General features: G+C 45.9%; 3 protein-coding genes, 3 long non-coding RNA genes and 3 pseudogenes across 6 annotated transcripts; 7 read left to right on the top strand and 2 right to left on the bottom strand.

The window, feature by feature from the left end:
- The first annotated feature begins 5,007 nt into the window (after nucleotides 1-5,007).
- Nucleotides 5,008-69,938, top strand: LOC139039829 (uncharacterized). Its single transcript, XR_011493037.1, has 5 exons — nucleotides 5,008-5,810; nucleotides 6,892-10,813; nucleotides 10,997-13,417; nucleotides 45,247-61,953; nucleotides 69,529-69,938. It is a non-coding gene; the product is annotated as an uncharacterized lncRNA (long non-coding RNA).
- Nucleotides 62,972-63,886, top strand: LOC139039828 (ligand-dependent nuclear receptor corepressor-like protein; annotated as a pseudogene).
- A 155-nt stretch (nucleotides 69,939-70,093) lies between the features above and the next one.
- Nucleotides 70,094-77,172, top strand: LOC139039805 (large ribosomal subunit protein uL15m-like; annotated as a pseudogene).
- A 52,263-nt stretch (nucleotides 77,173-129,435) lies between these two features.
- Nucleotides 129,436-132,020, top strand: LOC139039847 (ral guanine nucleotide dissociation stimulator-like). Its single transcript, XM_070480941.1, has 6 exons — nucleotides 129,436-129,483; nucleotides 129,902-129,976; nucleotides 130,541-130,573; nucleotides 130,939-131,060; nucleotides 131,267-131,370; nucleotides 131,695-132,020. The coding sequence occupies exons 1-6, from the start codon at nucleotides 129,442-129,444 to the stop codon at nucleotides 131,850-131,852; spliced, it is 534 nt and encodes a 177-aa protein (XP_070337042.1). The 5' UTR covers nucleotides 129,436-129,441; the 3' UTR covers nucleotides 131,853-132,020.
- A 20,897-nt stretch (nucleotides 132,021-152,917) lies between these two features.
- On the bottom strand, nucleotides 152,918-216,786 carry LOC123283962 (large ribosomal subunit protein uL15m-like). The gene is given in 8 exon segments (XM_070480915.1): nucleotides 152,918-154,864; nucleotides 155,362-155,473; nucleotides 157,960-158,125; nucleotides 158,725-158,834; nucleotides 158,836-158,883; nucleotides 159,752-160,120; nucleotides 184,764-184,832; nucleotides 216,655-216,786. Coding segments are annotated over 7 exon segments (1,173 nt in total). The 5' UTR covers nucleotides 184,794-184,832; nucleotides 216,655-216,786; the 3' UTR covers nucleotides 152,918-154,526.
- Nucleotides 161,322-169,079, bottom strand: LOC123283948 (ligand-dependent nuclear receptor corepressor-like protein pseudogene; annotated as a pseudogene).
- LOC139039824 (uncharacterized) lies at nucleotides 169,302-184,543 on the top strand. Its single transcript, XR_011493033.1, has 2 exons — nucleotides 169,302-174,203; nucleotides 174,572-184,543. It is a non-coding gene; the product is annotated as an uncharacterized lncRNA (long non-coding RNA).
- A 794-nt stretch (nucleotides 216,787-217,580) lies between the features above and the next one.
- Nucleotides 217,581-228,728, top strand: LOC123283998 (uncharacterized). Its single transcript, XR_006524828.2, has 3 exons — nucleotides 217,581-217,719; nucleotides 228,454-228,558; nucleotides 228,652-228,728. It is a non-coding gene; the product is annotated as an uncharacterized lncRNA (long non-coding RNA).
- A 38,857-nt stretch (nucleotides 228,729-267,585) lies between these two features.
- On the top strand, nucleotides 267,586-270,334 carry LOC123284089 (ral guanine nucleotide dissociation stimulator-like). The gene is made up of 7 exons (XM_070480939.1): nucleotides 267,586-267,655; nucleotides 267,756-267,809; nucleotides 268,228-268,302; nucleotides 268,855-268,887; nucleotides 269,253-269,374; nucleotides 269,581-269,684; nucleotides 270,009-270,334. Exons 2-7 carry the CDS (start codon nucleotides 267,768-267,770, stop codon nucleotides 270,164-270,166), a joined length of 534 nt encoding a protein of 177 aa, XP_070337040.1. The 5' UTR covers nucleotides 267,586-267,655; nucleotides 267,756-267,767; the 3' UTR covers nucleotides 270,167-270,334.
- The last annotated feature ends 18,024 nt before the right edge of the window (nucleotides 270,335-288,358 follow it).

Raw genomic sequence — 288,358 nt, 5'->3', positions numbered from 1 at the left:
TGGTGAGTCAGCTTCCGGTCAGCTCTTCCCCAAGGCCCGGCAGTCATGCGCCCCTCCCCTAGTGGGTCACTCTGCTCTGTCCTCCAAAGTGGCCAGCAGGAAACCCTGGTAAGATTCTGGATGACAGCCGCTTTCTATCCTAGATACTCACGTTTTAACAGACACTCGAGACGAAATGCCAAGACTTAAAAGCCTAAGTGTCTATTTGTGTAGTGTAGGGTAGAAGGGAAACCATAGGAGGTCTTTGCAGCATCTCTCAACTCATAATGCAAACATAGCCCTGTCTTCAGAAGGACCGTCCTTGGTCTTTGGTGCAGAGTAGGGCATGTCGCAGGTGGCATGAAGGACAGGTTGTAGCAGCACTATCCTCACTCCAACAGAACTATCTCACTGGACATGACCCCGTGGGTCTCCAAAATAAGTTACTGAACATCAAGAAAAAAAACTTTCTTGAGAGGGGCAATTTTACCGATCAAGGGAAAACTTCTGAATTTTCGCATCTTATAACAAATAAATGATATGTCCTCTTCTATCCTAATGAGGTAGCATGGGTACTTCCATAATAAATACTTTTCATTTTCAGTTCAAACATGCTCAGCTGCTTTCAAAAACCAAAAAACCAAAACAGAAACCCAGGCATGTAAAATTAAGTGTTTTAACTTGATAAAGTACTAACACAGCAGTGGCTTCTAAGGGAAGAGCTTTCAAACGAAATGATCACTTTTGGTAATGACCGTAGAAGATGGTGCTATCGCTGTGAAAGGATGGAACCAATCCAGAACGAGCCAGCTTTTGATTAATGACAACGGAATTGAATCAGATGCCAGAAATACTCACTTGGAAATCAAAGTCCCATCATCATCCCTGGAAGCATTTCTGGAACTTTCCCTTTGGACACAAATTTTTGTCTTCCAAAGGAGCAGACATAATACAGAGCAAATAGCAGACAGAGGAAGATGAGTCCCAGTTTGCCAGGCACCAAAAGGGAATTAGTGCCCCTGAGTCACATCTCTAGGAGCCCCACTGGGTGAGGGCTTTCACCAGGACCACACATGTCCACTCAGCAAGGGGAGTCCTCAGGGATGTTCACCTTACTCCCCAGCCCATCGAAACTGAAACAAGACAACCCAGAGAGAGAGAGAGAGAGAGAGAGAGCACATGTTAAATTCAATGAGTTGGGGGGCCAGCCCCACGGCAGCGTGGTGGAGTTCCCGTGCCCTGCTTCAGCAGCCCAGGGTTGGGATCCTGGGCAGGGACATGGCACGGCTCATCAGGCCATGCTGAGAGGGCATCCCACATGGCACAACCAGAAGGTCCTACAACTAGGATACACAACTATGAACTGGGGAGGGGAGGTTGGGGAGAAGAAGAAGGGGAAGAAGAAGAAAAAGATTGGCAACAGATGTTGGTTCAGGCGCCAATCTGGAAAAGAAACAAAAAAAATCAAATGAATTGCTCACGTAGGGCACGCAAAGCGTCTAACTGTGAGGTGCAACAATGGAAAAACAAACTTACTGGCCTCCTGGCAGGAACCTTGTTCTTTAATGAGCACAGGCCTCGTGCTTCACTGTCTCATCCCCTGGGAGGATGCTGTTTGGTGCGATAGAGGATGAACTTTCCCTGCAGAGGTAAACATGCATTTGTTCTTATAAAATCAGGATTCTGCTCTCTACTTTCATATCTCAGTTCTCAAATATCCACTGTGATTATAATCATTTTACTATTATTTGAGACAATTTCAAAGGTTACACAATATGCAATGAAAAGAATGTCCTAATTTGTTCCACAGTGGCCTGAAGGGAAAGTCACCAGACAACAGGCGGGGAGGGAAGGCTTACTTCAGCAGCAGTTTGAACAAAGGGATCTCGGAGGACCTGACGTTTTGAACTGAAACGGAGTATAGAGTAGGAATACGTGTGTGGATCCTGGGGCGGAGATGAAGGGTGACTGCTCAGTGTGCTGGCAGCAGCAGTGCTTGTTCTGTCAGGTGGTTCTGAGAGTTTGCGTTAAACATCACTCCCTGGATGTCAACTGTAGTCATCAGACGAGATCGGAGACCGAGAGGTGAAGGGGTGTCTAGTTGGCGAGGGGGAGTTAACAGCTTCCGTTGGAAATATGTTTGCTTAAGGTGCCTATAACATACACCTGTAGCATTATAGCTCAGAAATAAGATCTGGACGTGGTTTTTAGACATCGTCATCATAGAGATAACAGTGGAAGGCATTCAAAGAATAGAAGAAATGCACAAGAGTACTGAGACAACGTAGGGTCAATGGAGAGAATAGGGCTCACATTGAGTCCTGAGCTTTCGCAATAGTGCTGTGTGAGAAGGACCCTGTGAAGGACACCAGGGAGTGTGAGCTGGTTCACAGGCAGTCAGGAGCCTGAGATGTCGAGAAACCGAGGACAGGGAATCATTCCAAAAGACAATCGTGGCCCAGTTCTGCGTTTGTTCCAAGTAATAGAAAGATGCAGAAACACTCTTTGGATTTAATTATGGGGAGATAGCTGTGATATTATCAAGATTGATTAATACACAGACCATTGGTGATTCAGTAAGTCTGAAGTGTGGGGGAGTGAGGAGATGGTAATTCCATGAACACTGATCTTTCAGGTTCATTGTGAAGGGGAAGGAAGACATGGGGCGAGAACTAGACAGAAATGGGTTCAGGAGAGGCTGTTGTTTCAATAATGAAGAGATTGAATGAGTGAAAGGAATTCGATGGGGGAGGGGAGGGGAGGTTGCTAGTAGAGAATATGACATTTGGACTCAATAATAAAACTTCTCTAGAGAGGAGGAAGAAGGGAGACAATTAGGCTAAACCAAGGATCAAGATGAATTTTCAATGGAATCAGGAGAGGAGTCATTGATGGTTAAGAATGGTGGGATATTTGTAGACTTTGTGGCAGTGAGCTCAAGTATTTCTTGTAATGATCTAATTCATCAACATAGTAGGAGATGACCCCCTTGGTGGAAAGTGAGAGGAAAGGTAAGAAGTTTTTAGATTCGAAAGGCTCGGTGAAGGTCTGAAATATTTATGAAGCATGGAAGGATGCATCAATTATCAAGGCACCGTAGGATGTAAAGGGAAGGAAAAGGAGGACATTACGCTTCTCTCCTGTCAGGATGTGTGTCTGCTGGCACAGCCTGAGCCAGCAGCTGGGACGGCTGCTCCGTGTCCTGAGAAAACAGGGTCTGAGGTGGAAACCTACACCGTGGAGCGGGCCGGGCAGTTCTTCGGGAGATGTGCAGTGACATGTGGAGAGCCCGCGCTGCTCAAATCACAGCCTAATTTGCTAATGACATCTGAATCCCCCAATACACAAACACACACTGTGGTAATGTCTGGTAACACCAGCTAAATTGACAGGAAAAATGTCACAGCTCAGTGTCATAAGTGGACACTGAGCATCCTGGCTGCTAGAGTATTTCGGGTCTTCGTTGTTGTCAATCTGGATGTTTCAGACATGCATCTCTCTTCTCACCACTGAGACTGTGCCTGTCGCCTCCTACTCAACCTCTGAGGCCCCACTGTGATGCAGTCGTCTTCCCTGACGCTTCCTCCTTGGCTGGTTCACTGTGTGCTCTCTGTGCTCCTGACGGTTTGCCCCTCTTTAGAGCTCTTTGCACGTGGACCCAGAGTTATTTCTTTACCCTGCATCTTTCTGGCTGGTTTGTGAGCAGGGTCTGTCTCTTATTCATCTTTGCAGCTCTGTTCTTCCACACAAGAATGCCAGCAGAAGTTGAGGGACATACCCTAAAGGGAAGACTTAGTGATTGTATTATTGGCGGTACTTTGATGTTTTGTTTTGATTTTGGTGAGGGTGCTAGAGGGTGGACTGCCAATCAGTGCAAGTCCCAATCACTCAGTGCTCAGCTTATTATTTTGACTTGAATTTTACTAATGAGTTTGTGTCATTTACTCAATGTACAACATGCTTGATTGGGCTAAATGAGGAGAATTCCATAACTCAGGACCTGCAGGGAGGCTGATGCATGCACAACAATCTGCAGTACTGTCCCCAAAGTGGGATTACACAAGTCTGGGCAAAGTCCTCGGAGGACCAGGAGAGGGGGCCCAAGGAGGATGTGGTTGAAAACCAGAACAGTGATGACATTGCTTCACATTTTGCTGCCTTGACACCCTCAGACCTCAGGGCTTTGCTGTCTATGATCATTCTCAGAGTGCTGGGAAGCCCGTTAGGTATCGCACTACTGCCGTCCCCACTACTGTAGATTTTGGTAGAGTGTTTACCTTGGCTTTAATTGTGTCTCTACAGAGCCAGCCACCTGGTGGTCTGCTCATGTCGGGTCACACTTGATATTTAGCCTTTTGTGGTCAGAGACAGCGCTGTCCTGTGTATTCATTCCTCTGGGGCCTAGAACACAGCAGGTGTCCAATCACTAGGTGGAAGGCATCCATCCTCACAGAGCCTTCAACTCTGTGCTTTGTAATTGTCGACTTTAACAGAAAGATTTGAAAGTACAGTGCTTCGCAGTAATTTTCTGATATTGTCAAGAAAGACTGTCCCATCAAGAATATGAAGCGTATCTTTATGAAGTGTCTTTACTTGAATGGGGATTAAGTTGGCTGCCCTGGAGACATTTTCCTGTCATTTCTGTTCGTCTACTTGCTAGTTGCATTGTATCTTTGATAAGTACTTTCTCAAGATATTGAGCAGTGTTTGCTAAATCTTGACTTCTGTTTCTTTTATAGATAGTCACTGATGATTTTCCCCCATTCCTCTTGGTCCAAAACTCTTTCATAAAGAACAGATTTGAGTATCTTCTTATTCACTGTGGAGGCTTTTGTGGTCATGATGTATATCTCATAGACTAGACCTCAGGGATATTATGCTTTTGATTAAAGATGAGTATTTATTATATTATTATGGTGTATGTAGGAGGAGAAACATTGAGAAGGAATGATGGTTTTCAGTTTCTCAGGTATGTATATATATATATATATATATATATAAAAACATATATATTGAAAATTTTGGGGGCCGGCCCAGTGGCGCAGTGGTTAAGTTTGCACGTTCTGCTTCTCGGCAGCCTGGGGTTTGCTGGTTTGGATCCCAGGTGCGGACATGGCACCGCTTGGCAAAAGCCATGCTGTGGTAGGCATCCCACGTATAAAGTAGAGGACGATAGGCACGGATGTTAGCTCAGAGCCAGTCTTCCTCAGCAAAAAGAGGAGGATTGGCAGTAGTTAGCTCAGGGCTAATCTTCCTCAAAAAAAAAGTTTCTTAATAATGAACGTGTTACTTTTTAACTCAGGATAAGATAAAATTTAAAAAAAGAAGCTTGTTTATGATATAAAGGTGGAGTTGAGAACTGGCATATAATGCAGGTAAGTCATACCCAATGGAATTTACTGCAGAGCCGTGTGTTTTCATCCCTCCATTGACAAGGCGGACATTCACGCGGGTCCAACTCAGGCTGAGTTTGCCTGGTGACCAGCTCTTTCTTCTGACCATCACCTCTGGGATGTGAGTTGTTGTCAGTGGCTCTGCTGTGGGCACCAGGGCCGGTCACAAGGTCTGCTGCAAGCCCAGGAGAGTCCCCCATGATCCTGCTCCAGGGCCAGAACATCAGCATACTGGTGACTCCATGTGGCTTTGTTTCCTGGGTGTATCTTGTAGGTAGCCTTGTAGACTCATCGGGTCATATTCTGGTCCCTGGAATCTATGACCACGTGGCTCCTCTTACTGAAGAGGAAAAAAAAAAAATGTACGAAGCCATTGACCTGGACCTAGAAGAATACCGGAATAGCAGCCAGGTTAAGAAATTTCTGTTTGACACCAAGGTATGATCACAAGCTGATGGATAATCTGAACAAAGAATGATGGTAACAAATATTTTCCCAAGGCTTAACTTACCGTGTCCTGTTTATCTGCACATCTTAGAACTGAAAGCAGATGTTAATTCCAGGGGGGACTTTCACTTTCAAGGCCACTTCCCTGTGGTCTAGATCAAGCAGACCTTTATCTGGGGTCCCACTGGCACCGGACTCAGGCACCTAACCGTGGAGCAATTGCTCATTTCACAGATGCGTTTTTCCAAATCAGTTTTCTGGACTCAATCCCAAGCCGGCCTGCAGCCGGTGAGCTGGGCTCCCTAATTGTTTAAAGATTGAGAATAGTCTGAGGTTATTCCAGCTCCATGACCCTAATTGTTCATTTTTCTAGACAAAACCAAGAGACTTAGGGGCTAATCTGTAGACTGCTACGTCACTGCTGCCTTGGTGTAATAAGCAGACCCAAAGCCGAAAGCGTTACTGGCAAATTTAGATTTTTTCCTTTTCCCTTCTCCTCCTCCTCCTCCTCCTCCTCCTTTTTAAAACGCTTGCCTGCTAGGGTGTTTGCTAGCTATGGCTGGTTCCTGGGGGAACAGCCAAGAGAGGGAGAAGCATGCAGAAGAGAGTGATAGAGTTTATTATCATGAAGCGTAGCTCTTCCTCAGACTAGCTCTACAGCGGCCATAGCAAGATTGAAAACTGGCTCAAACATCTGCAGAGTTCTTTGAAGCCTTCTGAAAAATAAAATACATTTAGCACACAAATTATCATTGCAATGACTGGGATAGAAATTTATAACTGAACCCAAGTTTCTGAAAGGGCCCCTTTGCCATCTAGTAACTGCAAACTTCAGCGACGAGGGGCCCTCGCCAATGGGAGTGGCTTGGGCAGGCGAAGGCAGCAGAGATCTCGTGTCCTGAGGGGAAAGTCCACTTGTACTGTTTGTCCAGACATATCTAAGTGAGGCGATAATTAACTTGCCATTAACCGTGTCACAGATGTACAGAAATTGGTGATGCAAGCAATACAATTCAATTGAGTTTTAATTAAACATTCTTTCATACAATAAAATACTTTTATTTCAATTTAGGAGGAAATTCTAATGCACCTATGGAGGTACCCATCTCTTTCTATTCACGGGATTGAGGGCGCCTTTGAGGAGCCTGGAGCTAAAACAGTCATAGCTGGCCGAGTTGTAGGAAAATTTTCAATCCGTCTAGTCCCTCACATGAATATGTCCGTGGTGGAAACACAGGTAACAAACGTGCATTGTTCTTCTGTCCAGCAGCGCCGTTCCTGAGAGCCACATGCCACACAGTAGTGAGCAACTCAGTTGTTAGCATTGAAGTATCACTTTTTTCCAATACAGAAGGGACTGGAACAAATGTCAAGAAACCAATAGGATTTTTGTTCAGTAAAAATCTCTTTCCTCAATTATATGCAATTACAGTCATCAGACAAATAACCATTTGGAGTTGGAGTGATGGGAAATTTTTGAAAACTAAATGGTGCATAAAAAGGCAAGATGGGTTTTACACACAGACGGAGAAGCTACTTGTCTACGGCTGGACTGAGCCGGAAAATCTTTACCCCCAGCGTTAGTTTGTCCATGATGTCTGAAATCAACCCCCTGAAAGCAGCCACCTTAATGAAAACGTTTGTGTCTGGAAGGAGGTGTGTGTCTGAAGTATCGACCTATCATCAGTGCACCTCAAGTTGCACAGAAGGTAGACTCTGAGGAAGGGAGCTCAAGGAATACCTCGGCGCCCTCTCTCCATCCACTGTCCGCTTTTATCGTCGTCTTAGCGCTAATTACATTCTCAAAGATCCTCCTTCCCCTCTGCGTCCCTCCGTTTTTTTGTTTCCATCTTCCTTCCTCCTTCCCTTTCTGGATGGACTGTTCCTCCTCCTCACAGCACACACTTTACATGAGCGCAGGATGGTCTTCGTCTTGCTCACGGCTATGTCCCAGCACCTAGAACAGTTCCTGCCACGTGACAGGTGTGCCTTAAATGTTTGTCGAAGGGATGAATATTTCAGAGTATGGAGTTTTTCTCTGGTGGATCTCCATAATGGCAACCGGAATGGAGCCCAGGGGAGAGAGAAAGATGCTGTCAATGAGCCTCCTTCACAGCTTAGCGTGAAATTGCTCCCACTTTTTGGAAATTTCCAAGTGTGTAATGTTCCCAAAATATTCCTTAAGATACTGATGAGTCCAAAAAGAGGGATATTCAAACTGAGAAGTTCTACTTGTATTGTGTTTCATAATTACCTCAAACATTCATCATATTTGTATGACCCACAATATCATTCAAGGTTTCATAATTACCCAAATTCATAATAAGCCGACATTAACAGTGAGACACTGTGGTCGGGGAGGGGTGGGGACAGGAGGGGGGATTGGAGGGTCTCGGGAGGGGTGGGAGTGAGAGCAAGCATTCCTCACACTGGGCGCAGCTCTCCGTCCTGGAGACCCGGCTCACTCCGCGTCCTCCCTGTGGAAGAGCTGAGGGAAAATCAGAACGCTTGAATGCGTCAGCTTGGGATTCCAATCAGTTTCTTGATACAAGGCTATGAGAGCTACTCAAAATTTTCTCTTACAACTGAAAATGTTACCTTTAGGTAAAGCAGCATCTTGAATATATATTTTCCAAAAGAAATCGTTCCAACCAGATGGTTGTTTCTATGGCACTAGGACTACACCCACGGATCGCAAATGTTAAAGATAATCAGTATCTTGCAGCAAAAAGAGCCATCAAAACAGGTTAGACTTATGCTATTTTGATTGCTGGTCTACACTGGGAACAAGGGGTGGTACCCCGTAGGGCTGTAGATAAAGCAGACACTTTTAAAACTTCACTGTGGACTCTCCTTTTATATGGGCCGCATTACTGATGGTAAACGGTGTGGTTCAGGGCTCTTTACACACACCGTCTCATGAATCCTCCCAACAGCCTTCCCCGGGGTGCAGATTAAGGCGCGAGGAGATTAAATAATTTGCTGGAGGGCACTCAGCTAGAAGTAGCAAAGCCGGGGTTCAAACTCACGTTCTGGAGACCTGAATTTGGGGGAAAATGATGGACTTGGAAACCTCCCAACCCTCCTTCTGCAAAACTCATGGAAATATTGGCCGATACATAAAAACTTTTAAAAGCACAGCTGAACTTGCACGAAAGTAAAGGAAGTCCTCTGGGGTTAAAAATGAAGAAGCTAAACTGTGGTGGAGCGAGCAAGCTGGCACCGCGCTGCCCTGTGGGGACTTGCTCTTCCCGGTCACAGAGGTCTGGGTTTAATGGCCTCCAGACCTCCTTGGAGCACTAACTCTCTGCGTCTATGAGTACAAGGGACACAGACATCAAAAATTAGAGGACAAGTCCAACACCGAGAGCCCTACTTCTCTACACAATCATCCCCACTGCCCTCAATTGTAGCAGTATTTTACCAGTAAACTTTGGGGGTGAAGAAATGAGGAAGAAGAGTTAGGAAGTTAAATGGAATGCCAGCTGAAGAGAGATGTGTGATTGAAATGTCAAATTCAACAGTAAAGACACGAAGTACAGGAAAATGCAGGAATGCATAAGGCACCTTTTTGTCTGTCTGTGTGCTAAACCAGTCCTGCCAACAAAGGACAGTCGTCTGCCACATAATGAGTTTTTCGTCAACAACGGACTGCATGTATGACAGTGGTCCCATAAGATTAGCACCATATCACCTAGGCGTGTGGTAGGCTATACCACCTAGGTTTGTGTGAGTACACAACAATTAAACCATCTAACAATTAAATCACCTAACGATGCATTTCTCAGAATGTATCCTGTCATTAAGCAATGCACGAGCGTACATCATCTTTATTCACATTCACACCTTGCTCTGTGGATCCAGAAGACACGGCATGTTCTCTTTTGTGTCTTCATTTATTTTTCATTCCCACTCCATCTCTGGCAACTTTCCCTATAGCCTAGAAGGTTTCAACTCATCTCTTTCTAAACCCCAGGATATCCATTAAAACTGTTTCCTGGGATACCTTGAAAGTTGAGTACAAACACTGCAACATTCAGGTGAAAGTTGAGTACAGCGATTTATTCATATGTTGGTTACAAAACACCAAAGAAATGTGTTCCTAATATTTAATAGTAGTGTTTCTAATACTTAATTCGTGAAGCAACCATAAAAGTAGGTAGGTACATCTTCTTGTGGTACTCTGGCCAAAAACACGTGACCTCTTCCAATCGTGAAAAAACGTCAGATAAACCCAAACTGAGGGACATTTTACAAAACAACTGATCAGTACTCTTCAGCAGGGTCAAGGTCATGAAAGACAAGGGAAGACTGAGAAACAGTCACAGACAAGAGGAGACTAAGGAGCAATGACAAAATGCAGTGTGGGATTCTGCATTGGATCCTGGTACAGCAGAAGGGAAAGAGTGAAATTCAAATAAAGTCTGAGTCTAGTTAATAATATTATCCAATGTTAATTTCCTATTCTTGATAATTGTACAATAGTTATGTAAGATGTTAACATTAGGGGAAGCAGAGTAAGGAATATATGAGAACTCTCTCTGTACTACTTTTGCAACTTTTCTGTAAGGCTAACGTTAGTTTAAAATATTATTTAAAAATATTTTTTAAAAGTAGATAATAGTAAGTAAGGCAACCACAGTTTTCTTCTTGACTCTATTGACTATTTTAGAATATAAATTGCATGATATCAAGACGCTTACTTATCCCAGCCACCAAATTTCATGGTGGGAAAAAAAAAAAAAAGAAAGAAAGATAAAGTGAACACGACATTTGCGGAGATCACTGGGGGTAGTCTTCTCATTAATTTATTCAATGCCTTCTTTTCCTGTGTTTCAGTGTTTGGAACAGAACCAGATATGATCCGGGATGGATCAACCATACCAATTGCCAATATATTCCAGGATGTCATCCAAAAGAGTGTGCTGATGCTCCCGCTGGGCACTGTGGACGATGGAGAGCACGCGCAGAAGGAGAAAATCAACAGTGAGCAGGTTCTTGAGGGGGCTGATCTCTCAGTGTGCAAACCACAGGGTGTCCACATCAGTAACCTTCCGACATGCTGCGTATTTTAGATTGAATTTGTGTCATCAAATCTTCCTGTTTAAATTGTAGACTACTTTTCCTCCATTATTTGAATGGAAATAACAGTTTCTCTTTATTTCTTCTTTTGTTAGGTGGAACTACATAGAGGGATCCCAATTATTTGCTGCCTTTTTCCTAGAGATGGCTAAGCTGCATTAACAATGACGGGAACCTTCCAGCTTACATCTGAGCTGCTGACATATCCCCTCTCTCACATCCCTGGACAGCAATAGAATCTAAATATCCAGAGAATTTCTGTCCAGTAAATAATATTTTCCCTCTTTAATACGTCTTTGGACATTTGGACCAGTAATAAACTATTTTAAAGGTAGAGACACCGGAAATGGCTTAATGTCTCTGTTGCACACCTCTCTAAAGTCACAGCTACCTTCAACAACTTGATTTCCCCAAGTCTGGCCGCAGTAGTCCCCGGACTGGACTCATTCTGCCCTTCCAGCACAAGGATGGTTCTTCGATTAGACTTCTCTTGCCATTTGATTGGTGGAATTGCTCTAGTTTGCTGTGTCCTGAGGTGCTCAGGACACATAATCATTCATCCACTGACTGTCAGTACTTATGTCACCGTTGCTTTCACCACACATTCCTTTTATATTGTTAATAAAAACATTGGTCTACCCCACCGACTACCATGATTTCCCTGGGGGTTCATTTTCAGATGAGTTATTGAAGCGTGATACATATTAACTTCTTGCCTCCCCTTCACTTTTTCCTTTCTTGAAAAGTTTTGAAACAGAAATGACCAATATTCACACTCTTATGCCATTTGGGATTCCTTGTGAGAAGATGCGTCTATCTTTATTCTAAGCCTCTTTACCTTTGCTGTGAGTGACGCCAGCCCACCGCCCCTCCTGCATCCTGTTCTGTCTCACTACCCCATCGGTAGAGGCCACTCTCCCTCTGACACCTGCGCACATGGAAATTCACCACAGCAGAATCAGCCCTGATGGAATTTCTCTCACCCCGTTGGAATTTTACTCAGTGACTACATCTAAATAGTTCAAAGCTTTAAATAGCATCAATTTTAGACAGAGAACTGATCAACCTGACATCAGTAACACATCCCAAATTTGAAGCTGTCAGCTCAGGTTGCATTCATCAGTCATTTCAGTCGACCAGCTTGTTTGGCTCGATTGGATTGGATGGTGTAAACAAATAAACAAAAGCATGTAATTTTTCTACAGCTAAGTATAAGTAAACAAATCACTTCAGTCTTTAGGAATTCACTATTTAAATAGCATTAATGGAGAAGAAGTTAAGGGTTTATTAAAAATGTTTCTCTTATGATTCCAAATAAAAACAAAGTGCCACACATTCCATCTCTTTGTGGGTGCTTGAAATGTCAGTTTTAAAGCTTGCTGCGTCATGTCTAAAACGGCTGGATCATGGGGCCAGCTTACCCTGCCTCTTGTCACAGAAACGGGACCCACCTGTGGCCTCAGCCTCGCTGAGGCATCCATAAGGAGCCACTTCTTCTCTGGTGCTGGACAACATCAAGTCCTCTTGGTTAAATATTCGCAGGTGTTTGGTACTCTTTACTATTTAAGCACAGTCCATGCTCGCCAGATTTGGTTGAATCTTGTGAGGTTTTCAGATTCCGTGGACCTACCTGATGTATTTGGCAGAGGTCCCAAGGACTAACTGTACACGAGGTTTCTGACGCCAATTTATATTTTAACAAGGGTGTTCATAGTAGTCAATTAACAAAAGTTGGTTGTAAAATAGAACCATTTCTGAGCAAGGGAACATCAGTTTTACCAAGTCACCAAATAAGAAGATGTATTTGCTGATCTTCATTCCTGCTGAATCTCTGAGACCTGCAGTGTCTTGGTCAATTATTCAGCTGCCACCAGGTGAGGAGAGGAGGAGGACGAATGAGGTCATTGAATCTAGGAGATTCCAACCCTGGGATGCCTGAGTCCAGAGCCGTGGTTTTCTGCCTCCCCGGGTCACGATGGGTCTCCCCAGCTCTCATTGATGGGTCCACGTTTTCTACCCAAACCCAAGCCATGTGGCTACCTGGGTCTTGCTGTGGTTTGGGAGCCAGATAGGAAGTATTTTCCAGACAGATTACATTCAGAGGGGTGACAGAAATCCGCCCAGTTATTAGCCACAAGACCAATTAACTAGTAATAAGAAGACAAAGAGGTTGGGGATAGAGAAATTTAAGTATTTGCTTTAAAAAATTTTACCAAAGAAGCATATGCACATGGATAAAGATGACCACCCAGTGATGACTCCAGGGATGGAGAGGGAGGAGGCGGCATCGCCCGGGGGTTACCCGCTCGGGGAGCCGCTGGAAGCGCCAGGTGGCCTTCCCGGTCAGACGCCGCCAGCCTCTCAGCCTGACGCGCGTCTCCCCTTCCTTAGATTGACTCCTTCGGCTTTCCGTTTTCCTCTTGGGGAGGGGTGGGCTTCCGGTTTCATCTCCGGAAGACGACGAGCCGGAGGAGTCAGTCCGAGGGGCCAGCAGGAGCGATTCCGTCGGCAAACGGGTAAGTTATTCTCTGGTCGGGCCGGGGGGGAGGTTTGGAGGCGGGGACCGTGCAGCGTCTGCGCGGGGCCTGGGGGCGGTGGCTTGAGGGCTCAGGCCCGGGCAGTTGGGCGCCGGGAGTCCCGCCAGGGCCCTTCGCTCTTCCTCCCCCCTCCTCCCCCCGCCTCCGCCCCTCCCCGCTCGCCGGTCCGTCCGGACGCCGCCCAGACTCGCCCGACGCCCGCCCGCCGCCCGCGCGGCGTCGCAGCCGCCCTGCCCTCGCCGTCACCTGCTCGCTCCGCGAGCCGTGCTCCCGGGAACCCGGCGGGCCTCCGTTTCCCCGCGGGCCCGGGCTCTCGGCGCGGGAGCGGCGCCCCGGGCGCCCCACGCACCCCTGCACGCAGTCGGGGCGCTTCCGACCGCCTGGCTTCTCCGACTGGAACGCGGGCGCCCAGGCGGGGAGCTGCCCGGTGTCGGTTTCTAGTCCGGGCGGTGGTGTCCGTGGCTGCCCGCCCACTCCCTGTTTTCCCCAGCGCACCGATGCGCTGCTGCCACCCGCGCCTCCTTCGGTTGAGGATGCTGGTGCCCGAGAGCACCACGCCTGGAAGTGGACGGTCCTGGCCACTCAGGGTCCCGCTGCTCTCAGCAACTAGCGGGAGACCCCAGGCTGCCGCACGTCGCTGTTGGCAGCAGCGGGATCGTCCCTGGAGATACCCACCTCTTCCTAGTGGGCGAGCACGGCCTGAGGGTGCGTGCCCGCTTTCTGGAGCTTAGTCGGGGGGAGGTGGGTGCCAGGAGCTGCTGACCCCTGCGGTTGCGTTGAGTCTTGAATAGCCTGTTTATTGGGGTGGGGGGGTTCTGGACTAGGACATCTTGGCAGGGTTGGCATCTGTGGACACATATGTAGGATTATTTTCTAGGTAATCATAGCCCGAATGGTGATTGTGTCGGGACTTTACAGTCCGTGCCGGTGGAACTAGTTACAGTATGCACCTGGTTTGCGGTGAAGCGTTAGTCCAGATGCAACACTGCCTGGGGAAAGTCACTAACACGTATTGATTAGAACATCGTTAGGAGAGCTCATTTGATGTATACTCTGTAGACTTCATGTAGCACGGCAGCCGTGTAGGGTCGGAATTACTATTCCCTTTTCACAAACTGAGACTAAAGTTAAACAGTTTGACGAAAGTTAAGATCAGGATTAGCGTCTCAAGTGTTTGTGACTCATTGTTTTTCAAGTTTGCTACATGTAAGGTTACTGACTCCTGCTGGCACGTGTGAAAAACACTGAGGCAAGGCTCTCTAGTAGCTGGTGTCTTCTTGCGTGACATGTAAGGCAGGTGTGATTATTACTGATAATACAGTGGCTCCTGGTGCCTTTTTTAAAAAACCTGTTTATTTTGGAATAATCTCAGATTTACAGAAAAGCTGTGAGATAGCACAGAGAGTTCCACTTGTATTCAGCAAAGCAGAGTGGCTCCACTTGAGCAAACTGCTTCATGCCAGTCACCATTCTAGGTGCTGGAGAGAGTAACACGCTGCCCTAGAGGATTTCAAGGTCTGGTGGAAGAGACAGATCCATAAACAAGTATAGTGCCTTTTGCTCAGTGCTGAAGTGGAGAGAGGGGAGCACAGAGTAATTTATGTCTGACTGCCTGGGAAGGAGTGGCGCGAGCTTGCAGGATACAGCATTTGAGTTAGGTCTCAAGGATTAGTGGGTATTCACTTGATTGATGGGACATTTCTGCCCACATTCATGCTACCTAGGTTTGTGTTCGAAGAGAACTCTCTAACCTTTATAAAGCGGACTCTTCTTATTTGATTCTCCTCTGTCCGTCTTTCTCACATCTCCTCTGAGAGGTTTTTGTCATAGTTTCCACAGGCTGTGAGAAGAATCGCGGTTTATAAATCCATGACTAGGAGATGAAATTAAGCTGTGTTTCTTAGTAATGGAAGTATCTAGATCTGTACGTTTTAAAATTCTTTCTCTTTCATAGTTGCTGAGTACTTCAGTGGTCTGATCACACACATTCTTTATGCGAGGTTGGAGCACAGTTCTTCTGAACTGTGCCCACAGCAGAGGCGTATTTTGAGTGAGTGTGTTGGTCGTTGTGGGCTGCTCTAGGAAAACACCATAACCCCAGGTGGCTGAAACAATCGTCATTTACTTCTCCCAGTTCTGGAGGTTAAGTCCAAGATCAAGGTGCTGATTCCTGGTGAGGGCTCTTCCTTGCTTACAGCCAGCCACCTTCTTGCTGTGTCTTCACATGGCAGCGATGGAGAGAGAACTCTGGTCTCTCTTCCTCTTCTTCTAAAGACGCTGATCCCGTCTTGGAGACCCTACCGTTCTGACCTCATGTAAACCTAAGTACCTCTCAAAGACCTCATTTCCAACTACCATCACATTGGTGATTAGGGCTTCGGCATCAAAATTGTGTGTGTCTGTGTAGGGGGGGCGGGGTGCACAATTTAGTCTGTAGTAGGTGGGTTTCTTGGAATTTTTGTTATTATGAGGAATTGCTCCAAAATAGGCTTGATAGAGAACTAAATAGGAAACTGTAAAATTAGCATTTATATGGCTTTTGCTACAGCAAAGTAGTAAACACAATTTTATTTAAAATCAGAAGAAATTATTGTAGATACGTTAAGTCTGATTCAGAGGCTGGTGGATGCCAAGAAGAAATTTTAATTGTTTCATTTGGATGAAAGAGAGAAATACGTGGTGAAATACTGCAGTGGTGTTTTCACTTTTAGGCCTTATACAAATGAATGCTTTCATGGTTATCAAATTAGGGTGTAAGGACTGTGGTAGTGAGCTATTGCAGTTCCCTCACTGATCAGGAGGCTGAGCCCCACAGAAGCTGAGCGGCTAATGCATTGTAGAGGTGAGTGGCAGAGCAAGGATTGGAATCAGGCCTCCAGATTCACGGGGCCAGTCTTTCTGCTGTTCCATCAGTGGTTCTCAAACTGATGGTGCATCAGAGTCAGCTAGGGGGGCTTGTGAAAACGCAGATGCTGGGCTGGGTCTCTGAATCAGCGGGTCTGGACTGGGACTGAGAATTTGCATTTCTGACAAGTTCCTGGGTGATGTTAAAGCTGCTGACTCTGAGGGCACACTTTGAGAACCCCGGCCTTATGTGATGTTGCCTTTGACCTCTTCTAAGAGGCTAGTAAGTAAACGTCTGTGGGTTTATACCAGCTTGACCCTTCCTTGACGTTCAGAGAATCAAGTTCTTTAATTTTGTGTTGTGTACTGTAATGCACCAACAACATAATGATTAGAAGGAAAAATGTACTAGAAATGGAGTATGTTTTAGAGTCATTTTGGCATCTTCAGGGATAATTTTTGGAGATAATTGTAGAGGTCAGAACCGCTTATGCAAAGGGGATACACTTGAGCTCCTAGCAGCAATCACACTAAAAAGGGTGCCGGTATTGATTGCTAGATTGTATGGGAGTGAAAAGTTCCTTCCAGTTTTGTTACTCTATGTTTTTCTTTCTCATTTTGTGTACTGAAATGTTCTTAATGTATCAAAATCTTATCAGGCCCCAGCACAGTTCCATGCCCATAGTAGATGTTAAATAAATATAAGTTGAATTGAATTAAAAAAGATTAATAGGGAAAATGAGGTAGATTATTTATCTGGAGAGACTTCAGTGCCCTAGGAAAGTTAGTCGGCTCTCTAGATTATCCCAATCACAGGTTTTTAGTGAATACTTACAGATTATTCTTGTTTATGCCTTATTTGCAATTCTTGGGCTTTTTTTAGCACAATTATTGGAGGAGGTAGCATATTTTTTTTTTCCTTTTTCTCCCCAAAGCCCCCCAGGACATAGTTGTAGATTCTTCATTGTAGGTCCTTCTAGTTGTGGCATGTGGGACACCACCTCAGCGTGGTTTGGTGAGCAGTGCCATGTCCACGCCCAGGATTCGAAGCAACGAAACACTGGGCCACCTGCAGTGGAGCGCACGAACTTAACCGCTCAGCCACAGGGCCAGCCCCGAGGAGGTAGCATATTTTATGTAAGAGTTATTGAGTGATCCCCCATATCTCTTTATCATTCATCTGAAATTATTTTTACAAACTTTTTACTTTGAAATGATTATAGAAGTAGAAAAAAATGGCAAAAATAGCGCAGAGAATTCCTATATACCTTAGACCCAGCGTCCCTTTGTTAGCATCTTATGTAACCATAGTGCGGTTATTGAAACCAGGCAGTTGATACAGTTAATCTAAAGTCTTTATTCGGGTTTCACCCCTGATATCTTTTTTCTGGTCGAGGATCCAGTCCAGTAGCCCACACTGCATTTAGTTATGGTGTCTCCTTGGTCTCTTCCAATTTATGACAGTTTTTTATCTTTCGTGACCTTGGTACTTTTCCAGAGTACCGGTCAGGTATTTTGCAGAATGTCCCTCAGTTTGGATTTATCTGGTGTTCTTTCATGATTAAATTGAGGGTTAAGCATTTTTGACAAGAATACCGCAGTGGTGAGGTTGTTCCCTTCTCAGTGCATCATATTGGCACATGTGTGATGTAGATAGGTCTTATCGCTGGTGAATGTTAACTTTTGATCTCTTGGTTGAGGTGTCTGACATGTTTCTGTGCTCTAAAGAAAAAAATTTTCCCTTTGTAATTAATGACTCTCGTAAGTTTACTGATTGTAGTGCAGATGTTTAAATGAAATGAATATAGAATGTCAGAATCCTTTGAGCCTGACCCTAATTATGAGATCTTTCTTATCTTGGAGGCTTCATTATTATTTGTTAGATCCCAACATAGTAGGGAAGGGTAAAGCTGTAGACTTCTAGAAGAACAGTTATTTGTTCAAGAACTTGTACCTGATCTTGGTCAGTCTTAGTCTTGAATTGTCAACAGCGGAAGCTCTTTGTTCCAATTCTTTTTCTGTGGTTCTGCGATCTGTCTCGCATCTGTCTTCCAGTGGATGACTTTCCATAACTACATTGCGTTTCTTCAGATTCTCCCTAGAGCATTTTTGTAGAAGATTTGTGTGCTTCAGTTCATCACAAGGCAGTTGCTCCAAGTATCCTCTTGTTGACCCACTTCCTAGTCCATACAGCTGAGTGTGTGTGTTCTCTTTGTAGACTATGCTGATGAAGTGCTGGAGATTACATAGATACATAGACACATATAAATTGTCTCTATTTTCAAACTGTATATCCCTTTAATATCCCAACAGGAGTCAGTTGGAAGATATGTATGTGGCCTGTCTCCCTCCCCGTCATCCCCCTCCAAAGCTCGTAAGCTCCTTAGAAGCAGGGAACAGATCTCTTTTTGTTTACCAGTCACTTGCTTGGTGCTTGGCATACACAAGGCACTCCATAAATATTTGAGAATAAAAGAATATCATATGTGCATCTTGTTAACTGGTTTTAGAAATTACCAGACTATTGGAAACATCTTTCCACATTAACACAGCTATGTAATCATCATAGTATTCCACTATAGTCATGCCTTGCTTAACAATGGGGATACGTTCTGAGAAATGTGTCAGTAAGTGATTTTATCATTGTGCAAACATCATAAAGTGTACTTTCACAAACCTAGATGGTCGAGCTGTTGACACGAATAATCAATAATCATTCTACAGCGGGGAGTTTTACTCGAGCCAAGCTGAGGACTGCAGCCTGGGAGGGAGTGCAGCCTTCGTAAGTGCTGTGAAGAAGAGTGATTTTTCAGCACCATTGTATACCATTTCCAAACAGACATACATCAAGTGTGACAGGGGTACATTCTTTCAAGGGTTCAAGGAGATACTTTGTTATAGATTAGTACATACACAGTGGGTCAGCATGACCCCAGTGTCATGGGAAAGGACACTTACCTTCAAAAAGTACTGGTGTCATAAGAAGAGAGGCATTGGTTCTTACCTTCAAAGAGTACATTCTGGGGCCGGCTCTGTGGCTGAGTGGCTAAGTTCGCGCACTCCGCTGCGGCGGCCCAGGGTTCGGATCCTGGGCGCGGACATGGCACCGCTCATCAGGCCACGTTGAGGCGGCGTCCCACATCCCACAACTAGAAGGGACTGGAACTAAGATATACAACTGTGTACAGGGGGGGGTTGGGGAGATAGCGCAGAAAAAGAAATATTGAAAAAAAAAGAGTACATTCTTTATTTTGGGACAATATACAACGAACATTTGACAGGCTGTAAGTCAGGCTTCTTTGGTTTAAATAAAATTTAGTCCAAATCGCATTTAAACCAGAACGGCTTCCCCATACACCTCAATATATAAAATTTTCTTCTATCATAGCCTCCTACACATGTAGGCTCTGTGGTACTAATCTCATGGGATCGCCATCATCTACGTGATCTACTGTTGACTGAAACGTCCTTAGATGGCGCATGACCGTATATGGATGTGCTGCAGCGGCTTCGTCTGTAACCCATCCTGCGTTGTTGGAGATTAGGTTGTTTCCAATTTTTTCTATTATAAAGAGTTCCATGGTGAATATTCCTAAATATGTATTTTGTTCAGTTGTTTCCTTAAGATAAGTTCTGTAAAGAGTCACTGATAGCTCAAAGAAGATATGTATTTTAAGGCTTTTGATATATTGCAAATAACCCTCTAGAAAGTTTGTATAGATTTATATTCCAGCCAGTACTGTTGAGAATGCTCATTTTGCCACACTTTCCCCAATGCTCAACTTTCAGTTTTTTAGAATAAGACTAAATTTAGAGTTAAAACAATTTTTTTGTGTGTTAACGATTTGCACCTTTGTTTTTCTTCTTCTTCTCCCCAAAGGTCCCCAGTGCATAGCTGTGTATTGTACTTGTAGGCCTTCCTGGTTGTGCTCTGTGGGACGCTGCCTCAGCATGGCCTGATGAGTGGTGCCATGGCCCTGCCTGCAGCCAGGATCCGAACTGGCAAAAGCTGGGGCTGCTGAAGCTGAGTGTGTAAACTTAACCACTTGGCCACAGGGCTGGCCTCTTTTTTTTTTTTTGTGGTATTTTTAAGGATTCTTCCTGGAGTATGGTGGGGTGGGGATCATAGTCTGACTAATTTGCTAATAACCCTCCAAGTTTTCCGTATTGAAATTATCCAGTTTTTGGTTTGCCTCGATGAGAGAGCAGAATAAACCTCAATAAGGTAGGGGTTAACAGGAATCATTATCCTCTCTGAAGTTATAGTTGGTCATATCTGTGGGCCTTAGCCAATAGGAAACTTCTTGAGAGTGGGATACATTTCTAATTCATATCATTCAGAAAAATCAACTACAGGTGAATTAAAGGCTTAAATACAGAAGGCAAAACTATGAAATTTTTGGAAGACAATGTAGGACAGTAATTGTGTGACTCTAATACAAGGAAGAGCTGCTTAAACAGATCACAGAAGGTGTAGACCATAAAGGCAAAGATTGACCGCTTTGACAGCATTAATTTGACAGCTTGTGGTTATGAAAAGAAACCATCAAGAAAGTGAACAGACAAGTCACAAGTGAGAATAGATATTTTCAGTACGTATTATTGAGAAAGGATTGTATCTAGAAAGGTAAACAGTGACAAATCAGTAAGAACAATAGAAAAATGGGCCTATGACCCAAGTAGGCATCTCACAGAAGAGGAAACCTGCATGCAGAGATTCTCGACTTCATTAGTAATGAGGGAAAGGCAGTTTAGGACCAACGTGGTGTATAGTTTCATAACATTGGGTTGGCAACAGTGTAAAAATCTGACAATGTCTGCTGTTTAGGAAGGTCGGAAATAACTGGAATGCTTACACACAACTGGTGGGATTGCAAATTGGTACCATAACTTTGGGATTACCTAGTAAAGTTAAAGATGGATGTACACTTTGACCCAGTGATTCTACTCCTGGGTCTTTATCCTGGAGCAGTGCTTCTAAATTGTGTTTTCAGCATCTCACAGGAACTTACTATAAATGCAGAATTGGGGGCTCCACCCTAGACCTATTGAATCAGAAGCTTTGGGGATGAGCCAGCTTTCAGTCTTAACAAGCCGTTCAGGTGGTTTAATGCATGCTAAAATTGGCAAACTGCTGCCCCAGAGAAACGCATGTATGTGAGTGCCTGAGGACATGACAAGAATGCTCACAGTTGCACTGTTTGTAAAAGGCAAAAACTGGAAGCAGTGTCCATCAGAGGAGAATGGATAAATTGTATTCCTATAGGAGTGCAACTGAATGGATTTTAGCCACCTGCACCACTGAGGATTATTGTCAGGAATATCATATTGAGGAAAAAAAGCTATTTCCAGAAGAATGCACATAGTGTTTTTCCTTTTTTAAAGTTTTGAAACATGTAAAGCAAAAGTCCATACTGTTAGGAATACAGATATGGCAAAGTAATGAAACAGATTAATTACAAACACATTCAAATTAGTGGGTAGCTCTATTAGAAGAGAGAAGGTGATAGGGATCCCGAAACGGAACTGAAAGATTAGGAATTTAATTTTTTTTTTTTTTTTTTTTTTTGGTGGGGAAGACTCGTCTCGAGCTAACATCTGTTGCCTGTCTCCCTCTGTTTTGTGTGTGGGATGCCTCCACAGCATGGCTGATGAGTGGAGTAGGTTTGTATCTGGGATGCGAACCTGTGAACCCAGGCTCCTGAAGCTGAGTGTGCAGAATTTTAACTGCTTGGTCATGGGGCTGGCCCCCTGAATTTAATTTTCTTAAACTGTGGTCTGTACTCAGGGTTTTGTTATGTTATGCTTAGTGCCTCGCACATATTCAAATTATTTTTTGTACCTGCCAAATGTTTAAAAAACATACACTTATGTCTTGTCTTTTTGCGAAGTCTGTCTACACAGGGACTATTCAGTTTGTATGAAAAAGATCTGGTGGGGGTGATGGTGGGGAAGATATGTTCTTGCAGCATTATGGTCTGAAAGTCCTTTCAGCAGTAGGGATATCAAACAGAAGATTGTTTTTGATGATGATGGTGGTTAATACTTGCTGAGCACTTGCCAGGTGCCAAACACTGGTCTAAGGACATTACGTACTGAGTTTATCCTCAGTTAACTGAGGATTGAGCCTCACAGTGAGCATATGGGGGTTGGTACCACGACTCCTCCTGTTTCCTAGGGGAGGAAAGGTGTGTGGATACAGAGGTGAAAACGGTAGAGGCTGTCTGACTCCTAAACACTCTGTCAGACCTGGTCAGAGGGAGAGACAGCCAGACAAGAGTGTTATGCCTGAGAGCGTTGGAGTTTCGAGACAAAAAGGGAAAGTCAAAATAGGAATGGGAGTGTGGAAGACTGTGGAGAGGGAAGGCTGTATATACCCGCATTTTTGAAGTTGCTTTCTTTATCTTAGTAGGTTTGTTTCTAAACCAGCGTATATGACTGTCATTCTAGCAGATGCTGAGTCCCTAAAGCAGAAAAGTAATTGCATTTTGTTTTTAGTTTTAAGGATTGCATCTTCCAGTTCATTAGAAATTGGTAAGATCACACCATAGGATTTGGGAAATCTTACTTCTTTGCTTAGGCAGTTTGGTTGCTAAAAAGGGCACTTTTGGGGACTCTCCCTTTGCCTATTGTTTTCTAGCCTTTGATAATTTTTTTTGTATCATAATTATCTCATATTATGAGGACTATTTCTTTTTTTTTTTTTTTTTTTTAAAGATTTTATTTTTTCCTTTTTCTCCCCAAAGCCCCCCGGTACATAGTTGTGTATTCTTCGTTGTGGGTTCCTCTAGTTGTGGCATGTGGGACGCTGCCTCAGTGTGGTCTGACGAGCAGTGCCATGTCCGAGCCCAGGATTCGAACCGTCAAAACACTGGGCCGCCTGCAGCGGAGCGCGCGAACTTAACCACTCGGCCCCGGGGCCAGCCCCTGAGGACTATTTCTTAGATAAACATTGGTTATATTGTAAACTTTATTTTAAGCCATCGTAGTATGACAGTCACTCCTTAAAATTAACAAATACAGAAAAAATTAAAAGATGTACCAGAAGCCATAAGTCAAATTATATGAAACCAAATAGCACTGCTGTTTTTGTTTGGTATTCAATTCAGAGTGCTCAAATTGTCTAAACCACATGAACTGTCAAGCATTTGTAATTGTGTAATGTCATACTTTGCCGCAGAGTCAGCCCCTTACTAAGCTGACAGCCAGGAGAGTCCTTCCATAGCAGGGATGTCTGCATTTGAGACACATGTAGTGCTTGTTGGAGATCCGAACATAGGCTTCTTGAAACAAATTTTAAGTACTTCAGCTCTTCTGGTTTCAGATGCATTTTGCTGAAGCTGGATAATCTCAGTCTTAATTGCCAGTGCTTTTCAATGTGTTGCATGTTCCTATTTCTCTTTTATTTTCTCTTATATGCTTTTCCCCCCTTTAAACAAAAACACAAAAAGTTTTAAATAAAAACAAGTAAGGTAATAGGAAGCCTAATAGGAAAAAGATATTTATTGTTTGATGCATTTGGAATAATAGCAGTGTAATCATCAAATGTAGCCAAAGCCCAGCATGCTTGTCAGTTACTAAGGATAGTGGAAACTTTGTGTTTTAAACCCAGAGCAAGCAACAAACCACTTCTTTCAAAGTGTGTAATTCACTTGTGATTTCTGCTGATCGTGGATTCCGGACCAGAATTTGATGCGTATTATTGGATCAGTTATTCTAGAATGAGAAATCACAGTTATAGAAGTTCATATAACTATAAAACCATTAGAATTTAAACTAAGGTGGTAATCTACTTTTAAAAATAGCTTAGACAATTTAGATCATTCGAGGAGAGGTAGTAGGAATTATAGTCTTTCAAAAAATGAGACCAAATGGTTTTCATTAAGAATCTTGAGGGTCTGTAATCTGGTTTTCCATATGGGTGGTGTTTAACACCCTAGGATTTCAGGGTGGGAGGTGGAGGCAGTGTTTGCTAAAAGTGACATTCCTCAGAGTCATTTTGCATGAGAGATTGTTTTGGAATCCCTGTGTGACATCCCTATTGAGTGCAGTTTGTTTACTCTCCTTCCTGATTCACCTTTCTTCTCCTTTTTTCCCCTCTTCTCCACACTTCAGCTCTCTGTCTAGTAAATATATGTTAGGTTTATATTATTTTTTTTTGAAGTTAGAAGGGACTTTACTCCAGGGGGTCCCAAATCTGGCTCATCAGAATCACTCAGGGAGCTCTCTGAAACTACAGATCCTTGTCCTTACCCCAGACTCTCTTAATCAGGATCTCTCCATGGGTGGGACCAAGGGATTCATGTTTGGCTGATTAGCTAAATTGATAAATGATTGGTGTTGTCTGTGGTTCCCTTGTGTTACAGATGTGGAGGTAGTAAGTCCAGGCATGCTCTTCCAGGGACAGTTGCATTTCTCAGAAAAGGTTGTCGAAGGTCTCGAAAAGCCTTCATTAATGGTAGAGTGACAAGCGATATGATAATTTTTGGGCATTGGTATGTGGCAGAGATGGCTAGCTGTCCATCTAAATCAGTTCTGTCCTTCCATAAGATACAGTTCTACAGCTCCAGGTTTCACTTTTCAGATTCCCTTGCAGCGAAGCAGGTATGAGTGGAAGTGGTAGATGCCCCTGTCCGGGAGGGGGAAATTTCCCCCTTATTCCTCTTGAGTTCTTGTGGCTGGCCTCATAGTAAAATTAACACAAGACAGATTAAAGAGAAAACTCGAATGTAATGCGTACACGTGGGAGATCATAAAATTAACGCTCAGAAGTGACCAAAGCAGGCAGCTTTTATACTTTTTACACACAGAAACACTAAATTTGTGAGGATTTGACAGGACAAAGAAACTTAGGTTTGGGTGCTTCATTAGTAAGCAATCTAAGCAGAGTTTGGACTTGTGGCGGTAAATTAGTAAAAAAGTAACAAGGTGTGTTTATACAGGCCTCTCCGCCCTGAATTCCACCCCCTCCCAGCCCCACCCTTTTTGCTTGAGGAAGATTGTTCCTGAGCTATCATCTGTGCCAACCTTCCTCTGTTTTATGTGGCATGACGCTGCAGTGTGGCTTGATGAGCGGTGCCTAGGTCCGCCCCGGGATCCGGACCTGCAAACCCTGGGCCGCCGAAGCAGAGCACGCCAACTTAACCCTTATGCCATTGGGTCAGCCTCGTGAGGAAGCTGTTTTTCACATGGGAGATTCGTTTGCTGCTTTCAGGGGGAAATGGAAAGGGTCAAAATGCAATTTTTGCATCAGCTGCTTCTCAAATAACTAAGTCAAAATAATCAGTGTGCCATTGTAGCATACTTTGGGGGCGGTCTGCCCTGGGTCCCAGCACTGCTTTTGAGTCAAGATTGCAAGACTACTGTTAGTTATGTCTGACCAGATGCTGAAAGTCAAAGGTCAGCAGATGGAAGCAGAGCTGGTTGGGACCTGGAGAAGAATTGTCTCAGAGCACGTCTCGATGATATTTTACCAAGAGTCTGCTGCTTCCAGGCTTGCTTTCTTCAGTCAGCTGAATGCAGGGAACGAGGAAGCTCCAGGGCAGAGCTGCAAGATGGAAGGAGCCAGGATCCCTGAGTCGGCCTGGAACAGACCGCCTGCTGACCAGGAACACCTGCCGTGGAAGTTTACCAGAGCGAGAGAGAGACTTCTGTTGTGCTTTGGCCAGTTGTCAGTGCACTTTTTATACCAGTATGGTATTAGGGCATTATCTTCTTGTTAGATGGATTCTAGCCACTGTATCCAAATCTCAAAGGAAAGGCAGGTTCTGAGTATGTAGAAAATTAGTATTCTGCAGTTTTCCTTCTCCACGTGTATAATTCTGTTATCTATTCCTCAGAATGTAGACGTGTGATGTGACAGAGTTGGGACATTTTATTAGGCTGCAGTACTTTCTTAGAGGTGTAATCTGAAGGAGGCTACTACTCATGTGAAAACTGGTGAATGAGGATTTGTGATGCCAACTGTGAAGGTTGCCAGCAGTGGAGGAGAGACTGATCTTCAGAGCACTCTTGTTTAATAATGATCTTAGGGCTAAGAATTATTAGTTTTTATTGATTTCCTAGAATTTACATAATTGAAAAGTTAGCAAATGTATAAGGTGTGTATGATGTGGCATTTTCCAAACTTAAGTCATTTCCCTACTCCTTCATCGTTTCTGCTGTGTTTTATACCACAGCATTTTATCTCACTCTTGTTTTTTGTTTGTTGTTCTGTTTGTTTGGTAACGTCTGTTGCCAAGCTTCCTTTTTTTGCTTGAGGAAGATTCTCCCTGAGCTAACATCTGTGCCGGTCTTCCTCTATTTTGCATGTGGGATGCTGCCACAGCATGGCCGATGAGTGGTGTAGGTCTGCACCTGGGACCCGAACCCACGAACCTGGGCCACTGAAGTGGAGTGTGCCGAACTTAACCACTACACCACAGGGCCGGCCCCTTTCTCACTTTTTTTTTTTAAAACTTAGCATTGTCATAAGAAGTAATACATGTGGAGTCATAGGTTGGTGTGTTACTTTTTCCTAATATCTATTTGAATAATACATACTTATTTAAAAATCCCAACATGTGGTAGATAACTTTATTTTAAACGCCACTAGTGATATTTCTGTCATACTTGGGAAATACTGTTCACATAATGAATATTATTTTTTAGGATCTTCAGTGCTTAATCCATAAAATTCTAATAGAAATAGATGCAGTCACAGGAAACTAGCGGACGTACTGTGTCTAACAGGGCTTTGGTTACAGCTTTTTCCTATCACAGATTAGTATTCTGTTTGATTAATATCTACATTTGTTTGTGACTGAGGGACGACGAAAACAGTGTATTTAAATAATTTTTGAACAGTGTTAAGCAGGATGTGCTTCTAAAGTTAGTGAGGAATGGGCCTAAGGAAGTGCTAATGAACGTGAAATTAAGGTAAAAAAATCTTGGAAAATACTGATACTTGTGGTAGAGAAAGAATTTGATAATCCCGTGATCCGAGGGTGAAGAAGATAATGAGGCTTGAACGGCCCGGGGAAGCGTTGTTAGATTACTGACTTAAATTTCAGGTATTGAGGAAAGAATTCCAGTAGGGAAGTTTTTCGCATTTTCCTCCTCTTCTCCTTTTATTTGCCCATATCTTTTTGTTCACTTGAGAGTATGTAAGATGTTGTCCTGGGGACATTTCCTATCAGTGTCAGCAGGAAAGAGTACTTTGTTGGAGGGGTGCCCTGGCGATCCTTGGTAGCTGAGGAAGTACCCACGTGCTTCTTCTCTCCCCTCTCAAATGGTTTTAAAGTTCTAGAATTTGCCTAAACCATTGGATTTATATATAATTTAAATGTTAACTTCTTCCGTCATTTTGGTAAGTTTGTCCCTTGGTGTATAAATTAATACTTTAAATTTGTTCTAAAACATCTGTGTTTAAAGTTGAAAAGCAAGTTGCTTATTTCAGGTGTTCCAGAACTTTGTAGATGAGTCTTATACACTATAGACATTGAGCACATTGAAACTTAGTCTTTTTGGTTTTCCTTTTGAAGAGTCTAACTTCATATATAGTCCTGTTTTTGCTCCTGACTTCCTTTACCCATTTTTTAGGATTTGAATCATTAACACCCTATACCAGCAGGCAGGATAGTAAAAGCAGGCAAGGTAAATAAAGGAAAAGTGATAGAACTTCAGATGAGTTAATTTTGTAATTTGTGTTAGATCAGTTAAAACAGGAGTATGTTAAAATAGTCAAAGAACAATCATTTAAACTTTGGAGATTTTTTGCCCTTTTCTCACTTATAACAATTAATTGAGAGTGAGATGTGAGAGACACTGACAGAGCTTTAGTGAAAAGCAGCAAAATGGAATTCAGAAGGAGAATTTAGAGGGAAAACTTGAAAATGGAAATGCAGTTTTGCTAGGTGAAAACTAAGGAAAAGGGGATCAGGAAAGTTACAGAAAAATGATAGCATTCTCGAATGAATGGCATAACGTTTATAGAGAGAACCTGCTGAGATGGTGAAAGAATCTAGAGATGTGTGTGATTGCAAACCTCCCCCCTTTTTTAGCGAATAGACCGTTTAAACTAAATTAAGAAAAGGATATAAAGTCTGTTGTTTGTTTTAATATTTCAGGACTGATTTTATAGATGAAATTATATTTTACAATAAATAGGAAGAAGAATTTATGTAGCCTGTTCTATTTGATGTGAAACAGCAAATCTCGTCTCTCTGTAGCTGTGAAGAAAATTCGTTATAATGTCTTTAGTTGTAAGAGATGGTTTCATTGTGATTAGTTCCATTGATAATAAAACAACCTTTTCAAATGGCATACGACACGAATGATCGTGTGTGTCTGCTTTTAATGGCATTGAAACTTTTCATTTTCTGTTTTACTCATAGAATTTTCCTTTTTTTATGCTGTTTTCCTGTTCCAATAAGAATTTTCTTCCTTTTAAAAAAAATCAAAACAATTAGATGGAAATATTAACAAAGCATTAATTTTAAAAATACATTTTGAAAGGAGATATATTGAATTTTAACTTTTTGTGTAAAATCTTTCCTACTACACAAGATAGCTTTGTCAGAGGTGGTTAAGATCGCCATAAAATTGACTTTATTACTGGATCAATTTAATGTATTTGGAAAATAGTACTTGAAGTGTAGGACCATTTTAATAAAAGAAACGGCCTAGTAAGAAAACTGGGCTAATGTTACAGTTTATTTTTGTCCCATGACTTGTCACGTTATGTTGCTGTTAACTACATCCTCACGAGTAGTGTTGGGAAGGGGAGACTCTTTGATAATGAAAGGGGTGAGGTCTGTTTATTCTGTTACAGTCACCATGGCTTGATCCCTATTAGTATGGCTTTTTAATGATTGTTTTAGCTGTAACTTGAGCACTAAACAAATATTCTAATTTTTAACTTGCAGGCAAAATCAAATTAGGTATTTGAAACAGAACATGTGTATCCCCTGGAATAGGAACAGTATTCTCTTCTGACTTGAGTGCGAATTTTTTTCTCTCCGTCGATAGTTTTATTTACTCTGACCATTTGGGCTTAAGAGCACATAGTTCTAGCTTGTCTTCGGTTTGTCCTTGGACTCTGGCTGGGGAAGGTTATTTTTAGAAGTAGGCTAGACATGGCATGTGAGATGCTTTGGAGGTGGAACTTATCAGATGTGAGTCCTGTGACCAGAGGCCCCTACATCTCCGAAGTTTGAATGCCTCCTGCTAGGTGAGGGTGAGGAAGTTTTGTATTCTGTGTGGCCAAAAGGATTGTGACTCATTCAGCCCCAGTGGCATGTGGCTGTATAGGTGTTTACTGCATGGGCTGCCCCCTCAGGTTTGGGGAAGAGTAGAAATAGAGGTTGCTAACATTTCTGAGCTTAGCTGGACAGGAACTCATGGCTACTGTTATCTTTGAGGCAAGTTGTTTGCTATAAATGATTCTAGGGGCCAATAAGAATGAATGCCTTCATCCAAAATGAGGTTTTTCAGGAAACATGAAGACATTTCTTTTATTCCATACAAATCTAAATTTGAAACTCTCTACCTCGTGTCTTTGTTAGTTAGCTCTTTAATAATTCTTGATTTTAGTATCCCAGTTTTTCATTGTAAGCCGTGTCAAGTCTGGTTTTGGTAGTGGGAGAGGCATAAATGTAAATGTCAGTTTAGTAAGTTTTGAAATCTTTCAGAAGTTTGATGGGAATTCTTCTCTTCAACCAGTATACTTCATGGACCTCCTCCCGTGTCCCTTAATACTATTGTGATAGTATAGAACATTCTTGTTAAAGGTTGGAGGGTATAGGAAAGGAAATCTATGTAAAATATATACAAACGAGGGGTGAACTTGAGCCCTGTCTACTCTTGCCAAGGTGCAAAGGAGAGAGAGGGCATTATATTAGTTATCTACCGATGTGTAACAAATTATGTCAGAACTTAGTGGCTTAAAGCAAATAAGCATTTATTATCCCCCAGTTTCTGTGGGTCAGGGTGTGGAGTAGGCTCATTACCCAGTTGGTTGTGGCTGCAGTCAGGATTTTGTAGGGGCTGCAATCATCTGAAGGCTTGCCTGGGGCTGGAGGAGCTGCTCTGCAGGCAGCTCACTCCCATGGCTGTTGGCAGGAGGCCCCAGTTCCTCTTTGGCTCTTGGTAGGAGGCTTCGGTTCCTTGCCCCCTGGGCCTCCATGTGCACAGGCTGCAGAAGTGTTCTTGCGACAGGTCCCCCACTTCCCTGGGCGGAGTGATCAAGAGAGGGGGCAAGCAGGATACCGGCACCTCTGTGACTGTGTCTCCAGAGCCGAAAACCCTCACTGCTACTGTTTTCTGTCCCTTGCAAGCACTTGGTCACCAAGGCCAGCCCACACCAAGGGGAGGGAATTAGGCTCCACCTTTTGAAGGGAGTGTCAGAGAATTTGTGGACTCATTCTGAATCGCCACAGGCATTTTCCTAGTGGGGGAAGGTAGAGTTAACAGACTTACCCTCAGGAATGCAATGCAGCCTGTCCCTGGCACCTTGAGGAGGTGGGTTTGGCTGGACCCGAGTGTTCAGGAGCTGATCCCATTGTGAATAAACAACTATGTTACACATCCACTTGTGGTAAAATTGCTTCTGATGTTACCAATAAGTGGTTTTTAGGGTGTTAAATTTTACTCTTTTGTCACGGGAGAAGTTATTCAACTTGTGACCGTTAGCATTTTCATAGAAGAGTGATTTTTTTCTTTGTAGGATCAGATACTTTATTTTGTGGTCTCTGTTACAAAGTGATGTTTCTGATGGGAGAGTGTGGTGAGAGGAGGATTACATAAAGCACAGCTCCCTTTGGTTACCCTTAGGTTATGCACATGGTGTTTTGTAACGACAACGAATACTACAGTTTTCTCCTGAACAGACTATATATGGACTTGGTGGTACTTTATTAAATCAGGTAATCGTATAAGACATATACTTTCGATAAAAGGTCCAATTGAAAATGGTAGATTAAGAAAGAGATCTGAGCAGTCCGCTAATTTCCGTTTATTCCTGTCTTGCTCAGCTCGCAGTAGGCCTGTAGGAAGTCTTACCTGTCCTACCTTGCCCTTCCAGGAGGAGACTGTGCTGTAGGATCTCCACAACTTCTGGAGTTCGTCCTTTGTTGAGCTCCTCAAAGGGAAAGGGCAAAAGAGCATTGGGAGCTTTTATAAATGCACGTGTGTGCACGCCAGCCATGCTGCACACTATCCCCTGTTGTGACTTTACCATGGGCCTGGTGCCAACACGTGCTAACTGCACACTGCTTGCACCACTAATTTGGGTAAGTCTAGGAGGGGTGAAGGGTGAGATGGCGTGGGATGGAGGCAAGGAGAAGGTGGTTTCCTGTGTGGGTGGCCTTGTACCAGTGAGAGAGGATGTCTGTGAGTGTGCGTGTGTGTGTGAGGGTGTGTGTGTGTGTGAGTGAGAGAGGGTGTGAGAAAGAGACAGAAAGCAAGCTCAAGCTGCCTTAATGTCTACTGGTTAGAAAAGAGAGAAGAGATGAAAAGAGAAGTGAAGACTGGAACAAAATAAGTGAAAACTGGAACAAAAAGGAGGGAAATGAGGGGAGAGACTTCACGTGTGCTGCCCATAGTCAAGATAGCATGTGAAGTGGTTGAGAAGTTAACGTTTCCTGGAATAATTTCTTTAAAATGCTGAAAGAAACTTCCTGTGAGAAGCGGCCACCAGGTGTCATCAGAGGGCTGCTAGTGATTTGTTTTGTTCTTGTTCTTAAAGAGTATTGGAGTGTTTCGATTTCTTTCTTGCAAGTGTGTTTTTTTCTTCTTCTTTTTAAACCATAGCAGAGACTGTTTCAGTCAGAGCGGGGACTTTCTTTTGGGAGTTTCTTGCTGGGCTAATAATTTTTTATGGGTAACACTGAAGATCAAGTTACATGTAACTTTTTAGTCAAGGAACAGCTAGTTGAGAATCTGGATAAGAGTTGATAGTCTAAGTGGAATTGCATATTTGAAAATCTTTGTGGAGTTGGATGTTGTTGAATTTGCATAGGCAGCATGTGCTTTAAGATTTGGGAATAAGATATCTCATTATTGTAGTCTGAACACCTGCTATGTCTTGTGAGTCTTGAAACCTGACTATGGGAAGAAATTCGAGGCTCATTTTCTTTCTCCAGTGGAACAAGTCCCAGTTCTTTCAGAGAGGACAGAGATGATGCCTTTCTTAAGGGCCAACAGTGAATCCCCTGCTTGTTCTGTTGTTTGCTTTGTTCTTGAGGGAATTAACGATGCTTTCTGGTACACAGTAGGCTTGCAATAAGTGTTTGTTGAATGAGTAAACGAAATCTGTCTCCAGAAAAATGAGCCCTTAAACTGTCCCAATTGGGTGATTTTTGAATTCTTCTTTAAGAAAGACCCCATCCCCTGTCTCCGTTGGTTACAAGGTACTTGTTCGAATAAGCTTTCTGATGAAGATTTTTCTTTTTAATTTATATTTGCATAAATTTCCTCATTTCTGTTTCATCTCCTGTAGATCACTATAAGATACTTTTCTAGATCACTTTAAGATACTTTTTACATCACCTTGCACTCCCGCTTACTGACATCATTCTAGTTCTGGGCTTTATCAGTTAAACTATTAGAATGTACTTTTTCTGTCTCGAGGCTTTCTCGACCTATACTATGTCCTGTGTACTGAAAAATTAACCTTCCTAAAGCGGTGCTGTGTTTTGGTGACTCCCCACTGACGCTACTGGATAAATCCCAGCTTTGAAGTCAGAGCCTTCTGTGATCTGGTCCGGGCTGGTCATTTGCCTTTGTTTTAAGTTGCTGTGCAGTAGACAGCCAGTGCTGTCGCTGTCTGGACTGCTCACAGCCTTGCACACTCACTGTGTGTGTTTTTGGCTTTGCTTAATCCCTTCCTTCTACTTGAGATGTTTAACTCTTCCTGTCTGCTTCCTCAACAAAAGACAAAAACGGTTTTAGTTTCTTCAAGGTTTAGCTGAAATAACATTTCTACTATTTTAGCCAGCTATTCTACTTGGGAGTAGGATCTCTTGCTCATTATACTGCTATAGATCTTGGTGTGTATCACACACGTGATCCTGTTTGGCCTTGTGTGAGTTCCTTTGCGTATATGTCACATGGCTCCTAATAGAATATGAGGGCAAAGAATGGGTTCATATCAGTGTACTTCCTTTCATATGCTAGGCACTCAATATATATTTGTTGAATGTTTGTTCTTTCTTGATATAATGAGATGATGAATTGACGACCTCAGATGTGTATGGATGAGATTTGTGCACCATACAGCTTTGCGAAATGTGAAATTGCCCTATAGATGAAGCGCAATCTGTTCTTTTGTGTATTTTACTAAAGAATGTCAACTGAATTCCTGGGGAAGGGGAAATGCTGATATGTCCTCCCCTGTCTTCAGGACACAGATGGCCCAGACGTGTTTGTGGCTCAGTGAAGGTGAGGGAGCTGCTGAGCTGCCAGTCCACAAAGATTGATGAAATCTGAGAACTTCAGAGGAAAGAGCTGGCGTGGCACCAAGGCCATTAGCATATGGAATCCTTATCAAGTGTATCTCGGCTTACTTGCACATTGAATTTTCAGTTAGACTTCTTTTAGTTTACTTAATTACCTGCTTATAACAATTCAAATAAATCCTGAGAAGTTATGTTTTGTGTAGCTAGGGAGCTGACTTCATGTAGATTAACACTGGAGTCCAAAATCGGAGAGAAGGGAAGAGTCTCACGTATAAACTTCACATTGTGTCTTTGTACTCAGTTCACTTTGGGTTCTGTCTAATGGAATGCAGTGCCTTAAAACATTACATGGTTGTGTTTTCAACTAGTTTTATCTTCTGTAGTATATTTATTTTCTAGAAGGATATATTTTAAATGTTTTGGCACCGATAAAATGTAGAGAAATGTAAATATAATAGCAATTAGACAATTTCATTTTTAAGATTAGTAATTTCTCTTTCAGTGAAGAGAAGGTGAGTCATGTATGGTAATTTTTCTATTTAAAATGGGGTACTAGCATTATAGCATATGCATATATATTTTTCTTTAAAATCAATGAGTATTCAGTATTGGTACTAAATTCAAACCTGGTTGTTCTTTAACATTTTCTAAAATTGATCTTCCCTTAATGGGCTTTGCGTAGATAGGACAGAAGTTGAGCCTCATGTTCAGTGATTTCTCTCCTATTTCGGAGCCCAGTAAATCTTCACTATGGCCATCACTCCGTCACTTAATCCACTTCATGTACTTACACTCTCAGCGATATCCTAGATTCAGTGTTCAAAGCCTAAAGTTCAGCCAAGTTCCCTCATTAGAATTCCCACCTTTGGTTAGTCTCGTCATAGAATTTTGAGAGAAAAGACCCGAAGCTCACTCTTCTACATGAACCTCATAAAAGTTAGCATTTCCTAGCTTAGAATGGAACCAGGGACACGGTACGAATGTCAGAGCCTTAGGACTTCTCCCCTCCTCACGCCTGAATTGTTGTAAGTCATTCTAGTTCTTCCACGTGGGATGCTGCCACAGAATGGCTTGATGAGCAGCGTGCAGGTCTGCGCCCAGGATCGGAACCGGTGAACCCTGAGTCACCGGAGCGGAGCACATGAACTTAACCAATCGGCCATGGGGCTGGCCAGCTAATCTTTTATGTAAACTTAATTCTCGGTCAAGATGTCCTGGATGCTCTTGGTATTTTTAATCTCACATTGTTCATTTTCACTCTTAACTTCAGTCTACAGAATATGTCAAAATGGGGGCCCACAGAGAACCTTTCTACACTGAAGTTTTTTTTCTTGGACTGATTCTTCAGGCCTAGAAGCTCTCTTTATTGGGCAAGTGACAGGGTAGCAAGTTCCTCCCCGGCTCTCAGTATCAAGAAGGGTTTGATTATAAAAGAGAGCTTCTCTAAACCTGTTCAGGAAAATAAATAGTAAAATATAAGTCTGTCATTTTCATAGGACTACCTCATTGCCAGAAAGAGTCCTACAGTCTTTTCCGCGTTGTCATGTACCTCTACTTAAAGGGCATAAAAGAATATCAGGAATCACTTTGAAGAATTAATCTAGCCCAACACACCCTTATAAAGAAGATTTAATAGTTTATTTAATAGTTTATTTGACCACCTACTCAAAATTTGTTTCTCTTCAGTTTTCCTCTAATTCTGCAATTTTGTTACAGTTTTACCTAAGTTTCAAACAGATAATCACAATTTAAATTAAAAACACACACTTCACAATATAGGAACAGCGTGACTGAAAGATAAATTGTACATCTCAAGTTAGCACAACAAAATCTGTTTGATAAACTGCCAAATAAATCTTTGAGTTGCCTCCCCTACCCTTGAACTGATTTTTTCTCTTAAGGGCATAATTAAGCTTTCATTCAGAATGCCGTGTACCTCACATTGCGATTATTGCTCTTATCAAAATCAACCAGTTGTTCTCCTCAACTTGCCCTGAAATTTTAACTCCTCCGGAAAGCTCTCAGTTGCACACTCTCTACAAACATTCCACCCATCTCTGGTATCCAATGCCCACAGCAACTCAAGGAGGAGTTTGCAATTTTAATACGTTCCAGAAACAGGAGTTGAAAAATGACGAATTCACGATGATGAGAGGAAATTCTGGAGGTTTTTAAAAAAGAAAAGATTCTATCATATTACTGGACTGTAAGAAATATCACTAGCAATCTTTTTTCATACAATCCTAGAGTTCATTAACATTAAACCTTTGATCCTGTAAGTAGAGTTGCATGACCCCATTTCATTACTGTTATTAAAAATAATGGTACCTACCCTGTATCTCCCAATCCATGAAGGAAAATCACCTACAAGAGAAAAAATTAATAAACAATGCCCAAATAAACCCACACAGAATCGATACACGCTAGCGTTGGTCAATTCTGGATGCCAGAATTTCAGAACACTACCTTCAGCAAATCAGACTCCATAGAGCTCTCTTCAGTGGGAAAAATACTTACTTTCTCTCACTGTAGTTCCGAAGATAATTAATGTGCGGCTTTAGCACTTAAAGAGGTCCCAGTTAGACATTCTTAAGTGCAAACAACATTCTAGGAAAAATAGTTTGTTTCAAGTCAAACCATGCAAGTCTCATGTAAACTGTAGACTTTTTCCATCACAAAAAGGAGCTTCCGGGGTTAAAAAGACATTTGAGCTCCTCGTACACGGTTTTCTAAAAAACAGCACCCTGTGATGTCATAAGTTGCCAATCTTCAAACTTCCTTAATTCAGGACACGAGTGCAAGGTAAGAAAATAAAGTCATTTTCTTGAGGACTTCAGACTTCCCTCACCCACAAACAAGAGAGAAACGAGCAGCGGAGCCACCTCGAGTTAGGGTGCCTGGCCGCTAACGCCGGTCCCTACAAGCTGGGGCCGGCGGCGGGGTCCCGGGGGACCCGGGCCGCACTCGCTCCGCAATGCAGAGGGCTCGGGGCTGACGGGGGCGGGCGCGCTGATCCTCCGGCCCGGCCGCAGCCCCGGCGCCCTCCTGACACCGACCACCCCACCCCACCCAGCCCACCCCGGACCCGGCGGAGGGAACCCACCCACCGGCCGCCAGGCGGTCAGCGACGCCGACCCTGCGCGAAGGGGCAGTGGTGAGCAGCGGGCCGAGGGTCCCCTCCGAGCCCCGGCTGCCGCCACTCACCGCAGCAGTGGCCTTCCGGGCGGCGGGGATGATGGCGGGAAGCGGGGCAGACTTGTTATTACCGCACATACACCGGCTCGACCTACAACGCGCGTCGCAGGCGGAAGGGAGAGAGGGCTCCCGGCCCGCCCCACCGGGCGCGCGCACAGGTGTCGGCGGCCCGGCGGCGCTCTTTCCTGCCGGGCGTCCGGGACACCCTGGGGGAGACGCTCTCAGCCCCAGCGGGACTGCGTGGTCCCTGGAGCCTGGGCTTGCCTTCCGCTCCTGGGGTGCGGTAGTGAAAAGAATGAGCCCCAAAGCCAGTCATCCGCAACCCCACATACTCCTTTGTTTCCTGAAGCTGGGGTGGACTCGTTTGCGCTGGGAGAGGTCGGTCGAGCTTTCGCTGTATTTCCGTTTTGGGCTACACCAGTGTGCAGTTTTGGAGTCGACTCCCCTCCTCCTTTAAACTTCAGCTGAAAGAGAAAACATTCAGTTGTCACCGAGAATGCACAACTTATTGATCGATGGATAGTGACATAGTACTGATTTAAGCATGAGAGTAGACGGTCCCTTTTCTGCACAGGTGGGTCAATGCATATTAAATACATGGTAGGATCTGGGAAAGTGCAAGAAATAGAAACCCGTAGAACCAAAATGGCCAGACCTTCCGAAGTTTATCGTTCAGTGGAGAAAGTTAAATGATAGACACAGTCCTTAGGGAGTACAGTGTAAGATAGAGAAAGAAGCTGGTGAACAAAAGGCTTTAAAACACACACACACACACACACACACACACACTCCACTTTAATTCATTTGATAACCAGAATGCAGTCGTACTGTTTTTTATCTTTCTTGTCTTGGATTTGAGTGCTGAGAATTTGGGGGGCTCTCAAAAATGTTAAATTGATGCTGATTTATTGAAAATGATAATGTGACATTTCACTTATGAGTCTACAATTATGTCAGGCTTTTAAGTACTTGGTTGTGATTTAAGTATTTGGTTGTGATGTTAATAGAGACTAAAACTATCTTTAGCTCTTATGTCAACCTATATGAAGCTGTCTGGGGGGCAAGCTCAAAAAATGAGTTTATTTGGGAATAGCCGAGGAATTGCAATTCTGGACGTGCAAACTATGGTGAACCATAGGCAAGTTGGAAGAGACCTGGGGAAAGTTAGTTTTTATTAGGTGTTAGGAGGAAATTAAGGAGGGTTATTTAGAATAAAAGTTCATGGGAGAAGAACAAGAGTGTAAGGTTGTGACAATGCGTTGTCGCTGCGGCAGGGACGGATCTTCCTTCCTTTTCTTAAAAGCAGGAGATGAAATTCCTAGGTGAAGATGTCCTCTGTTGCACCAGCAGAAAAGTTACATTCTTATCATCACGGATAAGAAGTTGGGACTGAGAGAATTTTATACAAATAGGCCTCGTTAAAATACTTCTTATCGTCCATCTTCCTGCCAGTTAAGCAGGCAGCAGTGAGTGGTATGTACGTGAGAGGTCCCCCTTCAGGGTTTCATGACTCCATTTTAAAAGAGGTTTTCCTTTATTTTCGCACTTACTATGAACAAAACATGTTCCAAGACACTACTAGTCTGAGTTTTTCTGTGATGTAATATGTAGAGTTCCAGGTGCCACCAAGCGGTTCTATCAACTGACTTCCGTTAGTTGGGAGTAGGACAGCTCAATTTTATCTAGAGACATGCACAGCATAACAGCGTTTGGGTCAAGGACGGAGGGCATATAGGAGGGTGGGTCCCGTAAGATTAGTACCATATAGCCTAGGTGTGTAGTAGTCTATACCATCTAGGTTTGTGTGAGTACACTCTATGATGAATTGTGTAAGTACGCTCAATGGTGAAACTGCCTAACACATTTCTCAGAATGTATCCCCATCATTGAGCAATGCGTGGCTATATTTCTGTCATCCTCCCCTCTTCGCCAGTCCAAATGCTGCTATTCCTGCAAGATTCACCGAAGTCTTACATCCTCTAAGGAACCTTAGTGTTCTAATTAATCTCTTTGTCCCCCAGATAAGAGAAAGAAAGAAATATAGTAATAGAGAAACGACAAAATTAGCATTATTTTCAGAGGATGATTATGCTAAGGTGTTTAAAGCAAAAGCCAACTGAGTAAATTTGAAGATCGAATTGGCTCTATTCAACAATTCATGAATTGAGCAGCATCCCAGCTAGCAAATAGAAGGGAGGTCCAAGGAGCTATGCAGAGTGGAAGGCTGTTATGGGCAGAAGGGACAGAATAAAGGAAGTTTCTAGCAAAGAGCAGATTCGGGCAAGATCACCTTCCTTTGGGGAAGAGTAGTGTGGGGATCTATGAGGCAGATTACTCACTCATGCCAACCAGGTAATTCCAGATTGACTAGTTAAAGGTCACATTCCTGTGAGAGACTGAAAGTGCAATTAAGTCTTGATTTATTGATGTGGGACTTAGCACAAGTGACACCATTTTGTTCCTGTTTTTTCTTTTTTAACAGTTCTCCCCCTTTGCATGAGACTCTTAGCATAACTTGAAAGATGTGATCAAAATTTAAGGCATTAGTGCCACTCTCAGCTACCGCTCTGTTGGTCTCGCAGCTTTTACTGTTTCTCCGTGTTATAGTCACAGGTCATGATGAGGTTTTCTGCTGAATCCTGTGGTATTCACAGGTCACGACTTCACATTCATTTGCTTGATGGTTAGCAGCTGCAAACACGCATTTAAAGCTTTTGAGAGAATGCAGTGCATCAGGGAGATTACTATGAGTGTTACTGGTAGGATCATTCCCATGTCTGGAGTGCACTTCAGAGCCATGGTCCCCAAGACCCAAACCAATCAAAATCCAATAAGTGAAAGAAATACTCTGTTGAAGGAGTCACCTTTTTAAGCCAAGTGGCGTACTCAGTGATTTTATGTAACTAAATTTCAGCTTCCCCAGAAGTGTTAATCCAGGTGCAGCGGGTGGTGGCCACAGCACAGACACATCCTTGCTCAGCTAACAAATGATCAAGGGCTGTCATATTATCAAGAACTACTTTGAGCTGAGAGTCTAGAGATTTTCATTGGGCAGCTATTGCTTTAGCAGCGAATTCTGCAATACTTTCAAGAGTTAAGGAGGGATTTCTGATCACAGCCTCATTTGTACTCACTCCTAACAAAGGAAGTAGGGACCTGCCGAAAGAAGCACATCCTGAATCATGAAGGCCTCCTGGCAGGTCTTTTCGAATTGGATGATTAGGGGAGTTGACCAATGAAGTGTCTTAGCCTATTTGAGAACAGTTGAGTGGCACAGTTAGATAACCTAAGGGGCATTGCCCAGTTATGTGTTAGCCATCTAAGCATTTATAGGTCCAAGGAGAATGATCACCACCACCGATGAAATTAAATCCTGTTGGGGCATAAACCATTACTGCTCAGGTGGCATTGTTCATGGGTTCCAGCATCATGAACAGATTGGAGTTTTTGATGATGAATCCAGCTGTCTGAAAGGTTGCTCTCCCTTAGTAATGGCTTGGGAGATATGATGGTGGCATTATCTTGCCAGGCCAATGCCAGAGTAAAGGAAAGAAAGAGAGGAAGACAGTGTTTCATGTTTAGTTACAATGGGAAATCTTGATCTGGTGTCTTGGGTGGAAGCAGTCTACGTCAATGTCAGCTGCTTCTCCTGCTCATCAGTTTGATTCAGAGGTCTTCAGTGTTTGTAAAGGACCAGAGGTCAGGAGGAGCTTTCTTCCACTGTGAGATGTGTAGCCAAGGTTTAAGTCCTGGAGGTTTGGCTGCCATCTGGGTCGGGAGGAAGACCTAGTATAGTCCTTCCCAAGGAGATTCAAGGACAGTCTTTGGTCTCAGTGATTCCAAATCAGAAGGATGGGAGGAAATAGGAAACATTAGGTTGGAGAGTGGTAGCCAGATATTTGAGAAAATTAGAAGAATTTAGGATCCAGTTCAGTTTACAGGTATATAACAAAACCTCAAAGACGATTAACAGGGTTAGAATCTAAATATCTACAAAGGTGCAAACATAATTTTTCTCTCTACAATTACCCCAATTTTTACCAAAGATAATCAGAGTAAAACTAATTTGTTTGTATTAAACTTGGCCTGATTATTTACATGAGTGTAGCAAGAATGGTGATTGACCACATAAGCTCTTTTAAGACTGCTTTGCTGGAACTTTTTATAAGGAATCTCAGATTTGACTCTTTCAAAGCCTCTGAGGCCAGGAAGCCAAGCCAAGTTTCAAGCAGTTCCTTACAGCTGTCTGGTCATGTCTGAATCTATGCATATCTCTCTCAACTATGACATTCCAGTCAAAGCCTTGGTAACATAGCCAATGTTTTCAATTGTACCCTGTTAGAAGGAGAACAGATTCTTCTTGAAATTATGCAAGTAACTTACTGTATTGCCATGAAAAGAACACTTGAGTTTCTAAATTCTGGAGGGATCATACAGGGAGAAAAAGTAAATGTTTCCTCTTTGTTTACAAAGGTATACTTTACCAATTGTAAATCATAGGTAGCTTAAGAGAAAAAGTTTCCTTAAATCTGGAAAAGCAAAACACTAAAGAACCAGAAATGTTTCAAACAAGAAGTCGTAAAAATTATAACTATCCTTCTCAGCTTATTCAGTCCCAGGTTATTAATTCTTGTTCTGCTTGAACCCAGTTGTTTCTTTTCGTTCTGGAAATTCTTTTAATCTTAAAAACTAATTCTAAAATTCATAAACATGTAGGAGTATCCAGGAATGTTAAAAAAGAAATAGAGTAATTGGCAGTTTATTGAAGGGGATTAGAATGCACCACCCAAAATATGCCATATGGATTATTTTGAGTTAAGGCCATTGAGAATCAACAGATACAGAAAGAAGCCTTCTTGGAGATTCTTTCTCTGACTAAGAGCAGAAACTTCTAAAAACTGAGGGCTGCCATAAATCTCTTCTCCTAAGGGAGTTTTATGGCTATGAAGAAGACAGAAAATCGGCACCAACATGAGCCTGCACAAACAAATTTTAATAAATAACCTTTATCTTTCCTTAGTTTCCCCCTATATTTACCTCCTCACAATTTACCACCCTTAGAAGCTCAAACCTCTTTTCCTTTGTCTTGTCGTTTCTTCACAAATTTATTTCCCTTTGTTAAAATGGTAACAGTCTGACTGCCTCTTTAGGATTTTCATGTCATTTCTGAGGCCCCTCCACCATATACATGTGAAATAAACCTTTTTCTCCTGTTAATCTGTCTTTTGTCAGTTCAATTTGCAAGACCCCAGTTATTGAATCTGAGAAAGTAAAGGAAAAAATTTTTTTCCTCCTCATCAACATCATCTAGAATTACAAAAATTACAAGAGTAAATTACCAATGTAGGAAAGGATAAGCAGATCAGGTCATTTACTGAATGCCCTTAGTTACTCAGATTTATTTCTAGAACAGAATTAAAACTCCAGGAAAAAAAAAAAAAGCACACGGGAGAAATAAGTACATATTAGAGGTGGCATTTCAAATCAGTGGAAAATGATAATTTTTCAGCAAATGATATTAAAGTAATTGGCTACATTTGGGAGAAAATTCAGGTGGTTCCTCCATTATTCCTCCCACCAAATTTTAGTCAGTATCCAGAAATTCAAATGACTAGCATTTACAAGGAAGTGCCCAACTTTTCTAATAATTAAAGAAGTACAACTTAAAACAATTTATTACTTTAGATCCATGATATTGGAAAGAGTGGAACAAGGTTAAATTGCGTACACTGCTAATGGTGTGTGGTATAAAAGGGAATGACCCTGAAGAACAATTTGGGAAGATCCAGTAAAGTGGCAGATGTGCATAGCTATGACCCAGCAACTCTACTCTGGGGGCCTACTTTGGAAACCCTCACATGTACGTACACAGAGAGACATATAAGAATATTAACTGCAGCGCTCTTCCTAAATTGAAAACTGAGAACAACCTAGACACTCATCAACAAGAAAACAGATAAATTCATTTATATGTGAAAACACGTTAAAGTACCATATATTGTTTCTTTCCGATGTTTTATTAAGATATGTGATGTACAATGAACTGCACATACCTAAAGTGTACAATTTGATAAGTTTTGTTTTATTATATACTACTCAAACTATAACCACAATCAAAATAAGGAACATATCCATCACACACAAAACTTCTCTTGCTCCTTTGTAGTCTATCCCTGTCTCTTCCCTCTGTGCCCCATCCCCAGGAAACCTCTGATTATTTTGTCACAATAGATTTGTTTGCATTTTCTAACACTTCTTTCTCTCAGCATCACTGTTTAGAGATTCATCCATGTTGTTGTATCAGTTGTCATTTCTTTTATTGCTAAGTAGCACCCATTATATAGATATAACACAATTTGTTTATCTGTTCCCCCGCTGATGGGCTTTTGAGTTGTTTCCGGTTTGGGGCTATTACAGATAAAGCTGCTATAAAGAATCTTGTACAAGTTTTCATGTGCATGTATGTTCACATTTCTCTAGGAGTGGGACTACTGAATCAACTGGAAGGTGAAGTCTTGACTGTTTAAGAACCTGCCAAAATGTTTTCCAAAATAGTTAGTTTAAAGATCTGATCAAATCTTTTGCCCATGTGATAAACTGGATTGTCTTATTATTATTGAGTTGTAAGAAGTTTATGTCTATTCTAGATAGAGTTACTTTGTCAGATAGATGTTTTGAAAACACTTTCTCTCAATCTGTGGCTGGATCGTCTATTTTCTTATGTGTCTTTTAAGGAACAAAAATTTTTAATTTTCATGAAGTCAAATTTATTGACTTTTCTTTTATAGTTTATGCCTTTTATTTTAGTTTATGCTTTATTTAAGAAATTTTTGCTTAACCCAACATCACTAAGATTTTCTCCTATATTTTCTTCTAGAAAATTTATAATTTTGGCTCATATATTTAGACACTTATTATGATCCATTTTGAACTAATATTTCCATATGGTGTGAAACAACGATTAAGACCTTTTTTTGCGTATGGCTCTCCAATTTCCTATCACCATTTATTGAAAAGATGATCATTTCCTCTTTGAATTCTCTTGGCTTCTTTGTCAAAAATCATTTGTCCACAGGATAGCCACATAAAAAGAATGAAGTTGTACAGCTATCTCATACCATATACAAAAATTTACTCAAATGGATCAAAGAGCTAAACGTAAGAGCTAAACCTATAAACTCTTACAAGACTACGTAGATTTAAGTCTTTGTGACCTTGGATTAGGCAATGGTTTCTCAGATTTGAATAGACATTTCTCCAAAGAAGATATACAAATGGCCAATAAACACATGAAAACATACTCAACATAATTAACTAATAGGGAAATGCAAATTAAAACCAAATGAGATACCACTTCACATCTGCTTGGATGGCCATAATCACAAAAGACAGGTAAGTGTTGGCTAGGGTGTAGAAAAATTGGAACATTCATGCTGTTGGGAATGTAAAATAGTGCAGCTGCTTGGGATATTTTCCAAAGTCTGGCAGTTCTTCAAAAGGTTAAACATAAAGTTACCCAGCAGTTTCACTCCCAAGTATATAACCAAGATAACTGAAAACGTATGTCCTCGCAAAAACTTGTAAACAAATGCTCATAGCAGAATGATTTGTAAAAGCCCCAAAGGGGAAGCAAATGTCCATCAACTCATGAATAAATAACCAAAAGGTGGTATATCCGTACAATGAAATATTACTAAGCAAGGAAAAGAAATGATACATGCTACAACATTGAAAGCATTCAACTAAGTAAAGAATCCAGTCACAAAAGACCACATATTGTATGATACCATTTATGTGAAATGTCTAGAATAGGCGAGTCCATTGAAACAGAAAGTAGATTGGTGGCTGCCTAGGGCCAGGGAAGGAGGATTCAGGAGGAAATGGGGAGTGACTGCTAATTGATACAGGGTTTCTTTTGTGGGTGACCTAAATTTTCTAAAATTAAATAGTAATGATGGTTGCGCAACTCTCTGAATATACGAAAAACCATTTAATCGTACATTTAAAATGCGTGAATTGTATTGTATGTGAATTATATCTTAATAAAACTGTTATTTTAAAAATCTATTGTCCATAAATTTGTGAGTCTACTTCTGAACTCTCTATGGTGTTCCACTGGCCTGTGACTATTCCAATACCACGTTGTCTGGATTACTGTCTCTTTATGATAAGCTTGGAATCAAGTAGTTTTAGTCCTTCTACTTTGCTCTTCTATTTCCAAGTTGTTTGGCTATTCTATATCCTTTGTAGTTCCATATTCATTTTAGGGTTGACTAATTTATTTCTTCAAAAGAACCTATTGAGATTTTCATTGAGATTCTCTCAAATCTACAGGTCAATTTGAGGAAAAATGACAACTGAGTCTTCCGATCCATGAACCAGTATCTCTCTCCATGTATTAAGGTAATCTTGGATTTCTGTCAGCAATGTTTTACACTTCTCAGTGTATAGTCCTGAATATCTTTTATCAAATTTATTCCTAGAAAATCCATGTTTACGTTATTGAAAATGGTACTTTAAATTTCAGTTTGACCATTTATTGCTAGACATAGAAACGTAACTAATTTTTGCATATTGACCTCATATCTGCAATCTTGCTATACTCACTTAAAAGTTCTAGTAGCTTTTATTTGTAGATTCCTTAGGGTTTTCTTAGACAATTATGCACTTGAAAATAAACACAGTTTTACTTCTTTTCCAATCTGCATGTTTGATTTTTTCTTTTGCCTTACGGTACTGTCTAGGACATCCAATAGAAGTGGTAGGTAAACATTGTTGCTTCATTCCAGATCTTAGGGTAAAAGCATTCAGTCGTGCATCCTGAAATATAAGGTCAACTGTAGGGTTTTTGTAGATACTCGTTATCAGGTGGAAAGAATTCCCTTTTATTCCTTGTTGGCTGAGAGTTATTGTACTGAATGAATCTTTGTGCATCGAATGTTTTTATATATATATTAAAATGATTATTTTTTCTTTAGTTTGTTAATATGGTAAACTATATTAATTGACTTTAACATTAAGTCAACTTTGCATTCCTGGGTTAAACCCCACTTGGTCATGGTATATTTTGTTTTTTCACTCAATTCATGATAAGTTGTTTGTTCAAAAATTGTGCAGAATTTTTCCATCTATTTTCATGAGGGATATTGGTTTATAGTTCTTTTTTCTTGTAATGTCTTTATCTGGTTTTGGTATCAGGATAATGTTGGCTTCATAAAGTGAGTTGGACGGTATTCCTTCCTCTTTAAAAGTCTGGAAGATTTTGCGTAGAACTGGTATACTCCCTCCTGGGATGTTTGGAAGAAGGTGGGGGGGAAATAGGGAAATGCTTGTCAAGGGGTACAAACTTGTAGTTATAAGACAAATAACCTTTGGGTCCTATTGTACAGCATAGTGATTATAGTTAATAATACTGTATTGTATACTTGAAATTTTTTAAGAGAGTAGTTTTGTTTGAGGAAGATTAGCTCTGAGCTAGCATCTGCCACCAATCTTCCTCTTTTTGCTGAGGAAGATTGGCCCTTAGCTAACATATGTGCCCATCTTCCTCTACTTTACATGTGGGACGCCTGCCACAGCATGGCTTGATAAGTGGTTCCCATGTCCGTGCCCAGGATCCGAACCGGTGAACCCTGGGCCGCTAAAGCAGATCACGCAAACTTAACTGCTATGCCACTGGGCCAGCCCCAAGACAGTAGATCTGAAGTGTTCTCACCACACACAACAAAAAAGTAACTATGATGGATGTGTTAGTTAACTTGACTGTAATAATCATTTCACAATGTATATGTATATCAACTGTTTGCATTGTACACCTTAAGTACATGCAATTTTTATTGTCAATTATACTTCTGTAAAGTTTGAAAAAAAATGTTTAGTAGAATTCACCCATAAAGTCATCTAGGCCTGAAGTGGAAATCAATTTCCTTAGTAGGCATAAAGCTAGTTATGTTCTTTATATCTTTTTATTAAGGGTAAAAAAAACAGCTTTATTGAGATATAATTTACATACCATACCACTCACCCATTACAAGTGTACAATTCAGTGGGTTTTGATATATTACATTATTGATTTTTTAAAATTGTGGTAAAATATATTCAACATAAAATTTGTCATTTTAACCATTTTTAAGTGTACAATTCAGTAGCACTAATTCCATTCAAAATGTTGTGCAGCCTTCACCACTATTTTCAAAACTTTTTCATCACCGCCAACAGAAAGTCTGTAATTGTTAAGCAATAAGTCTCCACCCTACCCTCTCTCTAACCCCTGGTTATGTCTACTCTACTTTCTATTTCTATGAATTTGCCTATTCTAGATACTTCATATAAGTGGATTCATACAGTATTTGTCCATTTGCATGGCTTATTTCATTTAGCATAATGTTTTCAGTGTTCATCCATGTTGTGTCATGTATCAGATCTTTATTCCTTTTTATCATTGAATAATATACCTTTGTACATATGCACTACATTTTGCTTATCCTTTCATCTGTGGATGGACACTTGGATTGTTTTCACCTTTTGGTTTTAGTGAATAATGCTTCAGTGAACATTGACATAAAAATATCTGTTTGAGTCCCTGCTTTGAACTCCTTTGGATATATACTTTCAGCTTTCAACATCTGACCATGATGCGTCTTGGTGTAGCCCTCCTTTCATTTATCCGACTTCGAGTTTGTTGAGCTTCAGGGATATATATTGTTTTTATCATATTTGGGAAGTTTTCGATCACTACATAGTCAATATTTTTCTGCTCTTTTCTCTCTCTCCTCTCCTTCTGTTACTTCCATTACACATAGGTTGGTGTGCCTAATGGTGTTCCACAATTCTCTAAGGCTCTGTTCATTTTTCCTCATTCTTTTTTCTCTCTGCTCCTCAGATTGCATAATCTCCATCAGTCTGTGTTTAAGTTTTCTGGTTTGTCCATCTTTCGGTTCAGATTTATTGTTGGGCTCCTTTAGTGAGTGATTGTCCAGCCACACCCTTGATGTTCTCTCCAGAACAGATTTTCTCATTTTTTTGTAATGTAGATAGGTTGAGAACTTTCAAATCTTCAATTTTGGTTTCTTTTTCTAACTTGCACCTCAAAACTCTTCCAGCCTCTACCCATTCCCCAGTTCTAAAGCCACTTCCACAATTTTAAGTATCTGTTACAGCAGCACCCTACATCCTGGTACCAAAATCTGTATTAGTTTGCTAGGGCTGCCTTAACAAATTACCACAGACTGGGGGGCTTAAACTACAGAAATTAATTTTTTCACAGTTCTGGAGGTGAGGAGTCCAAGATCAAGTTGTGGGCAGAGCTGTTTCTTCTGAGGCCTCTCTCCTTGTTTTGTAGGTTACTGTCTTCTCCCTGTGTCTTCACGAGGTCTTGCCTTTAGACGAGTCTTTGTCCAAATTTCTTCTTCTTGTTTGGACGCCAGTCATCTTGGATTAGAGCCCATCCTAATGACCTCATTTTAGCTTAATTACCTCATTAAAGACCTTTTCTCCAAATACAATCACATTATGAGGTACTGGGAGTTAGGACTTCAACATACGAATTTTTCAGGAACACACTTCAGCCCGTGACATACTTCCTGGTATGGAACCTGCATCCTGTCAGCAAGCTGGGGTGTGGGTGCTCAGGGCCCAGTGTTTTCAACCTGCTCCTACCTGTGGTAGAGTTCCACCTTCCAAGTAGGGGCTACTTGGGGTAACAGAGCCCCAGTCCTCTTGGCTACATTTGCCTGGAATAGAACTTCTGCAACATGAAGCTGAGAACGTTAGAGACTGCAGCAGCCTGCTCTCCCAGGGAGAAACTCTCACCCTAGACTGCGAGCTAAGAGGAGAGAGAGGGTCTCATTTTCTTGTAAAGCTAGATCACTCCGACTTGTAGGAGGGGTGGAGGTAGGAGTGGGACATGGCTCAAATGGCACAGACTTGCTGTTTTTACCCAGATTTACTAGATTTTCCTGAGTAAATGTTTTTTAATTTGCTGTATGCCATTAGGACAATTTCCAGAAAATTTAAATTTAAAAATAATAATGATTTTTACCATTTTTCTTTTTTTTGAGGAAGATTATCCCTGAGCTAACATCTGCTGCCAGTCCTCCTCTTTTTTTGCTGAGGAAGACTGGCCCTGAGCTAACATCTGTGCCCATCTTGCTCTACTTTATATGTGGGATGCCTACCACAGCATGGCTTGCCAAGTGGTGCCATGTCCACACCCAGGATCCGAAGCGGCGAACCCCGGGCCGCCAAAGTGCAATGTGCGAACTTAACCACTGTGCCACAGGCTGGCTCCAATTTTGATCATTTAAATGATCGTTTCATGGGGAAATGTTCTGCCGAGCTCCTTATACCACCATTCTGGAAGTCCTGTCTCTATTACTTCTTGAGTCAACTTGGCTAGTTTGTGTCTTTCAAGGAATTTGTCTATTCAATCTAAGTCATTAGTTTGTTGGCGTAAAATTGTCTACTCTATTCCCGTATCACTTTTAATGTTTGAAGGTTCTGTAGTGATGTCTTCTCTCTCTTTCCTGATATTATTTATTTGTGTGTTTTCTCTTTTTTATCCTTATAGGACTTGCTTGAGATTTGTCAATTTATTGATCTCAGACAAATCGTTTTTGGTTTAATTGGTTTTCTCTCCTTTTTGGTTGTTTTTTATTTTTATTGATTTCTTTTATTTACTTTTTTCCTACTTATTTGGGTTTATTTTGGTCTTCTTTTTCTGGCTTCTTAAGCTTTAACCATAGTTTTGAGAATTTTCTTCTCTTCTAATATGAGTTTTTAATGCTATAAATTTTCCTCTAAGAACTGCCTGGCTATACCCCACAAATTTTGATATGTCATGCTTTCATTTCCATTCTATTCAAAATATTTTAAAATTTCTTCTGGGATTTGTTCTTTGATGCATGAGGTATTTAGAAATACGTTTAGATTCCATATATATGCGGATTTTTCAGTTATCTTTTTTTTTTTTTAAGATTTTATTTTTTTCCTTTTTCTCCCCAAAGCCCCCTGGTACATAGTTGTATATTCTTCGTTGTGGGTCCTTCTAGTTGTGGCGTGTGGGACGCTGCCTCAGCGTGGTTTGATGAGCAGTGCCATGTCCGCGCCCAGGATTCAAACCAACGAAACACTGGGCCGCCTGCAGCGGAGCGCACGATGTTAACCACTCGGCCACGGGGCCAGCCCCTCAGTTCTCTTTCAAATACTGTTTTCTCTGAGTTTGAAAATTTTTGTAATTGAGGTCACATTGGTTTTTAATATTGTGTAAATTTCAGGTGTACATCATTATATTTCAGCTTCTGTATAAGTTACATCATGTCCACCACCAAAAGTCTAGTTTCCATCTGTCACCATATATATGTGCCCCTTTACCCCTTTTGGCCTTCCCCCACCCTCTTCTCCTTTGGTAACCACCAATCTGTTCTCTGTTTCTGTGTGTGTGTTTGTTTGTTTATATTCCACATGAGTGAAATCATACAGTATTTGTCCTTCTCTGTCTAACATTTCACTTAGCATAATACCCTCAAGGTCCATCCATGTTGTCGCAAATGGCACAATTCCGTCTTTTTTATGGCTGGGTAGGATTCCATTGTGTACATATACCACATCTTTATCCATCATCTGTTGATGGGCACTTAGGTTGCTTCCCGGTTGTGGCTATTGTGAATAATGCTGCAATGAACATAGGGGTACATGTATCTTTTCAAATTAGTGTTTTCGTCTTCTTTGGATGTCTACCCCGAAGTGGAATAGCTGGATTGTATGGTAGTTCTATTCTTAATATTTTGAGAAATCCCCATACTGTTTTCCGTAGCGGCTGTAGCAGTTTGCATTCCCACGAGCAGTATATGAGGCTCCCCTTTTCTCCACATCCTCTGCAACTCTTGTTATTTCGTGTCATTTTAGTAATAGCCATTCCGATGGATGTGAGGTGATATGTCATTGTAGCTTTGGTTTGCATTTCTCTAATTATCAGTGATGTTGAACATCTTTTCTTTTCTTTCCGTTTTGGAGAAGATTAGCCCTGAGCTAACTTCTGCTGCCAATCCTCCTTTTTTTGCTGAGGAAGACTGGCCCTGAGCTAACATCCGTGCCCATCTTCCTCTATTTTATGTGGGATGCCTGCCACAGCCTGGCTTGAGAAGCATTGTGTAGGTCTGCCCCCGGGATCTGAACTGGAGACCCCAGGTTGCCAAAGTGGAAGGTGTGAACTTAACCGCTGTGCCAACGGGCCGTCCCCTGAACATCTTTTCATGTGCCTGTTGGCCATCTGTAAATCTTCTTTGGAAAAATGTTCATATCCTCTGCCCATTTTTTGATTGGATTGTTTGTTTTGTTGTTGTTGAGTTGTGTGAGTTCTTTATATATTTTGGAAATTAACCCCTTATTGGATATATGACTTGCAAATACTTTCTCCTAGTTGGTGGGTTGTCTTTTCATTTTGTTGATGGGGAAGACTTTTAGTTTGATGTAGTCCTGTTTGTTAATTTTTTTCTTTGTTTCCAGTGCCTGAGGAGACATGGTATTCAAAAAGATACTGCTAAGACTAATGTTGAAGAGCATACTGCCTATGTTTTCAGCTAGGAGTATTATGGTTTCATGTCTTACAATCATCTCTTTAATCCATTTTGAGTTGATTTTTGTGTATGGTGTAAGATAATAGTCTACTTTCATTCTTTTGCCTGTGGCTGTCCAGTTTTCCCAACACCATTTATTGAAGAGACTTTCCTTTCTCTATTGTCTGTACCTAGCTCCTTTGTCGAAAATTAGCTGTCCGTAAATGTGTGGTTTTATTTCTGGACTCTCAGTTCTGTTCCATTGAGCTGTGTGCGTGTTGTGTACCAGTACCATGCTGTTGTGATTACTGTAGTTTTGTAGTATGTTTTGAATTCAGAGATTGTGATACCTCCAGCTTTGTTGGTTTTTCTCGAGATTGCTTTGGCTTGTTATTAGTTTCTAATGTAATACCATTGTGGCCAGAAAGCATAGTTTTTATTATTTGAATTCTTTTACATTTATTGAGACTTTCTTTACGGCCAATCTTACCGTCTATCTTGGTCAGTGATCCAGTTGTATTTGGGAAAATGTTAGGTAGAATGTTGGTTGATAGAGTTATTCAAGTCTTCCTTTACTGATTTTTCTGTCTACTTCATTTGTCATTTATTGAGAGAAGGGTATTGACATCTCTAATAGTGGCTATAATTGTGGATTGGTGCAGTTCTTTTAATTTTATCATTTTCTGTTTTATGTATCTTGAAGTTCTGTCATTAGGTGAATATGTATTTAGTGTTGTTCTTCTTTTCCATACAATTTGACAGTCTCTACCTTTTCGTGACAGTCTCTATCTTTTCATGTTTCAAAAATCTCTACCTTTTGATTTTTTTTTTACAGCATTCACAGTTAAAATGATTACTGGTTGTTGTGATTAAAGTGGTCAAATGCACCATTGTGCTATTTATTCATTCTCTTTCTTATTTGTGATCTCTTTGTATTTTTTTTCTACCTTCTTTTAGAAGGCAGAAAATTTTACATTTTCTAATTCCATTTAATCTCCTTTATTCACTTGTTACGAATAAGTCAATATTCTTTTCATATTATCTGTACTCTTTGTTTTCTTTATTTTATAAGTTGTTTTAGGGTTTATATTAGACATCTTTCACTTATTACGCTCTACCTTCTGATCATATTATTATCCTTCATGTATAGTATAAGCTCATTACAATAGTTTACTTTGATTTCACCTTTCCTAGATTTTAGGTTATTGTGGATATACATTTTATTTCTACATATATTAGTAACCCCACATGCATTGTTACATTTTTGTTTTAACCAGTCAGTAATGTTTTAAAGATATTTAAAAATTAGGGAAAAGTGTATTTTGTATTTACTCACAAACTTTCCGTTTCCAGTGCTCTTTATTTCCTTGTGTATATCCAGATTTATAGTTGGTATCATTTTTCTTCTGTCTGGAGGATTTTCTTTAATATTTATTATAATGCTGGGCTGCTGGTGATGAATTTTAGCTTTGATATGTCTGAAATAGTATTTATTTCATTTTCATTTCTGAAATGTATGTTTACTGTATATAGAATTCTGGGCAACCATTATTTTTCTTTCAGCTCTTTAAAGGTGTTGCTCCGTTGTCTTCTGGCTTTCATTCAATCCAGTGAGAAGTCTGCTGTAATTCTCATTTTTCTTCTGTACACGTGTCTTTTTTTGGGCTGCTTTTAAGTTTTTTCCTTATCACTGATTTTAAGCAGTACGATTATGATGTGCATTGGTGTAGTTTTCTTTGTTTCTTCTGCTTGGGGTTCATTGAGCTTCTTGGAAATATGAGTTTATGGTTTTCATTAAATTTGGAAAAATTTCATCTGTAAGTCCTTCAAAATTTTTTGTCCTATCCCTCTCCTCCTTTTTGGGAGTGCAGTTATATCTATATTAGGGCACATGATGTTTTTCTATAGCTCACTGATATTTGTTTTTTTCCAATCTTTCCTCTCTCTCATTTTAGATGATTTCTGTTGTCTTTAAGTTCATTAATCTTCTTCTACAGTGTCTAACCTGTTGATAATTTTAACCATACTATTTTTCTTCTCAGACATTGTATTTTCACTTGTAGATGTTTATTTGTGGTTTGTTTTGTTTGTTTCCTTTTAGATTAACAAAGGTTCTTTTACCATGCTAAAAATATAAAATATACCATCTTAACCATTTATAAGTGTAGCACAATTCAGTAGTGTTAAGTAAATTCATATTGCTGAGGAATAGATTTCTTTTACATCTTCCATATCTCCTTAAAATGCTCATCTTTCATCCTTTTTGAACATATGAACTATATTTATACTAAGTGTTTAAACGTTCTTGCCAACTATTTCTGTCATCTCTGGGTCTGTTCATATTGATTGATTTTTCTTTTTATTTTAGGTCTTATTTTCCTGTCTTGCATATCTGGTAATTTTTTTTTGTCAAGTGCCACATATTGTGAATTTTATTTTCTTAGTTGTTGGAGTTTCTGTATTTTTTTTCTAAAATATTTTCAGGCTTTGTTTTGAGATTCAGTTAAGCCATTTGTAATCAACTCTGCCATTTTGAGGCTTGCTGTCTTGCTTTCTTAGGTGGGTCCAGTACAACTTTTAGTATAGGACTAATTTGGTCCCAACACTGATGTGATACCCTTTTGAGAATGTCCTTGTATTAGGAGGTTCTTTTTATTTGGCTAGTGGGAATATAGAGTATTACCAGCCCTGTGTGAGTTCTGGGATGGCTAGCTTGAATCTTTCTCATGGTCTTTCACTGGCCTTGAGTAGTTTCCTCACACACCTGCATTGATCAGTACTCATTTGGAGCTCTTCCTGTGCAGATCTGTCTTCTCTCATACTTCATCCCATAAATGCTCATAAGATTTCCTTGTATGAACTCTGTATCTTTAGCTCCTGGAACCAGCAGGCTCCGTTTGGGTACTTCCTGCCTGCACACAGCCTAAAAATTCTCTCCAGGCTGTAAGCTGGGGCAATAATATGGCTCACATCTTTTGTTTCATTTCTCTCAGAGATCATTATCTTTCACTGACTGTTGTCTAATATCTGGACACCACTGTATGTTTTGTCCGGTTTCTTAGTTGTGTGTGGTGGGAGGATAAGTCTTGTTGTTTTCTTTTTAATCCAGTTGTTTTCCCCCGTCATTGCTAGAACCCCAAATCTCAAAAATACTGCATCTTGATAGCAGATACATACAGATGTAGTAAAACTACAAAGAAAAGCACAAGAAGGATAAATTCTCAATTCAGAATAGTGGTTACTTCTGGGGAAGCTGGGAGAAAGAGGAATGTGATTAGGTATAAAAAGAGACCTATAGGGGGCCAGCCCCATGGCCGAGTGGTTAAGGTCATGCTCTCCACTTCCACGGCCTGGGGTTCGCTGGTTCGGATCCGGGGCATAGACCTACACACCGCTCATCAAGCCATGCTGTGGCAGCCTCCCACATAGAAGAACTAGAATGACTTATAACTAGGATATAGAACTATGCACTGGGGCTTTGGGGAGAAAAAAAAGAGGAAGGTTGGCAACAGATGTTAGCTCAGGGCCAATCTTCCTCACCAAAAAGCGTGCAAAAACAAGACCTATGACTATTTTTATAATATTTTATTTCATAAGCAGGGTATTGGGCACATAGGTATTTGGCTTAGTGTTAGTCACATTTAATATCAGTCCTGAAATATTTCGCAATTGAAAGATTTCAAACAGAACAAAGGATTAAGTTTTTTAAAAAGACAAACTGGAAATACTAGAAGAAAAAGCAGGTATGTCTTAGTGGTGTCTATAACCTTGATTGAACCTTTTACTCCCTCTACAAATGGATGTATAATATGTAAGAAATAGTCTTCAAATTAATATTATCAATCATTCATAAAAAACATTGAGCCGGTCTTGTGCCCATTTCTTTGATTTTTGCTCTGAGAAGTTGATATGGAGAATATATGTATTTCCAGACTGTTCTTGACTTTTAGAAAAGTTTAAGGCAACTTGACTGAAGTGAGCCAACTAGAATCCTGAGTAGGGAGAATGAGGTCACATTCTGTGGATTCATTCTTCCAGGTCTGCAAAACAGTAAGAAACCATTTCCTCAGTATTAGAGGGATCAGATAGCGGCAAGACTCACCAAACTGTCTTCTATTTCTACCATATGCCTCCCAGAGGAACCAGAACTAGCAATTCTAATGGCCTTGCACAGTTGTAGGAGAACTCCTGCCACTACCACGCATGTATCTATGACTTTCCCTCCTTTATATTTTCCCCTGTGAACATGAAGGACTATAGTAGTAGTTAATTATGTTTTCCGAATATTTCTGATTCTCTGCCTTCCAGGACATGGTAGGACTGCAATTCCCAGATTCTTGGTTTGGGTGGGGTCATGTGAATAGTTCTGGTTAATAAAGTATAGGTGGAAGAAATCTGTGTCACTTACAGACTAGAGCTTTTCATTGCTGGTGTGAGGCCCTTCAGAATCTTACTTCCTTTTGTCACAGCAACCTGCAAGTTTCAGTTTGGTGGCTGCTCTCTCAGCCTGGGTCCTGGAATTAGATAAAAACTAGAGTTCCCAGATGATCCTTGATGAGATTATGATATAATCAAGAAATAAACCTTTGCTGAGAAAGTGCTAAAAATTCCTTTGTATCATTCAGTTCAAATGTCCCTTCAGAGAGGCAGTCCTTGACCACGCAGTCTAAAACCCACCACAAATATCAGTTGCTGTCTAACACAATCCCCTGTTTAATTGTCTTCATAGTACTCTTTACTTTCAGAAATGGTTTTATCTATCTGCACTTCTTTATTCTATTCCCCACCCCCTGCCCAAAAAAGCCCCCAGAATACTCCATGAGAATAGAAGACTTGCCTGTTTGATTCACTGCAGTATTCCCAGCACTTTGAGGATAGAGAGACATGAAAGAATCAGATTAGCCTAATTCTTATAGGCCATGGTAAGTGCAGTGTGAAGTCACTGAAGGGTAATGAGACTCTGACTACTTTTGGAGAATGGACTGGAAGCGGGCAACAGTGGAAGTGAAAGTAGATCAGTCAGTAAACTCTAGCATTGTTCTAGGCAAGATAAAGGGGGGTTGAACAAGTATGGTGTTTGTAGATCAAAAAGATAGGTCTTGTTTATGTGGGAATTAGGGAAGAGAAGCATCAAGAAGACTCTTAGGTTGCTGGCTTTAGTAACTAGATAAATGGAGGTGCCATTTAATGAGATGGGGAATATAAGGGAAGAGCACTTTGGGGGGACTGTGGCAGAGAGTTGGATATCTAGAATTTCCTTTTGACTATGTTATGAAGACATCCTAGTCAAGATATCAATTAAACAGCTAGGTACTGTCCATGAAAATAATCCATAACCAATCTATAAACGAAAATTTGGGTGAATTTGTTCTGAGCTGAAATCTGAGGACCATGGCCCGGGGCCTTTCTTCCCACAGGAAGAAAAGGCACCAAAGAAGTGAGGTGTACAGAGTGGTTATATATCCACAAGCAGGACGTTTCACATATGATTGAAATGTCCCTCCCACAATAGTCACAAGATTGCCCTGTCAGCACAGCACTTGATGGACACAGCAGGTAGTAGGTCTGCTATCTCAGAGGGCGTAGCAGGAGGCAAGTCTGTTGTCTTGAGCTGGGCAGTCACAGGTGAGCACAGCAATCAGTTTCTAGCCTAAGGAAAGACACTTAAGCCTTAAGGAGATGCCAACTTTGGGAGAGGGAGGGAAGTTGCACCTTTATCTCAAGGGCCTTTGTTCTTGCCATAGGGAATATCTAAAGCAGATATACAATGCATGCTCAACAGCCACGGTCAGGCCCTTTTGGAAAGACAAGGTCAGGCCGAATTAGGTTTACACCAAATGGCTTCCTCATATTCTCCAATATATCCTATTGCTTGCCATTTTTATTTGTCAATACAAACAAGTTGAACTCAGATTTGGGATGCAGATATAAACCTGAGAATTTATAAACCATTTAAGATCACCTGTGTTGGGGAAGTGGGAGAATTCCCCCCCCCCTTTTTTTTTAAGGTTCTTATGGCTGGTCAAATAATTTAAAAGGCAGGTTAGCAGGAGAAAAATCAAACAAAGTTTAATAGCATGTATACATGGGAGAAACTCAGGAGAAACAGTAACTCAGTCATCTGGCTGAGGCTGCCTGTTTAAATTTCTTCAGCTACAGACAAGGACGATGTTGGGGGTAGTGATTTGGAGCTTCAAAGGGGAGGAAGGCAACTCCTGGAAATGGAAAAGCAAATGTTTGGTAAATAGAACTTTGATAAGAATGGGCTTAGCAAGGATCCTCCCAGTCTACCAGATACCCAGAGTTATCTAAGGTGATGGCTTGTCCTGGGGACTGGCCTTTATTTTAAATTTCTTTTAGGCAGTTGGGGAGAAGGTGGAATGTTCTTCCTGAGTCTTCTGAGCCTTTATTTTCTTCAGCTTGAAATAATCCACATACCAGAGTGGTGCATCTTGTGGTGGGCCGGTGGCGGGGGGGGGGGGCGGGTCATGCCCTGAACCCCATCACCTGCATAGGAAAAATAGATTTCAACATTTAGGGGTTAGATAGTATAAGAGGAGCCACTAAAAGTGAGAGAAGCATGGGCTATCCAGAAACCCAACAAGAAAAGTATTTCAAGGAGCAAGTGCTCAACTGCTTTGAATGCTGCTAAGAACTCATTTAAGAGAACAGAGAATTTATATTTTTTTCAGCTTTATTGAGGTACAATTAACATTAAAAAATTGTACATATTTAATGTATACATTGTGATGAAGTTGGACAATATGCTTACACCCATGATACCATCACCACAATCCTGGTAATAAATATATCCATCACCTCCAAAAGATTTCTTACGTCCCTTTGCTTTTGTGTGTGTGTGTGGGAAGAACATTTAACATAAGACTTATCCTCTTAAGTTTATAATGTTGTAGATCTCTAGAACTTATGTATCCTGCATAACTAAAACTTTATGCTGAACAACAACTCTCCATTTTCCCCACTCCCGTCCCCTGGCAACCAGCAATCTATTTTCTGCTTGTCTAAGTTTGACTATTTTAGATACCTCCTATAGGAGAAATCATGCTATATTTGTCATTCTGTGACTGACTTGTTTCAGTCAGCATAATATCTTTTTTTTTATTGAGTTAATGATAGGTTACCATCTTGTGTGATTTCAGTTGTACATTAATGTTTGTCATTCGTGTTGTAGGTGCACCATCTCACCCTTTGTGCCCGCCCCCACCCCACCTTTCCCCTGGTAGCCACTAATCTGTTCTCTTTGTCCACATTTTTAAATTCCTCCTATGAGTGGAGTCATACAGAGATTATCCTTCTCTAACTGGCTTATTTCACTTAACGTAATTCCCTCAAGGTCCATCCATGTTGTTGCAAATGGGATGATTTTGTTCTGTTTTGCAGCTGAGTAGTATTCCATTGTATATATATATACCACAACTTCTTTATCCATTCATCTGTTGATGGGCACTTAGGTTGCTTCCATGTCTTGGCTATTGTAAATAATGCTGCAGTGAACATTGGGGTGCATAGGACTTTTGGGATTGCTGACTTCAAGCTCTTTGGATAGATACCCAGTAGTGGAATGGCTGGATCGTATGGTAGTTCTATTTTTAGTTTTTTGAGGAATCTCCATACTGTTTTCCATTGTGGCTGCAGTAGTTTGCATTCCCACCAGCAGTGTATGAGGGTTCCATTCTCTCCAGAACCTCTCCAACATTTGTTACTATTAGCTTTAGATATTTTTGTCATTCTAATGGGTGTAAGTTGATATCTCAGTGTAGTTTTCATTTGCATTTTCCTGATGATCAGCGATGATGAGCGTCTTTTCATGTGCCTATTAGCCATCTGTATATCATCTTTGGAGAAATGTCTGTTCATGTCTCCAGCCCATTTTTTGATCGGGTTGTTTGATTTTTTGTTGTTGAGTTGTGAGAGTTCCTTATATATTATGGATATCAAGCCTTTGTCAGATATATGACTTGCAAATATTTTTTCCCAGTTAGTGGGTTGTTTTTTTGTTTCAATCCTGTTTTATGTGCCTTGAAGAAGCTCTTTAGCCTGATGAAGTCCCATTTGTTTACTCTTTCTATTGTTTCCCTTCTCTGAGAAGACATGGTGTCCGAAAAGATCCTTTTAATACTGATGTCAAAGAGTGTACTGCCTACGTTTTCTTCTAGAAGCCTTATGGTTTCAGGTCTCACCTTTAGGTCTTTGATCCATTTTGAGTTTATTTTAGTGAATGGTGAAAAAGAATGGTCAGTTTCCATTCTTTTACATGTGGCTTTCCAGTTTTCCCAGCACCATTTTTGGAAAAGACTTTCTTTTCTCCATTGTATGCACTCAGCTCCTTTGTCGAAGATAAGCTGTCCATAGATGTGTGGTTTTATTTCTGGGTTTTCAATTCTATTCCATTGATCTGTTCACCTGTTTTTGTACCAGTACCATGCTGTTTTGATTACTGTAGCTTTGTAGTAAGTTTTGAAGTCAGGGATTGTGATGCCTCCCGTTTTGTTCTTTTTTCTCAGGATTGCTTTAGCAATTCGGGGTCTTTTGTGGCCCCATGTAAATTTTAGGATTCTTTGTTCTAATTCTGTAAAGAATGTCATTGGGATTCTGATGAGATAGCGTTGAATCTGTAGATTGCTTTAGGTAGAACGGACGTTTTAACTATGTTTATTCTTCCCATCCATGTACATGGAATGTCTTTCCATCTCCTTATGTCGTCATCCAATTCTCTCAGAAAGGCCTTGCAATTTTCATTATATAGGTCCTTCACTTCCTTGGTTAAATTTACCCCGAGGTATTTTATTCTTTTTGTTGCGATTGTGAATGGTATTCAGTTAGCATAATATCTTCCGGGTCCATCTATGCTTTTACAAATGGTAGTATTTCCTTAATTTTTAAGTTTGAATAATGTTTAATTGTGTGTATATCCCACATTTTCCTCATTTTCTTTATCCGCTTGTCTATTGATGGACATTTGAGTTGTTTCTATATCTTGACTATTGTGAATAATGCTGCAATAAATGTGGGAGTGTAGATATCTCTTCACAATCCTAATTTCAAGTCTTTGCACATATACCCAGGAGTAGAATTGCAGGATCATGTGGTAGCCTATTTTAATGTGGTTTGTTTTGGTGAGGAAGATTGACCCTGAGCTAACACACCTGTTGCCAATCTTCCTCTTTTTGCTTGAGGAAGACTGTCGCTGAGCTAACATCTGTGCTAATCTTCCTCTACTGTATGTGGGATGCTTTCACAGCGTGGCTTGACGAATGGTGCTAGGTCCATGCCCAGGATCTGAACCTCCGAACCCCAGGTCGCCAAAGTGGAGCACACGAACTTAACCACTATGCCAACGGGTTGGCCCCAATCTTCCTCTACTTTTTGTACATGGGATGCCACCACAGAGTGGCTTGATGAATGGTGTGTCGGCCCACACCTGGGATCTGAACCCATGAAACCCCAGCTGCCAAAGTGGAGCGAATGAACTTCACCACTATACTACCAGGCCAGCCTCTATTTTTAATTTCTCTTTTTTTTTGAGGAAGACTGGCCCTAAGCTAACATCTGCTGCCAATCTTCCCCTTTGTGCTTGAGGAAGAGAGGCCTTGAACTAACATCTGTGCCAATCTCCCTCTATTTTATATGTGGGTTGCTACCACAGCATGGCTTGACAAGCGGTGAATGTCTGCACCCAGGATCTGAACCTGCAAACCTGGGCTGCAGAAGCGGAGAGAGCTGAATTTAACCACTACACCACCGGGCCAGCCCCTACTTTTAATTTTTTGAGGAACCTCCATACTGTTTTCCATAGTGGCTGCACCATTTTGCATTCCCACCAACAGTGTACAAGGGTTCCAATTTCTCCACATCCTTGCCAACACTTGCCATTTTCTGTTTTTTGGTAATAGTCATCCTAACATTTGTGGGTGATATCTCAATTGTGATTTTGATTTGCATTTCTTATCAGATTTGGCAATATGGAGGTTATTCATAGGAAAACATATGAATCAAAGAGGAGGAAAAGAGAGTCCACGTAGAACTCTCAAGAAGTTTTGCTATGAAAGCAAGCAGAGAAATAAGCTCAGCGAGAGGGATTACGGGGTAAAGAAAAGTGGTGTTTTGTCTTTGTTTTTTTAAGATGAGCGATTTTACAACATTTTTTATGATGAAGAGACCATCCAGCCTGAGGAGAGATTGATGATGCAGTAAAGAGAGGGGATACGGAAAACAACTAAACCCCTAACTAGGTGGCAGACGTAGGAGTCCAGATCACAGCTGGAAAGACTGAACATTAACAGAAGAAAAGCCACTTCCTTCTCTTTACTATGATGCAGAAGATAAATGCAGTTGTAGGAAGGATTGTACATTTCGTGGTGGGATGTGGGAGAAATTCCCTATCTCGTGACTTTTTTCTGAAGTATAAAGGAAAATCATTGGCCAAGAGAGAACATACAAAATAGTCATCGCGGAGAGCGAAAAAGTAAGTTTCCTAAAACCCTGGAAAAGGATGACCGGCTTAAGGTTTGTGATCATGAATTTAAAGAAAGCTTGTCAGCCTGAAAGCCAGTTCTTTGTGGCGAGGAAAGAGGGCAATAATGAAAAGTGTTCTAGAGAGAGCAAATACAGTAATTGTTGTAGCTTCTTATTTACCCTAAATGATCACTTAAAGTGTATAAGTACATTATAATCTATAACAATGTTAAAGAAAATATATAGCTAACAGAAGTTGGCAAGTAGAAGGAGCAAAGAAGTGTGAGAGGTTAGGTGTGTAAGTATCTTCATCTCGCACAGAGTGAGGAGCTAATGTATAATTTTGACAGTTGAAAATCCAAAAAACAGATGTTTGAAGTACTTACCTTATTTAAATTATACGGTTTATCATAAAATAACTAAAATACTAAGAGGAAATAGTTTAAATTATCTAAATCCTCACCTGTCATAAGATAAGTGAATCCACAATGTCAAAAATTGATAAAACAATTAGTGATTGAGATCCTTTAATTTATAAATATGGAGGCAGTCCCCGGAAGAAATAAAAAAAAAAGTGAAAAGTAATTACCTGTGGAGAACTTTTGTTCCTCATTATTATTTTGTATGACTTGATTTTTTTCATAACAAATGTATGCGTTAGTATACTTTAATAAAATTAAAACAGAAACTATTTAGCTGTGAATGAAGGCCTTGAAGTCAGGGCCAAGCTTTGATACAAGTGGGTAGGTTTTGTCGAGGTGACATTTATTTCCAGCCCCTTCCCGTGCCCTCTGATTGGCTCTCTCGGAATTGGTTTTCTCCCAGTATCAAAGGGATTCACTGCCCTCCTGCCCCTGGCTTCCTCCCGCCTTCACTGAGGAAAAGCACATCTCTGGTTGTTTTCTGCTCCTCAACTTTGATCATTACAAAATGAGTCTATTCTTGGTCTCATTCTTAAAATGATTTGTTTTTGGCGCTCCGGGGCTCGCGCCCCTGCCTCGTGCCTGCGCCGCTCGTATGTAAATGAGGGCGTGTGACGCGGGACGCGGATGGACAAGGGAAGAGAGAGAGTGGCCGCTGCCCTCGCCGCCCGGTGCCGGAGCCCTCGGTGCGCGGCGGAGAGGAGAGGATGCCGGCGGGAACTCGACTCTTGGCGCCACCGTCTCATGCACTGTGTAGGTTTTGAGAGTATTTTAGAAGGGCTTTATGGACCACGGCTACGAAGAGACCTGAGTTTATTTGAAGGATTGTCTACCATCTCTTGATTCTTCACAGTCAACGCCAACAGAGGAACTATCATCTCAGGGCCAGTCCAACACTGAAAAGACTGAATGCCAAGCAGAAAATTACCTAAATGCACTCTTTCGAAAGAAAGACCTTCCTCAGAACTGTGATCCTAACATTCCCCTAGTTGCTCAGGAATTAATGAAAAAGATGATACGTCAGTTTGCAATTGAGTATATTTCAAAAAGTGGTAAAATTCAAGAGAATAGAAATGGTTCAATTGGACCAAGTCTAATATGTAAAAGTATTCAAATGAATCAAGCAGAAAACTCCCTTCAGGAAGAACAGGAAGGCCCCTTAGACCTCACTGTGAATCGAATGCAAGAACAAAATACTCAGCAAGGGGATGGAGTGTTAGATCTCTCTACAAAGAAAACCAGCATAAAATCTGAAGAGTCGTCCATATGCGATCCTTCTGAAAATTCAATGGCTGGGAGACTACAGAGAAACAGAGAGGACTATGTGGAAAGAAGTGCTGAGTTTGCAGATGGTTTGCTCTCAAAAGCTTTGAAAGACATTCAGTCTGGAGCACTGGACAGAAATAAAGCAGGCATACCTCAAAAAACTTTACTTCTCCACTTAGAAGCCTTACCAGCAGGGAAGCCTGCATCTTTTAAAAACAAAACTCGAGATTTCAATGATAGTTACTCATATAAAGACAGTGAAGAAACTTGTGCAGTGCTGCAAAAAGTAGCCCTGTGGGCAAGAGCTCAAGCAGAGCGCACAGAAAAAAGTAAACTCAATCTACTTGAAACCTCAGGATTAAGATTCCCAACAGCTTCCAGTTACCTCCATCAGTTAACTCTACAGAAGATGGTTGCTCAATTTAAAGAAAAAAATGAAAGCCTACAATATGAAACTTCACATCCTACTGTACAGTTAAAAATTCCTCAACTACGAGTAAGTTCTGTTTCAAAACCACAACCTGATGGTCCTGGTCTGCTGGATGTTATGTATCAAGTTTCCAAAACCTCTCCAGTCCTAGAAGGATCAGCTCTCCAAAAACTGAAAAATATACTCCCTAAACAGAAGAAAATAGAATGTTCTGGGCCCGTAACTCACTCAAGTGTTGACTCTTACTTTCTACCCGGGGACCTCTCTCCTTTGTGTCTTAATTCTAAAAATGGAACAGTTGATGGAACCTCTGAAAATACTGAAGATGGATTGGATCGAAAAGATAATAAGCAGCCCAGGAAAAACCGTGGCCGTTATCGGCAGTATGATCATGAAATAATGGAAGAGGCTATTGCAATGGTAATGAGTGGAAAAATGAGTGCTTCCAAAGCACAAGGAATTTATGGGGTACCTCAGGGCACTTTAGAATACAAGGTAGAAGAAAGATCTGGAACACTGAAGACTCCTCCTCCGAAGAAACTCCGAGTACCAGACACTGGGTTATATAGTATGACAGATTCAGGGACTGGCAGCTGCAAAAACAGCAGCAAGCCTGTGTAGATTACTTGTTAGGAAAGTGTTTGTACGTGTGTATGTGCGTGTGTTTGTGTGTGTGTGTGTGCACAGGTGTGTGTTTGTGTGTCTGTATACACACACGTGGGAATTACAGATGCTCACTCTGACAGGAGACATGAAAGTTTGCAGTTCAAAAACCACTTACCTGCCTTTTGAAAAAAAGTTTTATTCAGGGTTTTCACTGTGGACAGAATTATATAGTTGCTTACTTAATTCTGATAGTTTGTATTTAATCCTTGTATAAATAGGTGAAAAAGATTCAGGTTTTCTTTAGTAGTCAATAGCATAAAGCGTTGTGGGAAAACAAGTAATTGTCAAGTGAAACATTTTTATAGGTGAAAGACCACCCCAGCCATTCAGTTAAACCATCTTATAATGGAAATATGCTATTAATAGTTTTTAAACATTTTTACCTAACATACTTACCGTTACTGTAAGTACGTCAAACAACCAATCAGAGTTTAAATACGCAGCTATCTCCATACTAAGAAAAATTAATATATACAGTATTAGGACACTACAGTGCATTCTATGAATATAGAATATGAATATGAAATGCACTCAAGTGCATCCACCAGGAATAGACAAGAAAACCTTAAATGATATGTATAATGAAATTTAATATTTATCATTTAATAGTTGTTTTAGCAGGAAGTTGGGGTTTATAAGGTATACACTTTTTGAAAAAAACTGACACATTGTTAACCCCAGGAGCTATAAAATCCTTTAACATAAGATGGAATACTAAGAACAAAAAGTAATTTAAATTTAATTATTAAAATAATTTAATTTTGTTTTTCATTTGAAAAATAAGCTCATGCGTAAGATTAGAAAAGAAAGTTGCAATGCAACTTAGAGCATGTTTATAATGTGCACAGACAAAGCTTGAGAATGATCATTTTGGTTTAAATGTGCTGGTTGGTTGATGTTATGACTAGTTTAAGTTTTAAGGATTGTGATAGACTCCTACTATTGAAAAACCTCAGTGTAACTATAGTATATTTGCTGCTGTGACATTTCAAAACATTTTCAGTTTATCAAAATGAATTACAGATTTCATTTTGGTGGGCGATACATTATCATTTTGCTAATAACCAAATTTGCAGTTTGTTCAGGGTCTTAAATGGATTTACAAATATTTAACACTGAAGCTGTTTTGAACTTTCAGTAATGTAAACTCTACTAATTGGGCAGTTAGAAGCTGGGCAGTGCATTTTAACTTTTACTAGCCTCATAAAAGAGACCAGTAATTTTTATATAGCAGTTTTAAAATGTGGTTCAGAGTATCCATGTTGGATTTATGGAGTATGCCGTTTTAGTGGTAAAATGTTATAAAGCATGTGCCTCCATATAAAGATTGGGGATTTGCTTCATATGTTCACACTTCTCCGAGTGCCCCTTTGCTCTGTTAAAAGTCAGGTTCTGATCATTTTTCTAAGCCAGTTTTCCTAAGTCCAAAAGGAATACTTAAAGCTGAATTTAAAAAATAAGTGCACCTTGTCAAATACTTGTGTTTTTACACTTGTGTTTGTGTGTATCTAATAATCACATATACATGTAATACTAAAGAGATTTTCAGCTATTACATTGAAAAACTGCTTACATATGTATAAGGAAACTGAAGAGAGGAAAATACACAACCAAGTAGATATTTGGTCTCTTCGATCCATACTGAACCCTCTTCAGCAATTAATGTTACCTGCATGCTAGGGTATGAATCCTCTCGCTCTTTTTTTTTCCCCCCAAGAAAGTATACATAATAGATTGCAAAACAGCAGATGTCAGGGTCATCTTTCTTTTTAAAGAATTAAGCCATATTTTGTGAGGGCCAGAACTTGGATGATTTAATGTATTTCCCCTCCCCGCCCCCCGCGCCCCCAGTGAAAAGCAAAGTTAATGTTTCAACACAATTTTATTGACCTCTTTATACAGAATTTTACTTGCAAAAATTTGGGGGCTTGAAGGCATTACATAATATTTATATTGTATTGAGCTTTTTTATTCCTCACACTATATTTACATTAATAAATTGATTGAGAAGTTTATAGTAAAGGGATACTTACAGAACACTTTTATATCATTTAAAAGATGACCTGACCAAAAACTTGACAGGATTCATAAAATCAGGGATCATTTTGCTATTGACTTCACAGTGCTCAGTAGTTTTATAGGTAATATTATAGTTAATTTGCCGCGTTTTAGTACTTGTATTATTTATTTTTGGTCAGAAATAGTAAATTAAATATTTTTTGATAGTTTGTAGGTAATGATCAACTCCTAACTTTTAAAAGAAACAAAATGTTTCTAGTTATTGAGTTCCCTTTTGATTATACAAACTTGGAAAGGCAGGGAAATTTATGGGTTCCTCTTCCCCCCCAGTGATTCCATTAAGATATTCTCTATGTTAAACTTTCAAAGTACTTTGTAAATTTAGTTACCAGTTATTACTTATTAACTGACAATTTTCTGAAAAATCCAGTTTCAGCAGACTTTTAATGAAGGTGAAAGCAACCATTATGTGCTTTGTACTTATTTGAATGTTCCTCAAGTATTTTATATTTTAAAAAAAGAAAAAAAAAGAAGGCAAAGAAAAAACAGTGCCTCTGTTTTTAGAAAACTCCTGCTCAGTAAAGTTGTTTAAACCATTTCTGGTAGCTAATGATAATTTTATATTGTATACTAACTTTAGTGAGACTGATTTTTTTAGTTGTTTACAGTACAAATACTTGTATTTGTTTTTTAATGGCAGTATTTCCATTGTCGCAGTAATTTAGTAAAACTCTCGCTGCCTTGATTTTGACAGATTTTGTTAATATAAACTGATTGTTAGGCAATTAGTTATATTTATGCATAAATCAATTGCTCTATAATTCATGAATTATTTATTACAGTATTTTCTAATGAATTCATGTATCTGTCTTGTGTTGTAAATGTACTGTAATTCTCTTCCTACTTTGTGTTGTTATATATCTAAATCTGATTGTATGAATTTTAATTGTTCAGTTAACGTGTTTCTAGGTTGTAATTTGTAGTAAAGCTCTTCAATGCTTTTGCACTTAAATTTAAAAAATAAATAAATAAATAAAAAATAAAAATGATTTGGTTTTGGCTCATGGTAAAGATCAGTAATAATCTAATAACTGAAATTCCCTTCCTCCTCCTGTTCCCATCCCTGCCAAATATTATTTAATGTGTGATCTCATTTAGGGAGATTAGATGGGAGAGTTTTATATGCATGTTTTTGTTTTTTAATCTCAGAAACAGAGGGTTAAATTGATCAGATGCTTCACTTCACGGTGTATTAGTATTATGGTTCATACCAAGTACCTCATGTGATAAATTTATCCCCTTTTATTTTCATCCCCCTCTCTCATTCTCTACCCACCTTGAGAATTTTAACTCTAAATAATGAGCTCAAAAGAATTCATCTCTGTTGGCAGACTGTTAAGGCACTGGGATAGGTAGGGGAAAATTATTTGGGAGTGTGTGAGAAAGAGGCCTTCCCAAGGAACTTCAAATTACACCATCTTTACAGGGCTTGTTTTATTCTTTTTACATAATGATTCAGTAGTCACTATCAACTGGGACTGGAATTAGGATGGACTTTAAATCTCTCGTTGAGATGTTTTCTTATGGCAAGGTCTCATTAACATCATTTAAACAGAGTGTAGCACAACACCCCCAGCAGGTGGGTGCTTAATAAGTATTATCATGCAATGATAATGATGCTGTAAAACTATAGGCTTCAGGTAAGGGTTGATGACTTATTCACCACACACCTTAACCTACATTCTTAAAACACAGATGAAACTCATTAAATTATTTTGACAGTTTTATATGCTTCATCAACATGTTGGATATGGGATAAACAAACGGCCTACAATTAACTACAAACAATTATTTCCACTATTATTAACGGATGTTCACCAATAACATTATATAACCTACACAACAAAGAGCATCTACTTGCAAGAAATGCAGCACATTGTTTTTTATTTCCTGTATCTCATCTATTCAATACACATTTTTTCCATGAGAAACATTATTGGTGTTAACACTCATCCGAAAGTTCATTACTTAATGCAAACGATTTTCTAGGTAGAGAAAAAAATTGTATATATTTCTGTAGATTAGGGCACGTTTTGCAACATATTTTGTAATTTTCCTCTCAGAAGTATGAAAATTCTAAAGAAAAGATTATGAAATATATTGAAGTAAAACCTCTTAAAGGCAGGAACTAGCTTTTTTTTTTTCAGTATTTTGTACTTCTAAATAGAGTCTGGACTTTATCTTCACATTGTTTTATAGAACTCATATATCTGTATTTTTCTTGAATTTGCATTATTAGGTCCACAAGACACGTACTTCTTTTTTTTAACTTTTATAAAATACTCCATTTGGGAAAGTCTGTCCTACTAGATTTCAAACAACGTGGGAGCAAGATCTTGTTTGACTTCATCCACGTATATTTTTCAGTAACAAGTTTCAGTGTCTTGCTCATAAATATTGCTTAAATAAAGCATGAATGCAAATTTTTCTTTCTGTAGTATTTTATACTTGTTTTAAAATAAGTTGAAAAGGGTTTAATTAAACATAGAAGTAGCTCCCCTCCAAAAATTTCTCTCCTTCACTATTTGTGATCACTAAGAGGAACCAGAAAGAACAACTCCCCAGCGAGACAAGTGAAATATAAAAAGAGTAAGAGAAAGAAAAAGAAAGGAACCTTGTCTTCTATACCACATTCACTTAAGACAAAAATAGGGAAGCTATTTTTTAGCTTGAAAATAATGTTATGTATTCTATGCTACAGATATTCAATTTTATATCCTAGGAAACACTACTGTTCTACTAGGAGGCAGTGTAAGTGTGAGTCCTGGCTCTGCCGCTTGTTGTGAGACCTTGGTTAAGCTACCCGACCTTGCCAACCCTTACCGTCCCGGTCCGTAAAAGGTAGTAGCATCTACCTCCACAAGCGATTGATCGAATAAGGCTGACAACACAGCGATGACACATGCCAAGCGCTCCTATGGCACCTGTCATCACGAGCAGCAGCTCAGTGAAGTTCGTTATCTCAGCGACTCGGTGGGTCAATGCAGTACACGTAGAAGCACGCTGATGGGAGTGCGTAGGTTGAATTTCATTACACAGGTTAGTATTAGCCAGGCATTTTACTAGCTGGACTCTGAGTATTGTTTAATCTCACTGTGTTTAATTAGCCAAATTCAAAATTAGTAATTCTGCGCTCAGGTTATCTCATTCTCCACAGCGCGGTCAGAGAAGACACTGCCTCTTGAGGATCGCAGACTGCAGCGTTTGCAGTGCGCGTTTGCTGTGGCGGAAGAGAACACCGGACGTTCAGGCCCGGGCTCAAGCCACGATCTCTCAAACCATGAAGACATCTGCAGCGAATTTACCAAAAAAAAAAAAAGGCAGAGCAACACCGACATGTCAATCTTCTAAAGCTTCCGAAGCCGCTGCCGGAGTCCAGGGCGCTGGCGCGCTCGCGGCATTGCGACAGGGGCGGGGCCGCAGCCGTAAAGCAGCGTCCCAGACCACGTGGGTCCAGGGCTCGGGACCTGCTCCGGACCCTGCCCCGGGTTAGCCTGGCCAACTGAAAGCCGAATCCGGGCTCCAGGAAACTGGTAAGTGGCTGGTGGCGTTGCGGGCAAGCGCTGGCGCACGGGGCGATGGAAGCGGCCCTGCACTGCCCGCGCTTTCCGGGGACTGCTTATTCCAGAGGGTGTTGGGATGGAGGTAGGGTTTCTGAGTCCCAGTTCTCCTTAACTGCAGAGGAAAATCTTCTCGCGTGGTCTCAACTCGTAATACGGTTTATACTTAAAAGCATAATTATGCTAGGGCGTAGGAGCGAAGTCGCACTGCAAAATGATTGTCCCGTTCAAAATTGGAATTAAAATGAAGGACTTTTCCAGTATAGCTTCATGGGAAAGAGTTGAATTGATTTATTCCGTTAGATGTCTCTTCAAATCACTAAATACAGCCAGAAAAGCTGTTAGGTGACGTACTGTAATTTTGAAAATCAGTCCGTTGCCTTCGTGAAGTGACAGGAAGTAAATTAAGAAAAATGTTTTCTTTATTAAAAATTAATCTTTAAATAAAATAATATATGGGTAGCAATGACATATTTACAATTCCAAAATAAAATTTCTGAACTATCATGTAAGCTTTGTTTGTTGTGGATGTTTAACTCTAGGTTTTTTTCCGTTCCAGCCTGTTGTAGAATCCTTATCCCCATCCCATCCTTGGAAGTTTGCCTTTGAAACACAGCTTGCACTTTGGTTGCAAGAATTAGGTACATCTTCAGAGGCAAAGATGCTGATTTAGAGTGTTTGGACGCTAGAGCAGCTAGGACAGTGCTTGGCACAAGGTAGTGTTAGCTAGTACTGGTTGGTTGGATGAATAAATAGTGTAACAAAAGATATACAGCGAAAAGATGAGATACAGTTTATAAAAAGGCATCTGTAGATCATAAAACTTTGTTCTTTCCTTTAGGAAAGACGACCGAGGGGGCGGAGAAGAGGTAGAAGATGTGGCAGAGGCGACAGATAAAGGAGAACGACAGAGAGGAACCCAGCCCTGACTGGGCTTTGAGGGAGGCCAGACTCCATTTTACATACGAATCCCAAAATACGGGTTTAATGAAGGACATAGGTAGGTTGTTCTGCTTTTTAAAGTAGAAAGCCCTGTTTTTCGCTGAGAATCACCTAAAAAATAGCTTGGTAGAAATTGATAGTCACTTTGAAGCAAACTTTTGCCCCTGTTCCTCTGAAGTATCTTTAGTCGTGCCATTAGTTTGGAATAGTAGGGAAAAAAGCCCAGACATTGAGCCTGCAAAATGGAGATAATGATGCCTGCTCTCCTGGTTGTTTAGAGGCTTAGCAATAATATATATAAAAACCTGGCTCATTGTGATTACCCAATAAATGACAACTACCATGGTTACTTTGAGTTCCATTAATGCATAATTCAGATAGTGGGTTAAATTTTCCCCAAATTTGTTTGTTGATTTGTGTAAATGAGTGAAGTAAAATGCTTAAGAGGCAAATTATTTTTAGCAAAATAAAGGAAATACTGGTTTTGTTTCATTACCAAAAATCAAGCAGTATAACGTTTCTGTTGTAGTCAGGAGGGTCTTATTTTGTTACCATCTAAATTGTTGGAGGAAAATAGAGAACAAAACTTTTAAGTTGATTTGGAGAACTTAGAGGAAGAGAGTTGAGTTTTCCAACTGTTACTCTCTTGTTTTGTAGCTTCAGACGCCAGTATCAGCCTTTGAGTCTCAACAGGCTGCAGTATCTTATTGATTTGGGTCGAGTTGATCCTACTCAGCCTATTGACTTAACCCAGCTTGTCAATGGGAGAGGTGTGACCATCCAGCCATATAAAAGGGATTATGGTGTCCAGCTGGTAGAGGAGGTAAGTCTGGATTAGTATTTTTGGAGTTAGATAGGAGGCTATTTCTGATTTTCATATAATCTATACTCTGCCTCCTTTGTTTTTATCCCTTTTGAATTGTTATAACCATTACATAGTGGTGATTGTGTTTATACTCAGTTGTGGTTTTAGAAAGCCAGCATGATGACGTTGAGGGGCCTCTGTTCCCATGGTCCGGGAATGCTCTTCTCCCGTGTGTCCGTTCAGCTTGTTCCCTCCCTCCCTTTGGTTCTCTGTTCAGATCTGATAATATCAGAAAGGTCTTTTTTGATTTTCTTTTATAAAGGAACACTCAGCCCCCACCCGCTTCCCCCATAGTCGTACTCTGTCTGCATTACTCTGCCCGAAGTATTTTTTTCTTTGAATATATGAACACCTGATATTTATTACTAAGTAATGCATTTATTTTTCATTGTCTTCCTCAGTGTGATGTAAGTTCTTTGAGAGCAGGTACTGTGATTCATTCCTATGTTTGCAATATTGGAAATATTGGCTCATGATAATAACTCAGTATTTATGGAGGAAAGGGATCAAATCCAATTCTAATCGCAGTAAAGGACTTTTCTATTTATAGAAGTTGGCCAGGAATTTCATAAGCAAATAAACGTGTTGTTAAGTAACTACTCCTCCTTCTTGTTGTCAGTAATGTAACTGTGTGAGTAACTTAGTGTCCACTAGAGGGAGGCATATGTTTACGGAAAAACCTTTTAGATTCCTTTGAAAAAGTAAACCTTATGGATAAAGGATTTTCAAATAAGATGATTTGAAGATAGATTACCAAATATGCGATTAAGTCTCAGTATCCTACTCTGGGTGTATAAGGGAATGCACATGTAAATTGACATGGAAAAATCCGTGACCTCTTCAGCTGTTAAACTGCGCATCCCAGCAACTCACAGGTATGTGTCTATTAAACTAACAAAACTAATCCTGAAAACGACACCAGGGCAGTGGTTGTGTAAGTACAGTTCCACATCGTTTACAGCTCTGTAAATTGATTTCAGATTTGTAGTAAATAGTGGATAATAAGACTTTCTGATCCTTCAGCATAAAATTACCAATTTGGAAAGATATGTTTTCAAGGAAAAACAAAATAAACCTAACTGATAGAAAGACATTCCTAAAAATGCTTTTATAATACTTAAAATACTGAAACTAACCCCAATGTCCAAGGATGGGGAGTGGTCAAGCAATCTATGGAATAGTAATTAAAAAATCACAAATTATAGGGGCTGGCCCTGTGGCCTAGTGGTTAAGTTTGGCGCCCTCCCCTTCTGTGGCCTGGGTTCAGTTCCTGGGTACAGACCCACACCACTCGTCGACGGCCATGCTCTGGCAGCAACCCACAGACAAAATAGAGAAAGACTGGCAACAGATGTTAGCTCAGGGTGAATCTTCCTCAGCAGAAAAAAGAAAAATCACAAATAATATGGCAAGACCTTACTTTATTGAGTCAAACGTACCATAATTATTAAAATGCAGGTCGGTATCATAGATGGAAAAAGTGTATCTTAGAATTGATGGAATATTTTTTAAATATATTAAAGCTTCATAATTAATAAAAGGAACTTGATTGGGAGCCAGCTTGTTTCAACCACACCAAAATAGGAAAAAATTCTTATCACTACATAAAGAATGGTAATGATGCCATCTTTTTATTTTTGTCAGAATCTGTTTTGAAATTAAAATATAGCACATCCTAACTGAAGTGATCAAAAGTAGAACTTAAAAAAGTTCAGGACTACATTTTTCAGTGTTGACCATGGTAGGGAAAGGTAAACTTATTTTCTGTCAGTTTAGAGGCTGTAATAAAGTCAATAACGAATGCAAAGTGAATTTCTGTTGTCCTTTGCTCCCTTTTTTCCTAGAGGGGGTGACCCCTCCAAAGCTCAGATATTTTATTCTTTCGCTGATTCTAGCCCACTCGTCCCCCTCTTTAACCTTCTCTTGGCCTCTTGCTTATTGATGGATAGGAAGATAAGTCATGATCTGTATCCTACAGCGTAATGTTGTGGTTAAGAACACATACTGTGGCTGGACTGTCTGGGTTAGAATCCTAGCTTTGTGATTTTGGGCAAGTTATTTAACCTTTCTGTGCTTCAGTTTCCCCATCTGTGAAGTTGGTTTAGCAATAATTCTGTCATAGGGTTGTTAGGAGGGTTAAACAGCCAACTATTACCGAAGTACTGGGAATGGGTGCTTATATTGGTGTCTACGAAATACATCAAGTGAAAATATAGTCATCTCTGCTCACAGGGAAGGAAAATTGGTAAAAGAAGGGGGCCTAGAAAATGTAAAAGAATTTGATGTTATTTGATAGGACCTCGAAGCAGAAGTCTTTGAAGTAGGAATTGCTGTTACATTGTGGGCATTTTGGAGGAGAAAACACAGTGTAAAAAGGAAGCTTGCCATAGTTAATTTACTTGTAGCCAAGCTAGCTACTCACAGACTATTTTGACGTGTTACAGGGTGCTGATACCTTTAAGGCGAAAGTACAGTTGGCTTCGGAACGAGCCATTGCTGCAATCGAAGAGAGTGGTGGTGTCGTTACTACAGCCTTCTGTGATCCCAGAAGTCTGGGTAAGCTTGCTCTGCGGTCATTTTCTTCTCTCCCTCTTTGTCTCATGCTGGCTGCATGTGAGGATTGTAAAGTCCTCATGGCTGTTTGACTTGCCCTTTCGACACCTCTGTTTTCTGTTTCAGGATTTCTTATTAGTGCTGTGGCTGGTGGGGCTCTGTCCTCTGATAGACCTCAGCCAGTAGGTCATAAAAAGGTTTTGTTTTTGTTTTGAACACAGGGCTTAAATACAATGTTACCTATGTCTAGAAACTCACTAATGGTTGGTAACCCAGGAGTAACTCTGACTTTCAAGATACAAACTTTTGAAAATTAAGCATTTCCATTTGTTTACTTAAAACAAGCTTATTTAATTAAAAAAGTTCTTGGAATTAAGTTCTCATCTTGGTCATATTTAAAAATTAATGATTATAAAATACCATTATTAAAAGAAAATCATCATGTAAATAAAATAGTCAACATTTGCATTTCTCTTTTTTTAAATTAAAAATTGTTTTAGAAATTCTCTGCAAACCTGTTCCATTCTTTCTGCGTGGACAACCCATTCCAAAACGAATGCTTCCACCTGAAGCACTGGTGCCGTATTATACTGATGCAAAGAATCGTGGTGACCTGGCGGATCCGGCCAAATTTCCTGAAGCAAGACTTGAACTCGCCCAGAAGTATGGTTATATTTTACCTGACGTTACTAAAGATGAACTCTTCAAAGTGCTTACTACTCGAAAGGACCCAAGGCAGATTTTCTTTGGTCTTGCTCCTGGACGGGTGGTGAATATGGCAGATAAGAAAATCCTGAAACCTACAGAGGAGAATGTCCTCAAGTATTACAGCTCGTGAATTCCCTTCCAAGAAAGCAGAGTTGGAAAAGAGGACTGGAAAAGGAGGCAATGCGATAAAACAAAGAATTGGTGCGGTCACTGTGTTTGAGTGATGTCTACAACCTGGCTCTCAATAATACTTTCATCTTGGTCATTGTCTTATTTATTATCATAGTCATTATCAAGGAAACTCTGCCTAGCAATGGCTTAAACAAATTAGAGTTTTTTTCTTATTTTTTATCACCTAAGAAGAATTGGTAGTGATGGTAATAGCCACAGCAGTTCAATAATCTTGCAGTTTCTGTATCTGCAATTCTCAGGGCCTCTCCCCAAGACCCTAAGATGATCACCATGGCTTCAGTAAGAATAACCTTAAAGGGCAGGAAGCAGCGGGGAGAATGGTTCAAGCTATAGCTGCCCTGTTCATAGGAAGCAAAAGTTTTCTCATGCCCACCCCTTGCAGACTTTCATATACATCTTATTATCCATAGCTGTGTCATTTGATTCCCTCTAAGGGCAGTGAGGCTGACGCACTGAGACTTAACTATGCCTGCCTCTACAGTTGGTAGATGGGAGAGGCAGAACATCCTTGGGGATGGAAATTGATTAGCCAACCACTAAGGACTGCCAAAGTCATCAAAAAAGTTATTCATTCAGTATATATTTGTTGAATGTCAAGTATTCTAGGTTCTATTTAAATAACATAATATACATATATTTTATAGGGTACTTGATATTTACAAAATATATTTTTATAAATATAAAATAATTAAAAATACTTGAGAAAAGGTGCACTACTCCAAAAAAAGATCATAATAGAAGTTTTCAATGTACATTTTTTAAAATGTGCTTTCAAAAACTGTACCTAGGCATTCTGGAAAATGGAATGAAAACAGGTATTGCAGTTTGAATGGTACTACGCTAGAAAACAAAAGTAGATAGTTGCAGCAAAAACTTGTAGATATAAAGATGTTTCTGTGAGAACATAAAGGGCTGATGTACCCATAATGCACATGGCAGAGGGTTTCACAATGTGCTGCCAGGCACCGTAGCTTTTAGATGCTCGTCGATCCGTTGCTGCTGCTGTTAAGTTGGTTTTTCTTACTAATGCAATAGGATAGACTTAGGGTAGATGATGATAACACATTGTGTCCTGTGAGAAAATATTGGGCCGTGGAAAAGAGAAAATTAAAGGGGATGATTTAATTTTGAAGTTACATATATGATCCTGAAAGAGAGAAACAATAGGAATAGTATTATCTTATAATAGCACAACTATTTATTTGGTAAATTTAAGACAACTGTTTAATATTATCTTTATTATGTTCAAGATTATCATTATTATGTTTAAGATATTATGTTTCTAAGACATAATTTTCACTCTGATCTCATTAGTAACAATATAACAAAAGTTGAGGCAAATTCATTTTTGTTTTCAATCTGAAAAAAGTCACTTTTGGAAGTTTCAAGAATGGAAAAAGTGCTATAAATGTGTTTCATTAAATTGTTGTTTTAAAAACGTATTTTGAAAGTCTACAACAATGTATGAACACACCATTTTACTATTAATTTCTTCTCCTGTACATATCCGTGAGACCAGAATAAAAATGGACTATTTTCCTGGCTAGATATGCATTTATTTCCTAAGGGAGCTCCTAATTGCGAAAATACTTGGGTGAAACCATCATCTCCATTCTGTGGATCCATTCCCAACGTCAGATGGAGAGACGAATGTGACTGGATTTCACCTGTTCAGCTTGTAACCCCAACCTTTGTCTCCACTTGGAATAAAGTTGTGTACTTTGGCCATCAAAAGGAACTTCCCATTCACCATCTGGCCCTTCAGCAGTCCCCTAAGCACTAAAAATAAAAGTAAGACTAAACGGGTGAAATTAATTTTAATGATTTGTTTTAGTTAAGCCAATATTTCCAAGTATTGTCATTTCAATATGTACGTAGTGTACACTTAGTAATGAGATATTTGATCTTCTTTTTTTGTACTAAATTTTCAAAATCCGGCTTTTACAGCATATCTCAATTCAGACTATCTGCATTTCAAGTGTTCAATAGCCAAATGTGGCTAATGGCTACTGTGTTGGACAGTCCAACTCCAGAGTATCTGGGATTTAGCTACTCTGTTTCCAGTTGACTAAAGCAGCACATCTACCGTGACAATCAAGTTCGGTGGTGGGTTAAAATAGTTCTATATAAATTGATGTGCATAATGAAGATGCATGCCTAATTAAAATACAAAACCACCTCCCCTTGGAGAGAAATCAAGCAGGTACCATAAGCCAAAACATAGACCACACATCAGAAAATATTTAGATAATCATCACAAATCTTTTAATTTTGAAATATTTGAAACATAACCATCCAATATTAGAAGACTAACAGAAAATATTTGAAGTAATCCAATAGTACAAAATAGAGGCAGTAAAAGTTATGAGTATTTAATAAATGTTGTGTTTAATAACATGGACAATATAGCCATGAAGTATCTTTAAGTAAAAAGAGTTAGAAGGCACTGTGTCTGATATTACTTAATTTTGGTAAAATAAAAATATTTATCATTATTTGAACAAATACATAGTAAAAAAGATTGAAAATCTATCGATCAAACTCTTTAAAATGTAATATATAGACGTCTGGTTTATGAAAATTTTGTATCTTTTCCACATGCTTATCTATGTTTTCTAAAGGCACCATTTTTTGTTCATAACAAAAAATAAAATAAGGCATGGCACTGTGCATGAGTAGCTAATCTGAAAAACCTTCCACTGTAAACGCCTGGATATGCAAGACAAATTATATCAAGCATTCTTGTACCTGCAAAATTGAGGTCATATAAAGGAAAGCACAATGCCTCGTTTTCCACAAAGAAGAAGGAGTTCAGAACAAGCTCAATGAGCATCCAGTGCTGAGGCTGGTGTACCGCTTCCCTAAGTTGATGGGTATGTGAGGATGGGTGGGGAGCTTCTCTAGAACCTAGAGGATTGGGTTTTACTATCCCTACAGGAAGAGGAACTCTGTACTGGGACCCTGAAGGATCCGTGTTTCACAATGAAACCCCTACAGTAAAACTAACCCTCAGTGAAAAACTTGGCTGAAATATAAACCCACAAACACAGGGAGTTGACAGACAAGTCTTTGTTTTTTTCTTGGACTCCAGCTGGGATTCCTCTAAGAATTTGTCACTAAATGTGTGCCATCCAGTTGGTGTGGCTTCAGTGTCCACCACAACTGTACCTAGGAAAAGTCTAGCCGAAAAATAAATATGAAAGTATATTCTAAATTAATTGCATTTCCGTAGCAAGAGAAACTCTACACCCAGGCTACACAACAGTTTCAAGATAAAGCATTATGAAGTTTTAGCTTCTAGTATAAATATAAATTTACAAATCCTATATTGGGGTTTCTATTGTTAGCTAACAAATTCTTACAAAACTACTGGCTGAAAACCACCTTTCCATATACTTATGGGTTCTGTGGGTTTAGAATTCAGGAAAAGCATAGGAGGAAGGTTCTACATGTTGCACGGTGTCTGGGGCACAGGCTCGTGAAGACTTGACAGGTCAGGGTGACTCCGTGGCTGGTGGCTGGAATCAATCAGAGGAGTCTTCACATGTCTGTGAGTTGATTTTGGCTGTAGTCTGGGTCCTCAGTGAGGGTTCACAGGAGCACCAGCATTTGGCCTCTCCACGTGACTTGGGATTTCCACTGCATGGTGGCCCCAAGGTTCCAAAAGCAAGTGTCTTTGCAAACAAGTCAGAATCAACATTGCCTTTTATGACATAGCTTCAGGAGTCCTGCAGCATCACATCTGCTGTATTCTATTTGTTAAAAGTGAGTTACTTATATATCAGCTGAGATTTGAAGGAAGGGGACACGGAAACTGCCCTCAATGAGAAGAGTGTTAAAGGATTTATGGACATATTTTAAAAACACCACAGTCTGCATTTGGGCTACAAATTATTTAAATTCCTCTCACTTGCAAAACATACTTACCTTCTCCCAAGACCCCTCAAAAATTTTATTTCATTACAGCATTTGGGTCCGGTTCAAGGCCCAGGATCTCATAATCTAAATCAGATCCAGGCCAGATTAAGTTCTTCAGATACAGTTACCCTTGATATGAAGACCTGTGAAGCAAAGAGGTAAGTTTTCTGCCCCCTCTAGCCACACCCCTCTTCCAAACATACACATCTATGGGGATACAGGCATTGGATAACTGCTACTGATATACCCACTTAAAAAGATGGCAAAAAAAAAAAAAAATTGTTCTGTAACAGTGATACAGTGTCAGATACATATGCTGTGTATCTACAGCAATTCTGAGGTACACCCAGCTGCATGCTGGCAGTTCTCTGATGTAGGCTCAGCCCTACTCTCTGGAGGGTTTTTTTCTTGCTTTTGTTTTGCTTTCCCCATGGTGCTTGGCTTTGACTTCTGGTTTCTTGGTTCTGTACTCTGACAAGCTGCACAGTATTTCCATAGATAAAGCATGACAAATTATGAGCTAAAGATGCCAAGTTATAAGGCCCATTATGAAAAAACCTAACATGATTGAATGTAATTAATATCAACTGAAAGTAGGTTTAGAATGCTAAGAATTTATAAAAGTGTTATGATAAATTGCAAAAAGCATATTTTCAATGATTAAGACACAATCTTAAAATCTGAAAAATAAGATACCACGAAGGGGTAGGTATAAAAAAGTAGAATTTTATAAACAAAAGTTTTATTAAAATTTAAAACACCTTACACGGGTAAAATAACAGTTTAGATACAACTGAAGATAGAATTAGTTAACCAGAAGAAAGGACTAAAGGGAATGCAGATTAGAGTGAAAAACAAATATGTAAGGTTTAATGAGCTTGTGGGATAAAACTATATGGTCTAACATATCTAATGGAATGTCTTTGAGGAAAGGAAAGAGGCAATATATGATGTGAAAATGATTGAAAATATTCCAGACTTATCTTAAATCGTTAGATCCCAGAAGTATAATTACCCCCCAAAAGGATAAATAACAATAAATCTATACCTAGAAATATTCTAAAGGAAATTTCAGAGTCAGATCTTACAAGCAGCCCGGGGAAAAAAGACAGGATAACTACAAAAAACAGTAAGCTTGACGTTAAAGTTGACATCAATAAAATGTCAAAAGATAATATTATATATTCATGGTGCTCAGAAAAATTAACTATCATTCTAGAATTCCAACCCCAGGTAAACTACCATTAAGAGTAGGCATGAAATAGACATTTTCTAGAGAAACCACGAGGCAGGAGGTGTCTACCACTTATAGACATTCATAAAAGAACTTACAAAGGGTGTCATTTAGGAGGAGGGAAGTCTCCACACTAGGAGGGAATAGGATACTAGATCCAATGGGGATCGAAGAATCTGTTAGATACATGGGTAAGTCCAATTAAGGTTTACCCAAGTTCTGGAGATATAAAAAATTATGGAAAAGAAAATTGTGTAAGACAGGAGGCAGTGGAGTAACTGGAAGTAACAGATAATAAGCATCTTGTATATCTTGGGAGGAGACTAATCATAACTCACTTTCGACATTCTTAAATGAATTACGGTTATTAAAATTGTTGAAATATCACAAAAGTCAGAGAGAGAAGATAAAACTCTGTTTCAGGAATATAGAAGAGAGGGGACTTTGAAAATTCTCTCATGACAAAAGCACTTAGAATATTGCAAACATCATTGTAAAGGTATACTGAAATGCTCATGATTGAAAGTGTAACACCTCGGCTCCAAAAACAAAGAGTGAATGGACAGCTGGAGTGGAAAGTGAGAGCTGACACAGCCGCTGTGCCAGGAGGCACGTCTGTATAGTGGTGACCGAAGGCTTGGCTGATAGTCGTCCACAAGACAACGTGTAAGTTCTACACTAGGGCTGAAAGGGAGCACCGATGCTTCAGCCGTGCTTGTGGCAACTGTTGATAGTGGTGATCAAAGGGCTTGAGTGCTAATGGTCACATAGGATGTGGGAATTTGAGAAACAGATTTGAGCATGAAGCCTGGACTTTCAAAGGATCTCTGCTCTCCGTGTAAATGTGGACCAAAAGAAAATGCCCACCTTCAATAGGAAATGAAAAGAAATATTGTCTGCTTCAGTTCTGGCTGTGGAAAGGGTAGAAAAAAAATTTTCCCCCTAACATTTTATGACCACATGCTTCCATTCACATGGATTTTTGTGCTAATATTTGTATTGCTTTACTTATGAGGTCTGGGAACTCAGACGACACAGGATTTCTGAGATAAAGTCGCACCAAATGGAAACTTTTAATCTAAAATAACAAAATACAAGAGGAAGCAAGCTATCATGATGTCAGCCGCAGACAGAAACAAATCGCATCATTAATCTGTCAAGAAGAGCAGAATCGAATTATTGGGCGGAGACTATGTGGTGTAGACTGGCTAGCTGTTCTCTCAGTGTGTTTCATCTTCCTCTCGGATTCAGAGATGGAGTCATTACATTTCCAAGTTTCCCTTATGGTTGGCTATGGCCGTATGACCAAGTTCTGGCCTACGGAATGTGTCACTTTCAGGCCTACTTGATGTAAACTTCCAAAATACAATCCTCCATTCTCAACCTTGCAGAATGGAGAGAACAGTATGGGTTTGGAGGAGGAGGATCCAAGATGTATACTCAAATAGGCACAAGGAAGACCACTCAGCCCCAAATACCTGTTGATCTGATTTCTGTTTGCAAGGAATATGTGGCACAGAGACTGATTGCGTTTTTGCAGCAACAGCTAGCACTAAACAAATCAATAAACTATAAAATATGTGTAAGTGATTAAACAGATAAAAGAAGGAATTGAAAATAAGAAAAAGAAAAACTCTTTCAGTAAGGACCAGGCAGATTTGGAAAAGAACCAAAGTGAATACCTATAAACTATATGCATCATCTTGTATATCTTGGGAGGAGACTAATCATAACTAGCTTTAGACATGAATTACAGTTATTAAAATTGTTAAAATATCACGAAAGTAAGAGAGAAAGAAGATAAAACCCTGTTTCAGGAATCATATGAAAGCCTGGGGGAGGGTGTGGTCTTTACTCCCAGGGATCATCATCTGTATTATTGATCCTTCAGCCAGTTGCAGCTATGTGACAGTGAGGTCCAGAGATGGTCCTCTGCTTCAAGCAAATTTGGAAATATTCCCTTTAGCGGCTGCCACTCTGATCCTAGATTAATCCATAAAAGCTATGATCTTAAGCATTTTCCATCAAGCTAATGAAGCTCAGCCATCAGGGTCCCTACACTTGCTTGCACTCCTTAAGGGCCTTGGGATAAAATCCAGCAGTTTGTTCACCTGGTCAGAGATTTTTTTGTAATGTTGAAATAGTTTTAAATGTAATTGACTCCTGTCTCCAACTCTCAACTTTCCCTACATCCCACATTCTCTCGTATCAGAAGGCTTGAGAACGACAAAGCTGACTTAGGCTATGACTAAATTTGGCTGAATGGCACTGATTTTTGAGGTTTGCAGTCACATCTGTATTGTTATTTAGAACAGATGTAGCAAGATGACCACTCTCCACTGTGCTGATTCATCCTGCACCGTTGTGACACAACAGTGTCACAAAATACGTCAGGTGCAGCTCATGTCCTTTTTTTCATTGGAGTAAAGGCTTCTACCACAGTTCCTCATGCTGTTGACTATTTCAATATTTTACAATAGTTTACATTTTCTTTGGGAATTTGGCTATTATGTGGAATATGTTGACTACAGAGCAACTTGAGTTTTTCTTTATCATTTAAATGTAATAAGATGCTCATTATACAGCTGTTCAAGCCTTGTAAGGTGAGTACAGCAAGGTTTTGAAAACTAAAACATATTTTTGCTGAATTAGAGGAGAAACCCATTCACAAATGAGATGCAAAATATGTATTTAAAAAGCTAATAAAGTTTGAATCCTCTATCTTAACTGAAACGGCATTTGGAAGAGTTTCAATGAACCCTGTTAGAAGTGGCAGATTCCTGGTTGGGTGTAGGAAGTTGCTGTGGATGGGTGGCACGGAGGCTCCAATATTTCACATCCCTCGGTTTCTGTGCCCTTCGCCATGTGACTTGCAGCGTCTGCCAACTCAGCCCTTCGAAACAGGCCTAGACTTGTGAGCTGCTTTGGTCAACAGAGTGGGCAAATGTGCCAGTGTGCCAGTTCTGACCCTAGGCCTTCAGAAGCTGTGTGTGCCTGTGGAGTTTTTTCCCCTCTGTCGTGATCATGAGAACACGTCTGTGTAGCCTGTTGGGGGGTCAGGAACCATGTGGAGGAGCGATGCCTCACTCCCCCTAGAGGACATTCCAGACCAGCCAGCACCCAGCTGACAAGCCAGCTGAATGCGGACACCTGAGTGAGCCCAACAGAGCTCGGCAGAGCCCGTCCGAGACCAGCGCAAGCAGCCAGCTACCCCCGAGACTGTGCAGAAATGGTCAGTAACAGGTTTTTTGTTCTACCCAAGTTATGTTTTGAAGTGGGTTTATTATGCTCGTTATTGTGACAACAGATGCCTGACATAGAGGGATGCATTCTTTGTTTTTGTTTTTATTAATGAAAGCAATAAGAGGAAAAACAGCTAAGAATTAGGGAAATATGGGAAATGTAATAAAATGAGCCCTAAACTTCATAGACATTATTCAAATACTGTAGTGGGCTGCACGGTGGTCCCCAAAAGATATGTCCACATCCTAACCCCTGAAATTGGTGACTGTTACCTTATTTGGAAAAAGGGCCTTTGCAGTTGTAGTTAAATTACGGATTTGAGATGAGATCATCCTGTAGGATCCAGGTGGGCCCTCACTCCAGTGACAGCTGTTCTTATAAGACACACACAAGAGAAGACAGACATAGAAGAGGGGGCGACGTGAGGACAGAGACACATTGGAGGGATGTGGCCACCAGCTGAGGAAGCTTCAGCCACCAGAAGCCACAGGGGCGTGAAGTGGATGCTCCCCGCAGTCTCTGCAGGGAACGCGGCCCTGCCGACAACTGGATCTGAGAATCTTGCCTCCAGAGCTGGAGGAGAGGACGTTTATGGTTTTTTTAGGCACCAAGTTTGTGGCAACTTGTTACAGTGACCCTAGGAAATTAATGCAGGTACCCAGAAGTAATTTGTAGTCAAAACATTTTAGATTCTGACCACGCCGCTGCCTCAGAAACCACATGAGCCTCTTATTGTCTGTGATGGTCTCTAGGGAATGAGCTGGTCAGAGTCAGGAAGGAGGGGCTCGAGACCTTCCCATCTGTTCACCAGCAGCGATGCCCTGACACTCACCTGAGCAGGGGCCCTGGGGGGCCCAAGTCCAGGCCTGAAAATGACCAAGTGGTCCCTTGTGAGGGGGCTCAGAGTCTGGAGGAGAGAAGGACAAATGCACAAAAGCAGGGACATGTGAAAGAAAAGAACAAGTGCTAACCCGAAAATGAAGAGTGTGTGAGGGAGGGCTGGGCAGTCACTGGGTGGGAGAGTCTGAAAGGCCTCACTGAGGTGACATCTCCTGGGGCCAGGAAGAGAAGAGGGAGCCAACCCTGCCCAAGTCTGGGAGTAGCGTGGCGGGGAGGAGGCACCACTGGGCAGAGACTCACAGGCAGAAGTGAGTTTGATCAGAGGAGGCTAGAAAGGTGGCCAGTGTGGCTGGAGGGAGCCTGGGAAGAGCGAACAGCAGATGGGATGGATGGTAGGGCCAGGGCCTGGGGCCTGGTGGACTGTGTTAGCTATCTGCTCCTCTCTGGCAACATTACTCGAAAACTTAGCTCTTAGAAAGCACCATATCTAATAGCTCACAATTGCTGTGGGCCTGGACTCCAGGCACGGCTTAGCTGGGTGTCTGCCTCAAGGTCTCTATGGAGTTGGGGCTTTGGCCTCAGCTGAGGCTCCGCTGTGGTGGGATTTGCTCCAATGTTGCTCACATGACTATGGTTGGGATTCAGTTTGGACTGGGAGCCTGAGTTCCTTTCTGCCTGTCGGCATGGGCGCTCTCTAGGCTGCCGTTTTGCTGACCAGCACCTGATATTCGATTCCGTCTGCTCCGCTCCTTCTCCTCAACACACAGTCAAAAGGAGGAAATAATACTCTGCAGACAGCGCACTCAGCGTTCAAACTTGAACACGGGTTAACAACAGAGGGAAACTGGGTGGTTGTGAACAAGCGTGGTAAGGGATTGCTAAGAGAATTTCATCCTTTTTTGGAATCTTTCAAAATTTTATGAAAACTTTAATGTGTTTGAAAGTGGAGAAAGTAAAGAAACGATTCCTCGTTGCTCCCTCTGGTCCAGCCCTCTCCGTGCTCCCAGCCCCATGCTGCACACCTTCCACCCCAGCGCCTGTCAGCCTGGGTTGCTTGAACTCACCTGGTGAAACATCTGGGTCCTCATGTGCTTCTGCTCTCACTCATGTCTGTGGCCTGTGTCCACCGCAGGCCTGAGCCCATTGCCTCCCGTGCACAGTTAGAGAGAGAATCCTCCCCACACCGAGACCAAGGGACGGAGGACAAAGCCACCATCTCCCACACTTCCTCTCTGCAAGAGCATCCTGAATGGAGAAGGGAATAAATGAATCAATTAGTGAAAATGTTGGGAAGGGGCTAGTTTCTTGACTCCCTGATCTGCCATGTGAGGACAGGGCACTAATATTTCCTGGTGCATTTAGAAGATCAAGGCCAAGAGGAGAAATCTGCCCAGCTGGCAAAGACGGACCAGCTCAGGAGTGTGAACAAGTACCTACTCACCTGTGTGTCGGTGTCAGGAGCTCAGCCCCACCTGTCTCCCTCTGTGTCCTCATCCAGGGACAGTCTGAAAACCAAGCAGATAAAGCAAAGAAAGAGAAACATGCCATGAGAATCCAGGCTTTAATAACATTGCTAGAACCAGCAGTCATGAATCCCCCCCCAGACATACACCTGCCAGTGACCCTGCCCAACCCATGCACCTGCAGGTGACCTGAGACAAACAGGACAGCCTTCTCCTCTCCCAGGGCTAGGGGTAAGAAGGCTTGGACACTGCTGCTCATAAGGAAGACAGTAATAGCCCCACTTGTAGGTAAGATGATATTCAGAGCCTTTTAAACTTGAATTAGACCTCCCATTTGGAAGTATTATTTAATTAATATTTAATGCCTGGGATTAACACCAAATCCTAGGAAACCCTCACAATTATCACTTGGGAATTCTTGTCTCTACAAGGACACCGCTCTGGAATTTCTGAGGCATTAATTCTTGGTTAGGTGCACACACGTTTCTTCTCCAGCACCCGCCCCAGCCCTCTCTAGCCCCCACCCTCCCTGCCGTACCCTGCCCCCTGCTCCCTGACACACCCATCCCCAACTATCTTGGCTCTCCTCCAGGTGGGATTCAGGCAACATGAGGACATTGACCCTGACTTGCCCTCCATGGCCTTGGACATGTGGCCAGGCCACTTTGGGATCTCCTAATGGTGGGTGAAACATGTCAAGGACTCACATCGTGTGAGAAGGTTCACTGACTCTCATTGTGCATATCAGGGACTAAAGAGCCCTCACACAGGAAAGAAGCAGGAGGACACACGTCATAAGTCTACTGGTGTGTGCCACGATCCCAACAGGGCAGATAGGCTCAGCAAATGCAGAGTGCAGGAATTTAATTTGGGGAGTAATTTAGTTGACTTCTTCCTGAAACTGAGGATGAAGAGGTTAAAAAATCTTTCCTGGACTAGAAGTAGAGAAAAAACCTTTGAGATAATCTTTGCTAACTGCAACTGTGCATACTCAGCATAATCAACTGTTGTTCAAAACTAACCAGATCTTTCTGTCCCTCCCTAGTATGTGAGCGAGCGAGTTGTCTTTCCCAGGAAGTAAAGGTCCAGACATCAAGATTCAGCCTCACAAGGCCAAATGCAGGCTGAAGATGAAAACTAACCAGAAAAGTCCGGAGAGTCAAAGGAAAAAAAATCTCAGCCTTCAAGGCCAAGTGCAGGCTGACGGGAAGGAACCAACCAGCAAGGCAACATGCTCCCCCTCCCCTGCCTAAAAGCCCAGCACAAGCTGCCTCCTCTGTCTAAAACCCCAGATAAAAACCCCTATCTTCTTCCCTTCGAGGAGGTGGATATGAGTTCTATCTCCCATCTCCTAGTCTGCTTGCCTTTTGATAATAAACCTCTTTCCTTGCCACAAGCCTGGCATTTCCAGTTTTGGGCCTTTCAGTGTAACAGGTAATGAACCTGTGTTTGCGTTCAGTAATATTCACATATCTTAGTGAAATGGTGTCTGGAGATCTGTCTTTGTAATTAACATCACCAGGATTATACCTTCTTCTCACAATTTATGTGTATTAAAGCATGTGTCACCTCCAAAGTACTACCCACATCAACGTTAATAATTCTAAATACGGCATGGACGAATAATGCAGTGTGTCAGGAACAGGGGTGGGGTACAACCTTTAGATCCCGAGCTCCTGAATAGAGAAACCATGTCTGGTAGTACGAATTGAAACCCAGTGAGTGGGAAATACACGTATTGGCTCATATAATATTTCCCTGAGGTTTCCGGAGGTGTTACCCCTTTGACAAGTGAGGTGACCTGCGCTCAGAAAGCTTTAGTGATACCCCAAAATTCCATGCTACAAAATGAAGAGCTAGAGTGTAAACCTACCTCTGTTGTCTCTGAATCTCAAACTTCGAAACGTGCTAGTCTTGAGGGAGTAGGTCCCAGACCCAAGTTGTACCTGGGTGTCCCCTCAGATGAACGATCAGACACTCTTCCCTCTCACCATGACTCTTCTCCTTTCAGCAAGTTCCCACAGTTACTCCCCATATTAAGCTGCTCCTAATTCAGGGGAACTTTCAGTGCGTTGACCCAAATTCCCAAATATCAGCCCTCTGCTCTCCTCTGTTTTACGGATGTTTCACCTCCACTTACTCATGTCAGCACATATGCACCAGGAACAAACGTGCTCACGGCCCTCCAACCTTTTACCGCATCTGATGATCCCAGCTGACTCCAAAAACTGGATCGCCCTTCTCGTGGCTGCATCTGCCGCAGCACGTGATTAAAACACTGACCAGGTCTAATTGTGGCGTCACAAATCTCCCAGTGGCTTTCAAAATGATGAGACATCCTACGGTGCCTTGATAATTGACGCGTCCTTCCGTGCTTCATAAATATTTCAGACCTTCACCGAGCCTTTCGAATCTAAAAAGTTCTTGCCTTTCCTCTCACTTTCCACCAATGGGATCATCTCCTACTATGTTGATGAGTTAGATCATCACAAGAAATACTTGAGCTCACTGCCACAAAGTCTACAAATATCCCACCATTCTTAACCATCAGTGACTCCTCTCCTGATTCCATTGAAAATAACATCTTGATCCTTGGTTTAGCCTAATTGTCTCCCTTCTTCCTCTTCTCTAGAGAAGTTTTATTATTGATTCCAAACGTCATGTTCTCTGCTAGCAACCTCCCCTCCCCTCCCCCATCGAATTCCTTTCACTCATTCAATCTCTTCATTATTGAAACAACAGCCTCTCCTGAACCCATTTCTCTCTAGTTCTCGCCCCACGTCTTCCTTCCCCTTCACAATGAACCTGAAGGATCAGTGTTCATGGAATTACCATCTCCTCACTCCCCCACACTTCAGACTTACTGAATCACCAATGGTCTGTGTATTAATCAATCTTGATAATATCACAGCTATCTCCCCATAATTAAATGCAAAGAGTGTTTCTGCATCTTTCTAATACTTGGAACAAAAGCAGAACTGGGCCACGATTGTCTTTTGGAATGATTCCCTGTCCTCGGTTTCTCGACATCTCAGGCTGCTGACTGCCTGTGAACCAGCTCACACTCCCTGGTGTCCTTCACAGGGTCCTTCTCACACAGCACTATTGCGAAAGCTCAGGACTCAATGTGAGCCCTATTCTCTCCATTGACCCTACTTTGTCTCAGTACTCTTGTGCATTTCTTCTATTGCTTCAATGCCTTCCACTGTTATCTCTATGATGACGATGTCTAAAAACCCCGTCCAGATCTTATTTCTGAGCTATAATGCTACAGGTGTATGTTATAGGCACCTTAAGCAAACATATTTCCAACGGAAGCTGTTAACTCCCCCTCGCCAACTAGACACCCCTTCACCTCTCGGTCTCCGATCTCGTCTGATGACTACAGTTGACATCCAGGGAGTGATGTTTAACGCAAACTCTCAGAACCACCTGACAGAACAAGCACTGCTGCTGCCAGCACACTGAGCAGTCACCCTTCATCTCCGCCCCAGGATCCACACACATATTCCTACTCTATACTCCGTTTCAGTTCAAAACGTCAGGTCCTCCGAGATCCCTTTGTTCAAACTGCTGCTGAAGTAAGCCTTCCCTCCCCGCCTGTTGTCTGGTGACTTTCCCTTCAGGCCACTGTGGAACAAATTAGGACATTCTTTTCATTGCATATTGTGTAACCTTTGAAATTGTCTCAAATAATAGTAAAATGATTATAATCACAGTGGATATTTGACAACTGAGATATGAAAGTAGAGAGCAGAATCCTGATTTTATAAGAACAAATGCATGTTTACCTCTGCAGGGAAAGTTCATCCTCTATCGCACCAAACAGCATCCTCCCAGGGGATGAGACAGTGAAGCACGAGGCCTGTGCTCATTAAAGAACAAGGTTCCTGCCAGGAGGCCAGTAAGTTTGTTTTTCCATTGTTGCACCTCACAGTTAGACGCTTTGCGTGCCCTACGTGAGCAATTCATTTGATTTTTTTTGTTTCTTTTCCAGATTGGCACCTGAACCAACATCTGTTGCCAATCTTTTTCTTCTTCTTCCCCTTCTTCTTCTCCCCAACCTCCCCTCCCCAGTTCATAGTTGTGTATCCTAGTTGTAGGACCTTCTGGTTGTGCCATGTGGGATGCCCTCTCAGCATGGCCTGATGAGCCGTGCCATGTCCCTGCCCAGGATCCCAACCCTGGGCTGCTGAAGCGGGGCACGGGAACTCCACCACGTGGCCGTGGGGCTGGCCCCCCAACTCATTGAATTTAACATGTGCTCTCTCTCTCTCTCTCTCTCTCTGGGTTGTCTTGTTTCAGTTTCGATGGGCTGGGGAGTAAGGTGAACATCCCTGAGGACTCCCCTTGCTGAGTGGACATGTGTGGTCCTGGTGAAAGCCCTCACCCAGTGGGGCTCCTAGAGATGTGACTCAGGGGCACTAATTCCCTTTTGGTGCCTGGCAAACTGGGACTCATCTTCCTCTGTCTGCTATTTGCTCTGTATTATGTCTGCTCCTTTGGAAGACAAAAATTTGTGTCCAAAGGGAAAGTTCCAGAAATGCTTCCAGGGATGATGATGGGACTTTGATTTCCAAGTGAGTATTTCTGGCATCTGATTCAATTCCGTTGTCATTAATCAAAAGCTGGCTCGTTCTGGATTGGTTCCATCCTTTCACAGCGATAGCACCATCTTCTACGGTCATTACCAAAAGTGATCATTTCGTTTGAAAGCTCTTCCCTTAGAAGCCACTGCTGTGTTAGTACTTTATCAAGTTAAAACACTTAATTTTACATGCCTGGGTTTCTGTTTTGGTTTTTTGGTTTTTGAAAGCAGCTGAGCATGTTTGAACTGAAAATGAAAAGTATTTATTATGGAAGTACCCATGCTACCTCATTAGGATAGAAGAGGACATATCATTTATTTGTTATAAGATGCGAAAATTCAGAAGTTTTCCCTTGATCGGTAAAATTGCCCCTCTCAAGAAAGTTTTTTTCTTGATGTTCAGTAACTTATTTTGGAGACCCACGGGGTCATGTCCAGTGAGATAGTTCTGTTGGAGTGAGGATAGTGCTGCTACAACCTGTCCTTCATGCCACCTGCGACATGCCCTACTCTGCACCAAAGACCAAGGACGGTCCTTCTGAAGACAGGGCTATGTTTGCATTATGAGTTGAGAGATGCTGCAAAGACCTCCTATGGTTTCCCTTCTACCCTACACTACACAAATAGACACTTAGGCTTTTAAGTCTTGACATTTCGTCTCGAGTGTCTGTTAAAACGTGAGTATCTAGGATAGAAAGCGGCTGTCTTCCAGAATCTTACCAGGGTTTCCTGCTGGCCACTTTGGAGGACAGAGCAGAGTGACCCACTAGGGGAGGGGCGCATGACTGCCGGGCCTTGGGGAAGAGCTGACCGGAAGCTGACTCACCAAGGACCGTCCATGCTTGTCTTGGTTGGCAGTGACAGCAGCTGAACGCAACTTAAAGGATTTTAATTTGCATGCAGCTTTGCACAACATCTTTCCATCTTACTTCATCCTCCTTGCTTCCTGTGACATTTGGGGATAGGATAGTTTCAGGGATTCACTGAACTTGTTTACAATGTTCAAATAGTCTTGTATGATGTGTGCGCTTGTTAATTGAGGCATAATTGACATATACTTTATATTAGTTTCATTTGTACAATATAATGATTTGCATGTATCGTGAAATAATCACCACGATAAGTCTAACTAACGTCTGTCCCCAGACGTAGTCAATATTCATTTTCTGGATGAGGACATGTTGTGTTTTAAGGTGCAGAAGAATCGGTAATGATGTCATCCTTTTCCGTATACAACTTGATGAATTTGAACATAAGTGTCCACCCATGAGACCATCACCACCATCGAGGCCATAAACATATCCATCATCTACCAAAGTTTTCTCCCACCCCCTTTACTATTATCATTATTTTGTTTTAAGAACACTTAACAGAATATATACTCTGTTAGAAATTTTAAGGACAAAACACAATACCGTGAGATTGCTACATTATACGCTAGGTTTAATTTTTAGAGGAACCTCCAGACTATTTTCCATCATTACAGTATTAGTTTACATTCCCATCAGCAGTTGCAAGGCTTCCCTTGCCTCCACAACCTCACCAACATTTGTCACCTCTACTTTTTTTGATAATAGCCGCCCTAACCGGTGTCAAGTGATATCTCCTTGTGGTTTTGATTTGCATTTCCCTAAAGATTAGTGATGCTGAGCACCTTTTCATGTGGCTGTTGGCCATTTGTGTGTCTTCTTTGGAAAAATGGCTATTCTACTCCTTTGCCCATTTGTTAACTGAGTGCCTTGGTGTTTTTGCTATTGACCCGAGAGATGAAAAAAGAAAAAAAATGTCCAGGCATTATGGATGCTTCCCAGTTGATGCAGATGATTTTGTCTTTATGGTGATGACAAAATATCGTGTTGTGTGCTTTTTCTTCAGCAGTTATCATAAGACTAGCAGTAGAATGGCAAAGCAGATAATCAGGATCTCCCGGGTTTCCAGTTTTACAACACAAATAAGACGAGTGGTAAGGAATTTTTGATTATTTCAAGGAAATTATTGAGATCACAGTCCGTGGAATGTAGGACTGACAGGTCCACGAGGAAATTAAAGTGAGGACATGGTGATCTGGCATCACTTCCGATCTGAAGGAACAGGTATCTTCTGTATGAATGTTTGAAGACATATTGGAAATCAGGAATTTGTGGTGGATGAATACATTTTCTGAAGGGTTTATTTCTTTATTTAGGAGGAAGATTACCCTGAGCTAACATCTGTGCCAGTCTTCCTCTCCTTTGTCCGTGGGATGCCTCCACAGCGTGGCCGATGAGTGGAGTAGGTCTGCACCTGGGATCTGAACCCGCAAACCTCAGGCCCCTGAAGCAGAGCACACACAACTTTAACCACTCAGCCATGGGGCTGGACTCTAACTTATTTAGTTGTGAACATGACCGTTTGGGTTATGTAAATGTCGGGACCTGGGAGTGAGTCGCTAAGAGTGGGGTAGTTGATAATGTCACAATTGATTTAGACCCTAAAGAGGCTAAGAGCAACAACTGGCCAATGGGTTAACCAAAGGAATAGTCAGAAAACACAGAAAGGATGGGAATTGGGATCTATAGTAAGCTGGGGGATCACGTGTCCTCAGAGAGAGTGCCAGGACTTGCACAGAGGAGAATGGCAAGAGCAATAAAAGAGAATAAAATCACACTGAAACAAGGAGGGGGTGTTACGAGATGGGGGAGGAAAACTGATCTGGAGCAGTCCTGAGTTTTGACCTTGAGCTTTCTGTCCTTGACCCAAATCTGCTTGACGATGTCCTGGGACACAGGTCAGAAGAGCTCCAGAGGGAGAGAGGAAGGGTGGAAGTACAGGGAAACTGAGGTAATTGTCCTAAGAAGCCATGCTTCATTTCTCATTTGGGTCCAGTTTCATGATTACTTTTACAGGATGAGAGGAAAAGAAGTGATGATGGTCAAGTCTTCGCAGAGGAAGCTGCGTGATCGTGGGAATCAACCCAAACCAAAGCCCGGATTAAGAATTCCCATCTCTTTGAGGATGCGCAGTTACATATTCAGAAGGCCAGTTGCTAGAATGCCATCCCACCCAGCAGTGAGGGGTCACTGGGAGAGCACGTGGCACCAGCCCCAACAGGTCTGCTGGCAGGAGAGAAGTGGCAAGCCCTTTGGAACTTGCCGTAGCCTTGCAAAATTGCACCTTGCAGCAGAGGTGAATTCCTGCGGGGTGCGCTCGCATGGGGTGCCCCGTCCGGTCCCACACACACCCCTGCCCTTCCTCAGATTTGGCAGAGATGATTCTGGGAACTGGTCTGGGCATCCCACAGCTCCACAGCCAACAATTGCTGGTGACTGTGGAAGATCTGAGCAAACAGGAGGGGACAGGGAAGAGGGCGGGAGAGAGCAATTGTGGACAGGCTCAGCAGCGAGGCAGAGAAAGTGAGCGCCCAAGAAGGATGTGCTGACAGCACCAGGAAAGAGAGGAGACGCTGGTGCCCCTGTGATGGAGCCCGGCACTTCACTGACGTCTCCTTGAAGGGTCCCACGTTTTCTTGCTTGAGCTCTTGCAACTTCAAGACATACCAATCCTTTTCTTTTATTAAACTCCTCTGTGGGACATAGGAAGCATAGACAGGGATTTCTTGTGGAGGAGAGACTGGATTTCAGCTGAGTAGAGCAAGGAGGGCTTTCCGTTTCACGGTGCTCTCGCATTTTCCTTTCCGAAGTATATTATGTATCTGCGCTTGAAAGTCACAGAGAGTTACCGATTCGCGGGATGATTCCGTTGTCACCCTCACAGCGACACAGTAAAACCTACCTAGTCGGAATGGATCATTCCTTCTGTGTAATACTCCAGTAGATTCCAAAGATCATTTCAAAAGCGCTGGTCTATCTCTGTTCTCAAATAAGAGGTCTGCTTCCAGGTCTCCATTTTTCTGCTCTTTATTGCATGTTAATTCAGAGTTGCAAGGAGGAAATACCACATTCGCCTCAATCTTTAGATCTCTATGTGCTGGAAATTGGATTCACAGAAATGGACAAGGCCTTTGGGGGATTGTGCTGTCAACAGAGACCTTTTCCGGTATCAGCAACGTGACAATAAACCGCTGCTTGTTAGGACTTGATTGTCTATTGGAGGGATGGAGCTTGCAGTATTATGGAAATCCTCTTTAGAATTGCTTACCTTCACGTGACAGATTTATCAGTTTCTGAGAGTGATGTGTTAAAAAATGACCTAGGGTGGCTCAGGGCTTAAACTGGCCCACTCCACTTTGGAGGCCCGGCACTGGCACGTTCGGGTCACGGTTGTGGACATTCACACCGCTTATCGGGCCATGCTGTGGCAGACATCCCACATGTTAAATAGAGGAAGATGGGCACAGATCTTAGCCCAAGGCTAGTCTTCCTCAAGGGGAAAAAAGAAAAAAAACCGAGGAAGATTGGCAATGGATGTTAGCTCAGGGTGAATCTTAGCCCTTGGGCATCTTCAGCTGTGGTCATTTGCAAAATATGTAGACCATGCATGTACTGGGCAAGCCCAGGCAGGACAGCGCAACCGGCCTCCCGCCTGGCTGCTTGGGGCTGCTTGTTGTGGAGCCTCTGCTGGAACCGTCTGGGTGGATTCAGTGCAGAGAATGATGACAACGGACTGCCTGGCTTCACCCTCAGAGTTTCCCCTGAGTTTTCTCCATCTTGACATGCAAAGCAGACACTGTCTGGAGCCCTCGTGTTCCTCTGGGACTCGGGCTTCCCTCTGCTCCTCAGCCTGGAGAGGAGGAAGCCCACGTGTGGACTTCAGGAGATTCCTGATGGCGTTTTGTGGGCTAGCACGTCCTGGGCTTGAAGTCCCCAGGGAATGAGCAGAATCCAATCCAGGTAGGACTGCCATGACCCGGACCCTTCAGGAAGGCAGGTTATGGTCCCCTAACCAGGCAGAGCACCATGACCAGCCGCGGGGTTTGTGGAGGGCGAAGGGAAGATGAAATGGGTCCTGGAAGAAGGTGCTTATAAATACCAGCTACCGAGAGGGAACCAGCTGCAAAAGCGTGCATTTGAGGAGTATGAGTATTATTTCTTGATTCTGTTTGGAATAAGTTAGAGTGCATGATATATTTGTGTGTGAGTGAACATATATATATAGCTGTCTCTCTAAAATTTATATCAAAGTAACATAAAGACTGATGAGATACAGGTGCTGCACATGTGGGCCTCTTTTTGTTGGCGATCAGTTCATTTTTGGCCATTGGAAGCCCAAAGAGGCAACGAGTTATTGTCCTCTGCCGTCTGGTAGGCTCATGACAAACAAAGCGCTGCAACCAAAGGGTCGGCTCTCAGGAGCCTCACGGCCCTGTGAGGGAAACCCCTTGGACACGGTGTCTTCCTCCTGGGCCTGGACTAGCCTTGGGACTTGGCACTTCTCTTTCTCTGTGGCGGGAAGGTACAGCCGGCTCCGGCTTCCATTTAGAAAGTCACCTTCCTGGATGGCTGTGCCATACCAAGAAGGGCCTGGGCTGCTGGGAACCAGCATTCCTCCTCAGCTGCTGGCCGTACTGAGGAGGCCTCCCTGGCAGGGTTCACGCTGCTGTGTGTCTGGGTGACACTTGCAGCCATCAGAAAGGAGGGGAGAACTCAGAAGGGCCAAGCACTTCCTGTGGTCCTAGTCTTACAGGGGCTTTCCCGGGGTGGGGCGGGGGGGGGGGCCGTTCAAAGTGCCAGGTGGTAACCCTCTAGCTCCTGGTCACCGGGTGGGTTCTTGGAGTGAGCTCGGAGCAGTGTCTGCTCACCACCAGACTGGAACCATTTAAGTGTTTTAATTTTGTCAGGCTGTGTTTACCCGTCATCCGTTTGCTTGCGTTCCCTGCTGGACCCCTCAACCACCCTCCTCTCACGACTCATCTCTGAAAGCTTCCAACGGGAAACATTCACACCCACACCATAAACGGAGCATAAGGCTGGGCAAGAGAACACAGCCCTCCGAGGGGCTGCATGGACCGAGGGGCTCAGGTCCTCCTGCCCCGTTAGGATGAGTCAGAAACAACATGCCTGAGTGTGTGAACAGGTGATTGCCTGAGACCACACACCTCAGAACCACAGGGGCCCAGATGTCACCCTGGGCAGCGAGGGAGAGTATAGGTCATTCTTTGGCCAGGATTAGGGTATCTAATGTTTGCAAAGCAGACTCCACCCGTGATCCGTCAGACCCTGCCAGGGAGGAGTGGCCACGAGGTACGGGACAGAGAGGCCGAGGCATTCGAGGGAATTTCTGCCCTTCCAAGAATTGTAGAAGGAAGTGCACGGAGGCAGGGAATCCTGGTGGACAAGGAGCAGTGATGCGTCGGGAAGGATGCCCAGATGTAGCCTTCAAAGCGGCATCACAGATCTGTCCCCCTGGATACCAAACTTGCAGGGAAAGGAATTCAGAGCCGTGGACCGGGATCCCAGAGGATTCCAATCCAGGTGAAGGGTGAACATGGAGCCCCCAGAGGGGCCGGGGTAGGGAGGGTCCTGCCTGCCCTTAGTCCATCTGCACATGACCTTCTCCGGCCTTGACCCTCCACATGCACGTTTTGAGCTTTTACATCGTTCTCTGCACTTAGAGCTGCTGCTGTCCAGAGCCTGATTAGAAAACGACAAGTTCCTAACATCTGGTGAAGAGGAACCTCCACAAGAGAAGCCGAAAACATGGCCTCTCCTCCAAAGGGGTGGAAAAGCAGCCACTGTCCTGGGGCAGGTCGTGGTGCTGGCCTGTGCCATTTGAAAGACACCCGCATTCCAGTGGTTGTTGCTCTGCCTGTGAAAGTACCTCCACCCTCTAAATGCCAGGAGTTCTGGGTGCTGTCTCTGCTCCTGGCCCACGTGAACCACACTGAAATGAACCCGTCCTCTGAGTAAGGGGGGGCGCGGAGGTGTCCTTCAGTATCCAGGGAGGGGCCTGGCCCTTCTCCCTTCTCTCACATACAATAAGCCGAGACCCTGCAAGATTTCTTCATTCCAGGAGGAACGCGAGAGTCTGTGTCTCCTTGACACGAGCACAGGAGGGGAAAGAACCAGACCGTGACTCGCAGGCTGGAACAGAAACAGGATTTTAACATCAAATTCAAAACTAGCACTAACTATTAACACGAAAGAAATACGGCCCCTTCCCAAGTGGTAAACAGGCGCTGGGGTGGAGATGCCAGGCCTGTGGGGTGGGGTCGTCCCCTCCCTCTTGGGCTCCAGGGGTCCCAGGAAAAGGCTTAGAATGTTCTTCTCCCCATCAGCATGGGAGGAGCCGGTCTGGCGCCCCGCGTGTTTCCCAGCTGTGTCCCCGCCGCTGAAGAGCAGGCTGCACTCGAGCTGTTGGAAGGACCGGGATCTGCCACTGTTGCTGGGTTCTGCGTCGGGGGTCTGGTGACTGAAGAGAAGACACTGATGACTGGGGGGTCACACCAGTATCCCAGCCCAACACCTCAGCCCCACTGCATTCTGCTCCAAACCTTGTCCTGAGTGTTCAGTCAACACTACCCCATTGTCCCTGACATGGGAGCTGGCATTTCGCTTCACCCATTTCACAGAAGAGGAAGCTGAGTCCCACAAAGGTCAAGGGAATTGTCCCTCACAGGCCTGGGCAGCAGTGGAGCTGGGATCCCCGTGCCGGCTGTCCATCTCCCTAGGCCCGTGCTTAGCCCGAAGCTTTCCGGAGCCCCTGGCTTCAGTCCCTGCCTGTCTGGACACTCACCGAGCCCTGAGCTGAGAGATGCGCGGTTCTTCCTGGGCAGGAAAAACCGGCGCATCTTGCCGGCCCTCTCCTGTGGGGGCTCCAGGTGGCAGGACAGGCTGTAGCTAAAGGACAGAGTGGACTTTTCAGCTACCGGGAGCCACACCTCAGGTGACCCTCCCAGAGACGGCCAGCAGTTGGAGTCCCAGGGCCCCACGGGTGACCATGCGACAAGCCCCGGGACTGACCCGGAAGCCACGGGCACGGGCTCCCTGGAGATGGCCATCAGAGAGAGTCCGCCTTGCCCTCACCAACTCCTGCCCCGCCTCACCTCTCATCCTCGCTGAGGGGCTCCATGGCCTCGAACCAGGCCCCAAATCGCTCCTCAGCCTCAATGTGGTAAAGATGGACTGCCTCCTGGAGCAGGAAGATCTGCTCGGTGACTTTGAATTCCTGGGAGAAAGGGCATGATGCAGACGGGGCCTGGGTGGGGGACCGTGCTGGGGACTCAGACAGGTGAGAAGAGGGTCAAGGAGCTGGTCTGGGGTCTTGGCCCACATGGGAACCCTCCTTCCCTCCAATTCCGTGCAGGACTTGCTCGTTCTCACACTTGGCTTGAAATAGCTCCTCCTGCAGGAAGGTGTCCTTGGTGCCAGCCCCTTCCCCCACGCACCAGTGGGACGGCTTTCCCAGCTCTGGGTGCCGAACTCTCCCAAGAAAAGCAAGGCCCAAGGCATCGGGCCAGAGAAGGTCTTCCCCGGAGGAGTCTCTGATTGCCACAGCCCCACCCTCCGCACGGGGAGGCCACAGCTGCTCACCTCACTCCTTTTCTCGTAATTGATCTCATTTCCCTGGAAGGCAGAGAGCCAAAGTCCATGAGCAACAGCCCCCTTAGCCCATAGCTAGCCCCCGTCTCCACCCTTTCTCAGGTTGCACTACCAGCAGGGTCGACCAGGGAGCAGGCGCTACCAGAAACAGGAATGGGTCCCGGGCAAGACTCTGAGCTCCAGAGCAAGGAGGCCACGGGGCTATGGCTCAGGGACATTCTAAGACAGCCCTCTCTGACAGACAGACAGACTGAGGCCTCAGGCAGGAAGGGATGCTCAGCCACTCGTGTGCTTCCTGCCTTGGAGGGGCCTGGCTTCACTCCCTGCAGGGGCGGGGCCTGAGGGAGAGGCTGAGTCCAGCTCAGACACACCCTCCAGCAGCTCCGCAGTCAGGCAGCCTGGACTGGCGGCTCAGCTGGATCCTATATTCACTCATCACTAAGATGGGCATGACACCCAGCTCCCGGGGTGGCTGTGAGGCCCTCACCAGAGGACTCTGCCAAGGGTTGTGAGCTCAGGCCTCAGTGCAAGTCTCTCCTCCCAAATCTCCGAATCCTGATCCCCAGCCCCACCTCCAGGCTCACTCACCTCCAGGTAATCCTCCATGTTGGTGTCCAGCAGCAGCAGGTAATTGAGGAATGTGCCAAGGAAGGGGATGAGCCCCTGTGCCAGCGGGGTGGAGACGGTGATGAGATCCCGCTCTCAGGAGCCGTCAAAGACCTCTCCTCCACTCCTCACCCCAGCCTCCTGCCCAGCCCAAGCTACCCACCTAGGCGGCTTCCCCCCAGTTTCCTCCTCTTCTCTCCTCCAGGAACCCCAAACTCCTGCAGGCACCTCCCAGCAGCCGGCTCTGGCAAAACCCAGGGTACGTGGTCCCCGCCCCTCCCTGTCCCAAATCCGTTGTGCGCCCATCCGTTCCAGGCCTCCTCCTGGTCACTTCCAATGCAGGCATTTCAGGTCTGTGGCACCAGGAGCAGGGCTGGAGGAGAAAGGCTCCCTCTCTGCTGGTAGAGACCTCCGGCTAGGAAGGGGAGTCCCCTCTCCTGCGACTCCTGGGCCCCTCCTCCACAGGCACCCTTACCTTCTGGGCACCTATGGGGCCCGTCTCCAGGCTGGTCAACATAGAGGTCGCCTCCTGCCAGGGTGTTGACAGGGCCAGTGAGCCGATGCTCCCCTCCAAGTGTCCTCCCAGACCCCTCCCAGATCGGGGACCCTGGACATGTGGCCCCAGTCACCTGGTGCCCCTGCGGCTCCCACCTCCAGGGTGCTCTGCTTCCAGAGCCATCCCAGCTCCAACACTCACTCCTGTGTGACCTTGGGCCCGCCCAGGCCTCCCTGAACCTGTTACCTCGTCTGGAAGGTTTGACGAACTCTGTCTGCCTCCCACAGTCTCCTGAGGCCCAAGCGTCATCTGACCGTCATCACTGCTCTCCGCTCAAGCCTGCCTTTGGAGCCAGGTCCAAGCTCCCCACATTCCTCCCCACCCTTGAGCCTCGTCACCCACTGTGAGGCCTGCACCACGGCTCATCTCCCTCTGGCTCCCAGATGAGGAGACCAAGGCCCACACAGGGGCAGGGACTTGCTCAGGGGGCCCCAGAGGAGAGGCTGCTCCCCCTCCCAGCCACAGGCCCTGTCTCCTCTGCCCTTCACACCACCCTCTGCCCAGCCGCTGACCACAGTGCTGTCCTCGGGACTCTCAGACTGTGTTCGGGCCCCCAGCTGGGCCGAGCCATGGATGGAGGGAGATGAGGTGTCTCAGGAGGCCTGGTCAAGTGGCTTCTGCCAGCCCCAACCCCCAGGAGTCTCTGATCCCAGGCCGAGGCCAAGGCCTTGCTAAAGCCCTCAGCTCCCTAGGATCCCCTCAGGGAGTTCCCCTGCACAGAATTCTTTCTTCATCCGCTCAGGATGGGGACCCCGAATGCCACGTCTGACTAGCAGGGGAGGGGGCGACCAGGGCACTGCGGGGTGGCATTTCCCTTCTGTTTTACGAGGAAACTTCTGACGTCTGGGCAGGAAGGATCCCTGAAGAAGCCATCAGTTCCCTGGGCACTTGCCCTTGCCCTCCGGGGCACATGTCATCGCCAACAAGGACCTGGGTGAGCATCCCACTGGGACTGTCTGCAGCGCCCACTTTAGGGGCCAGAGTGGGGAGTCACCGAGGGGACACAGATCTGTCCCAGGTCCAGTGTCCGTCCCAAGGCTGGGAAGCCCCTGAGTGCCCCCGGCCCGTGGGATCCGGCAGTGCCCATCCCTCAGGCAGGCAGGGTGCCCTTCTTGCGAGGCACAGTGAAGACAGAAGGAGCAGTGGGGCCCTGGCTTCCTGAGCACAGACTGGGCTGACTTCGGAAGAAAGGAAGCCCGCCCACTCGCTCCAGCCAGTGGCCAGGAGGAAGATGCAGGGCAGCTGATGGAGCAGCATGGAAGCCAGACACCGGCACCTTCTGCCAGGTCCTCAGCCTCCTGGAACAGTCCAGCCCGCACCATTCTATCCCATGCCCCTGGCCTCCTGTCCCAAGCTGCCCCCACCTGCCCATGGAGCTAGCACATCCCTCTTCCTGTCCATCTTTTCCTGACCAACTTCACGTGACAGGAGAACCAAAGCTCATCCTGCCGGGTCCCCTCCCCTCTCGCTCCCCCTCCTTCCAGATGTGCAGCCTCCGTCTTACCTTCACCAGCTGCCTCCTGCTCACCCACTGGTCTTTGATGAACCTCTTCAACTTTCGAGAGCTCTTCCTGAGGGGAGAGGAAAGAAGGAAAGAAAACCCGGGGCGGTTGAAGGGGAAATGCCTTTTGTTGAGAACCCGGAAGGTTCCAAGGGCCTGGGGCCTGGACGAGGGTTTTCCCTGGGTTCTTCGGAGCTCTGAGGTCACCGTGGGACTCGGGTGGAGGCTCTCCTGCGGTCACCTGGGGCCTCCATTCCCACTCCGACTGAGCACATTGTTTCTAACAGTGTTGGTTGCCGATGAGGGCTCCGTTGCTGCGAAGTACACCCTTGGAAATCTCCAGTGTGGCTCAATCCAGGATGTGACAAGGGGGGAACCTGACTCCTGAAGCAGAACCACTGCCTAGGGTCTCAGAGAGTCTCAGAGACCCGAGAAAGGAGGCCAGTCCCCATCCCTAGGGTCCGCTGCCTCCCGGATGGTCCTAGCTGAATGAGGGGTCCATGGCAGTCGTACGGGGGATGTCTGGTCCGCCCTGGTGGTGCTTGGATGGAGCACGGCCTACCCACCTGGCAACTCGTCCCCATGTCTTTTGCAGACGGCTGATGGAGGGGCTCTGCAGAGCAGACACGATGGCACGCAGGGACGCATAATTGCCAAGGACTCGGCACTCCTGAGGAAGGGAAGGGAATGAGCTGCGACGGCGGGCTGGAGCCCTGCTTCCTCTGGCTTGTGTCCCCTCATGGGCTTCTGCTGTCCTGGATGAGGCAGATGCCCGGGGAAGCGAGGGAGGGCACACCTGGGAGCTGATGAGTAACGCTCGCGGGCAGGAAGATTTTAGCTCAACCCAGGGCGGGAAGGGAGCTTCCCACCACTGGGACCAGCACTCAAGGTCAGCAGGCCCTTGGCAGCAAGGGGCCTAGGACTTTGCCGAGGCCCAGACTACCGACTTCAAGGCTGAAAGCTGCGAGAGGAGAAGGGGCAGTCCCCCTGACTCCAGGGAGGGGCTCCCTGGGCCCTGCCACTACTGACCTTGGCCACCTGAATCCACAGCTCGACGACTCTGGCCCTGTCCTGGGCCGTCATGCTGAGGTCCCCAAGGCACGTCGTGATGACGCAGCCGGACACGTGAAGAAACTGGTTGATAGTGGCCCGAACGGTGGGAGCCAGGTACTCCTGGCTCCCATTGGGCCGCTGGCACCACACAAAACCCAGGCAGTGGCGGGGCTCCACCTTCTTGAACAGCTCCTGGGGAGGATGGGGACTGTCACCTGACCCTGCCACACCCGAGCTCAGAGTCTGCAGGCCCCCGCAGCCCCAGGCAGGAGGCACTGGTCAGCTGCAGCTCAGGAACCTGAGGAGGTGGCCTGAAGCTTCTGGGAGTCTCTGGGTTTTGTCTGTGTCCGCTGAGGCCGCCCAGCGCAGGATGACCGAGGACCCAATAGGGGCGGGGAAGAGAAGTCCCATTGGCTCGCAGCCCAGTCTTGCTTCCCCCAAGCACCAGAACACGGCTCACACCTGCCCATCTCAAGGGGCATCTTCCACCCGTTCTCATCACCCCCTGGTCCCACTCCCCTTTCAGATGCACGTTCCCCCGAGGCAGCAACAACCGTGGGCTTTGTTTGCCTGTCTTCCATGTAGGTAAGGACGCACTAGGTGTCTAATAAGCATGGAGGCTGTTGAGGCCTCCTGGGCCGATGGGTGAGTGACCCAGGACTTGGCAGCACTCCAGTGAGCTTCCCTCCCCCACCAGAGGGCTGTTCTCTGCCCCGCTTCCTCTCTGTTCGACCTCATCCATCTGCACAGCCACTCTGCCCAGCAGGTGCCCGCCCTTGGTGTGCTCTCTACTGTCCATGTGGGGACAGCAAGGACTTGGGGGCCAGAAGGTGGCCCAGGTCACCCGGTGGGTAAGTGGGGGAGCTGTGACTTGCACCCACATCGTTGGATTGCGGCTGAGGGAACAGGAGGTCTGGGGCAGCTGATGGCCCACCAAGGCGGGCCCCACCTAGCCCAAGAGCCCCGCTGCTCACCGCATCCATCCGGGTCAGCTGCTCGGCCACCAGCTTCGGAGGGAAGTCCAGCAGCTTAGGCCTCTCCTCTCTCAGCTCGGCGCTCGCTTCTGCGGTGACTTCGGCAGCTGGAGGCAGAGATCGTCCAAAAGTCAATGGCGCATCTTGCTCCAGCTCGGAAGCTGGCACTGGGGCTGAAGCTGATGGCGCTCGCTCCGGCCCTGGAGAGGCCGATGGAGGTGAGGCTGCTGGAGGTGAGGCTGCTGGTGGTGAGGCTGCCTCCAGCTCCGGCGCGGACGGTGGAACTACAGCTGGAGCTGCCTCTGGCCCCGGGGCTGGCCCTTGCTCTGGCTCTAGAGCCGGCAGGAGCTCTGGAACTGGTGCTGCAGCAGGAGAAAGAGAAAGTTTCACCTACGTACCCGACTTTACAAGACAGGAGAGACTCCGCTGTCTTGAAGGGAACCCCCGCCTGTGAACCCCACCGCAGACAGTCTTCCCAGACTGCTGTCCCCTCACCTTCCAGCTCTGCCCTCCTGGGCCCCAGATGTTGCAGCTGGACCTGGGGAAGGTAGGCAGGGCCTCCCAGGTGCGACCCAGGCCAGATGACACGCAGAGAGGCCAGCCGCATCCTGAAAGAGGGAAAGGGCGTGGGCTCCCAGAAATCCTGCATTGGGTCCAGCCAGGTGCCCACCATAGAAGACGCGGTACTGGGCGGAAGCAGTTGGGCCACAGAGCCAGAGGCCTGGCCGTCACTTCCACACTGTCCTCCCAAGGCACCCTGCTTTGGGTCTGGGCCCTGTGCCTGCCCCTTTCCACCAGGGGGGAATCCCACCCCGGCGCTGACTCCTGTGTGGCCATCCTGGCAGTGGCAGGCCTGCTCATCCAGCAGGTGGAACACGGGGTTTGTGTGAGTCTCTTCTTCCCACTGCCACTCTTCTCGCAAAGAGGCTGGACACAGTCCAGCCCAGCCCTCCACGCCCTTGTGCAAGTGGACTGAGGACTGAGGCCGATGTGTGAGTGGCTCGCTAACACCCCTTCTCTTCTGGGCCTGCTGGTGGTGGTCAGAAGGGGTGGATATGGAGAAGGGGAAGCGGAGGGAGACGGGACTGTGGTGGGGATGGGTCGCTAGGGAACAGCTCAAGCCAGCCTCCCCTCTGGTTCCCAGGGGCTCTGGGACCCCACCCACAGCTCTCTCTCACTCCTATCCCCTTGCAGTAGAAGCCATCAGACCTCAGCCCTCCCAGAGGAATCAAAAGATGAGTGAGATCAGAGTTGTGCCGGGCCCGCCCCAGCCACAGTCCTCTGTCCTCTTGTTCTCCCCCAGCCCTGTTCTGTGGAGACGGGAGGCCCTCGTCTGGCACTCAAAGAACACTCAGGTCTTTAGTTGGCGCTGGGGTCCATCATGCATGAGAACGTGGGAAGAGGCCTCCAGTCGTAAAGGAGCATAGGAGGGCATCCCCTGGGACAGGCGGGGGACAGGATCTGTGGATGATATGGTGTGTGACTATGTGAGTCTCAGGCTGCTGCGGGGGTCCAGGGGCTGTGTCTGCTTCATTCACTGCGTTGTGCCAAGTGTCTCTAAAGCTCCTGCATGTCACAGGTGCTTAATATACAGTGTTCTCGAATGAACTCCAACCAGAAGCATCCCCGGTAGCTGAGTGGGCCTGGGGCCCCTCTGCGGCCCCGGAGACCCCTCCTTGGCTACTCCAAGGACCATCCCCACGACCAGCTGGATGGAATCCCACACTCCCTGCCAGAGTGCTTTCCGTGTGCCTTTGCAAACTCAGAAAGGCCCCATCCCAGCGATGGGGGAGCAGACTGCTCTTCATCGGGGACAGGGAAAGAATAACCAGGAACAACCACAGCACGTCTCTCAGCCCCTTCTGTAGAGCCAGGCCCCAGGGAAGCACCTGCCGTGGCTCATCCCATTCGTGCCCACCAGAACCCGATGAAGTTTATCCTGTCCCACTCCACTTTGCAGAGGAGCAATCGAAGCTCAGAGAGATGGAGGGCCGTTTCCAAGACACACAGCTGGCAGTGGGCAGAGTCACCACTGTGCTGAGGAGGGGCTGGGCACTCACGTAGCAAGTAGGTGGTCCAGGACCCCGTGGGAGGTGAGGACAGCCGCGCAGTCGAACATGATGGTGGTGACGTTGGCCACGTTTCGAGGCGCCAAGGCTGGTCCTATGGACGGTGGCAGCCTCTCCAGCAGGCCTGCCTGGAGGGCCCGCATCCTGCAGGCCTCATTCCGCTGCCCGAGTGACTCTCCGCGCTGGGTGAGATGAGGAAGGACACAGAGTCACCAGCACCAGCGTGAACCTCCAGGAAGTCAAGGTCTGGAGGTCCCCCAGGAACTGTGAGCCCCTCAGGGATGTGTGCAGAGGAGGGACAGGATTGCCCACAGCCAACCGGTTTCCAGGCTTGAAAAGTCCAATCTGAGTTTGCGCGGGGGAAGGATTATACGATGAGTTCCTCAGGACACTTGGCTGGCTTGGCAAGGACAGACCGCCCCGCACCAAAGCGTGCATTAAGAGCACTGACCAGCGAATCCAACACAAACATCCCCATTCTAGAGATGAGAGGATGGAAGCTTCGGGCTGCCAAGTGGCTGCTCAGGGTCCTGTGGGTCGGAACTGAGAACCGCCCTAAGCCAGGGCTGCAGGACTCCCCCGCTCCCCCACCTGAGGCTTCATGTGCTCCTGACATGAAGGGAAATGTCTGGTGGGAACCTCAGCCCTCCCCAGTCGGGAGACAGAGACGCTGTGAGGATCTGGCTGACTACAAGAAAGGACGCTGGTTTTTCTTTCTTTGACACGAAAGGGAGGTTTGAGACCCTCGTTACAGAGGTTTCAGATTCAGAAAATGGCAAATTTCAAAGATGCCCCTGGCCGAGTGTGAAGCGCAAACATCAGTGTTTTGTCTACTCCGCCTAGGGTTAGGAAAGAGCGACTTCCCACCCTCCTAGGTAGCTGGTGAGGAGGCGTGGAAGTCCAGATTCCTTTGGGACTGGGCCCTTGGGACACTCCAGTGGGAAAGCCCTGGGCGGGTCCAGGGGAGGGCTCCAGATTTGACTCTGGATTGTGGACACACCCCGGTGATCTCAGGGCCCCGGGTGTCACTCACTCTCCCCTCAGTCCAGCCCCGGGCAAGGTCGGTGGTCTGCTGCACTTGCCCCCTGTCCAGGGAGATGGAGCCGTAGGACCCATGCGCCAGCTCCTGGACCATCTCCTGGGTGGAGCTCTGCAAAGACAGCGTCCGGTGGCCGCGGCGGCAGGTAGCAGGGGCCTGCCTGCACTTGCCCACAGGGGGAAAACTCTCCCACACACCGAGCACAGACAGAGGGGCATCCGCATAGACCTCCAGACAGGGAGCGAATGAGATGACACCTCACGGGCTTGGGATTCACCTACGGGTAGGGCAGCTTGACTCCCAGCACTCACCTTCCATCCTGCCAGCCACCACCTGGGATATGAACACGACATACCGCCAGGCTTCCAAGCCCTAACCGTCTGCTCCCGTCCAGGGTAGCTCCACGCTCATCCCTGCCTTCCGTCACTCCATGCCCGCCAACACACACACACAATAAGGGTCAAGGGGTGTGGGGCTGCCCGCGTGGGAGGGTGGGATCACACTTGTGGCCTGACCCGGAGTGGCCCGCCCTGGGCTGCCTTGTGTTACCTGAGGGTTCCTTCTTCCGAATGGCCTGAGGTCTTGGAGGTGCGGTCTCAGCCAATGTCGACAGCGATGGAAAAGACTGTCATTGTTGGCTTTCTGTGCGCCAGAGCCTCGCAAAGAGGGGATACATGAACACATCCTCCTGTGTCGAGTGTCTCTGGTCAAATGGGCTATGTGTACAAAATGGCTGCCTGGTGACCAGAGTTCTAAGCTCTGTTGGGGTCGGTCGCCAAGGAAGTGAGGTCATGTCTCCAAGGTTCCAGGATGGGGGGCCCTTCCCTCCATCAGACCCACCCAAAGCCCCCTCGGGGCTGTTGACCGCTCACCCTCCTTGCCCGTGTCATCTCCCGAGCTGTACAGAAAGTTCCATCACAGCCCTCCCCACAGCTCCTTGGGATGGGAACCAGCGCCCCAGCTTTGAAGAGAGAGCGCCCAGTTCGGATCGCCTTTTTCCTAGCAGTTCTGTGTCCTGGAAAAGCCACTGTGCCTCTCAGGGCCTCCCCAGTCTCCCAACCTGCACGATGGGATGGCGCTAGAAACACATTCCCAGGGACGTCTTCGGGTGGACATGTGATAACGCCTCCCATATCTGGGAGGTGGTGCCACCTGGGTCTGGTCCCCGAACTTAGAGGTGGAAGAATTACAAGAAGGGGTGGATGCAGTCGGGAATACCTCTCCAAACAGGCCTGGATGCCAGCCGTGTGATTTGGGAAAAGTCACTGCCCCTTGGGGGCTCATTGTCAGGTCTGCACCTTCAAGGGTTGGAAGTTCGAGGAAATTCAGATATTGTCATTCACTAGCATTCAACCTTTCCCAGTCTCCTGTTGGCCTTAGAACCAGACCCAAGCGCCTCATTGTCGGCCTATGTGGTGGGCAGCCTCCACCAAGGCTCCCAGCGCTCCCTCCCTCCTGCTGTGCACATCCTTGTGGAACCACTACATCCCGAGTAACTGGTTTCTGAGCAATAGAATACAGCCCAGCTGATGGAATGTCACATCCAAGTTTTAATTACCAAAACTCTGTCACTTCCCTCTTGCTTGCTTTCCTGAGTTCCCTCCCTTTATCTCCCCCTCTGTTTCCATCTCTTGCGCTCTCTCTCTGTCACATTTCTGGAAATGAGATAGCAAGTGGCGATGATTTCAGTTGCCCTATGTAGAGGCCAAGGGAGGCGAGATCTGAGGGAGCGCCCAGCCAACAGTCACACGGAAACTCAGACTCTCAGTCCCAATGACTCCTGACACCACCCGTGTGAGTGACTTGGGAGCAAATCCTCCCCTAGTCTAGCCTCAGTTGAGACTGAAGGTCCTGCTTCACGGAGACCTGGAGGCAGAGGCTCCCAGCTAAGCCGTGCCCAATGCCTAGACCACGGAAACCGGGAGAAGTTCAATATTCGTACTTCAGAGGTGCAACTTTTGGGAGCAGTGTTGTGAGAGAGAAACCCAAATGAACGCAGACTCTCGGGTTCCCTGATCTGGCCCCATTAACCGCCGCCCCTGCCGCAGCTCCTATTGCTTCTCAGGCTCCCTCCAGCCGCCTGGGCAGCTTTCTGACCTCCTCTGCTCACGCTCACTTCTGCCCCAGAGTCTCTGCACCAACAGCGCCTTTCCCCCTGACTCCCTGTTCCCGGACCTACGCAGGCGTGGCTCAGTCTTGTCCTTCTGGTCACAGCCTAGGTCACTTCAGTGAGGCCTTTCAGAATCTCCCAGGCACAGTCTCTGCCACCACACATCTCACATCTGGAAGCGTCTTCAATTGTTTCCTCCTTCTTGCTCCCATTTGGATAAAGCGAGCCCAGGACGAGGGGCTGTCTGCTTTGGCTGAAGGAGACGTAATTCCTTCTGGTTACCCCGGGCACACGGCTGTCTCCTCCAGGCTGAGTTTTTCCCACCACCAGTCCATCGGGAAGGCACACTAGCCTTCCCTCTCTCCCGTGGGGCTGGTGTCCCAGGAACACGGTGAGCCGTCCTCTCTCCCTGTCACGCAGCACCAGCCCCTCACCCCACGGCCAGAGAACTAGCACCCAGTCTGAGACTCCACCACATCCTGAATTCAGTTACTGCTGAGACCCTCCCATCCATTTGGGGATTCCCTGGTACCTCCTGAGGGCGTCTTTCCCTGAGACCCCACTCCCAGCCTGCCCTGGCTTAGTCCAGTAACAGTGGCCTTTCCTCAGAGCCCTCCCAGTCTGGAGAAGAAATGTGTTGAAAGGTTCTCTGTGTTAATTTTCAGGGCCAGGGGAAATTGGTAGAAGTAATTTGGGTGTTTCTGTGCAATAGTTCCCAGGAAGAAGATTCAGCCCTAAAAAGAAATGAACTTCTGACACATGGTACAACATGGATGAACCTGGCAAACCTTACGCTCAGTGAAATAAACGCAACCCAGAAAGACACCTATGATACGGTTCCCCTTACATGACGTGCCGAGCACAGGCAAATTCATCGAGATGGAAGGAAGAATAGAAGTTCACGGGGGCTGGAGCTGAGGGTCATGGGGAGGCAGTGTTTAATGGGGACAGAGTTTCTGTTTGAGATGATGAAAAGAAGTCTTGGAAATGAACACGGTGATGGTTGCACAGTATTGTGAATGCATTTAATGCCACTGAATTGTCCACGGAAAAATGGTTCAAATGGCCAAGTCTAGGTTATGCATACTTTGCCACAATCAAAAGGCACTTAAAAATGCAGCGGGGGGTCAAGATGCAGGTTCTGGGGCCCTCAAGTCAGCATATGGGCCAGGTAGGTGTCCAGGGTCTGAGATCTTGGACCCTGGTGAGGCTCTGGAGTGGTCCTGATTGATGCTAGTTTACAAGTTCAAAGTAACAGGATTGGAGCAATTTCACCGATTGGGGGATAAGAAAGGAAACAACTGCATTCAGTCCCATCCAACGTGGAAGAGACCTTTTTCTTAATGGGAAGCAAATGTCAGTCCTTCAAGGAAGTCACTTCTCAACGTCTCTACCCCTCCCCAACCCCACCCGCTACTCCCAGAAAGACGCCGCAGTGCAGAGCTCGGGTACCGTGGTTGTGGCCTCATCCGTGAGTCATGTTTGGGGTCAGATCCCCTGTTTTCCTTCCCCAGCCATGTGACCCTGGGCATGTCACTCAACATGACTGAGCCTCCATTTCTTCAACCATAAAATGGGGAGAATCATCCTGGTAGGGAAATTATGAAGGTCACAAGACTTTCTCAGAGGAGGTAGCACATGGCAGAGGCATTATGCTGAGAGCCGCGCCCCACAGGTCACACGTTTTCTGATTCTGTTGATACGACCTTCTCAAAACAACAGCATTATAAAGATGGAGAACAGACGAGTGAAGGCCAGGGGCTGGCCGGGCAGATGTGACTATGAAAGAGCAGCACGAGGGAGGGCCTGTGGGGATGGGACAGTTCTGTGTGTGGATTGCGGTGGTGGTGGCGCAAATCTGCCTGTGTCATAAAATGGCATAGAACCGCGGGCACACACACACACACGCACACACACACCCCAGTGAGCTCATGTCAAACTAGCGACCTCAGAAGTCTGCGGTCTGTGGGTTTAACACTGTCGATTCATGTCCTGGTCGTGACGCTGTACTAGAGTCCCGCAAGATGTTAACCCCCGGCAGAAGCTGGTGGAAGGGTCCAAGGCACTCTGTACTATTTTTGTTGCAACTTCATGTGCTTTCATATTTATTCAAAGGGAAAAGTTAACAGTGAAAGACACAACAGGACACAGCCTGGCATGTAGTAAGTGGCAAACAACACGGTTCTCGGTGACAATTCTTTGCGATTGTAATTGCACGTTCATTTCCAGTCTCTCTCGATACACAGTGACCTTGGTGAGGGACGGACACACCTCACTAACGTCGTCTGCCCTCTGCCCAGCACAGAGCACGCGCCCACTCAATATTTGTCCACTAAATCCCCCGTGGTCCCTGCGCCAGGTGTTCTTACGTCCGTGTTCACTGACCCTCCACGACAACCTTAGGCAGTGTTATTCTTCGTGCTTGGCAGGTGAGGAAACTGAGGCACAGACAGGGAAAGTAAATTGTTCCAGGTCAACACACTGGACCGACGAGGAGGTGCCATGCCCTGCTCTGGAGGAGAGCAGAGGCTGTCCATGGCAGCTCCAGGGTCCCTCACGGCGGCTCCTCTCTGCGACTGCCAGGTCCTAACTTTGAGGCCAAATAGCTTGACTTCCTAGAGGGAGCTGGAGAGAGAAGTCACCTACCTGTGGCGCTGGGGGGGTCGGTGGCACCAGTGGGTTCTGTGGGAGGAGCATGGAGGTCACAGCAGCTGAGGAGAAATGGTCTGGAGTGAGACCGGGGACTCCGAGGGGGGCATGGAGGCCACCGCGTGCATCTTTCCTATCCAGCCTGAGCCACTGATTGCGGGTCCTCTGGCTTCTTCTCCCGTGGGTGCCCTGGGATGAGGAGATCAGTCGCTCTCCCTAAGGGGCCTGCAGCACACGGTCATCAGAGCCCTGAGGACTCACCGCGGGGAGTGAGGGCTGAGGTCCGATGTGTAACCTGCTGTGAGAAAAGGAGACAGAATTGGCATGCAAGAGGGGCACGAATGTCCAAAATACAGCCCGAGGACCACCAGCCCCACCCACAACTGACACTTCCAGTCTACACGCTTCCACATTATGATTTAGGAGCAACTATCTCTTATTCCTAAAAGGCTGACAAATCAAAGATCCAGTCCCTGTTTTCATGAGTTTGCAATTTATGTGTGAGATCAATGCACTAACCTTGCTCGAACATGGGTTTGCAAATTGTGCTCTTCAGGTTCCAGAGGTATTTAGAGGTGCTGGCAGGGAGAGAGAGGAATAGCCAGACTCTTGAATGCCCATTGGCTTCAGAGGGATACTCTCTTTCATCTGACTGGAGAAAGGCTTCTGTGCCTCAGGCAAGGGGACGAATCACAGCCCCAGAGTGCAGAGCTGCAAAGGGAAGAGAAGGATTCACAAAGTGCAGGGCCTTGGGGTCCCTGAGCCTTGAGGGAGGTTGCTCAGCTGGAAGACTAGACACACAGGATGGCTCCTGAGGAACACTGGAGAGTGCACATCCTCCTGGGGCCCATCCTTAGCTTCAGTATGGGGTTACTAAATAGATGCTCCCCAACGACGTAGAGGCTGTCGCTGTCCAGGATGAAGGAGCCCAGCTGAGTGCCCCCACAGGTCTCATGTCTCAGCTTCCGTGACAGCCCCTCTTTTTCCAGCTTAAGGCCCACAGTGTCAGGATGGTGAGTGAGGACAGTATCATCTCCGCCGGCTGTTGCAGTTTTCTCAGGCCTGGAGCTGGAGGGACACAGGCATGGGGAGGTGGGGACTCCAGGCAGGGCCGTTGAAACGCCTCCCTGAGGGAGGGGACAGAGACAGCAGGAAGACTCATGGGCAGCTTGGAACAGCCTTGGTGCTGGGGGAGGGTTGTAAGTGAATAGGACAGCCAAGGTCCCTGAACACAGAGGACGTAGCACCTCCAAATGTTGATGTCGGTGCTCAACTCTGAAAGGACGTTCATGATACGGCAACGCACACCCTAACAACAAAGCATGCGGCAGCGAGCGGAGGCAGGACTCTGGGCACAGGACCAGGTGAAGCAAGGCAACATCAAGTTGCTTAAATTGCAGCTCTGCCACTCACTTTCTGCATGCCTCTGGGTAAGTCTCCCAACCCCTCTGGCTCCTTTTCTTCATCTGTCCAGTGAGGTGAGAGTTCAGACCTCACAGCACTTAGCACTAGTAACTGTTCGATGAAAAGCGGCCATTTTCCTTAGGTATTAATAGGGCCCGCATTCTTGGTGTCAATGGACCTGGCAGGGAGAGAGACTGAGCCTTTTGAAGGCAACACTTAGGGCAAGCAGCCGTCCTGGGATGGAGGCGGGGATTGGGCTGTGTGGGATCTCAGAGCCAGAAACATCTCAGGGCCAGTGGAAAGGGAAGACACGCTGCATCACGGCTGCAGGACAATGGCGAGGACCTTTGGAGCTGGGTCATTTCATCCTCAGACAAACGGGTTCATGACTGGGAGGTTCACACGAGGGCTGAGGCCACCCAAGTGCTCATGCGGGGGTTCCCACGTTGAAACAATAGATAATGCTTCTAAAAGATTGATCAACATGCTCTTGTCCTGAGAAGAGTGGGGAGAGGCTCAGTAGCTGTGCACTGTTTCCTCATGAGATGCCTCTGTCCTTAGTAGTCCTTTTGGGGTTGCTTAACACTTGTCGTTTCAGCAGGTGCCCTTGCCCTGGAGGGAAGAGATAGCAGGGCTGCTGAGCGTTGGGCTAGAGTTTCAGTCTAGGGGGCCGGGCCCGTGGCCAAGTGGCTGAGTTTATGTGGTTTGCTTTAGTGGCCCAGGGTTTCACCCGTTTGGATCCTGGGTGCGGACCTGGCACCATTCATCAGGCCACGCTGAGGCCGTGTCTCACATAGTGCAACTAGAACGATCTGCAACTAGAATAGACAGCTATGTACTGGGAGGCACTGGGGAGAAGAAGAAGAGGAGGAAAGAAAACAACGTTTAGCAAAAGAATTTCAGTCTTGTCTCTCCTGTGTGTGAGGACCTCCACATTCCCAATCTTTGTTCCTCATAGCTGTCTCATTTCATCTTTTCTCTCGGTTTCTTTCTGTTGTTAACCACTTCAGACACTTGTCTGTTCTACTAATGTCCTAGCCTCTATCAGGCCTTTATCCTACCTCTTCCTGCAGAGCAGCTATGCCTGGCACCTCATTGCCGTTCAAATCTCAGCTCAACCATCAGCTGCTCTGAAAGACCTTGCCAGACCACCTTCTATGAAGTAGCACTTCTGAATACACACCTGGCCCTCAGGTTTTCTCTTCCCATATCACCCTGAGTATTTCTTTCATGGAATTTACTATCATTTGCTGTATTCAGTCTTTAGGCATTTGTCACCTTGGCGCCGAGTACCTAGTTGACACTCGCTTTATGCTGCTTGCTGGAATGAATGCATGAATGTAGCAATGTCTGTACGTGTCCACATTTGTGGGTTCTATTTGAACAGACAGAAAATCTTTCTGGATCTTAGTCATGACTTTGATTCTAGCCTTGTCTCCTCATCTGGCCCCAATGTGGATCTGAGAGCCCCTGAGTTTCCAGGAACCTGATATAGAGGCTTGATTGATGCCGTGGAACCTGTCGTACCCCAGCTCTGAAGATTCATTTTTAAAATTGAGTCCATGGGGGCTGGCCCGGTGGCGTAGCAGTTAAGTGTGCACACTCTGCTTCAGCGGTCTGTGGTTCCGGTGAACTGGCCCACTCAGCTCCCAGGCGTGGACCTATGTACCACTTCTCAAGCCACGCTTTGGCAGGCATCCCACGTATAAAATAGAGGAAGATCAGCACAGATGTTAGCTCAGGGCAAATCTTCCTCAGCACACAAGGAGGATTGGCAGTGCATGTTAGCTCAGGGTTAATCTTCCTCAAAAAAAAGAAGAAAAAAGTCAAGTCTATGAGTCTTTTTCATGCTTGTGTCCTGACCCAGGCTGGGCCTCCCCATCCCTTAATCCTGCCATGTGAGTCTGGAGTCATGGGATATAAACTGGAGTCCTGAAATTTGAATTCCGCCTTCAGGAATTCTTTGTTTCGTGAGTCAAGACCCTGCACATTTTCTACATGCTGTAGACATGATGCACACTCTCCACTTCCTCACCGCTCCGTCCTGACCAGCTCAACCATTTGTGTAACATGCCTAGTTCCAGCAGAGTGTTAAATATGTGACATGTGCTACAGACCAAGTTATGTCTGTGCGCCCCCAGATGGATTCCTGAGCAGTAGAGCACAGTGGTCACATGGTTTTTGGGGGGTCTGACAGGCCTGTGTTCCGATCCTAGTTCCCTGCTTCAAGACTGTGTGTCCCTGACCAGTTGCTAAACATCTCTGTGCCTCGGCCACCTCATCGGTCAATCGGAAGGGCTCAGTTTGCTTTTCTGCAGAACAAATTTAGCCCACATTCTGCTGGATGGTGATTTGTTCTGAATGCTGCTGGGAAGTTCTCCTGCCGGGGCTGGCTCAGCTGATCTCAGCTGAGGCTCACTGATGTGCCTGCGGTCGGCCGCTGGCTGGCGGACCTCGGGTCTCCCGCACATTCTCTCATCCCCCAGTGGGCACCTTGGGCTCATTGAGCTGCTCCGAGTTCCAGGAGCAGCAAGAAATGGCAAGCCCTAGTGTACACGTGCTTCCCAAGCCTCTGCTTCCGTCACATTCACTAACATCCATTAGCCAAGGCCTGTCATGTGGCCGAGCCCAGATTCAAGAGATGGGGAAGTAGACTCTGCTTCTCACTGGGGAGAGGAATTTGTGTGAGGATGGAAATGAAAAGTGCTTAGCAAAGGTCCCGACATGTAGACAATAAGCGGTAAAGGACTCGCACCCTTTCTTACACCCAACTGTGAGAAGGACCCCAGCACGTGGGAACCCCCGCATGAGCACTTGGGTGGCCTCAGCCCTCGTGTGAACCTCCCAGTCATGAACCCGTTTGTCTGAGGGTGAAATGACCCAGCTCCAAAGGTCCTCGCCATTGTCCTGCAGCCGTGATGCAGCGTGTCTTCCCTTTCCACTGGCCCTGAGATGTTTCTGGCTCTGAGATCCCACACAGCCCAATCCCCGCCTCCATCCCAGGACGGCTGCTTGCCCTAAGTGTTGCCTTCAAAAGGCTCAGTCTCTCTCCCTGCCAGGTCCATTGACACCAAGAATGCGGGCCCTATTAATACCTAAGGAAAATGGCCGCTTTTCATCGAACAGTTACTAGTGCTAAGTGCTGTGAGGTCTGAACTCTCACCTCACTGGACAGATGAAGAAAAGGAGCCAGAGGGGTTGGGAGACTTACCCAGAGGCATGCAGAAAGTGAGTGGCAGAGCTGCAATTTAAGCAACTTGATGTTGCCTTGCTTCACCTGGTCCTGTGCCCAGAGTCCTGCCTCCGCTCGCTGCCGCATGCTTTGTTGTTAGGGTGTGCGTTGCCGTATCATGAACGTCCTTTCAGAGTTGAGCACCGACATCAACATTTGGAGGTGCTACGTCCTCTGTGTTCAGGGACCTTGGCTGTCCTATTCACTTACAACCCTCCCCCAGCACCAAGGCTGTTCCAAGCTGCCCATGAGTCTTCCTGCTGTCTCTGTCCCCTCCCTCAGGGAGGCGTTTCAACGCCCCTGCCTGGAGTCCCCACCTCCCCATGCCTGTGTCCCTCCAGCTCCAGGCCTGAGAAAACTGCAACAGCCGGCGGAGATGATACTGTCCTCACTCACCATCCTGACACTGTGGGCCTTAAGCTGGAAAAAGAGGGGCTGTCACGGAAGCTGAGACATGAGACCTGTGGGGGCACTCAGCTGGGCTCCTTCATCCTGGACAGCGACAGCCTCTACGTCGTTGGGGAGCATCTATTTAGTAACCCCATACTGAAGCTAAGGATGGGCCCCAGGAGGATGTGCACTCTCCAGTGTTCCTCAGGAGCCATCCTGTGTGTCTAGTCTTCCAGCTGAGCAACCTCCCTCAAGGCTCAGGGACCCCAAGGCCCTGCACTTTGTGAATCCTTCTCTTCCCTTTGCAGCTCTGCACTCTGGGGCTGTGATTCGTCCCCTTGCCTGAGGCACAGAAGCCTTTCTCCAGTCAGATGAAAGAGAGTATCCCTCTGAAGCCAATGGGCATTCAAGAGTCTGGCTATTCCTCTCTCTCCCTGCCAGCACCTCTAAATACCTCTGGAACCTGAAGAGCACAATTTGCAAACCCATGTTCGAGCAAGGTTAGTGCATTGATCTCACACATAAATTGCAAACTCATGAAAACAGGGACTGGATCTTTGATTTGTCAGCCTTTTAGGAATAAGAGATAGTTGCTCCTAAATCATAATGTGGAAGCGTGTAGACTGGAAGTGTCAGTTGTGGGTGGGGCTGGTGGTCCTCGGGCTGTATTTTGGACATTCGTGCCCCTCTTGCATGCCAATTCTGTCTCCTTTTCTCACAGCAGGTTACACATCGGACCTCAGCCCTCACTCCCCGCGGTGAGTCCTCAGGGCTCTGATGACCGTGTGCTGCGGGCCCCTTAGGGAGAGCGACTGATCTCCTCATCCCAGGGCACCCACGGGAGAAGAAGCCAGAGGACCCGCAATCAGTGGCTCAGGCTGGATAGGAAAGATGCACGCGGTGGCCTCCATGCCCCCCTCGGAGTCCCCGGTCTCACTCCAGACCATTTCTCCTCAGCTGCTGTGACCTCCATGCTCCTCCCACAGAACCCACTGGTGCCACCGACCCCCCCAGCGCCACAGGTAGGTGACTTCTCTCTCCAGCTCCCTCTAGGAAGTCAAGCTATTTGGCCTCAAAGTTAGGACCTGGCAGTCGCAGAGAGGAGCCGCCGTGAGGGACCCTGGAGCTGCCATGGACAGCCTCTGCTCTCCTCCAGAGCAGGGCATGGCACCTCCTCGTCGGTCCAGTGTGTTGACCTGGAACAATTTACTTTCCCGTCTGTGCCTCAGTTTCCTCACCTGCCAAGCACCAAGAATAACACTGCCTAAGGTTGTCGTGGAGGGTCAGTGAACATGGACGTAAGAACACCTGGCGCAGGGACCACGGGGGATTTAGTGGACAAATATTGAGTGGGCGCGTGCTCTGTGCTGGGCAGAGGGCAGACGACGTTAGTGAGGTGTGTCCGTCCCTCACCAAGGTCACTGTGTATCGAGAGAGACTGGAAATGAACGTGCAATTACAATCGCAAAGAATTGTCACCGAGAACCGTGTTGTTTGCCACTTACTACATGCCAGGCTGTGTCCTGTTGTGTCTTTCACTGTTAACCTTTCCCTTTGAATAAATATGAAAGCACATGAAGTTGCAACAAAAATAGTACAGAGTGCCTTGGACCCTTCCACCAGCTTCTGCCGGGGGTTAACATCTTGCGGGACTCTAGTACAGCGTCACGACCAGGACATGAATCGACAGTGTTAAACCCACAGACCGCAGACTTCTGAGGTCGCTAGTTTGACATGAGCTCACTGGGGTGTGTGTGTGTGTGCGTGTGTGTGTGCGCGCGCGGTTCTATGCCATTTTATGACACATGCAGATTTGCGCCACCACCACCGCAATCCACACACAGAACTGTCCCATCCCCACAAGCCCTCCCTCGTGCTGCTCTTTCATAGTCACATCTGCCCGGCCAGCCCCTGGCCTTCACTCGTCTGTTCTCCATCTTTATAATGCTGTTGTTTTGAGAAGGTCGTATCAACAGAATCAGAAAACGTGTGACCTGTGGGGCGCGGCTCTCAGCATAATGCCTCTGCCATGTGCTACCTCCTCTGAGAAAGTCTTGTGACCTTCATAATTTCCCTACCAGGATGATTCTCCCCATTTTATGGTTGAAGAAATGGAGGCTCAGTCATGTTGAGTGACATGCCCAGGGTCACATGGCTGGGGAAGGAAAACAGGGGATCTGACCCCAAACATGACTCACGGATGAGGCCACAACCACGGTACCCGAGCTCTGCACTGCGGCGTCTTTCTGGGAGTAGCGGGTGGGGTTGGGGAGGGGTAGAGACGTTGAGAAGTGACTTCCTTGAAGGACTGACATTTGCTTCCCATTAAGAAAAAGGTCTCTTCCACGTTGGATGGGACTGAATGCAGTTGTTTCCTTTCTTATCCCCCAATCGGTGAAATTGCTCCAATCCTGTTACTTTGAACTTGTAAACTAGCATCAATCAGGACCACTCCAGAGCCTCACCAGGGTCCAAGATCTCAGACCCTGGACACCTACCTGGCCCATATGCTGACTTGAGGGCCCCAGAACCTGCATCTTGACCCCCCGCTGCATTTTTAAGTGCCTTTTGATTGTGGCAAAGTATGCATAACCTAGACTTGGCCATTTGAACCATTTTTCCGTGGACAATTCAGTGGCATCAAATGCATTCACAATACTGTGCAACCATCACCGTGTTCATTTCCAAGACTTCTTTTCATCATCTCAAACAGAAACTCTGTCCCCATTAAACACTGCCTCCCCATGACCCTCAGCTCCAGCCCCCGTGAACTTCTATTCTTCCTTCCATCTCGATGAATTTGCCTGTGCTCGGCACGTCATGTAAGGGGAACCGTATCATAGGTGTCTTTCTGGGTTGCGTTTATTTCACTGAGCGTAAGGTTTGCCAGGTTCATCCATGTTGTACCATGTGTCAGAAGTTCATTTCTTTTTAGGGCTGAATCTTCTTCCTGGGAACTATTGCACAGAAACACCCAAATTACTTCTACCAATTTCCCCTGGCCCTGAAAATTAACACAGAGAACCTTTCAACACATTTCTTCTCCAGACTGGGAGGGCTCTGAGGAAAGGCCACTGTTACTGGACTAAGCCAGGGCAGGCTGGGAGTGGGGTCTCAGGGAAAGACGCCCTCAGGAGGTACCAGGGAATCCCCAAATGGATGGGAGGGTCTCAGCAGTAACTGAATTCAGGATGTGGTGGAGTCTCAGACTGGGTGCTAGTTCTCTGGCCGTGGGGTGAGGGGCTGGTGCTGCATGACAGGGAGAGAGGACGGCTCACCGTGTTCCTGGGACACCAGCCCCACGGGAGAGAGGGAAGGCTAGTGTGCCTTCCCGATGGACTGGTGGTGGGAAAAACTCAGCCTGGAGGAGACAGCCGTGTGCCCGGGGTAACCAGAAGGAATTACGTCTCCTTCAGCCAAAGCAGACAGCCCCTCGTCCTGGGCTCGCTTTATCCAAATGGGAGCAAGAAGGAGGAAACAATTGAAGACGCTTCCAGATGTGAGATGTGTGGTGGCAGAGACTGTGCCTGGGAGATTCTGAAAGGCCTCACTGAAGTGACCTAGGCTGTGACCAGAAGGACAAGACTGAGCCACGCCTGCGTAGGTCCGGGAACAGGGAGTCAGGGGGAAAGGCGCTGTTGGTGCAGAGACTCTGGGGCAGAAGTGAGCGTGAGCAGAGGAGGTCAGAAAGCTGCCCAGGCGGCTGGAGGGAGCCTGAGAAGCAACAGGAGCTGCGGCAGGGGCGGCGGTTAATGGGGCCAGATCAGGGAACCCGGGAGTCTGCGTTCATTTGGGTTTCTCTCTCACAACACTGCTCCCAAAAGTTGCACCTCTGAAGTACGAATATTGAACTTCTCCCGGTTTCCGTGCATTTTCTAGGTTTCTAGGCATTGGGCACGGCTTAGCTGGGAGCCTCTGCCTCCAGGTCTCCGTGAAGCAGGACCTTCAGTCTCAACTGAGGCTAGACTAGGGGAGGATTTGCTCCCAAGTCACTCACACGGGTGGTGTCAGGAGTCATTGGGACTGAGAGTCTGAGTTTCCGTGTGACTGTTGGCTGGGCGCTCCCTCAGATCTCGCCTCCCTTGGCCTCTACATAGGGCAACTGAAATCATCGCCACTTGCTATCTCATTTCCAGAAATGTGACAGAGAGAGAGCGCAAGAGATGGAAACAGAGGGGGAGATAAAGGGAGGGAACTCAGGAAAGCAAGCAAGAGGGAAGTGACAGAGTTTTGGTAATTAAAACTTGGATGTGACATTCCATCAGCTGGGCTGTATTCTATTGCTCAGAAACCAGTTACTCGGGATGTAGTGGTTCCACAAGGATGTGCACAGCAGGAGGGAGGGAGCGCTGGGAGCCTTGGTGGAGGCTGCCCACCACATAGGCCGACAATGAGGCGCTTGGGTCTGGTTCTAAGGCCAACAGGAGACTGGGAAAGGTTGAATGCTAGTGAATGACAATATCTGAATTTCCTCGAACTTCCAACCCTTGAAGGTGCAGACCTGACAATGAGCCCCCAAGGGGCAGTGACTTTTCCCAAATCACACGGCTGGCATCCAGGCCTGTTTGGAGAGGTATTCCCGACTGCATCCACCCCTTCTTGTAATTCTTCCACCTCTAAGTTCGGGGACCAGACCCAGGTGGCACCACCTCCCAGATATGGGAGGCGTTATCACATGTCCACCCGAAGACGTCCCTGGGAATGTGTTTCTAGCGCCATCCCATCGTGCAGGTTGGGAGACTGGGGAGGCCCTGAGAGGCACAGTGGCTTTTCCAGGACACAGAACTGCTAGGAAAAAGGCGATCCGAACTGGGCGCTCTCTCTTCAAAGCTGGGGCGCTGGTTCCCATCCCAAGGAGCTGTGGGGAGGGCTGTGATGGAACTTTCTGTACAGCTCGGGAGATGACACGGGCAAGGAGGGTGAGCGGTCAACAGCCCCGAGGGGGCTTTGGGTGGGTCTGATGGAGGGAAGGGCCCCCCATCCTGGAACCTTGGAGACATGACCTCACTTCCTTGGCGACCGACCCCAACAGAGCTTAGAACTCTGGTCACCAGGCAGCCATTTTGTACACATAGCCCATTTGACCAGAGACACTCGACACAGGAGGATGTGTTCATGTATCCCCTCTTTGCGAGGCTCTGGCGCACAGAAAGCCAACAATGACAGTCTTTTCCATCGCTGTCGACATTGGCTGAGACCGCACCTCCAAGACCTCAGGCCATTCGGAAGAAGGAACCCTCAGGTAACACAAGGCAGCCCAGGGCGGGCCACTCCGGGTCAGGCCACAAGTGTGATCCCACCCTCCCACGCGGGCAGCCCCACACCCCTTGACCCTTATTGTGTGTGTGTGTTGGCGGGCATGGAGTGACGGAAGGCAGGGATGAGCGTGGAGCTACCCTGGACGGGAGCAGACGGTTAGGGCTTGGAAGCCTGGCGGTATGTCGTGTTCATATCCCAGGTGGTGGCTGGCAGGATGGAAGGTGAGTGCTGGGAGTCAAGCTGCCCTACCCGTAGGTGAATCCCAAGCCCGTGAGGTGTCATCTCATTCGCTCCCTGTCTGGAGGTCTATGCGGATGCCCCTCTGTCTGTGCTCGGTGTGCGGGAGAGTTTTCCCCCTGTGGGCAAGTGCAGGCAGGCCCCTGCTACCTGCCGCCGCGGCCACCGGACGCTGTCTTTGCAGAGCTCCACCCAGGAGATGGTCCAGGAGCTGGCGCATGGGTCCTACGGCTCCATCTCCCTGGACAGGGGGCAAGTGCAGCAGACCACCGACCTTGCCCGGGGCTGGACTGAGGGGAGAGTGAGTGACACCCGGGGCCCTGAGATCACCGGGGTGTGTCCACAATCCAGAGTCAAATCTGGAGCCCTCCCCTGGACCCGCCCAGGGCTTTCCCACTGGAGTGTCCCAAGGGCCCAGTCCCAAAGGAATCTGGACTTCCACGCCTCCTCACCAGCTACCTAGGAGGGTGGGAAGTCGCTCTTTCCTAACCCTAGGCGGAGTAGACAAAACACTGATGTTTGCGCTTCACACTCGGCCAGGGGCATCTTTGAAATTTGCCATTTTCTGAATCTGAAACCTCTGTAACGAGGGTCTCAAACCTCCCTTTCGTGTCAAAGAAAGAAAAACCAGCGTCCTTTCTTGTAGTCAGCCAGATCCTCACAGCGTCTCTGTCTCCCGACTGGGGAGGGCTGAGGTTCCCACCAGACATTTCCCTTCATGTCAGGAGCACATGAAGCCTCAGGTGGGGGAGCGGGGGAGTCCTGCAGCCCTGGCTTAGGGCGGTTCTCAGTTCCGACCCACAGGACCCTGAGCAGCCACTTGGCAGCCCGAAGCTTCCATCCTCTCATCTCTAGAATGGGGATGTTTGTGTTGGATTCGCTGGTCAGTGCTCTTAATGCACGCTTTGGTGCGGGGCGGTCTGTCCTTGCCAAGCCAGCCAAGTGTCCTGAGGAACTCATCGTATAATCCTTCCCCCGCCCAAACTCAAATTGGACTTTTCAAGCCTGGAAACCGGTTGGCTGTGGGCAATCCTGTCCCTCCTCTGCACACATCCCTGAGGGGCTCACAGTTCCTGGGGGACCTCCAGACCTTGACTTCCTGGAGGTTCACGCTGGTGCTGGTGACTCTGTGTCCTTCCTCATCTCACCCAGCGCGGAGAGTCACTCGGGCAGCGGAATGAGGCCTGCAGGATGCGGGCCCTCCAGGCAGGCCTGCTGGAGAGGCTGCCACCGTCCATAGGACCAGCCTTGGCGCCTCGAAACGTGGCCAACGTCACCACCATCATGTTCGACTGCGCGGCTGTCCTCACCTCCCACGGGGTCCTGGACCACCTGCTTGCTACGTGAGTGCCCAGCCCCTCCTCTGCACAGTGGTGACTCTGCCCACTGCCAGCTGTGTGTCTTGGAAACGGCCTCCATCTCTCTGAGCTTCGATTGCTCCTCTGCAAAGTGGAGTGGGAGAGGATAAACTTCATCGGGTTCTGGTGGGCACGAATGGGATGAGCCACGGCAGGTGCTTCCCTGGGGCCTGGCTCTACAGAAGGGGCTGAGAGACGTGCCGTGGTTGTTCCTGGTTATTCTTTCCCTGTCCCCGATGAAGAGCAGTCTGCTCCCCCATCGCTGGGATGGGGCCTTTCTGAGTTTGCAAAGGCACACGGAAAGCACTCTGGCAGGGAGTGTGGGATTCCATCCAGCTGGTCGTGGGGAGGGTCCTTGGAGTAGCCAAGGAGGGGTCTCCGGGGCCGCAGAGGGGCCCCAGGCCCACTCAGCTACCGGGGATGCTTCTGGTTGGAGTTCATTCGAGAACACTGTATATTAAGCACCTGTGACATGCTTTAGAGGAGCTTTAGAGACACTTGGCACAACGCAGTGAATGAAGCAGACACAGCCCCTGGACCCCCGCAGCAGCCTGAGACTCACATAGTCACACACCATATCATCCACAGATCCTGTCCCCCGCCTGTCCCAGGGGATGCCCTCCTATGCTCCTTTACGACTGGAGGCCTCTTCCCACGTTCTCATGCATGACGGACCCCAGCGCCAACTAAAGACCTGAGTGTTCTTTGAGTGCCAGACGAGGGCCTCCTGTCTCCACAGAACAGGGCTGGGGGAGAACAAGAGGACAGAGGACTGTGGCTGGGGCGGGCCCGGCACAACTCTGATCTCACTCATCTTTTGATTCCTCTGGGAGGGCTGAGGTCTGATGGCTTCTACTGCAAGGGGATAGGAGTGAGAGAGAGCTGTGGGTGGGGCCCCAGAGCCCCTGGGAACCAGAGGGGAGGCTGGCTTGAGCTGTTCCCTAGCGACCCATCCCCACCACAGTCCCCTCTCCCTCCGCTTCCCCTTCTCCATATCCACCCCTTCTGACCACCACCAGCAGGCCCAGAAGAGAAGGGGTGTTAGCGAGCCGCTCACACATCGGCCTCAGTCCTCAGTCCACTTGCACAAGGGCGTGGAGGGCTGGGCTGGACTGTGTCCAGCCTCTTTGCGAGAAGAGTGGCAGTGGGAAGAAGAGACTCACACAAACCCCGTGTTCCACCTGCTGGATGAGCAGGCCTGCCACTGCCAGGATGGCCACACAGGAGTCAGCGCCGGGGTGGGATTCCCCCCTGGTGGAAAGGGGCAGGCACAGGGCCCAGACCCAAAGCAGGGTGCCTTGGGAGGACAGTGTGGAAGTGACGGCCAGGCCTCTGGCTCTGTGGCCCAACTGCTTCCGCCCAGTACCGCGTCTTCTATTGTGGGCACCTGGCTGGACCCAATGCAGGATTTCTGGGAGCCCACGCCCTTTCCCTCTTTCAGGATGCGGCTGGCCTCTCTGCGTGTCATCTGGCCTGGGTCGCACCTGGGAGGCCCTGCCTACCTTCCCCAGGTCCAGCTGCAACATCTGGGGCCCAGGAGGGCAGAGCTGGAAGGTGAGGGGACAGCAGTCTGGGAAGACTGTCTGCGGTGGGGTTCACGGGCTGGGGTTCTCTTCAAGACAGCGGAGTCTCTCCTGTCTTGTAAAGTCGGGTACGTAGGTGAAACTTTCTCTTTCTCCTGCTGCAGCGCCAGTTCCAGAGCTCCTGCCGGCTCTAGAGCCAGAGCAAGGGCCAGCTCCGGGGCCAGAGGCAGCTCCAGCTGTAGTTCCACCGTCCGCGCCGGAGCTGGAGGCAGCCTCACCACCAGCAGCCTCACCTCCAGCAGCCTCACCTCCATCGGCCTCTCCAGGGCCGGAGCGAGCGCCATCAGCTTCAGCCCCAGTGCCAGCTTCCGAGCTGGAGCAAGATGCGCCATTGACTTTTGGACGATCTCTGCCTCCAGCTGCCGAAGTCACCGCAGAAGCGAGCGCCGAGCTGAGAGAGGAGAGGCCTAAGCTGCTGGACTTCCCTCCGAAGCTGGTGGCCGAGCAGCTGACCCGGATGGATGCGGTGAGCAGCGGGGCTCTTGGGCTAGGTGGGGCCCGCCTTGGTGGGCCATCAGCTGCCCCAGACCTCCTGTTCCCTCAGCCGCAATCCAACAATGTGGGTGCAAGTCACAGCTCCCCCACTTACCCACCGGGTGACCTGGGCCACCTTCTGGCCCCCAAGTCCTTGCTGTCCCCACATGGACAGTAGAGAGCACACCAAGGGCGGGCACCTGCCGGGCAGAGTGGCTGTGCAGATGGATGAGGTCGAACAGAGAGGAAGCGGGGCAGAGAACAGCCCTCTGGTGGGGGAGGGAAGCTCACTGGAGTGCTGCCAAGTCCTGGGTCACTCACCCATCGGCCCAGGAGGCCTCAACAGCCTCCGTGCTTATTAGACACCTAGTGCGTCCTTACCTACATGGAAGACAGGCAAACAAAGCCCACGGTTGTTGCTGCCTCGGGGGAACGTGCATCTGAAAGGGGAGTGGGACCAGGGGGTGATGAGAACGGGTGGAAGATGCCCCTTGAGATGGGCAGGTGTGAGCCGTGTTCTGGTGCTTGGGGGAAGCAAGACTGGGCTGCGAGCCAATGGGACTTCTCTTCCCCGCCCCTATTGGGTCCTCGGTCATCCTGCGCTGGGCGGCCTCAGCGGACACAGACAAAACCCAGAGACTCCCAGAAGCTTCAGGCCACCTCCTCAGGTTCCTGAGCTGCAGCTGACCAGTGCCTCCTGCCTGGGGCTGCGGGGGCCTGCAGACTCTGAGCTCGGGTGTGGCAGGGTCAGGTGACAGTCCCCATCCTCCCCAGGAGCTGTTCAAGAAGGTGGAGCCCCGCCACTGCCTGGGTTTTGTGTGGTGCCAGCGGCCCAATGGGAGCCAGGAGTACCTGGCTCCCACCGTTCGGGCCACTATCAACCAGTTTCTTCACGTGTCCGGCTGCGTCATCACGACGTGCCTTGGGGACCTCAGCATGACGGCCCAGGACAGGGCCAGAGTCGTCGAGCTGTGGATTCAGGTGGCCAAGGTCAGTAGTGGCAGGGCCCAGGGAGCCCCTCCCTGGAGTCAGGGGGACTGCCCCTTCTCCTCTCGCAGCTTTCAGCCTTGAAGTCGGTAGTCTGGGCCTCGGCAAAGTCCTAGGCCCCTTGCTGCCAAGGGCCTGCTGACCTTGAGTGCTGGTCCCAGTGGTGGGAAGCTCCCTTCCCGCCCTGGGTTGAGCTAAAATCTTCCTGCCCGCGAGCGTTACTCATCAGCTCCCAGGTGTGCCCTCCCTCGCTTCCCCGGGCATCTGCCTCATCCAGGACAGCAGAAGCCCATGAGGGGACACAAGCCAGAGGAAGCAGGGCTCCAGCCCGCCGTCGCAGCTCATTCCCTTCCCTTCCTCAGGAGTGCCGAGTCCTTGGCAATTATGCGTCCCTGCGTGCCATCGTGTCTGCTCTGCAGAGCCCCTCCATCAGCCGTCTGCAAAAGACATGGGGACGAGTTGCCAGGTGGGTAGGCCGTGCTCCATCCAAGCACCACCAGGGCGGACCAGACATCCCCCGTACGACTGCCATGGACCCCTCATTCAGCTAGGACCATCCGGGAGGCAGCGGACCCTAGGGATGGGGACTGGCCTCCTTTCTCGGGTCTCTGAGACTCTCTGAGACCCTAGGCAGTGGTTCTGCTTCAGGAGTCAGGTTCCCCCCTTGTCACATCCTGGATTGAGCCACACTGGAGATTTCCAAGGGTGTACTTCGCAGCAACGGAGCCCTCATCGGCAACCAACACTGTTAGAAACAGTGTGCTCAGTCGGAGTGGGAATGGAGGCCCCAGGTGACCGCAGGAGAGCCTCCACCCGAGTCCCACGGTGACCTCAGAGCTCCGAAGAACCCAGGGAAAACCCTCGTCCAGGCCCCAGGCCCTTGGAACCTTCCGGGTTCTCAACAAAAGGCATTTCGCCTTCAACCGCCCCGGGTTTTCTTTCCTCCTTTCCTCTCCCCTCAGGAAGAGCTCTCGAAAGTTGAAGAGGTTCATCAAAGACCAGTGGGTGAGCAGGAGGCAGCTGGTGAAGGTAAGACGGAGGCTGCACATCTGGAAGGAGGGGGAGCGAGAGGGGAGGGGACCCGGCAGGATGAGCTTTGGTTCTCCTGTCACGTGAAGTTGGTCAGGAAAAGATGGACAGGAAGAGGGATGTGCTAGCTCCATGGGCAGGTGGGGGCAGCTTGGGACAGGAGGCCAGGGGCATGGGATAGAATGGTGCGGGCTGGACTGTTCCAGGAGGCTGAGGACCTGGCAGAAGGTGCCGGTGTCTGGCTTCCATGCTGCTCCATCAGCTGCCCTGCATCTTCCTCCTGGCCACTGGCTGGAGCGAGTGGGCGGGCTTCCTTTCTTCCGAAGTCAGCCCAGTCTGTGCTCAGGAAGCCAGGGCCCCACTGCTCCTTCTGTCTTCACTGTGCCTCGCAAGAAGGGCACCCTGCCTGCCTGAGGGATGGGCACTGCCGGATCCCACGGGCCGGGGGCACTCAGGGGCTTCCCAGCCTTGGGACGGACACTGGACCTGGGACAGATCTGTGTCCCCTCGGTGACTCCCCACTCTGGCCCCTAAAGTGGGCGCTGCAGACAGTCCCAGTGGGATGCTCACCCAGGTCCTTGTTGGCGATGACATGTGCCCCGGAGGGCAAGGGCAAGTGCCCAGGGAACTGATGGCTTCTTCAGGGATCCTTCCTGCCCAGACGTCAGAAGTTTCCTCGTAAAACAGAAGGGAAATGCCACCCCGCAGTGCCCTGGTCGCCCCCTCCCCTGCTAGTCAGACGTGGCATTCGGGGTCCCCATCCTGAGCGGATGAAGAAAGAATTCTGTGCAGGGGAACTCCCTGAGGGGATCCTAGGGAGCTGAGGGCTTTAGCAAGGCCTTGGCCTCGGCCTGGGATCAGAGACTCCTGGGGGTTGGGGCTGGCAGAAGCCACTTGACCAGGCCTCCTGAGACACCTCATCTCCCTCCATCCATGGCTCGGCCCAGCTGGGGGCCCGAACACAGCCTGAGAGTCCCGAGGACAGCACTGTGGTCAGCGGCTGGGCAGAGGGTGGTGTGAAGGCAGAGGAGACAGGGCCTGTGGCTGGGAGGGGGAGCAGCCTCTCCTCTGGGGCCCCCTGAGCAAGTCCCTGCCCCTGTATGGGCCTTGGTCTCCTCATCTGGGAGCCAGAGGGAGATGAGCCGTGGTGCAGGCCTCACAGTGGGCGACGAGGCTCAAGGGTGGGGAGGAATGTGGGGAGCTTGGACCTGGCTCCAAAGGCAGGCTTGAGCGGAGAGCAGTGATGACGGTCAGATGACGCTTGGGCCTCAGGAGACTGTGGGAGGCAGACAGAGTTCGTCAAACCTTCCAGACGAGGTAACAGGTTCAGGGAGGCCTGGGCGGGCCCAAGGTCACACAGGAGTGAGTGTTGGAGCTGGGATGGCTCTGGAAGCAGAGCACCCTGGAGGTGGGAGCCGCAGGGGCACCAGGTGACTGGGGCCACATGTCCAGGGTCCCCGATCTGGGAGGGGTCTGGGAGGACACTTGGAGGGGAGCATCGGCTCACTGGCCCTGTCAACACCCTGGCAGGAGGCGACCTCTATGTTGACCAGCCTGGAGACGGGCCCCATAGGTGCCCAGAAGGTAAGGGTGCCTGTGGAGGAGGGGCCCAGGAGTCGCAGGAGAGGGGACTCCCCTTCCTAGCCGGAGGTCTCTACCAGCAGAGAGGGAGCCTTTCTCCTCCAGCCCTGCTCCTGGTGCCACAGACCTGAAATGCCTGCATTGGAAGTGACCAGGAGGAGGCCTGGAACGGATGGGCGCACAACGGATTTGGGACAGGGAGGGGCGGGGACCACGTACCCTGGGTTTTGCCAGAGCCGGCTGCTGGGAGGTGCCTGCAGGAGTTTGGGGTTCCTGGAGGAGAGAAGAGGAGGAAACTGGGGGGAAGCCGCCTAGGTGGGTAGCTTGGGCTGGGCAGGAGGCTGGGGTGAGGAGTGGAGGAGAGGTCTTTGACGGCTCCTGAGAGCGGGATCTCATCACCGTCTCCACCCCGCTGGCACAGGGGCTCATCCCCTTCCTTGGCACATTCCTCAATTACCTGCTGCTGCTGGACACCAACATGGAGGATTACCTGGAGGTGAGTGAGCCTGGAGGTGGGGCTGGGGATCAGGATTCGGAGATTTGGGAGGAGAGACTTGCACTGAGGCCTGAGCTCACAACCCTTGGCAGAGTCCTCTGGTGAGGGCCTCACAGCCACCCCGGGAGCTGGGTGTCATGCCCATCTTAGTGATGAGTGAATATAGGATCCAGCTGAGCCGCCAGTCCAGGCTGCCTGACTGCGGAGCTGCTGGAGGGTGTGTCTGAGCTGGACTCAGCCTCTCCCTCAGGCCCCGCCCCTGCAGGGAGTGAAGCCAGGCCCCTCCAAGGCAGGAAGCACACGAGTGGCTGAGCATCCCTTCCTGCCTGAGGCCTCAGTCTGTCTGTCTGTCAGAGAGGGCTGTCTTAGAATGTCCCTGAGCCATAGCCCCGTGGCCTCCTTGCTCTGGAGCTCAGAGTCTTGCCCGGGACCCATTCCTGTTTCTGGTAGCGCCTGCTCCCTGGTCGACCCTGCTGGTAGTGCAACCTGAGAAAGGGTGGAGACGGGGGCTAGCTATGGGCTAAGGGGGCTGTTGCTCATGGACTTTGGCTCTCTGCCTTCCAGGGAAATGAGATCAATTACGAGAAAAGGAGTGAGGTGAGCAGCTGTGGCCTCCCCGTGCGGAGGGTGGGGCTGTGGCAATCAGAGACTCCTCCGGGGAAGACCTTCTCTGGCCCGATGCCTTGGGCCTTGCTTTTCTTGGGAGAGTTCGGCACCCAGAGCTGGGAAAGCCGTCCCACTGGTGCGTGGGGGAAGGGGCTGGCACCAAGGACACCTTCCTGCAGGAGGAGCTATTTCAAGCCAAGTGTGAGAACGAGCAAGTCCTGCACGGAATTGGAGGGAAGGAGGGTTCCCATGTGGGCCAAGACCCCAGACCAGCTCCTTGACCCTCTTCTCACCTGTCTGAGTCCCCAGCACGGTCCCCCACCCAGGCCCCGTCTGCATCATGCCCTTTCTCCCAGGAATTCAAAGTCACCCAGCAGATCTTCCTGCTCCAGGAGGCAGTCCATCTTTACCACATTGAGGCTGAGGAGCGATTTGGGGCCTGGTTCGAGGCCATGGAGCCCCTCAGCGAGGATGAGAGGTGAGGCGGGGCAGGAGTTGGTGAGGGCAAGGCGGACTCTCTCTGATGGCCAGCTCCAGGGAGCCCGTGCCCGTGGCTTCCGGGTCAGTCCCGGGGCTTGTCGCATGGTCACCCGTGGGGCCCTGGGACTCCAACTGCTGGCCGTCTCTGGGAGGGTCACCTGAGGTGTGGCTCCCGGTAGCTGAAAAGTCCACTCTGTCCTTTAGCTACAGCCTGTCCTGCCACCTGGAGCCCCCACAGGAGAGGGCCGGCAAGATGCGCCGGTTTTTCCTGCCCAGGAAGAACCGCGCATCTCTCAGCTCAGGGCTCGGTGAGTGTCCAGACAGGCAGGGACTGAAGCCAGGGGCTCCGGAAAGCTTCGGGCTAAGCACGGGCCTAGGGAGATGGACAGCCGGCACGGGGATCCCAGCTCCACTGCTGCCCAGGCCTGTGAGGGACAATTCCCTTGACCTTTGTGGGACTCAGCTTCCTCTTCTGTGAAATGGGTGAAGCGAAATGCCAGCTCCCATGTCAGGGACAATGGGGTAGTGTTGACTGAACACTCAGGACAAGGTTTGGAGCAGAATGCAGTGGGGCTGAGGTGTTGGGCTGGGATACTGGTGTGACCCCCCAGTCATCAGTGTCTTCTCTTCAGTCACCAGACCCCCGACGCAGAACCCAGCAACAGTGGCAGATCCCGGTCCTTCCAACAGCTCGAGTGCAGCCTGCTCTTCAGCGGCGGGGACACAGCTGGGAAACACGCGGGGCCCCAGGCCGGCTCCTCCCATGCTGATGGGGAGAAGAACATTCTAAGCCTTTTCCTGGGACCCCTGGAGCCCAAGAGGGAGGGGACGACCCCACCCCACAGGCCTGGCATCTCCACCCCAGCGCCTGTTTACCACTTGGGAAGGGGCCGTATTTCTTTCGTGTTAATAGTTAGTGCTAGTTTTGAATTTGATGTTAAAATCCTGTTTCTGTTCCAGCCTGCGAGTCACGGTCTGGTTCTTTCCCCTCCTGTGCTCGTGTCAAGGAGACACAGACTCTCGCGTTCCTCCTGGAATGAAGAAATCTTGCAGGGTCTCGGCTTATTGTATGTGAGAGAAGGGAGAAGGGCCAGGCCCCTCCCTGGATACTGAAGGACACCTCCGCGCCCCCCCTTACTCAGAGGACGGGTTCATTTCAGTGTGGTTCACGTGGGCCAGGAGCAGAGACAGCACCCAGAACTCCTGGCATTTAGAGGGTGGAGGTACTTTCACAGGCAGAGCAACAACCACTGGAATGCGGGTGTCTTTCAAATGGCACGGGCCAGCACCACGACCTGCCCCAGGACAGTGGCTGCTTTTCCACCCCTTTGGAGGAGAGGCCATGTTTTCGGCTTCTCTTGTGGAGGTTCCTCTTCACCAGATGTTAGGAACTTGTCGTTTTCTAATGAGGCTCTGGACAGCAGCAGCTCTAAGTGCAGAGAACGATGTAAAAGCTCAAAACGTGCATGTGGAGGGTCAAGGCCGGAGAAGGTCATGTGCAGATGGACTAAGGGCAGGCAGGACCCTCCCTCCCCCGGCCCCTCTGGGGGCTCCATGTTCACCCTTCACCTGGATGGAATCCTCTGGGATCCCGGTCCACGGCTCTGAATTCCTTTCCCTGCAAGTTTGGTATCCAGGGGGACAGATCTGTGATGCCGCTTTGAAGGCTGCATCTGGGCTTCCTTCCCGACGCATCACTGCTCCTTGTCCACCAGGATTCCCTGCCTCCGTGCACTTCCTTCTACAATTCTTGGAAGGGCAGAAATTCCCTCGAATGCCTCGGCCTCTCTGTCCCGTACCTCGTGGCCACTCCTCCCTGGCAGGGTCTGACGGATCACGGGTGGAGTCTGCTTTGCAAACATTAGATACCCTAATCCTGGCCAAAGAATGACCTATACTCTCCCTCGCTGCCCAGGGTGACATCTGGGCCCCTGTGGTTCTGAGGTGTGTGGTCTCAGGCAATGACCTGTTCACACACTCAGGCATGTTGTTTCTGACTCATCCTAACGGGGCAGGAGGACCTGAGCCCCTCGGTCCATGCAGCCCCTCGGAGGGCTGTGTTCTCTTGCCCAGCCTTATGCTCCGTTTATGGTGTGGGTGTGAATCTTTCCCGTTGGAAGCTTTCAGAGATGAGTCGTGAGAGGAGGGTGGTTGAGGGGTCCAGCAGGGAACGCAAGCAAACGGATGACGGGTAAACACAGCCTGACAAAATTAAAACACTTAAATGGTTCCAGTCTGGTGGTGAGCAGACACTGCTCCGAGCTCACTCCAAGAACCCACCCGGTGACCAGGAGCTGGAGGGTTACCACCTGGCATTTTGGACGCCCACCCCCCCCAACCCACCCCGGGAAAGCCCCTGTAAGACTAGGACCACAGGAAGTGCTTGGCCCTTCTGAGTTCTCCCCTCCTTTCTGATGGCTGCAAGTGTCACCCAGACACACAGCAGCGTGAACCCTGCCAGGGAGGCCTCCTCAGTACGGCCAGCAGCTGAGGAGGAATGCTGGTTCCCAGCAGCCCAGGCCCTTCTTGGTATGGCACAGCCATCCAGGAAGGTGACTTTCTAAATGGAAGCCGGAGCCGGCTGTACCTTCCCGCCACAGAGAAAGAGAAGTGCCAAGTCCCAAGGCTAGTCCAGGCCCAGGAGGAAGACACCGTGTCCAAGGGGTTTCCCTCACAGGGCCGTGAGGCTCCTGAGAGCCGACCCTTTGGTTGCAGCGCTTTGTTTGTCATGAGCCTACCAGACGGCAGAGGACAATAACTCGTTGCCTCTTTGGGCTTCCAATGGCCAAAAATGAACTGATCGCCAACAAAAAGAGGCCCACATGTGCAGCACCTGTATCTCATCAGTCTTTATGTTACTTTGATATAAATTTTAGAGAGACAGCTATATATATATGTTCACTCACACACAAATATATCATGCACTCTAACTTATTCCAAACAGAATCAAGAAATAATACTCATACTCCTCAAATGCACGCTTTTGCAGCTGGTTCCCTCTCGGTAGCTGGTATTTATAAGCACCTTCTTCCAGGACCCATTTCATCTTCCCTTCGCCCTCCACAAACCCCGCGGCTGGTCATGGTGCTCTGCCTGGTTAGGGGACCATAACCTGCCTTCCTGAAGGGTCCGGGTCATGGCAGTCCTACCTGGATTGGATTCTGCTCATTCCCTGGGGACTTCAAGCCCAGGACGTGCTAGCCCACAAAACGCCGTCAGGAATCTCCTGAAGTCCACACGTGGGCTTCCTCCTCTCCAGGCTGAGGAGCAGAGGGAAGCCCGAGTCCCAGAGGAACACGAGGGCTCCACACAGTGTCTGCTTTGCATGTCAAGATGGAGAAAACTCAGGGGAAACTCTGAGGGAGAAGCCAGGCAGTCCGTTGTCATCATTCTCTGCACTGAATCCACCCAGACGGTTCCAGCAGAGGCTCCACAACAAGCAGCCCCAAGCAGCCAGGCGGGAGGCCGGTTGCGCTGTCCTGCCTGGGCTTGCCCAGTACATGCATGGTCTACATATTTTGCAAATGACCACAGCTGAAGATGCCCAAGGGCTAAGATTCACCCTGAGCTAACATCCATTGCCAATCTTCCTCGTTTTTTTTTTTTCCCCCTTGAGGAAGACTAGCCTTGGGCTAAGATCTGTGCCCTTCTTCCTCTATTTAACATGTGGGATGTCTGCCACAGCATGGCCCGATAAGCGGTGTGAATGTCCACAACCGTGACCCGAACGTGCCAGTGCCGGGCCTCCAAAGTGGAGTGGGCCAGTTTAAGCCCTGAGCCACCCTAGGTCATTTTTTAACACATCACTCTCAGAAACTGATAAATCTGTCACGTGAAGGTAAGCAATTCTAAAGAGGATTTCCATAATACTGCAAGCTCCATCCCTCCAATAGACAATCAAGTCCTAACAAGCAGCGGTTTATTGTCACGTTGCTGATACCGGAAAAGGTCTCTGTTGACAGCACGATCCCCCAAAGGCCTTGTCCATTTCTGTGAATCCAATTTCCAGCACATAGAGATCTAAAGATTGAGGCGAATGTGGTATTTCCTCCTTGCAACTCTGAATTAACATGCAATAAAGAGCAGAAAAATGGAGACCTGGAAGCAGACCTCTTATTTGAGAACAGAGATATACCAGCGCTTTTGAAATGATCTTTGGAATCTACTGGAGTATTACACAGAAGGAATGATCCATTCCGACTAGGTAGGTTTTACTGTGTCGCTGTGAGGGCGACAACGGAATCATCCCGCGAATCGGTAACTCTCTGTGACTTTCAAGCGCAGATACATAATATACTTCGGAAAGGAAAATGCGAGAGCACCGTGAAACGGAAAGCCCTCCTTGCTCTACTCAGCTGAAATCCAGTCTCTCCTCCACAAGAAATCCCTGTCTATGCTTCCTATGTCCCACAGAGGAGTTTAATAAAAGAAAAGGATTGGTATGTCTTGAAGTTGCAAGAGCTCAAGCAAGAAAACGTGGGACCCTTCAAGGAGACGTCAGTGAAGTGCCGGGCTCCATCACAGGGGCACCAGCGTCTCCTCTCTTTCCTGGTGCTGTCAGCACATCCTTCTTGGGCGCTCACTTTCTCTGCCTCGCTGCTGAGCCTGTCCACAATTGCTCTCTCCCGCCCTCTTCCCTGTCCCCTCCTGTTTGCTCAGATCTTCCACAGTCACCAGCAATTGTTGGCTGTGGAGCTGTGGGATGCCCAGACCAGTTCCCAGAATCATCTCTGCCAAATCTGAGGAAGGGCAGGGGTGTGTGTGGGACTGGACGGGGCACCCCATGCGAGCGCACCCCGCAGGAATTCACCTCTGCTGCAAGGTGCAATTTTGCAAGGCTACGGCAAGTTCCAAAGGGCTTGCCACTTCTCTCCTGCCAGCAGACCTGTTGGGGCTGGTGCCACGTGCTCTCCCAGTGACCCCTCACTGCTGGGTGGGATGGCATTCTAGCAACTGGCCTTCTGAATATGTAACTGCGCATCCTCAAAGAGATGGGAATTCTTAATCCGGGCTTTGGTTTGGGTTGATTCCCACGATCACGCAGCTTCCTCTGCGAAGACTTGACCATCATCACTTCTTTTCCTCTCATCCTGTAAAAGTAATCATGAAACTGGACCCAAATGAGAAATGAAGCATGGCTTCTTAGGACAATTATCTCAGTTTCCCTCTACTTCCACCCTTCCTCTCTCCCTCTGGAGCTCTTCTGACCTGTGTCCCAGGACATCGTCAAGCAGATTTGGGTCAAGGACAGAAAGCTCAAGGTCAAAACTCAGGACTGCTCCAGATCAGTTTTCCTCCCCCATCTCGTAACACCCCCTCCTTGTTTCGGTGTGATTTTATTCTCTTTTATTGCTCTTGCCATTCTCCTCTGTGCAAGTCCTGGCACTCTCTCTGAGGACACGTGATCCCCCAGCTTACTATAGATCCCCATTCCCATCCTTTCTGTGTTTTCTGACTATTCCTTTGGTTAACCCATTGGCCAGTTGTTGCTCTTAGCCTCTTTGGGTTCTAAATCAATTGTGACATTATCAACTACCCCACTCTTAGCGACTCACTCCCAGGTCCTGACATCTACATAACCCAAACGATCATGTTCACAACTAAATAAGGTAGAGTCCAGCCCCATGGCTGAGTGGTTAAAGTTGTGTGTGTTCTGCTTCAGGGGCCTGAGGTTTGCGGGTTCAGATCCCAGGTGCAGACCTACTCCACTCATCGGCCACGCTGTGGAGGCATCCCACGGACAAAGGAGAGGAAGACTGGCACAGATGTTAGCTCAGGGTAATCTTCCTCCTAAATAAAGAAATAAACCCTTCAGAAAATGTATTCATCCACCACAAATTCCTGATTTCCAATATGTCTTCAAACATTCATACAGAAGATACCTGTTCCTTCAGATCGGAAGTGATGCCAGATCACCATGTCCTCACTTTAATTTCCTCGTGGACCTGTCAGTCCTACATTCCACGGACTGTGATCTCAATAATTTCCTTGAAATAATCAAAAATTCCTTACCACTCGTCTTATTTGTGTTGTAAAACTGGAAACCCGGGAGATCCTGATTATCTGCTTTGCCATTCTACTGCTAGTCTTATGATAACTGCTGAAGAAAAAGCACACAACACGATATTTTGTCATCACCATAAAGACAAAATCATCTGCATCAACTGGGAAGCATCCATAATGCCTGGACATTTTTTTTCTTTTTTCATCTCTCGGGTCAATAGCAAAAACACCAAGGCACTCAGTTAACAAATGGGCAAAGGAGTAGAATAGCCATTTTTCCAAAGAAGACACACAAATGGCCAACAGCCACATGAAAAGGTGCTCAGCATCACTAATCTTTAGGGAAATGCAAATCAAAACCACAAGGAGATATCACTTGACACCGGTTAGGGCGGCTATTATCAAAAAAAGTAGAGGTGACAAATGTTGGTGAGGTTGTGGAGGCAAGGGAAGCCTTGCAACTGCTGATGGGAATGTAAACTAATACCGTAATGATGGAAAATAGTCTGGAGGTTCCTCTAAAAATTAAACCTAGCGTATAATGTAGCAATCTCACGGTATTGTGTTTTGTCCTTAAAATTTCTAACAGAGTATATATTCTGTTAAGTGTTCTTAAAGCAAAATAATGATAATAGTAAAGGGGGTGGGAGAAAACTTTGGTAGATGATGGATATGTTTATGGCCTCGATGGTGGTGATGGTCTCATGGGTGGACACTTATGTTCAAATTCATCAAGTTGTATACGGAAAAGTATGACATCATTACCGATTCTTCTGCACCTTAAAACACAACATGTCCTCATCCAGAAAATGAATATTGACTACGTCTGGGGACAGACGTTAGTTAGACTTATCGTGGTGATTATTTCACGATACATGCAAATCATTATATTGTACAAATGAAACTAATATAAAGTATATGTCAATTATACCTCAATTAACAAGCGCACACATCATACAAGACTATTTGAACATTGCAAACATGTTCAGTGAATCCCTGAAACTATCCTATCCCCAAATGTCACAGGAAGCAAGGAGGATGAAGTAAGATGGAAAGTTGTTGTGCAAAGCTGCATGCAAATTAAAATCCTTTAAGTTGCATCATACAAGACTATTTGAACATTGCAAACATGTTCAGTGAATCCCTGAAACTATCCTATCCCCAAATGTCACAGGAAGCAAGGAGGATGAAGTAAGATGGAAAGTTGTTGTGCAAAGCTGCATGCAAATTAAAATCCTTTAAGTTGCGTTCAGCTGCTGTCACTGCCAACCAAGACAAGCATGGACGGTCCTTGGTGAGTCAGCTTCCGGTCAGCTCTTCCCCAAGGCCCGGCAGTCATGCGCCCCTCCCCTAGTGGGTCACTCTGCTCTGTCCTCCAAAGTGGCCAGCAGGAAACCCTGGTAAGATTCTGGAAGACAGCCGCTTTCTATCCTAGATACTCACGTTTTAACAGACACTCGAGATGAAATGCCAAGACTTAAAAGCCTAAGTGTCTATTTGTGTAGTGTAGGGTAGAAGGGAAACCATAGGAGGTCTTTGCAGCATCTCTCAACTCATAATGCAAACATAGCCCTGTCTTCAGAAGGACCGTCCTTGGTCTTTGGTGCAGAGTAGGGCATGTCGCAGGTGGCATGAAGGACAGGTTGTAGCAGCACTATCCTCACTCCAACAGAACTATCTCACTGGACATGACCCCGTGGGTCTCCAAAATAAGTTACTGAACATCAAGAAAAAAAACTTTCTTGAGAGGGGCAATTTTACCGATCAAGGGAAAACTTCTGAATTTTCGCATCTTATAACAAATAAATGATATGTCCTCTTCTATCCTAATGAGGTAGCATGGGTACTTCCATAATAAATACTTTTCATTTTCAGTTCAAACATGCTCAGCTGCTTTCAAAAACCAAAAAACCAAAACAGAAACCCAGGCATGTAAAATTAAGTGTTTTAACTTGATAAAGTACTAACACAGCAGTGGCTTCTAAGGGAAGAGCTTTCAAACGAAATGATCACTTTTGGTAATGACCGTAGAAGATGGTGCTATCGCTGTGAAAGGATGGAACCAATCCAGAACGAGCCAGCTTTTGATTAATGACAACGGAATTGAATCAGATGCCAGAAATACTCACTTGGAAATCAAAGTCCCATCATCATCCCTGGAAGCATTTCTGGAACTTTCCCTTTGGACACAAATTTTTGTCTTCCAAAGGAGCAGACATAATACAGAGCAAATAGCAGACAGAGGAAGATGAGTCCCAGTTTGCCAGGCACCAAAAGGGAATTAGTGCCCCTGAGTCACATCTCTAGGAGCCCCACTGGGTGAGGGCTTTCACCAGGACCACACATGTCCACTCAGCAAGGGGAGTCCTCAGGGATGTTCACCTTACTCCCCAGCCCATCGAAACTGAAACAAGACAACCCAGAGAGAGAGAGAGAGAGAGAGAGCACATGTTAAATTCAATGAGTTGGGGGGCCAGCCCCACGGCCACGTGGTGGAGTTCCCGTGCCCCGCTTCAGCAGCCCAGGGTTGGGATCCTGGGCAGGGACATGGCACGGCTCATCAGGCCATGCTGAGAGGGCATCCCACATGGCACAACCAGAAGGTCCTACAACTAGGATACACAACTATGAACTGGGGAGGGGAGGTTGGGGAGAAGAAGAAGGGGAAGAAGAAGAAAAAGATTGGCAACAGATGTTGGTTCAGGTGCCAATCTGGAAAAGAAACAAAAAAAATCAAATGAATTGCTCACGTAGGGCACGCAAAGCGTCTAACTGTGAGGTGCAACAATGGAAAAACAAACTTACTGGCCTCCTGGCAGGAACCTTGTTCTTTAATGAGCACAGGCCTCGTGCTTCACTGTCTCATCCCCTGGGAGGATGCTGTTTGGTGCGATAGAGGATGAACTTTCCCTGCAGAGGTAAACATGCATTTGTTCTTATAAAATCAGGATTCTGCTCTCTACTTTCATATCTCAGTTGTCAAATATCCACTGTGATTATAATCATTTTACTATTATTTGAGACAATTTCAAAGGTTACACAATATGCAATGAAAAGAATGTCCTAATTTGTTCCACAGTGGCCTGAAGGGAAAGTCACCAGACAACAGGCGGGGAGGGAAGGCTTACTTCAGCAGCAGTTTGAACAAAGGGATCTCGGAGGACCTGACGTTTTGAACTGAAACGGAGTATAGAGTAGGAATATGTGTGTGGATCCTGGGGCGGAGATGAAGGGTGACTGCTCAGTGTGCTGGCAGCAGCAGTGCTTGTTCTGTCAGGTGGTTCTGAGAGTTTGCGTTAAACATCACTCCCTGGATGTCAACTGTAGTCATCAGACGAGATCGGAGACCGAGAGGTGAAGGGGTGTCTAGTTGGCGAGGGGGAGTTAACAGCTTCCGTTGGAAATATGTTTGCTTAAGGTGCCTATAACATACACCTGTAGCATTATAGCTCAGAAATAAGATCTGGACGGGGTTTTTAGACATCGTCATCATAGAGATAACAGTGGAAGGCATTGAAGCAATAGAAGAAATGCACAAGAGTACTGAGACAAAGTAGGGTCAATGGAGAGAATAGGGCTCACATTGAGTCCTGAGCTTTCGCAATAGTGCTGTGTGAGAAGGACCCTGTGAAGGACACCAGGGAGTGTGAGCTGGTTCACAGGCAGTCAGCAGCCTGAGATGTCGAGAAACCGAGGACAGGGAATCATTCCAAAAGACAATCGTGGCCCAGTTCTGCTTTTGTTCCAAGTATTAGAAAGATGCAGAAACACTCTTTGCATTTAATTATGGGGAGATAGCTGTGATATTATCAAGATTGATTAATACACAGACCATTGGTGATTCAGTAAGTCTGAAGTGTGGGGGAGTGAGGAGATGGTAATTCCATGAACACTGATCCTTCAGGTTCATTGTGAAGGGGAAGGAAGACGTGGGGCGAGAACTAGAGAGAAATGGGTTCAGGAGAGGCTGTTGTTTCAATAATGAAGAGATTGAATGAGTGAAAGGAATTCGATGGGGGAGGGGAGGGGAGGTTGCTAGCAGAGAACATGACGTTTGGAATCAATAATAAAACTTCTCTAGAGAAGAGGAAGAAGGGAGACAATTAGGCTAAACCAAGGATCAAGATGTTATTTTCAATGGAATCAGGAGAGGAGTCACTGATGGTTAAGAATGGTGGGATATTTGTAGACTTTGTGGCAGTGAGCTCAAGTATTTCTTGTAATGATCTAACTCATCAACATAGTAGGAGATGATCCCATTGGTGGAAAGTGAGAGGAAAGGCAAGAACTTTTTAGATTCGAAAGGCTCGGTGAAGGTCTGAAATATTTATGAAGCACGGAAGGACGCGTCAATTATCAAGGCACCGTAGGATGTCTCATCATTTTGAAAGCCACTGGGAGATTTGTGACGCCACAATTAGACCTGGTCAGTGTTTTAATCACGTGCTGCGGCAGATGCAGCCACGAGAAGGGCGATCCAGTTTTTGGAGTCAGCTGGGATCATCAGATGCGGTAAAAGGTTGGAGGGCCGTGAGCACGTTTGTTCCTGGTGCATATGTGCTGACATGAGTAAGTGGAGGTGAAACATCCGTAAAACAGAGGAGAGCAGAGGGCTGATATTTGGGAATTTGGGTCAACGCACTGAAAGTTCCCCTGAATTAGGAGCAGCTTAACATGGGGAGTAACTGTGGGAACTTGCTGAAAGGAGAAGAGTCATGGTGAGAGGGAAGAGTGTCTGATCGTTCATCTGAGGGGACACCCAGGTACAACTTGGGTCTGGGACCTACTCCCTCAAGACTAGCACGTTTCGAAGTTTGAGATTCAGAGACAACAGAGGTAGGTTTACACTCTAGCTCTTCATTTTGTAGCATGGAATTTTGGGGTATCACTAAAGCTTTCTGAGCGCAGGTCACCTCACTTGTCAAAGGGGTAACACCTCCGGAAACCTCAGGGAAATATTATATGAGCCAATACGTGTATTTCCCACTCACTGGGTTTCAATTCGTACTACCAGACATGGTTTCTCTATTCAGGAGCTCGGGATCTAAAGGTTGTACCCCACCCCTGTTCCTGACACACTGCATTATTCGTCCATGCCGTATTTAGAATTATTAACGTTGATGTGGGTAGTACTTTGGAGGTGACACATGCTTTAATACACATAAATTGTGAGAAGAAGGTATAATCCTGGTGATGTTAATTACAAAGACAGATCTCCAGACACCATTTCACTAAGATATGTGAATATTACTGAACGCAAACACAGGTTCATTACCTGTTACACTGAAAGGCCCAAAACTGGAAATGCCAGGCTTGTGGCAAGGAAAGAGGTTTATTATCAAAAGGCAAGCAAACTAGGAGATGGGAGATAGAACTCATATCCACCTCCTCGAAGGGAAGAAGATAGGGGTTTTTATCTGGGGTTTTAGACAGAGGAGGCAGCTTGTGCTGGGCTTTTAGGCAGGGGAGGGGGAGCATGTTGCCTTGCTGGTTGGTTCCTTCCCGTCAGCCTGCACTTGGCCTTGAAGGCTGAGATTTTTTTTCCTTTGACTCTCCGGACTTTTCTGGTTAGTTTTCATCTTCAGCCTGCATTTGGCCTTGTGAGGCTGAATCTTGATGTCTGGACCTTTACTTCCTGGGAAAGACAACTCGCTCGCTCACATACTAGGGAGGGACAGAAAGATCTGGTTAGTTTTGAACAACAGTTGATTATGCTGAGTATGCACAGTTGCAGTTAGCAAAGATTATCTCAAAGGTTTTTTCTCTACTTCTAGTCCAGGAAAGATTTTTTAACCTCTTCATCCTCAGTTTCAGGAAGAAGTCAACTAAATTACTCCCCAAATTAAATTCCTGCACTCTGCATTTGCTGAGCCTATCTGCCCTGTTGGGATCGTGGCACACACCAGTAGACTTCTGACGTGTGTCCTCCTGCTTCTTTCCTGTGTGAGGGCTCTTTAGTCCCTGATATGCACAATGAGAGTCAGTGAACCTTCTCACACGATGTGAGTCCTTGACATGTTTCACCCACCATTAGGAGATCCCAAAGTGGCCTGGCCACATGTCCAAGGCCATGGAGGGCAAGTCAGGGTCAATGTCCTCATGTTGCCTGAATCCCACCTGGAGGAGAGCCAAGATAGTTGGGGACGGGTGTGTCAGGGAGCAGGGGGCAGGGTACGGCAGGGAGGGTGGGGGCTAGAGAGGGCTGGGGCGGGTGCTGGAGAAGAAACGTGTGTGCACCTAACCAAGAATTAATGCCTCAGAAATTCCAGAGCGGTGTCCTTGTAGAGACAAGAATTCCCAAGTGATAATTGTGAGGGTTTCCTAGGATTTGGTGTTAATCCCAGGCATTAAATATTAATTAAATAATACTTCCAAATGGGAGGTCTAATTCAAGTTTAAAAGGCTCTGAATATCATCTTACCTACAAGTGGGGCTATTACTGTCTTCCTTATGAGCAGCAGTGTCCAAGCCTTCTTACCCCTAGCCCTGGGAGAGGAGAAGGCTGTCCTGTTTGTCTCAGGTCACCTGCAGGTGCATGGGTTGGGCAGGGTCACTGGCAGGTGTATGTCTGGGGGGGGATTCATGACTGCTGGTTCTAGCAATGTTATTAAAGCCTGGATTCTCATGGCATGTTTCTCTTTCTTTGCTTTATCTGCTTGGTTTTCAGACTGTCCCTGGATGAGGACACAGAGGGAGACAGGTGGGGCTGAGCTCCTGACACCGACACACAGGTGAGTAGGTACTTGTTCACACTCCTGAGCTGGTCCGTCTTTGCCAGCTGGGCAGATTTCTCCTCTTGGCCTTGATCTTCTAAATGCACCAGGAAATATTAGTGCCCTGTCCTCACATGGCAGATCAGGGAGTCAAGAAACTAGCCCCTTCCCAACATTTTCACTAATTGATTCATTTATTCCCTTCTCCATTCAGGATGCTCTTGCAGAGAGGAAGTGTGGGAGATGGTGGCTTTGTCCTCCGTCCCTTGGTCTCGGTGTGGGGAGGATTCTCTCTCTAACTGTGCACGGGAGGCAATGGGCTCAGGCCTGCGGTGGACACAGGCCACAGACATGAGTGAGAGCAGAAGCACATGAGGACCCAGATGTTTCACCAGGTGAGTTCAAGCAACCCAGGCTGACAGGCGCTGGGGTGGAAGGTGTGCAGCATGGGGCTGGGAGCACGGAGAGGGCTGGACCAGAGGGAGCAACGAGGAATCGTTTCTTTACTTTCTCCACTTTCAAACACATTAAAGTTTTCATAAAATTTTGAAAGATTCCAAAAAAGGATGAAATTCTCTTAGCAATCCCTTACCACGCTTGTTCACAACCACCCAGTTTCCCTCTGTTGTTAACCCGTGTTCAAGTTTGAACGCTGAGTGCGCTGTCTGCAGAGTATTATTTCCTCCTTTTGACTGTGTGTTGAGGAGAAGGAGCGGAGCAGACGGAATCGAATATCAGGTGCTGGTCAGCAAAACGGCAGCCTAGAGAGCGCCCATGCCGACAGGCAGAAAGGAACTCAGGCTCCCAGTCCAAACTGAATCCCAACCATAGTCATGTGAGCAACATTGGAGCAAATCCCACCACAGCGGAGCCTCAGCTGAGGCCAAAGCCCCAACTCCATAGAGACCTTGAGGCAGACACCCAGCTAAGCCGTGCCTGGAGTCCAGGCCCACAGCAATTGTGAGCTATTAGATATGGTGCTTTCTAAGAGCTAAGTTTTCGAGTAATGTTGCCAGAGAGGAGCAGATAGCTAACACAGTCCACCAGGCCCCAGGCCCTGGCCCTACCATCCATCCCATCTGCTGTTCGCTCTTCCCAGGCTCCCTCCAGCCACACTGGCCACCTTTCTAGCCTCCTCTGATCAAACTCACTTCTGCCTGTGAGTCTCTGCCCAGTGGTGCCTCCTCCCCGCCACGCTACTCCCAGACTTGGGCAGGGTTGGCTCCCTCTTCTCTTCCTGGCCCCAGGAGATGTCACCTCAGTGAGGCCTTTCAGACTCTCCCACCCAGTGACTGCCCAGCCCTCCCTCACACACTCTTCATTTTCGGGTTAGCACTTGTTCTTTTCTTTCACATGTCCCTGCTTTTGTGCATTTGTCCTTCTCTCCTCCAGACTCTGAGCCCCCTCACAAGGGACCACTTGGTCATTTTCAGGCCTGGACTTGGGCCCCCCAGGGCCCCTGCTCAGGTGAGTGTCAGGGCATCGCTGCTGGTGAACAGATGGGAAGGTCTCGAGCCCCTCCTTCCTGACTCTGACCAGCTCATTCCCTAGAGACCATCACAGACAATAAGAGGCTCATGTGGTTTCTGAGGCAGCGGCGTGGTCAGAATCTAAAATGTTTTGACTACAAATTACTTCTGGGTACCTGCATTAATTTCCTAGGGTCACTGTAACAAGTTGCCACAAACTTGGTGCCTAAAAAAACCATAAACGTCCTCTCCTCCAGCTCTGGAGGCAAGATTCTCAGATCCAGTTGTCGGCAGGGCCGCGTTCCCTGCAGAGACTGCGGGGAGCATCCACTTCACGCCCCTGTGGCTTCTGGTGGCTGAAGCTTCCTCAGCTGGTGGCCACATCCCTCCAATGTGTCTCTGTCCTCACGTCGCCCCCTCTTCTATGTCTGTCTTCTCTTGTGTGTGTCTTATAAGAACAGCTGTCACTGGAGTGAGGGCCCACCTGGATCCTACAGGATGATCTCATCTCAAATCCGTAATTTAACTACAACTGCAAAGGCCCTTTTTCCAAATAAGGTAACAGTCACCAATTTCAGGGGTTAGGATGTGGACATATCTTTTGGGGACCACCGTGCAGCCCACTACAGTATTTGAATAATGTCTATGAAGTTTAGGGCTCATTTTATTACATTTCCCATATTTCCCTAATTCTTAGCTGTTTTTCCTCTTATTGCTTTCATTAATAAAAACAAAAACAAAGAATGCATCCCTCTATGTCAGGCATCTGTTGTCACAATAACGAGCATAATAAACCCACTTCAAAACATAACTTGGGTAGAACAAAAAACCTGTTACTGACCATTTCTGCACAGTCTCGGGGGTAGCTGGCTGCTTGCGCTGGTCTCGGACGGGCTCTGCCGAGCTCTGTTGGGCTCACTCAGGTGTCCGCATTCAGCTGGCTTGTCAGCTGGGTGCTGGCTGGTCTGGAATGTCCTCTAGGGGGAGTGAGGCATCGCTCCTCCACATGGTTCCTGACCCCCCAACAGGCTACACAGACGTGTTCTCATGATCACGACAGAGGGGAAAAAACTCCACAGGCACACACAGCTTCTGAAGGCCTAGGGTCAGAACTGGCACACTGGCACATTTGCCCACTCTGTTGACCAAAGCAGCTCACAAGTCTAGGCCTGTTTCGAAGGGCTGAGTTGGCAGACGCTGCAAGTCACATGGCGAAGGGCACAGAAACCGAGGGATGTGAAATATTGGAGCCTCCGTGCCACCCATCCACAGCAACTTCCTACACCCAACCAGGAATCTGCCACTTCTAACAGGGTTCATTGAAACTCTTCCAAATGCCGTTTCAGTTAAGATAGAGGATTCAAACTTTATTAGCTTTTTAAATACATATTTTGCATCTCATTTGTGAATGGGTTTCTCCTCTAATTCAGCAAAAATATGTTTTAGTTTTCAAAACCTTGCTGTACTCACCTTACAAGGCTTGAACAGCTGTATAATGAGCATCTTATTACATTTAAATGATAAAGAAAAACTCAAGTTGCTCTGTAGTCAACATATTCCACATAATAGCCAAATTCCCAAAGAAAATGTAAACTATTGTAAAATATTGAAATAGTCAACAGCATGAGGAACTGTGGTAGAAGCCTTTACTCCAATGAAAAAAAGGACATGAGCTGCACCTGACGTATTTTGTGACACTGTTGTGTCACAACGGTGCAGGATGAATCAGCACAGTGGAGAGTGGTCATCTTGCTACATCTGTTCTAAATAACAATACAGATGTGACTGCAAACCTCAAAAATCAGTGCCATTCAGCCAAATTTAGTCATAGCCTAAGTCAGCTTTGTCGTTCTCAAGCCTTCTGATACGAGAGAATGTGGGATGTAGGGAAAGTTGAGAGTTGGAGACAGGAGTCAATTACATTTAAAACTATTTCAACATTACAAAAAAATCTCTGACCAGGTGAACAAACTGCTGGATTTTATCCCAAGGCCCTTAAGGAGTGCAAGCAAGTGTAGGGACCCTGATGGCTGAGCTTCATTAGCTTGATGGAAAATGCTTAAGATCATAGCTTTTATGGATTAATCTAGGATCAGAGTGGCAGCCGCTAAAGGGAATATTTCCAAATTTGCTTGAAGCAGAGGACCATCTCTGGACCTCACTGTCACATAGCTGCAACTGGCTGAAGGATCAATAATACAGATGATGATCCCTGGGAGTAAAGACCACACCCTCCCCCAGGCTTTCATATGATTCCTGAAACAGGGTTTTATCTTCTTTCTCTCTTACTTTCGTGATATTTTAACAATTTTAATAACTGTAATTCATGTCTAAAGCTAGTTATGATTAGTCTCCTCCCAAGATATACAAGATGATGCATATAGTTTATAGGTATTCACTTTGGTTCTTTTCCAAATCTGCCTGGTCCTTACTGAAAGAGTTTTTCTTTTTCTTATTTTCAATTCCTTCTTTTATCTGTTTAATCACTTACACATATTTTATAGTTTATTGATTTGTTTAGTGCTAGCTGTTGCTGCAAAAACGCAATCAGTCTCTGTGCCACATATTCCTTGCAAACAGAAATCAGATCAACAGGTATTTGGGGCTGAGTGGTCTTCCTTGTGCCTATTTGAGTATACATCTTGGATCCTCCTCCTCCAAACCCATACTGTTCTCTCCATTCTGCAAGGTTGAGAATGGAGGATTGTATTTTGGAAGTTTACATCAAGTAGGCCTGAAAGTGACACATTCCGTAGGCCAGAACTTGGTCATACGGCCATAGCCAACCATAAGGGAAACTTGGAAATGTAATGACTCCATCTCTGAATCCGAGAGGAAGATGAAACACACTGAGAGAACAGCTAGCCAGTCTACACCACATAGTCTCCGCCCAATAATTCGATTCTGCTCTTCTTGACAGATTAATGATGCGATTTGTTTCTGTCTGCGGCTGACATCATGATAGCTTGCTTCCTCTTGTATTTTGTTATTTTAGATTAAAAGTTTCCATTTGGTGCGACTTTATCTCAGAAATCCTGTGTCGTCTGAGTTCCCAGACCTCATAAGTAAAGCAATACAAATATTAGCACAAAAATCCATGTGAATGGAAGCATGTGGTCATAAAATGTTAGGGGGAAAATTTTTTTTCTACCCTTTCCACAGCCAGAACTGAAGCAGACAATATTTCTTTTCATTTCCTATTGAAGGTGGGCATTTTCTTTTGGTCCACATTTACACGGAGAGCAGAGATCCTTTGAAAGTCCAGGCTTCATGCTCAAATCTGTTTCTCAAATTCCCACATCCTATGTGACCATTAGCACTCAAGCCCTTTGATCACCACTATCAACAGTTGCCACAAGCACGGCTGAAGCATCGGTGCTCCCTTTCAGCCCTAGTGTAGAACTTACACGTTGTCTTGTGGACGACTATCAGCCAAGCCTTCGGTCACCACTATACAGACGTGCCTCCTGGCACAGCGGCTGTGTCAGCTCTCACTTTCCACTCCAGCTGTCCATTCACTCTTTGTTTTTGGAGCCGAGTTGTTACACTTTCAATCATGAGCATTTCAGTATACCTTTACAATGATGTTTGCAATATTCTAAGTGCTTTTGTCATGAGAGAATTTTCAAAGTCCCCTCTCTTCTATATTCCTGAAACAGAGTTTTATCTTCTCTCTCTGACTTTTGTGATATTTCAACAATTTTAATAACCGTAATTCATTTAAGAATGTCGAAAGTGAGTTATGATTAGTCTCCTCCCAAGATATACAAGATGCTTATTATCTGTTACTTCCAGTTACTCCACTGCCTCCTGTCTTACACAATTTTCTTTTCCATAATTTTTTATATCTCCAGAACTTGGGTAAACCTTAATTGGACTTACCCATGTATCTAACAGATTCTTCGATCCCCATTGGATCTAGTATCCTATTCCCTCCTAGTGTGGAGACTTCCCTCCTCCTAAATGACACCCTTTGTAAGTTCTTTTATGAATGTCTATAAGTGGTAGACACCTCCTGCCTCGTGGTTTCTCTAGAAAATGTCTATTTCATGCCTACTCTTAATGGTAGTTTACCTGGGGTTGGAATTCTAGAATGATAGTTAATTTTTCTGAGCACCATGAATATATAATATTATCTTTCGACATTTTATTGATGTCAACTTTAACGTCAAGCTTACTGTTTTTTGTAGTTATCCTGTCTTTTTTCCCCGGGCTGCTTGTAAGATCTGACTCTGAAATTTCCTTTAGAATATTTCTAGGTATAGATTTATTGTTATTTATCCTTTTGGGGGGTAATTATACTTCTGGGATCTAACGATTTAAGATAAGTCTGGAATATTTTCAATCATTTTCACATCATATATTGCCTCTTTCCTTTCCTCAAAGACATTCCATTAGATATGTTAGACCATATAGTTTTATCCCACAAGCTCATTAAACCTTACATATTTGTTTTTCACTCTAATCTGCATTCCCTTTAGTCCTTTCTTCTGGTTAACTATCTTCAGTTGTATCTAAACTGTTATTTTACCCGTGTAAGGTGTTTTAAATTTTAATAAAACTTTTGTTTATAAAATTCTACTTTTTTATACCTACCCCTTCGTGGTATCTTATTTTTCAGATTTTAAGATTGTGTCTTAATCATTGAAAATATGCTTTTTGCAATTTATAACACTTTTATAAATTCTTAGCATTCTAAACCTACTTTCAGTTGATATTAATTACATTCAATCATGTTAGGTTTTTTCATAATGGGCCTTATAACTTGGCATCTTTAGCTCATAATTTGTCATGCTTTATCTATGGAAATACTGTGCAGCTTGTCAGAGTACAGAACCAAGAAACCAGAAGTCAAAGCCAAGCACCATGGGGAAAGCAAAACAAAAGCAAGAAAAAAACCCTCCAGAGAGTAGGGCTGAGCCTACATCAGAGAACTGCCAGCATGCAGCTGGGTGTACCTCAGAATTGCTGTAGATACACAGCATATGTATCCGACACTGTATCACTGTTACAGAACAATTTTTTTTTTTTTTGCCATCTTTTTAAGTGGGTATATCAGTAGCAGTTATCCAATGCCTGTATCCCCATAGATGTGTATGTTTGGAAGAGGGGTGTGGCTAGAGGGGGCAGAAAACTTACCTCTTTGCTTCACAGGTCTTCATATCAAGGGTAACTGTATCTGAAGAACTTAATCTGGCCTGGATCTGATTTAGATTATGAGATCCTGGGCCTTGAACCGGACCCAAATGCTGTAATGAAATAAAATTTTTGAGGGGTCTTGGGAGAAGGTAAGTATGTTTTGCAAGTGAGAGGAATTTAAATAATTTGTAGCCCAAATGCAGACTGTGGTGTTTTTAAAATATGTCCATAAATCCTTTAACACTCTTCTCATTGAGGGCAGTTTCCGTGTCCCCTTCCTTCAAATCTCAGCTGATATAAGTAACTCACTTTTAACAAATAGAATATAGCAGATGTGATGCTGCAGGACTCCTGAAGCTATGTCATAAAAGGCAATGTTGATTCTGACTTGTTTGCAAAGACACTTGCTTTTGGAACCTTGGGGCCACCATGCAGTGGAAATCCCAAGTCACGTGGAGAGGCCAAATGCTGGTGCTCCTGTGAACCCTCACTGAGGACCCAGACTACAGCCAAAATCAACTCACAGACATGTGAAGACTCCTCTGATTGATTCCAGCCACCAGCCACGGAGTCACCCTGACCTGTCAAGTCTTCACGAGCCTGTGCCCCAGACACCGTGCAACATGTAGAACCTTCCTCCTATGCTTTTCCTGAATTCTAAACCCACAGAACCCATAAGTATATGGAAAGGTGGTTTTCAGCCAGTAGTTTTGTAAGAATTTGTTAGCTAACAATAGAAACCCCAATATAGGATTTGTAAATTTATATTTATACTAGAAGCTAAAACTTCATAATGCTTTATCTTGAAACTGTTGTGTAGCCTGGGTGTAGAGTTTCTCTTGCTACGGAAATGCAATTAATTTAGAATATACTTTCATATTTATTTTTCGGCTAGACTTTTCCTAGGTACAGTTGTGGTGGAAACTGAAGCCACACCAACTGGATGGCACACATTTAGTGACAAATTCTTAGAGGAATCCCAGCTGGAGTCCAAGAAAAAAACAAAGACTTGTCTGTCAACTCCCTGTGTTTGTGGGTTTATATTTCAGCCAAGTTTTTCATTGAGGGTTAGTTTTACTGTAGGGGTTTCATTGTGAAACACGGATCCTTCAGGGTCCCAGTACAGAGTTCCTCTTCCTGTAGGGATAGTAAAACCCAATCCTCTAGGTTCTAGAGAAGCTCCCCACCCATCCTCACATACCCATCAACTTAGGGAAGCGGTACACCAGCCTCAGCGCTGGATGCTCATTGAGCTTGTTCTGAACTCCTTCTTCTTTGTGGAAAACGAGGCATTGTGCTTTCCTTTATATGACCTCAATTTTGCAGGTACAAGAATGCTTGATATAATTTGTCTTGCATATCCAGGCGTTTACAGTGGAAGGTTTTTCAGATTAGCTACTCATGCACAGTGCCATGCCTTATTTTATTTTTTGTTATGAACAAAAAATGGTGCCTTTAGAAAACATAGATAAGCATGTGGAAAAGATACAAAATTTTCATAAACCAGACGTCTATATATTACATTTTAAAGAGTTTGATCGATAGATTTTCAATCTTTTTTACTATGTATTTGTTCAAATCATGATAAATATTTTTATTTTACCAAAATTAAGTAATATCAGACACAGTGCCTTCTAACTCTTTTTACTTAAAGATACTTCATGGCTATATTGTCCATGTTATTAAACACAACATTTATTAAATACTCATAACTTTTATTGCCTCTATTTTGTACTATTGGATTACTTCAAATATTTTCTGTTAGTCTTCTAATATTGGATGGTTATGTTTCAAATATTTCAAAATTAAAAGCAGATTTGTGATGATTATCTAAATATTTTCTGATGTGTGGTCTATGTTTCGGCTTATGGTACCTGCTTGATTTCTCTCCAAGGGGAGGTGGTTTTGTATTTTAATTAGGCATGCATCTTCGTTATGCACATCAATTTATATAGAACTATTTTAACCCACCACCGAACTTGATTGTCGCGGTAGATGTGCTGCTTTAGTCAACTGGAAACAGAGTAGCTAAATCCCAGATACTCTGGAGTTGGACTGTCCAACACAGTAGCCATTAGCCACATTTGGCTATTGAACACTTGAAATGCAGATAGTCTGAATTGAGATATGCTGTAAAAGCCGGATTTTGAAAACTTAGTACAAAAAAAGAAGATCAAATATCTCATTACTAAGTGTACACTACGTACATATTGAAATGACAATACTTGGAAATATTGGCTTAACTAAAACAAATCATTAAAATTAATTTCACCCGTTTAGTCTTACTTTTATTTTTAGTGCTTAGGGGACTGCTGAAGGGCCAGATGGTGAATGGGAAGTTCCTTTTGATGGCCAAAGTACACAACTTTATTCCAAGTGGAGACAAAGGTTGGAGTTACAAGCTGAACAGGTGAAATCCAGTCACATTCGTCTCTCCATCTGACGTTGGGAATGGATCCACAGAATGGAGATGATGGTTTCACCCAAGTATTTTCGCAATTAGGAGCTCCCTTATGAAATAAATGCATATCTAGCCAGGAAAATAGTCCATTTTTATTCTGGTCTCACGGATATGTACAGGAGAAGAAATTAATAGTAAAATGATGTGTTCATACATTGTTGTAGACTTTCAAAATACGTTTTTAAAACAACAATTTAATGAAACACATTTATAGCACTTTTTCCATTCTTGAAACTTCCAAAAGTGACTTTTTTCAGATTGAAAACAAAAATGAATTTGCCTCAACTTTTGTTCTATTGTTACTAATGAGATCAGAGTGAAAATTATGTCTTAGAAACATAATATCTTAAACATAATAATGATAATCTTGAACATAATAAAGATAATATTAAACAGTTGTCTTAAATTTACCAAATAAATAGTTGTGCTATTATAAGATAATACTATTCCTATTGTTTCTCTCTTTCAGGATCATATATGTAACTTCAAAATTAAATCATCCCCTTTAATTTTCTCTTTTCCACGGCCCAATATTTTCTCACAGGACACAATGTGTTATCATCATCTACCCGAAGTCTATCCTATTGCATTAGTAAGAAAAACCAACTTAACAGCAGCAGCAACGGATCGACGAGTATCTAAAAGCTACGGTGCCTGGCAGCACATTGTGAAACCCTCTGTCATGTGCATTATGGGTACATCAGCCCTTTATGTTCTCACAGAAACATCTTTATATCTACATGTTTTTGCTGCAACTATCTACTTTTGTTTTCTAGCGTAGTACCATTCAAACTGCAATACCTGTTTTCATTCCATTTTCCAGAATGCCTAGGTACAGTTTTTGAAAGCACATTTTAAAAAATGTACATTGAAAACTTCTATTATGATCTTTTTTTGGAGTAGTGAACCTTTTCTCAAGTATTTTTAATTATTTTATATTTATAAAAATATATTTTGTAAATATCAAGTACCCTATAAAATATATGTATATTATGTTATTTAAATAGAACCTAGAATACTTGACATTCAACAAATATATACTGAATGAATAACTTTTTTGATGACTTTGGCAGTCCTTAGTGGTTGGCTAATCAATTTCCATCCCCAAGGATGTTCTGCCTCTCCCATCTACCAACTGTAGAGGCAGGCATAGTTAAGTCTCAGTGCGTCAGCCTCATTGCCCTTAGAGGGAATCAAATGACACAGCTATGGATAATAAGATGTATATGAAAGTCTGCAAGGGGTGGGCATGAGAAAACTTTTGCTTCCTTATGAACAGGGCAGCTATAGCTTGAACCATTCTCCCCGCTTCTTCCTGCCCTTTAAGGTTATTCTTACTGAAGCCATGGTGATCATCTTAGGGTCTTGGGGAGAGGCCCTGAGAATTGCAGATACAGAAACTGCAAGATTATTGAACTGCTGTGGCTATTACCATCACTACCAATTCTTCTTAGGTGATGAAAAATAAGAAAAAAACTCTAATTTGTTTAAGCCATTGCTAGGCAGAGTTTCCTTGATAATGACTATGATAATAAATAATACAATGACCAAGATGAAAGTATTATTGAGAGCCAGGTTGTAGACATCACTCAAACACAGTGACCGCACCAATTCTTTGTTTTATCGCATTGCCTCCTTTTCCAGTCCTCTTTTCCAACTCTGCTTTCTTGGAAGGGAATTCATGAGCTGTAATACTTGAGGACATTCTCCTCTGTAGGTTTCAGGATTTTCTTATCTGCCATATTCACCACCCGTCCAGGAGCAAGACCAAAGAAAATCTGCCTTGGGTCCTTTCGAGTAGTAAGCACTTTGAAGAGTTCATCTTTAGTAACGTCAGGTAAAATATAACCATACTTCTGGGCGAGTTCAAGTCTTGCTTCAGGAAATTTGGCCGGATCCGCCAGGTCACCACGATTCTTTGCATCAGTATAATGTGGCACCAGTGCTTCAGGTGGAAGCATTCGTTTTGGAATGGGTTGTCCACGCAGAAAGAATGGAACAGGTTTGCAGAGAATTTCTAAAACAATTTTTAATTTACAAAAAGAGAAATGCAAATGTTGACTATTTTATTTACATGATGATTTTCTTTTAATAATGGTATTTTATAATCATTAATTTTTAAATATGACCAAGATGAGAACTTAATTCCAAGAACTTTTTTAATTAAATAAGCTTGTTTCAAGTAAACAAATGGAAATGCTTAATTTTCAAAAGTTTGTATCTTGAAAGTCAGAGTTACTCCTGGGTTACCAACCATTAGTGAGTTTCTAGACATAGGTAACATTGTATTTAAGCCCTGTGTTCAAAACAAAAACAAAACCTTTTTATGACCTACTGGCTGAGGTCTATCAGAGGACAGAGCCCCACCAGCCACAGCACTAATAAGAAATCCTGAAACAGAAAACAGAGGTGTCGAAAGGGCAAGTCAAAGAGCCATGAGGACTTTACAATCCTCACATGCAGCCAGCATGAGACAAAGAGGGAGAGAAGAAAATGACTGCAGAGCAAGCTTACCCAGACTTCTGGGATCACAGAAGGCTGTAGTAACGACACCACCACTCTCTTCGATTGCAGCAATGGCTCGTTCCGAAGCCAACTGTACTTTCGCCTTAAAGGTATCAGCACCCTGTAACACGTCAAAATAGTCTGTGAGTAGCTAGCTTGGCTACAAGTAAATTAACTATGGCAAGCTTCCTTTTTACACTGTGTTTTCTCCTCCAAAATGCCCACAATGTAACAGCAATTCCTACTTCAAAGACTTCTGCTTCGAGGTCCTATCAAATAACATCAAATTCTTTTACATTTTCTAGGCCCCCTTCTTTTACCAATTTTCCTTCCCTGTGAGCAGAGATGACTATATTTTCACTTGATGTATTTCGTAGACATCAATATAAGCACCCATTCCCAGTACTTCGGTAATAGTTGGCTGTTTAACCCTCCTAACAACCCTATGACAGAATTATTGCTAAACCAACTTCACAGATGGCGAAACTGAAGCACAGATAGGTTAAATAACTTGCCCAAAATCACAAAGCTAGGATTCTAACCCAGACAGTCCAGCCACAGTATGTGTTCTTAACCACAACATTACGCTGTAGGATACAGATCATGGCTTCTCTTCCTATCCCTTAATAAGCAAGAGGCCAAGAGAAGGTTAAAGAGGGGGACGAGTGGGCTAGAATCAGCGAAAGAATAAAATATCTGAGCTTTGGAGGGGTCACCCCCTCTAGGAAAAAAGGGAGCAAAGGACAACAGAAATTCACTTTGCATTCGTTATTGACTTTATTACAGCCTCTAAACTGACAGAAAATAAGTTTACCTTTCCCTACCATGGTCAACACTGAAAAATGTAGTCCTGAACTTTTTTAAGTTCTACTTTTGATCACTTTAGTTAGGATGTGCTATATTTTAATTTCAAAACAGATTCTGACAAAAATAAAAAGATGGCATCATTACCATTCTTTATGTAGTGATAAGAATTTTTTCCTATTTTGGTGTGGTTGAAACAAGCTGGCTCCCAATCAAGTTCCTTTTATTAATTATGAACCTTTAATATATTTAAAAAATATTCCATCAATTCTAAGATACACTTTTTCCATCTATGATACCGACCTGCATTTTAATAATTATGGTACGTTTGACTCAATAAAGTAAGGTCTTGCCATATTATTTGTGATTTTTTTTTTTTCTGCTGAGGAAGATTCACCCTGAGCTAACATCTGTTGCCAGTCTTTCTCTATTTTGTCTGCGGGTTGCTGCCAGAGCATGGCCGTCGACGAGTGGTGTGGGTCTGTACCCAGGAACTGAACCCAGGCCACAGAAGGGGAGGGCGCCAAACTTAACCACTAGGCCACAGGGCCAGCCCCTATAATTTGTGCTTTTTTAATTACTATTCCATAGATTGCTTGACCACTCCCCATCCTTGGACATTGGGGTTAGTTTCAGTATTTTAAGTATTATAAAAGCATTTTTAGGAATGTCTTTCTATCAGTTAGGTTTATTTTGTTTTTCCTTGAAAACATATCTTTCCAAATTGGTAATTTTATGCTGAAGGATCAGAAAGTCTTATTATCCACTATTTACTACAAATCTGAAATCAATTTACAGAGCTGTAAACGATGTGGAACTGTACTTACACAACCACTGCCCTGGTGTCGTTTTCAGGATTAGTTTTGTTAGTTTAATAGACACATACCTGTGAGTTGCTGGGATGCGCAGTTTAACAGCTGAAGAGGTCACGGATTTTTCCATGTCAATTTACATGTGCATTCCCTTATACACCCAGAGTAGGATACTGAGACTTAATCGCATATTTGGTAATCTATCTTCAAATCATCTTATTTGAAAATCCTTTATCCATAAGGTTTACTTTTTCAAAGGAATCTAAAAGGTTTTTCCGTAAACATATGCCTCCCTCTAGTGGACACTAAGTTACTCACACAGTTACATTACTGACAACAAGAAGGAGGAGTAGTTAATTAACAACACGTTTATTTGCTTATGAAATTCCTGGCCAACTTCTATAAATAGAAAAGTCCTTTACTGCGATTAGAATTGGATTTGATCCCTTTCCTCCATAAATACTGAGTTATTATCATGAGCCAATATTTCCAATATTGCAAACATAGGAATGAATCACAGTACCTGCTCTCAAAGAACTTACATCACACTGAGGAAGACAATGAAAAATAAATGCATTACTTAGTAATAAATGTCAGGTGTTCATATATTCAAAGAAAAAAATACTTCGGGCAGAGTAATGCAGACAGAGTACGACTATGGGGGAAGCGGGTGGGGGCTGAGTGTTCCTTTATAAAAGAAAATCAAAAAAGACCTTTCTGATATTATCAGATCTGAACAGAGAACCAAAGGGAGGGAGGGAACAAGCTGAACGGACACACGGGAGAAGAGCATTCCCGGACCATGGGAACAGAGGCCCCTCGACGTCATCATGCTGGCTTTCTAAAACCACAACTGAGTATAAACACAATCACCACTATGTAATGGTTATAACAATTCAAAAGGGATAAAAACAAAGGAGGCAGAGTATAGATTATATGAAAATCAGAAATAGCCTCCTATCTAACTCCAAAAATACTAATCCAGACTTACCTCCTCTACCAGCTGGACACCATAATCCCTTTTATATGGCTGGATGGTCACACCTCTCCCATTGACAAGCTGGGTTAAGTCAATAGGCTGAGTAGGATCAACTCGACCCAAATCAATAAGATACTGCAGCCTGTTGAGACTCAAAGGCTGACACTGGGGTCTGAAGCTACAAAACAAGAGAGTAACAGTTGGAAAACTCAACTCTCTTCCTCTAAGTTCTCCAAATCAACTTAAAAGTTTTGTTCTCTATTTTCCTCCAACAATTTAGATGGTAACAAAATAAGACCCTCCTGACTACAACAGAAACGTTATACTGCTTGATTTTTGGTAATGAAACAAAACCAGTATTTCCTTTATTTTGCTAAAAATAATTTGCCTCTTAAGCATTTTACTTCACTCATTTACACAAATCAACAAACAAATCTGGGGAAAATTTAACCCACTATCTGAATTATGCATTAATGGAACTCAAAGTAACCATGGTAGTTGTCATTTATTGGGTAATCACAATGAGCCAGGTTTTTATATATATTATTGCTAAGCCTCTAAACAACCAGGAGAGCAGGCATCATTATCTCCATTTTGCAGGCTCAATGTCTGGGCTTTTTTCCCTACTATTCCAAACTAATCGCACGACTAAAGATACTTCAGAGGAACAGGGGCAAAAGTTTGCTTCAAAGTGACTATCAATTTCTACCAAGCTATTTTTTAGGTGATTCTCAGCGAAAAACAGGGCTTTCTACTTTAAAAAGCAGAACAACCTACCTATGTCCTTCATTAAACCCGTATTTTGGGATTCGTATGTAAAATGGAGTCTGGCCTCCCTCAAAGCCCAGTCGGGGCCGGGTTCCTCTCTGTCGTTCTCCTTTATCTGTCGCCTCTGCCACATCTTCTACCTCTTCTCCGCCCCCTCGGTCGTCTTTCCTAAAGGAAAGAACAAAGTTTTATGATCTACAGATGCCTTTTTATAAACTGTATCTCATCTTTTCGCTGTATATTTTTTGTTACACTATTTATTCATCCAACCAACCAGTACTAGCTAACACTACCTTGTGCCAAGCACTGTCCTAGCTGCTCTAGCGTCCAAACACTCTAAATCAGCATCTTTGCCTCTGAAGATGTACCTAATTCTTGCAACCAAAGCGCAAGCTGTGTTTCAAAGGCAAACTTCCAAGGATGGGATGGGGATAAGGATTCTACAACAGGCTGGAACGGAAAAAAACCTAGAGTTAAACATCCACAACAAACAAAGCTTACATGATAGTTAAGAAATTTTATTTTGGAATTGTAAATATGTCATTGCTACCCATATATTATTTTATTTAAAGATTAATTTTTAATAAAGAAAACATTTTTCTTAATTTACTTCCTGTCACTTCACGAAGGCAACGGACTGATTTTCAAAATTACAGTACGCCACCTAACAGCTTTTCTGGCTGTATTTAGTGATTTGAAGAGACATCTAACGGAATGAATCAATTCAACTCTTTCCCATGAAGCTATACTGGAAAAGTCCTTCATTTTAATTCCAATTTTGAACGGGACAATCATTTTGCAGTGCGACTTCGCTCCTACGCCCTAGCATAGTTATGCTTTTAAGTATAAACCGTATTACGAGTTGAGACCACGCGAGAAGATTTTCCTCTGCAGTTAAGGAGAACAGGGACTCAGAAACCCTACCTCCATCCCAATACCCTCTGGAATAAGCAGTCCCTGGAAAGCGCGGGCAGTGCAGGGCCGCTTCCATCGCCCCGTGCGCCAGCGCTTGCCCGCAACGCCACCAGCCACTTACCAGTTTCCTGGAGCCCGGATTCGGCTTTAAGTTGGCCAGGCTAACCCGGGGCAGGGTCCGGAGCAGGTCCCGAGCCCTGGACCCACGTGGTCTGGGACGCTGCTTTACGGCTGCGGCCCCGCCCCTGTCGCAGTGCCGCGAGCGCGCCAGCGCCCTGGACTCCGGCAGCGGCTTCGGAAGCTTTAGAAGATTGACATGTCGGTGTTGCTCTGCCTTTTTTTTTTTTTTTGGTAAATTCGCTGCAGATGTCTTCATGGTTTGAGAGATCGTGGCTTGAGCCCGGGCTTGAACGTCCGGTGTTCTCTTCCGCCACAGCAAACGCGCACTGCAAACGCTGCAGTCTGCGATCCTCAAGAGGCAGTGTCTTCTCTGACCGCGCCGTGGAGAATGAGATAACCTGAGCGCAGAATTACTAATTTTGAATTTGGCTAATTAAACACAGTGAGATTAAACAATACTCAGAGTCCAGCTAGTAAAATGCCTGGCTAATACTAACCTGTGTAATGAAATTCAACCTACGCACTCCCATCAGTGTGCTTCTACGTGTACTGCATTGACCCACCGAGTCGCTGAGATAACGAACTTCACTGAGCTGCTCGTGATGACAGGTGCCACAGGAGCGCTTGGCACGTGTCATCGCTGTGCTGTCAGCCTTATTCGATCAATCGCTTGTGGAGGTAGATGCTACTACCTTTTACGGACCGGGACGGTAAGGGTTGGCAAGGTCGGGTAGCTTGACCAAGGTCTCACAACAAGCGGCAGAGCCAGGACTCACACTTACACTGCCTCCTAGTAGAACAGTAGTGTTTCCTAGGATATAAAATTGAATATCTGCAGCATAGAATACATAACATTATTTTCAAGCTAAAAAATAGCTTCCCTATTTTTGTCTTAAGTGAATGTGGTATAGAAGACAAGGTTCCTTTCTTTTTCTTTCTCTTATTCTTTTTATATTTCACTTGTCTCGCTGGGGAGTTGTTCTTTCTGGTTCCTCTTAGTGATCACAAATAGTGAAGGAGAGAAATTTTTGGAGGGGAGCTACTTCTATGTTTAATTAAACCCTTTTCAACTTATTTTAAAACAAGTATAAAATACTACAGAAAGAAAAATTTGCATTCATGCTTTATTTAAGCAATATTTATGAGCAAGACACTGAAACTTGTTACTGAAAAATATACGTGGATGAAGTCAAACAAGATCTTGCTCCCACGTTGTTTGAAATCTAGTAGGACAGACTTTCCCAAATGGAGTATTTTATAAAAGTTAAAAAAAAAAAGTACGTCTCTTGTGGACCTAATAATGCAAATTCAAGAAAAATACAGATATATGAGTTCTATAAAACAATGTGAAGATAAAGTCCAGACTCTATTTAGAAGTACAAAATACTGAAAAAAAAAAAGCTAGTTCCTGCCTTTAAGAGGTTTTACTTCAATATATTTCATAATCTTTTCTTTAGAATTTTCATACTTCTGAGAGGAAAATTACAAAATATGTTGCAAAACGTGCCCTAATCTACAGAAATATATACAATTTTTTTCTCTACCTAGAAAATCGTTTGCATTAAGTAATGAACTTTCGGATGAGTGTTAACACCAATAATGTTTCTCATGGAAAAAATGTGTATTGAATAGATGAGATACAGGAAATAAAAAACAATGTGCTGCATTTCTTGCAAGTAGATGCTCTTTGTTGTGTAGGTTATATAATGTTATTGGTGAACATCCGTTAATAATAGTGGAAATAATTGTTTGTAGTTAATTGTAGGCCGTTTGTTTATCCCATATCCAACATGTTGATGAAGCATATAAAACTGTCAAAATAATTTAACGAGTTTCATCTGTGTTTTAAGAATGTAGGTTAAGGTGTGTGGTGAATAAGTCATCAACCCTTACCTGAAGCCTATAGTTTTACAGCATCATTATCATTGCATGATAATACTTATTAAGCACCCACCTGCTGGGGGTGTTGTGCTACACTCTGTTTAAATGATGTTAATGAGACCTTGCCATAAGAAAACATCTCAACGAGAGATTTAAAGTCCATCCTAATTCCAGTCCCAGTTGATAGTGACTACTGAATCATTATGTAAAAAGAATAAAACAAGCCCTGTAAAGATGGTGTAATTTGAAGTTCCTTGGGAAGGCCTCTTTCTCACACACTCCCAAATAATTTTCCCCTACCTATCCCAGTGCCTTAACAGTCTGCCAACAGAGATGAATTCTTTTGAGCTCATTATTTAGAGTTAAAATTCTCAAGGTGGGTAGAGAATGAGAGAGGGGGATGAAAATAAAAGGGGATAAATTTATCACATGAGGTACTTGGTATGAACCATAATACTAATACACCGTGAAGTGAAGCATCTGATCAATTTAACCCTCTGTTTCTGAGATTAAAAAACAAAAACATGCATATAAAACTCTCCCATCTAATCTCCCTAAATGAGATCACACATTAAATAATATTTGGCAGGGATGGGAACAGGAGGAGGAAGGGAATTTCAGTTATTAGATTATTACTGATCTTTACCATGAGCCAAAACCAAATCATTTTTATTTTTTATTTATTTATTTATTTTTTAAATTTAAGTGCAAAAGCATTGAAGAGCTTTACTACAAATTACAACCTAGAAACACGTTAACTGAACAATTAAAATTCATACAATCAGATTTAGATATATAACACCACAAAGTAGGAAGAGAATTACAGTACATTCACAACACAAGACAGATACATGAATTCATTAGAAAATATTGTAATAAATAATTCATGAATTATAGAGCAATTGATTTATGCATAAATATAACTAATTGCCTAACAATCAGTTTATATTAACAAAATCTGTCAAAACCAAGGCAGCCAGAGTTTTACTAAATTACTGCGACAATGTAAATACTGCCATTAAAAAACAAATACAAGTATTTGTACTGTAAACAACTAAAAAAATCAGTCTCACTAAAGTTAGTATACAATATAAAATTATCATTAGCTACCAGAAATGGTTTAAACAACTTTACTGAGCAGGAGTTTTCTAAAAACAGAGGCACTGTTTTTCCTTTGCCTTCTTTTTTTTTCTTTTTTTAAAATATAAAATACTTGAGGAACATTCAAATAAGTACAAAGCACATAATGGTTGCTTTCACCTTCATTAAAAGTCTGCTGAAACTGGATTTTTCAGAAAATAATTAATAAGTAATAACTGGTAACTAAATTTATAAAGTACTTTGAAAGTTTAACATAGAGAATATCTTAATGGAATCACTGGGGGGGAAGAGGAACCCATAAATTTCCCTGCCTTTCCAAGTTTGTATAATCAGAAGGGAACTCAATAACTAGAAACATTTTGTTTCTTTTAAAAGTTAGGAGTTGATCATTACCTACAAACTATCAAAAAATATTTAATTTACTATTTCTGACCAAAAATAAATAACACAAGTACTAAAACGCGGCAAATTAACTATAATATTACCTATAAAACTACTGAGCACTGTGAAGTCAATAGCAAAATGATCCCTGATTTTATGAATCCTGTCAAGTTTTTGGTCAGGTCATCTTTTAACTGATATAAAAGTGTTCTGTAAGTATCCCTTTACTATAAACTTCTCAATCAATTTATTAATGTAAATATAGTGTGAGGAATAAAAAAGCTCAATACAATATAAATATTATGTAATGCCTTCAAGCCCCCAAATTTTTGCAAGTAAAATTCTGTATAAAGAGGTCAATAAAATTGTGTTGAAACATTAACTTTGCTTTTCACTGGGGGCGCGGGGGGCGGGGAGGGGAAATACATTAAATCATCCAAGTTCTGGCCCTCACAAAATATGGCTTAATTCTTTAAAAAGAAAGATGACCCTGACATCTGCTGTTTTGCAATCTATTATGTATACTTTCTTGGGGGGAAAAAAAAAGAGCGAGAGGATTCATACCCTAGCATGCAGGTAACATTAATTGCTGAAGAGGGTTCAGTATGGATCGAAGAGACCAAATATCTACTTGGTTGTGTATTTTCCTCTCTTCAGTTTCCTTATACATATGTAAGCAGTTTTTCAATGTAATAGCTGAAAATCTCTTTAGTATTACATGTATATGTGATTATTAGATACACACAAACACAAGTGTAAAAACACAAGTATTTGACAAGGTGCACTTATTTTTTAAATTCAGCTTTAAGTATTCCTTTTGGACTTAGGAAAACTGGCTTAGAAAAATGATCAGAACCTGACTTTTAACAGAGCAAAGGGGCACTCGGAGAAGTGTGAACATATGAAGCAAATCCCCAATCTTTATATGGAGGCACATGCTTTATAACATTTTACCACTAAAACGGCATACTCCATAAATCCAACATGGATACTCTGAACCACATTTTAAAACTGCTATATAAAAATTACTGGTCTCTTTTATGAGGCTAGTAAAAGTTAAAATGCACTGCCCAGCTTCTAACTGCCCAATTAGTAGAGTTTACATTACTGAAAGTTCAAAACAGCTTCAGTGTTAAATATTTGTAAATCTATTTAAGACCCTGAACAAACTGCAAATTTGGTTATTAGCAAAATGCTAATGTATCGCTCACCAAAATGACATCTGTAATTCATTTTGATAAACTGAAAATGTTTTGAAATGTCACAGCAGGAAATACATTAAAGTTACACTGAGGTTTTTCAATAGTAGGAGTCTGTCACAATCCTTAAAACTTAAAGTAGTCATAACATCAACCAACCAGCACATTTAAACCAAAATGATCATTCTCAAGCTTTGTCTGTGCACATTATAAACATGCTCTAAGTTGCATTCCAACTTTCTTTTCTAATCTTACACATTAGCTTATTTTTCAAATGAAAAGCAAAATTAAATTATTTTAATAATTAAATTTAAATTACTTTTTGTTCTTAGTATTCCATCTTATATTAAAGGATTTTATAGCTCCTGGGGTTAACAATGTGTCAGTTTTTTTCAAAAAGTGTATACCTTATAAACCCCAACTTCCTGCTACAACTGTTAAATGATAAATATTAAATTTCATTATACATATCATTTAAGGTTTTCTTGTCTATTCCTGGTGGATGCACTTGAGTGCATTTCATATTCATATTCTATATTCATAGAATGCACTGTAGTGTCCTAATACTGTATATAGTAATTTTTCTTAGTATGGAGATAGCTGCGTATTTAAACTCTGATTGGTTGTTTGACGTCCTTACAGTAACTGTAAGTATGTTAGGTAAAAATGTTTAAAAACTATTAATAGCATATTTCCATTATAAGATGGTTTAACTGAATGGCTGGGGTGGTCTTTCACCTATAAAAATGTTTCACTTGACAATTACTTGTTTTCCCACAACGCTTTATGCTATTGACTACTAAAGAAAACCTGAATCTTTTTCACCTATTTATACAAGGATTAAATACAAACTATCAGAATTAAGTAAGCAACTATATAATTCTGTCCACAGTGAAAACCCTGAATAAAACTTTTTTTCAAAAGGCATGTAAGTGGTTTTTGAACTGCAAAATTTCATGTCTCCTGTCAGAGTGAGCATCTGTAATTCCCACGTGTGTGTATACAGACACACAAACACACACCTGTGCACACACACACACAAACACACAAACACACACGTACAAACACTTTCCTAACAAGTAATCTACACAGGCTTGCTGCTGTTTTTGCAGCTGCCAGTCCCTGAATCTGTCATACTATATAACCCAGTGTCTGGTACTCGGAGTTTCTTCGGAGGAGGAGTCTTCAGTGTTCCAGATCTTTCTTCTACCTTGTATTCTAAAGTGCCGTGAGGTACCCCATAAATTCCTTGTGCTTTGGAAGCACTCATTTTTCCACTCATTACCATTGCAATAGCCTCTTCCATTATTTCATGATCATACTGCCGATAACGGCCACGGTTTTTCCTGGGCTGCTTATTATCTTTTCGATCCAATCCATCTTCAGTATTTTCAGAGGTTCCATCAACTGTTCCATTTTTAGAATTAAGACACAAAGGAGAGAAGTCCCCGTGTAGAAAGTAAGAGTCAACACTTGAGTGAGTTACGGGCCCAGAACATTCTATTTTCTTCTGTTTAGGGAGTATATTTTTCAGTTTTTGGAGAGCTGATCCTTCTGGGACTGGAGAGGTTTTGGAAACTTGATACATAACATCCAGCAGACCAGGACCATCAGGTTGTGGTTTTGAAACAGAACTTACTCGTAGTTGAGGAATTTTTAACTGTACAGTAGGATGTGAAGTTTCATATTGTAGGCTTTCATTTTTTTCTTTAAATTGAGCAACCATCTTCTGTAGAGTTAACTGATGGAGGTAACTGGAAGCTGTTGGGAATTTTAATCCTGAGGTTTCAAGTAGATTGAGTTTACTTTTTTCTGTGCGCTCTGCTTGAGCTCTTGCCCACAGGGCTACTTTTTGCAGCACTGCACAAGTTTCTTCACTGTCTTTATATGAGTAACTATCATTGAAATCTCGAGTTTTGTTTTTAAAAGATGCAGGCTTCCCTGCTGGTAAGGCTTCTAAGTGGAGAAGTAAAGTTTTTTGAGGTATGCCTGCTTTATTTCTGTCCAGTGCTCCAGACTGAATGTCTTTCAAAGCTTTTGAGAGCAAACCATCTGCAAACTCAGCACTTCTTTCCACATAGTCCTCTCTGTTTCTCTGTAGTCTCCCAGCCATTGAATTTTCAGAAGGATCGCATATGGATGACTCTTCAGATTTTATGCTGGTTTTCTTTGTAGAGAGATCTAACACTCCATCCCCTTGCTGAGTATTTTGTTCTTGCATTCGATTCACAGTGAGGTCTAAGGGGCCTTCCTGTTCTTCCTGAAGGGAGTTTTCTGCTTGATTCATTTGAATACTTTTACATATTAGACTTGGTCCAATTGAACCATTTCTATTCTCTTGAATTTTACCACTTTTTGAAATATACTCAATTGCAAACTGACGTATCATCTTTTTCATTAATTCCTGAGCAACTAGGGGAATGTTAGGATCACAGTTCTGAGGAAGATCTTTCTTTCGAAAGAGTGCATTTAGGTAATTTTCTGCTTGGCATTCAGTCTTTCAGTGTTGGACTGGCCCTGAGATGATAGTTCCTCTGTTGGTGTTGACTGTGAAGAATCAAGAGATGGTAGACAATCCTTCAAATAAACTCAGGTCTCTTCGTAGCCGTGGTCCATAAAGCCCTTCTAAAATACTCTCAAAACCTACACAGTGCATGAGACGGTGGCGCCAAGAGTCGAGTTCCCGCCGGCATCCTCTCCTCTCCGCCGCGCACCGAGGGCTCCGGCACCGGGCGGCGAGGGCAGCGGCCACTCTCTCTCTTCCCTTGTCCATCCGCGTCCCGCGTCACACGCCCTCATTTACATACGAGCGGCGCAGGCACGAGGCAGGGGCGCGAGCCCCGGAGCGCCAAAAACAAATCATTTTAAGAATGAGACCAAGAATAGACTCATTTTGTAATGATCAAAGTTGAGGAGCAGAAAACAACCAGAGATGTGCTTTTCCTCAGTGAAGGCGGGAGGAAGCCAGGGGCAGGAGGGCAGTGAATCCCTTTGATACTGGGAGAAAACCAATTCCGAGAGAGCCAATCAGAGGGCACGGGAAGGGGCTGGAAATAAATGTCACCTCGACAAAACCTACCCACTTGTATCAAAGCTTGGCCCTGACTTCAAGGCCTTCATTCACAGCTAAATAGTTTCTGTTTTAATTTTATTAAAGTATACTAACGCATACATTTGTTATGAAAAAAATCAAGTCATACAAAATAATAATGAGGAACAAAAGTTCTCCACAGGTAATTACTTTTCACTTTTTTTTTTATTTCTTCCGGGGACTGCCTCCATATTTATAAATTAAAGGATCTCAATCACTAATTGTTTTATCAATTTTTGACATTGTGGATTCACTTATCTTATGACAGGTGAGGATTTAGATAATTTAAACTATTTCCTCTTAGTATTTTAGTTATTTTATGATAAACCGTATAATTTAAATAAGGTAAGTACTTCAAACATCTGTTTTTTGGATTTTCAACTGTCAAAATTATACATTAGCTCCTCACTCTGTGCGAGATGAAGATACTTACACACCTAACCTCTCACACTTCTTTGCTCCTTCTACTTGCCAACTTCTGTTAGCTATATATTTTCTTTAACATTGTTATAGATTATAATGTACTTATACACTTTAAGTGATCATTTAGGGTAAATAAGAAGCTACAACAATTACTGTATTTGCTCTCTCTAGAACACTTTTCATTATTGCCCTCTTTCCTCGCCACAAAGAACTGGCTTTCAGGCTGACAAGCTTTCTTTAAATTCATGATCACAAACCTTAAGCCGGTCATCCTTTTCCAGGGTTTTAGGAAACTTACTTTTTCGCTCTCCGCGATGACTATTTTGTATGTTCTCTCTTGGCCAATGATTTTCCTTTATACTTCAGAAAAAAGTCACGAGATAGGGAATTTCTCCCACATCCCACCACGAAATGTACAATCCTTCCTACAACTGCATTTATCTTCTGCATCATAGTAAAGAGAAGGAAGTGGCTTTTCTTCTGTTAATGTTCAGTCTTTCCAGCTGTGATCTGGACTCCTACGTCTGCCACCTAGTTAGGGGTTTAGTTGTTTTCCGTATCCCCTCTCTTTACTGCATCATCAATCTCTCCTCAGGCTGGATGGTCTCTTCATCATAAAAAATGTTGTAAAATCGCTCATCTTAAAAAAACAAAGACAAAACACCACTTTTCTTTACCCCGTAATCCCTCTCGCTGAGCTTATTTCTCTGCTTGCTTTCATAGCAAAACTTCTTGAGAGTTCTACGTGGACTCTCTTTTCCTCCTCTTTGATTCATATGTTTTCCTATGAATAACCTCCATATTGCCAAATCTGATAAGAAATGCAAATCAAAATCACAATTGAGATATCACCCACAAATGTTAGGATGACTATTACCAAAAAACAGAAAATGGCAAGTGTTGGCAAGGATGTGGAGAAATTGGAACCCTTGTACACTGTTGGTGGGAATGCAAAATGGTGCAGCCACTATGGAAAACAGTATGGAGGTTCCTCAAAAAATTAAAAGTAGGGGCTGGCCCGGTGGTGTAGTGGTTAAATTCAGCTCTCTCCGCTTCTGCAGCCCAGGTTTGCAGGTTCAGATCCTGGGTGCAGACATTCACCGCTTGTCAAGCCATGCTGTGGTAGCAACCCACATATAAAATAGAGGGAGATTGGCACAGATGTTAGTTCAAGGCCTCTCTTCCTCAAGCACAAAGGGGAAGATTGGCAGCAGATGTTAGCTTAGGGCCAGTCTTCCTCAAAAAAAAAGAGAAATTAAAAATAGAGGCTGGCCTGGTAGTATAGTGGTGAAGTTCATTCGCTCCACTTTGGCAGCTGGGGTTTCATGGGTTCAGATCCCAGGTGTGGGCTGACACACCATTCATCAAGCCACTCTGTGGTGGCATCCCATGTACAAAAAGTAGAGGAAGATTGGGGCCAACCCGTTGGCATAGTGGTTAAGTTCGTGTGCTCCACTTTGGCGACCTGGGGTTCGGAGGTTCAGATCCTGGGCATGGACCTAGCACCATTCGTCAAGCCACGCTGTGAAAGCATCCCACATACAGTAGAGGAAGATTAGCACAGATGTTAGCTCAGCGACAGTCTTCCTCAAGCAAAAAGAGGAAGATTGGCAACAGGTGTGTTAGCTCAGGGTCAATCTTCCTCACCAAAACAAACCACATTAAAATAGGCTACCACATGATCCTGCAATTCTACTCCTGGGTATATGTGCAAAGACTTGAAATTAGGATTGTGAAGAGATATCTACACTCCCACATTTATTGCAGCATTATTCACAATAGTCAAGATATAGAAACAACTCAAATGTCCATCAATAGACAAGCGGATAAAGAAAATGAGGAAAATGTGGGATATACACACAATTAAACATTATTCAAACTTAAAAATTAAGGAAATACTACCATTTGTAAAAGCATAGATGGACCCGGAAGATATTATGCTAACTGAATACCATTCACAATCGCAACAAAAAGAATAAAATACCTCGGGGTAAATTTAACCAAGGAAGTGAAGGACCTATATAATGAAAATTGCAAGGCCTTTCTGAGAGAATTGGATGACGACATAAGGAGATGGAAAGACATTCCATGTACATGGATGGGAAGAATAAACATAGTTAAAACGTCCGTTCTACCTAAAGCAATCTACAGATTCAACGCTATCTCATCAGAATCCCAATGACATTCTTTACAGAATTAGAACAAAGAATCCTAAAATTTACATGGGGCCACAAAAGACCCCGAATTGCTAAAGCAATCCTGAGAAAAAAGAACAAAACGGGAGGCATCACAATCCCTGACTTCAAAACTTACTACAAAGCTACAGTAATCAAAACAGCATGGTACTGGTACAAAAACAGGTGAACAGATCAATGGAATAGAATTGAAAACCCAGAAATAAAACCACACATCTATGGACAGCTTATCTTCGACAAAGGAGCTGAGTGCATACAATGGAGAAAAGAAAGTCTTTTCCAAAAATGGTGCTGGGAAAACTGGAAAGCCACATGTAAAAGAATGGAAACTGACCATTCTTTTTCACCATTCACTAAAATAAACTCAAAATGGATCAAAGACCTAAAGGTGAGACCTGAAACCATAAGGCTTCTAGAAGAAAACGTAGGCAGTACACTCTTTGACATCAGTATTAAAAGGATCTTTTCGGACACCATGTCTTCTCAGAGAAGGGAAACAATAGAAAGAGTAAACAAATGGGACTTCATCAGGCTAAAGAGCTTCTTCAAGGCACATAAAACAGGATTGAAACAAAAAAACAACCCACTAACTGGGAAAAAATATTTGCAAGTCATATATCTGACAAAGGCTTGATATCCATAATATATAAGGAACTCTCACAACTCAACAACAAAAAATCAAACAACCCGATCAAAAAATGGGCTGGAGACATGAACAGACATTTCTCCAAAGATGATATACAGATGGCTAATAGGCACATGAAAAGACGCTCATCATCGCTGATCATCAGGAAAATGCAAATGAAAACTACACTGAGATATCAACTTACACCCATTAGAATGACAAAAATATCTAAAGCTAATAGTAACAAATGTTGGAGAGGTTCTGGAGAGAATGGAACCCTCATACACTGCTGGTGGGAATGCAAACTACTGCAGCCACAATGGAAAACAGTATGGAGATTCCTCAAAAAACTAAAAATAGAACTACCATACGATCCAGCCATTCCACTACTGGGTATCTATCCAAAGAGCTTGAAGTCAGCAATCCCAAAAGTCCTATGCACCCCAATGTTCACTGCAGCATTATTTACAATAGCCAAGACATGGAAGCAACCTAAGTGCCCATCAACAGATGAATGGATAAAGAAGTTGTGGTATATATATATACAATGGAATACTACTCAGCTGCAAAACAGAACAAAATCATCCCATTTGCAACAACATGGATGGACCTTGAGGGAATTACGTTAAGTGAAATAAGCCAGTTAGAGAAGGATAATCTCTGTATGACTCCACTCATAGGAGGAATTTAAAAATGTGGACAAAGAGAACAGATTAGTGGCTACCAGGGGAAAGGTGGGGTGGGGGCGGGCACAAAGGGTGAGATGGTGCACCTACAACACGAATGACAAACATTAATGTACAACTGAAATCACACAAGATGGTAACCTATCATTAACTCAATAAAAAAAAAGATATTATGCTGACTGAAACAAGTCAGTCACAGAATGACAAATATAGCATGATTTCTCCTACAGGAGGTATCTAAAATAGTCAAACTTAGACAAACAGAAAATAGATTGCTGGTTGCCAGGGGACGGGAGTGGGGAAAATGGAGAGTTGTTGTTCAGCATAAAGTTTTAGTTATGCAGGATACATAAGTTCTAGAGATCTACAACATTATAAACTTAAGAGGATAAGTCTTATGTTAAATGTTCTTCCCACACACACACACAAAAGCAAAGGGACGTAAGAAATCTTTTGGAGGTGATGGATATATTTATTACCAGGATTGTGGTGATGGTATCATGGGTGTAAGCATATTGTCCAACTTCATCACAATGTATACATTAAATATGTACAATTTTTTAATGTTAATTGTACCTCAATAAAGCTGAAAAAAATATAAATTCTCTGTTCTCTTAAATGAGTTCTTAGCAGCATTCAAAGCAGTTGAGCACTTGCTCCTTGAAATACTTTTCTTGTTGGGTTTCTGGATAGCCCATGCTTCTCTCACTTTTAGTGGCTCCTCTTATACTATCTAACCCCTAAATGTTGAAATCTATTTTTCCTATGCAGGTGATGGGGTTCAGGGCATGACCCGCCCCCCCCCCCCCGCCACCGGCCCACCACAAGATGCACCACTCTGGTATGTGGATTATTTCAAGCTGAAGAAAATAAAGGCTCAGAAGACTCAGGAAGAACATTCCACCTTCTCCCCAACTGCCTAAAAGAAATTTAAAATAAAGGCCAGTCCCCAGGACAAGCCATCACCTTAGATAACTCTGGGTATCTGGTAGACTGGGAGGATCCTTGCTAAGCCCATTCTTATCAAAGTTCTATTTACCAAACATTTGCTTTTCCATTTCCAGGAGTTGCCTTCCTCCCCTTTGAAGCTCCAAATCACTACCCCCAACATCCTCCTTGTCTGTAGCTGAAGAAATTTAAACAGGCAGCCTCAGCCAGATGACTGAGTTACTGTTTCTCCTGAGTTTCTCCCATGTATACATGCTATTAAACTTTGTTTGATTTTTCTCCTGCTAACCTGCCTTTTAAATTATTTGACCAGCCATAAGAACCTTAAAAAAAAAGGGGGGGGGGAATTCTCCCACTTCCCCAACACAGGTGATCTTAAATGGTTTATAAATTCTCAGGTTTATATCTGCATCCCAAATCTGAGTTCAACTTGTTTGTATTGACAAATAAAAATGGCAAGCAATAGGATATATTGGAGAATATGAGGAAGCCATTTGGTGTAAACCTAATTCGGCCTGACCTTGTCTTTCCAAAAGGGCCTGACCGTGGCTGTTGAGCATGCATTGTATATCTGCTTTAGATATTCCCTATGGCAAGAACAAAGGCCCTTGAGATAAAGGTGCAACTTCCCTCCCTCTCCCAAAGTTGGCATCTCCTTAAGGCTTAAGTGTCTTTCCTTAGGCTAGAAACTGATTGCTGTGCTCACCTGTGACTGCCCAGCTCAAGACAACAGACTTGCCTCCTGCTACGCCCTCTGAGATAGCAGACCTACTACCTGCTGTGTCCATCAAGTGCTGTGCTGACAGGGCAATCTTGTGACTATTGTGGGAGGGACATTTCAATCATATGTGAAACGTCCTGCTTGTGGATATATAACCACTCTGTACACCTCACTTCTTTGGTGCCTTTTCTTCCTGTGGGAAGAAAGGCCCCGGGCCATGGTCCTCAGATTTCAGCTCAGAACAAATTCACCCAAATTTTCGTTTATAGATTGGTTATGGATTATTTTCATGGACAGTACCTAGCTGTTTAATTGATATCTTGACTAGGATGTCTTCATAACATAGTCAAAAGGAAATTCTAGATATCCAACTCTCTGCCACAGTCCCCCCAAAGTGCTCTTCCCTTATATTCCCCATCTCATTAAATGGCACCTCCATTTATCTAGTTACTAAAGCCAGCAACCTAAGAGTCTTCTTGATGCTTCTCTTCCCTAATTCCCACATAAACAAGACCTATCTTTTTGATCTACAAACACCATACTTGTTCAACCCCCCTTTATCTTGCCTAGAACAATGCTAGAGTTTACTGACTGATCTACTTTCACTTCCACTGTTGCCCGCTTCCAGTCCATTCTCCAAAAGTAGTCAGAGTCTCATTACCCTTCAGTGACTTCACATTGCACTTACCATGGCCTATAAGAATTAGGCTAATCTGATTCTTTCATGTCTCTCTATCCTCAAAGTGCTGGGAATACTGCAGTGAATCAAACAGGCAAGTCTTCTATTCTCATGGAGTATTCTGGGGGCTTTTTTGGGCAGGGGGTGGGGAATAGAATAAAGAAGTGCAGATAGATAAAACCATTTCTGAAAGTAAAGAGTACTATGAAGACAATTAAACAGGGGATTGTGTTAGACAGCAACTGATATTTGTGGTGGGTTTTAGACTGCGTGGTCAAGGACTGCCTCTCTGAAGGGACATTTGAACTGAATGATACAAAGGAATTTTTAGCACTTTCTCAGCAAAGGTTTATTTCTTGATTATATCATAATCTCATCAAGGATCATCTGGGAACTCTAGTTTTTATCTAATTCCAGGACCCAGGCTGAGAGAGCAGCCACCAAACTGAAACTTGCAGGTTGCTGTGACAAAAGGAAGTAAGATTCTGAAGGGCCTCACACCAGCAATGAAAAGCTCTAGTCTGTAAGTGACACAGATTTCTTCCACCTATACTTGATTAACCAGAACTATTCACATGACCCCACCCAAACCAAGACTCTGGGAATTGCAGTCCTACCATGTCCTGGAAGGCAGAGAATCAGAAATATTCGGAAAACATAATTAACTACTACTATAGTCCTTCATGTTCACAGGGGAAAATATAAAGGAGGGAAAGTCATAGATACATGCGTGGTAGTGGCAGGAGTTCTCCTACAACTGTGCAAGGCCATTAGAATTGCTAGTTCTGGTTCCTCTGGGAGGCATATGGTAGAAATAGAAGACAGTTTGGTGAGTCTTGCCGCTATCTGATCTCTCTAATACTGAGGAAATGGTTTCTTACTGTTTTGCAGACCTGGAAGAATGAATCCACAGAATGTGACCTCATTCTCCCTACTCAGGATTCTAGTTGGCTCACTTCAGTCAAGTTGCCTTAAACTTTTCTAAAAGTCAAGAACAGTCTGGAAATACATATATTCTCCATATCAACTTCTCAGAGCAAAAATCAAAGAAATGGGCACAAGACCGGCTCAATGTTTTTTATGAATGATTGATAATATTAATTTGAAGACTATTTCTTACATATTATACATCCATTTGTAGAGGGAGTAAAAGGTTCAATCAAGGTTATAGACACCACTAAGACATACCTGCTTTTTCTTCTAGTATTTCCAGTTTGTCTTTTTAAAAAACTTAATCCTTTGTTCTGTTTGAAATCTTTCAATTGCGAAATATTTCAGGACTGATATTAAATGTGACTAACACTAAGCCAAATACCTATGTGCCCAATACCCTGCTTATGAAATAAAATATTATAAAAATAGTCATAGGTCTTGTTTTTGCACGCTTTTTGGTGAGGAAGATTGGCCCTGAGCTAACATCTGTTGCCAACCTTCCTCTTTTTTTTCTCCCCAAAGCCCCAGTGCATAGTTCTATATCCTAGTTATAAGTCATTCTAGTTCTTCTATGTGGGAGGCTGCCACAGCATGGCTTGATGAGCGGTGTGTAGGTCTATGCCCCGGATCCGAACCAGCGAACCCCAGGCCGTGGAAGTGGAGAGCATGACCTTAACCACTCGGCCATGGGGCTGGCCCCCTATAGGTCTCTTTTTATACCTAATCACATTCCTCTTTCTCCCAGCTTCCCCAGAAGTAACCACTATTCTGAATTGAGAATTTATCCTTCTTGTGCTTTTCTTTGTAGTTTTACTACATCTGTATGTATCTGCTATCAAGATGCAGTATTTTTGAGATTTGGGGTTCTAGCAATGACGGGGGAAAACAACTGGATTAAAAAGAAAACAACAAGACTTATCCTCCCACCACACACAACTAAGAAACCGGACAAAACATACAGTGGTGTCCAGATATTAGACAACAGTCAGTGAAAGATAATGATCTCTGAGAGAAATGAAACAAAAGATGTGAGCCATATTATTGCCCCAGCTTACAGCCTGGAGAGAATTTTTAGGCTGTGTGCAGGCAGGAAGTACCCAAACGGAGCCTGCTGGTTCCAGGAGCTAAAGATACAGAGTTCATACAAGGAAATCTTATGAGCATTTATGGGATGAAGTATGAGAGAAGACAGATCTGCACAGGAAGAGCTCCAAATGAGTACTGATCAATGCAGGTGTGTGAGGAAACTACTCAAGGCCAGTGAAAGACCATGAGAAAGATTCAAGCTAGCCATCCCAGAACTCACACAGGGCTGGTAATACTCTATATTCCCACTAGCCAAATAAAAAGAACCTCCTAATACAAGGACATTCTCAAAAGGGTATCACATCAGTGTTGGGACCAAATTAGTCCTATACTAAAAGTTGTACTGGACCCACCTAAGAAAGCAAGACAGCAAGCCTCAAAATGGCAGAGTTGATTACAAATGGCTTAACTGAATCTCAAAACAAAGCCTGAAAATATTTTAGAAAAAAAATACAGAAACTCCAACAACTAAGAAAATAAAATTCACAATATGTGGCACTTGACAAAAAAAAATTACCAGATATGCAAGACAGGAAAATAAGACCTAAAATAAAAAGAAAAATCAATCAATATGAACAGACCCAGAGATGACAGAAATAGTTGGCAAGAACGTTTAAACACTTAGTATAAATATAGTTCATATGTTCAAAAAGGATGAAAGATGAGCATTTTAAGGAGATATGGAAGATGTAAAAGAAATCTATTCCTCAGCAATATGAATTTACTTAACACTACTGAATTGTGCTACACTTATAAATGGTTAAGATGGTATATTTTATATTTTTAGCATGGTAAAAGAACCTTTGTTAATCTAAAAGGAAACAAACAAAACAAACCACAAATAAACATCTAGAAGTGAAAATACAATGTCTGAGAAGAAAAATAGTATGGTTAAAATTATCAACAGGTTAGACACTGTAGAAGAAGATTAATGAACTTAAAGACAACAGAAATCATCTAAAATGAGAGAGAGGAAAGATTGGAAAAAAACAAATATCAGTGAGCTATAGAAAAACATCATGTGCCCTAATATAGATATAACTGCACTCCCAAAAAGGAGGAGAGGGATAGGACAAAAAATTTTGAAGGACTTACAGATGAAATTTTTCCAAATTTAATGAAAACCATAAACTCATATTTCCAAGAAGCTCAATGAACCCCAAGCAGAAGAAACAAAGAAAACTACACCAATGCACATCATAATCGTACTGCTTAAAATCAGTGATAAGGAAAAAACTTAAAAGCAGCCCAAAAAAAGACACGTGTACAGAAGAAAAATGAGAATTACAGCAGACTTCTCACTGGATTGAATGAAAGCCAGAAGACAACGGAGCAACACCTTTAAAGAGCTGAAAGAAAAATAATGGTTGCCCAGAATTCTATATACAGTAAACATACATTTCAGAAATGAAAATGAAATAAATACTATTTCAGACATATCAAAGCTAAAATTCATCACCAGCAGCCCAGCATTATAATAAATATTAAAGAAAATCCTCCAGACAGAAGAAAAATGATACCAACTATAAATCTGGATATACACAAGGAAATAAAGAGCACTGGAAACGGAAAGTTTGTGAGTAAATACAAAATACACTTTTCCCTAATTTTTAAATATCTTTAAAACATTACTGACTGGTTAAAACAAAAATGTAACAATGCATGTGGGGTTACTAATATATGTAGAAATAAAATGTATATCCACAATAACCTAAAATCTAGGAAAGGTGAAATCAAAGTAAACTATTGTAATGAGCTTATACTATACATGAAGGATAATAATATGATCAGAAGGTAGAGCGTAATAAGTGAAAGATGTCTAATATAAACCCTAAAACAACTTATAAAATAAAGAAAACAAAGAGTACAGATAATATGAAAAGAATATTGACTTATTCGTAACAAGTGAATAAAGGAGATTAAATGGAATTAGAAAATGTAAAATTTTCTGCCTTCTAAAAGAAGGTAGAAAAAAAATACAAAGAGATCACAAATAAGAAAGAGAATGAATAAATAGCACAATGGTGCATTTGACCACTTTAATCACAACAACCAGTAATCATTTTAACTGTGAATGCTGTAAAAAAAAAATCAAAAGGTAGAGATTTTTGAAACATGAAAAGATAGAGACTGTCACGAAAAGGTAGAGACTGTCAAATTGTATGGAAAAGAAGAACAACACTAAATACATATTCACCTAATGACAGAACTTCAAGATACATAAAACAGAAAATGATAAAATTAAAAGAACTGCACCAATCCACAATTATAGCCACTATTAGAGATGTCAATACCCTTCTCTCAATAAATGACAAATGAAGTAGACAGAAAAATCAGTAAAGGAAGACTTGAATAACTCTATCAACCAACATTCTACCTAACATTTTCCCAAATACAACTGGATCACTGACCAAGATAGACGGTAAGATTGGCCGTAAAGAAAGTCTCAATAAATGTAAAAGAATTCAAATAATAAAAACTATGCTTTCTGGCCACAATGGTATTACATTAGAAACTAATAACAAGCCAAAGCAATCTCGAGAAAAACCAACAAAGCTGGAGGTATCACAATCTCTGAATTCAAAACATACTACAAAACTACAGTAATCACAACAGCATGGTACTGGTACACAACACGCACACAGCTCAATGGAACAGAACTGAGAGTCCAGAAATAAAACCACACATTTACGGACAGCTAATTTTCGACAAAGGAGCTAGGTACAGACAATAGAGAAAGGAAAGTCTCTTCAATAAATGGTGTTGGGAAAACTGGACAGCCACAGGCAAAAGAATGAAAGTAGACTATTATCTTACACCATACACAAAAATCAACTCAAAATGGATTAAAGAGATGATTGTAAGACATGAAACCATAATACTCCTAGCTGAAAACATAGGCAGTATGCTCTTCAACATTAGTCTTAGCAGTATCTTTTTGAATACCATGTCTCCTCAGGCACTGGAAACAAAGAAAAAAATTAACAAACAGGACTACATCAAACTAAAAGTCTTCCCCATCAACAAAATGAAAAGACAACCCACCAACTAGGAGAAAGTATTTGCAAGTCATATATCCAATAAGGGGTTAATTTCCAAAATATATAAAGAACTCACACAACTCAACAACAACAAAACAAACAATCCAATCAAAAAATGGGCAGAGGATATGAACATTTTTCCAAAGAAGATTTACAGATGGCCAACAGGCACATGAAAAGATGTTCAGGGGACGGCCCGTTGGCACAGCGGTTAAGTTCACACCTTCCACTTTGGCAACCTGGGGTCTCCAGTTCAGATCCCGGGGGCAGACCTACACAATGCTTCTCAAGCCAGGCTGTGGCAGGCATCCCACATAAAATAGAGGAAGATGGGCACGGATGTTAGCTCAGGGCCAGTCTTCCTCAGCAAAAAAAGGAGGATTGGCAGCAGAAGTTAGCTCAGGGCTAATCTTCTCCAAAACGGAAAGAAAAGAAAAGATGTTCAACATCACTGATAATTAGAGAAATGCAAACCAAAGCTACAATGAGATATCACCTCACATCCATCGGAATGGCTATTACTAAAATGACACGAAATAACAAGAGTTGCAGAGGATGTGGAGAAAAGGGGAGCCTCATATACTGCTCGTGGGAATGCAAACTGCTACAGCCGCTACGGAAAACAGTATGGGGATTTCTCAAAATATTAAGAATAGAACTACCATACAATCCAGCTATTCCACTTCGGGGTAGACATCCAAAGAAGACGAAAACACTAATTTGAAAAGATACATGTACCCCTATGTTCATTGCAGCATTATTCACAATAGCCACAACCGGGAAGCAACCTAAGTGCCCATCAACAGATGATGGATAAAGATGTGGTATATGTACACAATGGAATCCTACCCAGCCATAAAAAAGACGGAATTGTGCCATTTGCGACAACATGGATGGACCTTGAGGGTATTATGCTAAGTGAAATGTTAGACAGAGAAGGACAAATACTGTATGATTTCACTCATGTGGAATATAAACAAACAAACACACACACAGAAACAGAGAACAGATTGGTGGTTACCAAAGGAGAAGAGGGTGGGGGAAGGCCAAAAGGGGTAAAGGGGCACATATATATGGTGACAGATGGAAACTAGACTTTTGGTGGTGGACATGATGTAACTTATACAGAAGCTGAAATATAATGATGTACACCTGAAATTTACACAATATTAAAAACCAATGTGACCTCAATTACAAAAATTTTCAAACTCAGAGAAAACAGTATTTGAAAGAGAACTGAGGGGCTGGCCCCGTGGCCGAGTGGTTAACATCGTGCGCTCCGCTGCAGGCGGCCCAGTGTTTCGTTGGTTTGAATCCTGGGCGCGGACATGGCACTGCTCATCAAACCACGCTGAGGCAGCGTCCCACACGCCACAACTAGAAGGACCCACAACGAAGAATATACAACTATGTACCAGGGGGCTTTGGGGAGAAAAAGGAAAAAAATAAAATCTTAAAAAAAAAAAAAGATAACTGAAAAATCCGCATATATATGGAATCTAAACGTATTTCTAAATACCTCATGCATCAAAGAACAAATCCCAGAAGAAATTTTAAAATATTTTGAATAGAATGGAAATGAAAGCATGACATATCAAAATTTGTGGGGTATAGCCAGGCAGTTCTTAGAGGAAAATTTATAGCATTAAAAACTCATATTAGAAGAGAAGAAAATTCTCAAAACTATGGTTAAAGCTTAAGAAGCCAGAAAAAGAAGACCAAAATAAACCCAAATAAGTAGGAAAAAAGTAAATAAAAGAAATCAATAAAAATAAAAAACAACCAAAAAGGAGAGAAAACCAATTAAACCAAAAACGATTTGTCTGAGATCAATAAATTGACAAATCTCAAGCAAGTCCTATAAGGATAAAAAAGAGAAAACACACAAATAAATAATATCAGGAAAGAGAGAGAAGACATCACTACAGAACCTTCAAACATTAAAAGTGATACGGGAATAGAGTAGACAATTTTACGCCAACAAACTAATGACTTAGATTGAATAGACAAATTCCTTGAAAGACACAAACTAGCCAAGTTGACTCAAGAAGTAATAGAGACAGGACTTCCAGAATGGTGGTATAAGGAGCTCGGCAGAACATTTCCCCATGAAACGATCATTTAAATGATCAAAATTGGAGCCAGCCTGTGGCACAGTGGTTAAGTTCGCACATTGCACTTTGGCGGCCCGGGGTTCGCCGCTTCGGATCCTGGGTGTGGACATGGCACCACTTGGCAAGCCATGCTGTGGTAGGCATCCCACATATAAAGTAGAGCAAGATGGGCACAGATGTTAGCTCAGGGCCAGTCTTCCTCAGCAAAAAAAGAGGAGGACTGGCAGCAGATGTTAGCTCAGGGATAATCTTCCTCAAAAAAAAGAAAAATGGTAAAAATCATTATTATTTTTAAATTTAAATTTTCTGGAAATTGTCCTAATGGCATACAGCAAATTAAAAAACATTTATTCAGGAAAATCTAGTAAATCTGGGTAAAAACAGCAAGTCTGTGCCATTTGAGCCATGTCCCACTCCTACCTCCACCCCTCCTACAAGTCGGAGTGATCTAGCTTTACAAGAAAATGAGACCCTCTCTCTCCTCTTAGCTCGCAGTCTAGGGTGAGAGTTTCTCCCTGGGAGAGCAGGCTGCTGCAGTCTCTAACGTTCTCAGCTTCATGTTGCAGAAGTTCTATTCCAGGCAAATGTAGCCAAGAGGACTGGGGCTCTGTTACCCCAAGTAGCCCCTACTTGGAAGGTGGAACTCTACCACAGGTAGGAGCAGGTTGAAAACACCGGGCCCTGAGCACCCACACCCCAGCTTGCTGACAGGATGCAGGTTCCATACCAGGAAGTATGTCACGGGCTGAAGTGTGTTCCTGAAAAATTCGTATGTTGAAGTCCTAACTCCCAGTACCTCATAATGTGATTCTATTTGGAGAAAAGGTCTTTAATGAGGTAATTAAGCTAAAATGAGGTCATTAGGATGGGCTCTAATCCAAGATGACTGGCGTCCAAACAAGAAGAAGAAATTTGGACAAAGACTCGTCTAAAGGCAAGACCTCGTGAAGACACAGGGAGAAGACAGTAACCTACAAAACAAGGAGAGAGGCCTCAGAAGAAACAGCTCTGCCCACAACTTGATCTTGGACTCCTCACCTCCAGAACTGTGAAAAAATTAATTTCTGTAGTTTAAGCCCCCCAGTCTGTGGTAATTTGTTAAGGCAGCCCTAGCAAACTAATACAGATTTTGGTACCAGGATGTAGGGTGCTGCTGTAACAGATACTTAAAATTGTGGAAGTGGCTTTAGAACTGGGGAATGGGTAGAGGCTGGAAGAGTTTTGAGGTGCAAGTTAGAAAAAGAAACCAAAATTGAAGATTTGAAAGTTCTCAACCTATCTACATTACAAAAAAATGAGAAAATCTGTTCTGGAGAGAACATCAAGGGTGTGGCTGGACAATCACTCACTAAAGGAGCCCAACAATAAATCTGAACCGAAAGATGGACAAACCAGAAAACTTAAACACAGACTGATGGAGATTATGCAATCTGAGGAGCAGAGAGAAAAAAGAATGAGGAAAAATGAACAGAGCCTTAGAGAATTGTGGAACACCATTAGGCACACCAACCTATGTGTAATGGAAGTAACAGAAGGAGAGGAGAGAGAGAAAAGAGCAGAAAAATATTGACTATGTAGTGATCGAAAACTTCCCAAATATGATAAAAACAATATATATCCCTGAAGCTCAACAAACTCGAAGTCGGATAAATGAAAGGAGGGCTACACCAAGACGCATCATGGTCAGATGTTGAAAGCTGAAAGTATATATCCAAAGGAGTTCAAAGCAGGGACTCAAACAGATATTTTTATGTCAATGTTCACTGAAGCATTATTCACTAAAACCAAAAGGTGAAAACAATCCAAGTGTCCATCCACAGATGAAAGGATAAGCAAAATGTAGTGCATATGTACAAAGGTATATTATTCAATGATAAAAAGGAATAAAGATCTGATACATGACACAACATGGATGAACACTGAAAACATTATGCTAAATGAAATAAGCCATGCAAATGGACAAATACTGTATGAATCCACTTATATGAAGTATCTAGAATAGGCAAATTCATAGAAATAGAAAGTAGAGTAGACATAACCAGGGGTTAGAGAGAGGGTAGGGTGGAGACTTATTGCTTAACAATTACAGACTTTCTGTTGGCGGTGATGAAAAAGTTTTGAAAATAGTGGTGAAGGCTGCACAACATTTTGAATGGAATTAGTGCTACTGAATTGTACACTTAAAAATGGTTAAAATGACAAATTTTATGTTGAATATATTTTACCACAATTTTAAAAAATCAATAATGTAATATATCAAAACCCACTGAATTGTACACTTGTAATGGGTGAGTGGTATGGTATGTAAATTATATCTCAATAAAGCTGTTTTTTTTACCCTTAATAAAAAGATATAAAGAACATAACTAGCTTTATGCCTACTAAGGAAAGTGATTTCCACTTCAGGCCTAGATGACTTTATGGGTGAATTCTACTAAACATTTTTTTTCAAACTTTACAGAAGTATAATTGACAATAAAAATTGCATGTACTTAAGGTGTACAATGCAAACAGTTGATATACATATACATTGTGAAATGATTATTACAGTCAAGTTAACTAACACATCCATCATAGTTACTTTTTTGTTGTGTGTGGTGAGAACACTTCAGATCTACTGTCTTGGGGCTGGCCCAGTGGCATAGCAGTTAAGTTTGCGTGATCTGCTTTAGCGGCCCAGGGTTCACCGGTTCGGATCCTGGGCACGGACATGGGAACCACTTATCAAGCCATGCTGTGGCAGGCGTCCCACATGTAAAGTAGAGGAAGATGGGCACATATGTTAGCTAAGGGCCAATCTTCCTCAGCAAAAAGAGGAAGATTGGTGGCAGATGCTAGCTCAGAGCTAATCTTCCTCAAACAAAACTACTCTCTTAAAAAATTTCAAGTATACAATACAGTATTATTAACTATAATCACTATGCTGTACAATAGGACCCAAAGGTTATTTGTCTTATAACTACAAGTTTGTACCCCTTGACAAGCATTTCCCTATTTCCCCCCCACCTTCTTCCAAACATCCCAGGAGGGAGTATACCAGTTCTACGCAAAATCTTCCAGACTTTTAAAGAGGAAGGAATACCGTCCAACTCACTTTATGAAGCCAACATTATCCTGATACCAAAACCAGATAAAGACATTACAAGAAAAAAGAACTATAAACCAATATCCCTCATGAAAATAGATGGAAAAATTCTGCACAATTTTTGAACAAACAACTTATCATGAATTGAGTGAAAAAACAAAATATACCATGACCAAGTGGGGTTTAACCCAGGAATGCAAAGTTGACTTAATGTTAAAGTCAATTAATATAGTTTACCATATTAACAAACTAAAGAAAAAATAATCATTTTAATATATATATAAAAACATTCGATGCACAAAGATTCATTCAGTACAATAACTCTCAGCCAACAAGGAATAAAAGGGAATTCTTTCCACCTGATAACGAGTATCTACAAAAACCCTACAGTTGACCTTATATTTCAGGATGCACGACTGAATGCTTTTACCCTAAGATCTGGAATGAAGCAACAATGTTTACCTACCACTTCTATTGGATGTCCTAGACAGTACCGTAAGGCAAAAGAAAAAATCAAACATGCAGATTGGAAAAGAAGTAAAACTGTGTTTATTTTCAAGTGCATAATTGTCTAAGAAAACCCTAAGGAATCTACAAATAAAAGCTACTAGAACTTTTAAGTGAGTATAGCAAGATTGCAGATATGAGGTCAATATGCAAAAATTAGTTACGTTTCTATGTCTAGCAATAAATGGTCAAACTGAAATTTAAAGTACCATTTTCAATAACGTAAACATGGATTTTCTAGGAATAAATTTGATAAAAGATATTCAGGACTATACACTGAGAAGTGTAAAACATTGCTGACAGAAATCCAAGATTACCTTAATACATGGAGAGAGATACTGGTTCATGGATCGGAAGACTCAGTTGTCATTTTTCCTCAAATTGACCTGTAGATTTGAGAGAATCTCAATGAAAATCTCAATAGGTTCTTTTGAAGAAATAAATTAGTCAACCCTAAAATGAATATGGAACTACAAAGGATATAGAATAGCCAAACAACTTGGAAATAGAAGAGCAAAGTAGAAGGACTAAAACTACTTGATTCCAAGCTTATCATAAAGAGACAGTAATCCAGACAACGTGGTATTGGAATAGTCACAGGCCAGTGGAACACCATAGAGAGTTCAGAAGTAGACTCACAAATTTATGGACAATAGATTTTTAAAATAACAGTTTTATTAAGATATAATTCACATACAATACAATTCACGCATTTTAAATGTACGATTAAATGGTTTTTCGTATATTCAGAGAGTTGCGCAACCATCATTACTATTTAATTTTAGAAAATTTAGGTCACCCACAAAAGAAACCCTGTATCAATTAGCAGTCACTCCCCATTTCCTCCTGAATCCTCCTTCCCTGGCCCTAGGCAGCCACCAATCTACTTTCTGTTTCAATGGACTCGCCTATTCTAGACATTTCACATAAATGGTATCATACAATATGTGGTCTTTTGTGACTGGATTCTTTACTTAGTTGAATGCTTTCAATGTTGTAGCATGTATCATTTCTTTTCCTTGCTTAGTAATATTTCATTGTACGGATATACCACCTTTTGGTTATTTATTCATGAGTTGATGGACATTTGCTTCCCCTTTGGGGCTTTTACAAATCATTCTGCTATGAGCATTTGTTTACAAGTTTTTGCGAGGACATACGTTTTCAGTTATCTTGGTTATATACTTGGGAGTGAAATTGCTGGGTAACTTTATGTTTAACCTTTTGAAGAACTGCCAGACTTTGGAAAATATCCCAAGCAGCTGCACTATTTTACATTCCCAACAGCATGAATGTTCCAATTTTTCTACACCCTAGCCAACACTTACCTGTCTTTTGTGATTATGGCCATCCAAGCAGATGTGAAGTGGTATCTCATTTGGTTTTAATTTGCATTTCCCTATTAGTTAATTATGTTGAGTATGTTTTCATGTGTTTATTGGCCATTTGTATATCTTCTTTGGAGAAATGTCTATTCAAATCTGAGAAACCATTGCCTAATCCAAGGTCACAAAGACTTAAATCTACGTAGTCTTGTAAGAGTTTATAGGTTTAGCTCTTACGTTTAGCTCTTTGATCCATTTGAGTAAATTTTTGTATATGGTATGAGATAGCTGTACAACTTCATTCTTTTTATGTGGCTATCCTGTGGACAAATGATTTTTGACAAAGAAGCCAAGAGAATTCAAAGAGGAAATGATCATCTTTTCAATAAATGGTGATAGGAAATTGGAGAGCCATACGCAAAAAAAGGTCTTAATCGTTGTTTCACACCATATGGAAATATTAGTTCAAAATGGATCATAATAAGTGTCTAAATATATGAGCCAAAATTATAAATTTTCTAGAAGAAAATATAGGAGAAAATCTTAGTGATGTTGGGTTAAGCAAAAATTTCTTAAATAAAGCATAAACTAAAATAAAAGGCATAAACTATAAAAGAAAAGTCAATAAATTTGACTTCATGAAAATTAAAAATTTTTGTTCCTTAAAAGACACATAAGAAAATAGACGATCCAGCCACAGATTGAGAGAAAGTGTTTTCAAAACATCTATCTGACAAAGTAACTCTATCTAGAATAGACATAAACTTCTTACAACTCAATAATAATAAGACAATCCAGTTTATCACATGGGCAAAAGATTTGATCAGATGTTTAAACTAACTATTTTGGAAAACATTTTGGCAGGTTCTTAAACAGTCAAGACTTCACCTTCCAGTTGATTCAGTAGTCCCACTCCTAGAGAAATGTGAACATACATGCACATGAAAACTTGTACAAGATTCTTTATAGCAGCTTTATCTGTAATAGCCCCAAACCGGAAACAACTCAAAAGCCCATCAGCGGGGGAACAGATAAACAAATTGTGTTATATCTATATAATGGGTGCTACTTAGCAATAAAAGAAATGACAACTGATACAACAACATGGATGAATCTCTAAACAGTGATGCTGAGAGAAAGAAGTGTTAGAAAATGCAAACAAATCTATTGTGACAAAATAATCAGAGGTTTCCTGGGGATGGGGCACAGAGGGAAGAGACAGGGATAGACTACAAAGGAGCAAGAGAAGTTTTGTGTGTGATGGATATGTTCCTTATTTTGATTGTGGTTATAGTTTGAGTAGTATATAATAAAACAAAACTTATCAAATTGTACACTTTAGGTATGTGCAGTTCATTGTACATCACATATCTTAATAAAACATCGGAAAGAAACAATATATGGTACTTTAACGTGTTTTCACATATAAATGAATTTATCTGTTTTCTTGTTGATGAGTGTCTAGGTTGTTCTCAGTTTTCAATTTAGGAAGAGCGCTGCAGTTAATATTCTTATATGTCTCTCTGTGTACGTACATGTGAGGGTTTCCAAAGTAGGCCCCCAGAGTAGAGTTGCTGGGTCATAGCTATGCACATCTGCCACTTTACTGGATCTTCCCAAATTGTTCTTCAGGGTCATTCCCTTTTATACCACACACCATTAGCAGTGTACGCAATTTAACCTTGTTCCACTCTTTCCAATATCATGGATCTAAAGTAATAAATTGTTTTAAGTTGTACTTCTTTAATTATTAGAAAAGTTGGGCACTTCCTTGTAAATGCTAGTCATTTGAATTTCTGGATACTGACTAAAATTTGGTGGGAGGAATAATGGAGGAACCACCTGAATTTTCTCCCAAATGTAGCCAATTACTTTAATATCATTTGCTGAAAAATTATCATTTTCCACTGATTTGAAATGCCACCTCTAATATGTACTTATTTCTCCCGTGTGCTTTTTTTTTTTTTCCTGGAGTTTTAATTCTGTTCTAGAAATAAATCTGAGTAACTAAGGGCATTCAGTAAATGACCTGATCTGCTTATCCTTTCCTACATTGGTAATTTACTCTTGTAATTTTTGTAATTCTAGATGATGTTGATGAGGAGGAAAAAAATTTTTTCCTTTACTTTCTCAGATTCAATAACTGGGGTCTTGCAAATTGAACTGACAAAAGACAGATTAACAGGAGAAAAAGGTTTATTTCACATGTATATGGTGGAGGGGCCTCAGAAATGACATGAAAATCCTAAAGAGGCAGTCAGACTGTTACCATTTTAACAAAGGGAAATAAATTTGTGAAGAAACGACAAGACAAAGGAAAAGAGGTTTGAGCTTCTAAGGGTGGTAAATTGTGAGGAGGTAAATATAGGGGGAAACTAAGGAAAGATAAAGGTTATTTATTAAAATTTGTTTGTGCAGGCTCATGTTGGTGCCGATTTTCTGTCTTCTTCATAGCCATAAAACTCCCTTAGGAGAAGAGATTTATGGCAGCCCTCAGTTTTTAGAAGTTTCTGCTCTTAGTCAGAGAAAGAATCTCCAAGAAGGCTTCTTTCTGTATCTGTTGATTCTCAATGGCCTTAACTCAAAATAATCCATATGGCATATTTTGGGTGGTGCATTCTAATCCCCTTCAATAAACTGCCAATTACTCTATTTCTTTTTTAACATTCCTGGATACTCCTACATGTTTATGAATTTTAGAATTAGTTTTTAAGATTAAAAGAATTTCCAGAACGAAAAGAAACAACTGGGTTCAAGCAGAACAAGAATTAATAACCTGGGACTGAATAAGCTGAGAAGGATAGTTATAATTTTTACGACTTCTTGTTTGAAACATTTCTGGTTCTTTAGTGTTTTGCTTTTCCAGATTTAAGGAAACTTTTTCTCTTAAGCTACCTATGATTTACAATTGGTAAAGTATACCTTTGTAAACAAAGAGGAAACATTTACTTTTTCTCCCTGTATGATCCCTCCAGAATTTAGAAACTCAAGTGTTCTTTTCATGGCAATACAGTAAGTTACTTGCATAATTTCAAGAAGAATCTGTTCTCCTTCTAACAGGGTACAATTGAAAACATTGGCTATGTTACCAAGGCTTTGACTGGAATGTCATAGTTGAGAGAGATATGCATAGATTCAGACATGACCAGACAGCTGTAAGGAACTGCTTGAAACTTGGCTTGGCTTCCTGGCCTCAGAGGCTTTGAAAGAGTCAAATCTGAGATTCCTTATAAAAAGTTCCAGCAAAGCAGTCTTAAAAGAGCTTATGTGGTCAATCACCATTCTTGCTACACTCATGTAAATAATCAGGCCAAGTTTAATACAAACAAATTAGTTTTACTCTGATTATCTTTGGTAAAAATTGGGGTAATTGTAGAGAGAAAAATTATGTTTGCACCTTTGTAGATATTTAGATTCTAACCCTGTTAATCGTCTTTGAGGTTTTGTTATATACCTGTAAACTGAACTGGATCCTAAATTCTTCTAATTTTCTCAAATATCTGGCTACCACTCTCCAACCTAATGTTTCCTATTTCCTCCCATCCTTCTGATTTGGAATCACTGAGACCAAAGACTGTCCTTGAATCTCCTTGGGAAGGACTATACTAGGTCTTCCTCCCGACCCAGATGGCAGCCAAACCTCCAGGACTTAAACCTTGGCTACACATCTCACAGTGGAAGAAAGCTCCTCCTGACCTCTGGTCCTTTACAAACACTGAAGACCTCTGAATCAAACTGATGAGCAGGAGAAGCAGCTGACATTGACGTAGACTGCTTCCACCCAAGACACCAGATCAAGATTTCCCATTGTAACTAAACATGAAACACTGTCTTCCTCTCTTTCTTTCCTTTACTCTGGCATTGGCCTGGCAAGATAATGCCACCATCATATCTCCCAAGCCATTACTAAGGGAGAGCAACCTTTCAGACAGCTGGATTCATCATCAAAAACTCCAATCTGTTCATGATGCTGGAACCCATGAACAATGCCACCTGAGCAGTAATGGTTTATGCCCCAACAGGATTTAATTTCATCGGTGGTGGTGATCATTCTCCTTGGACCTATAAATGCTTAGATGGCTAACACATAACTGGGCAATGCCCCTTAGGTTATCTAACTGTGCCACTCAACTGTTCTCAAATAGGCTAAGACACTTCATTGGTCAACTCCCCTAATCATCCAATTCGAAAAGACCTGCCAGGAGGCCTTCATGATTCAGGATGTGCTTCTTTCGGCAGGTCCCTACTTCCTTTGTTAGGAGTGAGTACAAATGAGGCTGTGATCAGAAATCCCTCCTTAACTCTTGAAAGTATTGCAGAATTCGCTGCTAAAGCAATAGCTGCCCAATGAAAATCTCTAGACTCTCAGCTCAAAGTAGTTCTTGATAATATGACAGCCCTTGATCATTTGTTAGCTGAGCAAGGATGTGTCTGTGCTGTGGCCACCACCCGCTGCACCTGGATTAACACTTCTGGGGAAGCTGAAATTTAGTTACATAAAATCACTGAGTACGCCACTTGGCTTAAAAAGGTGACTCCTTCAACAGAGTATTTCTTTCACTTATTGGATTTTGATTGGTTTGGGTCTTGGGGACCATGGCTCTGAAGTGCACTCCAGACATGGGAATGATCCTACCAGTAACACTCATAGTAATCTCCCTGATGCACTGCATTCTCTCAAAAGCTTTAAATGCGTGTTTGCAGCTGCTAACCATCAAGCAAATGAATGTGAAGTCGTGACCTGTGAATACCACAGGATTCAGCAGAAAACCTCATCATGACCTGTGACTATAACACGGAGAAACAGTAAAAGCTGCGAGACCAACAGAGCGGTAGCTGAGAGTGGCACTAATGCCTTAAATTTTGATCACATCTTTCAAGTTATGCTAAGAGTCTCATGCAAAGGGGGAGAACTGTTAAAAAAGAAAAAACAGGAACAAAATGGTGTCACTTGTGCTAAGTCCCACATCAATAAATCAAGACTTAATTGCACTTTCAGTCTCTCACAGGAATGTGACCTTTAACTAGTCAATCTGGAATTACCTGGTTGGCATGAGTGAGTAATCTGCCTCATAGATCCCCACACTACTCTTCCCCAAAGGAAGGTGATCTTGCCCGAATCTGCTCTTTGCTAGAAACTTCCTTTATTCTGTCCCTTCTGCCCATAACAGCCTTCCACTCTGCATAGCTCCTTGGACCTCCCTTCTATTTGCTAGCTGGGATGCTGCTCAATTCATGAATTGTTGAATAGAGCCAATTCGATCTTCAAATTTACTCAGTTGGCTTTTGCTTTAAACACCTTAGCATAATCATCCTCTGAAAATAATGCTAATTTTGTCGTTTCTCTATTACTATATTTCTTTCTTTCTCTTATCTGGGGGACAAAGAGATTAATTAGAACACTAAGGTTCCTTAGAGGATGTAAGACTTCGGTGAATCTTGCAGGAATAGCAGCATTTGGACTGGCGAAGAGGGGAGGATGACAGAAATATAGCCACGCATTGCTCAATGATGGGGATACATTCTGAGAAATGTGTTAGGCAGTTTCACCATTGAGCGTACTTACACAATTCATCATAGAGTGTACTCACACAAACCTAGATGGTATAGACTACTACACACCTAGGCTATATGGTACTAATCTTACGGGACCCACCCTCCTATATGCCCTCCGTCCTTGACCCAAACGCTGTTATGCTGTGCATGTCTCTAGATAAAATTGAGCTGTCCTACTCCCAACTAACGGAAGTCAGTTGATAGAACCGCTTGGTGGCACCTGGAACTCTACATATTACATCACAGAAAAACTCAGACTAGTAGTGTCTTGGAACATGTTTTGTTCATAGTAAGTGCGAAAATAAAGGAAAACCTCTTTTAAAATGGAGTCATGAAACCCTGAAGGGGGACCTCTCACGTACATACCACTCACTGCTGCCTGCTTAACTGGCAGGAAGATGGACGATAAGAAGTATTTTAACGAGGCCTATTTGTATAAAATTCTCTCAGTCCCAACTTCTTATCCGTGATGATAAGAATGTAACTTTTCTGCTGGTGCAACAGAGGACATCTTCACCTAGGAATTTCATCTCCTGCTTTTAAGAAAAGGAAGGAAGATCCGTCCCTGCCGCAGCGACAACGCATTGTCACAACCTTACACTCTTGTTCTTCTCCCATGAACTTTTATTCTAAATAACCCTCCTTAATTTCCTCCTAACACCTAATAAAAACTAACTTTCCCCAGGTCTCTTCCAACTTGCCTATGGTTCACCATAGTTTGCACGTCCAGAATTGCAATTCCTCGGCTATTCCCAAATAAACTCATTTTTTGAGCTTGCCCCCCAGACAGCTTCATATAGGTTGACATAAGAGCTAAAGATAGTTTTAGTCTCTATTAACATCACAACCAAATACTTAAATCACAACCAAGTACTTAAAAGCCTGACATAATTGTAGACTCATAAGTGAAATGTCACATTATCATTTTCAATAAATCAGCATCAATTTAACATTTTTGAGAGCCCCCCAAATTCTCAGCACTCAAATCCAAGACAAGAAAGATAAAAAACAGTACGACTGCATTCTGGTTATCAAATGAATTAAAGTGGAGTGTGTGTGTGTGTGTGTGTGTGTGTGTGTTTTAAAGCCTTTTGTTCACCAGCTTCTTTCTCTATCTTACACTGTACTCCCTAAGGACTGTGTCTATCATTTAACTTTCTCCACTGAACGATAAACTTCGGAAGGTCTGGCCATTTTGGTTCTACGGGTTTCTATTTCTTGCACTTTCCCAGATCCTACCATGTATTTAATATGCATTGACCCACCTGTGCAGAAAAGGGACCGTCTACTCTCATGCTTAAATCAGTACTATGTCACTATCCATCGATCAATAAGTTGTGCATTCTCGGTGACAACTGAATGTTTTCTCTTTCAGCTGAAGTTTAAAGGAGGAGGGGAGTCGACTCCAAAACTGCACACTGGTGTAGCCCAAAACGGAAATACAGCGAAAGCTCGACCGACCTCTCCCAGCGCAAACGAGTCCACCCCAGCTTCAGGAAACAAAGGAGTATGTGGGGTTGCGGATGACTGGCTTTGGGGCTCATTCTTTTCACTACCGCACCCCAGGAGCGGAAGGCAAGCCCAGGCTCCAGGGACCACGCAGTCCCGCTGGGGCTGAGAGCGTCTCCCCCAGGGTGTCCCGGACGCCCGGCAGGAAAGAGCGCCGCCGGGCCGCCGACACCTGTGCGCGCGCCCGGTGGGGCGGGCCGGGAGCCCTCTCTCCCTTCCGCCTGCGACGCGCGTTGTAGGTCGAGCCGGTGTATGTGCGGTAATAACAAGTCTGCCCCGCTTCCCGCCATCATCCCCGCCGCCCGGAAGGCCACTGCTGCGGTGAGTGGCGGCAGCCGGGGCTCGGAGGGGACCCTCGGCCCGCTGCTCACCACTGCCCCTTCGCGCAGGGTCGGCGTCGCTGACCGCCTGGCGGCCGGTGGGTGGGTTCCCTCCGCCGGGTCCGGGGTGGGCTGGGTGGGGTGGGGTGGTCGGTGTCAGGAGGGCGCCGGGGCTGCGGCCGGGCCGGAGGATCAGCGCGCCCGCCCCCGTCAGCCCCGAGCCCTCTGCATTGCGGAGCGAGTGCGGCCCGGGTCCCCCGGGACCCCGCCGCCGGCCCCAGCTTGTAGGGACCGGCGTTAGCGGCCAGGCACCCTAACTCGAGGTGGCTCCGCTGCTCGTTTCTCTCTTGTTTGTGGGTGAGGGAAGTCTGAAGTCCTCAAGAAAATGACTTTATTTTCTTACCTTGCACTCGTGTCCTGAATTAAGGAAGTTTGAAGATTGGCAACTTATGACATCACAGGGTGCTGTTTTTTAGAAAACCGTGTACGAGGAGCTCAAATGTCTTTTTAACCCCGGAAGCTCCTTTTTGTGATGGAAAAAGTCTACAGTTTACATGAGACTTGCATGGTTTGACTTGAAACAAACTATTTTTCCTAGAATGTTGTTTGCACTTAAGAATGTCTAACTGGGACCTCTTTAAGTGCTAAAGCCGCACATTAATTATCTTCGGAACTACAGTGAGAGAAAGTAAGTATTTTTCCCACTGAAGAGAGCTCTATGGAGTCTGATTTGCTGAAGGTAGTGTTCTGAAATTCTGGCATCCAGAATTGACCAACGCTAGTGTGTATCGATTCTGTGTGGGTTTATTTGGGCATTGTTTATTAATTTTTTCTCTTGTAGGTGATTTTCCTTCATGGATTGGGAGATACAGGGTAGGTACCATTATTTTTAATAACAGTAATGAAATGGGGTCATGCAACTCTACTTACAGGATCAAAGGTTTAATGTTAATGAACTCTAGGATTGTATGAAAAAAGATTGCTAGTGATATTTCTTACAGTCCAGTAATATGATAGAATCTTTTCTTTTTTAAAAACCTCCAGAATTTCCTCTCATCATCGTGAATTCGTCATTTTTCAACTCCTGTTTCTGGAACGTATTAAAATTGCAAACTCCTCCTTGAGTTGCTGTGGGCATTGGATACCAGAGATGGGTGGAATGTTTGTAGAGAGTGTGCAACTGAGAGCTTTCCGGAGGAGTTAAAATTTCAGGGCAAGTTGAGGAGAACAACTGGTTGATTTTGATAAGAGCAATAATCGCAATGTGAGGTACACGGCATTCTGAATGAAAGCTTAATTATGCCCTTAAGAGAAAAAATCAGTTCAAGGGTAGGGGAGGCAACTCAAAGATTTATTTGGCAGTTTATCAAACAGATTTTGTTGTGCTAACTTGAGATGTACAATTTATCTTTCAGTCACGCTGTTCCTATATTGTGAAGTGTGTGTTTTTAATTTAAATTGTGATTATCTGTTTGAAACTTAGGTAAAACTGTAACAAAATTGCAGAATTAGAGGAAAACTGAAGAGAAACAAATTTTGAGTAGGTGGTCAAATAAACTATTAAATAAACTATTAAATCTTCTTTATAAGGGTGTGTTGGGCTAGATTAATTCTTCAAAGTGATTCCTGATATTCTTTTATGCCCTTTAAGTAGAGGTACATGACAACGCGGAAAAGACTGTAGGACTCTTTCTGGCAATGAGGTAGTCCTATGAAAATGACAGACTTATATTTTACTATTTATTTTCCTGAACAGGTTTAGAGAAGCTCTCTTTTATAATCAAACCCTTCTTGATACTGAGAGCCGGGGAGGAACTTGCTACCCTGTCACTTGCCCAATAAAGAGAGCTTCTAGGCCTGAAGAATCAGTCCAAGAAAAAAAACTTCAGTGTAGAAAGGTTCTCTGTGGGCCCCCATTTTGACATATTCTGTAGACTGAAGTTAAGAGTGAAAATGAACAATGTGAGATTAAAAATACCAAGAGCATCCAGGACATCTTGACCGAGAATTAAGTTTACATAAAAGATTAGCTGGCCAGCCCCATGGCCGATTGGTTAAGTTCATGTGCTCCGCTCCGGTGACTCAGGGTTCACCGGTTCCGATCCTGGGCGCAGACCTGCACGCTGCTCATCAAGCCATTCTGTGGCAGCATCCCACGTGGAAGAACTAGAATGACTTACAACAATTCAGGCGTGAGGAGGGGAGAAGTCCTAAGGCTCTGACATTCGTACCGTGTCCCTGGTTCCATTCTAAGCTAGGAAATGCTAACTTTTATGAGGTTCATGTAGAAGAGTGAGCTTCGGGTCTTTTCTCTCAAAATTCTATGACGAGACTAACCAAAGGTGGGAATTCTAATGAGGGAACTTGGCTGAACTTTAGGCTTTGAACACTGAATCTAGGATATCGCTGAGAGTGTAAGTACATGAAGTGGATTAAGTGACGGAGTGATGGCCATAGTGAAGATTTACTGGGCTCCGAAATAGGAGAGAAATCACTGAACATGAGGCTCAACTTCTGTCCTATCTACGCAAAGCCCATTAAGGGAAGATCAATTTTAGAAAATGTTAAAGAACAACCAGGTTTGAATTTAGTACCAATACTGAATACTCATTGATTTTAAAGAAAAATATATATGCATATGCTATAATGCTAGTACCCCATTTTAAATAGAAAAATTACCATACATGACTCACCTTCTCTTCACTGAAAGAGAAATTACTAATCTTAAAAATGAAATTGTCTAATTGCTATTATATTTACATTTCTCTACATTTTATCGGTGCCAAAACATTTAAAATATATCCTTCTAGAAAATAAATATACTACAGAAGATAAAACTAGTTGAAAACACAACCATGTAATGTTTTAAGGCACTGCATTCCATTAGACAGAACCCAAAGTGAACTGAGTACAAAGACACAATGTGAAGTTTATACGTGAGACTCTTCCCTTCTCTCCGATTTTGGACTCCAGTGTTAATCTACATGAAGTCAGCTCCCTAGCTACACAAAACATAACTTCTCAGGATTTATTTGAATTGTTATAAGCAGGTAATTAAGTAAACTAAAAGAAGTCTAACTGAAAATTCAATGTGCAAGTAAGCCGAGATACACTTGATAAGGATTCCATATGCTAATGGCCTTGGTGCCACGCCAGCTCTTTCCTCTGAAGTTCTCAGATTTCATCAATCTTTGTGGACTGGCAGCTCAGCAGCTCCCTCACCTTCACTGAGCCACAAACACGTCTGGGCCATCTGTGTCCTGAAGACAGGGGAGGACATATCAGCATTTCCCCTTCCCCAGGAATTCAGTTGACATTCTTTAGTAAAATACACAAAAGAACAGATTGCGCTTCATCTATAGGGCAATTTCACATTTCGCAAAGCTGTATGGTGCACAAATCTCATCCATACACATCTGAGGTCGTCAATTCATCATCTCATTATATCAAGAAAGAACATTCAACAAATATATATTGAGTGCCTAGCATATGAAAGGAAGTACACTGATATGAACCCATTCTTTGCCCTCATATTCTATTAGGAGCCATGTGACATATACGCAAAGGAACTCACACAAGGCCAAACAGGATCACGTGTGTGATACACACCAAGATCTATAGCAGTATAATGAGCAAGAGATCCTACTCCCAAGTAGAATAGCTGGCTAAAATAGTAGAAATGTTATTTCAGCTAAACCTTGAAGAAACTAAAACCGTTTTTGTCTTTTGTTGAGGAAGCAGACAGGAAGAGTTAAACATCTCAAGTAGAAGGAAGGGATTAAGCAAAGCCAAAAACACACACAGTGAGTGTGCAAGGCTGTGAGCAGTCCAGACAGCGACAGCACTGGCTGTCTACTGCACAGCAACTTAAAACAAAGGCAAATGACCAGCCCGGACCAGATCACAGAAGGCTCTGACTTCAAAGCTGGGATTTATCCAGTAGCGTCAGTGGGGAGTCACCAAAACACAGCACCGCTTTAGGAAGGTTAATTTTTCAGTACACAGGACATAGTATAGGTCGAGAAAGCCTCGAGACAGAAAAAGTACATTCTAATAGTTTAACTGATAAAGCCCAGAACTAGAATGATGTCAGTAAGCGGGAGTGCAAGGTGATGTAAAAAGTATCTTAAAGTGATCTAGAAAAGTATCTTATAGTGATCTACAGGAGATGAAACAGAAATGAGGAAATTTATGCAAATATAAATTAAAAAGAAAAATCTTCATCAGAAAGCTTATTCGAACAAGTACCTTGTAACCAACGGAGACAGGGGATGGGGTCTTTCTTAAAGAAGAATTCAAAAATCACCCAATTGGGACAGTTTAAGGGCTCATTTTTCTGGAGACAGATTTCGTTTACTCATTCAACAAACACTTATTGCAAGCCTACTGTGTACCAGAAAGCATCGTTAATTCCCTCAAGAACAAAGCAAACAACAGAACAAGCAGGGGATTCACTGTTGGCCCTTAAGAAAGGCATCATCTCTGTCCTCTCTGAAAGAACTGGGACTTGTTCCACTGGAGAAAGAAAATGAGCCTCGAATTTCTTCCCATAGTCAGGTTTCAAGACTCACAAGACATAGCAGGTGTTCAGACTACAATAATGAGATATGTTATTCCCAAATCTTAAAGCACATGCTGCCTATGCAAATTCAACAACATCCAACTCCACAAAGATTTTCAAATATGCAATTCCACTTAGACTATCAACTCTTATCCAGATTCTCAACTAGCTGTTCCTTGACTAAAAAGTTACATGTAACTTGATCTTCAGTGTTACCCATAAAAAATTATTAGCCCAGCAAGAAACTCCCAAAAGAAAGTCCCCGCTCTGACTGAAACAGTCTCTGCTATGGTTTAAAAAGAAGAAGAAAAAAACACACTTGCAAGAAAGAAATCGAAACACTCCAATACTCTTTAAGAACAAGAACAAAACAAATCACTAGCAGCCCTCTGATGACACCTGGTGGCCGCTTCTCACAGGAAGTTTCTTTCAGCATTTTAAAGAAATTATTCCAGGAAACGTTAACTTCTCAACCACTTCACATGCTATCTTGACTATGGGCAGCACATGTGAAGTCTCTCCCCTCATTTCCCTCCTTTTTGTTCCAGTTTTCACTTATTTTGTTCCAGTCTTCACTTCTCTTTTCATCTCTTCTCTCTTTTCTAACCAGTAGACATTAAGGCAGCTTGAGCTTGCTTTCTGTCTCTTTCTCACACCCTCTCTCACTCACACACACACACACCCTCACACACACACGCACACTCACAGACATCCTCTCTCACTGGTACAAGGCCACCCACACAGGAAACCACCTTCTCCTTGCCTCCATCCCACGCCATCTCACCCTTCACCCCTCCTAGACTTACCCAAATTAGTGGTGCAAGCAGTGTGCAGTTAGCACGTGTTGGCACCAGGCCCATGGTAAAGTCACAACAGGGGATAGTGTGCAGCATGGCTGGCGTGCACACACGTGCATTTATAAAAGCTCCCAATGCTCTTTTGCCCTTTCCCTTTGAGGAGCTCAACAAAGGACGAACTCCAGAAGTTGTGGAGATCCTACAGCACAGTCTCCTCCTGGAAGGGCAAGGTAGGACAGGTAAGACTTCCTACAGGCCTACTGCGAGCTGAGCAAGACAGGAATAAACGGAAATTAGCGGACTGCTCAGATCTCTTTCTTAATCTACCATTTTCAATTGGACCTTTTATCGAAAGTATATGTCTTATACGATTACCTGATTTAATAAAGTACCACCAAGTCCATATATAGTCTGTTCAGGAGAAAACTGTAGTATTCGTTGTCGTTACAAAACACCATGTGCATAACCTAAGGGTAACCAAAGGGAGCTGTGCTTTATGTAATCCTCCTCTCACCACACTCTCCCATCAGAAACATCACTTTGTAACAGAGACCACAAAATAAAGTATCTGATCCTACAAAGAAAAAAATCACTCTCCTATGAAAATGCTAACGGTCACAAGTTGAATAACTTCTCCCGTGACAAAAGAGTAAAATTTAACACCCTAAAAACCACTTATTGGTAACATCAGAAGCAATTTTACCACAAGTGGATGTGTAACATAGTTGTTTATTCACAATGGGATCAGCTCCTGAACACTCGGGTCCAGCCAAACCCACCTCCTCAAGGTGCCAGGGACAGGCTGCATTGCATTCCTGAGGGTAAGTCTGTTAACTCTACCTTCCCCCACTAGGAAAATGCCTGTGGCGATTCAGAATGAGTCCACAAATTCTCTGACACTCCCTTCAAAAGGTGGAGCCTAATTCCCTCCCCTTGGTGTGGGCTGGCCTTGGTGACCAAGTGCTTGCAAGGGACAGAAAACAGTAGCAGTGAGGGTTTTCGGCTCTGGAGACACAGTCACAGAGGTGCCGGTATCCTGCTTGCCCCCTCTCTTGATCACTCCGCCCAGGGAAGTGGGGGACCTGTCGCAAGAACACTTCTGCAGCCTGTGCACATGGAGGCCCAGGGGGCAAGGAACCGAAGCCTCCTACCAAGAGCCAAACAGGAACTGGGGCCTCCTGCCAACAGCCATGGGAGTGAGCTGCCTGCAGAGCAGCTCCTCCAGCCCCAGGCAAGCCTTCAGATGATTGCAGCCCCTACAAAATCCTGACTGCAGCCACAACCAACTGGGTAATGAGCCTACTCCACACCCTGACCCACAGAAACTGGGGGATAATAAATGCTTATTTGCTTTAAGCCACTAAGTTCTGACATAATTTGTTACACATCGGTAGATAACTAATATAATGCCCTCTCTCTCCTTTGCACCTTGGCAAGAGTAGACAGGGCTCAAGTTCACCCCTCGTTTGTATATATTTTACATAGATTTCCTTTCCTATACCCTCCAACCTTTAACAAGAATGTTCTATACTATCACAATAGTATTAAGGGACACGGGAGGAGGTCCATGAAGTATACTGGTTGAAGAGAAGAATTCCCATCAAACTTCTGAAAGATTTCAAAACTTACTAAACTGACATTTACATTTATGCCTCTCCCACTACCAAAACCAGACTTGACACGGCTTACAATGAAAAACTGGGATACTAAAATCAAGAATTATTAAAGAGCTAACTAACAAAGACACGAGGTAGAGAGTTTCAAATTTAGATTTGTATGGAATAAAAGAAATGTCTTCATGTTTCCTGAAAAACCTCATTTTGGATGAAGGCATTCATTCTTATTGGCCCCTAGAATCATTTATAGCAAACAACTTGCCTCAAAGATAACAGTAGCCATGAGTTCCTGTCCAGCTAAGCTCAGAAATGTTAGCAACCTCTATTTCTACTCTTCCCCAAACCTGAGGGGGCAGCCCATGCAGTAAACACCTATACAGCCACATGCCACTGGGGCTGAATGAGTCACAATCCTTTTGGCCACACAGAATACAAAACTTCCTCACCCTCACCTAGCAGGAGGCATTCAAACTTCGGAGATGTAGGGGCCTCTGCTCACAGGACTCACATCTGATTAAGTTCCACCTCCAAAGCATCTCACATGCCATGTCTAGCCTACTTCTAAAAATAACCTTCCCCAGCCAGAGTCCAAGGACAAACCGAAGACAAGCTAGAACTATGTGCTCTTAAGCCCAAATGGTCAGAGTAAATAAAACTATCGACAGAGAGAAAAAAATTCACACTCAAGTCAGAATAGAATACTGTTCCTATTCCAGGGGATACCCATGTTCTGTTTCAAATACCTAATTTGATTTTGCCTGCAAGTTAAAAATTAGAATATTTGTTTAGTGCTCAAGTTACAGCTAAAACAATCATTAAAAAGCCATACTAATAGGGATCAAGCCATGGTGACTGTAACAGAATAAACAGACCTCACCCCTTTCATTATCAAAGAGTCTCCCCTTCCCAACACTACTCGTGAGGATGTAGTTAACAGCAACATAACGTGACAAGTCATGGGACAAAAATAAACTGTAACATTAGCCCAGTTTTCTTACTAGGCCGTTTCTTTTATTAAAATGGTCCTACACTTCAAGTACTATTTTCCAAATACATTAAATTGATCCAGTAATAAAGTCAATTTTATGGCGATCTTAACCACCTCTGACAAAGCTATCTTGTGTAGTAGGAAAGATTTTACACAAAAAGTTAAAATTCAATATATCTCCTTTCAAAATGTATTTTTAAAATTAATGCTTTGTTAATATTTCCATCTAATTGTTTTGATTTTTTTTAAAAGGAAGAAAATTCTTATTGGAACAGGAAAACAGCATAAAAAAAGGAAAATTCTATGAGTAAAACAGAAAATGAAAAGTTTCAATGCCATTAAAAGCAGACACACACGATCATTCGTGTCGTATGCCATTTGAAAAGGTTGTTTTATTATCAATGGAACTAATCACAATGAAACCATCTCTTACAACTAAAGACATTATAACGAATTTTCTTCACAGCTACAGAGAGACGAGATTTGCTGTTTCACATCAAATAGAACAGGCTACATAAATTCTTCTTCCTATTTATTGTAAAATATAATTTCATCTATAAAATCAGTCCTGAAATATTAAAACAAACAACAGACTTTATATCCTTTTCTTAATTTAGTTTAAACGGTCTATTCGCTAAAAAAGGGGGGAGGTTTGCAATCACACACATCTCTAGATTCTTTCACCATCTCAGCAGGTTCTCTCTATAAACGTTATGCCATTCATTCGAGAATGCTATCATTTTTCTGTAACTTTCCTGATCCCCTTTTCCTTAGTTTTCACCTAGCAAAACTGCATTTCCATTTTCAAGTTTTCCCTCTAAATTCTCCTTCTGAATTCCATTTTGCTGCTTTTCACTAAAGCTCTGTCAGTGTCTCTCACATCTCACTCTCAATTAATTGTTATAAGTGAGAAAAGGGCAAAAAATCTCCAAAGTTTAAATGATTGTTCTTTGACTATTTTAACATACTCCTGTTTTAACTGATCTAACACAAATTACAAAATTAACTCATCTGAAGTTCTATCACTTTTCCTTTATTTACCTTGCCTGCTTTTACTATCCTGCCTGCTGGTATAGGGTGTTAATGATTCAAATCATAAAAAATGGGTAAAGGAAGTCAGGAGCAAAAACAGGACTATATATGAAGTTAGACTCTTCAAAAGGAAAACCAAAAAGACTAAGTTTCAATGTGCTCAATGTCTATAGTGTATAAGACTCATCTACAAAGTTCTGGAACACCTGAAATAAGCAACTTGCTTTTCAACTTTAAACACAGATGTTTTAGAACAAATTTAAAGTATTAATTTATACACCAAGGGACAAACTTACCAAAATGACGGAAGAAGTTAACATTTAAATTATATATAAATCCAATGGTTTAGGCAAATTCTAGAACTTTAAAACCATTTGAGAGGGGAGAGAAGAAGCACGTGGGTACTTCCTCAGCTACCAAGGATCGCCAGGGCACCCCTCCAACAAAGTACTCTTTCCTGCTGACACTGATAGGAAATGTCCCCAGGACAACATCTTACATACTCTCAAGTGAACAAAAAGATATGGGCAAATAAAAGGAGAAGAGGAGGAAAATGCGAAAAACTTCCCTACTGGAATTCTTTCCTCAATACCTGAAATTTAAGTCAGTAATCTAACAACGCTTCCCTGGGCCGTTCAAGCCTCATTATCTTCTTCACCCTCGGATCACGGGATTATCAAATTCTTTCTCTACCACAAGTATCAGTATTTTCCAAGATTTTTTTACCTTAATTTCACGTTCATTAGCACTTCCTTAGGCCCATTCCTCACTAACTTTAGAAGCACATCCTGCTTAACACTGTTCAAAAATTATTTAAATACACTGTTTTCGTTGTCCCTCAGTCACAAACAAATGTAGATATTAATCAAACAGAATACTAATCTGTGATAGGAAAAAGCTGTAACCAAAGCCCTGTTAGACACAGTACGTCCGCTAGTTTCCTGTGACTGCATCTATTTCTATTAGAATTTTATGGATTAAGCACTGAAGATCCTAAAAAATAATATTCATTATGTGAACAGTATTTCCCAAGTATGACAGAAATATCACTAGTGGCGTTTAAAATAAAGTTATCTACCACATGTTGGGATTTTTAAATAAGTATGTATTATTCAAATAGATATTAGGAAAAAGTAACACACCAACCTATGACTCCACATGTATTACTTCTTATGACAATGCTAAGTTTTAAAAAAAAAAAGTGAGAAAGGGGCCGGCCCTGTGGTGTAGTGGTTAAGTTCGGCACACTCCACTTCAGTGGCCCAGGTTCGTGGGTTCGGGTCCCAGGTGCAGACCTACACCACTCATCGGCCATGCTGTGGCAGCATCCCACATGCAAAATAGAGGAAGACCGGCACAGATGTTAGCTCAGGGAGAATCTTCCTCAAGCAAAAAAAGGAAGCTTGGCAACAGACGTTACCAAACAAACAGAACAACAAACAAAAAACAAGAGTGAGATAAAATGCTGTGGTATAAAACACAGCAGAAACGATGAAGGAGTAGGGAAATGACTTAAGTTTGGAAAATGCCACATCATACACACCTTATACATTTGCTAACTTTTCAATTATGTAAATTCTAGGAAATCAATAAAAACTAATAATTCTTAGCCCTAAGATCATTATTAAACAAGAGTGCTCTGAAGATCAGTCTCTCCTCCACTGCTGGCAACCTTCACAGTTGGCATCACAAATCCTCATTCACCAGTTTTCACATGAGTAGTAGCCTCCTTCAGATTACACCTCTAAGAAAGTACTGCAGCCTAATAAAATGTCCCAACTCTGTCACATCACACGTCTACATTCTGAGGAATAGATAACAGAATTATACACGTGGAGAAGGAAAACTGCAGAATACTAATTTTCTACATACTCAGAACCTGCCTTTCCTTTGAGATTTGGATACAGTGGCTAGAATCCATCTAACAAGAAGATAATGCCCTAATACCATACTGGTATAAAAAGTGCACTGACAACTGGCCAAAGCACAACAGAAGTCTCTCTCTCGCTCTGGTAAACTTCCACGGCAGGTGTTCCTGGTCAGCAGGCGGTCTGTTCCAGGCCGACTCAGGGATCCTGGCTCCTTCCATCTTGCAGCTCTGCCCTGGAGCTTCCTCGTTCCCTGCATTCAGCTGACTGAAGAAAGCAAGCCTGGAAGCAGCAGACTCTTGGTAAAATATCATCGAGACGTGCTCTGAGACAATTCTTCTCCAGGTCCCAACCAGCTCTGCTTCCATCTGCTGACCTTTGACTTTCAGCATCTGGTCAGACATAACTAACAGTAGTCTTGCAATCTTGACTCAAAAGCAGTGCTGGGACCCAGGGCAGACCGCCCCCAAAGTATGCTACAATGGCACACTGATTATTTTGACTTAGTTATTTGAGAAGCAGCTGATGCAAAAATTGCATTTTGACCCTTTCCATTTCCCCCTGAAAGCAGCAAACGAATCTCCCATGTGAAAAACAGCTTCCTCACGAGGCTGACCCAATGGCATAAGGGTTAAGTTGGCGTGCTCTGCTTCGGCGGCCCAGGGTTTGCAGGTCCGGATCCCGGGGCGGACCTAGGCACCGCTCATCAAGCCACACTGCAGCGTCATGCCACATAAAACAGAGGAAGGTTGGCACAGATGATAGCTCAGGAACAATCTTCCTCAAGCAAAAAGGGTGGGGCTGGGAGGGGGTGGAATTCAGGGCGGAGAGGCCTGTATAAACACACCTTGTTACTTTTTTACTAATTTACCGCCACAAGTCCAAACTCTGCTTAGATTGCTTACTAATGAAGCACCCAAACCTAAGTTTCTTTGTCCTGTCAAATCCTCACAAATTTAGTGTTTCTGTGTGTAAAAAGTATAAAAGCTGCCTGCTTTGGTCACTTCTGAGCGTTAATTTTATGATCTCCCACGTGTACGCATTACATTCGAGTTTTCTCTTTAATCTGTCTTGTGTTAATTTTACTATGAGGCCAGCCACAAGAACTCAAGAGGAATAAGGGGGAAATTTCCCCCTCCCGGACAGGGGCATCTACCACTTCCACTCATACCTGCTTCGCTGCAAGGGAATCTGAAAAGTGAAACCTGGAGCTGTAGAACTGTATCTTATGGAAGGACAGAACTGATTTAGATGGACAGCTAGCCATCTCTGCCACATACCAATGCCCAAAAATTATCATATCGCTTGTCACTCTACCATTAATGAAGGCTTTTCGAGACCTTCGACAACCTTTTCTGAGAAATGCAACTGTCCCTGGAAGAGCATGCCTGGACTTACTACCTCCACATCTGTAACACAAGGGAACCACAGACAACACCAATCATTTATCAATTTAGCTAATCAGCCAAACATGAATCCCTTGGTCCCACCCATGGAGAGATCCTGATTAAGAGAGTCTGGGGTAAGGACAAGGATCTGTAGTTTCAGAGAGCTCCCTGAGTGATTCTGATGAGCCAGATTTGGGACCCCCTGGAGTAAAGTCCCTTCTAACTTCAAAAAAAAATAATATAAACCTAACATATATTTACTAGACAGAGAGCTGAAGTGTGGAGAAGAGGGGAAAAAAGGAGAAGAAAGGTGAATCAGGAAGGAGAGTAAACAAACTGCACTCAATAGGGATGTCACACAGGGATTCCAAAACAATCTCTCATGCAAAATGACTCTGAGGAATGTCACTTTTAGCAAACACTGCCTCCACCTCCCACCCTGAAATCCTAGGGTGTTAAACACCACCCATATGGAAAACCAGATTACAGACCCTCAAGATTCTTAATGAAAACCATTTGGTCTCATTTTTTGAAAGACTATAATTCCTACTACCTCTCCTCGAATGATCTAAATTGTCTAAGCTATTTTTAAAAGTAGATTACCACCTTAGTTTAAATTCTAATGGTTTTATAGTTATATGAACTTCTATAACTGTGATTTCTCATTCTAGAATAACTGATCCAATAATACGCATCAAATTCTGGTCCGGAATCCACGATCAGCAGAAATCACAAGTGAATTACACACTTTGAAAGAAGTGGTTTGTTGCTTGCTCTGGGTTTAAAACACAAAGTTTCCACTATCCTTAGTAACTGACAAGCATGCTGGGCTTTGGCTACATTTGATGATTACACTGCTATTATTCCAAATGCATCAAACAATAAATATCTTTTTCCTATTAGGCTTCCTATTACCTTACTTGTTTTTATTTAAAACTTTTTGTGTTTTTGTTTAAAGGGGGGAAAAGCATATAAGAGAAAATAAAAGAGAAATAGGAACATGCAACACATTGAAAAGCACTGGCAATTAAGACTGAGATTATCCAGCTTCAGCAAAATGCATCTGAAACCAGAAGAGCTGAAGTACTTAAAATTTGTTTCAAGAAGCCTATGTTCGGATCTCCAACAAGCACTACATGTGTCTCAAATGCAGACATCCCTGCTATGGAAGGACTCTCCTGGCTGTCAGCTTAGTAAGGGGCTGACTCTGCGGCAAAGTATGACATTACACAATTACAAATGCTTGACAGTTCATGTGGTTTAGACAATTTGAGCACTCTGAATTGAATACCAAACAAAAACAGCAGTGCTATTTGGTTTCATATAATTTGACTTATGGCTTCTGGTACATCTTTTAATTTTTTCTGTATTTGTTAATTTTAAGGAGTGACTGTCATACTACGATGGCTTAAAATAAAGTTTACAATATAACCAATGTTTATCTAAGAAATAGTCCTCAGGGGCTGGCCCCGGGGCCGAGTGGTTAAGTTCGCGCGCTCCGCTGCAGGCGGCCCAGTGTTTTGACGGTTCGAATCCTGGGCTCGGACATGGCACTGCTCGTCAGACCACACTGAGGCAGCGTCCCACATGCCACAACTAGAGGAACCCACAACGAAGAATACACAACTATGTACCGGGGGGCTTTGGGGAGAAAAAGGAAAAAATAAAATCTTTAAAAAAAAAAAAAAAAAAAAGAAATAGTCCTCATAATATGAGATAATTATGATACAAAAAAAATTATCAAAGGCTAGAAAACAATAGGCAAAGGGAGAGTCCCCAAAAGTGCCCTTTTTAGCAACCAAACTGCCTAAGCAAAGAAGTAAGATTTCCCAAATCCTATGGTGTGATCTTACCAATTTCTAATGAACTGGAAGATGCAATCCTTAAAACTAAAAACAAAATGCAATTACTTTTCTGCTTTAGGGACTCAGCATCTGCTAGAATGACAGTCATATACGCTGGTTTAGAAACAAACCTACTAAGATAAAGAAAGCAACTTCAAAAATGCGGGTATATACAGCCTTCCCTCTCCACAGTCTTCCACACTCCCATTCCTATTTTGACTTTCCCTTTTTGTCTCGAAACTCCAACGCTCTCAGGCATAACACTCTTGTCTGGCTGTCTCTCCCTCTGACCAGGTCTGACAGAGTGTTTAGGAGTCAGACAGCCTCTACCGTTTTCACCTCTGTATCCACACACCTTTCCTCCCCTAGGAAACAGGAGGAGTCGTGGTACCAACCCCCATATGCTCACTGTGAGGCTCAATCCTCAGTTAACTGAGGATAAACTCAGTACGTAATGTCCTTAGACCAGTGTTTGGCACCTGGCAAGTGCTCAGCAAGTATTAACCACCATCATCATCAAAAACAATCTTCTGTTTGATATCCCTACTGCTGAAAGGACTTTCAGACCATAATGCTGCAAGAACATATCTTCCCCACCATCACCCCCACCAGATCTTTTTCATACAAACTGAATAGTCCCTGTGTAGACAGACTTCGCAAAAAGACAAGACATAAGTGTATGTTTTTTAAACATTTGGCAGGTACAAAAAATAATTTGAATATGTGCGAGGCACTAAGCATAACATAACAAAACCCTGAGTACAGACCACAGTTTAAGAAAATTAAATTCAGGGGGCCAGCCCCATGACCAAGCAGTTAAAATTCTGCACACTCAGCTTCAGGAGCCTGGGTTCACAGGTTCGCATCCCAGATACAAACCTACTCCACTCATCAGCAATGCTGTGGAGGCATCCCACACACAAAACAGAGGGAGACAGGCAACAGATGTTAGCTCGAGACGAGTCTTCCCCACCAAAAAAAAAAAAAAAAAAAAATTAAATTCCTAATCTTTCAGTTCCGTTTCGGGATCCCTATCACCTTCTCTCTTCTAATAGAGCTACCCACTAATTTGAATGTGTTTGTAATTAATCTGTTTCATTACTTTGCCATATCTGTATTCCTAACAGTATGGACTTTTGCTTTACATGTTTCAAAACTTTAAAAAAGGAAAAACACTATGTGCATTCTTCTGGAAATAGCTTTTTTTCCTCAATATGATATTCCTGACAATAATCCTCAGTGGTGCAGGTGGCTAAAATCCATTCAGTTGCACTCCTATAGGAATACAATTTATCCATTCTCCTCTGATGGACACTGCTTCCAGTTTTTGCCTTTTACAAACAGTGCAACTGTGAGCATTCTTGTCATGTCCTCAGGCACTCACATACATGCGTTTCTCTGGGGCAGCAGTTTGCCAATTTTAGCATGCATTAAACCACCTGAACGGCTTGTTAAGACTGAAAGCTGGCTCATCCCCAAAGCTTCTGATTCAATAGGTCTAGGGTGGAGCCCCCAATTCTGCATTTATAGTAAGTTCCTGTGAGATGCTGAAAACACAATTTAGAAGCACTGCTCCAGGATAAAGACCCAGGAGTAGAATCACTGGGTCAAAGTGTACATCCATCTTTAACTTTACTAGGTAATCCCAAAGTTATGGTACCAATTTGCAATCCCACCAGTTGTGTGTAAGCATTCCAGTTATTTCCGACCTTCCTAAACAGCAGACATTGTCAGATTTTTACACTGTTGCCAACCCAATGTTATGAAACTATACACCACGTTGGTCCTAAACTGCCTTTCCCTCATTACTAATGAAGTCGAGAATCTCTGCATGCAGGTTTCCTCTTCTGTGAGATGCCTACTTGGGTCATAGGCCCATTTTTCTATTGTTCTTACTGATTTGTCACTGTTTACCTTTCTAGATACAATCCTTTCTCAATAATACGTACTGAAAATATCTATTCTCACTTGTGACTTGTCTGTTCACTTTCTTGATGGTTTCTTTTCATAACCACAAGCTGTCAAATTAATGCTGTCAAAGCGGTCAATCTTTGCCTTTATGGTCTACACCTTCTGTGATCTGTTTAAGCAGCTCTTCCTTGTATTAGAGTCACACAATTACTGTCCTACATTGTCTTCCAAAAATTTCATAGTTTTGCCTTCTGTATTTAAGCCTTTAATTCACCTGTAGTTGATTTTTCTGAATGATATGAATTAGAAATGTATCCCACTCTCAAGAAGTTTCCTATTGGCTAAGGCCCACAGATATGACCAACTATAACTTCAGAGAGGATAATGATTCCTGTTAACCCCTACCTTATTGAGGTTTATTCTGCTCTCTCATCGAGGCAAACCAAAAACTGGATAATTTCAATACGGAAAACTTGGAGGGTTATTAGCAAATTAGTCAGACTATGATCCCCACCCCACCATACTCCAGGAAGAATCCTTAAAAATACCACAAAAAAAAAAAAAGAGGCCAGCCCTGTGGCCAAGTGGTTAAGTTTACACACTCGGCTTCAGCAGCCCCAGCTTTTGCCAGTTCGGATCCTGGCTGCAGGCAGGGCCATGGCACCACTCATCAGGCCATGCTGAGGCAGCGTCCCACAGAGCACAACCAGGAAGGCCTACAAGTACAATACACAGCTATGCACTGGGGACCTTTGGGGAGAAGAAGAAGAAAAACAAAGGTGCAAATCGTTAACACACAAAAAAATTGTTTTAACTCTAAATTTAGTCTTATTCTAAAAAACTGAAAGTTGAGCATTGGGGAAAGTGTGGCAAAATGAGCATTCTCAACAGTACTGGCTGGAATATAAATCTATACAAACTTTCTAGAGGGTTATTTGCAATATATCAAAAGCCTTAAAATACATATCTTCTTTGAGCTATCAGTGACTCTTTACAGAACTTATCTTAAGGAAACAACTGAACAAAATACATATTTAGGAATATTCACCATGGAACTCTTTATAATAGAAAAAATTGGAAACAACCTAATCTCCAACAACGCAGGATGGGTTACAGACGAAGCCGCTGCAGCACATCCATATACGGTCATGCGCCATCTAAGGACGTTTCAGTCAACAGTAGATCACGTAGATGATGGCGATCCCATGAGATTAGTACCACAGAGCCTACATGTGTAGGAGGCTATGATAGAAGAAAATTTTATATATTGAGGTGTATGGGGAAGCCGTTCTGGTTTAAATGCGATTTGGACTAAATTTTATTTAAACCAAAGAAGCCTGACTTACAGCCTGTCAAATGTTCGTTGTATATTGTCCCAAAATAAAGAATGTACTCTTTTTTTTTCAATATTTCTTTTTCTGCGCTATCTCCCCAACCCCCCCCGTACACAGTTGTATATCTTAGTTCCAGTCCCTTCTAGTTGTGGGATGTGGGACGCCGCCTCAACGTGGCCTGATGAGCGGTGCCATGTCCGCGCCCAGGATCCGAACCCTGGGCCGCCGCAGCGGAGTGCGCGAACTTAGCCACTCAGCCACAGAGCCGGCCCCAGAATGTACTCTTTGAAGGTAAGAACCAATGCCTCTCTTCTTATGACACCAGTACTTTTTGAAGGTAAGTGTCCTTTCCCATGACACTGGGGTCATGCTGACCCACTGTGTATGTACTAATCTATAACAAAGTATCTCCTTGAACCCTTGAAAGAATGTACCCCTGTCACACTTGATGTATGTCTGTTTGGAAATGGTATACAATGGTGCTGAAAAATCACTCTTCTTCACAGCACTTACGAAGGCTGCACTCCCTCCCAGGCTGCAGTCCTCAGCTTGGCTCGAATAAAACTCCCCGCTGTAGAATGATTATTGATTATTCGTGTCAACAGCTCGACCATCTAGGTTTGTGAAAGTACACTTTATGATGTTTGCACAATGATAAAATCACTTACTGACACATTTCTCAGAACGTATCCCCATTGTTAAGCAAGGCATGACTATAGTGGAATACTATGATGATTACATAGCTGTGTTAATGTGGAAAGATGTTTCCAATAGTCTGGTAATTTCTAAAACCAGTTAACAAGATGCACATATGATATTCTTTTATTCTCAAATATTTATGGAGTGCCTTGTGTATGCCAAGCACCAAGCAAGTGACTGGTAAACAAAAAGAGATCTGTTCCCTGCTTCTAAGGAGCTTACGAGCTTTGGAGGGGGATGACGGGGAGGGAGACAGGCCACATACATATCTTCCAACTGACTCCTGTTGGGATATTAAAGGGATATACAGTTTGAAAATAGAGACAATTTATATGTGTCTATGTATCTATGTAATCTCCAGCACTTCATCAGCATAGTCTACAAAGAGAACACACACACTCAGCTGTATGGACTAGGAAGTGGGTCAACAAGAGGATACTTGGAGCAACTGCCTTGTGATGAACTGAAGCACACAAATCTTCTACAAAAATGCTCTAGGGAGAATCTGAAGAAACGCAATGTAGTTATGGAAAGTCATCCACTGGAAGACAGATGCGAGACAGATCGCAGAACCACAGAAAAAGAATTGGAACAAAGAGCTTCCGCTGTTGACAATTCAAGACTAAGACTGACCAAGATCAGGTACAAGTTCTTGAACAAATAACTGTTCTTCTAGAAGTCTACAGCTTTACCCTTCCCTACTACGTTCGGATCTAACAAATAATAATGAAGCCTCCAAGATAAGAAAGATCTCATCATTAGGGTCAGGCTCAAAGGATTCTGACATTCTATATTCATTTCATTTAAACATCTGCACTACAATCAGTAAACTTACGAGAGTCATTAATTACAAAGGGAAAATTTTTTTCTTTAGAGCACAGAAACATGTCAGACACCTCAACCAAGAGATCAAAAGTTAACATTCACCAGCGATAAGACCTATCTACATCACACATGTGCCAATATGATGCACTGAGAAGGGAACAACCTCACCACTGTGGTATTCTTGTCAAAAATGCTTAACCCTCAATTTAATCATAAAAGAACACCAGATAAATCCAAACTGAGGGACATTCTGCAAAATACCTGACCGGTACTCTGGAAAAGTACCAAGGTCACGAAAGATAAAAAACTGTCATAAATTGGAAGAGACCAAGGAGACACCATAACTAAATGCAGTGTGGGCTACTGGACTGGATCCTCGACCAGAAAAAAGATATCAGGGGTGAAACCCGAATAAAGACTTTAGATTAACTGTATCAACTGCCTGGTTTCAATAACCGCACTATGGTTACATAAGATGCTAACAAAGGGACGCTGGGTCTAAGGTATATAGGAATTCTCTGCGCTATTTTTGCCATTTTTTTCTACTTCTATAATCATTTCAAAGTAAAAAGTTTGTAAAAATAATTTCAGATGAATGATAAAGAGATATGGGGGATCACTCAATAACTCTTACATAAAATATGCTACCTCCTCGGGGCTGGCCCTGTGGCTGAGCGGTTAAGTTCCTGCGCTCCACTGCAGGTGGCCCAGTGTTTCGTTGCTTCGAATCCTGGGCGTGGACATGGCACTGCTCACCAAACCACGCTGAGGTGGTGTCCCACATGCCACAACTAGAAGGACCTACAATGAAGAATCTACAACTATGTCCTGGGGGGCTTTGGGGAGAAAAAGGAAAAAAAAAATATGCTACCTCCTCCAATAATTGTGCTAAAAAAAGCCCAAGAATTGCAAATAAGGCATAAACAAGAATAATCTGTAAGTATTCACTAAAAACCTGTGATTGGGATAATCTAGAGAGCCGACTAACTTTCCTAGGGCACTGAAGTCTCTCCAGATAAATAATCTACCTCATTTTCCCTATTAATCTTTTTTAATTCAATTCAACTTATATTTATTTAACATCTACTATGGGCATGGAACTGTGCTGGGGCCTGATAAGATTTTGATACATTAAGAACATTTCAGTACACAAAATGAGAAAGAAAAACATAGAGTAACAAAACTGGAAGGAACTTTTCACTCCCATACAATCTAGCAATCAATACCGGCACCCTTTTTAGTGTGATTGCTGCTAGGAGCTCAAGTGTATCCCCTTTGCATAAGCGGTTCTGACCTCTACAATTATCTCCAAAAATTATCCCTGAAGATGCCAAAATGACTCTAAAACATACTCCATTTCTAGTACATTTTTCCTTCTAATCATTATGTTGTTGGTGCATTACAGTACACAACACAAAATTAAAGAACTTGATTCTCTGAACGTCAAGGAAGGGTCAAGCTGGTATAAACCCACAGACGTTTACTTACTAGCCTCTTAGAAGAGGTCAAAGGCAACATCACATAAGGCCGGGGTTCTCAAAGTGTGCCCTCAGAGTCAGCAGCTTTAACATCACCCAGGAACTTGTCAGAAATGCAAATTCTCAGTCCCAGTCCAGACCCGCTGATTCAGAGACCCAGCCCAGCATCTGCGTTTTCACAAGCCCCCCTAGCTGACTCTGATGCACCATCAGTTTGAGAACCACTGATGGAACAGCAGAAAGACTGGCCCCGTGAATCTGGAGGCCTGATTCCAATCCTTGCTCTGCCACTCACCTCTACAATGCATTAGCCGCTCAGCTTCTGTGGGGCTCAGCCTCCTGATCAGTGAGGGAACTGCAATAGCTCACTACCACAGTCCTTACACCCTAATTTGATAACCATGAAAGCATTCATTTGTATAAGGCCTAAAAGTGAAAACACCACTGCAGTATTTCACCACGTATTTCTCTCTTTCATCCAAATGAAACAATTAAAATTTCTTCTTGGCATCCACCAGCCTCTGAATCAGACTTAACGTATCTACAATAATTTCTTCTGATTTTAAATAAAATTGTGTTTACTACTTTGCTGTAGCAAAAGCCATATAAATGCTAATTTTACAGTTTCCTATTTAGTTCTCTATCAAGCCTATTTTGGAGCAATTCCTCATAATAACAAAAATTCCAAGAAACCCACCTACTACAGACTAAATTGTGCACCCCGCCCCCCCTACACAGACACACACAATTTTGATGCCGAAGCCCTAATCACCAATGTGATGGTAGTTGGAAATGAGGTCTTTGAGAGGTACTTAGGTTTACATGAGGTCAGAACGGTAGGGTCTCCAAGACGGGATCAGCGTCTTTAGAAGAAGAGGAAGAGAGACCAGAGTTCTCTCTCCATCGCTGCCATGTGAAGACACAGCAAGAAGGTGGCTGGCTGTAAGCAAGGAAGAGCCCTCACCAGGAATCAGCACCTTGATCTTGGACTTAACCTCCAGAACTGGGAGAAGTAAATGACGGTTGTTTCAGCCACCTGGGGTTATGGTGTTTTCCTAGAGCAGCCCACAACGACCAACACACTCACTCAAAATACGCCTCTGCTGTGGGCACAGTTCAGAAGAACTGTGCTCCAACCTCGCATAAAGAATGTGTGTGATCAGACCACTGAAGTACTCAGCAACTATGAAAGAGAAAGAATTTTAAAACGTACAGATCTAGATACTTCCATTACTAAGAAACACAGCTTAATTTCATCTCCTAGTCATGGATTTATAAACCGCGATTCTTCTCACAGCCTGTGGAAACTATGACAAAAACCTCTCAGAGGAGATGTGAGAAAGACGGACAGAGGAGAATCAAATAAGAAGAGTCCGCTTTATAAAGGTTAGAGAGTTCTCTTCGAACACAAACCTAGGTAGCATGAATGTGGGCAGAAATGTCCCATCAATCAAGTGAATACCCACTAATCCTTGAGACCTAACTCAAATGCTGTATCCTGCAAGCTCGCGCCACTCCTTCCCAGGCAGTCAGACATAAATTACTCTGTGCTCCCCTCTCTCCACTTCAGCACTGAGCAAAAGGCACTATACTTGTTTATGGATCTGTCTCTTCCACCAGACCTTGAAATCATCTAGGGCAGCGTGTTACTCTCTCCAGCACCTAGAATGGTGACTGGCATGAAGCAGTTTGCTCAAGTGGAGCCACTCTGCTTTGCTGAATACAAGTGGAACTCTCTGTGCTATCTCACAGCTTTTCTGTAAATCTGAGATTATTCCAAAATAAACAGGTTTTTTAAAAAAGGCACCAGGAGCCACTGTATTATCAGTAATAATCACACCTGCCTTACATGTCACGCAAGAAGACACCAGCTACTAGAGAGCCTTGCCTCAGTGTTTTTCACACGTGCCAGCAGGAGTCAGTAACCTTACATGTAGCAAACTTGAAAAACAATGAGTCACAAACACTTGAGACGCTAATCCTGATCTTAACTTTCGTCAAACTGTTTAACTTTAGTCTCAGTTTGTGAAAAGGGAATAGTAATTCCGACCCTACACGGCTGCCGTGCTACATGAAGTCTACAGAGTATACATCAAATGAGCTGTCCTAACGATGTTCTAATCAATACGTGTTAGTGACTTTCCCCAGGCAGTGTTGCATCTGGACTAACGCTTCACCGCAAACCAGGTGCATACTGTAACTAGTTCCACCGGCACGGACTGTAAAGTCCCGACACAATCACCATTCGGGCTATGATTACCTAGAAAATAATCCTACATATGTGTCCACAGATGCCAACCCTGCCAAGATGTCCTAGTCCAGAACCCCCCCACCCCAATAAACAGGCTATTCAAGACTCAACGCAACCGCAGGGGTCAGCAGCTCCTGGCACCCACCTCCCCCCGACTAAGCTCCAGAAAGCGGGCACGCACCCTCAGGCCGTGCTCGCCCACTAGGAAGAGGTGGGTATCTCCAGGGACGATCCCGCTGCTGCCAACAGCGACGTGCGGCAGCCTGGGGTCTCCCGCTAGTTGCTGAGAGCAGCGGGACCCTGAGTGGCCAGGACCGTCCACTTCCAGGCGTGGTGCTCTCGGGCACCAGCATCCTCAACCGAAGGAGGCGCGGGTGGCAGCAGCGCATCGGGGCGCTGGGGAAAACAGGGAGTGGGCGGGCAGCCACGGACACCACCGCCCGGACTAGAAACCGACACCGGGCAGCTCCCCGCCTGGGCGCCCGCGTTCCAGTCGGAGAAGCCAGGCGGTCGGAAGCGCCCCGACTGCGTGCAGGGGTGCGTGGGGCGCCCGGGGCGCCGCTCCCGCGCCGAGAGCCCGGGCCCGCGGGGAAACGGAGGCCCGCCGGGTCCCCGGGAGCACGGCTCGCGGAGCGAGCAGGTGACGGCGAGGGCAGGGCGGCTGCGACGCCGCGCGGGCGGCGGGCGGGCGTCGGGCGAGTCTGGGCGGCGTCCGGAGGGACCGGCGAGCGGGGAGGGGCGGAGGCGGCGGGAGGAGGGGGGAGGAAGAGCGAAGGGCCCTAGCGGGACTCCCGGCGCCCAGCTGCCCGGCCCGAGCCCTCAAGCCACCGCCCCCAGGCCCCGCGCAGACGCTGCACGGTCCCCGCCTCCAAACCTCCCCCCCGGCCCGACCAGAGAATAACTTACCCGTTTGCCGACGGAATCGCTCCTGCTGGCCCCTCGGACTGACTCCTCCGGCTCGTCGTCTTCCGGAGATGAAACCGGAAGCCCACCCCTCCCCAAGAGGAAAACGGAAAGCCGAAGGAGTCAATCTAAGGAAGGGGAGACGCGCGTCAGGCTGAGAGGCTGGCGGCGTCTGACCGGGAAGGCCACCTGGCGCTTCCAGCGGCTCCCCGAGCGGGTAACCCCCGGGCGATGCCGCCTCCTCCCTCTCCATCCCTGGAGTCATCACTGGGTGGTCATCTTTATCCATGTGCATATGCTTCTTTGGTAAAATTTTTTAAAGCAAATACTTAAATTTCTCTATCCCCAACCTCTTTGTCTTCTTATTACTAGTTAATTGGTCTTGTGGCTAATAACTGGGCGGATTTCTGTCACCCCTCTGAATGTAATCTGTCTGGAAAATACTTCCTATCTGGCTCCCAAACCACAGCAAGACCCAGGTAGCCACATGGCTTGGGTTTGGGTAGAAAACGTGGACCCATCAATGAGAGCTGGGGAGACCCATCATGACCCGGGGAGGCAGAAAACCACGGCTCTGGACTCAGGCATCCCAGGGTTGGAATCTCCTAGATTCAATGACCTCATTCGTCCTCCTCCTCTCCTCACCTGGTGGCAGCTGAATAATTGACCAAGACACTGCAGGTCTCAGAGATTCAGCAGGAATGAAGATCAGCAAATACATCTTCTTATTTGGTGACTTGGTAAAACTGATGTTCCCTTGCTCAGAAATGGTTCTATTTTACAACCAACTTTTGTTAATTGACTACTATGAACACCCTTGTTAAAATATAAATTGGCGTCAGAAACCTCGTGTACAGTTAGTCCTTGGGACCTCTGCCAAATACATCAGGTAGGTCCACGGAATCTGAAAACCTCACAAGATTCAACCAAATCTGGCGAGCATGGACTGTGCTTAAATAGTAAAGAGTACCAAACACCTGCGAATATTTAACCAAGAGGACTTGATGTTGTCCAGCACCAGAGAAGAAGTGGCTCCTTATGGATGCCTCAGCGAGGCTGAGGCCACAGGTGGGTCCCGTTTCTGTGACAAGAGGCAGGGTAAGCTGGCCCCATGATCCAGCCGTTTTAGACATGACGCAGCAAGCTTTAAAACTGACATTTCAAGCACCCACAAAGAGATGGAATGTGTGGCACTTTGTTTTTATTTGGAATCATAAGAGAAACATTTTTAATAAACCCTTAACTTCTTCTCCATTAATGCTATTTAAATAGTGAATTCATAAAGACTAAAGTGATTTGTTTACTTATACTTAGCTGTAGAAAAATTACATGCTTTTGTTTATTTGTTTACACCATCCAATCCAATCGAGCCAAACAAGCTGGTCGACTGAAATGACTGATGAATGCAACCTGAGCTGACAGCTTCAAATTTGGGATGTGTTACTGATGTCAGGTTGATCAGTTCTCTGTCTAAAATTGATGCTATTTAAAGCTTTGAACTATTTAGATGTAGTCACTGAGTAAAATTCCAACGGGGTGAGAGAAATTCCATCAGGGCTGATTCTGCTGTGGTGAATTTCCATGTGCGCAGGTGTCAGAGGGAGAGTGGCCTCTACCGATGGGGTAGTGAGACAGAACAGGATGCAGGAGGGGCGGTGGGCTGGCGTCACTCACAGCAAAGGTAAAGAGGCTTAGAATAAAGATAGACGCATCTTCTCACAAGGAATCGCAAATGGCATAAGAGTGTGAATATTGGTCATTTCTGTTTCAAAACTTTTCAAGAAAGGAAAAAGTGAAGGGGAGGCAAGAAGTTAATATGTATCACGCTTCAATAACTCATCTGAAAATGAACCCCCAGGGAAATCATGGTAGTCGGTGGGGTAGACCAATGTTTTTATTAACAATATAAAAGGAATGTGTGGTGAAAGCAACGGTGACATAAGTACTGACAGTCAGTGGATGAATGATTATGTGTCCTGAGCACCTCAGGACACAGCAAACTAGAGCAATTCCACCAATCAAATGGCAAGAGAAGTCTAATCGAAGAACCATCCTTGTGCTGGAAGGGCAGAATGAGTCCAGTCCGGGGACTACTGCGGCCAGACTTGGGGAAATCAAGTTGTTGAAGGTAGCTGTGACTTTAGAGAGGTGTGCAACAGAGACATTAAGCCATTTCCGGTGTCTCTACCTTTAAAATAGTTTATTACTGGTCCAAATGTCCAAAGACGTATTAAAGAGGGAAAATATTATTTACTGGACAGAAATTCTCTGGATATTTAGATTCTATTGCTGTCCAGGGATGTGAGAGAGGGGATATGTCAGGAGCTCAGATGTAAGCTGGAAGGTTCCCGTCATTGTTAATGCAGCTTAGCCATCTCTAGGAAAAAGGCAGCAAATAATTGGGATCCCTCTATGTAGTTCCACCTAACAAAAGAAGAAATAAAGAGAAACTGTTATTTCCATTCAAATAATGGAGGAAAAGTAGTCTACAATTTAAACAGGAAGATTTGATGACATAAATTCAATCTACAATACGCAGCATGTCGGAAGGTTACTGATGTGGACACCCTGTGGTTTGCACACTGAGAGATCAGCCCCCTCAAGAACCTGCTCACTGTTGATTTTCTCCTTCTGCGCGTGCTCTCCATCGTCCACAGTGCCCAGCGGGAGCATCAGCACACTCTTTTGGATGACATCCTGGAATATATTGGCAATTGGTATGGTTGATCCATCCCGGATCATATCTGGTTCTGTTCCAAACACTGAAACACAGGAAAAGAAGGCATTGAATAAATTAATGAGAAGACTACCCCCAGTGATCTCCGCAAATGTCGTGTTCACTTTATCTTTCTTTCTTTTTTTTTTTTTTCCCACCATGAAATTTGGTGGCTGGGATAAGTAAGCGTCTTGATATCATGCAATTTATATTCTAAAATAGTCAATAGAGTCAAGAAGAAAACTGTGGTTGCCTTACTTACTATTATCTACTTTTAAAAAATATTTTTAAATAATATTTTAAACTAACGTTAGCCTTACAGAAAAGTTGCAAAAGTAGTACAGAGAGAGTTCTCATATATTCCTTACTCTGCTTCCCCTAATGTTAACATCTTACATAACTATTGTACAATTATCAAGAATAGGAAATTAACATTGGATAATATTATTAACTAGACTCAGACTTTATTTGAATTTCACTCTTTCCCTTCTGCTGTACCAGGATCCAATGCAGAATCCCACACTGCATTTTGTCATTGCTCCTTAGTCTCCTCTTGTCTGTGACTGTTTCTCAGTCTTCCCTTGTCTTTCATGACCTTGACCCTGCTGAAGAGTACTGATCAGTTGTTTTGTAAAATGTCCCTCAGTTTGGGTTTATCTGACGTTTTTTCACGATTGGAAGAGGTCACGTGTTTTTGGCCAGAGTACCACAAGAAGATGTACCTACCTACTTTTATGGTTGCTTCACGAATTAAGTATTAGAAACACTACTATTAAATATTAGGAACACATTTCTTTGGTGTTTTGTAACCAACATATGAATAAATCGCTGTACTCAACTTTCACCTGAATGTTGCAGTGTTTGTACTCAACTTTCAAGGTATCCCAGGAAACAGTTTTAATGGATATCCTGGGGTTTAGAAAGAGATGAGTTGAAACCTTCTAGGCTATAGGGAAAGTTGCCAGAGATGGAGTGGGAATGAAAAATAAATGAAGACACAAAAGAGAACATGCCGTGTCTTCTGGATCCACAGAGCAAGGTGTGAATGTGAATAAAGATGATGTACGCTCGTGCATTGCTTAATGACAGGATACATTCTGAGAAATGCATCGTTAGGTGATTTAATTGTTAGATGGTTTAATTGTTGTGTACTCACACAAACCTAGGTGGTATAGCCTACCACACGCCTAGGTGATATGGTGCTAATCTTATGGGACCACTGTCATACATGCAGTCCGTTGTTGACGAAAAACTCATTATGTGGCAGACGACTGTCCTTTGTTGGCAGGACTGGTTTAGCACACAGACAGACAAAAAGGTGCCTTATGCATTCCTGCATTTTCCTGTACTTCGTGTCTTTACTGTTGAATTTGACATTTCAATGACACATCTCTCTTCAGCTGGCATTCCATTTAACTTCCTAACTCTTCTTCCTCTTTTCTTCACCCCCAAAGTTTACTGGTAAAATACTGCTACAATTGAGGGCAGTGGGGATGATTGTGTAGAGAAGTAGGGCTCTCGGTGTTGGACTTGTCCTCTAATTTTTGATGTCTGTGTCCCTTGTACTCATAGACGCAGAGAGTTAGTGCTCCAAGGAGGTCTGGAGGCCATTAAACCCAGACCTCTGTGACCGGGAAGAGCAAGTCCCCACAGGGCAGCGCGGTGCCAGCTTGCTCGCTCCACCACAGTTTAGCTTCTTCATTTTTAACCCCAGAGGACTTCCTTTACTTTCGTGCAAGTTCAGCTGTGCTTTTAAAAGTTTTTATGTATCGGCCAATATTTCCATGAGTTTTGCAGAAGGAGGGTTGGGAGGTTTCCAAGTCCATCATTTTCCCCCAAATTCAGGTCTCCAGAACGTGAGTTTGAACCCCGGCTTTGCTACTTCTAGCTGAGTGCCCTCCAGCAAATTATTTAATCTCCTCGCGCCTTAATCTGCACCCCGGGGAAGGCTGTTGGGAGGATTCATGAGACAGTGTGTGTAAAGAGCCCTGAACCACACCGTTTACCATCAGTAATGCGGCCCATATAAAAGGAGAGTCCACAGTGAAGTTTTAAAAGTGTCTGCTTTATCTACAGCCCTACGGGGTACCACCCCTTGTTCCCAGTGTAGACCAGCAATCAAAATAGCATAAGTCTAACCTGTTTTGATGGCTCTTTTTGCTGCAAGATACTGATTATCTTTAACGTTTGCGATCCGTGGGTGTAGTCCTAGTGCCATAGAAACAACCATCTGGTTGGAACGATTTCTTTTGGAAAATATATATTCAAGATGCTGCTTTACCTAAAGGTAACATTTTCAGTTGTAAGAGAAAATTTTGAGTAGCTCTCATAGCCTTGTATCAAGAAACTGATTGGAATCCCAAGCTGACGCATTCAAGCGTTCTGATTTTCCCTCAGCTCTTCCACAGGGAGGACGCGGAGTGAGCCGGGTCTCCAGGACGGAGAGCTGCGCCCAGTGTGAGGAATGCTTGCTCTCACTCCCACCCCTCCCGAGACCCTCCAATCCCCCCTCCTGTCCCCACCCCTCCCCGACCACAGTGTCTCACTGTTAATGTCGGCTTATTATGAATTTGGGTAATTATGAAACCTTGAATGATATTGTGGGTCATACAAATATGATGAATGTTTGAGGTAATTATGAAACACAATACAAGTAGAACTTCTCAGTTTGAATATCCCTCTTTTTGGACTCATCAGTATCTTAAGGAATATTTTGGGAACATTACACACTTGGAAATTTCCAAAAAGTGGGAGCAATTTCACGCTAAGCTGTGAAGGAGGCTCATTGACAGCATCTTTCTCTCTCCCCTGGGCTCCATTCCGGTTGCCATTATGGAGATCCACCAGAGAAAAACTCCATACTCTGAAATATTCATCCCTTCGACAAACATTTAAGGCACACCTGTCACGTGGCAGGAACTGTTCTAGGTGCTGGGACATAGCTGTGAGCAAGACGAAGACCATCCTGCGCTCATGTAAAGTGTGTGCTGTGAGGAGGAGGAACAGTCCATCCAGAAAGGGAAGGAGGAAGGAAGATGGAAACAAAAAAACGGAGGGACGCAGAGGGGAAGGAGGATCTTTGAGAATGTAATTAGCGCTAAGACGACGATAAAAGCGGACAGTGGATGGAGAGAGGGCGCCGAGGTATTCCTTGAGCTCCCTTCCTCAGAGTCTACCTTCTGTGCAACTTGAGGTGCACTGATGATAGGTCGATACTTCAGACACACACCTCCTTCCAGACACAAACGTTTTCATTAAGGTGGCTGCTTTCAGGGGGTTGATTTCAGACATCATGGACAAACTAACGCTGGGGGTAAAGATTTTCCGGCTCAGTCCAGCCGTAGACAAGTAGCTTCTCCGTCTGTGTGTAAAACCCATCTTGCCTTTTTATGCACCATTTAGTTTTCAAAAATTTCCCATCACTCCAACTCCAAATGGTTATTTGTCTGATGACTGTAATTGCATATAATTGAGGAAAGAGATTTTTACTGAACAAAAATCCTATTGGTTTCTTGACATTTGTTCCAGTCCCTTCTGTATTGGAAAAAAGTGATACTTCAATGCTAACAACTGAGTTGCTCACTACTGTGTGGCATGTGGCTCTCAGGAACGGCGCTGCTGGACAGAAGAACAATGCACGTTTGTTACCTGTGTTTCCACCACGGACATATTCATGTGAGGGACTAGACGGATTGAAAATTTTCCTACAACTCGGCCAGCTATGACTGTTTTAGCTCCAGGCTCCTCAAAGGCGCCCTCAATCCCGTGAATAGAAAGAGATGGGTACCTCCATAGGTGCATTAGAATTTCCTCCTAAATTGAAATAAAAGTATTTTATTGTATGAAAGAATGTTTAATTAAAACTCAGTTGAATTGTATTGCTTGCATCACCAATTTCTGTACATCTGTGACACGGTTAATGGCAAGTTAATTATCGCCTCACTTAGATATGTCTGGACAAACAGTACAAGTGGACTTTCCCCTCAGGACACGAGATCTCTGCTGCCTTCGCCTGCCCAAGCCACTCCCATTGGCGAGGGCCCCTCGTCGCTGAAGTTTGCAGTTACTAGATGGCAAAGGGGCCCTTTCAGAAACTTGGGTTCAGTTATAAATTTCTATCCCAGTCATTGCAATGATAATTTGTGTGCTAAATGTATTTTATTTTTCAGAAGGCTTCAAAGAACTCTGCAGATGTTTGAGCCAGTTTTCAATCTTGCTATGGCCGCTGTAGAGCTAGTCTGAGGAAGAGCTACGCTTCATGATAATAAACTCTATCACTCTCTTCTGCATGCTTCTCCCTCTCTTGGCTGTTCCCCCAGGAACCAGCCATAGCTAGCAAACACCCTAGCAGGCAAGCGTTTTAAAAAGGAGGAGGAGGAGGAGGAGAAGGGAAAAGGAAAAAATCTAAATTTGCCAGTAACGCTTTCGGCTTTGGGTCTGCTTATTACACCAAGGCAGCAGTGACGTAGCAGTCTACAGATTAGCCCCTAAGTCTCTTGGTTTTGTCTAGAAAAATGAACAATTAGGGTCATGGAGCTGGAATAACCTCAGACTATTCTCAATCTTTAAACAATTAGGGAGCCCAGCTCACCGGCTGCAGGCCGGCTTGGGATTGAGTCCAGAAAACTGATTTGGAAAAACGCATCTGTGAAATGAGCAATTGCTCCACGGTTAGGTGCCTGAGTCCGGTGCCAGTGGGACCCCAGATAAAGGTCTGCTTGATCTAGACCACAGGGAAGTGGCCTTGAAAGTGAAAGTCCCCCCTGGAATTAACATCTGCTTTCAGTTCTAAGATGTGCAGATAAACAGGACACGGTAAATTAAGCCTTGGGAAAATATTTGTTACCATCATTCTTTGTTCAGATTATCCATCAGCTTGTGATCATACCTTGGTGTCAAACAGAAATTTCTTAACCTGGCTGCTATTCCGGTATTCTTCTAGGTCCAGGTCAATGGCTTCGTACATTTTTTTTTTTTCCTCTTCAGTAAGAGGAGCCACGTGGTCATAGATTCCAGGGACCAGAATATGACCCGATGAGTCTACAAGGCTACCTACAAGATACACCCAGGAAACAAAGCCACATGGAGTCACCAGTATGCTGATGTTCTGGCCCTGGAGCAGGATCATGGGGGACTCTCCTGGGCTTGCAGCAGACCTTGTGACCGGCCCTGGTGCCCACAGCAGAGCCACTGACAACAACTCACATCCCAGAGGTGATGGTCAGAAGAAAGAGCTGGTCACCAGGCAAACTCAGCCTGAGTTGGACCCGCGTGAATGTCCACCTTGTCAATGGAGGGATGAAAACACACGGCTCTGCAGTAAATTCCATTGGGTATGACTTACCTGCATTATATGCCAGTTCTCAACTCCACCTTTATATCATAAACAAGCTTCTTTTTTTAAATTTTATCTTATCCTGAGTTAAAAAGTAACACGTTCATTATTAAGAAACTTTTTTTTTGAGGAAGATTAGCCCTGAGCTAACTACTGCCAATCCTCCTCTTTTTGCTGAGGAAGACTGGCTCTGAGCTAACATCCGTGCCTATCGTCCTCTACTTTATACGTGGGATGCCTACCACAGCATGGCTTTTGCCAAGCGGTGCCATGTCCGCACCTGGGATCCAAACCAGCAAACCCCAGGCTGCCGAGAAGCAGAACGTGCAAACTTAACCACTGCGCCACTGGGCCGGCCCCCAAAATTTTCAATATATATGTTTTTATATATATATATATATATATATATATATATACACATACCTGAGAAACTGAAAACCATCATTCCTTCTCAATGTTTCTCCTCCTACATACACCATAATAATATAATAAATACTCATCTTTAATCAAAAGCATAATATCCCTGAGGTCTAGTCTATGAGATATACATCATGACCACAAAAGCCTCCACAGTGAATAAGAAGATACTCAAATCTGTTCTTTATGAAAGAGTTTTGGACCAAGAGGAATGGGGGAAAATCATCAGTGACTATCTATAAAAGAAACAGAAGTCAAGATTTAGCAAACACTGCTCAATATCTTGAGAAAGTACTTATCAAAGATACAATGCAACTAGCAAGTAGACGAACAGAAATGACAGGAAAATGTCTCCAGGGCAGCCAACTTAATCCCCATTCAAGTAAAGACACTTCATAAAGATACGCTTCATATTCTTGATGGGACAGTCTTTCTTGACAATATCAGAAAATTACTGCGAAGCACTGTACTTTCAAATCTTTCTGTTAAAGTCGACAATTACAAAGCACAGAGTTGAAGGCTCTGTGAGGATGGATGCCTTCCACCTAGTGATTGGACACCTGCTGTGTTCTAGGCCCCAGAGGAATGAATACACAGGACAGCGCTGTCTCTGACCACAAAAGGCTAAATATCAAGTGTGACCCGACATGAGCAGACCACCAGGTGGCTGGCTCTGTAGAGACACAATTAAAGCCAAGGTAAACACTCTACCAAAATCTACAGTAGTGGGGACGGCAGTAGTGCGATACCTAACGGGCTTCCCAGCACTCTGAGAATGATCATAGACAGCAAAGCCCTGAGGTCTGAGGGTGTCAAGGCAGCAAAATGTGAAGCAATGTCATCACTGTTCTGGTTTTCAACCACATCCTCCTTGGGCCCCCTCTCCTGGTCCTCCGAGGACTTTGCCCAGACTTGTGTAATCCCACTTTGGGGACAGTACTGCAGATTGTTGTGCATGCATCAGCCTCCCTGCAGGTCCTGAGTTATGGAATTCTCCTCATTTAGCCCAATCAAGCATGTTGTACATTGAGTAAATGACACAAACTCATTAGTAAAATTCAAGTCAAAATAATAAGCTGAGCACTGAGTGATTGGGACTTGCACTGATTGGCAGTCCACCCTCTAGCACCCTCACCAAAATCAAAACAAAACATCAAAGTACCGCCAATAATACAATCACTAAGTCTTCCCTTTAGGGTATGTCCCTCAACTTCTGCTGGCATTCTTGTGTGGAAGAACAGAGCTGCAAAGATGAATAAGAGACAGACCCTGCTCACAAACCAGCCAGAAAGATGCAGGGTAAAGAAATAACTCTGGGTCCACGTGCAAAGAGCTCTAAAGAGGGGCAAACCGTCAGGAGCACAGAGAGCACACAGTGAACCAGCCAAGGAGGAAGCGTCAGGGAAGACGACTGCATCACAGTGGGGCCTCAGAGGTTGAGTAGGAGGCGACAGGCACAGTCTCAGTGGTGAGAAGAGAGATGCATGTCTGAAACATCCAGATTGACAACAACGAAGACCCGAAATACTCTAGCAGCCAGGATGCTCAGTGTCCACTTATGACACTGAGCTGTGACATTTTTCCTGTCAATTTAGCTGGTGTTACCAGACATTACCACAGTGTGTGTTTGTGTATTGGGGGATTCAGATGTCATTAGCAAATTAGGCTGTGATTTGAGCAGCGCGGGCTCTCCACATGTCACTGCACATCTCCCGAAGAACTGCCCGGCCCGCTCCACGGTGTAGGTTTCCACCTCAGACCCTGTTTTCTCAGGACACGGAGCAGCCGTCCCAGCTGCTGGCTCAGGCTGTGCCAGCAGACACACATCCTGACAGGAGAGAAGCGTAATGTCCTCCTTTTCCTTCCCTTTACATCCTACGGTGCCTTGATAATTGATGCATCCTTCCATGCTTCATAAATATTTCAGACCTTCACCGAGCCTTTCGAATCTAAAAACTTCTTACCTTTCCTCTCACTTTCCACCAAGGGGGTCATCTCCTACTATGTTGATGAATTAGATCATTACAAGAAATACTTGAGCTCACTGCCACAAAGTCTACAAATATCCCACCATTCTTAACCATCAATGACTCCTCTCCTGATTCCATTGAAAATTCATCTTGATCCTTGGTTTAGCCTAATTGTCTCCCTTCTTCCTCCTCTCTAGAGAAGTTTTATTATTGAGTCCAAATGTCATATTCTCTACTAGCAACCTCCCCTCCCCTCCCCCATCGAATTCCTTTCACTCATTCAATCTCTTCATTATTGAAACAACAGCCTCTCCTGAACCCATTTCTGTCTAGTTCTCGCCCCATGTCTTCCTTCCCCTTCACAATGAACCTGAAAGATCAGTGTTCATGGAATTACCATCTCCTCACTCCCCCACACTTCAGACTTACTGAATCACCAATGGTCTGTGTATTAATCAATCTTGATAATATCACAGCTATCTCCCCATAATTAAATCCAAAGAGTGTTTCTGCATCTTTCTATTACTTGGAACAAACGCAGAACTGGGCCACGATTGTCTTTTGGAATGATTCCCTGTCCTCGGTTTCTCGACATCTCAGGCTCCTGACTGCCTGTGAACCAGCTCACACTCCCTGGTGTCCTTCACAGGGTCCTTCTCACACAGCACTATTGCGAAAGCTCAGGACTCAATGTGAGCCCTATTCTCTCCATTGACCCTACGTTGTCTCAGTACTCTTGTGCATTTCTTCTATTCTTTGAATGCCTTCCACTGTTATCTCTATGATGACGATGTCTAAAAACCACGTCCAGATCTTATTTCTGAGCTATAATGCTACAGGTGTATGTTATAGGCACCTTAAGCAAACATATTTCCAACGGAAGCTGTTAACTCCCCCTCGCCAACTAGACACCCCTTCACCTCTCGGTCTCCGATCTCGTCTGATGACTACAGTTGACATCCAGGGAGTGATGTTTAACGCAAACTCTCAGAACCACCTGACAGAACAAGCACTGCTGCTGCCAGCACACTGAGCAGTCACCCTTCATCTCCGCCCCAGGATCCACACACGTATTCCTACTCTATACTCCGTTTCAGTTCAAAACGTCAGGTCCTCCGAGATCCCTTTGTTCAAACTGCTGCTGAAGTAAGCCTTCCCTCCCCGCCTGTTGTCTGGTGACTTTCCCTTCAGGCCACTGTGGAACAAATTAGGACATTCTTTTCATTGCATATTGTGTAACCTTTGAAATTGTCTCAAATAATAGTAAAATGATTATAATCACAGTGGATATTTGAGAACTGAGATATGAAAGTAGAGAGCAGAATCCTGATTTTATAAGAACAAATGCATGTTTACCTCTGCAGGGAAAGTTCATCCTCTATCGCACCAAACAGCATCCTCCCAGGGGATGAGACAGTGAAGCACGAGGCCTGTGCTCATTAAAGAACAAGGTTCCTGCCAGGAGGCCAGTAAGTTTGTTTTTCCATTGTTGCACCTCACAGTTAGACGCTTTGCGTGCCCTACGTGAGCAATTCATTTGATTTTTTTTGTTTCTTTTCCAGATTGGCGCCTGAACCAACATCTGTTGCCAATCTTTTTCTTCTTCTTCCCCTTCTTCTTCTCCCCAACCTCCCCTCCCCAGTTCATAGTTGTGTATCCTAGTTGTAGGACCTTCTGGTTGTGCCATGTGGGATGCCCTCTCAGCATGGCCTGATGAGCCGTGCCATGTCCCTGCCCAGGATCCCAACCCTGGGCTGCTGAAGCAGGGCACGGGAACTCCACCACGCTGCCGTGGGGCTGGCCCCCCAACTCATTGAATTTAACATGTGCTCTCTCTCTCTCTCTCTCTCTCTCTGGGTTGTCTTGTTTCAGTTTCGATGGGCTGGGGAGTAAGGTGAACATCCCTGAGGACTCCCCTTGCTGAGTGGACATGTGTGGTCCTGGTGAAAGCCCTCACCCAGTGGGGCTCCTAGAGATGTGACTCAGGGGCACTAATTCCCTTTTGGTGCCTGGCAAACTGGGACTCATCTTCCTCTGTCTGCTATTTGCTCTGTATTATGTCTGCTCCTTTGGAAGACAAAAATTTGTGTCCAAAGGGAAAGTTCCAGAAATGCTTCCAGGGATGATGATGGGACTTTGATTTCCAAGTGAGTATTTCTGGCATCTGATTCAATTCCGTTGTCATTAATCAAAAGCTGGCTCGTTCTGGATTGGTTCCATCCTTTCACAGCGATAGCACCATCTTCTACGGTCATTACCAAAAGTGATCATTTCGTTTGAAAGCTCTTCCCTTAGAAGCCACTGCTGTGTTAGTACTTTATCAAGTTAAAACACTTAATTTTACATGCCTGGGTTTCTGTTTTGGTTTTTTGGTTTTTGAAAGCAGCTGAGCATGTTTGAACTGAAAATGAAAAGTATTTATTATGGAAGTACCCATGCTACCTCATTAGGATAGAAGAGGACATATCATTTCTTTGTTATAAGATGCGAAAATTCAGAAGTTTTCCCTTGATCGGTAAAATTGCCCCTCTCAAGAAAGTTTTTTTTCTTGATGTTCAGTAACTTATTTTGGAGACCCACGGGGTCATGTCCAGTGAGATAGTTCTGTTGGAGTGAGGATAGTGCTGCTACAACCTGTCCTTCATGCCACCTGCGACATGCCCTACTCTGCACCAAAGACCAAGGACGGTCCTTCTGAAGACAGGGCTATGTTTGCATTATGAGTTGAGAGATGCTGCAAAGACCTCCTATGGTTTCCCTTCTACCCTACACTACACAAATAGACACTTAGGCTTTTAAGTCTTGACATTTCATCTCGAGTGTCTGTTAAAACGTGAGTATCTAGGATAGAAAGCGGCTGTCATCCAGAATCTTACCAGGGTTTCCTGCTGGCCACTTTGGAGGACAGAGCAGAGTGACCCACTAGGGGAGGGGCGCATGACTGCCGGGCCTTGGGGAAGAGCTGACCGGAAGCTGACTCACCAAGGACTGTCCATGCTTGTCTTGGTTGGCAGTGACAGCAGCTGAACGCAACTTAAAGGATTTTAATTTGCATGCAGCTTTGCACAACATCTTTCCATCTTACTTCATCCTCCTTGCTTCCTGTGACATTTGGGGATAGGATAGTTTCAGGGATTCACTGAACTTGTTTACAATGTTCAAATAGTCTTGTATGATGTGTGCGCTTGTTAATTGAGGTATAATTGACATATACTTTATATTAGTTTCATTTGTACAATATAATGATTTGCATGTATCGTGAAATAATCACCACGATAAGTCTAACTAACGTCTGTCCCCAGACGTAGTCAATATTCATCTTCTGGATGAGGACATGTTGTGTTTTAAGGTGCAGAAGAATCGGTAATGATGTCATACTTTTCCGTATACAACTTGATGAATTTGAACATAAGTGTCCACCCATGAGACCATCACCACCATCGAGGCCATAAACATATCCATCATCTACCAAAGTTTTCTCCCACCCCCTTTACTATTATCATTATTTTGCTCTAAGAACACTTAAGAGAATATATACTCTGTTAGAAATTTTAAGGACAAAACACAATACCGTGAGATTGCTACATTATACGCTAGGTTTAATTTTTAGAGGAACCTCCAGACTATTTTCCATCATTACGGTATTAGTTTACATTCCCATCAGCAGTTGCAAGGCTTCCCTTGCCTCCACAACCTCACCAACATTTGTCACCTCTACTTTTTTTGATAATAGCCGCCCTAACCGGTGTCAAGTGATATCTCCTTGTGGTTTTGATTTGCATTTCCCTAAAGATTAGTGATGCTGAGCACCTTTTCATGTGGCTGTTGGCCATTTGTGTGTCTTCTTTGGAAAAATGGCTATTCTACTCCCTTGCCCATTTGTTAACTGAGTGCCTTGGTGTTTTTGCTATTGACCCGAGAGATGAAAAAAGAAAAAAAATGTCCAGGCATTATGGATGCTTCCCAGTTGATGCAGATGATTTTGTCTTTATGGTGATGACAAAATATCGTGTTGTGTGCTTTTTCTTCAGCAGTTATCATAAGACTAGCAGTAGAATGGCAAAGCAGATAATCAGGATCTCCCGGGTTTCCAGTTTTACAACACAAATAAGACGAGTGGTAAGGAATTTTTGATTATTTCAAGGAAATTATTGAGATCACAGTCCGTGGAATGTAGGACTGACAGGTCCACGAGGAAATTAAAGTGAGGACATGGTGATCTGGCATCACTTCCGATCTGAAGGAACAGGTATCTTCTGTATGAATGTTTGAAGACATATTGGAAATCAGGAATTTGTGGTGGATGAATACATTTTCTGAAGGGTTTATTTCTTTATTTAGGAGGAAGATTACCCTGAGCTAACATCTGTGCCAGTCTTCCTCTCCTTTGTCCGTGGGATGCCTCCACAGCGTGGCCGATGAGTGGAGTAGGTCTGCACCTGGGATCTGAACCCGCAAACCTCAGGCCCCTGAAGCAGAACACACACAACTTTAACCACTCAGCCATGGGGCTGGACTCTACCTTATTTAGTTGTGAACATGATCGTTTGGGTTATGTAAATGTCAGGACCTGGGAGTGAGTCGCTAAGAGTGGGGTAGTTGATAATGTCACAATTGATTTAGAACCCAAAGAGGCTAAGAGCAACAACTGGCCAATGGGTTAACCAAAGGAATAGTCAGAAAACACAGAAAGGATGGGAATGGGGATCTATAGTAAGCTGGGGGATCACGTGTCCTCAGAGAGAGTGCCAGGACTTGCACAGAGGAGAATGGCAAGAGCAATAAAAGAGAATAAAATCACACTGAAACAAGGAGGGGGTGTTACGAGATGGGGGAGGAAAACTGATCTGGAGCAGTCCTGAGTTTTGACCTTGAGCTTTCTGTCCTTGACCCAAATCTGCTTGACGATGTCCTGGGACACAGGTCAGAAGAGCTCCAGAGGGAGAGAGGAAGGGTGGAAGTACAGGGAAACTGAGATAATTGTCCTAAGAAGCCATGCTTCATTTCTCATTTGGGTCCAGTTTCATGATTACTTTTACAGGATGAGAGGAAAAGAAGTGAGGATGGTCAAGTCTTCGCAGAGGAAGCTGCGTGATCGTGGGAATCAACCCAAACCAAAGCCCGGATTAAGAATTCCCATCTCTTTGAGGATGCGCAGTTACATATTCAGAAGGCCAGTTACTAGAATGCCATCCCACCCAGCAGTGAGGGGTCACTGGGAGAGCACGTGGCACCAGCCCCAACAGGTCTGCTGGCAGGAGAGAAGTGGCAAGCCCTTTGGAACTTGCCGTAGCCTTGCAAAATTGCACCTTGCAGCAGAGGTGAATTCCTGCGGGGTGCGCTCGCATGGGGTGCCCCGTCCGGTCCCATACACACCCCTGCCCTTCCTCAGATTTGGCAGAGATGATTCTGGGAACTGGTCTGGGCATCCCACAGCTCCACAGCCAACAATTGCTGGTGACTGTGGAAGATCTGAGCAAACAGGAGGGGACAGGGAAGAGGGCGGGAGAGAGCAATTGTGGACAGGCTCAGCAGCGAGGCAGAGAAAGTGAGCGCCCAAGAAGGATGTGCTGACAGCACCAGGAAAGAGAGGAGACGCTGGTGCCCCTGCGATGGAGCCCAGCACTTCACTGACGTCTCCTTGAAGGGTCCCACGTTTTCTTGCTTGAGCTCTTGCAACTTCAAGACATACCAATCCTTTTCTTTTATTAAACTCCTCTGTGGGACATAGGAAGCATAGACAGGGATTTCTTGTGGAGGAGAGACTGGATTTCAGCTGAGTAGAGCAAGGAGGGCTTTCCGTTTCACGGTGCTCTCGCATTTTCCTTTCCGAAGTATATTATTTATCTGCGCTTGAAAGTCACAGAGAGTTACCGATTCGCGGGATGATTCCGTTGTCGCCCTCACAGCGACACAGTAAAACCTACCTAGTTGGAATGGATCATTCCTTCTGTGTAATACTCCGGTAGATTCCAAAGATCATTTCAAAAGCGCTGGTCTATCTCTGTTCTCAAATAAGAGGTCTGCTTCCAGGTCTCCATTTTTCTGCTCTTTATTGCATGTTAATTCAGAGTTGCAAGGAGGAAATACCACATTCGCCTCAATCTTTAGATCTCTATGTGCTGGAAATTGGATTCACAGAAATGGACAAGGCCTTTGAGGGATCGTGCTGTCAACAGAGACCTTTTCCGGCATCAGCAACGTGACGATAAACCGCTGCTTGTTAGGACTTGATTGTCTATTGGAGGGATGGAGCTTGCAGTATTATGGAAATCCTCTTTAGAATTGCTTACCTTCACGTGACAGATTTATCAGTTTCTGAGAGTGATGTGGTAAAAAATGACCTAGGGTGGCGCAGGGCTTAAACTGGCCCACTCCACTTTGGAGGCCCGGCATTGGCACGTTCGGGTCACGGTTGTGGACATTCACACCGCTTATCGGGCCATGCTGTGGCAGACATCCCACATGTTAAATAGAGGAAGATGGGCACACATCTTAGCCCAAGGCTAGTCTTCCTCAAGGGAAAAAAAAAAAAAACCGAGGAAGATTGGCAATGGATGTTAGCTCAGGGTGAATCTTAGCCCTTGGGCATCTTCAGCTGTGGTCATTTGCAAAATATGTAGACCATGCATGTACTGGGCAAGCCCAGGCAGGACAGCGCAACCGGCCTCCCGCCTGGCTGCTTGGGGCTGCTTGTTGTGGAGCCTCTGCTGGAACCGTCTGGGTGGATTCAGTGCAGAGAATGATGACAACGGACTGCCTGGCTTCTCCCTCAGAGTTTCCCCTGAGTTTTCTCCATCTTGACATGCAAAGCAGACACTGTCTGGAGCCCTCGTGTTCCTCTGGGACTCGGGCTTCCCTCTGCTCCTCAGCCTGGAGAGGAGGAAGCCCACGTGTGGACTTCAGGAGATTCCTGACGGCGTTTTGTGGGCTAGCACGTCCTGGGCTTGAAGTCCCCAGGGAATGAGCAGAATCCAATCCAGGTAGGACTGCCATGACCCGGACCCTTCAGGAAGGCAGGTTATGGTCCCCTAACCAGGCAGAGCACCATGACCAGCCGCGGGGTTTGTGGAGGGCGAAGGGAAGATGAAATGGGTCCTGGAAGAAGGTGCTTATAAATACCAGCTACCGAGAGGGAACCAGCTGCAAAAGCGTGCATTTGAGGAGTATGAGTATTATTTCTTGATTCTGTTTGGAATAAGTTAGAGTGCATGATATATTTGTGTGTGAGTGAACATATATATATAGCTGTCTCTCTAAAATTTATATCAAAGTAACATAAAGACTGATGAGATACAGGTGCTGCACATGTGGGCCTCTTTTTGTTGGCGATCAGTTCATTTTTGGCCATTGGAAGCCCAAAGAGGCAACGAGTTATTGTCCTCTGCCGTCTGGTAGGCTCATGACAAACAAAGCGCTGCAACCAAAGGGTCGGCTCTCAGGAGCCTCACGGCCCTGTGAGGGAAACCCCTTGGACACGGTGTCTTCCTCCTGGGCCTGGACTAGCCTTGGGACTTGGCACTTCTCTTTCTCTGTGGCGGGAAGGTACAGCCGGCTCCGGCTTCCATTTAGAAAGTCACCTTCCTGGATGGCTGTGCCATACCAAGAAGGGCCTGGGCTGCTGGGAACCAGCATTCCTCCTCAGCTGCTGGCCGTACTGAGGAGGCCTCCCTGGCAGGGTTCACGCTGCTGTGTGTCTGGGTGACACTTGCAGCCATCAGAAAGGAGGGGAGAACTCAGAAGGGCCAAGCACTTCCTGTGGTCCTAGTCTTACAGGGGCTTTCCCGGGGTGGGGCGGGGGGGGGGGGGGCGTTCAAAATGCCAGGTGGTAACCCTCTAGCTCCTGGTCACCGGGTGGGTTCTTGGAGTGAGCTCGGAGCAGTGTCTGCTCACCACCAGACTGGAACCATTTAAGTGTTTTAATTTTGTCAGGCTGTGTTTACCCGTCATCCGTTTGCTTGCGTTCCCTGCTGGACCCCTCAACCACCCTCCTCTCACGACTCATCTCTGAAAGCTTCCAACGGGAAAGATTCACACCCACACCATAAACGGAGCATAAGGCTGGGCAAGAGAACACAGCCCTCCGAGGGGCTGCATGGACCGAGGGGCTCAGGTCCTCCTGCCCCGTTAGGATGAGTCAGAAACAACATGCCTGAGTGTGTGAACAGGTCATTGCCTGAGACCACACACCTCAGAACCACAGGGGCCCAGATGTCACCCTGGGCAGCGAGGGAGAGTATAGGTCATTCTTTGGCCAAGATTAGGGTATCTAATGTTTGCAAAGCAGACTCCACCCGTGATCCATCAGACCCTGCCAGGGAGGAGTGGCCACGAGGTACGGGACAGAGAGGCCGAGGCATTCGAGGGAATTTCTGCCCTTCCAAGAATTGTAGAAGGAAGTGCACGGAGGCAGGGAATCCTGGTGGACAAGGAGCAGTGATGCGTCGGGAAGGAAGCCCAGATGCAGCCTTCAAAGCGGCATCACGGATCTGTCCCCCTGGATACCAAACTTGCAGGGAAAGGAATTCAGAGCCGTGGACCGGGATCCCAGAGGATTCCATCCAGGTGAAGGGTGAACATGGAGCCCCCAGAGGGGCCGGGGGAGGGAGGGTCCTGCCTGCCCTTAGTCCATCTGCACATGACCTTCTCCGGCCTTGACCCTCCACATGCACGTTTTGAGCTTTTACATCGTTCTCTGCACTTAGAGCTGCTGCTGTCCAGAGCCTGATTAGAAAACGACAAGTTCCTAACATCTGGTGAAGAGGAACCTCCACAAGAGAAGCCGAAAACGTGGCCTCTCCTCCAAAGGGGTGGAAAAGCAGCCACTGTCCTGGGGCAGGTCGTGGTGCTGGCCCGTGCCATTTGAAAGACACCCGCATTCCAGTGGTTGTTGCTCTGCCTGTGAAAGTACCTCCACCCTCTAAATGCCAGGAGTTCTGGGTGCTGTCTCTGCTCCTGGCCCACGTGAACCACACTGAAATGAACCCGTCCTCTGAGTAAGGGGGGGCGCGGAGGTGTCCTTCAGTATCCAGGGAGGGGCCTGGCCCTTCTCCCTTCTCTCACATACAATAAGCCGAGACCCTGCAAGATTTCTTCATTCCAGGAGGAACGCGAGAGTCTGTGTCTCCTTGACACGAGCACAGGAGGGGAAAGAACCAGACCGTGACTCGCAGGCTGGAACAGAAACAGGATTTTAACATCAAATTCAAAACTAGCACTAACTATTAACACGAAAGAAATACGGCCCCTTCCCAAGTGGTAAACAGGCGCTGGGGTGGAGATGCCAGGCCTGTGGGGTGGGGTCGTCCCCTCCCTCTTGGGCTCCAGGGGTCCCAGGAAAAGGCTTAGAATGTTCTTCTCCCCATCAGCATGGGAGGAGCCGGCCTGGGGCCCCGCGTGTTTCCCAGCTGTGTCCCCGCCACTGAAGAGCAGGCTGCACTCGAGCTGTTGGAAGGACCGGGATCTGCCACTGTTGCTGGGTTCTGCGTCGGGGGTCTGGTGACTGAAGAGAAGACACTGATGACTGGGGGGTCACACCAGTATCCCAGCCCAACACCTCAGCCCCACTGCATTCTGCTCCAAACCTTGTCCTGAGTGTTCAGTCAACACTACCCCATTGTCCCTGACATGGGAGCTGGCATTTCGCTTCACCCATTTCACAGAAGAGGAAGCTGAGTCCCACAAAGGTCAAGGGAATTGTCCCTCACAGGCCTGGGCAGCAGTGGAGCTGGGATCCCCGTGCCGGCTGTCCATCTCCCTAGGCCCGTGCTTAGCCCGAAGCTTTCCGGAGCCCCTGGCTTCAGTCCCTGCCTGTCTGGACACTCACCGAGCCCTGAGCTGAGAGATGCGCGGTTCTTCCTGGGCAGGAAAAACCGGCGCATCTTGCCGGCCCTCTCCTGTGGGGGCTCCAGGTGGCAGGACAGGCTGTAGCTAAAGGACAGAGTGGACTTTTCAGCTACCGGGAGCCACACCTCAGGTGACCCTCCCAGAGACGGCCAGCAGTTGGAGTCCCAGGGCCCCACGGGTGACCATGCGACAAGCCCCGGGACTGACCCGGAAGCCACGGGCACGGGCTCCCTGGAGCTGGCCATCAGAGAGAGTCCGCCTTGCCCTCACCAACTCCTGCCCCGCCTCACCTCTCATCCTCACTGAGGGGCTCCATGGCCTCGAACCAGGCCCCAAATCGCTCCTCAGCCTCAATGTGGTAAAGATGGACTGCCTCCTGGAGCAGGAAGATCTGCTGGGTGACTTTGAATTCCTGGGAGAAAGGGCATGATGCAGACGGGGCCTGGGTGGGGGACCGTGCTGGGGACTCAGACAGGTGAGAAGAGGGTCAAGGAGCTGGTCTGGGGTCTTGGCCCACATGGGAACCCTCCTTCCCTCCAATTCCGTGCAGGACTTGCTCGTTCTCACACTTGGCTTGAAATAGCTCCTCCTGCAGGAAGGTGTCCTTGGTGCCAGCCCCTTCCCCCACGCACCAGTGGGACGGCTTTCCCAGCTCTGGGTGCCGAACTCTCCCAAGAAAAGCAAGGCCCAAGGCATCGGGCCAGAGAAGGTCTTCCCCGGAGGAGTCTCTGATTGCCACAGCCCCACCCTCCGCACGGGGAGGCCACAGCTGCTCACCTCACTCCTTTTCTCATAATTGATCTCATTTCCCTGGAAGGCAGAGAGCCAAAGTCCATGAGCAACAGCCCCCTTAGCCCATAGCTAGCCCCCGTCTCCACCCTTTCTCAGGTTGCACTACCAGCAGGGTCGACCAGGGAGCAGGCGCTACCAGAAACAGGAATGGGTCCCGGGCAAGACTCTGAGCTCCAGAGCAAGGAGGCCACGGGGCTATGGCTCAGGGACATTCTAAGACAGCCCTCTCTGACAGACAGACAGACTGAGGCCTCAGGCAGGAAGGGATGCTCAGCCACTCGTGTGCTTCCTGCCTTGGAGGGGCCTGGCTTCACTCCCTGCAGGGGGGGGGCCTGAGGGAGAGGCTGAGTCCAGCTCAGACACACCCTCCAGCAGCTCCGCAGTCAGGCAGCCTGGACTGGCGGCTCACCTGGATCCTATATTCACTCATCACTAAGATGGGCATGACACCCAGCTCCCGGGGTGGCTGTGAGGCCCTCACGAGAGGACTCTGCCAAGGGTTGTGAGCTCAGGCCTCAGTGCAAGTCTCTCCTCCCAAATCTCCGAATCCTGATCGCCAGCCCCACCTCCAGGCTCACTCACCTCCAGGTAATCCTCCATGTTGGTGTCCAGCAGCAGCAGGTAATTGAGGAATGTGCCAAGGAAGGGGATGAGCCCCTGTGCCAGCGGGGTGGAGATGGTGATGAGATCCCGCTCTCAGGAGCCGTCAAAGACCTCTCCTCCACTCCTCACCCCAGCCTCCTGCCCAGCCCAAGCTACCCACCTAGGCGGCCTCCCCCCAGTTTCCTCCTCTTCTCTCCTCCAGGAACCCCAAACTCCTGCAGGCACCTCCCAGCAGCCGGCTCTGGCAAAACCCAGGGTACGTGGTCCCCGCCCCTCCCTGTCCCAAATCCGTTGTGCGCCCATCCGTTCCAGGCCTCCTCCTGGTCACTTCCAATGCAGGCATTTCAGGTCTGTGGCACCAGGAGCAGGGCTGGAGGAGAAAGGCTCCCTCTCTGCTGGTAGAGACCTCCGGCTAGGAAGGGGAGTCCCCTCTCCTGCGACTCCTGGGCCCCTCCTCCACAGGCACCCTTACCTTCTGGGCACCTATGGGGCCCGTCTCCAGGCTGGTCAACATAGAGGTCGCCTCCTGCCAGGGTGTTGACAGGGCCAGTGAGCCGATGCTCCCCTCCAAGTGTCCTCCCAGACCCCTCCCAGATCGGGGACCCTGGACATGTGGCCCCAGTCACCTGGTGCCCCTGCGGCTCCCACCTCCAGGGTGCTCTGCTTCCAGAGCCATCCCAGCTCCAACACTCAGTCCTGTGTGACCTTGGGCCCGCCCAGGCCTCCCTGAACCTGTTACCTCGTCTGGAAGGTTTGACGAACTCTGTCTGCCTCCCACAGTCTCCTGAGGCCCAAGCGTCATCTGACCGTCATCACTGCTCTCCGCTCAAGCCTGCCTTTGGAGCCAGGTCCAAGCTCCCCACATTCCTCCCCACCCTTGAGCCTCGTCACCCACTGTGAGGCCTGCACCACGGCTCATCTCCCTCTGGCTCCCAGATGAGGAGACCAAGGCCCACACAGGGGCAGGGACTTGCTCAGGGGGCCCCAGAGGAGAGGCTGCTCCCCCTCCCAGCCACAGGCCCTGTCTCCTCTGCCCTTCACACCACCCTCTGCCCAGCCGCTGACCACAGTGCTGTCCTCGGGACTCTCAGACTGTGTTCGGGCCCCCAGCTGGGCCGAGCCATGGATGGAGGGAGATGAGGTGTCTCAGGAGGTCTGGTCAAGTGGCTTCTGCCAGCCCCAACCCCCAGGAGTCTCTGATCCCAGGCCGAGGCCAAGGCCTTGCTAAAGCCCTCAGCTCCCTAGGATCCCCTCAGGGAGTTCCCCTGCACAGAATTCTTTCTTCATCCGCTCAGGATGGGGACCCCGAATGCCACGTCTGACTAGCAGGGGAGGGGGCGACCAGGGCACTGCGGGGTGGCATTTCCTTTCTGTTTTACGAGGAAACTTCTGACGTCTGGGCAGGAAGGATCCCTGAAGAAGCCATCAGTTCCCTGGGCACTTGCCCTTGCCCTCCGGGGCACATGTCATCGCCAACAAGGACCTGGGTGAGCATCCCACTGGGACTGTCTGCAGCGCCCACTTTAGGGGCCAGAGTGGGGAGTCACCGAGGGGACACAGATCTGTCCCAGGTCCAGTGTCCGTCCCAAGGCTGGGAAGCCCCTGAGTGCCCCCGGCCCGTGGGATCCGGCAGTGCCCATCCCTCAGGCAGGCAGGGTGCCCTTCTTGCGAGGCACAGTGAAGACAGAAGGAGCAGTGGGGCCCTGGCTTCCTGAGCACAGACTGGGCTGACTTCGGAAGAAAGGAAGCCCGCCCACTCGCTCCAGCCAGTGGCCAGGAGGAAGATGCAGGGCAGCTGATGGAGCAGCATGGAAGCCAGACACCGGCACCTTCTGCCAGGTCCTCAGCCTCCTGGAACAGTCCAGCCCGCACCATTCTATCCCATGCCCCTGGCCTCCTGTCCCAAGCTGCCCCCACCTGCCCATGGAGCTAGCACATCCCTCTTCCTGTCCATCTTTTCCTGACCAACTTCACGTGACAGGAGAACCAAAGCTCATCCTGCCGGGTCCCCTCCCCTCTCGCTCCCCCTCCTTCCAGATGTGCAGCCTCCGTCTTACCTTCACCAGCTGCCTCCTGCTCACCCACTGGTCTTTGATGAACCTCTTCAACTTTCGAGAGCTCTTCCTGAGGGGAGAGGAAAGGAGGAAAGAAAACCCGGGGCGGTTGAAGGCGAAATGCCTTTTGTTGAGAACCCGGAAGGTTCCAAGGGCCTGGGGCCTGGACGAGGGTTTTCCCTGGGTTCTTCAGAGCTCTGAGGTCACCGTGGGACTCGGGTGGAGGCTCTCCTGCGGTCACCTGGGGCCTCCATTCCCACTCCGACTGAGCACACTGTTTCTAACAGTGTTGGTTGCCGATGAGGGCTCCGTTGCTGCGAAGTACACCCTTGGAAATCTCCAGTGTGGCTCAATCCAGGATGTGACAAGGGGGGAACCTGACTCCTGAAGCAGAACCACTGCCTAGGGTCTCAGAGAGTCTCAGAGACCCGAGAAAGGAGGCCAGTCCCCATCCCTAGGGTCCGCTGCCTCCCGGATGGTCCTAGCTGAATGAGGGGTCCATGGCAGTCGTACGGGGGATGTCTGGTCCGCCCTGGTGGTGCTTGGATGGAGCACGGCCTACCCACCTGGCAACTCGTCCCCATGTCTTTTGCAGACGGCTGATGGAGGGGCTCTGCAGAGCAGACACGATGGCACGCAGGGACGCATAATTGCCAAGGACTCGGCACTCCTGAGGAAGGGAAGGGAATGAGCTGCGACGGCGGGCTGGAGCCCTGCTTCCTCTGGCTTGTGTCCCCTCATGGGCTTCTGCTGTCCTGGATGAGGCAGATGCCCAGGGAAGCGAGGGAGGGCACACCTGGGAGCTGATGAGTAACGCTCGCGGGCAGGAAGATTTTAGCTCAACCCAGGGCGGGAAGGGAGCTTCCCACCACTGGGACCAGCACTCAAGGTCAGCAGGCCCTTGGCAGCAAGGGGCCTAGGACTTTGCCGAGGCCCAGACCACCGACTTCAAGGCTGAAAGCTGCGAGAGGAGAAGGGGCAGTCCCCCTGACTCCAGGGAGGGGCTCCCTGGGCCCTGCCACTACTGACCTTGGCCACCTGAATCCACAGCTCGACGACTCTGGCCCTGTCCTGGGCCGTCATGCTGAGGTCCCCAAGGCACGTCGTGATGACGCAGCCGGACACGTGAAGAAACTGGTTGATAGTGGCCCGAACGGTGGGAGCCAGGTACTCCTGGCTCCCATTGGGCCGCTGGCACCACACAAAACCCAGGCAGTGGCGGGGCTCCACCTTCTTGAACAGCTCCTGGGGAGGATGGGGACTGTCACCTGACCCTGCCACACCCGAGCTCAGAGTCTGCAGGCCCCCACAGCCCCAGGCAGGAGGCACTGGTCAGCTGCAGCTCAGGAACCTGAGGAGGTGGCCTGAAGCTTCTGGGAGTCTCTGGGTTTTGTTTGTGTCCGCTGAGGCCGCCCAGCGCAGGATGACCGAGGACCCAATAGGGGCGGGGAAGAGAAGTCCCATTGGCTCGCAGCCCAGTCTTGCTTCCCCCAAGCACCAGAACACGGCTCACACCTGCCCATCTCAAGGGGCATCTTCCACCCGTTCTCATCACCCCCTGGTCCCACTCCCCTTTCAGATGCACGTTCCCCCGAGGCAGCAACAACCGTGGGCTTTGTTTGCCTGTCTTCCATGTAGGTAAGGACGCAGTAGGTGTCTAATAAGTCCGGAGGCTGTTGAGGCCTCCTGGGCCGATGGGTGAGTGACCCAGGACTTGGCAGCACTCCAGTGAGCTTCCCTCCCCCACCAGAGGGCTATTCTCTGCCCCGCTTCCTCTCTGTTCGACCTCATCCATCTGCACAGCCACTCTGCCCAGCAGGTGCCCGCCCTTGGTGTGCTCTCTACTGTCCATGTGGGGACAGCAAGGACTTGGGGGCCAGAAGGTGGCCCAGGTCACCCGGTGGGTAAGTGGGGGAGCTGTGACTTGCACCCACATCGTTGGATTGCGGCTGAGGGAACAGGAGGTCTGGGGCAGCTGATGGCCCACCAAGGCGGGCCCCACCTAGCCCAAGAGCCCCGCTGCTCACCGCATCCATCCGGGTCAGCTGCTCGGCCACCAGCTTCGGAGGGAAGTCCAGCAGCTTAGGCCTCTCCTCTCTCAGCTCGGCGCTCGCTTCTGCGGTGACTTCGGCAGCTGGAGGCAGAGATCGTCCAAAAGTCAATGGCGCATCTTGCTCCAGCTCAGAAGCTGGCACTGGGGCTGAAGCTGATGGCGCTCGCTCCGGCCCTGGAGAGGCCGATGGAGGTGAGGCTGCTGGAGGTGAGGCTGCTGGTGGTGAGGCTGCCTCCAGCTCCGGCGCGGACGGTGGAACTACAGCTGGAGCTGCCTCTGGCCCCGGAGCTGGCCCTTGCTCTGGCTCTAGAGCCGGCAGGAGCTCTGGAACTGGCACTGCAGCAGGAGAAAGAGAAAGTTTCACCTACGTACCCGACTTTACAAGACAGGAGAGACTCTGCTGTCTTGAAGGGAACCCCAGCCCGTGAACCCCACCGCAGACGGTCTTCCCAGACTGCTGTCCCCTCACCTTCCAGCTCTGCCCTCCTGGGCCCCAGATGTTGCAGCTGGACCTGGGGAAGGTAGGCAGGGCCTCCCAGGTGCGACCCAGGCCAGATGACACGCAGAGAGGCCAGCCGCATCCTGAAAGAGGGAAAGGGCGTGGGCTCCCAGAAATCCTGCATTGGGTCCAGCCAGGTGCCCACCATAGAAGACGCGGTACTGGGCGGAAGCAGTTGGGCCACAGAGCCAGAGGCCTGGCCGTCACTTCCACACTGTCCTCCCAAGGCACCCTGCTTTGGGTCTGGGCCCTGTGCCTGCCCCTTTCCACCAGGGGGGAATCCCACCCCGGCGCTGACTCCTGTGTGGCCATCCTGGCAGTGGCAGGCCTGCTCATCCAGCAGGTGGAACACGGGGTTTGTGTGAGTCTCTTCTTCCCACTGCCACTCTTCTCGCAAAGAGGCTGGACACAGTCCAGCCCAGCCCTCCACGCCCTTGTGCAAGTGGACTGAGGACTGAGGCCGATGTGTGAGCGGCTCGCTAACACCCCTTCTCTTCTGGGCCTGCTGGTGGTGGTCAGAAGGGGTGGATATGGAGAAGGGGAAGCGGAGGGAGACGGGACTGTGGTGGGGATGGGTCGCTAGGGAACAGCTCAAGCCAGCCTCCCCTCTGGTTCCCAGGGGCTCTGGGACCCCACCCACAGCTCTCTTTCACTCCTATCCCCTTGCAGTAGAAGCCATCAGACCTCAGCCCTCCCAGAGGAATCAAAAGATGAGTGAGATCAGAGTTGTGCCGGGCCCGCCCCAGCCACAGTCCTCTGTCCTCTTGTTCTCCCCCAGCCCTGTTCTGTGGAGACAGGAGGCCCTCGTCTGGCACTCAAAGAACACTCAGGTCTTTAGTTGGCGCTGGGGTCCATCATGCATGAGAACGTGGGAAGAGGCCTCCAGTCGTAAAGGAGCATAGGAGGGCATCCCCTGGGACAGGCGGGGGACAGGATCTGTGGATGATATGGTGTGTGACTACTTGAGTCTCAGGCTGCTGCGGGGGTCCAGGGGCTGTGTCTGCTTCATTCACTGCGTTGTGCCAAGTGTCTCTAAAGCTCCTCTAAAGCATGTCACAGGTGCTTAATATACAGTGTTCTCGAATGAACTCCAACCAGAAGCATCCCCGGTAGCTGAGTGGGCCTGGGGCCCCTCTGCGGCCCCGGAGACCCCTCCTTGGCTACTCCAAGGACCCTCCCCACGACCAGCTGGATGGAATCCCACACTCCCTGCCAGAGTGCTTTCCGTGTGCCTTTGCAAACTCAGAAAGGCCCCATCCCAGCGATGGGGGAGCAGACTGCTCTTCATCGGGGACAGGGAAAGAATAACCAGGAACAACCACGGCACGTCTCTCAGCCCCTTCTGTAGAGCCAGGCCCCAGGGAAGCACCTGCCGTGGCTCATCCCATTCGTGCCCACCAGAACCCGATGAAGTTTATCCTGTCCCACTCCACTTTGCAGAGGAGCAATCGAAGCTCAGAGAGATGGAGGGCCGTTTCCAAGACACACAGCTGGCAGTGGGCAGAGTCACCACTGTGCTGAGGAGGGGCTGGGCACTCACGTAGCAAGTAGGTGGTCCAGGACCCCGTGGGAGGTGAGGACAGCCGCGCAGTCGAACATGATGGTGGTGACGTTGGCCACGTTTCGAGGCGCCAAGGCTGGTCCTATGGACGGTGGCAGCCTCTCCAGCAGGCCTGCCTGGAGGGCCCGCATCCTGCAGGCCTCATTCCGCTGCCCGAGTGACTCTCCGCGCTGGGTGAGATGAGGAAGGACACAGAGTCACCAGCACCAGCGTGAACCTCCAGGAAGTCAAGGTCTGGAGGTCCCCCAGGAACTGTGAGCCCCTCAGGGATGTGTGCAGAGGAGGGACAGGATTGCCCACAGCCAACCGGTTTCCAGGCTTGAAAAGTCCAATTTGAGTTTGGGCGGGGGAAGGATTATACGATGAGTTCCTCAGGACACTTGGCTGGCTTGGCAAGGACAGACCGCCCCGCACCAAAGCGTGCATTAAGAGCACTGACCAGCGAATCCAACACAAACATCCCCATTCTAGAGATGAGAGGATGGAAGCTTCGGGCTGCCAAGTGGCTGCTCAGGGTCCTGTGGGTCGGAACTGAGAACCGCCCTAAGCCAGGGCTGCAGGACTCCCCCGCTCCCCCACCTGAGGCTTCATGTGCTCCTGACATGAAGGGAAATGTCTGGTGGGAACCTCAGCCCTCCCCAGTCGGGAGACAGAGACGCTGTGAGGATCTGGCTGACTACAAGAAAGGACGCTGGTTTTTCTTTCTTTGACACGAAAGGGAGGTTTGAGACCCTCGTTACAGAGGTTTCAGATTCAGAAAATGGCAAATTTCAAAGATGCCCCTGGCCGAGTGTGAAGCGCAAACATCAGTGTTTTGTCTACTCCGCCTAGGGTTAGGAAAGAGCGACTTCCCACCCTCCTAGGTAGCTGGTGAGGAGGCGTGGAAGTCCAGATTCCTTTGGGACTGGGCCCTTGGCACACTCCAGTGGGAAAGCCCTGGGCGGGTCCAGGGGAGGGCTCCAGATTTGACTCTGGATTGTGGACACACCCCGGTGATCTCAGGGCCCCGGGTGTCACTCACTCTCCCCTCAGTCCAGCCCCGGGCAAGGTCGGTGGTCTGCTGCACTTGCCCCCTGTCCAGGGAGATGGAGCCGTAGGACCCATGCGCCAGCTCCTGGACCATCTCCTGGGTGGAGCTCTGCAAAGACAGCGTCCGGTGGCCGCGGCGGCAGGTAGCAGGGGCCTGCCCGCACTTGCCCACAGGGGGAAAACTCTCCCGCACACCGAGCACAGACAGAGGGGCATCCGCATAGACCTCCAGACAGGGAGCGAATGAGATGACACCTCACGGGCTTGGGATTCACCTACGGGTAGGGCAGCTTGACTCCCAGCACTCACCTTCCATCCTGCCAGCCACCACCTGGGATATGAACACGACATACCGCCAGGCTTCCAAGCCCTAACCGTCTGCTCCCGTCCAGGGTAGCTCCACGCTCATCCCTGCCTTCCGTCACTCCATGCCCGCCAACACACACACACAATAAGGGTCAAGGGGTGTGGGGCTGCCCGTGTGGGAGGGTGGGATCACACTTGTGGCCTGACCCGGAGTGGCCCGCCCTGGGCTGCCTTGTGTTACCTGAGGGTTCCTTCTTCCGAATGGCCTGAGGTCTTGGAGGTGCGGTCTCAGCCAATGTCGACAGCGATGGAAAAGACTGTCATTGTTGGCTTTCTGTGCGCCAGAGCCTCGCAAAGAGGGGATACATGAACACATCCTCCTGTGTCGAGTGTCTCTGGTCAAATGGGCTATGTGTACAAAATGGCTGCCTGGTGACCAGAGTTCTAAGCTCTGTTGGGGTCGGTCGCCAAGGAAGTGAGGTCATGTCTCCAAGGTTCCAGGATGGGGGGCCCTTCCCTCCATCAGACCCACCCAAAGCCCCCTCGGGGCTGTTGACCGCTCACCCTCCTTGCCCGTGTCATCTCCCGAGCTGTACAGAAAGTTCCATCACAGCCCTCCCCACAGCTCCTTGGGATCGGAACCAGCGCCCCAGCTTTGAAGAGAGAGCGCCCAGTTCAGATCGCCTTTTTCCTAGCAGTTCTGTGTCCTGGAAAAGCCACTGTGCCTCTGAGGGCCTCCCCAGTCTCCCAACCTGCACGATGGGATGGCGCTAGAAACACATTCCCAGGGACGTCTTCGGGTGGACATGTGATAACGCCTCCCATATCTGGGAGGTGGTGCCACCTGGGTCTGGTCCCCGAACTTAGAGGTGGAAGAATTACAAGAAGGGGTGGATGCAGTCGGGAATACCTCTCCAAACAGGCCTGGATGCCAGCCGTGTGATTTGGGAAAAGTCACTGCCCCTTGGGGGCTCATTGTCAGGTCTGCACCTTCAAGGGTTGGAAGTTCGAGGAAATTCAGATATTGTCATTCACTAGCATTCAACCTTTCCCAGTCTCCTGTTGGCCTTAGAACCAGACCCAAGCGCCTCATTGTCGGCCTATGTGGTGGGCAGCCTCCACCAAGGCTCCCAGCGCTCCCTCCCTCCTGCTGTGCACATCCTTGTGGAACCACTACATCCCGAGTAACTGGTTTCTGAGCAATAGAATACAGCCCAGCTGATGGAATGTCACATCCAAGTTTTAATTACCAAAACTCTGTCACTTCCCTCTTGCTTGCTTTCCTGAGTTCCCTCCCTTTATCTCCCCCTCTGTTTCCATCTCTTGCGCTCTCTCTCTGTCACATTTCTGGAAATGAGATAGCAAGTGGCGATGATTTCAGTTGCCCTATGTAGAGGCCAAGGGAGGCGAGATCTGAGGGAGCGCCCAGCCAACAGTCACACGGAAACTCAGACTCTCAGTCCCAATGACTCCTGACACCACCCGTGTGAGTGACTTGGGAGCAAATCCTCCCCTAGTCTAGCCTCAGTTGAGACTGAAGGTCCTGCTTCACGGAGACCTGGAGGCAGAGGCTCCCAGCTAAGCCGTGCCCAATGCCTAGACCACGGAAACCGGGAGAAGTTCAATATTCGTACTTCAGAGGTGCAACTTTTGGGAGCAGTGTTGTGAGAGAGAAACCCAAATGAACGCAGACTCCCGGGTTCCCTGATCTGGCCCCATTAACCGCCGCCCCTGCCGCAGCTCCTGTTGCTTCTCAGGCTCCCTCCAGCCGCCTGGGCAGCTTTCTGACCTCCTCTGCTCACGCTCACTTCTGCCCCAGAGTCTCTGCACCAACAGCGCCTTTCCCCCTGACTCCCTGTTCCCGGACCTACGCAGGCGTGGCTCAGTCTTGTCCTTCTGGTCACAGCCTAGGTCACTTCAGTGAGGCCTTTCAGAATCTCCCAGGCACAGTCTCTGCCACCACACATCTCACATCTGGAAGCGTCTTCAATTGTTTCCTCCTTCTTGCTCCCATTTGGATAAAGCGAGCCCAGGATGAGGGGCTGTCTGCTTTGGCTGAAGGAGACGTAATTCCTTCTGGTTACCCCGGGCACACGGCTGTCTCCTCCAGGCTGAGTTTTTCCCACCACCAGTCCATCGGGAAGGCACACTAGCCTTCCCTCTCTCCCGTGGGGCTGGTGTCCCAGGAACACGGTGAGCCGTCCTCTCTCCCTGTCATGCAGCACCAGCCCCTCACCCCACAGCCAGAGAAGTAGCACCCAGTCTGAGACTCCACCACATCCTGAATTCAGTTACTGCTGAGACCCTCCCATCCATTTGGGGATTCCCTGGTACCTCCTGAGGGCGTCTTTCCCTGAGACCCCACTCCCAGCCTGCCCTTGCTTATTCCAGTAACAATGGCCTTTCCTCAGAGCCCTCCCAGTCTGGAGAAGAAATGTGTTGAAAGGTTCTCTGTGTTAATTTTCAGGGCCAGGGGAAATTGGTAGAAGTAATTTGGGTGTTTCTGTGCAATAGTTCCCAGGAAGAAGATTCAGCCCTAAAAAGAAATGAACTTCTGACACATGGTACAACATGGATGAACCTCGCAAACCTTACGCTCAGTGAAATAAACGCAACCCAGAAAGACACCTATGATACGGTTCCCCTTACATGACGTGCCGAGCACAGGCAAATTCATCGAGATGGAAGGAAGAATAGAAGTTCACGGGGGCTGGAGCTGAGGGTCATGGGGAGGCAGTGTTTAATGGGGACAGAGTTTCTGTTTGAGATGATGAAAAGAAGTCTTGGAAATGAACACGGTGATGGTTGCACAGTATTGTGAATGCATTTGATGCCACTGAATTGTCCACGGAAAAATGGTTCAAATGGCCAAGTCTAGGTTATGCATACTTTGCCACAATCAAAAGGCACTTAAAACTGCAGCGGGGGCTCAAGATGCAGGTTCTGGGGCCCTCAAGTCAGCATATGGGCCAGGTAGGTGTCCAGGGTCTGAGATCTTGGACCCTGGTGAGGCTCTGGAGTGGTCCTGATTGATGCTAGTTTACAAGTTCAAAGTAACAGGATTGGAGCAATTTCACCGATTGGGGGATAAGAAAGGAAACAACTGCATTCAGTCCCATCCAACGTGGAAGAGACCTTTTTCTTAATGGGAAGCAAATGTCAGTCCTTCAAGGAAGTCACTTCTCAACGTCTCTACCCCTCCCCAACCCCACCCGCTACTCCCAGAAAGACGCCGCAGTGCAGAGCTCGGGTACCGTGGTTGTGGCCTCATCCGTGAGTCATGTTTGGGGTCAGATCCCCTGTTTTCCTTCCCCAGCCATGTGACCCTGGGCATGTCACTCAACATGACTGAGCCTCCATTTCTTCAACCATAAAATGGGGAGAATCATCCTGGTAGGGAAATTATGAAGGTCACAAGACTTTCTCAGAGGAGGTAGCACATGGCAGAGGCATTATGCTGAGAGCCGCGCCCCACAGGTCACACGTTTTCTGATTCTGTTGATACGACCTTCTCAAAACAACAGCGTTATAAAGATGGAGAACAGACGAGTGAAGGCCAGGGGCTGGCCGGGCAGATGTGACTATGAAAGAGCAGCACGAGGGAGGGCCTGTGGGGATGGGACAGTTCTGTGTGTGGATTGCGGTGGTGGTGGCGCAAATCTGCCTGTGTCATAAAATGGCATAGAACCGCGCGCACACACACACACACGCACACACACACACACCCCAGTGAGCTCATGTCAAACTAGCGACCTCAGAAGTCTGCGGTCTGTGGGTTTAACACTGTCGATTCATGTCCTGGTCGTGACGCTGTACTAGAGTCCCGCAAGATGTTAACCCCCGGCAGAAGCTGGTGGAAGGGTCCAAGGCACTCTGTACTATTTTTGTTGCAACTTCATGTGCTTTCATATTTATTCAAAGGGAAAAGTTAACAGTGAAAGACACAACAGGACACAGCCTGGCATGTAGTAAGTGGCAAACAACACGGTTCTCGGTGACAATTCTTTGCGATTGTAATTGCACGTTCATTTCCAGTCTCTCTCGATACACAGTGACCTTGGTGAGGGACGGACACACCTCACTAACGTCGTCTGCCCTCTGCCCAGCACAGAGCACGCGCCCACTCAATATTTGTCCACTAAATCCCCCGTGGTTCCTGCGCCAGGTGTTCTTACGTCCGTGTTCACTGACCCTCCACGACAACCTTAGGCAGTGTTATTCTTCGTGCTTGGCAGGTGAGGAAACTGAGGCACAGACAGGGAAAGTAAATTGTTCCAGGTCAACACACTGGACCGACGAGGAGGTGCCATGCCCTGCTCTGGAGGAGAGCAGAGGCTGTCCATGGCAGCTCCAGGGTCCCTCACGGCGGCTCCTCTCTGCGACTGCCAGGTCCTAACTTTGAGGCCAAATAGCTTGACTTCCTAGAGGGAGCTGGAGAGAGAAGTCACCTACCTGTGGCGCTGGGGGGGTCGGTGGCACCAGTGGGTTCTGTGGGAGGAGCATGGAGGTCACAGCAGCTGAGGAGAAATGGTCTGGAGTGAGACCGGGGACTCCGAGGGGGGCATGGAGGCCACCGCGTGCATCTTTCCTATCCAGCCTGAGCCACTGATTGCGGGTCCTCTGGCTTCTTCTCCCGTGGGTGCCCTGGGATGAGGAGATCAGTCGCTCTCCCTAAGGGGCCCGCAGCACACGGTCATCAGAGCCCTGAGGACTCACCGCGGGGAGTGAGGGCTGAGGTCCGATGTGTAACCTGCTGTGAGAAAAGGAGACAGAATTGGCATGCAAGAGGGGCACGAATGTCCAAAATACAGCCCGAGGACCACCAGCCCCACCCACAACTGACACTTCCAGTCTACACGCTTCCACATTATGATTTAGGAGCAACTATCTCTTATTCCTAAAAGGCTGACAAATCAAAGATCCAGTCCCTGTTTTCATGAGTTTGCAATTTATGTGTGAGATCAATGCACTAACCTTGCTCGAACATGGGTTTGCAAATTGTGCTCTTCAGGTTCCAGAGGTATTTAGAGGTGCTGGCAGGGAGAGAGAGGAATAGCCAGACTCTTGAATGCCCATTGGCTTCAGAGGGATACTCTCTTTCATCTGACTGGAGACAGGCTTCTGTGCCTCAGGCAAGGGGACGAATCACAGCCCCAGAGTGCAGAGCTGCAAAGGGAAGAGAAGGATTCACAAAGTGCAGGGCCTTGGGGTCCCTGAGCCTTGAGGGAGGTTGCTCAGCTGGAAGACTAGACACACAGGATGGCTCCTGAGGAACACTGGAGAGTGCACATCCTCCTGGGGCCCATCCTTAGCTTCAGTATGGGGTTACTAAATAGATGCTCCCCAACGACGTAGAGGCTGTCGCTGTCCAGGATGAAGGAGCCCAGCTGAGTGCCCCCACAGGTCTCATGTCTCAGCTTCCGTGACAGCCCCTCTTTTTCCAGCTTAAGGCCCACAGTGTCAGGATGGTGAGTGAGGACAGTATCATCTCCGCCGGCTGTTGCAGTTTTCTCAGGCCTGGAGCTGGAGGGACACAGGCATGGGGAGGTGGGGACTCCAGGCAGGGGCGTTGAAACGCCTCCCTGAGGGAGGGGACAGAGACAGCAGGAAGACTCATGGGCAGCTTGGAACAGCCTTGGTGCTGGGGGAGGGTTGTAAGTGAATAGGACAGCCAAGGTCCCTGAACACAGAGGACGTAGCACCTCCAAATGTTGATGTCGGTGCTCAACTCTGAAAGGACGTTCATGATACGGCAACGCACACCCTAATAACAAAGCATGCGGCAGCGAGCGGAGGCAGGACTCTGGGCACAGGACCAGGTGAAGCAAGGCAACATCAAGTTGCTTAAATTGCAGCTCTGCCACTCACTTTCTGCATGCCTCTGGGTAAGTCTCCCAACCCCTCTGGCTCCTTTTCTTCATCTGTCCAGTGAGGTGAGAGTTCAGACCTCACAGCACTTAGCACTAGTAACTGTTCGATGAAAAGCGGCCATTTTCCTTAGGTATTAATAGGGCCCGCATTCTTGGTGTCAATGGACCTGGCAGGGAGAGAGACTGAGCCTTTTGAAGGCAACACTTAGGGCAAGCAGCCGTCCTGGGATGGAGGCGGGGATTGGGCTGTGTGGGATCTCAGAGCCAGAAACATCTCAGGGCCAGTGGAAAGGGAAGACACGCTGCATCACGGCTGCAGGACAATGGCGAGGACCTTTGGAGCTGGGTCATTTCACCCTCAGACAAACGGGTTCATGACTGGGAGGTTCACACGAGGGCTGAGGCCACCCAAGTGCTCATGCGGGGGTTCCCACGTGCTGGGGTCCTTCTCACAGTTGGGTGTAAGAAAGGGTGCGAGTCCTTTACCGCTTATTGTCTACATGTCGGGACCTTTGCTAAGCACTTTTCATTTCCATCCTCACACAAATTCCTCTCCCCAGTGAGAAGCAGAGTCTACTTCCCCATCTCTTGAATCTGGGCTCGGCCACATGACAGGCCTTGGCTAATGGATGTTAGTGAATGTGACGGAAGCAGAGGCTTGGGAAGCACGTGTACACTAGGGCTTGCCATTTCTTGCTGCTCCTGGAACTCGGAGCAGCTCAATGAGCCCAAGGTGCCCACTGGGGGATGAGAGAATGTGCGGGAGACCCGAGGTCCGCCAGCCAGCGGCCGACCGCAGGCACATCAGTGAGCCTCAGCTGAGATCAGCTGAGCCAGCCCCGGCAGGAGAACTTCCCAGCAGCATTCAGAACAAATCACCATCCAGCAGAATGTGGGCTAAATTTGTTCTGCAGAAAAGCAAACTGAGCCCTTCCGATTGACCGATGAGGTGGCCGAGGCACAGAGATGTTTAGCAACTGGTCAGGGACACACAGTCTTGAAGCAGGGAACTAGGATCGGAACACAGGCCTGTCAGACCCCCCAAAAACCATGTGACCACTGTGCTCTACTGCTCAGGAATCCATCTGGGGGCGCACAGACATAACTTGGTCTGTAGCACATGTCACATATTTAACACTCTGCTGGAACTAGGCATGTTACACAAATGGTTGAGCTGGTCAGGACGGAGCGGTGAGGAAGTGGAGAGTGTGCATCATGTCTACAGCATGTAGAAAATGTGCAGGGTCTTGACTCACGAAACAAAGAATTCCTGAAGGCGGAATTCAAATTTCAGGACTCCAGTTTATATCCCATGACTCCAGACTCACATGGCAGGATTAAGGGATGGGGAGGCCCAGCCTGGGTCAGGACACAAGCATGAAAAAGACTCATAGACTTGACTTTTTTCTTCTTTTTTTTGAGGAAGATTAACCCTGAGCTAACATGCACTGCCAATCCTCCTTGTGTGCTGAGGAAGATTTGCCCTGAGCTAACATCTGTGCTGATCTTCCTCTATTTTATACGTGGGATGCCTGCCAAAGCGTGGCTTGAGAAGTGGTACATAGGTCCACGCCTGGGAGCTGAGTGGGCCAGTTCACCGGAACCACAGACCGCTGAAGCAGAGTGTGCACACTTAACTGCTACGCCACCGGGCCAGCCCCCATGGACTCAATTTTAAAAATGAATCTTCAGAGCTGGGGTACGACAGGTTCCACGGCATCAATCAAGCCTCTATATCAGGTTCCTGGAAACTCAGGGGCTCTCAGATCCACATTGGGGCCAGATGAGGAGACAGGGCTAGAATCAAAGTCATGACTAAGATCCAGAAAGATTTTCTGTCTGTTCAAATAGAACCCACAAATGTGGACACGTACAGACATTGCTACATTCATGCATTCATTCCAGCAAGCAGCATAAAGCGAGTGTCAACTAGGTACTCGGCGCCAAGGTGACAAATGCCTAAAGACTGAATACAGCAAATGATAGTAAATTCCATGAAAGAAATACTCAGGGTGATATGGGAAGAGAAAACCTGAGGGCCAGGTGTGTATTCAGAAGTGCTACTTCATAGAAGGTGGTCTGGCAAGGTCTTTCAGAGCAGCTGATGGTTGAGCTGAGATTTGAACGGCAATGAGGTGCCAGGCATAGCTGCTCTGCAGGAAGAGGTAGGATAAAGGCCTGATAGAGGCTAGGACATTAGTAGAACAGACAAGTGTCTGAAGTGGTTAACGACAGAAAGAAACCGAGAGAAAAGATGAAATGAGACAGCTATGAGGAACAAAGATTGGGAATGTGGAGGTCCTCACACACAGGAGAGACAAGACTGAAATTCTTTTGCTAAACGTTGTTTTCTTTCCTCCTCTTCTTCTTCTCCCCAGTGCCTCCCAGTACATAGCTGTCTATTTTAGTTGCAGATCGTTCTAGTTGCACTATGTGAGACACGGCCTCAGCGTGGCCTGATGAATGGTGCCAGGTCCGCACCCAGGATCCAAACGGGTGAAACCCTGGGCCACTAAAGCAAACCACATAAACTCAGCCACTTGGCCACGGGCCCGGCCCCCTAGACTGAAACTCTAGCCCAACGCTCAGCAGCCCTGCTATCTCTTCCCTCCAGGGCAAGGGCACCTGCTGAAACGACAAGTGTTAAGCAACCCCAAAAGGACTACTAAGGACAGAGGCATCTCATGAGGAAACAGTGCACAGCTACTGAGCCTCTCCCCACTCTTCTCAGGACAAGAGCATGTTGATCAATCTTTTAGAAGCATTATCTATTGTTTCAACGTGGGAACCCCCGCATGAGCACTTGGGTGGCCTCAGCCCTCGTGTGAACCTCCCAGTCATGAACCCGTTTGTCTGAGGATGAAATGACCCAGCTCCAAAGGTCCTCGCCATTGTCCTGCAGCCGTGATGCAGCGTGTCTTCCCTTTCCACTGGCCCTGAGATGTTTCTGGCTCTGAGATCCCACACAGCCCAATCGCCGCCTCCATCCCAGGACGGCTGCTTGCCCTAAGTGTTGCCTTCAAAAGGCTCAGTCTCTCTCCCTGCCAGGTCCATTGACACCAAGAATGCGGGCCCTGTTAATACCTAAGGAAAATGGCCGCTTTTCATCGAACAGTTACCAGTGCTAAGTGCTGTGAGGTCTGAACTCTCACCTCACTGGACAGATGAAGAAAAGGAGCCAGAGGGGTTGGGAGACTTACCCAGAGGCATGCAGAAAGTGAGTGGCAGAGCTGCAATTTAAGCAACTTGATGTTGCCTTGCTTCACCTGGTCCTGTGCCCAGAGTCCTGCCTCCGCTCGCTGCCGCATGCTTTGTTGTTAGGGTGTGCGTTGCCGTATCATGAACGTCCTTTCAGAGTTGAGCACCGACATCAACATTTGGAGGTGCTACGTCCTCTGTGTTCAGGGACCTTGGCTGTCCTATTCACTTACAACCCTCCCCCAGCACCAAGGCTGTTCCAAGCTGCCCATCAGTCTTCCTGCTGTCTCTGCCCCCTCCCTCAGGGAGGCGTTTCAGCGCCCCTGCCTGGAGTCCCCACCTCCCCATGCCTGTGTCCCTCCAGCTCCAGGCCTGAGAAAACTGCAACAGCCGGCGGAGACGATACTGTCCTCACTCACCATCCTGACACTGTGGGCCTTAAGCTGGAAAAAGAGGGGCTGTCACAGAAGCTGAGACATGAGACCTGTGGGGGCACTCAGCTGGGCTCCTTCATCCTGGACAGCGACAGCCTCTACGTCGATGGGGAGCATCTATTTAGTAACCCCATACTGAAGCTAAGGATGGGCCCCAGGAGGATGTGCACTCTCCAGTGTTCCTCAGGAGCCATCCTGTGTGTCTAGTCTTCCAGCTGAGCAACAAGGCTCAGGGACCCCAAGGCCCTGCACTTTGTGAATCCTTCTCTTCCCTTTGCAGCTCTGCACTCTGGGGCTGTGATTCGTCCCCTTGCCTGAGGCACAGAAGCCTTTCTCCAGTCAGATGAAAGAGAGTATCCCTCTGAAGCCAATGGGCATTCAAGAGTCTGGCTATTCCTCTCTCTCCCTGCCAGCACCTCTAAATACCTCTGGAACCTGAAGAGCACAATTTGCAAACCCATGTTCGAGCAAGGTTAGTGCATTGATCTCACACATAAATTGCAAACTCATGAAAACAGGGACTGGATCTTTGATTTGTCAGCCTTTTAGGAATAAGAGATAGTTGCTCCTAAATCATAATGTGGAAGCGTGTAGACTGGAAGTGTCAGTTGTGGGTGGGGCTGGTGGTCCTCGGGCTGTATTTTGGACATTCGTGCCCCTCTTGCATGCCAATTCTGTCTCCTTTTCTCACAGCAGGTTACACATCGGACCTCAGCCCTCACTCCCCGCGGTGAGTCCTCAGGGCTCTGATGACCGTGTGCTGCAGGCCCCTTAGGGAGAGCGACTGATCTCCTCATCCCAGGGCACCCACGGGAGAAGAAGCCAGAGGACCCGCAATCAGTGGCTCAGGCTGGATAGGAAAGATGCACGCGGTGGCCTCCATGCCCCCCTCGGAGTCCCCGGTCTCACTCCAGACCATTTCTCCTCAGCTGCTGTGACCTCCATGCTCCTCCCACAGAACCCACTGGTGCCACCGACCCCCTCAGCGCCACAGGTAGGTGACTTCTCTCTCCAGCTCCCTCTAGGAAGTCAAGCTATTTGGCCTCAAAGTTAGGACCTGGCAGTCGCAGAGAGGAGCCGCCGTGAGGGACCCTGGAGCTGCCATGGACAGCCTCTGCTCTCCTCCAGAGCAGGGCATGGCACCTCCTCGTCGGTCCAGTGTGTTGACCTGGAACAATTTACTTTCCCGTCTGTGCCTCAGTTTCCTCACCTGCCAAGCACGAAGAATAACACTGCCTAAGGTTGTCGTGGAGGGTCAGTGAACATGGACGTAAGAACACCTGGCGCAGGAACCACGGGGGATTTAGTGGACAAATATTGAGTGGGCGCGTGCTCTGTGCTGGGCAGAGGGCAGACGACGTTAGTGAGGTGTGTCCGTCCCTCACCAAGGTCACTGTGTATCGAGAGAGACTGGAAATGAACGTGCAATTACAATCGCAAAGAATTGTCACCGAGAACCGTGTTGTTTGCCACTTACTACATGCCAGGCTGTGTCCTGTTGTGTCTTTCACTGTTAACTTTTCCCTTTGAATAAATATGAAAGCACATGAAGTTGCAACAAAAATAGTACAGAGTGCCTTGGACCCTTCCACCAGCTTCTGCCGGGGGTTAACATCTTGCGGGACTCTAGTACAGCGTCATGACCAGGACATGAATCGACAGTGTTAAACCCACAGACCGCAGACTTCTGAGGTCGCTAGTTTGACATGAGCTCCCTGGGGTGTGTGTGTGTGTGCGTGTGTGTGTGTGCGCGCGCGGTTCTATGCCATTTTATGACACAGGCAGATTTGCGCCACCACCACCGCAATCCACACACAGAACTGTCCCATCCCCACAGGCCCTCCCTCGTGCTGCTCTTTCATAGTCACATCTGCCCGGCCAGCCCCTTGCCTTCACTCGTCTGTTCTCCTTCTTTATAATGCTGTTGTTTTGAGAAGGTCGTATCAACAGAATCAGAAAACGTGTGACCTGTGGGGCGCGGCTCTCAGCATAATGCCTCTGCCATGTGCTACCTCCTCTGAGAAAGTCTTGTGACCTTCATAATTTCCCTACCAGGATGATTCTCCCCATTTTATGGTTGAAGAAATGGAGGCTCAGTCATGTTGAGTGACATGCCCAGGGTCACATGGCTGGGGAAGGAAAACAGGGGATCTGACCCCAAACATGACTCACGGATGAGGCCACAACCACGGTACCCGAGCTCTGCACTGCGGCGTCTTTCTGGGAGTAGCGGGTGGGGTTGGGGAGGGGTAGAGACGTTGAGAAGTGACTTCCTTGAAGGACTGACATTTGCTTCCCATTAAGAAAAAGGTCTCTTCCACGTTGGATGGGACTGAATGCAGTTGTTTCCTTTCTTATCCCCCAATCGGTGAAATTGCTCCAATCCTGTTACTTTGATCTTGTAAACTAGCATCAATCAGGACCACTCCAGAGCCTCACCAGGGTCCAAGATCTCAGACCCTGGACACCTACCTGGCCCATATGCTGACTTGAGGGCCCCAGAACCTGCATCTTGACCCCCCGCTGCATTTTTAAGTGCCTTTTGATTGTGGCAAAGTATGCATAACCTAGACTTGGCCATTTGAACCATTTTTCCGTGGACAATTCAGTGGCATCAAATGCATTCACAATACTGTGCAACCATCACCGTGTTCATTTCCAAGACTTCTTTTCATCATCTCAAACAGAAACTCTGTCCCCATTAAACACTGCCTCCCCATGACCCTCAGCTCCAGCCCCCGTGAACTTCTATTCTTCCTTCCATCTCGATGAATTTGCCTGTGCTCGGCACGTCATGTAAGGGGAACCGTATCATAGGTGTCTTTCTGGGTTGCGTTTATTTCACTGAGCGTAAGGTTTGCGAGGTTCATCCATGTTGTACCATGTGTCAGAAGTTCATTTCTTTTTAGGGCTGAATCTTCTTCCTGGGAACTATTGCACAGAAACACCCAAATTACTTCTACCAATTTCCCCTGGCCCTGAAAATTAACACAGAGAACCTTTCAACACATTTCTTCTCCAGACTGGGAGGGCTCTGAGGAAAGGCCACTGTTACTGGAATAAGCAAGGGCAGGCTGGGAGTGGGGTCTCAGGGAAAGACGCCCTCAGGAGGTACCAGGGAATCCCCAAATGGATGGGAGGGTCTCAGCAGTAACTGAATTCAGGATGTGGTGGAGTCTCAGACTGGGTGCTAGTTCTCTGGCCGTGGGGTGAGGGGCTGGTGCTGCATGACAGGGAGAGAGGACGGCTCACCGTGTTCCTGGGACACCAGCCCCACGGGAGAGAGGGAAGGCTAGTGTGCCTTCCCGATGGACTGGTGGTGGGAAAAACTCAGCCTGGAGGAGACAGCCGTGTGCCCGGGGTAACCAGAAGGAATTACGTCTCCTTCAGCCAAAGCAGACAGCCCCTCGTCCTGGGCTCGCTTTATCCAAATGGGAGCAAGAAGGAGGAAACAATTGAAGACGCTTCCAGATGTGAGATGTGTGGTGGCAGAGACTGTGCCTGGGAGATTCTGAAAGGCCTCACTGAAGTGACCTAGGCTGTGACCAGAAGGACAAGACTGAGCCACGCCTGCGTAGGTCCGGGAACAGGGAGTCAGGGGGAAAGGCGCTGTTGGTGCAGAGACTCTGGGGCAGAAGTGAGCGTGAGCAGAGGAGGTCAGAAAGCTGCCCAGGCGGCTGGAGGGAGCCTGAGAAGCAACAGGAGCTGCGGCAGGGGCGGCGGTTAATGGGGCCAGATCAGGGAACCCGGGAGTCTGCGTTCATTTGGGTTTCTCTCTCACAACACTGCTCCCAAAAGTTGCACCTCTGAAGTACGAATATTGAACTTCTCCCGGTTTCCGTGGTCTAGGCATTGGGCACGGCTTAGCTGGGAGCCTCTGCCTCCAGGTCTCCGTGAAGCAGGACCTTCAGTCTCAACTGAGGCTAGACTAGGGGAGGATTTGCTCCCAAGTCACTCACACGGGTGGTGTCAGGAGTCATTGGGACTGAGAGTCTGAGTTTCCGTGTGACTGTTGGCTGGGCGCTCCCTCAGATCTCGCCTCCCTTGGCCTCTACATAGGGCAACTGAAATCATCGCCACTTGCTATCTCATTTCCAGAAATGTGACAGAGAGAGAGCGCAAGAGATGGAAACAGAGGGGGAGATAAAGGGAGGGAACTCAGGAAAGCAAGCAAGAGGGAAGTGACAGAGTTTTGGTAATTAAAACTTGGATGTGACATTCCATCAGCTGGGCTGTATTCTATTGCTCAGAAACCAGTTACTCGGGATGTAGTGGTTCCACAAGGATGTGCACAGCAGGAGGGAGGGAGCGCTGGGAGCCTTGGTGGAGGCTGCCCACCACATAGGCCGACAATGAGGCGCTTGGGTCTGGTTCTAAGGCCAACAGGAGACTGGGAAAGGTTGAATGCTAGTGAATGACAATATCTGAATTTCCTCGAACTTCCAACCCTTGAAGGTGCAGACCTGACAATGAGCCCCCAAGGGGCAGTGACTTTTCCCAAATCACACGGCTGGCATCCAGGCCTGTTTGGAGAGGTATTCCCGACTGCATCCACCCCTTCTTGTAATTCTTCCACCTCTAAGTTCGGGGACCAGACCCAGGTGGCACCACCTCCCAGATATGGGAGGCGTTATCACATGTCCACCCGAAGACGTCCCTGGGAATGTGTTTCTAGCGCCATCCCATCGTGCAGGTTGGGAGACTGGGGAGGCCCTCAGAGGCACAGTGGCTTTTCCAGGACACAGAACTGCTAGGAAAAAGGCGATCCGAACTGGGCGCTCTCTCTTCAAACCTGGGGCGCTGGTTCCGATCCCAAGGAGCTGTGGGGAGGGCTGTGATGGAACTTTCTGTACAGCTCGGGAGATGACACGGGCAAGGAGGGTGAGCGGTCAACAGCCCCGAGGGGGCTTTGGGTGGGTCTGATGGAGGGAAGGGCCCCCCATCCTGGAACCTTGGAGACATGACCTCACTTCCTTGGCGACCGACCCCAACAGAGCTTAGAACTCTGGTCACCAGGCAGCCATTTTGTACACATAGCCCATTTGACCAGAGACGCTCGACACAGGAGGATGTGTTCATGTATCCCCTCTTTGCGAGGCTCTGGCGCACAGAAAGCCAACAATGACAGTCTTTTCCGTCGCTGTCGACATTGGCTGAGACCGCACCTCCAAGACCTCAGGCCATTCGGAAGAAGGAACCCTCAGGTAACACAAGGCAGCCCAGGGCGGGCCACTCCGGGTCAGGCCACAAGTGTGATCCCACCCTCCCACGCGGGCAGCCCCACACCCCTTGACCCTTATTGTGTGTGTGTGTTGGCGGGCATGGAGTGACGGAAGGCAGGGATGAGCGTGGAGCTACCCTGGACGGGAGCAGACGGTTAGGGCTTGGAAGCCTGGCGGTATGTCGTGTTCATATCCCAGGTGGTGGCTGGCAGGATGGAAGGTGAGTGCTGGGAGTCAAGCTGCCCTACCCGTAGGTGAATCCCAAGCCCGTGAGGTGTCATCTCATTCGCTCCCTGTCTGGAGGTCTATGCGGATGCCCCTCTGTCTGTGCTCGGTGTGCGGGAGAGTTTTCCCCCTGTGGGCAAGTGCGGGCAGGCCCCTGCTACCTGCCGCCGCGGCCACCGGACGCTGTCTTTGCAGAGCTCCACCCAGGAGATGGTCCAGGAGCTGGCGCATGGGTCCTACGGCTCCATCTCCCTGGACAGGGGGCAAGTGCAGCAGACCACCGACCTTGCCCGGGGCTGGACTGAGGGGAGAGTGAGTGACACCCGGGGCCCTGAGATCACCGGGGTGTGTCCACAATCCAGAGTCAAATCTGGAGCCCTCCCCTGGACCCGCCCAGGGCTTTCCCACTGGAGTGTCCCAAGGGCCCAGTCCCAAAGGAATCTGGACTTCCACGCCTCCTCACCAGCTACCTAGGAGGGTGGGAAGTCGCTCTTTCCTAACCCTAGGCGGAGTAGACAAAACACTGATGTTTGCGCTTCACACTCGGCCAGGGGCATCTTTGAAATTTGCCATTTTCTGAATCTGAAACCTCTGTAACGAGGGTCTCAAACCTCCCTTTCGTGTCAAAGAAAGAAAAACCAGCGTCCTTTCTTGTAGTCAGCCAGATCCTCACAGCGTCTCTGTCTCCCGACTGGGGAGGGCTGAGGTTCCCACCAGACATTTCCCTTCATGTCAGGAGCACATGAAGCCTCAGGTGGGGGAGCGGGGGAGTCCTGCAGCCCTGGCTTAGGGCGGTTCTCAGTTCCGACCCACAGGACCCTGAGCAGCCACTTGGCAGCCCGAAGCTTCCATCCTCTCATCTCTAGAATGGGGATGTTTGTGTTGGATTCGCTGGTCAGTGCTCTTAATGCACGCTTTGGTGCGGGGCGGTCTGTCCTTGCCAAGCCAGCCAAGTGTCCTGAGGAACTCATCGTATAATCCTTCCCCCGCCCAAACTCAAATTGGACTTTTCAAGCCTGGAAACCGGTTGGCTGTGGGCAATCCTGTCCCTCCTCTGCACACATCCCTGAGGGGCTCACAGTTCCTGGGGGACCTCCAGACCTTGACTTCCTGGAGGTTCACGCTGGTGCTGGTGACTCTGTGTCCTTCCTCATCTCACCCAGCGCGGAGAGTCACTCGGGCAGCGGAATGAGGCCTGCAGGATGCGGGCCCTCCAGGCAGGCCTGCTGGAGAGGCTGCCACCGTCCATAGGACCAGCCTTGGCGCCTCGAAACGTGGCCAACGTCACCACCATCATGTTCGACTGCGCGGCTGTCCTCACCTCCCATGGGGTCCTGGACCACCTGCTTGCTACGTGAGTGCCCAGCCCCTCCTCTGCACAGTGGTGACTCTGCCCACTGCCAGCTGTGTGTCTTGGAAACGGCCCTCCATCTCTCTGAGCTTCGATTGCTCCTCTGCAAAGTGGAGTGGGACAGGATAAACTTCATCGGGTTCTGGTGGGCACGAATGGGATGAGCCACGGCAGGTGCTTCCCTGGGGCCTGGCTCTACAGAAGGGGCTGAGAGACGTGCCGTGGTTGTTCCTGGTTATTCTTTCCCTGTCCCCGATGAAGAGCAGTCTGCTCCCCCATCGCTGGGATGGGGCCTTTCTGAGTTTGCAAAGGCACACGGAAAGCACTCTGGCAGGGAGTGTGGGATTCCATCCAGCTGGTCGTGGGGAGGGTCCTTGGAGTAGCCAAGGAGGGGTCTCCGGGGCCGCAGAGGGGCCCCAGGCCCACTCAGCTACCGGGGATGCTTCTGGTTGGAGTTCATTCGAGAACACTGTATATTAAGCACCTGTGACATGCTTTAGAGGAGCTTTAGAGACACTTGGCACAACGCAGTGAATGAAGCAGACACAGCCCCTGGACCCCCGCAGCAGCCTGAGACTCAAGTAGTCACACACCATATCATCCACAGATCCTGTCCCCCGCCTGTCCCAGGGGATGCCCTCCTATGCTCCTTTACGACTGGAGGCCTCTTCCCACGTTCTCATGCATGATGGACCCCAGCGCCAACTAAAGACCTGAGTGTTCTTTGAGTGCCAGACGAGGGCCTCCTGTCTCCACAGAACAGGGCTGGGGGAGAACAAGAGGACAGAGGACTGTGGCTGGGGCGGGCCCGGCACAACTCTGATCTCACTCATCTTTTGATTCCTCTGGGAGGGCTGAGGTCTGATGGCTTCTACTGCAAGGGGATAGGAGTGAAAGAGAGCTGTGGGTGGGGTCCCAGAGCCCCTGGGAACCAGAGGGGAGGCTGGCTTGAGCTGTTCCCTAGCGACCCATCCCCACCACAGTCCCGTCTCCCTCCGCTTCCCCTTCTCCATATCCACCCCTTCTGACCACCACCAGCAGGCCCAGAAGAGAAGGGGTGTTAGCGAGCCGCTCACACATCGGCCTCAGTCCTCAGTCCACTTGCACAAGGGCGTGGAGGGCTGGGCTGGACTGTGTCCAGCCTCTTTGCGAGAAGAGTGGCAGTGGGAAGAAGAGACTCACACAAACCCCGTGTTCCACCTGCTGGATGAGCAGGCCTGCCACTGCCAGGATGGCCACACAGGAGTCAGCACCGGGGTGGGATTCCCCCCTGGTGGAAAGGGGCAGGCACAGGGCCCAGACCCAAAGCAGGGTGCCTTGGGAGGACAGTGTGGAAGTGACGGCCAGGCCTCTGGCTCTGTGGCCCAACTGCTTCCGCCCAGTACCGCGTCTTCTATGGTGGGCACCTGGCTGGACCCAATGCAGGATTTCTGGGAGCCCACGCCCTTTCCCTCTTTCAGGATGCGGCTGGCCTCTCTGCGTGTCATCTGGCCTGGGTCGCACCTGGGAGGCCCTGCCTACCTTCCCCAGGTCCAGCTGCAACATCTGGGGCCCAGGAGGGCAGAGCTGGAAGGTGAGGGGACAGCAGTCTGGGAAGACTGTCTGCGGTGGGGTTCACAGGCGGGGGTTCCCTTCAAGACAGCGGAGTCTCTCCTGTCTTGTAAAGTCGGGTACATAGGTGAAACTTTCTCTTTCTCCTGCTGCAGCGCCAGTTCCAGAGCTCCTGCCGGCTCTAGAGCCAGAGCAAGGGCCAGCTCCGGGGCCAGAGGCAGCTCCAGCTGTAGTTCCACCGTCCGCGCCAGAGCTGGAGGCAGCCTCACCACCAGCAGCCTCACCTCCAGCAGCCTCACCTCCATCGGCCTCTCCAGGGCCGGAGCGAGCGCCATCAGCTTCAGCCCCAGTGCCAGCTTCCGAGCTGGAGCAAGATGCGCCATTGACTTTTGGACGATCTCTGCCTCCAGCTGCCGAAGTCACCGCAGAAGCGAGCGCCGAGCTGAGAGAGGAGAGGCCTAAGCTGCTGGACTTCCCTCCGAAGCTGGTGGCCGAGCAGCTGACCCGGATGGATGCGGTGAGCAGCGGGGCTCTTGGGCTAGGTGGGGCCCGCCTTGGTGGGCCATCAGCTGCCCCAGACCTCCTGTTCCCTCAGCCGCAATCCAACGATGTGGGTGCAAGTCACAGCTCCCCCACTTACCCACCGGGTGACCTGGGCCACCTTCTGGCCCCCAAGTCCTTGCTGTCCCCACATGGACAGTAGAGAGCACACCAAGGGCGGGCACCTGCCGGGCAGAGTGGCTGTGCAGATGGATGAGGTCGAACAGAGAGGAAGTGGTGCAGAGAACAGCCCTCTGGTGGGGGAGGGAAGCTCACTGGAGTGCTGCCAAGTCCTGGGTCACTCACCCATAGGCCCAGGAGGCCTCAACAGCCTCCGTGCTTATTAGACACCTAGTGCGTCCTTACCTACATGGAAGACAGGCAAACAAAGCCCACGGTTGTTGCTGCCTCGGGGGAACGTGCATCTGAAAGGGGAGTGGGACCAGGGGGTGATGAGAACGGGTGGAAGATGCCCCTTGAGATGGGCAGGTGTGAGCCGTGTTCTGGTGCTTGGGGGAAGCAAGACTGGGCTGCGAGCCAATGGGACTTCTCTTCCCCGCCCCTATTGGGTCCTCGGTCATCCTGCGCTGGGCGGCCTCAGCGGACACAGACAAAACCCAGAGACTCCCAGAAGCTTCAGGCCACCTCCTCAGGTTCCTGAGCTGCAGCTGACCAGTGCCTCCTGCCTGGGGCTGCGGGGGCCTGCAGACTCTGAGCTCGGGTGTGGCAGGGTCAGGTGACAGTCCCCATCCTCCCCAGGAGCTGTTCAAGAAGGTGGAGCCCCGCCACTGCCTGGGTTTTGTGTGGTGCCAGCGGCCCAATGGGAGCCAGGAGTACCTGGCTCCCACCGTTCGGGCCACTATCAACCAGTTTCTTCACGTGTCCGGCTGCGTCATCACGACGTGCCTTGGGGACCTCAGCATGACGGCCCAGGACAGGGCCAGAGTCGTCGAGCTGTGGATTCAGGTGGCCAAGGTCAGTAGTGGCAGGGCCCAGGGAGCCCCTCCCTGGAGTCAGGGGGACTGCCCCTTCTCCTCTCGCAGCTTTCAGCCTTGAAGTCGGTGGTCTGGGCCTCGGCAAAGTCCTAGGCCCCTTGCTGCCAAGGGCCTGCTGACCTTGAGTGCTGGTCCCAGTGGTGGGAAGCTCCCTTCCCGCCCTGGGTTGAGCTAAAATCTTCCTGCCCGCGAGCGTTACTCATCAGCTCCCAGGTGTGCCCTCCCTCGCTTCCCCGGGCATCTGCCTCATCCAGGACAGCAGAAGCCCATGAGGGGACACAAGCCAGAGGAAGCAGGGCTCCAGCCCGCCGTCGCAGCTCATTCCCTTCCCTTCCTCAGGAGTGCCGAGTCCTTGGCAATTATGCGTCCCTGCGTGCCATCGTGTCTGCTCTGCAGAGCCCCTCCATCAGCCGTCTGCAAAAGACATGGGGACGAGTTGCCAGGTGGGTAGGCCGTGCTCCATCCAAGCACCACCAGGGCGGACCAGACATCCCCCGTACGACTGCCATGGACCCCTCATTCAGCTAGGACCATCCGGGAGGCAGCGGACCCTAGGGATGGGGACTGGCCTCCTTTCTCGGGTCTCTGAGACTCTCTGAGACCCTAGGCAGTGGTTCTGCTTCAGGAGTCAGGTTCCCCCCTTGTCACATCCTGGAGTGAGCCACACTGGAGATTTCCAAGGGTGTACTTCGCAGCAACGGAGCCCTCATCGGCAACCAACACTGTTAGAAACAAAGTGCTCAGTCGGAGTGGGAATGGAGGCCCCAGGTGACCGCAGGAGAGCCTCCACCCGAGTCCCACGGTGACCTCAGAGCTCCGAAGAACCCAGGGAAAACCCTCGTCCAGGCCCCAGGCCCTTGGAACCTTCCGGGTTCTCAACAAAAGGCATTTCGCCTTCAACCGCCCCGGGTTTTCTTTCCTTCTTTCCTCTCCCCTCAGGAAGAGCTCTCGAAAGTTGAAGAGGTTCATCAAAGACCAGTGGGTGAGCAGGAGGCAGCTGGTGAAGGTAAGACGGAGGCTGCACATCTGGAAGGAGGGGGAGCGAGAGGGGAGGGGACCCGGCAGGATGAGCTTTGGTTCTCCTGTCACGTGAAGTTGGTCAGGAAAAGATGGACAGGAAGAGGGATGTGCTAGCTCCATGGGCAGGTGGGGGCAGTTTGGGACAGGAGGCCAGGGGCATGGGATAGAATGGCGCGGGCTGGACTGTTCCAGGAGGCTGAGGACCTGGCAGAAGGTGCCGGTGTCTGGCTTCCATGCTGCTCCATCAGCTGCCCTGCATCTTCCTCCTGGCCACTGGCTGGAGCGAGTGGGCGGGCTTCCTTTCTTCCGAAGTCAGCCCAGTCTGTGCTCAGGAAGCCAGGGCCCCACTGCTCCTTCTGTCTTCACTGTGCCTCGCAAGAAGGGCACCCTGCCTGCCTGAGGGATGGGCACTGCCGGATCCCACGGGCCGGGGGCACTCAGGGGCTTCCCAGCCTTGGGACGGACCCTGGACCTGGGACAGATCTGTGTCCCCTCGGTGACTCCCCACTCTGGCCCCTAAAGTGGGCGCTGCAGACAGTCCCAGTGGGATGCTCACCCAGGTCCTCGTTGGCGATGACATGTGCCCCGGAGGGCAAGGGCAAGTGCCCAGGGAACTGATGGCTTCTTCAGGGATCCTTCCTGCCCAGACGTCAGAAGTTTCCTCGTAAAACAGAAAGGAAATGCCACCCCGTAGTGCCCTGGTCGCCCCCTCCCCTGCTAGTCAGACGTGGCATTCGGGGTCCCCATCCTGAGCGGATGAAGAAAGAATTCTGTGCAGGGGAACTCCCTGAGGGGATCCTAGGGAGCTGAGGGCTTTAGCAAGGCCTTGGCCTCGGCCTGGGATCAGAGACTCCTGGGGGTTGGGGCTGGCAGAAGCCACTTGACCAGGCCTCCTGAGACACCTCATCTCCCTCCATCCATGGCTCGGCCCAGCTGGGGGCCCGAACACAGTCTGAGAGTCCCGAGGACAGCACTGTGGTCAGCGGCTGGGCAGAGGGTGGTGTGAAGGGCAGAGGAGACAGGGCCTGTGGCTGGGAGGGGGAGCAGCCTCTCCTCTGGGGCCCCCTGAGCAAGTCCCTGCCCCTGTGTGGGCCTTGGTCTCCTCATCTGGGAGCCAGAGGGAGATGAGCCGTGGTGCAGGCCTCACAGTGGGTGACGAGGCTCAAGGGTGGGGAGGAATGTGGGGAGCTTGGACCTGGCTCCAAAGGCAGGCTTGAGCGGAGAGCAGTGATGACGGTCAGATGACGCTTGGGCCTCAGGAGACTGTGGGAGGCAGACAGAGTTCGTCAAACCTTCCAGACGAGGTAACAGGTTCAGGGAGGCCTGGGCGGGCCCAAGGTCACACAGGACTGAGTGTTGGAGCTGGGATGGCTCTGGAAGCAGAGCACCCTGGAGGTGGGAGCCGCAGGGGCACCAGGTGACTGGGGCCACATGTCCAGGGTCCCCGATCTGGGAGGGGTCTGGGAGGACACTTGGAGGGGAGCATCGGCTCACTGGCCCTGTCAACACCCTGGCAGGAGGCGACCTCTATGTTGACCAGCCTGGAGACGGGCCCCATAGGTGCCCAGAAGGTAAGGGTGCCTGTGGAGGAGGGGCCCAGGAGTCGCAGGAGAGGGGACTCCCCTTCCTAGCCGGAGGTCTCTACCAGCAGAGAGGGAGCCTTTCTCCTCCAGCCCTGCTCCTGGTGCCACAGACCTGAAATGCCTGCATTGGAAGTGACCAGGAGGAGGCCTGGAACGGATGGGCGCACAACGGATTTGGGACAGGGAGGGGCGGGGACCACGTACCCTGGGTTTTGCCAGAGCCGGCTGCTGGGAGGTGCCTGCAGGAGTTTGGGGTTCCTGGAGGAGAGAAGAGGAGGAAACTGGGGGGAGGCCGCCTAGGTGGGTAGCTTGGGCTGGGCAGGAGGCTGGGGTGAGGAGTGGAGGAGAGGTCTTTGAAGGCTCCTGAGAGCGGGATCTCATCACCGTCTCCACCCCGCTGGCACAGGGGCTCATCCCCTTCCTTGGCACATTCCTCAATTACCTGCTGCTGCTGGACACCAACATGGAGGATTACCTGGAGGTGAGTGAGCCTGGAGGTGGGGCTGGGGATCAGGATTCGGAGATTTGGGAGGAGAGACTTGCACTGAGGCCTGAGCTCACAACCCTTGGCAGAGTCCTCTCGTGAGGGCCTCACAGCCACCCCGGGAGCTGGGTGTCATGCCCATCTTAGTGATGAGTGAATATAGGATCCAGGTGAGCCGCCAGTCCAGGCTGCCTGACTGCGGAGCTGCTGGAGGGTGTGTCTGAGCTGGACTCAGGCCCGGCCCCTGCAGGGAGTGAAGCCAGGCTCCTCCAAGGCAGGAAGCACACGAGTGGCTGAGCATCCCTTCCTGCCTGAGGCCTCAGTCTGTCTGTCTGTCAGAGAGGGCTGTCTTAGAATGTCCCTGAGCCATAGCCCCGTGGCCTCCTTGCTCTGGAGCTCAGAGTCTTGCCCGGGACCCATTCCTGTTTCTGGTAGCGCCTGCTCCCTGGTCGACCCTGCTGGTAGTGCAACCTGAGAAAGGGTGGAGATGGGGGCTAGCTATGGGCTAAGGGGGCTGTTGCTCATGGACTTTGGCTCTCTGCCTTCCAGGGAAATGAGATCAATTATGAGAAAAGGAGTGAGGTGAGCAGCTGTGGCCTCCCCGTGCGGAGGGTGGGGCTGTGGCAATCAGAGACTCCTCCGGGGAAGACCTTCTCTGGCCCGATGCCTTGGGCCTTGCTTTTCTTGGGAGAGTTCGGCACCCAGAGCTGGGAAAGCCGTCCCACTGGTGCGTGGGGGAAGGGGCTGGCACCAAGGACACCTTCCTGCAGGAGGAGCTATTTCAAGCCAAGTGTGAGAACGAGCAAGTCCTACACGGAATTGGAGGGAAGGAGGGTTCCCATGTGGGCCAAGACCCCAGACCAGCTCCTTGACCCTCTTCTCACCTGTCTGAGTCCCCAGCACGGTCCCCCACCCAGGCCCCGTCTGCATCATGCCCTTTCTCCCAGGAATTCAAAGTCACCCAGCAGATCTTCCTGCTCCAGGAGGCAGTCCATCTTTACCACATTGAGGCTGAGGAGCGATTTGGGGCCTGGTTCGAGGCCATGGAGCCCCTCAGCGAGGATGAGAGGTGAGGCGGGGCAGGAGTTGGTGAGGGCAAGGCGGACTCTCTCTGATGGCCAGCTCCAGGGAGCCCGTGCCCGTGGCTTCCGGGTCAGTCCCGGGGCTTGTCGCATGGTCACCCGTGGGGCCCTGGGACTCCAACTGCTGGCCGTCTCTGGGAGGGTCACCTGAGGTGTGGCTCCCGGTAGCTGAAAAGTCCACTCTGTCCTTTAGCTACAGCCTGTCCTGCCACCTGGAGCCCCCACAGGAGAGGGCCGGCAAGATGCGCCGGTTTTTCCTGCCCAGGAAGAACCGCGCATCTCTCAGCTCAGGGCTCGGTGAGTGTCCAGACAGGCAGGGACTGAAGCCAGGGGCTCCGGAAAGCTTCGGGCTAAGCACGGGCCTAGGGAGATGGACAGCCGGCACGGGGATCCCAGCTCCACTGCTGCCCAGGCCTGTGAGGGACAATTCCCTTGACCTTTGTGGGACTCAGCTTCCTCTTCTGTGAAATGGGTGAAGCGAAATGCCAGCTCCCATGTCAGGGACAATGGGGTAGTGTTGACTGAACACTCAGGACAAGGTTTGGAGCAGAATGCAGTGGGGCTGAGGTGTTGGGCTGGGATACTGGTGTGACCCCCCAGTCATCAGTGTCTTCTCTTCAGTCACCAGACCCCCGACGCAGAACCCAGCAACAGTGGCAGATCCCGGTCCTTCCAACAGCTCGAGTGCAGCCTGCTCTTCAGCGGCGGGGACACAGCTGGGAAACACGCGGGGCCCCAGGCCGGCTCCTCCCATGCTGATGGGGAGAAGAACATTCTAAGCCTTTTCCTGGGACCCCTGGAGCCCAAGAGGGAGGGGACGACCCCACCCCACAGGCCTGGCATCTCCACCCCAGCGCCTGTTTACCACTTGGGAAGGGGCCGTATTTCTTTCGTGTTAATAGTTAGTGCTAGTTTTGAATTTGATGTTAAAATCCTGTTTCTGTTCCAGCCTGCGAGTCACGGTCTGGTTCTTTCCCCTCCTGTGCTCGTGTCAAGGAGACACAGACTCTCGCGTTCCTCCTGGAATGAAGAAATCTTGCAGGGTCTCGGCTTATTGTATGTGAGAGAAGGGAGAAGGGCCAGGCCCCTCCCTGGATACTGAAGGACACCTCCGCGCCCCCCCTTACTCAGAGGACGGGTTCATTTCAGTGTGGTTCACGTGGGCCAGGAGCAGAGACAGCACCCAGAACTCCTGGCATTTAGAGGGTGGAGGTACTTTCACAGGCAGAGCAACAACCACTGGAATGCGGGTGTCTTTCAAATGGCACGGGCCAGCACCACGACCTGCCCCAGGACAGTGGCTGCTTTTCCACCCCTTTGGAGGAGAGGCCACGTTTTCGGCTTCTCTTGTGGAGGTTCCTCTTCACCAGATGTTAGGAACTTGTCGTTTTCTAATCAGGCTCTGGACAGCAGCAGCTCTAAGTGCAGAGAACGATGTAAAAGCTCAAAACGTGCATGTGGAGGGTCAAGGCCGGAGAAGGTCATGTGCAGATGGACTAAGGGCAGGCAGGACCCTCCCTCCCCCGGTCCCTCTGGGGGCTCCATGTTCACCCTTCACCTGGATGGAATCCTCTGGGATCCCGGTCCACAGCTCTGAATTCCTTTCCCTGCAAGTTTGGTATCCAGGGGGACAGATCTGTCATGCCGCTTTGAAGGCTGCATCTGGGCTTCCTTCTCGACGCATCACTGCTCCTTGTCCACCAGGATTCCCTGCCTCCGTGCACTTCCTTCTACAATTCTTGGAAGGGCAGAAATTCCCTCGAATGCCTCGGCCTCTCTGTCCCGTACCTCGTGGCCACTCCTCCCTGGCAGGGTCTGACGGATCACGGGTGGAGTCTGCTTTGCAAACATTAGATACCCTAATCCTGGCCAAAGAATGACCTATACTCTCCCTCACTGCCCAGGGTGACATCTGGGCCCCTGTGGTTCTGAGGTGTGTGGTCTCAGGCAATGACCTGTTCACACACTCAGGCATGTTGTTTCTGACTCATCCTAACGGGGCAGGAGGACCTGAGCCCCTCGGTCCATGCAGCCCCTCGGAGGGCTGTGTTCTCTTGCCCAGCCTTATGCTCCGTTTATGGTGTGGGTGTGAATCTTTCCCGTTGGAAGCTTTCAGAGATGAGTCGTGAGAGGAGGGTGGTTGAGGGGTCCAGCAGGGAACGCAAGCAAACGGATGACGGGTAAACACAGCCTGACAAAATTAAAACACTTAAATGGTTCCAGTCTGGTGGTGAGCAGACACTGCTCCGAGCTCACTCCAAGAACCCACCCGGTGACCAGGAGCTAGAGGGTTACCACCTGGCATTTTGAACGCCCCCCCCCCCCCGCCCCACCCCGGGAAAGCCCCTGTAAGACTAGGACCACAGGAAGTGCTTGGCCCTTCTGAGTTCTCCCCTCCTTTCTGATGGCTGCAAGTGTCACCCAGACACACAGCAGCGTGAACCCTGCCAGGGAGGCCTCCTCAGTATGGCCAGCAGCTGAGGAGGAATGCTGGTTCCCAGCAGCCCAGGCCCTTCTTGGTATGGCACAGCCATCCAGGAAGGTGACTTTCTAAATGGAAGCCGGAGCCGGCTGTACCTTCCCGCCACAGAGAAAGAGAAGTGCCAAGTCCCAAGGCTAGTCCAGGCCCAGGAGGAAGACACCGTGTCCAAGGGGTTTCCCTCACAGGGCCGTGAGGCTCCTGAGAGCCGACCCTTTGGTTGCAGCGCTTTGTTTGTCATGAGCCTACCAGACGGCAGAGGACAATAACTCGTTGCCTCTTTGGGCTTCCAATGGCCAAAAATGAACTGATCGCCAACAAAAAGAGGCCCACATGTGCAGCACCTGTATCTCATCAGTCTTTATGTTACTTTGATATAAATTTTAGAGAGACAGCTATATATATATGTTCACTCACACACAAATATATCATGCACTCTAACTTATTCCAAACAGAATCAAGAAATAATACTCATACTCCTCAAATGCACGCTTTTGCAGCTGGTTCCCTCTCGGTAGCTGGTATTTATAAGCACCTTCTTCCAGGACCCATTTCATCTTCCCCTCGCCCTCCACAAACCCCGCGGCTGGTCATGGTGCTCTGCCTGGTTAGGGGACCATAACCTGCCTTCCTGAAGGGTCCGGGTCATGGCAGTCCTACCTGGATTGGATTCTGCTCATTCCCTGGGGACTTCAAGCCCAGGACGTGCTAGCCCACAAAACGCCGTCAGGAATCTCCTGAAGTCCACACGTGGGCTTCCTCCTCTCCAGGCTGAGGAGCAGAGGGAAGCCCGAGTCCCAGAGGAACACGAGGGCTCCACACAGTGTCTGCTTTGCATGTCAAGATGGAGAAAACTCAGGGGAAACTCTGAGGGAGAAGCAAGGCAGTCCGTTGTCATCATTCTCTGCACTGAATCCACGCAGACGGTTCCAGCAGAGGCTCCACAACAAGCAGCCCCAAGCACCCAGGCAGGAGGCCGGCTGCGCTGTCCTGCCTGGGCTTGCCCAGTACATGCATGGTCTACATATTTTGCAAATGACCACAGCTGAAGATGCCCAAGGGCTAAGATTCACCCTGAGCTAACATCCATTGCCAACCTTCCTCGTTTTTTTTTTTTTTCCCTTGAGGAAGACTAGCCTTGGGCTAAGATCTGTGCCCATCTTCCTCTATTTAACATTTGGGATGTCTGCCACAGCATGGCCCGATAAGCGGTGTGAATGTCCACAACCGTGACCCGAACGTGCCAATGCCGGGCCTCCAAAGTGGAGTGGGCCAGTTTAAGCCCTGCGCCACCCTAGGTCATTTTTTAACACATCACTCTCAGAAACTGATAAATCTGTCACGTGAAGGTAAGCAATTCTAAAGAGGATTTCCATAATACTGCAAGCTCCATCCCTCCAATAGACAATCAAGTCCTAACAAGCAGCGGTTTATTGTCACGTTGCTGATACCGGAAAAGGTCTCTGTTGACAGCACGATCCCCCAAAGGCCTTGTCCATTTCTGTGAATCCAATTTCCAGCACATAGAGATCTAAAGATTGAGGCGAATGTGGTATTTCCTCCTTGCAACTCTGAATTAACATGCAATAAAGAGCAGAAAAATGGAGACCTGGAAGCAGACCTCTTATTTGAGAACAGAGATAGACCAGCGCTTTTGAAATGATCTTTGGAATCTACCGGAGTATTACACAGAAGGAATGATCCATTCCGACTAGGTAGGTTTTACTGTGTCGCTGTGAGGGCGACAACGGAATCATCCCGCGAATCGGTAACTCTCTGTGACTTTCAAGCGCAGATAAATAATATACTTCGGAAAGGAAAATGCGAGAGCACCGTGAAACGGAAAGCCCTCCTTGCTCTACTCAGCTGAAATCCAGTCTCTCCTCCACAAGAAATCCCTGTCTATGCTTCCTATGTCCCACAGAGGAGTTTAATAAAAGAAAAGGATTGGTATGTCTTGAAGTTGCAAGAGCTCAAGCAAGAAAACGTGGGACCCTTCAAGGAGACGTCAGTGAAGTGCCGGGCTCCATCGCAGGGGCACCAGCGTCTCCTCTCTTTCCTGGTGCTGTCAGCACATCCTTCTTGGGCGCTCACTTTCTCTGCCTCGCTGCTGAGCCTGTCCACAATTGCTCTCTCCCGCCCTCTTCCCTGTCCCCTCCTGTTTGCTCAGATCTTCCACAGTCACCAGCAATTGTTGGCTGTGGAGCTGTGGGATGCCCAGACCAGTTCCCAGAATCATCTCTGCCAAATCTGAGGAAGGGCAGGGGTGTGTATGGGACCGGACGGGGCACCCCATGCGAGCGCACCCCGCAGGAATTCACCTCTGCTGCAAGGTGCAATTTTGCAAGGCTACGGCAAGTTCCAAAGGGCTTGCCACTTCTCTCCTGCCAGCAGACCTGTTGGGGCTGGTGCCACGTGCTCTCCCAGTGACCCCTCACTGCTGGGTGGGATGGCATTCTAGTAACTGGCCTTCTGAATATGTAACTGCGCATCCTCAAAGAGATGGGAATTCTTAATCCGGGCTTTGGTTTGGGTTGATTCCCACGATCACGCAGCTTCCTCTGCGAAGACTTGACCATCATCACTTCTTTTCCTCTCATCCTGTAAAAGTAATCATGAAACTGGACCCAAATGAGAAATGAAGCATGGCTTCTTAGGACAATTATCTCAGTTTCCCTGTACTTCCACCCTTCCTCTCTCCCTCTGGAGCTCTTCTGACCTGTGTCCCAGGACATCGTCAAGCAGATTTGGGTCAAGGACAGAAAGCTCAAGGTCAAAACTCAGGACTGCTCCAGATCAGTTTTCCTCCCCCATCTCGTAACACCCCCTCCTTGTTTCAGTGTGATTTTATTCTCTTTTATTGCTCTTGCCATTCTCCTCTGTGCAAGTCCTGGCACTCTCTCTGAGGACACGTGATCCCCCAGCTTACTATAGATCCCCATTCCCATCCTTTCTGTGTTTTCTGACTATTCCTTTGGTTAACCCATTGGCCAGTTGTTGCTCTTAGCCTCTTTAGGGTCTAAATCAATTGTGACATTATCAACTACCCCACTCTTAGCGACTCACTCCCAGGCCCTGACATTTACATAACCCAAACGATCATGTTCACAACTAAATAAGTTAGAGTCCAGCCCCATGGCTGAGTGGTTAAAGTTGTGTGTGCTCTGCTTCAGGGGCCTGAGGTTTGCGGGTTCAGATCCCAGGTGCAGACCTACTCCACTCATCGGCCACGCTGTGGAGGCATCCCACGGACAAAGGAGAGGAAGACTGGCACAGATGTTAGCTCAGGGTAATCTTCCTCCTAAATAAAGAAATAAACCCTTCAGAGAATGTATTCATCCACCACAAATTCCTGATTTCCAATATGTCTTCAAACATTCATACAGAAGATACCTGTTCCTTCAGATCGGAAGTGATGCCAGATCACCATGTCCTCACTTTAATTTCCTCGTGGACCTGTCAGTCCTACATTCCACGGACTGTGATCTCAATAATTTCCTTGAAATAATCAAAAATTCCTTACCACTCGTCTTATTTGTGTTGTAAAACTGGAAACCCGGGAGATCCTGATTATCTGCTTTGCCATTCTACTGCTAGTCTTATGATAACTGCTGAAGAAAAAGCACACAACACGATATTTTGTCATCAGCATAAAGACAAAATCATCTGCATCAACTGGGAAGCATCCATAATGCCTGGACATTTTTTTTCTTTTTTCATCTCTCGGGTCAATAGCAAAAACACCAAGGCACTCAGTTAACAAATGGGCAAAGGAGTAGAATAGCCATTTTTCCAAAGAAGACACACAAATGGCCAACAGCCACATGAAAAGGTGCTCAGCATCACTAATCTTTAGGGAAATGCAAATCAAAACCACAAGGAGATATCACTTGACACCGGTTAGGGCGGCTATTATCAAAAAAAGTAGAGGTGACAAATGTTGGTGAGGTTGTGGAGGCAAGGGAAGCCTTGCAACTGCTGATGGGAATGTAAACTAATACTGTAATGATGGAAAATAGTCTGGAGGTTCCTCTAAAAATTAAACCTAGCGTATGATGTAGCAATCTCACGGTATTGTGTTTTGTCCTTAAAATTTCTAACAGAGTATATATTCTGTTAAGTGTTCTTAAAGCAAAATAATGATAATAGTAAAGGGGGTGGGAGAAAACTTTGGTAGATGATGGATATGTTTATGGCCTCGATGGTGGTGATGGTCTCATGGGTGGACACTTATGTTCAAATTCATCAAGTTGTATACGGAAAAGTATGACATCATTACCGATTCTTCTGCACCTTAAAACACAACATGTCCTCACCCAGAAAATGAATATTGACTACGTATGGGGAGAGACGTTAGTTAGACTTATCGTGGTGATTATTTCACGATACATGCAAATCATTATATTGTACAAATGAAACTAATATAAAGTATATGTCAATTATGCCTCAATTAACAAGCGCACACATCATACAACACTATTTGAACATTGCAAACAAGTTCAGTGAATCCCTGAAACTATCCTATCCCCAAATGTCACAGGAAGCAAGGAGGATGAAGTAAGATGGAAAGATGTTGTGCAAAGCTGCATGCAAATTAAAATCCTTTAAGTTGCGTTCAGCTGCTGTCACTGCCAACCAAGACAAGCATGGACGGTCCTTGGTGAGTCAGCTTCCGGTCAGCTCTTCCCCAAGGCCCGGCAGTCATGCGCCCCTCCCCTAGTGGGTCACTCTGCTCTGTCCTCCAAAGTGGCCAGCAGGAAACCCTGGTAAGATTCTGGAAGACAGCCGCTTTCTATCCTAGATACTCACGTTTTAACAGACACTCGAGATGAAATGTCAAGACTTAAAAGCCTAAGTGTCTATTTGTGTAGTGTAGGGTAGAAGGGAAACCATAGGAGGTCTTTGCAGCATCTCTCAACTCATAATGCAAACATAGCCCTGTCTTCAGAAGGACCGTCCTTGGTCTTTGGTGCAGAGTAGGGCATGTCGCAGGTGGCATGAAGGACAGGTTGTAGCAGCACTATCCTCACTCCAACAGAACTATCTCACTGGACATGACCCCGTGGGTCTCCAAAATAAGTTACTGAACATCAAGAAAAAAAACTTTCTTGAGAGGGGCAATTTTACCGATCAAGGGAAAACTTCTGAATTTTCGCATCTTATAACAAATAAATGATATGTCCTCTTCTATCCTAACGAGGTAGCATGGGTACTTCCATAATAAATACTTTTCATTTTCAGTTCAAACATGCTCAGCTGCTTTCAAAAACCAAAAAACCAAAACAGAAACCCAGGCATGTAAAATTAAGTGTTTTAGCTTGATAAAGTACTAACACAGCAGTGGCTTCTAAGGGAAGAGCTTTCAAACGAAATGATCACTTTTGGTAATGACCGTAGAAGATGGTGCTATCGCTGTGAAAGGATGGAACTAATCCAGAACGAGCCAGCTTTTCATTAATGACAACGGAATTGAATCAGATGCCAGAAATACTCACTTGGAAATCAAAGTCCCATCATGATCCCTGGAAGCATTTCTGGAACTTTCCCTTTGGACACAAATTTTTGTCTTCCAAAGGAGCAGACATAATACAGAGCAAATAGCAGACAGAGGAAGATGAGTCCCAGTTTGCCAGGCACCAAAAGGGAATTAGTGCCCCTGAGTCACATCTCTAGGAGCCCCACTGGGTGAGGGCTTTCACCAGGACCACACATGTCCACTCAGCAAGGGGAGTCCTCAGGGATGTTCACCTTACTCCCCAGCCCATCGAAACTGAAACAAGACAACCCAGAGAGAGAGAGAGAGAGAGCACATGTTAAATTCAATGAGTTGGGGGGCCAGCCCCACGGCCGCGTGGTGGAGTTCCCGTGCCCCGCTTCAGCAGCCCAGGGTTGGGATCCTGGGCAGGGACATGGCACGGCTCATCAGGCCATGCTGAGAGGGCATCCCACATGGCACAACCAGAAGGTCCTACAACTAGGATACACAACTATGAACTGGGGAGGGGAGGTTGGGGAGAAGAAGAAGGGGAAGAAGAAGAAAAAGATTGGCAACAGATGTTGGTTCAGGCGCCAATCTGGAAAAGAAACAAAAAAAATCAAATGAATTGCTCACGTAGGGCACGCAAAGCGTCTAACTGTGAGGTGCAACAATGGAAAAACAAACTTACTGGCCTCCTGGCAGGAACCTTGTTCTTTAATGAGCACAGGCCTCGTGCTTCACTGTCTCATCCCCTGGGAGGATGCTGTTTGGTGCGATAGAGGATGAACTTTCCCTGCAGAGGTAAACATGCATTTGTTCTTATAAAATCAGGATTCTGCTCTCTACTTTCATATCTCAGTTGTCAAATATCCACTGTGATTATAATCATTTTACTATTATTTGAGACAATTTCAAAGGTTACACAATATGCAATGAAAAGAATGTCCTAATTTGTTCCACAGTGGCCTGAAGGGAAAGTCACCAGACAACAGGCGGGGAGGGAAGGCTTACTTCAGCAGCAGTTTGAACAAAGGGATCTCGGAGGACCTGACGTTTTGAACTGAAACGGAGTATAGAGTAGGAATACGTGTGTGGATCCTGGGGCGGAGATGAAGGGTGACTGCTCAGTGTGCTGGCAGCAGCAGTGCTTGTTCTGTCAGGTGGTTCTGAGAGTTTGCGTTAAACATCACTCCCTGGATGTCAACTGTAGTCATCAGACGAGATCGGAGACCGAGAGGTGAAGGGGTGTCTAGTTGGCGAGGGGGAGTTAACAGCTTCCGTTGGAAATATGTTTGCTTAAGGTGCCTATAACATACACCTGTAGCATTACCTCAGAAATAAGATCTGGACGGGGTTTTTAGACATCGTCATCATAGAGATAACAGTGGAAGGCATTGAAGCAACAGAAGAAATGCACAAGAGTACTGAGACAACGTAGGGTCAATGGAGAGAATAGGGCTCACATTGAGTCCTGAGCTTTCGCAATAGTGCTGTGTGAGAAGGACCCTGTGAAGGACACCAGGGAGTGTGAACTGGTTCACAGGCAGTCAGGAGCCTGAGATGTCGAGAAACCGAGGACAGGGAATCATTCCAAAAGACAATCGTGGCCCAGTTCTGCTTTTGTTCCAAGTATTAGAAAGATGCAGAAACACTCTTTGCATCTAATTATGGGGAGATAGCTGTGATATTATCAAGATTGATTAATACACAGACCATTGGTGATTCAGTAAGTCTGAAGTGTGGGGGAGTGAGGAGATGGTAATTCCATGAACACTGATCCTTCAGGTTCATTGTGAAGGGGAAGGAAGACGTGGGGCGAGAACTAGAGAGAAATGGGTTCAGGAGAGGCTGTTGTTTCAATAATGAAGAGATTGAATGAGTGAAAGGAATTCGATGGGGGAGGGGAGGTTGCTAGCAGAGAACATGACATTTGGAATCAATAATAAAACTTCTCTAGAGAAGAGGAAGAAGGGAGACAATTAGGCTAAACCAAGGATCAAGATGTTATTTTCAATGGAATCAGGAGAGGAGTCATTGATGGTTAAGAATGGTGGGATATTTGTAGACTTTGTGGCAGTGAGCTCAAGTATTTCTTGTAATGATCTAATTCATCAACATAGTAGGAGATGATCCCATTGGTGGAAAGTGAGAGGAAAGGCAAGAACTTTTTAGATTCGAAAGGCTCGGTGAAGGTCTGAAATATTTATGAAGCACGGAAGGACGCGTCAATTATCAAGGCACCGTAGGATGTCTCATCATTTTGAAAGCCACTGGGAGATTTGTGACGCCACAATTAGACCTGGTCAGTGTTTTAATCACGTGCTGCGGCAGATGCAGCCACGAGAAGGGCGATCCAGTTTTTGGAGTCAGCTGGGATCATCAGATGCGGTAAAAGGTTGGAGGGCCGTGAGCACGTTTGTTCCTGGTGCATATGTGCTGACATGAGTAAGTAGAGGTGAAACATCCGTAAAACAGAGGAGAGCAGAGGCCTGATATTTGGGAATTTGGGTCAATGCACTGAAAGTTCCCCTGAATTAGGAGCAGCTTAACATGGGGAGTAACTGTGGGAACTTGCTGAAAGGAGAAGAGTCATGGTGAGAGGGAAGAGTGTCTGATCGTTCATCTGAGGGGACACCCAGGTACAACTTGGGTCTGGGACCTACTCCCTCAAGACTAGCACGTTTCGAAGTTTGAGATTCAGAGACAACAGAGGTAGGTTTACACTCTAGCTCTTCATTTTGTAGCATGGAATTTTGGGGTATCACTAAAGCTTTCTGAGCGCAGGTCACCTCACTTGTCAAAGGGGTAACACCTCCGGAAACCTCAGGGAAATATTATATGAGCCAATACGTGTATTTCCCACTCACTGGGTTTCAATTCGTACTACCAGACATGGTTTCTCTATTCAGGAGCTCGGGATCTAAAGGTTGTACCCCACCCCTGTTCCTGACACACTGCATTATTCGTCCATGCCGTATTTAGAATTATTAACGTTGATGTGGGTAGTACTTTGGAGGTGACACATGCTTTAATACACATAAATTGTGAGAAGAAGGTATAATCCTGGTGATGTTAATTACAAAGACAGATCTCCAGACACCATTTCACTAAGATATGTGAATATTACTGAACGCAAACACAGGTTCATTACCTGTTACACTGAAAGGCCCAAAACTGGAAATGCCAGGCTTGTGGCAAGGAAAGAGGTTTATTATCAAAAGGCAAGCAGACTAGGAGATGGGAGATAGAACTCATATCCACCTCCTCGAAGGGAAGAAGATAAGGGTTTTTATCTGGGGTTTTAGACAGAGGAGGCAGCTTGTGCTGGGCTTTTAGGCAGGGGAGGGGGAGCATGTTGCCTTGCTGGTTGGTTCCTTCCCGTCAGCCTGCACTTGGCCTTGAAGGCTGAGATTTTTTTTCCTTTGACTCTCCGGACTTTTCTGGTTAGTTTTCATCTTCAGCCTGCATTTGGCCTTGTGAGGCTGAATCTTGATGTCTGGACCTTTACTTCCTGGGAAAGACAACTCGCTCGCTCACATACTAGGGAGGGACAGAAAGATCTGGTTAGTTTTGAACAACAGTTGATTATGCTGAGTATGCACAGTTGCAGTTAGCAAAGATTATCTCAAAGGTTTTTTCTCTACTTCTAGTCCAGGAAAGATTTTTTAACCTCTTCATCCTCAGTTTCAGGAAGAAGTCAACTAAATTACTCCCCAAATTAAATTCCTGCACTCTGCATTTGCTGAGCCTATCTGCCCTGTTGGGATCGTGGCACACACCAGTAGACTTCTGACGTGTGTCCTCCTGCTTCTTTCCTGTGTGAGGGCTCTTTAGTCCCTGATATGCACAATGAGAGTCAGTGAACCTTCTCACACGATGTGAGTCCTTGACATGTTTCACCCACCATTAGGAGATCCCAAAGTGGCCTGGCCACATGTCCAAGGCCATGGAGGGCAAGTCAGGGTCAATGTCCTCATGTTGCCTGAATCCCACCTGGAGGAGAGCCAAGATAGTTGGGGATGGGTGTGTCAGGGAGCAGGGGGCAGGGTACGGCAGGGAGGGTGGGGGCTAGAGAGGGCTGGGGCGGGTGCTGGAGAAGAAACGTGTGTGCACCTAACCAAGAATTAATGCCTCAGAAATTCCAGAGCGGTGTCCTTGTAGAGACAAGAATTCCCAAGTGATAATTGTGAGGGTTTCCTAGGATTTGGTGTTAATCCCAGGCATTAAATATTAATTAAATAATACTTCCAAATGGGAGGTCTAATTCAAGTTTAAAAGGCTCTGAATATCATCTTACCTACAAGTGGGGCTATTACTGTCTTCCTTATGAGCAGCAGTGTCCAAGCCTTCTTACCCCTAGCCCTGGGAGAGGAGAAGGCTGTCCTGTTTGTCTCAGGTCACCTGCAGGTGCATGGGTTGGGCAGGGTCACTGGCAGGTGTATGTCTGGGGGGGGGATTCATGACTGCTGGTTCTAGCAATGTTATTAAAGCCTGGATTCTCATGGCATGTTTCTCTTTCTTTGCTTTATCTGCTTGGTTTTCAGACTGTCCCTGGATGAGGACACAGAGGGAGACAGGTGGGGCTGAGCTCCTGACACCGACACACAGGTGAGTAGGTACTTGTTCACACTCCTGAGCTGGTCCGTCTTTGCCAGCTGGGCAGATTTCTCCTCTTGGCCTTGATCTTCTAAATGCACCAGGAAATATTAGTGCCCTGTCCTCACATGGCAGATCAGGGAGTCAAGAAACTAGCCCCTTCCCAACATTTTCACTAATTGATTCATTTATTCCCTTCTCCATTCAGGATGCTCTTGCAGAGAGGAAGTGTGGGAGATGGTGGCTTTGTCCTCCGTCCCTTGGTCTCGGTGTGGGGAGGATTCTCTCTCTAACTGTGCACGGGAGGCAATGGGCTCAGGCCTGCGGTGGACACAGGCCACAGACATGAGTGAGAGCAGAAGCACATGAGGACCCAGATGTTTCACCAGGTGAGTTCAACCAACCCAGGCTGACAGGCGCTGGGGTGGAAGGTGTGCAGCATGGGGCTGGGAGCACGGAGAGGGCTGGACCAGAGGGAGCAACGAGGAATCGTTTCTTTACTTTCTCCACTTTCAAACACATTAAAGTTTTCATAAAATTTTGAAAGATTCCAAAAAAGGATGAAATTCTCTTAGCAATCCCTTACCACGCTTGTTCACAACCACCCAGTTTCCCTCTGTTGTTAACCCGTGTTCAAGTTTGAACGCTGAGTGCGCTGTCTGCAGAGTATTATTTCCTCCTTTTGACTGTGTGTTGAGAAGAAGGAGCGGAGCAGACGGAATCGAATATCAGGTGCTGGTCAGCAAAACGGCAGCCTAGAGAGCGCCCATGCCGACAGGCAGAAAGGAACTCAGGCTCCCAGTCCAAACTGAATCCCAACCATAGTCATGTGAGCAACATTGGAGCAAATCCCACCACAGCGGAGCCTCAGCTGAGGCCAAAGCCCCAACTCCATAGAGACCTTGAGGCAGACACCCAGCTAAGCCGTGCCTGGAGTCCAGGCCCACAGCAATTGTGAGCTATTAGATATGGTGCTTTCTAAGAGCTAAGTTTTCGAGTAATGTTGCCAGAGAGGAGCAGATAGCTAACACAGTCCACCAGGCCCCAGGCCCTGGCCCTACCATCCATCCCATCTGCTGTTCGCTCTTCCCAGGCTCCCTCCAGCCACACTGGCCACCTTTCTAGCCTCCTCTGATCAAACTCACTTCTGCCTGTGAGTCTCTGCCCAGTGGTGCCTCCTCCCCGCCACGCTACTCCCAGACTTGGGCAGGGTTGGCTCCCTCTTCTCTTCCTGGCCCCAGGAGATGTCACCTCAGTGAGGCCTTTCAGACTCTCCCACCCAGTGACTGCCCAGCCCTCCCTCACACACTCTTCATTTTCGGGTTAGCACTTGTTCTTTTCTTTCACATGTCCCTGCTTTTGTGCATTTGTCCTTCTCTCCTCCAGACTCTGAGCCCCCTCACAAGGGACCACTTGGTCATTTTCAGGCCTGGACTTGGGCCCCCCAGGGCCCCTGCTCAGGTGAGTGTCAGGGCATCGCTGCTGGTGAACAGATGGGAAGGTCTCGAGCCCCTCCTTCCTGACTCTGACCAGCTCATTCCCTAGAGACCATCACAGACAATAAGAGGCTCGTGTGGTTTCTGAGGCAGCGGCTTGGTCAGAATCTAAAATGTTTTGACTACAAATTACTTCTGGGTACCTGCATTAATTTCCTAGGGTCACTGTAACAAGTTGCCACAAACTTGGTGCCTAAAAAAACCATAAACGTCCTCTCCTCCAGCTCTGGAGGCAAGATTCTCAGATCCAGTTGTCGGCAGGGCCGCGTTCCCTGCAGAGACTGCGGGGAGCATCCACTTCACGCCCCTGTGGCTTCTGGTGGCTGAAGCTTCCTCAGCTGGTGGCCACATCCCTCCAATGTGTCTCTGTCTTCACGTCGCCCCCTCTTCTATGTCTGTCTTCTCTTGTGTGTGTCTTATAAGAACAGCTGTCACTGGATTGAGGGCCCACCTGGATCCTACAGGATGATCTCATCTCAAATCCGTAATTTAACTACAGCTGCAAAGGCCCTTTTTCCAAATAAGGTAACAGTCACCAATTTCAGGGGTTAGGATGTGGACATATCTTTTGGGGACCACCGTGCAGCCCACTACAGTATTTGAATAATGTCTATGAAGTTTAGGGCTCATTTTATTACATTTCCCATATTTCCCTAATTCTTAGCTGTTTTTCCTCTTCTTTCTTTCATTAATAAAAACAAAAACAAAGAATGCATCCCTCTATGTCAGGCATCTGTTGTCACAATAACGAGCATAATAAACCCACTTCAAAACATAACTTGGGTAGAACAAAAAACCTGTTACTGACCATTTCTGCACAGTCTCGGGGGTAGCTGGCTGCTTGCGCTGGTCTCGGACGGGCTCTGCTGAGCTCTGTTGGGCTCACTCAGGTGTCCGCATTCAGCTGGCTTGTCAGCTGGGTGCTGGCTGGTCTGGAATGTCCTCTAGGGGGAGTGAGGCATCGCTCCTCCACATGGTTCCTGATCCCCCAACAGGCTACACAGACGTGTTCTCATGATCACGACAGAGGGGAAATCAACTCCACAGGCACACACAGCTTCTGAAGGCCTAGGGTCAGAACTGGCACACTGGCACATTTGCCCACTCTGTTGACCAAAGCAGCTCACAAGTCTAGGCCTGTTTCGAAGGGCTGAGTTGGCAGACGCTGCAAGTCACATGGCGAAGGGCACAGAAACCGAGGGATGTGAAATATTGGAGCCTCCGTGCCACCCATCCACAGCAACTTCCTACACCCAACCAGGAATCTGCCACTTCTAACAGGGTTCATTGAAACTCTTCCAAATGCCATTTCAGTTAAGATAGAGGATTCAAACTTTATTAGCTTTTTAAATACATATTTTGCATCTCATTTGTGAATGGGTTTCTCCTCTAATTCAGCAAAAATATGTTTTAGTTTTCAAAACCTTGCTGTACTCACCTTACAAGGCTTGAACAGCTGTATAATGAGCATCTTATTACATTTAAATGATAAAGAAAAACTCAAGTTGCTCTGTAGTCAACATATTCCACATAATAGCCAAATTCCCAAAGAAAATGTAAACTATTGTAAAATATCGAAATAGTCAACAGCATGAGGAACTGTGGTAGAAGCCTTTACCCCAATGAAAAAAAGGACATGAGCTGCACCTGACGTATTTTGTGACACTGTTGTGTCACAACGGTGCAGGATGAATCAGCACAGTGGAGAGTGGTCATCTTGCTACATCTGTTCTAAATAACAATACAGATGTGACTGCAAACCTCAAAAATCAGTGCCATTCAGCCAAATTTAGTCATACCCTAAGTCAGCTTTGTCGTTCTCAAGCCTTCTGATACGAGAGAATGTGGGATGTAGGGAAAGTTGAGAGTTGGAGACAGGAGTCAATTGCATTTAAAACTATTTCAACATTACAAAAATATCTCTGACCAGGTGAACAAACTGCTAGATTTTATCCCAAGGCCCTTAAGGAGTGCAAGCAAGTGTAGGGACCCTGATGGCTGAGCTTCATTAGCTTGATGGAAAATGCTTAAGATCATAGCTTTTATGGATTAATCTAGGATCAGAGTGGCAGCCGCTAAAGGGAATATTTCCAAATTTGCTTGAAGCAGAGGACCATCTCTGGACCTCACTGTCACATAGCTGCAACTGGCTGAAGGATCAATAATACAGATGATGATCCCTGGGAGTAAAGACCACACCCTCCCCCAGGCTTTCATATGATTCCTGAAACAGGGTTTTATCTTCTTTCTCTCTTACTTTCGTGATATTTTAACAATTTTAATAACTGTAATTCATGTCTAAAGCTAGTTATGATTAGTCTCCTCCCAAGATATACAAGATGATGCATATAGTTTATAGGTATTCACTTTGGTTCTTTTCCAAATCTGCCTGGTCCTTACTGAAAGAGTTTTTCTTTTTCTTATTTTCAATTCCTTCTTTTATCTGTTTAATCACTTACACATATTTTATAGTTTATTGATTTGTTTAGTGCTAGCTGTTGCTGCAAAAACGCAATCAGTCTCTGTGCCACATATTCCTTGCAAACAGAAATCAGATCAACAGGTATTTGGGGCTGAGTGGTCTTCCTTGTGCCTATTTGAGTATACATCTTGGATCCTCCTCCTCCAAACCCATACTGTTCTCTCCATTCTGCAAGGTTGAGAATGGAGGATTGTATTTTGGAAGTTTACATCAAGTAGGCCTGAAAGTGACACATTCCGTAGGCCAGAACTTGGTCATACGGCCATAGCCAACCATAAGGGAAACTTGGAAATGTAATGACTCCATCTCTGAATCCGAGAGGAAGATGAAACACACTGAGAGAACAGCTAGCCAGTCTACACCACATAGTCTCCGCCCAATAATTCGATTCTGCTCTTCTTGACAGATTAATGATGCGATTTGTTTCTGTCTGCGGCTGACATCATGATAGCTTGCTTCCTCTTGTATTTTGTTATTTTAGATTGAAAGTTTCCATTTGGTGCGACTTTATCTCAGAAATCCTGTGTCGTCTGAGTTCCCAGACCTCATAAGTAAAGCAATACAAATATTAGCACAAAAATCCATGTGAATGGAAGCATGTGGTCATAAAATGTTAGGGGAACATTTTTTTTCTACCCTTTCCACAGCCAGAACTGAAGCAGACAATATTTCTTTTCATTTCCTATTGAAGGTGGGCATTTTCTTTTGGTCCACATTTACACGGAGAGCAGAGATCCTTTGAAAGTCCAGGCTTCATGCTCAAATCTGTTTCTCAAATTCCCACATCCTATGTGACCATTAGCACTCAAGCCCTTTGATCACCACTATCAACAGTTGCCACAAGCACGGCTGAAGCATCGGTGCTCCCTTTCAGCCCTAGTGTAGAACTTACACGTTGTCTTGTGGACGACTATCAGCCAAGCCTTCGGTCACCACTATACAGACGTGCCTCCTGGCACAGCGGCTGTGTCAGCTCTCACTTTCCACTCCAGCTGTCCATTCACTTTTTGTTTTTGGAGCCGAGGTGTTACACTTTCAATCATGAGCATTTCAGTATACCTTTACAATGATGTTTGCAATATTCTAAGTGCTTTTGTCATGAGAGAATTTTCAAAGTCCCCTCTCTTCTATATTCCTGAAACAGAGTTTTATCTTCTCTCTCTGACTTTTGTGATATTTCAACAATTTTAATAACCGTAATTCATTTAAGAATGTCGAAAGTGAGTTATGATTAGTCTCCTCCCAAGATATACAAGATGCTTATTATCTGTTACTTCCAGTTACTCCACTGCCTCCTGTCTTACACAATTTTCTTTTCCATAATTTTTTATATCTCCAGAACTTGGGTAAACCTTAATTGGACTTACCCATGTATCTAACAGATTCTTCGATCCCCATTGGATCTAGTATCCTATTCCTTCCTAGTGTGGAGACTTCCCTCCTCCTAAATGACACCCTTTGTAAGTTCTTTTATGAATGTCTATAAGTGGTAGACACCTCCTGCCTCGTGGTTTCTCTAGAAAATGTCTATTTCATGCCTACTCTTAACGGTAGTTTACCTGGGCTTGGAATTCTAGAATGATAGTTAATTTTTCTGAGCACCATGAATATATAATATTATCTTTCGACATTTTATTGATGTCAACTTTAACGTCAAGCTTACTGTTTTTTGTAGTTATCCTGTCTTTTTTCCCCAGGCTGCTTGTAAGATCTGACTCTGAAATTTCCTTTAGAATATTTCTAGGTATAGATTTATTGTTATTTATCCTTTTGGGGGGTAATTATACTTCTGGGATCTAACGATTTAAGATAAGTCTGGAATATTTTCAATCATTTTCACATCATATATTGCCTCTTTCCTTTCCTCAAAGACATTCCATTAGATATGTTAGACCATATAGTTTTATCCCACAAGCTCATTAAACCTTACATATTTGTTTTTCACTCTAATCTGCATTCCCTTTAGTCCTTTCTTCTGGTTAACTAATTCTATCTTCAGTTGTATCTAAACTGTTATTTTACCCGTGTAAGGTGTTTCAAATTTTAATAAAACTTTTGTTTATAAAATTCTACCTTTTTATACCTACCCCTTCGTGGTATCTTATTTTTCAGATTTTAAGATTGTGTCTTAATCATTGAAAATATGCTTTTTGCAATTTATCATAACACTTTTATAAATTCTTAGCATTCTAAACCTACTTTCAGTTGATATTAATTACATTCAATCATGTTAGGTTTTTTCATAATGGGCCTTATAACTTGGCATCTTTAGCTCATAATTTGTCATGCTTTATCTATGGAAATACTGTGCAGCTTGTCAGAGTACAGAACCAAGAAACCAGAAGTCAAAGCCAAGCACCATGGGGAAAGCAAAACAAAAGCAAGAAAAAAACCCCTCCAGAGAGTAGGGCTGAGCCTACATCAGAGAACTGCCAGCAT

This window comes from Equus asinus, chromosome 12, assembly GCF_041296235.1.
Source record: "Equus asinus isolate D_3611 breed Donkey chromosome 12, EquAss-T2T_v2, whole genome shotgun sequence".
NCBI lineage: Eukaryota > Metazoa > Chordata > Mammalia > Perissodactyla > Equidae > Equus > Equus asinus.
The sequence above is the reverse complement of the archived record's forward strand: the minus strand, read 5'-3'. Positions and strand labels throughout refer to the sequence as shown.

Excerpts from the sequence above, each read along its gene's own strand:
- LOC139039847 (XM_070480941.1), top strand. The coding sequence starts at position 129,442 with ATGTTGACCAGCCTGGAGACGGGCCCCATAGGTGCCCAGAAG. Across the intron at positions 129,977-130,540 it reads ACATGGAGGATTACCTGGAG|GGAAATGAGATCAATTACGA; the intron begins GTGAGTGAGCCT and ends TCTGCCTTCCAG. Across the intron at positions 131,371-131,694 it reads ATCTCTCAGCTCAGGGCTCG|TCACCAGACCCCCGACGCAG; the intron begins GTGAGTGTCCAG and ends TCTTCTCTTCAG.
- LOC123284089 (XM_070480939.1), top strand. The coding sequence starts at position 267,768 with ATGTTGACCAGCCTGGAGACGGGCCCCATAGGTGCCCAGAAG. Across the intron at positions 267,810-268,227 it reads GCCCCATAGGTGCCCAGAAG|GGGCTCATCCCCTTCCTTGG; the intron begins GTAAGGGTGCCT and ends CCGCTGGCACAG. Across the intron at positions 269,375-269,580 it reads CCCCTCAGCGAGGATGAGAG|CTACAGCCTGTCCTGCCACC; the intron begins GTGAGGCGGGGC and ends TCTGTCCTTTAG.